We start from the raw sequence: 288,358 nt of genomic DNA on the forward strand, positions 1-288,358 counted from the left end.
CAGCCCAAACCTCCCCATCCTTAGATAATGCGTTCCATCCATTTTTTACCTCCTGTTTGGGTTCTTGAGGTCCCAAAGATACTTTGCTATATTAATTTTTATTGACATTATATTTTTACAATTTATATTTAGGTCTTTAAGCCATCTAAGCTCCCCTTTTTTAAATGATGTAAGGTAGGATTCTAGTTTTAATTTTCTCCACATAGTAGGTCAGCTTTCCCAATCCTTTTACTAAACACCTTATTCTTTTTATCTGTTGATTTTTGTGCTATCTTTGTAATTCATATATTCAGGGGGTCTGTGAGTTTCCATGACTTGGATACATATGAAAATATCTAGATTTTGGAGGTTAGTATAAGATAAAGCGTTTCATTAATATTTTTATATGGATTACATATTGAAACGATAATCTGGAGATGTCAGTTTAAATAAAATTAACATGGATTCCACCTATATTTTCTTTATATGAGGCCACTAGAAATTACATAGGTGGCTCACTTCCTTTGTCTATTGTACAGTGGTATTCTAGACTGCACTCTAGCAAAAAGAGAGCAGAGTATGAAGCAAGATAAACACGGATTTAGAGCCCACCTCCTTGACTTATTAGCTCTGTGGACTTGGTAAGCCACTTAAAATACCTACTTCATAGGAACTTGTGAGGACTACATTAATTAATCTATACAGAATACTTGAAACCTAGTAAGTAATCATCCAATGCTTGTTTTATTATCTTTCTCCGAGGATAAGGAAGTCGCTCATTTATTATAGTATAGAGCAAATATGACTACACATGTATTAAATGAAGTTCATATTGAAATTAGCTATGAGAATATTTTTAAAATTCATATACTGTCACATGACTGCCAAGGCCCAGCATTATCATTTTAAAATGTAACAATTTTTTAAGAGAAAAAGACAATCATAATTTTATTCATTCACTTTTTCTACACTTTAATAAATCTTTTGCATAGGTAAATACATTTAGTTAGAGTTGCAAGACAACATGGAAACAGACAAGAAATAAGCATTCTGGATCTTTTCAAAGTGACTATATTGAGGAAACTCTTGACTAAATGTTACTTTCAGAAATAACCGCACCCTGTCTATTCACACCTGAAACTATCTGTATAATCTTCAACCTTCAATAAAGTCATTGTACAGTATAGTTTATCTTGAACATCTTCTTCTACTTTTTAAAAGCATTATTTCAAGAACAGAAATTCTCCAAATAATTCTACAAATAAATAGCAAATGTTATTGCACCTGAGCTTAAGAATTTAAAATGGTTTCCATTGGTTCAGTTATTAATTTCTAAAGTAAAACTTGAAGTTAACAATTTCTGGGCTATAAGTACTGATGGTAATTAGAATATCTTAATACCTGATGTAAAGATAGTTTCTGATACTGGGGAATTGGGTTACAAAATTTCCTCCATACTCAGAGTAAAGTGAGTTTATTGTAACACAGTGAGCTCTAATTACCTGAGCTAATCAAGGAAACAAGAGGGCAGGTCACTTAAGTGAGAACCCAGCTTGTCTGGGAACCACACTCTTGCCCCTGACACCAGAGATCTTTGTCCTAAGAGGTCAGCTCCACAGGCAGCCCTTTCTCAAGGATATTACCTACTCTCTTTCAGCTCTTTCTGTGGCTCAGGCTATGCTGAAATGAAGGTACCAACTTCTGGACAGGCACCACAGTCTGCAAATGTTCAGCAGCAATAGTGTGAAGGATAGGGCATTCAGTCAGGGGAGGAAGAAAAGTGCTTCTAGAAGAGAGATCTGACTGAGAATCAAAATGATAAGAAGATGTAACAATGGGGAAAGAATATTAAAATCTAAGGCTGCACAAGGCATTGTAAACAGCAATGATCTTTCTTAGAAATGTTAGCGTTCAGTTGCACTAGAAGAACTAATATAATGTAGGACTGGAATAAAAATACCTGAGAAGTTATTTTTCTCTAGGCAATGAAGTAAGTGTTGTTTCTGCTTTTAGCAAAAATTCATCTATGCCTAAATTCATTTCTATCTTTATTAAAAAGAAAAAAGAGTAGATTTTTAACAAAATGGTCAACAAAATAATTATGGATTTTAATGTTGGGCATATCAATTTGTTACTAATTTTGGTCTTTCCATTAGTTCCCTATATAAAAATGGTGTGTTTCTCAGTAGTAGGTACAATAGCTTTTTAAGAGAACTTGGGCAAAATAATTAAGAGAGAAACCATAAATAATGAGAAAGTAAATGAAGCAAAATCGTCTAGTGTGATGTTTACCCCAAAGTATATTAATATTCTTCCATGAATTTTTATAGTTAAAGTAAAATTATCCTAGTCTAGAATATTACGAGTAATTAGAAAAGATTCCAATCTTTAAAAATTATGAGAGACTTTAAGATCTCATTAATGGAATTAGAAATGTCAGTAATTATGCTACTGGTCAAGTTTGGTCTGTATTTTCTGGGCCTCTTCAGGCCAAGAATAACAATCAGGTAGAATCTGGTCATAATCAGTGCTATACATCTGAGAGCGGACAAATGCTTCCTTGTTTTGGGGTTCAGGATAAACTGTGGCTGTCTTTTCTTGGTAAGCATCTTTCACAATCTAGGAATAAAAAAAGAATATTAATTATTTTAATGAATAGAGTTGATGGTGAGCACATGTCAGTTTTCATCTGTTTCAAAAAATTAATTTATGTCTTGGCTGTTTACAAAAAATTAAGTTACATTATAATAAAAGCACACATACACAAAGAAGATAGAAAAGGAAAATGCAATTATAAATCACATAGCAGGAGGAGAACAGGACATCGCCAACAACGGAAAGTGTGAAGAACAGAGATTTATCAAAAGTGTGATCATAACAGGATTTCACAGATAATCCAGTGGTGAAAGTTTTGACATGACCTGAACGGTAACTAACTTGAACTAAATACCTTAGTATTCCTGCTAAGTTTGAACTCAGATAGCATGCGGTATCCACAATCCCTGTCCTGACCACAGCCTCCTACAAAATTTCCTTATTTATCCCTGTTCACCTAATCCGCTGGACTCCACAGTCAGTTATAATGCCCCTCCCCAGTATCACAGAATCTCCTGTCTCCCTGTCTTGCTGTCACACTCCCCATTCTAGTTCCTGGTCTGGGCAACCCTCAGTGCTGGCTTTCCCCTTTCATGGCTGCCTCCAGCGATGTCATACTTTTCCTAACCTTACCTGGGTTGATGTGGTTGCATATTATGTTTTTATCCTTTTCTTTAACAAACAAACACCCTTTGTCTCCCAGTTCCCACAAGGCAATTTCAAACCTTCCTCTGTCGTAACTGCATTTGACTCATCACTGTACTGAGAACATTCCAGCTACTCAGCGAAAACAGTCTCAATTTCCCCTTCCATCAACTCAAGTGAACTCCTCTACATCTTCAAACATTCGCTCTCCCCTTATTTGAGAAGAATGGATTCTCCCACTTGTCAAAATTAATCACTCTATACGTACTCTTTAATTCACTCCAGTTGTAAAAAAAAGCAATTGCTAGGAGCTATCTGTATAATAGAGTTATTTGGATAAGTCTGATTTTGAAGAAGATTGGAATGATTAAGTATTTCTTCTCAATGAAAAATTACGCATTGTGAAAAATTATGGTTACAAAGACTGTGCCATATTATGGAGAAATATTCATGAAAAACACACAGAACAAATGTATATACCGTGATTATGACAATATTAGCAAAGACAGCAGGCAAATGAAAAAAAGACTGGAGGCAAACACACCAAAATAATAAAACTGCTTATGTTAGAAAAATAGAGTATTGGATAGTTTCTTCTGTATTTCCCAAAGTGCCTATAATGTATTATTACTAGTTAACAGCTTTTTTGAGGTATAACTGACTGATTGCAAAATCCCAACATTTTAAGTGCACAATGAAATTATTTTTGTCAATTCGCAGAGTTGTGCAACTGTTACCGAATCCACTTTTAGAACATTTCCATCACCCCAGAGACCCCTTGTGCCTGTTTGCAATAGTTGTACTACTTTTATAACAAAACACATTATTTCATTCCTGACACAGACTGTGTGAAAGTTCACTCCTCTTTCTGGTCCCAGGACACACTCGCTGTATCAGTGACCCCCCCCCCCCCAATGAAGCCTCCACCCTCAGTGCTAGAGTCTGCAAGAGCAGTTTGTTCTCTGTTGCTTTCCTAATTCTCCCCAGTAACTTCTGTGCTACTGAAATTGCTTTTGTAAAAGGTCCTGCTAACTCTGTACATACTAAAAGTTCACCTGTTTTTCTCACCAGGATATCGCTCTTCCACCCCCATGCTGACACTGTGTCTTGTCTAATTTCTGACATGTTGCTCAGTTCTGAGTCTCATCTTAAAGTCCTAACTTCCTTTCATTGGCTTCTTACCTCTGTGTTCTGGACAGAGTAACAAACCATGTTCCATCCTTAGTTCTCACCTGCTATACTTGCTGTCCTGGTAGCTCCAAAAACTCCTGGCATTTCCCCCATTACCACATGGAAAATAGTTCCCACATCTTTATATTTAGTGTCTCTTTAAGTTTCAACCATTTCTATCAACTTGCTGGAGTTGTATGAATTCTATGTGAATGTGCCCTGAAACTTCAAACTTGCAGGTCACTTACACTATCTTCCTCCCTCAACTGGATTCTTTGTTCTGATTTCCCAGTTTCTGTCTCAGCACTTGATTTTCCCATGATTCTAGGTAGAATATCCGAGTCTTTATGAACTTCCCTGAGGTCCTCTGCTTTTGTACTTTCTCCTCTAATCATAAGCTAACACCTTTTCATTTATGTTTATTTTTGAGAGAGAGAAAGACAGAGTGAGAGCAGGGGAGGGGCGGAGAGACAGCGAGATGCAGAATCCAAAGCAGGCTCCAGGCTCTGAGCTGTCAGCACAAAGCCCAATGTGGGACTTGAACTCACGAACCTTGAGATCATGACCTGAGCTGAAGTCGGATGCTTAACCGACACCAGGCGCCCAGGCGCCCCAACACCTTTTCGTTTAAATCTTCACAATGAATTTAACATAATAATGTGCTGTTTGGTGTATTAACAATTCAAATTAGTTAAAAACTAGGAGATATAAAATAGTAGAAGATAAAAAGATACTCTTTCATGAATAGGTAATCAAGCAGATTATCTAAAGTTTTTTTGAAGGATTACTTGGGTTTTGAAGCATATGCCCTCAATCAATAAGGCATATAATGATACATGAATCCTAAATATGGTACCGTTTTGATAAATTTGCTAATAGTCTTTATTTTCAACCAAAAAACAATATTTCCCCTCAGGGGATACTTCGCAATGTCTGGAGACATTTTCGGTTGTCATAACTGGGCAGAGGCTGCTGACATCTGGTGGGTAGAGGCCAGGTATGCTTAGCATTCTATAATGCCAAGATAACCCCCACAACCAAGAGTTATCCAGCCAATATGTGCACAGTGCTGCGGCTGAGAAACCCTAGTTTACACCTGTACCATATAAACATAACCATTATGGGCTGACCTATGTCACCCAAAATTCATATGCACTAACTAACCCCCAGTACCTCAGAGTGTGATAATGTTTGGAGACAGGGACTTTAAAGAAGTAATTAAGTTAAAAATGAGGCTGTTTGGGTGGGCCCTAATCCAAACTGACTAGTGTTCTTATGAGAAGGGCAAATTTGGACACCCCAGGAGAGCCAAGGATGTTTGTGCACAAAGAAAAGACCATGTGAGGACACAGTGAGAAAGCAGTCATCTACAAGCTAAGCAGGGAGCCCTCCAAGGAAATCAGGCCTTCTACCCCTTAATCTTAGATTTCCAGCCCCCAGAACTGTGAGAAATAGATTTCTGTTGTTTGAGCCACCCAGTCTGTGGTATTTTGTTACAGCAGCCCTAAGAGGCTAATATAATTATATTGTAAAAAAAAGTCAATTTCTCTCTCATCTTAATTACAGAAAAATTCTGTCTTTAGGTTCTTCTTGGCTAATTGTTTCATTAGCTCATCTGCCACCCCAACAGCTTTGAGTTCCTTGCCCTCATTGTTTAGCCCTCTGCCCAATATTATCAATTGTGATCTTTAAGATGCTATACATCATAGAAACATAGATAAGACAAGTGATTCAAATGATTCTAAATGTTACTATACCGTATCTGCAATATTTTGGTGACAACACAAGTGAAATATGGAACACAATAAGTTAAAAAAGGTGAAATAGGAGAAGCCTAACTGAAAGGGAATCCTACTAACTTATTTAGATTATGGGACAGATAAAGAATGATAGGGAAATCAATGATTCACCCCAATTCTTCCATTCCTAGGGATGAAGTGTAGTTCCTAAGCTCTGCTAAAGCACTGTGTCTCATTTCTCTGACTTCTGACAAAATAAGATGATACAGATATACATTTCAAGGAAGTGAAGTGATTTTTAGTGGCTAAAAATGCATATTTAGCAATAGAAGGAATTAAAAATAATAAGACTTGAAAAAGAGTGGTTTTACCTTTGCTGCAATTTTCAGAGAAACATCTCTAATGGTGTCCAAAGGAGGATAAAGCCGGCCCTCTTCCAAGTGTTTATCTGATACTTGCTGGGCTATAACCTTTCAAAATAAGAAAGACAAATATGTTTTTACTTCACACCATACAATGTGATGGTTATGAGGATACCTAGGTGAATGATCACATATGGTCATATATGGAAGCAGGGCACATTAATGTGATCACCTAATTTTGTCTTTCCCTTTGTCGATGGGAAAACTGAGTCCAGAAGACTTGGTGACTGGTGGGATCCCACCATCAGTAAAGATGGGAACAGAATCTGCACTGCCTCTTACTCCAGTTCCTTTTCTACTGTGCCATGAAATGCTGGAAGCTTTTCCATCCGATGTGCCTGAGGAACAGGGGAGAGAGGGGCGAGGAAGGCAGAGGAGGATGACAGAAGTGATGGACAAGGACCCTGAGAGTACAGGAGGGAAGGGATCCAAGGCTGATCACACTGCTTCTCCTAGCTCACATATTCTGGCATAAGAGGTACAGCACGGGACTGAGAGAGCCACTTTGGAGTCACATTGCAAGTAGGGTTTCAATTTATCCAGATTCTGGATTCTCTGAATCACCTAACTGGTCTCAGCATTTGCTGTTCCCAGACCATTCCCCATTTCTAAATTAAATGACATATACTTAAGAATTTGCTAAGAGGGTAGATCTTATGGTAAGTGTTCTTAACTCCCTCCCTCTCTCTCTCTCTCTCTCTCTCTCTCACACACACACACACACACACACACACACACACACACACACACACAAAGAGAGTAGGAAAGAGCATTTGGCAATGATAGACATATTTATGGCATGTATTTTGGTGATCAAGTTGTGTGATTAAATATGTACAGCTTTTTGTATGTCAATCATACCTCAGTAAAGTATTTTTTTTAATGAGACAGATTGACACTACATGCCTCCTGATGTGATGCACTGAGAAGGATGCAATCATTAGGCATTTAGTACTCCTAACAAAACCGCATAACTTGAATTCAATCATGAGGAAACAATCAGATAAACCCAAAGTGGGGAACATTGTAAAAACCAACTGGCCTGTATGCTCCAAAATGTCAGTGCCATAAAGGAAAGACTGAAATATTCTTGCAGATTAAAGGATTAGTCTAGAGGCTATAAAGGCCTTTTCTAATGGATAATTGGTGAAATTTGAATCCGGACTGTGCATTAGATAATAATATTCTATCAGTGTTAAAGTTCCTGAATTGAAAATGGTACAGAGATCACATAAAAAAATGTCCTGAAATATCTAGGGGTAAAGGGACATGATACTGTAAGTTGCTCTCAAGCGGTTCAACAATAAAGTTCTATATGCTAAGTTATTTGCTGAACCTTCTGGGGCACAGAGGTAGACTCAGCAATTGTGAAGTTCCCTCCAGCTCTAAGACTTTGATTAGGCATTTCAGTGTGGCAAGTCTAAAGCAGTATGTGGCTGGCTCTATTATTTAACAGACCTGAGGGTGCAGACAGGAAGTAGAAAATCTTCCTCATTTGAAACATTTTGCATAAGCAAACACGTATTTTTCACTATCTCTTAATATGTTAGATTTTTAAATCATGAAATTATTTCTGCAATTGTTTTATTGCCATCAGCAAATATGAAAGACACTGAGCAAGTATAACACCAAGAGAGGATAAAAAAGCAGTTCCTGCCCTTGAGAAAGTTAGAAGTTAGTGAGGAAGAAAAAGGGAATACTGAAAGAGAGGACAGCCTAGGTCAAAGGTGAAATGTGAGTGTTAAGAAATCCAGAAGTACAGTGGAGACAGCTTAGTATGGGACTGAAGGAGAGCTAGGAGTCAGACAAAAGGGAAGGGCTGGGCACTCCAGAAAGAAGACAGATTCAGACCAAAGGCAGAGATGTATGAGCTGGACTCAGTGATCCCCAGTGTCCTGATCTGGGGGAGCAGAGGGGAATCTAAATAGAGAATAAGGATTGGAGCACTGTCAATGCCAAATTAAGGAATTTTGGTTAAATTCTATGGGTGACTGAGGATATTGTGAACAAGGATATTTAGGCAGGAGTGTGGGGTGGGGGGAGAGCAGGATGAAGTTACTAGTACAACTGCTATTTGATTAATATTACATTACATATTATGCAAAATATATAATTATAATTACAGAAAGCTGATCACAAAGAATTTTATAATAAAGACATTGTTCAGCCCTTTATTTCTTGCCTTTATAACAGGATGTTGAGCAAAACTTTTCCTTGGCCCCAGAATTGGTGATCAGGGCCCCCAACACTAGAAGAAATGGAATTAAGTGTTCCACATTATTATGAAGCCACCAAATAGTGTGAGGACTGCCACATCCCTCAGAACCTAAGAGGGGGCGGAATCAGCCCTGCCAGCCCCACAAACACAGCCACCCCTTTTCAGAAGGCTGCAATGGGGAGAATCAGGGAGAGTCACTAGAACCATAGTCTGGCCTAGTGGGTAATGCAGTGGCTTCTCTCCCCTCTTCTTCTTGCACACTGCCCTCTCTTGAAAGCATGAGGTGCCCTCAAGAAGGAGAGTTTGGCATTCTATTTCTCACTTAGCCTGAGCAGTTACAGACATGTTTATGTAAGCAGAGGTGAAGAGGATGGGAAAGGAGAATCAGATAGAAAGGGGGGTGGGGGAGTTGCTTGGGGAGGAGCCTGTATCCCCAGAAGGCATGAGCTTCCAAGCCAAGTTACCACTGCAGAGGAGGATCTCAGAAGCTGAGCAAGGGAAAAAGGCTGAACTGGAGCCAGATCTCTCATGTCATGCCACAGAGGGCCCCAAAGAGTCCTCTAAACTCTTGTACACATACCCCATGAGAAAGCCAGATATGGGCTCCTGCCTCAGATGGTTCAATGGCCTAAAAAAGTGGAGAGTTAATAAAAGACATGTTTGGGGTGCCTGGATGGATGGCTGAGTGGGTCGAATGTCTGATTCTTGACTTTGACTGAGGTCATAATGCCAGGATCGTGGGATAGAGCCCTGTGTTGGGCTCTGCACTAGGCATGGAACCTGCGTAGGATTCTCTCTCCCTCTCCCTCTACCCCTGTCCCCTGTTCATATGCTCTCTAAAAAAAGGGAAGGGAAGGGAAGGGCAGGGCAGGGCAGGGCAGGGAAGGGAGAAGGGAAGGGAAGGGAAGGGAGAAGGGAAGGGAAGGGAAAGGAAGGGAAAAGGGAAGGAAAGGAAGGAAAGGGGAAAGGAAAGGAAAGGAAAGGAAAGGAAAGGAAAGGAAAGGAAAGGAAAGGAAAGGAAAGGAAAGGAAAGGAAAGGAAAGGAAAGGAAAGGAAAGGAAAGGAAAGGAAAGGAAAGGAAAGGAAAGGAAAGGAAAGGAAAGGAAAGGAAAGGAAAGGAAAGGAAAGGAAAGGAAAGGAAAGGAAAGGAAAGGAAAGGAAAGGAAAGGAAAGGAAAGGAAAGGAAAGGAAAGGAAAGGAAAGGAAAGGAAAGGAAAAGGGAAAGGGAAAGGGAAAGGAAAGGAAAGGACAGGGCATGTTTGTCCTTTTCCATACCCTTCCTTTCTGTTTCCAACACATTTGAAGAAATAGGCCTTGATAAGAAGGGGGAGGAGGTGTTCAGAGCCCAGACATGCTCTTTTCCCTGAGCCCCTCAAGATGCTGGGATGGGAGAATAATAAAAGAGAAGGGGCTCTCAGCCAGCTGCTGTGGCAGGCCTCTTGTACTGAAGGAACAAGAGATGATATCTGAATTGGATACTGATTCTGAACGGAACAGATGTTTAATTATTGTTCACTGATATATTCCCCAGCACCCAGAATAATGAGTAGCACATAGCAGGTATTAATCAATACTTGTTAAAAGAATGGGTGAATTGAAATGGAATTAAAAGTTACTGAGATGCCATTAAGAGAAAGAAAAGAAAGACTTGATGGAGAATTATTCAAAACAGTGATTGTCAGGAAAAATAAAACCATTTTATGTTGATGCCCCATTGAATTTAGGCTGCTTACAAAATCCTGTTACTTCTTGTTGTTCTGCAAAGGATCTGTAGCAGATTCAAATCATTGGCATTTCTTAGATGTTAAAGCAAAAACCTGTATAGGTATCTAGTACTGTTATTTAACTGGATAGAGAAAAAATGAGTAGCACAATGTTGAACGGATATAACAGCATGGTGGTTGAAAGCTCAGGCTGTGATGTGATGTACGTCTATATTCAAATTCTAACTGCAATAATTACTGTTTGTTTGAATTGGGCAAATTAATTAACCTTCCTAAGCCTAGTTTTCCCTTTGGCGATAGAAGACTACTAACAATTCCTAATTCATGAGATTAAACAAAATAAATGCCAGTAAGGAATTTACCACATTGTCTGAGAAAGTAAATGTTCGGTATGTTTTAGCTATTTCACTTTTTGCTTAATGTTTATTTATTTATTTCGAGACAGCATGCATGCTTGCACACGCATACTCATGCACACACACAAGCGGATGGGGGAGGGGCACAGGGAGAGAGAAAGAGAGAATCCCAAGCAGGCTCCACACTCAGCACAGAGCCTGACATAGGGCTCGGTCTCACCACCATGAGATCATGACCTGAGAGGATATCAAGAGTAAGATGCTCAACCGACTGAGCCCAGGTTGAGCCCTCTTAGCTATTTCACTTTTAAAAGAACAGAGGGGCAGTCACCATGGCAGAATGGAAGTAAAATAGCTTTGGGGGCCAGATCTAGCTCTACAATATGAAAGCTAGTAAGCTTTTTGAGGTGGAGGCAAGTTCTATAACCAATCAACTGCAAATGATTTCTATGAGATAAGAGGTATACTGTTCCTCTCACCATTGGGGTCCAGCATCATTGCTTCTTGTCTAGAATGTTGCACAATATCATTTTAAAGAGACCGGGGACAGTAAGAAGATGGCTGAGTAAATTAGAATCAGTCTGAATCTTTGCTCTCCACGTATGCCTGTCACACAGAGAGAGAACCGAGACACCATAGAACAGAGCCAAGTAGCAAACACGTGACCAGGGGAGCCTCATGTTAGGAATGAAATCACTAACATGGAAGGGATTGACTTGGGGGAAAAGGGGAGAGTATACAAGAGTCTTAACGCTACTCTCACCTATTACCTCATTCACTCAAAAACTATTTGCTGCTTTTGATATGTCACTGGTGTCTCTCTACACTGTGTCCGCTTTCAAATGATCTGTCTTTGTTTCATTTTGGCAATGTTACAGCAGCTGGATTTTCAGTTATCCAGTGACTTCAGTGAATCAAAGTTTCCTCCAGATGCTGTTGTCTGTGGTGACCATCTCTAGTGTCCTCCACACAGACCTCAGAAAGGGGTGGGGTGAGGCAGATGAGAGAACACAGAGCAGGTGGTTCAGGAGGAATGGGATAAGGACAGGCAGCCAGACACGCCTCTCAGATGTGGACAGGAGGCGAGGAGTATGTTCCCAGGAGGGCTGACTCAAGGGAGCACTAAGTGCTCTTAGCAGAGGTTCAGAAGGTTGTGAGGGTACCAGGAAAGCCAGAATCCTCTTTGTTGTAACAGCGTGGTGGTTGAAAGCTCGGGCTGTGATGTAAGGTAGGTCTATATTCAAATTCTAACTGCAATAATTACTATTTGGTTGAATTTAGGCAAATTAATTAACCTTCCTAAACCTAATTTTCTCAAGATGAGCCATGGTAGTCACCAAAGGATTCAAGCATGAGGTGGGGAGTGAAGTTAACAGAAGGAGAGGCTTAGATAGGTGAATAGTTCTCAGAGTTTTCCAGGCAGGATAATAGAGCAGTTATACAGGTGTGTGCCTGCATGTTGTGTTTGAAGCTTTGGGATGAGGGAGAATGAAAGAATGACAGGCTTCTAAGCTTTGGTGTCTACTTAGAAAGGAGTTATCACTAAATGCAGTGCAAATACTGAAGGTGAAGGAAGGTGAAAAGTATGGTTTTATGCATTTTGTGTTTAAGAAAAAGCAACTGGAGACACGTTACAAGATGAGACTAGAGACACAGATTTGGCCACTTTTAGACTTAAGATAATGGAACCCAGAGAATGGATGAAATCTCTGAAAGCATAAGAAAAAAGGGGAAAAAGTTACAACAACAACAAAATCAATGCTAGAAAAAAGCTCTTAGTTAAAAGGGACATGGAAAGAAGACAAAGTAAACAATGAGGTGGTGTGAAAAACAAGACTGTTGTGTTGAAGCCTAAGAGAAAACCAGTGGAAAGGCCAGAAGAGGTAGCCAGAGAGATCACTAGCTACAAGAAGGGCACTGCTGACATTACATTTTCTTTTTTCTTCAAAGTTTTTTGATAGTATTTATTACTTTGCCTGGATGGTAAATGGAAGGATTTTTTTTTTCATGGAGTTTGTCACTAGATGGTGCTGGAGTTATTTAGGAAAGCAAACATGGGCTACATTGAGTAGAAGATCTCCCCCCCCCCTTTGATGTGTCTGTTATGTAGAACAATAATTATATTTTTCTTAATGTGTGAACAGCTTTGATAAGCTCTCTTAGTGAGCAGATATCTACTTATGTATAACAAGATTTTAGGAGATAAAGAAACTCTGGGACACCAGCTGCGATGCTTCTACTGCAGGGAAGACAAAGAAAAGAGCAGGACATTACAGCTTCGCTATCTGTTCTCACAGAATGATGCCAGGCGCTAAACACTGGGATTATACTCCTTAGACCACAACAATAACAGAAGACTCCATCTATATTCTCCAAGTTCCTCTTCAAAACAGAAAGCACAGTATGTTCGCACGCTGAAAATATCTGAATTTTAATCAACTTTTATTTGGTTCAGTTCAGTTACCACGTTGTACAGTGGTCTCATTTTAGAAGAAATTCACTCAAATCTCTCATCCGTGAACTGCATCCTGCTCAAACAAGGTATCAACCAGATGAACATTCTGATTATCAAAAGCTCATGATTTTACAAATATGTGCCAAATCACTGTATCGTCCCCCTGAAGTGTGTGTGGGAAGGAAAGGGAACTGATGGGAACCTGAAGTTTATGGTACGTCTTGTGCCATAAGTAATAAAGTCTTTGTCTCTGACCTAAGAGTTTTGGGTCTTTTGCCAGCATCCATGAAACTGTGGCAGGCTAACTCATTAGCTTGCAACTAAGGTAAGGTTTCAGATCCTTCACTTCTTAAGAACAGCTCACCAGTCCCTATTGGGTCTGTTACGTGATGTTCGGAGAATCTTTCCTGAAGGCCCACACTCAAACCCACATGTGTCCTTTTAATGAGTTCAAAAACACTAATTCCCTGTTATAATTTTCTTTCTGCTTAAAATATTAGAGTAGTTTCTGTTTTCTGCCCTGTACCCTCAATGAATACACACTTCTTCACTATTCCAAATCAGACTTTCATTTTAAACCTTCAAAATGCTGTTATTTAGGAAAGTTTGGAGAAACATTGGTCACTGCATTATGATTTGGAAACAGTATTTTCAATTGTGTCACTACTGTCACAGAATTTGATTGGAAGTATGAAGACGAAAATGAGTTCCTTGTAAGAGATCACAACAGTTTTTTTACTGGCTACTGAAAAATAGTCTTTTACTCGTGACTCCAATGTGAACCTGCTACCGACCCCTTATTCTCCACTAGGAGAGATTTTTTTCTTCTTCGGACTTTGTACCTTATAGGGAGTGAGCTGAGATGCTATATAAATAAATAAATCATTAACCCACATGGAGCTCATCTGGTGTTTTACAGCCTTGGTGAACACAGAGTTTACAATACCTCAGCAGTTGTGAGAAAAATCTCATCTGTGATATGTCTCAGTCCACAAGCCACAACACCAAGAGCGATTCCAGGAAACACATAGGAATTGTTTCCTTGGCCAGGATATAGGGTCCGTCCATCTGGAAGAGTGACTGGATCAAAAGGACTGCCGCTGGCAAAAATTGCACGCCCCTACAACACAGACACACAACTAACTTTAAAAAGAAGCACGGTATTTTAAAAGAAATGTATCATAACAGAACTACCCCACAGTTAGAGTACTGAGCATTTAGGAAGAAGACTAATTTTCATTAACCCTCTAATAAGTCTGGGCAAGCTTTTATGATGTTGGCAGTAAGTTCTGGAGTGGGTGATTACTACTACTCTCTGTCTCCCTCTCTACTCCTCAGAGAAGTGTGTAAAGCACAGGAAACCCAAGACCACCACTCTATTCGCTGCAGTGGTCCAACCCAGAAGCCTATCAACCATTTCTATATGGGGTTCAGATTACAGACTTCTGAAGCTGAAAAAAATGATAGGTTAACATTAGAGTATTGGAAAGTATGACATTTTAGGTTAGAGTTTAGGGATCTACACAGTTTTCTTTAATTTTTTAAAAACGTTTATTTTTGAGAGAGAGAGAAAGAGAGAGCACAAGCCAGGGAGGAACAGAGAGAGAGACAGAATCTGAAGCAGGCTCCAGTATCTGAACTGTCAGCACAGAGCCTAACTTGGGGTTCAAACTCACAAACCTCGATATCATGACCTGAACCAAAGTCAGAGGCTTAACCAACTGAGCCACCCAGGCATCCCTACAAGCAACTTTCTAACGTAACTTAATTATTTTATAGATATACATATATGTATACACACATATATTTAAGAAAAAGACCTGCAACATGATATATAAGCTCATTTATCTCCCTCCCTGCTTTCACTTCCTACCTACTATTTTATAATCATCATATTTTAAGGAGAACAGCATTCAATAAATGACAGCTAAATATTTTCGTGTACACGGAGTGTTAATATGGAGAAGAAAATCTCTTCATACTATTTCTGGATTATAGTTTTTCATGCTTCAATAATCTTCCTGTATTTCTATTTTTAACCTTTCCTGACAACCTTTCCCTTGTGCCTAAAGCAGCAGAGACTCATCCAGCACAGACAGACCTTTGCCTGTTCTGTATCCTTTAGCTAAACCAGTGTTTAAGTTTTCAGCCTCAAAATGACTTTCAATTTTATGCCCTTTTTTTTTTTTTTTAAACAACATAGAACATCATGCAAGATGATTAAGAAAGAGTTTAGGTCATTTATATCAGACACATTCAAATTTAAAAACACAATTATGGGGCACCTGGGTGGCTCAGTTGGTTAAGTGTCCAACTTCAGCTCAGGTCATGATCTCATGGTTTGTGGGTTCGAGCCCCGCATTGGGCTCTGTATTGACAGCTCAGAGCCTGGAGCCTGCTTAGGATTCTGTGTCTCCCTCTCTCTATGCCCCTCCCCCACTCATGCTGTGTCTCTCTCAAAAATAAATAAACATTAAAAAAATTTTTTTTAATTTAATAACACAATTATACAAATTTGGCTAATTGTGTTTATTTCTATTACTGGTGAGTCTATAAACTCTTGACACCTGTTGAGATATATGACAAAATAACTACAAAACCACTTATTTGTTATTTGTCTACTGTGCTAAAATTTTATTATTTGTGCACCATGCTACAATTTTATTGCTCAAAGGGGTTTTTTTTTTCTTCCCCTTTTAAAAATTTAAGGACTACTGAGGGATGTCCGGCAAATTTCCCAATCTGCAGATGGGCTGAAAATTAAAATTATTGAGGAGATTGATGCCATCCCAAATTAAGAGACATAGACAATGGAGTGGCTCCTTGCCAACATTTCATTAATTCTAGTAATGAGCATTTAAGGTTATAATATTAAGGAAGTAGAGCCATCAATTTCTGATTTGTGCAGAGTGACCTAACTTTGTGTCATGTTTGCCTTTTCTAGTGCATTTTGGATTTCTTTCCAAAATAAAAGTGTTAGATATATATGATTCAACCTCTGCTTCGTTATAATGACATTTTCAAGTCTTTGAAGGAAAAAAAGGCTATTGTCAACCTATCAGTCAAATATATGTTAATACAAACACAGTATAAAATAAGCCACTTTTTAGGAAACAGTAAAGTGTTGAAGCTTTAAGGACTTCTATCCCAAACTGGCTAGATGTCAAAATAGCTGCCCAAATGTACCACCCATGGCATCAAAATCCAAACCCAGGATTTAGCAAAACAAAAATAAGACTGAGGTTTTATACGGTATGCTTCAACGTTCAGAAATAGCTAGTTAAAAGTTATTTTAATAAGCATCTAGCATCAAAATTTTTCCTTTTTAGCTTTTATATTTAAGTGTTAAATGCTTCCAAATCACTTGAAAAAATTATCAATAAACTTTACAAAGTTTGTTTTACTGAAGAGGAGGATTTACACAACAACATTCTAGAAGAAGAAACAGTTCTAAACCCCTCTGACCTATTCACTTTTCTTTCTTTTTTTTTTTTTTTAATTTTTTTTTTTTTTCAACGTTTATTTATTTTTGGGACAGAGAGAGACAGAGCATGAACGGGGGAGGGGCAGAGAGAGAGGGAGACACAGAATCGGAAACAGGCTCCAGGCTCTGAGCCATCAGCCCAGAGCCCGACGCGGGGCTCGAACTCACGGACCGTGAGATCGTGACCTGGCTGAAGTCGGACGCTTAACCGACTGCGCCACCCAGGCGCCCCGTCACTTTTCTTTCTTTTTTTCTTTTTTTTTTTTCTTTTTTTTAATGTTTATTCATTTTTGAGACAGAGAGCATGAATGGGGGAAGGTCAGAGAGAGAGGGAGACACAGAATCTGAAACAGGCTCCAGGCTCTGAGCTGTCAGCACAGAGCCCGACGCGGGGCTCGAACTCACGGACCGCGAGATCATGATCTGAGCCGAAGTCGGATGCCCAACCGACTGAGCCACCCAGGCACCCCATTCACTTTTTTTTCAATCTTGGTTTAACTTTTAAATTAAGTAGTAAGAATCTTACATATCCTTGGTTCCTCCATAATGATTAAGAATTAGAGTATTAAAATATCAGACCCTGTGTCAGCACTGGCAGAGCTGGGGACTGGAGAGGGTGGGGAGAGAAGTTACACTTTTGCTTTACCTTGGTTAGTTTATAGCACTGCTCTGCAGTACATTCTGCTTTGCTAGTTGGATTACTCAATGCAAAAATAATAGGTCGGTCATTGAAGGCAGCCATGTCCTTGAGAATTTGTTCTGAGAATGCACCACCAATCGCAGCAACTCCTGATGTAGAAATGAGAAACCAGTGAATAGACTATCAGCGGTTAGTGAAGTAAGACGTCCATGCCCTCAAGACAATGAGACAGGTCAGGTCACTTTCTGATAGACCCTAAACAAAATATAGAAGATCTGCATTAACAGTGACAGAAAGAGATACGTTTGTTAATGCCAACAACCTTTAGGGTTACAAATCTCCAAGTATCTATACAAAACAACACAGATCTAACATTTGGCTCATAATACACCGAGTCAGTGATCAAATCACTAGGTATTTTGATGACAGACACTGATATCAGGAAATTAAAATGTACCTAATATATATTATCTCTCTATAAATAATTCTAGGAGTATATTCTAGTCTCTCAGGTTATAAAGTAATTATTTTTTATAAACCAGTGCTAACACTTAAGACAACCATCCAATTCAATTGTAAAACAGTATCACTCACTGAAAGACTCCTGACAAAGGATAAAGCAATTAGCATGATGGAAATGGAGAAAAATCCTGATACAATGTATTTTGTCAAAAACAAGACTTATTACAGTTTCTGCGATGGAGTATTTGTTTTTGTTACGATTATCATCATTGTTCTCAATACTGTCATGTTTACAAGAACTTCCAGGAGTGGATTATGATACAAAGTAAGAACTGACATTCTATACACACAAAATAAGGTACGAAGTTTCATACCCTCCTCTGAGTTTTTTTTAACCACATTAAATTTGGCTATATTAAACATCATATGTGCACACGCACTGTGTAAGCACTGTGTTAAGTGCTATGAGGAGTATAGATGTGGTCTCCCTGTCTTCAGGGAGGGTCTAGTAGTTAGTGCAGTATTTCTCAACCTCTGGGATATTAACATTGTGGGTTGGATAATTCTTTGTGTGGGGGGGAAGGGGTGCTTTCCTGTGCACTGTAGGGTGTTGAATACCATCTCCAGTCTCTACCCACTAGATGTCAGTGGCCCTGACCACCCCTCCCCCAACCCTTTCCAAAGTTGTAATAACGAAAAACATCTCCAGACATTGCCAAATGTTTCTTTGGGGGCAAAGTCACTCCCATTTGAGAACCAGTGTGTATCTGGAGCAATCAAGCCTGGGAAAGTGCTGAATCTGCCAAGGATGGACAGGTTGACAGAGTTAGCACAGGGGGCTACACACTTCAGCTGATAGGACTGAGAACACAGTACGAAATTTACAAATCTAAGTGTCCATGGGGTACTGTTGATTCAGTGAATGTGTAATTTTGTTTGTGAATTCCAAAGGTCAAAATTTCAAAAAGCTAAATTATGCCTCAAAAATCAATTAAGAAAATGAATCAGGCCAAAATGGGGTTGGGTTGGGTTTATGGGAAAGAGGGAGAAGTTTACCTATGAGGGCAGTTGGTTTTATTTCTTGAACAATGGCTTCTAGGTTCTTCATTTCTTCATGTTCATGGGCAAATTCCTTCTTCTCTTGTGTTAAGGCAGCACGTCCCTAAGTAAGGCAAATAAAAAGAAATGTTAAATCTGCCAAACATTTGTGAGCCAATGAAATTTCAGAATATTACACATATTACAAGTATTTGTGCTTAACATTTTTGTGTATCCTGTATTATACTTGTTCTTAAATTCTCTTCTCTAATTATTGGAGTATTCTTTCATTCAATCTTTCAACAAATACTTATTTCTCAATATTCTAGGCAATGGGGATGAGCAGTGAACAAACAAGTCTTTCCCTTTCTTAAATATTATTTAATATTAAAATCCTAACTCTACAGACATTTATGAGATTACTAATAAATGATAGTGCAAAATGTCATTTAAATAAAGATATCATTTACTAAACATTATTTGTATTAAATGTGTCTTAGAATGCAGAGTTGGCTTTAGTCACAACACTCCCAATTCATGTACCACTGAGTAAAAATTGAACTCAAGGCCATATTTATACCATAGCTTGATTTTCTAAATAAGTACTAGCTTTCAATATTTTTATGTTAATGTTTTGACTATGAATGTGTCATGTGTTATCTAGGAAACATTTAATTATAATTCTCTAGCTGCAAATTTTTTTATGTTTATGTATTTTTTGAGAGAGAGGAAAGGAGCACGCATGCGCGAGCAAGGGAAGGGCAGAGACAGAGGGAAACAGAGGATCCCAAGTGGGCTCGGCACTGACAGCAGACAGCCTGATGTGGGGCTCAAACTCACGAACCACGAGATCATGACCTGAGCAGAGATCGACGCTCAACTGACCGAGCCACCCAGGTGCCCCTCTAGTTGCAAATTTTTTATCTTGACTTAAAGTAATAAATCACTGCCTAATATTATATGGTACTTTGACTTACAAGTTGTTTTCACATATTTCATATGATCCCCTCAACAATTTTAAGAAGTAAGGCAAGTAATTAGAGTTATTTCACATGAGAAAACAGAGGCTCAGAGATATTAAAGGACTTGCCCAAGGAAGGCCCTGGAACTCAGTCTTTCCAATAATACAGCACAGTACAGTCCTGGAGAAAAAGCTTTACAAATGGTATAGGTCAGGTTGTTTACAAATTGTTGCTCTAAAGATGGTACAATTTTCTTGCTTTAAAAGGTTATTACCATTTTATTTCCATTTTAAAAATACTGTACATGTGAATTACAGATCACTTGCAGCATATGAACCTATTTGCTGCACTCGCTTCCTCATCTGTAAAATAAAGATGGTAAGTTCTACCTTAAAGATGATGTGGTAATAAATATACAAAGGAGTAATTCTCAGCCATAAAAAAAATGAGGTTTTTCCCTTTATGACCTGGATGGACTTAGAGGGTATTATGCTGAGTGAAGTAAGTCAGACACAGAAAGACAAATACCATACGATTTCATTTATATGTGGAATTGAAAAAACAAAACAAATGAACAAACAAAAAAGCAGGAAGAGACCCACAAATACAGAGAACAAAGTAATGGTTGCCAGAGGGGAGGAGGGAGGGACAAAATGGGTGAAGGGGACCGGGGGTAGAGGATCGCAGCTATGAAATGAATAAATCAGGGATGAAAGGTACCACATAGGAATTATAGTCAATGGTATCGTAATAGTGTTGTATGGTGACAGATGTTAGCTACACCTGTGGTGAGCACACAGCACAGTCTAGTTGATGAATCACTATGTTGTACACCTAAAACTAATGTAACACTGTGTGCCAACTATACCTCAACAGAAAGAAAAAAAATCAGGGAGGGAGGGAAAAAAGAAAAAGGAAGAAAGAAAGAATTTCTACCTCATCAGGTTGTTTACAAATTAAATCAAACAATACATCTAAAGTACTTAGGATTGTGCAAATTTTCTTAATGTTTATTTATTTGCTTTTGAGAGAGAGAGAGAGAGAGAGAGAGCGAGCAGGGGGGAGAGAGAGAATCCCAAGCAAGCTCCACACTGTCAGTGCAGAGCCCGATGCAGGGCTCAAACTGTGATCATGACCTGAGCTGAAATCAAGAGTTGGAGACTCAACCAACCTAGCCACTCAGGCGCCCCAGGATTGTGCCAGTTTTTAACAATAGCTTAACATTAGCTGTTGTAATTAAAATTATTGTGAGGAAGAAAAAAAGTCATAATACCAACAGCTATAATTTTGGTATATTTTCTTACAGTCTTCTGTAAAGTGCTGTTTCTATATTATTGTTTTCTATTATGAGCAGGATATTAGAGTGAATAGCTTCCTAAGAATAGAATTTACTGTTAGTCACTTCTGCATTCTAAAAAGTTATTTATCCTACCTTTTCTTCTGAGACACTGTGAAAAATAATCTTAACACTAAATAGAAAAGATACCTGTATGCCATGTTCACTGCAGTGTTATTTACAAGAGCCAAGACATGGAAGCAACCTAAGTGTCCATGAATAGATGGATGAATGGATTAAAAACAAGACACACACACACACACACACACACACACACACACACACACACACACAGAATATTATTCAGCCACAAAAAAATGACGAAATATCGCCATTTGCAACAACGTGGATGGACCTTGACGGCACTATGCCAAGTGAGATAAGTCAGACAAAGAAAGATAAATACCATATGATTTCATTTATATGTAGAAACTAAAAAAGGAACCAAAAAAAAAAAAAAAAAAAAAAGCCTGAACTTACAGATTCAGAGAAAAGACTGGTGGTTGCCAGAGGTGAGGAGTTGGGGGACAGAGGGCAAAATGGGTGAAGGTGGTCAAAAGGTACAAACTTCCAGTTACAAAATAAGTAAGTCCTGGGGATAATGTACGGCTTGGCAACTATAGTTAATACTGTATTGTATACTTGAAAGTTTTTAAGAGAATAGATCTTAAAAGTTCTTATCACAAGAAAAAAAACATTTGTAACTATGTGTGATGATAAGTGTTAACTAGAGTTACTGTGGTGATCATTTTGCAATATACACAAGTTTTGCATCATTATGCTGTATACCTAAAACTGACACAAACTTATACATCAATTATATATCGATAAAAAATCTTATTTCATTCAAAATCAAATTTGAAGATTACTATTTCATATTCCTTACTAGTCTCCAGTAATATTAAATTGAGTATATTAGACCATATTCTTATTCATCTTCTTTATGAAGAAAAAGTCAAAAATCATATAAATTCAGTTGCCACTTTTATCAATAAAACCTATCTATTATCATAGGTTTTTTAAAATTAGTCATGGGTCTAACAAGTAGTTTATGCAAACCTAGACTGATTCCATGAGTAAACACTGTATTTATGAGACAAGATTTTTTTAAATTGCTTTTTAATAATATAAAGAAATCTATGACAACACTGAAATGTTTACAACTCTCACCAAATTGGGGGGAGGAGCTACCTGGTAGCATCCTCCTCCCCTCTCTTATCTTCTCAGCCAGGAAGTCTATTTCATTTACATATCTCAATTATGGAGATTAATTAAACCTTATCCTAGTATATAAACAAAGGCTAGGCTTAATGATAATTTATTAGTCACAAATGAAAGAAACAGAAGCCCTGGAGTACCACAGAATTTCCTCTAAATATTTTGATAATTAAGACTTCAATTTAGGCCCCAATTCCTCAGCACCCATTTCCTGTGTCAATGTTCTTTGCAATGTAACTTGACAGTTCCTTCCACAAAAAGAAGTTATACTTTCCCACCCCTTCTCTTTGGACTTGAACATGTGATTCTCTTTGGTCAATAAAATGTACGCTGAAATGAAAGTGTGCCAACCTTAGGCCTTAAGAGTAACTGCTGTTTCTGCTCATTCTCTTGTGCCTTTGCCATTTGTGCTTTAACGTGCATAACCTGGATAGCCTGATGGTCCACTGAAGATGAGAACCTTGTGGAAAAGACCTGGACCCAAACTACAGCTTAGAGCCACCCCGCCAACATCATCAGAGCTGCTCCACCTGACCCTCAGGTGTGTGAGAAATAAATCATTATTGCTGTATGTCACTGAGATATTGTAGCTTTTGATAACTCAGCAATAGCTGAGTGATACAGAGGATAATTTAAATTTTGATTATATATTCCATCATTTCTTTTTACTCATTATTACTATTTGCTGCTTTGGGAATAAGAGGTTCCTTTGCCTGAAATGATTTAATGAAAAGAATGCTTTTGCAATCCTCAATGCTCTTATTACTGCTTAGTTATTTGGCAAAAAAAAAAAAAAAAAAAAAAAAATTCTTGCATTATTGGAAAGGAATGAAAAATTCTGGTTGTGGGTAGGAATAAGAACTTGGAACCATTTGATGGTTACAGTATTTAACTATCTAAATTATTTCTAAACTATTTCTGGAAGTAATATAAGCTAAAATTCACGACTATTTTTGTTCTCACTACAGTGAAATTTCTAGAACAGGTATTCAATAAAGTTGCAGCTCGGTGAGACATATTTCCTGGGAATAATAACTTTTAGCTTCCAACACAAACACAACAGAGTTTTGGCTTGTTGCTCTTTCCCAGAAATGCATATACTCAATATCAAGTACAAAGGCAAGATGTTAGACTAACATCTACCTGAGGCTCTATATGGCAAATACCATAGAACTCTAAATTGCTTCTAGCGTGGCTTCCTGTACACTTGAGGTTAAAGGGCTAAACTATATCTTGAAGCTTGAGTTTCTACTTCTGACACAGCAGTCACCACGCTGATGTACCTTTGTAGGACCTTGAAGGAGAAAACGCACATCCTGAAGTAGAAGCCATGTGGCTCTTCTGGAAGCGTGTGGTAGTGCTTGTTTGTTTTTAGGCAAAAGCAGTGGTCTCTAGTATCTAGCCTACCACCCACAGGTGTGCTGAGTAATGGTGGTGGTGACAGCCACCATATTTGGCAGCTTCCTGTCTGTGGCTAAGACACTGATTCTTGAGTCCACAGCCTCAGCAGTTCCTTGCTAATGCAGATGTGTATTACAACTACTCCTGAACATTTGGCCCTGTGTCTACTTCTTCTAAGGTTTGGAGATTTGCATTTCAGAATGTTTTTATGGACAAGAGAACTTGTTTAACGTGTGCTAGGTTCCCTAACAGAGAAAGAGATCTCAGGATAATTATTCACCTGTTCCAAAATAGCTAGAGTCACCTCAATGCAATGCTATGTAATCTTGAGGGCTACTGAGAAGATGCGTAACTCTTAAACAACATGTCACAGGGTTTGCTTTCTGGTCTTTTCGATTTTCCACCAGACAAAGTATAAGTATTATGCGAATACAATTCAATAAATTTACTATAGTGTCTGAAAATGCCATATTACTTTTATATCCAAATTCTGAAACTCTTTTCATGCCATGGTAGAGAATTCTAATTGTCCATCAATATTCATGCTCTCCTTTTTAAATTTTAATTTATTTTTTTTTAAGTTTATTTATTTATTTTTGTAATCTCTACACCTAGTGTGGGGCTCGAACTCATGATCTGGAGATCAAGAGTCACATGCTCTTCTGACTGAGCCAGCCAGGCACTTCATGCTATCCTTTAAAAATAATTACATTACTGTGAAAACACAGTATGAAATTTAAAATTTTTAAGTGTACAATCTCTTTTTTGAAACTTTTTTCATTCGTTCCTTTTTAATGATAAGATTTTCCAGTTTTAGCCAACCACATTGTTCCCCAGGCGGAGACTGTATTTCTTAGCCTCCTTGCAACGTAGAGTGGCATGAGACTATCTCTGTTGGAAAGGGTGGAGTGGAAGTGAGGTGTGCACCTTCTGATGCAGCACACACACACCCCCCCCCACCCCAGTCCATTCCCCACCCTCTCTCCCCAGGTGGCTGTGATGGTGACACCTGGAAAGCTTCTTTGCTTTCCCAGAGATAGATGATGGACACGGAGATGACTCTGCTCTGCCCACCTCTATACTATCAGATGACAAATACATTTTAACTTGTTTGGGTTAACATATTTTGGGGTCTCCTTGGAGAGCAATTTAACCTAAAATCTAACTAATACATATCTTTAGGCTAGTAGTCTCTTCATTTTGTATCTGAAAATAGTACACACACCATCAGGAGGCAACTTTGCCTTGAGAAGCCCTTATCTTCTGGGAAGGCCAATGACCAAACATTAAAACCAAGGAAGTGTCTATATGGTTTTTAAAAAGTTTTACTTATTTTTGAGAGAGAGAGAGAGAGAGAGAGAGAGAAAGAGAAAACCCAAGTGGGGGAGGGGCAGTGAGAGAAAGGGAGATACAGAATCCGAAGCAGGCTCCAGACTCCAAGCTGTCAGCACAGAGTCCCATGCAGGGCTCGAACTCCCAAGCCACGAGATCTGAGCTGAAGTCGGATGTTTAACTGACTGAGCTATATGGGCGCCCCTGTACATTTTTAAGATTCATAGTAATGTAAATTTTACCACTGTTCTATCCTTAAACAATGGTGTTTTTTTAATTCCTGAATTCCTGCTTATTATATAATTTCCTTTTGTTCAATTCTGTGTCATTGCCCTTAAATGATCTTTTGTGTATTTGAAAAGAGATACTGAATCACAGTCTTCCTTTCCCAGGTGAGGAACCCAGATATTTTGAATCTGTTCTAATTGAACCCATCTCTCTTCCCTATCGGTGAGGTGGCTCAAGTGAACTCGCAGACACTCTTGCTTCCCCTTTATATACCACAGGACTGAGGGGCGCCTGGGTGGCTCAGACGGTTGAGCATCCAACTTCGGCTCAGGTCATGATCTCACAGTTCGTGGGTTCGAGCCCCGCATCAGGCTCTGTGCTGACAGCTTGCTTAGAGCCTGGAGCCTGCTTCAGATTCTGTGTCTCCTTCTCTTTCTGCCCCTCCCCAGGTCACGCTTTGTCTCACTCTGTTTCTCAAAAATAAATAAATGTAAAAAGAAAAAAAAATTTACATACCACAGGACTGAAAACTGTACTCCATCAAAGGAATAACCAATGATGAATATGGCCAAGAAAGACCATACTTCCTGGATCTGGCTTTTAAATGTTATATTACTGCATTCTAGTATCATGTTTTCTTCTTTAATAACAGTTAAATATAATCAGTCTTAACCTGTGGATTACTTTAAGCAGAAAGGAGAAACCTCGCAGAAAGGATTGTGAGAGAAAAGAACATTTGTAACATTTTCAGAATTATCAAAAGAATAGGAAATAAGAAATACTATGAAAGAGGAAAAGACGCCACTGATCTGTTTATTTTAAAAACTGCCTGGGGGAGCCTTGGTGGTTCAGTCGGTTGAGCATTGGACTCTTGGTTTCAGCTCAGGTCATGATCTCACAGTGGTGGGATCGAGCCCCGCACTGGGCTCCAGGCTCAACCTGGAGATTCTCCTTTAGATTCTTCTCTTCCTCTGCCCCTCTCCCCTGCTTGTGCACTTGGCACTTTCTCTCTCTCTCTCAAAAAAAACCAAACCAAACCAAACAAAACAAAACAAAAGAGAGAGACGAGAAAAGAAAAAAAAGTAATGATTTCTTAGCAGCTGAAATAACTGAATTCAACCTGGTACATTTTGAATTGTGCTGGGACTGCAAAATGCAAACAAAAGGGGATCTAGTCTGTTTATATTGAATGTGGACCTGCAAATCCAAGTTGTAAAATGAATTTAGAAGACGCTGAATAAACTGAAAGTGACAGAGACGTGATAACCCATTTTTTTAACTGAATGATTCAAAATATTTTCCTGAGTGCAGTGTCTCAGACTATCCAAAACAGTAAATTCAAAAAAAATTTAAATGTATTTTATAATATTGTCTACAAAACTGTAATTACTGTCAATATGCCATTAATTTCTGATTAATTTTGTTGGCTAGGGACATGAATAAATAACTAGTAGAAGAATGCATTCTAAGAGCCAACAGCAAATAAATACATGTTACTTCTGAAAGCTTGTAATGGTATTCAGAAGGGTAAAAAAAGAGCTCCCGGGTGAGACACAGAAAACGCCATCTACAAATGCTGGACACAGAACATGGGACTAAGGTTCAGGACAACAGTCCTCAGCCTCTTCCCTCACCTCACGACCTAGGGCACGCCCTATGATACTTCCATGGACGTTGATTTCTCCATCTATAAAAGCAGTCTGGATTAGTGATGATGACAATGTGATGAAAGTGAACAAGATCCAAAGCAAATGAGCGCCAGACTCACTTCAGGAAAGCCAGATTCTTGAACCTTGCTTTCAGATATTCTAAGTCAAGTCCAGGATGAAGCCCTGGAATCTGTACATATATGTTTTTTTTAATTTCCCATGTAATTAGGATGATCAGCCAATATTTAGAATCACTGCACCAAATGATTTGTCACATTTCTACCAGATGCATTTTAAAAAGATATGTGATACGTTTTTAAAAAATGTATAAATTGATTTTTCTGTTAATAAGAAGAAAAGCTACAGAATAACATAAATTAGCAATCACAGATTTCTATTACTGCTTTTCTGACTGACAACTTCAGATATAATGAAAAATATTTAATCTGCTTTAAAGCCCCTAAATTTCCTGGAATGAGAAGCAAATCACAAAGAAGATGGATAAACATTGTATGAAAGGCAAAGATGCATACTTTTAGCATGAACACTTTACTTTCTTTTCTTATTTATTTATTTTTTTCATTTGAGAGAGGGAGACAGAAGAGCAGGGACAGGGGCAGAGGGAAAGAGGAGAGAGAATCTTAAAAAGGCTCCACACTGAGCTCAGTGTGGACCCTGACACAGAGCTCGATCCCACGACCCTGGGATCATGACCTGAGCTGAAATCAAGAGTCGGACACTCAACCGACTGAGCCACCCAGGCACCTATCGTGAACACTTCATTTTCTTAGGCGTAGCAACAGCACTGGCAGCTCCTAGCCACTGAAGCCAGATCTTGACCAGAAGACATCCACCCAGTAAGAAACACAGATTACCCACAGTCTCTTCCCCAAAGGCTCGATTCTTGGCACTGACTTAGCAAGGCCAGGAATCATGAAACGATAATACTAGCACTGCTGAAGGACTCTACTTGCCAAAAACAGAAGAATCAAAAGACAAAAATAAAGGTCCTTCAAGTATTTTCTTTGTTTTTAATGTTCACTTATTTATTTGGGGGGAGAGTGGGAGAGAGAAAGGGGGAGGGGCAGAGAGAGGGGGAGAGAATCCCAATCACAGAGCCTGACACAGGCTTGATCCCACGAACCATGAGATCATGACCTGAGCCAAAATCAAGTGTCGGACACTAACTGCCTGAGCCACCCAGGCGCCCTTCAAGTATTTTCTCACTGTTTTCAAAGTTGATGTGACAATCTGGTTTAGATGAAAAGAACTATTGAAATGTGACCTCTAGATCTGGCAATATTAAAGCAACTGCCTATACCTTTAGACTTCTATTTTCTGCACCAATGGCTCATTTTCCTCCTTCTTTCAAAATCTAATTTGGAATCCAGATTCTTTACGCCACACACATCAGTTGGATATGGACACAGAAGACTTCTTTTCTGTTCATTCCCCTCTCCAAGATCCCTTGCTGAAATGCTTTTTGCCTTCTTTTGGCAAAGTGCACGTGGACACTTCTTAGAAATCTCAAACCCTATGGTGTTTTTCTTTTTTTCAAGAGTCTCTAATTACACTAAATGTATTATGGATAGCTGAGAATTTCTTTTGAATGTTACTATTTCTTCAATCTCCCCTCTCCCTTATTTTGTGCTGATTCTTAGGACAGGATAGAAGCTATGATTAACCATACTGAATTATTACCTTTTTCAAAGTCTCAGATGTTCTGGTGTGGCTGGAGAGGATAGGCGGCAAAGACCTCAAGATTTTGGCTTAGCATTTCATGAGCTAGGACAGGTCTAGAAAACTAACTATGGATTGTTACTGATAAGTATTTATTCCTTCCTACACACAGGCCCTAGAAGAACTCTTCCACAAGTGCTTTGTTTTGTAATCCATGCCCGCCTGGACAGTTTGCCCACTGCACTGGCCTGGTTCTGTGTCAGGTCATTAGTTTACCAGAGGTGAACTGGGCCCCTCTCTGCATCTGTAGACAGGGCCTTCCTAGCAGGCTGTGGTAGCATTTCACTGTCAGAGTAATTATCATCTGGTCTGATGATGACAGAACTCCATAAATGAGGCAACCTCACAGTTTCCTTTTTAGGTTTTGGTTTTATGTGTTTAAAGCATGAATTTGGTATTTTTTTTGTGTATTATAAACAATTACATTACCAGTTAGTACAATTAATAAAATTATTATTATTGGTTCTCAGGAGAGGCTGTAAAAGTACTAAAGATAAAGGACAACAAACAAAAAAATCACGTAAACTTGAAAGCAAGACACATTAATTTACTAGTTATCCTAAGATTTATTAGTTCTGCAACAAAAATCAACATAATAATTTTGACTTTTTAAAAACTTGGAAGAAAAAGTGGTTAATTGAAGCCTCATGTTTCTTTTATATTAAATAGTGCACAAGGTGTTAAATATATAACAACCTTTTAAAATGTAACTTTATCTTGGCAAGCAGAATATATGCAGTTCTTTATTTTGGCAAGTAAAAGACATGAGGTAAGAGTGACTGATTAGGCCTAGGCAACAAATTCACAATTATTCCAAGTATTATAATCCATGGAATTTGCAGTCTCAGTTTAGTAAGTCTACATTAAAATTATTTGAGATGCTAAAATCGGTACATTTCTATAAAGATTTCACATAAAAATGTCATTAGAAATCACAAAAGAAAACCACAGTCTAAGACTCACTTTTTTAGGTCCTTAAATCTATTACATCCCTAACCACAGCACAATGTGTATGGCTTTTTCCATGGCTCCAACTTTTTACATGCGGAAATCTGTCTCCAGGAGCCCAGATCCTTATCCTGAGCATCATTCTTGTAACCTCTGATTGCCAAGGGGGTAGCACCATGAGATCTGCGCAGGTACCTTAAACTTGCTGTGTCCAAAATGGATTGCATTACCTTTCTCTTAGTCTGTTCTCCATTCCTTTGCTATCACAACGGCCACATCACTTATCTAGACACCCAAGGAGTCCTGCTAGATTCCCGTCTGTATTCTACCCTTCTCCTCCTCCCATATTTAGTGGGCTATTAAGTATGACAATCCTATTTCCTAAAAGTCTGCCAAATCAAATGTCTTTTACTCACCCTCATGATCATTGCTTTGTTTCAGGCACCAATTAATTTTTATCTGTATTATTACAACAGCTTTGTAACTAGTTTCCTTTTTTCAGTTTCACCTCATTTCAGTCCATCTTCAACAATGCTGAGAAGTGACAAGACACAAGACTCCTCTCCATTAAGTTTCTTCAATTGCTTGAAGCAGTAAGTTGCTTCAAGAGCCTTCCTTACTGTTCATCTGTTTCCTTTGAAACATAGTCTCTAAATGCCTCTCCCAGTGAAATATCTTTTTTTGCAAACGTTGGTCTTCTGCCTGGAAGGCCATTCATTAATCAGTTCACTTTTTCACAAAACATTTATTGTCAATTATGCGCTAGACACTATGTAGGACTTTGAAGATACAGAGAGATGAAAGACATGATCCTCAAGTTCAGCCAAGATCTCCTAGTGAACTTTCCATTCTGCTTCCCTTGCCTCAGTTTCAGATAGAAGACGTTTAAGATGTCCATGGAGACTCAAGATAAACTCCCAACTCTCCCTTTCAAAATGAGCTGAAGAAACATCTTTCCTAAGAGCCCTTCGTGACATTCCCACTATTCTCTCTAGTGCAGGTGGAAGCATCATTTCCTCGACACCCCTAGCACCAAGGACATATTTCTATAACATTTTCACATACAGTTATAATGACTTGTTTGAGGTTTTCCCACTAGGCTTGTTTGAGTTTTTCCCACTAGGCTTGTAGAGTCATAGTGGCTTGTTTGAGTTTTTCCCACCAGGCTGTAAGCCTTCTAAGATCAAGGGCCTTACTGAGTCCCAGAGTCTAGTACAATACCTGACCCAGAGGCAATTTCATTCAGTAAATCTCATTTCCTGACCACAATATATGTTGCGTGGCCAGATTGCAAAACTTTTTCTATTTATGCTGATTCTTCAAAGCAAAAGCAGTTTCTAAGACAAGAAATTTTAAACTTCATGTTTTTCTTATATATGATAAAAAAATCACATTGCAAGTTAATAAAATGATTATTATTTGATTTTCAGATGTTATAAAGTATGTCCTGTCTTGTTTTACTTCTTTTTCATTTGTCACAAAAAGTTATTCATACACTCTTTCAGGAAAATATTATCTATATTAATTAAAATTTTTTTCTGGCTTTAACATAATTGCTATGGAGAATTTGTAATATACAGAAAGGCATTAAAAATAATAAGATTTAAACTAGTATGTATTTGATACATTTACTTCTATAGTTCTATATGCAACTCAGTTTTTTAAACAAAATAGTGACATATAACATGGTATTTTCCTTTTTTCATCTAACATTACATTACTAATCCTTTAATGTTACTTATAGTTCTTTCAAAAAAACTCTAAGCCTGTATATTCTATTCATGTGGCTATTCCATAATTATTTCACAGTTATCCTCTATTTAGGTTACAGCATATTACCATTATAATGAGATAAAACATATCATTATTACAATTAATGCTGTGATAACATTCTTAAACATAAAACATGTGTCTGGCACAAAAATGGACACATAGATCAATGGAACAGAACAGAAAACCCAGAAATGAACCCACAACTATAAAGTCAATAAATCTTTGACAAAGCAGGAAAGAATATCCAATGGAAAAAAAACACAGCCTCTTCAATAAATGGTGTTGGGAAAACTGGACAGCAACATGCACAAGAATGACCCTGGACCAGTTCATTACATCACACACAAAAATAAATTCAAAAAGGATGAAAGACCTAAATGTGAGACAGGAAACCATCAAAATCCTAGAGAAGAACATAGGTAGTAACCTCTTTGACATTGGCCCTAGCAACCTCTTACTAGATATGTCCCTAAGGCAAGGGAAACCAAAGCAAAAATAAACTATTGGGACTTCATCAAAATAAAAAAGCTTCTGAACAGCAAAGGAAACAATCAACAAAACTACAAGGCAATCTACAAAATGGGAGAAGATATTTACAAATGACATATCTGATTAAGCGTTATTATCCAAAATATACCAAGAACTTATAAAACTCAACACCCAAAAAACAATACTGTAATTAAAAAAATGGGCACAAGACATGACTAGACATTTTTTCAAAGAAGACATACAGATGGGCCAACAGACACGTGAAAAGATGTTCAATATCACACATCACCAAGGAAATACAAGTCAAAACTACTATGAGATATGTCACTCGTGTGGAATTAAGAAACAAAACAGATGGCCATCTGGGTGGCTCAGTCGGTTGGTAATCCAACTTCGGCTCAGGTCATGATCTTGCCATTCTTGGATTCGAGCCCTGTGTCTGGCTCTGCACTGACAGGTCAGAGCCTGGAGCCTGCTTCAGATTCTGTGTCTACCTCTCCCTCTCTGCCCCTCCCCTGCTTGTGTGCTCTCTCTATCTCAAAAATAAATGGATAAACATTTGAAAAAAAAAGTTCTAAAAGAAACTAAACAGATGAACATAGGGGAAGGTAAGCAAAAAATAAGATATAAACAGAAAGGGAGACAAATCATAAGAGACTCTTAAATACAGAGAACCCACTGAGGGTTGCTGGAGGGGTGATGGGTGTGGGGATGAGCTAAATGGGTGATGAGCATTAAGGAGGACACTTGTTGAGATGAGCACTGGGTGTTCTATATAAGTGATGAATCACTAAATTCTATTCCTGAAATCCTTACTACACTATATGTAACTAACTTGGATTTAAATTAAAAAAAAAAAAAAACTACCATTAGATATCATCTCACACCTGCTAGAATGGCTAAAATCAACACCACAAGAAACAACAGGTGTTGGCAAGGATGTGGCTAAAAGGGAACCCTCTTGCACTGTTGGTGGGAATGCAAACTCGTGTAGCCACTGTGGAAAACAATATGGAGGTTCCTCAAAAAGTCAAAAATAGAACTACCCTATAATCCAGCAATTGCACTACTAGGTATTTACCCAAAGAATACAAAAATACTAATTTTAAGAGATACATGCATCCCAATTTTTATGGCAGCATATCTACAATAGCCAAATTATGGAAACAGCCCAAGTGTCCACTGACTGATGAATGGATAAAGAAGATGTGTGGTTTTGAATTTTTAAAAAATTTAAGGAAAACAAAAAGATGTGGTGTGTACGTATATGTATGTAGAGATAGATAGATAGATAGACAGATAGATAGATAGATGTACATGTACACACAATGGAATATTACTCAGCCATAGAAAAGAAAGAAATCTTGCCATTTGCAATGATGTGGCTGGAGCCAGAGACTATTATACTAAGTGATATAAGTCAGTCAGAGAAAGACAAATACCATGATTTCACTCATATCTGGAATTTAAGAAACAAAACAAAAATCATAGGGAGAAAAAGAGAGAGAGAGAGAGAGAGGCAAACCAAGAAACTGTCTTCACTAGAGAGATCAAACAGAGGGGAGATGGCTGGAGGAATGGGTTAAATAGATGATGGGGGTTAAGGAGGGCACTTGTGATGAACATCAGGTGTTGTATGAAAGTGCTGAATCATTAAAGTGTACACTTGAAACTAAAAATATACTGTATGTTAGTTAAATGATTTTCAATAAAAAATTAAAAAGAAAAAAACCAAAAAACATTGTGTACATCTCTATTTCTATAGGACGTATTCTTACAATTCTATTGGATCAGAAGCATAAACTTGTAAAGGCTTTGGATACACATAAGATAGTTTTCCAGAAAGTTTGTTCACATTCACATTTGTTTCTATATTAAATTCCTGAAGCCTATGCTTATCACTGGTTATTTTAAAAATTCATTTCCATGTATAAAGGGGATTTACAAGTATTTTTTCTGGCAGTTTAAGGAAGAGTGATTAATGTGCACAGAAGGTAGAAGTAACATTAATGCCTTATAACTATGTAGCAACATGGTCACATTCTTAGTCTTATTTGGTTCTCACAATAACCTATGAAGTAGATCCTGTTATCTCTATTACAGCTGGGGAAATGACTTTGTCAGTTAACACTGTAACAGCCCATTTATTAAAGCCCCTTGAGGAATTCTCATTGAAGCCCTCAAGACTTTGGTTGAGAGAAAGCGGCAAAAGAGGGGCTATTTCATTGTTTGTTCTTTTTTTTTTTTCCAGCTAGTGTGTATTTTGACATATAGCCCTTAGTAAAAGGACCTATAGCTAGGTGCTTCAGTTGTGTCACTATCAAACTGCCTCATGTGCAAACTAATTCGAGGGGCCTGACAATCCACAGAGTTGTAAAGGGCCTACGTACACCACAGGCAGATTCTACAGCTGAGCCACAAGCTTCTTTTTCAGAAGAGTAATCAGTATTATTGTATGACACGGTCATTCATGTATAATGGCTACTCTTTTCACATGGTGTTGGGGTAGGGTGGGTGGAAGCACTTGTAGTCTTTGAGATGGGCAGCCAGAACGGCACATTAATTTTTATTCTAGTTAAAACTGACAGATTCTTACCTTAACTATTAATCCTTTTGAGTCAACCAACCAGATCTTTTTCATGGCTTTCTCTTTTGGTAAACCTTCTTTTTCCATGGCCATAACAATCAGGTGTGCAATCCCTAAGGCAGCCTGAGAAGGAGGTAATGAACACAAACTTTAAAAAGTTGTTCCACGTGATGTTTCACTCCATTATATCTTTATTAACAAGAAAGAACAAAACGGCTCCATTGACCTAAAGAGTTATATTCATTCATTTGTACTGGGAGCAAAGTATTTTTGTCACATTCGGGTTAAGCTAAAGGACAACGTTTACTCTTCTTATCACAACAGAACCACTATTATGTGGCTTGCTTTTTAGCCACAGATAAACCAGCGATATCCTTGTCATCATCTTTAATCCTGTTAATGCAATTAAGATTTGCTTCAACAAGCAAATATTGACCCTAAAATAATGAACTGGTCAGCCTTGCTCATTGGACTGTATTGTTTATTGTTGCGCTCCAGATCCTCTAATTGAATGTGAAGAATGAAGCCTGGTCATTTGGATGGGAACTTGACCAATTAGGCAATAGAATAAAACATATAAAATCTCTGTCCCCAAGCATTTATTTACTCCATTAATTTGGACAAAGAAAGTACTGTGAAATCTCTTGCAAGATTAAAGGAATCTACTTCTTTGGTATTTGATGAATTTTGTGATAATCGGTGAATGTCCGAAACCTTTTCAGGGACAAACAAGTGGCAGTTTTGAGTCATCCAACCATGAATACCTCTGCCCTGCTGAGTATCAAGAACTGGCCTGTGCCATTCATCAAAACGCTTGGGAAATTCAAACAATTTGAATTCAAAGAAGAAATTTACTAAAATTAAATACAGCATGTAACATCGACACAAATAAAAACTCAAATTTTAATAAGCTATAATTTAGCCTTGATTTTATTTTGATGTGAAAATGAATTTGTGATTTACATCAGAATACTTTGAAAGGTTTACATCTTGGCATTTAAGTTCTGGCTTTGCATATTTTAAGAACAAGTAAAATCAAAACAAACACAATATATACAATTTCGACCAGTGTATTACACTTATTCATAATCCTATTCAATTTGAAATTGTAAAGCTTCTTAAAATATATACAGCCACAAAGTATTTCTCCATTCATTACATTCTATAATTCCAAATAATTTGGGCAGTTTTCTCACAAGAAGTTCAAACTCAATTGACATTTTAATTCCTATTGTCGGGGGTGAATTATTATCACTGGAGTCTAGTTTTCTTTCTTCAAATGATTAACTCATAGCAAAGGAGGACAGAAAACAGTCCACTTTTGTCTTGCTGCCATCTCCTTCCAGCAATTGTAAATGTTTTGGTGCTTTTGCACGTAAACAGTTATAATGCATGACGAATCTCCAATTCAATTTTTTTTCTTAAAAACTTGTATATAGTGATCTATGTGTGCATTGACTTGTGAGTCAAGGAAACTCTCATATGTGAGACTGGAGGATACTAAATTCATCAGATACAATAGCTTAAATCCTTAAGGGCTTTTATACATAATCACACATTGGAAACTTCTCTGTTCCCACATGGCACCTTAAATATGTAAAACAGAAACCCATGGCACCATTTGATTATCTTACAAATTTAAGACTGAAAACTATCGCTATGCCTCCTTATGAAAAATTAAAATGCCTCAATACTTACTTTTGGAAATCTTTCAATAAAACCTACAGATGCAATCTACTAAAAACTTAAAAGAATACCCTGAACTTCAAATTAATGAATAATTAAGATAAATTCCACTCATTAGTTTCAGAGAACATAAGACTGTATAAGGCAGGTACCTCTCCAGCTCCTTGGAAGAGTATTGTTTGATCAGACAGTTTGTTCTTGGTTATTCGAAGAGCCGCAAGGATCCCTGCCACTGCAACAGATGCTGTTCCTGAAACAATAAGTACCCTTGAGTGATCCTCAAACAGACCCTGCCAAATTCTAAGCCTCAAATCTTTATTCACATCTTGAAATCATCATACAACGTGGTAACTGGTACAGAAAGGGAACGTGCAGTTGTCTGACCCCACGCTTATATACGAGGCAAAATTCTCAGGCTATTGTCATCAATATTTTAAGACAGCAACTCGCTACTATTCTTGAAAATATTGTGACTTAATGCAGTGATGTAATGACTAAGAGCATGGCATTTGGATTCTTATGTGGATTCCAGCTCAACCTGTTTACTAGCTGGATGAATTTAAAGGTTTATTTATTTTTGAGAGAGCATGCCAAGATGGGGAGGGGCAGAGAGAGAGGGGACAGAGGATCCAAAGCAGGCTCTGCACTGACAGCAGAGATCCCGATGCAGCTCAGACTCATGAACCATGTGATCATGACGTGAGCTGAAGTCAGACACTTAACCAACTGAACCACCCAGGCTGAATGAATTTAGAGAAATTATATCAGTTTCCTCATCTGTAAAATAGTTGTACTGTGTGAGATAAAAGAGTACTAAGTGCTATTCGATTCTTCCCCCTAATTACTCTAGGGGCTCTGAAACCTATTACTAATCCCCTCTACACAAAGTGGGTGCACAGTAAATGCTTCCTGATTATGGTACTGGTGGTAATGATGTGCTACATACATTTGGAATTTAATCTTTTAATCTTCAATTTGAAAAACTGATAGTTAATAGCAATGAAAATCTGATGTTATTGCATCCTTTAATTGGCTTCCTACCTATAATAATCCCAAAGGTGCTGAACAATATTAATGTAAAACTTATTTAGAATGAAGACTGAGTTTTCCTCATCATGCTTCACGGTCATAGAAACTTCACAGTTTTAATTTTACTACTTTGACATACAGGCTTTCACAGATCACAGAGCAGTTTTTGTGCTTTTAAACATAATTACATAGCTCAACTTCTTTATTGGCTCATGTCTAAAATAAAACTTTGTACCCTCATGCAGTACTTTCCAGCTGTATATACATACTCCTCTAAATAACACTATAATGGTTCCTAGATCACTCAGCTGGGTAGTAAAGCTTAGTTAATTTTTAAACACCCATATTTAGTTGAAAAATATTGATTGTAATAGGTTTGACGCATGACACAATGATGAAGTGTTATATATGCCATGTGCCAAAAATGGATTAAGTTTTTACCTTTAGTATGTTTGTTATTTTCAATCTTTTGGTTGGTTGTTTCTTTCTTACAGAATTTGGTAGTCATAAATAAGACCACAATAATTATTGAAGACCTGTGTGTCTCCTGCATGTTTTTTATTTAGAAACACAATGTGAATCATGAAAATAAAATGCTAGCCACTTTGAGCCACCATTATAATAAAGTATGAACTGTGGTAAGTCATACATTATGCAAAGGCTACCCTTCTATACATTATCTAAAATGAAAGTCTGTATTTTCTTTGGGGAAATACTGAGAAGTGGAATTAGTGGATTATATAGTATTTATATTTTTAGTTTGGGCGACCCTCCATACTGTTTTCCACAATGGGTTACACCAATTTGCATTTCCACCAACAGTGCACAAGGGTTCCTTTTTCTTCACATACTTGCCAACACCTGATATTTGTGTTTTTGATTTTAGCCATTCTGATAGGTATAAAGTGATACCTCGTTGTGGTTTTGATTTGCATTTCCCTGATGATGAGTGATGATGAACAACTTTACATGTGTCTGTTGGCCAATTTAATCTCCTCTTTGGAAAAAAAATGTCTGTTAAGGACCTCTGCCCACTTTTTAATCAGATTATTTGTTTTTTGGTGTTGAGTTTATAAGTTCTTTACATACTTTGGATATTAACTCTGTATCAGATATATCATTTGCAAATAAATGAAAATACTAATTCAAAAAGATATATGCACCCCTATATTTACTGCAGCATTATTGACAATAACCAAGATATGGAATCAACCCAAATGTCCACTGATAGATGAATGGGTAAAGAAGATGTGGTACATACAGGTACATACATACACAAACACACACAATGGAATATTACACAGTCAAATGAGATCTTGTCATTTGCGACAACATGGATAAACCTAGAGGATATAATGCTAAGGAAGTCATATAGAGAAAGACAAATACATGTGGAATCTAAAAAACAAATAAACAAACAAAAATCAGGATCATATCTATAAATACAGAGAATGAACAAACTAATGGATACCAGAAAAGGAGGATGAGCAAAATGGGTGAAGGGGAGTGGGAGATACAGGCTTCCAGTTATGGAATGAATCAGTCACAGGAATAAAAGGCACACCATAGGAATATAATCAGTGGTATTAGTGTAATAGTGTTATATGGTGACAGATGGTAGCTACACTTGTGGTGAGCACAACATGACATATAGTTATTGAAACACTATGTTATGTACCTGAAACTCACATAACATTGTGTGTCAACTATAATCAAATAAAAAATAATAGTAATAAATGAAAGCCTGTGTAAAACAATGGCTTATCTATGCAGAAAAGACACCATAACAATTATGTTTGTCTCTTTGTCTCTTACATCAAGACAGACTCACAAGAGCTGTTAAATAGATGAAAAAAGAATTTGAGAGAGATACTGGTATCCAGAAGATACGAAGTTATTCACAAATAGTAGTTCAAACTATCTCTATCTCAGGCTTTTTGAAGCTAGCCAGAAGTTTGGATTTCAGGGATTCTAAGCTCCCTTCCAACTCTGAGATTCTGCAATGTTAAGGGTCTCTATACATTCCACGAGAACCAACAAGATTTAACCAGTTGATGAATCAAAGTTGAAGTATCATCAGCAATCACTGTATCTGTTTTATTTTTTTATTTTTTTTAAGTTTATTTGCTTATTCTGAGAGAGAGAGAGAGAGAGAGAGAGAGAGACAGCATGTGCGGGGTAGGGGCAGAGAGAGAGAGGGAGAGAGAGAATCCCAAGCAGGCTCTACACTATCAGTGCAGAGCTCAAACTCATGAACCATGAGATCATGACTGGAGCTGAAACCAAGAGCCAGATGCTTAACTGACTGAGGCACCCAGGCGCCCCAGTTTTGATTTGATTTGATTTTTTTAAATTTTTCCCCCTGTTTTGATTTTAAACAGAACTGGGCATTTAAGAACAGAGAGAATAAAATATCTCAAAAGATCTAAACTATAATATGATGACATTTTTATATGGTTGTGCTGGATCATCCTGTATTAAAAGTCAAGACATTAGGAATGTGGGGAAGGGAGAAAAAAAAAGTCAAGACATTTTAAATTCGTATTAACTCAAATAAGATAAACTAAATCTCTGTCTACAGTGGATGTCAGAGGCTTCTATTTAAATGTGTATTCTATAACATTTCATGAGGACATAATAAAACATCCAAACTTCTCTTCATGGAATTAATAAGAATCAAAAAGATATTTTTACTATCAAAAATTAATTTAAGCATTATTCTTGCACATTTCCTGGTCCTACTTCCTGGTACTACTTTGATTTAAATTTCACTACAGTCAAGGGAATTAGTGTGGCAAGCTGATACTTCACAAAAAATGTAGGTTTTCATAATAAATTATTCCAAAATAACTTTTGTTTTGAGACTCAAAACTGAATTTTTAGTAAAGCACACAAAGACAGGCTGAAGTTTATGACTTTTAAAGACCAGTTAATATTTAACATTGACCAAAGAATGACCTCTACTAATGCAGTAATTCGTTAAATCTGATTAGGATTACTATATATAACCAGCAAAGGTGAATAATACGTAATCAAATAATTATAATCCTCACGTGCTACTAAATAAACAGATCAGACAGAACTAGAAGCAAGCAGGGTGGGAGTGAATGTGTTGAAGCAGGGGCCACAGTATTTAGAGGACATGCTACCTGAGCACAGTATCAAAAGATTAAGATGAGAGCTCCAGGACCTCCCATAGGACAAGCATGTGCAAAGACATGGAGGCAGAGAAGACTGGTCAAATCGAGGGACTGAACACATAATTTAGTTTTCCGTCTCCCCCAATGAACTCTACTAAAACAACAGAGAGAAGATTTAAAAAAAAAAAAAAAAAAAAAAAAAAGGTCAAGGAACCAGAAGAGGATAACATCAAAATCTTAGCAGCTAGAAGGCAGATGGGCAAATGGCGACAGACTTAGTAGATATGGGAAAGCTGAACTGCTGACCAGCCATAGGGAATGCTAACAAGTGATTAGACTGATAAAGCAGAACTCTTGAAAGGCCTGGTTATAAGAGGGACCAAGAACCTCTGAAAGTAGGGATGAAGAAGAGGCTGAAAACAGGAGGTTGTTCAAAAATCTGTTAAGAAGTAGTTACAATCTAGATCCATTTTCCTCACCTTTTATTAGATGGCTGACCCTCCACACTCTGGAGGTTTATGTTATAGAAAGGGTATCTAGATTATTAAGACACCAGGCATAACTGTAAAACATCAGGGGAAACTGGTGGCAAGGGATGCCATATTTGAAAACAAGAAGATTAAATGCAAATTTACATACTCAATATGCAGACCCTCCCCCCCCACCCCCCCACCTACTCCTACTTGGCTCAAAGAATACTGGCAGAAAGCTCATCCTAGCAGAAAGCTAATGTCAGGAGAGAGACTGAAAAACCTTTTCTGTAGAATCTGAGCAATGTAAGAGGAAAAGGCCAGAAACTGACAAGGGAGATTTCCTTAAGGAAATGGCTCAACCAAATATCTTATAGTAAAAACCCTGAATACAAGCTCCATTTGTATACCAAGCCTCCTAAAATATAAAAGGGAAGAGAACACATGTGAAACTGTAGGTTTTATAGTGTTGCTGAAGCAAACACAACTTATTAGAATGCAAAGTGATGTGAGGCTAGAGAAGTGTTTAGATCATGCAGGGCCTTCTATTACACACTAAAAGTAACTATATAAAGGAAGTATATAAAGCAAGGCAATTATAATTTATTATAGGTAACAGAAGGCTGCTAAAAGATTCTAAATTCAGAGAGTGGAGGGGGGAATACATTTGCGAGTTGGAGGCTGGTGGGATGTAGACGAGTTAAAAGGTCACTACAATTATTGAGGAGAGAGGATATTGCAACAATCCAAGAGAGAAGCAAGTTGAGAGGGAGGAAATGTTTAAGACAGAAAAATCAACAGGACTTAATGATTAAATACATAGGATGGGTGAGGAAAAAGTCAGGAATAATCATACATTTTCTTATTTGGAGGACCAGGGGAAAATGTGCAAGGTAAACAGGAGTTCAGTTTTGAGCTTATGAGGTTGTCCTCTCTGTGTGCTGCTCAGGGAACAATGTCAAGAAGGTAGTTAGATATACAGGTCTGGAACTCAGTCTAGAAATCTAGGTCAGAGATAAAAGATCTGGAATTCGAAAATGTGTGGTTGTATTTAGGTCATGTGGATTCATAACACTATTCAGTGAGTAAGTTCTCTTCAAAAGGAGAGAACCCGAATGAATATAAACATTTAAGGAGTAAGGGCAGGAGAATGTGATATAGGGAAGATGACTAAGTAAAAAGTGGTCAAAGAGGTAGGAGAAGCAAGAAAGTGGATGGCTGTCATGGAAACAAAGGGAGGAAGTAGTAACAAACATAAGAAAGGTCAATCAAGAAGGGAAATGACAAATAACCACACTAGGTCTGGTAATTACATCATGGTGACCTTTCAGAGAGCTACTTTATTTACACGGGCTAGAGCCAAAGTTGGAGGGCAATGTGCGGAGGAATAAATAAAAGAAAAAGAACAGAGACAGCAGGTGTTGAGCAGTCCTTGGAAAAGCTTAGATAAGAAAGAGTGAGATGAAGATGGGGGTGGGGGTGGGAGGGAAACAGAGCCAAGAAAAATCGTTTATTTTTATATTTTTAAGGAAAGAATGACAAGGTCTGTTGCTGGGGAAAATGAGGATGAAGGCAATTATTTTAAAAATTAAAGCAGGGGCGTCTGGGTGGCTTAGTCGGTTAAGCGTCCAACTCTTGATTTTGGCTCAGGTCATGATCTCGTGGTTGGTGGGATTGAGCCCCATGCTGACAGTGTGCAGCCTGCTTGGGATCCTGTCTCTCCCTCTCTCTAGGCCCCTTCCCCACTCATTCTCACTCTCACTCTCTCTCAAAATAAATAAACTTAAAAAAAAAAAAGAATTAAAGCAATTTAAACATGGGAAGGCTAATGGGAAGGCAGTAGAGAGAGAGTAGCTGAAGACACAGGAAAAGAAGCTAACCACTAATTCTAATGAGTTTTTCCAAACTGGAATGGTTTCACTGTTACTAAAGCAGAGTAATGTTTGAGAAAATCTGCTAAATTCTTTTGCAGTAAGAATATTTGACAAAAGAATCGTGCATTCTAATTCATGTGCTGCTTTTTCTGTTAAATGTTTCATAAAACAAATTCTTTTTTTTTTTTTAATTTTTTTTTTTCAACGTTTATTTATTTTTGGGACAGAGAGAGACAGAGCATGAACGGGGGAGGGGCAGAGAGAGAGGGAGACACAGAATCGGAAACAGGCTCCAGGCTCTGAGCCATCAGCCCAGAGCCCGACGCGGGGCTCGAACTCACGGACCGCGAGATCGTGACCTGGCTGAAGTCGGACGCTTAACCGACTGCGCCACCCAGGCGCCCCAAAACAAATTCTAATATAACAAAATAGTCTAAGTAGTTTTTTTGTCTTCTAGTATAAAGACATCTTAGCAGAAACATAGGGGAATGCAACTGTGGTGTCTCCATATAAAATAAAGTGCTCTGGAATATGAATGTTAAGTCAACTGAGTATTAAAATCTACAAATAAGAGGAAGGAATAAGTGTAGTCAGAATACTGTTTTCTTTTTTTCTCTGTATAACTTCTTATCCTTCACATAACTGATATCAATTAAGTGGTGACGTGAAGAATGCCTCTTATAAGGAAATGAGAGCACATACCAAATTACTACATAAACTAATAACAATACGACTTTGAAAAGAACACTAACAGACACAATAGGTTTTTGGTATTAAGTAATCTTGCTAATGAAAGATTATATGTTAGGTATTCTTGTGTTACAGCTCAACAGTTTAGCGTGGTATCTTTTGACACTTGAAAAATGTATTCATAAAAAGATGCCCATTGTAGCAAATCCATTAAACAGTTAAAATCCAGATATACAAAGACTAAAGAGGGGTGCCTGGGTGGCGCAGTCGGTTAAGCGCCCGACTTCAGCCAGGTCACGATCTCGCGGTCCGTGAGTTCGAGCCCCGCGTCAGGCTCTGGGCTGATGGCTCGGAGCCTGGAGCCTGTTTCTGATTCTGTGTCTCCCTCTCTCTCTGCCCCTCCCCCATTCATGCTCTGTCTCTCTCTGTCCCAAAAATAAATAAACGTTGAAAAAAAAAAAAAAGACTAAAGAAATCACCTATAATCCTACTGCCTAGGTAGAATCCTTTTCAACATTCTGATGAATATTCTTACAGCTGTTTTCTATATCTGATATGTGCAAAGTAAAGAAAATTTTAATTTGTAAAAAATACCTCATGCCATGCATACGATTTTAGCATACTTTCTGCCACTTAATATCCTGTGGCTACCTTAGTATGTCAATAACATATTTTAAAATATTCTGTATACTTATAATATTCCATAATATGGATATGTCAAATTTATTTAACCAAACCTCTACTTTTAGATATTTAGAGGACTTCTGATTTTTTGCGTTTAAAAATAACGTTACAATACAGACTGCATTCCAGAGAGGGCAATGGGTGGCTAGGGCCCTCCTCAAGCCCAACCCTGCCCCCGTCCCCCACCCTGGGGGGCAGCCCCACTACATGCCACCTGAAAGGGGAAACAGGAAGGCTTCTCCCTGTCTGGCTCTCAGTGCCAACGAGTCAGACCTAGGATGCACTGCAGCTGGGCCAGGTTCCAAAGTAGCTAGATAACTGATGCTGGATTTGTCAGGCCTGTTCCTGCCACACTCACACTGCTTGCTCCAGGACCACCTGCATGCAGCACCAGGTGCTGCATTTGGTATCAGCTGAAAATGTGTATCTAAATATGAGCTCAGCTCAACAGAAAGCTTTGGACAGCCTTGCCTTGTCCTGTAAAGTTGGATCGTGAAGGTATTAGAGCAAATTACTTCTGGATGTTGCTTCTAATAATACTTCCTCTGATAATGGATGCTGTGGAACGTGGAGAGGTGTTGGAACATGCCATCAAGTTACAGCTTGAGGCGGACGGGTGGCTATAACTCAGAGGAAGCAGTGGGTCCTCCATAGTTGCAGAAAGCTCTCTGGGTTTCTTCACTAAAAGACTGGGGTTCTTTACTGACTGAAAAGGACAATCAGAGAAGTGGGAAAAGATGCCGGTCTGTGGGATGAAGAGAAAATGTTTCAGGTGCATACATTTGAAATGTTCCAAAAAGAGGTGAATGAAGTGAAAATGCACAGTCTTCCAGGCTGTCCATGGACCTGAGGGAGCCCTGCAGGGAAATTACAAAGATGTTGTGACCATGAAGGAGAGCAGTAGGCAGCACCTAGAGCCCTTGGGAGAGGCTGCAGTAAAGGAAGAGATGGAACCTGTGGAACTTCTAGCAGCAGAAAAACATCAAGTTGAAGCCCTCAAAAATACACATCATCAAAACAAAAGTTTATCCATGCTTGATGACATTCTTGAAGATGTGAGAAAGAGGAAGGAAGAACGCACTTTTGATGACAACGCATCAGTCAAAGGGGTCAATTTTGAGGCAATTCTGAGGGTGGGAGAAGAGGCAACTCTAAGCAACACCTCACAAAAAATGAGAAGTGGAGCCTGATCTGGGTCTTAGCATGCTGACTGACTCCCAAAATGACCAGTATATTTTGACCAAGCCCAGAGACGAACAATCCCGGGTGCAGATCACCACCTGACGAAGAACGCTGTTAGCACAGGAGCGTTGTCTTTCCTTGGAGCCGGCTGTGCATAGCAACGGGACTGCCGACATACAATATTTCCTTTCACGACTGCTGGGATACTTTTGGGACCTCTAGGACGAAAGGGGATTAAGTTTATTGTACAAGTGGAGACATGAGAATTCGGGGTTCTTTACTCTTTTTCTTATTGGCTTAGAATTTTCCCCAGTGAAGCTGAGAAAGGTAGGAAAGATTGCCCTACAAGGACTACGTCATATGGCACTAGCAGTGACTGCATTCAGCTTACTATGGGGACATCTTTTACAGATCAGACGCACCCAGAGCATCTTTATTTCTACTTGCTTGTCCTTATCAAGCACACACGTAGTGTCCAGGCTCCTCATGGGTAGTACCTGTGGTGAAAAAGAAGCAGGTGATGTTGACTATACACGGTGCTGCTCGAGATGCTTGTAGTGCGGGACACGCAGCCAGGCTTTAGTCATGGCCCGCAGGGCGGCCCTTATCCAATTCACTACTGTGAATACTGGCTTGTTGGTCAGATTCTTTTCTCTGTGGCTGCTGCTTTTCTTCTATGCCTTATCATAAAGACTTATCTCATAGGCCTATCTTATCTAAAGCTTCACATTGAAAGCAAAGGGAATAAAAAATATCTTACAAGAATCTGTGCTTTCACCTCTTTTTCAAAAATGTTTTATATATTTTTGAGAGAGAGAGAATGAGAGCAGGAGGGGAGAGGCAGATAGGCAAGGGGACAGAGGATCAGAAGCAGGCTCCCTGGCTCTGCACTGACAGCAGAGAGCCCGATGCAGGGCTCAAATCAAACCCATGAACTGTGAGATCATGACCTGAGCCAAAGTTGGAAGCCTAACCGACCGAGCCACTGGGGTGCCCCACTGCTTTCATCTTTTTTTTTTTTTTTAATTTTTTTTTTACATTTATTTATTTATTTTTGAGAGACCAAGAGAGACAGAACACAAGTGGGGGAGGGGCAGAGAGAGAGAGAGAGAGAGAGAGAGAGAGAATCAGAAGCACACTCCAGGTTCTGAGCTGTCAGCACAGAGCCCAACACGGGACTCAAACTCATAAACCATGAGACCATGACCTGAGCCAAAGTTGGAAGCTTAACCAACGGAGCCACCCAGGCGCCCCTGCCTTCATCTTTTTAATGCTGTCACGGAGCTGTTGGATGTCTCCATGGAGCTGGGCTGCTTCCTGGCCAGACTGCTCATCTCTTCCCAAGGCTACAAGGTCACCGAGGAGATTGTGTCTTAAATTAAGCCTACTTGTGACTTCCTGGTTACCATTTTCTTTGCATCAGTTAGCAGGTCTTCACCTGTTTCCCACTTTTGTGGTGTAGGAGCTCACCGTCCTGATGGTCCCTACTTTGTTGGTGGTGACCATGAACTTTGCTCTAGTATCTCTGGTTCTTGTCTCTTCCTGCCGAAGACCAGCGAGTACATCCAGTGGCTCACGGCCACAGGGCCCAAGTGAGCAGCTTCTCTTCCATCCTGGGAGCAGAGTGCGCAGAGAGGGCATCACCTCTCAGAGGCGTACCTCCGAGTCCTGAGAGTGACTATGCTCAGCCTTTTAGTGGCCCCAGTGCTATGAAGAGCTGCAATTATTAAGTGTGTGCCACCTCAGGAGAGTTGGTCAAGTCCCTAAGGGCACCGAGATGACACATGACTTCACAAAGTGAAACCTGGGTATGGGAATCCAGAAGCTTGGGACACCAGTGAGGGCACATTTAGGGCACATTTCTGTGAGCCAGCTACATCAGGAACAAAACACTCCATTAAAGGTGGGGGGTGGGGTCTTCCTACTGGCCTGGCTTTATAACTTACTGCCATAGTTTAGGATTTACCAAAATAATTTACCACATTCAGTTGATTAAGAACAGTACAAATATAATGCTGCGTTTTACAAATCACCTTGACTATTTTGTCTGGATGTGCCTTTTCTTCTGAAATTAATGTTAACTTTCTATTGTTACTTCATCAGTACATGATTTTTTCAGAAAAAATAATAATTAGAAAGGTTTTTATTTATTGTCCAACTTTACCGTCTTAATCTGTTGGTCAATGTTTGTTAACAATCCCGTGATGTGAAATTTTAATTCTGGCAATAAGTTTGAAAAGTTACTTTTAATACTTAAGGCCTACATTTTCTAATATGAGACAAGTATATTCTAAATGTCTTTGTTCTTTATTATAATAATCTAAAAGCTCAATTCAATTTTTATTACATATATCATTCTTTTAAAATATTTGCTTTGATTCACAAGAATATACATGCTTTTAAAAAAGATCATTTATGATCAGAGAATAATTGAAAAAATAACACTGCAACAATGTTAATAATATATAACTAATGTTAACAATACTATTAATAATAATAAGTATCCTTATCTAAACAGACATTCTACCAAAGAAGATACACAAATGGCCAATAGGTACAGGAAAACGTGCTCAACATCACTAATCATCACAGAAATGCAAATCAAAACCATACGAGGTATCACTTTGCACCTGTTAGAAGGGTTATTACCAGACACAAGAAGTAACAAGTGTTGACAAGGATGTGGAGAAAAGCGAACTCTGGTGCACCACTGGTGGAAAGTAAACTGGTGCGGCCACTATGAAAAAAAGTATAGAGATTCTTCAAAAAATTAAAGATAAAACTACCATATGATCCAGCAATTTCTCTTCTGGGTATTTATCTAAAAGGAATGAAATCACTATCTTGAAAAGATTATCTGCAACCACATGTTCATTGCAATATTATTTACAATTGCCAAGACATGGAAAAAAATCTAGAATGTCCATCGATGAATGAATTAAAAAAATGTGATACACACACACACACACACACACACACACACACACACACACACACAATGGAATATTATTCAGCCATAAGAAAAGAAGGAAATCCTAATATCTGCGACAACAGAAATGGATCTTGAGGGTATGAGGCTAGGTGAAATAAGTCAGATGGAGAAAGACAAATACTCACTTATATATGGAATCTAAAACAAAACCAAAACCAAAAAGCCAAATTCATAGAGAACAGATTGGTGGCTCCCAGAGGCTGGGGTTGGGAAGTGGGCAAAAGGCATGAAGGTTTTCAAAAGGTACAAATTTCCAGTTTAAAATAACTAAGTCCTGGGGCATGTGGGTGTTTCAGTTGGTTAAGCATCCAACTTTGCCTCATGTCATGATCTCAAGGTTAGTGAATTCGAGCCCCACTTCTGGCTCTCTGCTGTCAGCATGGAGCCTGCTTCAGATATTCTGTTCCCCTCTCTCTCTGCCCCTCCCCTGCTTGTGTTCTTTCTCTCTCTCTCCTTCTCAAAATGAATAAACATTTAAAAGTAAATAAACAAACAAATAAATAAGTCCTGCAGATGTCATGTACAGCCTGGTGACATACTGTATTCTGTATCTGGAAGTTGCTAAGAGTAAATTTTAAAAGTTCTTGTCACAAGAAACTGTAACCATACATGGTGATAGATGTTAACTTACTGTGGCAGTCATTTTGCAATATATACATATACCAAATCGTTATATTGCACTTAAAACTAATAGTGTTACATGTCAATTATATCTCCATTAAAATAATAAACACATATTTAAAATAAATAAATATCCTTGTACATTTGCTTTACATACTTTTACTTGCTCAGGATAAATTTCTACAAATGGAATTGTTGGCTCAAAGAGCCGTAGACTTTTATGGTTTTTGACACATCCTGCCTTCCCAAGAGTTGCACCAGTTTATATTTCCACCATCGATATATGAGTGCTCATCTTCTTACAGCATCGTTAACAGCTGGGATTACTATAGAAAATCTTTGCCAGCTTGATACAGAAAATCAGTTTTTCATTTGCTTTTTAATATGCTTTTTAAAACTCAGTGGTGTTAAACTTTGAAGCATGTTTTCTGGCCAACAGTCTTCCTTCTTTTGTGAAAAGTCCGTTCTATCATGTCTGATTTTTGATCTTTTCAATTATCAAAGCATTTAGTATAAGATTAGGCTATATCTACCTTATTTTTTAAAAAAATCCTAACAAACTTGTTTATTATGGCTGAATATTCTATGTAAAATATTTACAATGTTATGTTAGAGAACAGCCATTCCAGAGAGGGTATTATGAGAAGAAAAACCTCTTTTTTGTCATTGATTTTAAATGACCAGAGGATGAGACCTTATTGTTTTGATCTGAATTTGCTGAATTCAGATTATAGAATTAAATGTCCAATTTCTTAACATATTTAACTGGCACATTTTTTCCAGTTAAAAATAATTATAATTAGAATGCATTAAGGTCCAAATCTCTATCTAAAACCAAAATCTCTATCATTTAAAATTATTTTAGATCATTTAGATAAATTATAAGATTTTTAAAATCAAATACTTTTCATAAAATATCTTTAAATAACACATCTGTTAAAAAAAAGAAAAGAAAAGAAAAGAAAAGAAAAAAGTTCTCCCAAGGGTCCAGTGTGAAACATTTATTTACATGGTAAGGCTGTAATAGCTACATAATTATTTTCCTTGGCACTGGAATGCAATTTCTATGCCCACAGTGGGGAAAGTATTACATTGTGGGCAAAATGGTAAAAACATAAGGTTAAAAAGGTAAAATAGAAACATATGGGGATAATGTGTCACTAAGGACACTATTTTGGTATGGAGAAATGCACAAAATGATTTCATTGTTTCTAATCAGAACCCCAATAACTTGCCAAAAGTTTTCTCTAGTCAGAGATTGGGCCCATTTTTCTCAAATCTGTCTTTTTGTTGGCTAAGGCAGTCATACTCTAAAATTCCTATGTGTAAAGAGGTAAACATGCAGATTTTATTTTAGGACAGATTTGCTGGGGTGAAAAATTAGTTATTTAATGCCTCCATTGTGGTGACCCGCTGGGTGGAGTGGGGAATATTCTGTTGTGGACACTCCAGAGCAATTCCACATGCAATACTCTTGGCCTTGACTTAAGTAAGCATCTGCCTCAGATTTCTTGTGCTCCTGACTTTAATTCTGATGCAGCCTAGGCCTTGACCTCTAAATTCTGACTAAGTCAATAGGAGCTCTGACCCTAATTCCAAACTGCTCATTTTGTTTGATAATTTGGATTTAGCACTGTTTGTCTTAAACTGAACTCTGATGCCTATTAATTTTGTGTATTGAATCAAAAGTATGTAATATCAGTCTGTAAAGATGGATATTTCTGTGGGACCCACAAAATCAAAAGATAAGAATATTAAAGAAAGGATAGTTTTTTCAGCAGTGAATGTGGCTATTTTTTTTTTTTAAGATTTTTTTTTTTTTAATTTTTTTTTTCTTTTTTTTCAATGTTTATTTTTGGGACAGAGAGAGACAGAGCATGAACGGGGGAGGGGCAGAGAGAGAGGAAGACACAGAATCGGAAACAGGCTCCAGGCTCTGAGCCATCAGCCCAGAGCCCGACGCGGGGCTCGAACTCACGAACCGCGAGATCGTGACCTGGCTGAAGTCGGACGCTTAACCGACTGCGCCACCCAGGCACCCCAAGATTTTTAAGTAATCTTTACGCCCAATGTGGGGCTTGAACTCACAACCTTAAGATCGAGAGTCAATGCCCTACCAACTGAGCCAGACAGATGCCCCTAATGCGACTATTTTAGAGACCACTACAAAATTAACTGGTAAGTGACCCAGTCACAAAATCTGTCTGCAGCACCAAAAGCACGCTATCACTATATATGTATCTTCAAGTTATAGCTATAATAGAACTAAAGTGCTGTAAAATTAGATTCTTTACTTCCCTTTTGAATTTCTCCAAATATTCACTTCTCATGAATAAATATTCAAAAAGAAATTTAAATTAAAAAGAAAGAAAATAAAGTTGAAGTAATGTATAGCAGCATCTTTATCATGAAAATGATACTACAGTAACCATGTGATTAACATCACAGAGGATTTGGGGGAAAGAAAGACTCAACCAATTGCTTTAGTGTGCCTCAAAAGGTACAGAGGCTTATTATTTTTAAACACATTATATTCATATAGTTATGTCACAATACAGAATTTAAGTATAGTGAATTTTAAAAGTTATATTTGTAAAGTACAACTCAGTTCAGAGGGTATTTTCACACATAATTACTTGTCCTCAATAAAAACTCTATGAATAGACAAACATTATTAGCATCCTCATCTTACATTTAAACTCTTCTTAGACCACCTCATTTCCAATAGCATTCAACATCTTATTTCACATTGGCTGTCTTCCTGCTAAGTTCCCCGTTGGCACTTATCACCACTCAGATCTAATGCTTCTTTCAAATACTACGTTAGAATACCTCACTCACGGTCTACAACCTCCTACCTTTCCAGGTTATTCAATTTTCCCCATTATGCCGATTCTTTCATTTTAAACATCCAATTTATTTTTTTTTTAAGTTTACTTATGTTTTAAAGAGAGGGAGACTGAGAATCCCAAGCAGGCTCTGCGCTGTCAGTGCAGAGCCCAACGAGGGGCTCAACATGGAGCTGGAACTCATGAACCCTAAGATCATGACTTAAGTCAAAACCCAGAATCGGGAGGCTTAACAGACTGAGGTGCCACCCAGGTGCCCCCTATTACACACATTCTTTAACCTCATGGGAATATCTGGGCCCTTTTGCCCTATGCATTCTGTATCTTCACTTCCTTCCCTATCCAGCTTACCTTGAATATCATCATTGAATGTGCAATACTGGTTTTGATATTTCTTCAGGAGACGAAATGCATTTATATTGGCAAAATCTTCAAATTGAATAAGGCAATTCATCCCATACCTATGGGACAAAACATTCATTTTAGAAGAGGTTCATGACATAACATACAAATAAACCTTTGAAATCAGTCTACAGAAAAGATAAAACCTTTTCTTTTAAAGGTTCTATTTTGCTACTTAGTATAAGTATGTAATACAATGTCTGTTCAGCAAATATTCACTTCACAGTACAGAAAAAGCATTGTGTTGGCACTGTGAAATAATACAAAAATGAGAAAAATAAGGTCCCTATCATCAAAGAATTTAAAATTTAGTAATTTTTAAAAAGTTTTTGAAAAAAATAGAAAGTAACATAAAAGCGATATAAACAAGCAATTATAGATGTTGAGAGGACAGATATTACTTCGGGCTGGAATCACAGACCTGGTAATAAATGAACTGAGTTGTTGTTTTTTTTTTTTTTTTTTAATGTTTATTTATTTTTGAGAGAGAGAGAGACAGAGATACAGTGTGAGCAGGGGAGGGGCAGAGAGAGAGGGAGACACAGAATCTGAAGCAGGCTCCATGCTCTGAGCTGTCAGCACAGAGCCCAACCCGGGGCTTGAACCCACAAACTATGAGTTCATGACCCGAGCCGAAGTCAGATACTTAACCAACTGAGCCACCTAGGTGCCCACAAATGAACTGAGTTTTAAGGAACAGAGATGTAGGTTTTTATAAGCCAGGTAAATACCAGAAGCAACATGAGATGCAAATTGAGAAAGAAAAAAATTTTCAAAAAATAGCAAGAAACTCTATTTGGCTATAATGTGGTGATACATGTAAGGGTGTACTAAAAATAAGGTCAGAATTTTATATTGGAAACCTTAAAATTCTAGCCTAGGATTCTGGTTTTTATTCTATATTAATGGCCAAACACTGAAAGGCTTTGAGCTTTGAAGTACATTGGACAGATTTTTACTTCTGATATTAAATAGCTTACTTGTCTGACCCCTTATATGATCATCCACCTGGGTAACCTATCCAAAGCAAGAGGAATTAACATTATTGATAACCCAGGATTCTAAGAGTTGCCAGAGAAAGCCATATAGCCATGCTTTGCCACTACAGTTATATGGTCTCCAACCTTGGCTAGACTCCCACTGCCACCCTACATGTGATTCCTCTTATTTGTTCTTGGTCAGCTTCCACTTCCATTATACCCAGTGGCTATTCCCAAGCTTTCCCAATCCTTTAAAATCTTGACCTCTTCACATGTCTCCCACATCTGGCATAGTGAGGGCATAATACATGATCTCCCTCAACTGTGCCCCCCCCCCACCTCTATCTTTAGCTGTATTCTTCAGGCATCAGTGGACAAGGTATTCCTCCTCCTCTTCAAGGTACCTCACCACAGGTGCCACATTCTCACTCCCTTCTTCTCAGTTAGCTCCCTCCCTTGTACTTATAACTTCTAGAGAAGTTCTATCCTCTCACCTGATTGAGTTTGAATCTCTCATTAAAGGGAAAAAGTTCTTGGGGCGCCTGGGTGGCGCAGTCGGTTAAGCGTCCGACTTCAGCCAGGTCACGATCTCGCGGTCTGTGAGTTCGAGCCCCGCGTCAGGCTCTGGGCTGATGGCTCAGAGCCTGGAGCCTGTTTCCGATTCTGTGTCTCCCTCTCTCTCCGCCCCTCCCCCGTTCATGCTCTGTCTCTCTCTGTCCCAAAAATAAATAAACGTTGAAAAAAAAAAATAAAAAAAAAATAAAAAAAAAAAAAGGCAAAAAGTTCTCTCTTGACCCCATGTTTTTCCTATTTAATGTGCTTGAAATAGTAGTTTACAGTTCATCTCTTATTTATTTCTCAATCCCCTGGAGTTTCCTATCTACCCTCATTATTCTAGTAAAATTGTTGTTCTCAAGTTAAAATATTTCCTGACTAAATCTAATGAACACTATTATCAATCTTTCATTTACCAGACCTCTTTGCTGCATTGCCACTAATCTGTTTGTCCTTTTTCTTGAAATTCTATTCCCCAGCCTTCTGAAATGTCGTACTTTTCTGTGCCTTCTCCTAAATTTGTGATTACTTCTTCTTTCTACTTTGTGGCATCCTTAGCACCTAAACATTGGTGTTTTCTACTACTCTGTCATTGGCTACTGTGTATGAGCGTGTGTATATCCTATAAAATCTCAATCCTGCTTATGGTTTTCATTATCAACCATATATACTGACTCCCAAATGTGCATCCCTAGTCTATTCCTATCAACTTCAGATATGCATATCCCACAACCAGCTGGATAATTTTACTTGAATTTACCTCAAACTAGAAAATCCACAATTAAATTCATTATTTTCCCACAGTACCTACAAGTGCACAACAAGTTTTTGTTGGAAGAAGGTAACTTATAGATATCTTCTAATTCCTGATTTTAATACCACATCCCTTAGTCATGACAAAATCAAAGCTATGGTTCCTTATCTTTCTTCCCCCATGATACCAATTTTTTCAGAAGAGAGGGTGATAAACTTCCCCTCATTTCTCACTTCTTGTCAATATTTTGCCAATAATTCAAAGGCCATCTCAAACTTTGCAGAAGAGGTCTTTCCTTATCCAACCAAATACTTTGTGAATCAGTTATTTTTCTTCCATTGTGGTAATTTATATATTATTATATTTGCCCTTGGTGGAGAATCTTTTTCAATCACCATTAAATTCATAGGGGAAACTGGTTTCCGAATTTTTATTGATTGATTGATTGACTGATTCCTAGTGAAGTCCAACATCTTTTTTTATGTCATTTGGTCACTTGTAATCCTTTCTGTCAGATTATGTTTTCTGGCTCTATTCTTACGTTCCTTTATTATTTCATAAGAACTCTTTACATAATGTTAAGAATATTAACTTGTTATATATGTTGCATATGGTTTCCCTACTCTAGTATATTGTGCCATTAATCATTTACAATGTTCCTGTTTGTTTTCACAAAAGAAATTTAAAATTTTTATGTTGTCAGATCTCTCTTTTTCTTTACAGTTTCTGCCCTTGACAGTCTTCTTACTACAGTCTTCTCTACATTTAAATATTAATCAAAAATTTCTTCTGGTGATATCATAGATTTAGGAAATAATCTCTATATCTGGTATTATTTTTTTACTGTTTGGATGTAGTTTAAAAAAATTTTTTTTAATGTTTATTTATTTTTGACAGAGACAGAGCATGAGCGGGGGAGGGGTAGAGAGAGAGGGAGACACAGAATCAGAAGCCGGCTCCAGGCTCTGAGCTGTCAGCACAGAGCCCGACGCAGGGCTCAAACTCACAGACCGCAAGATCATGACCTGAGCCGAAGTGGGACACTCAATCGACTGAGCCACCCAGGCACCCCTGAATGTATTTTTTTTAAAAAAGATATTCAAAATTTCTATTTTCTATATAACTCATCCAACTATGCCAGCACTATTTATTTAATAGCCATCATTTCCTCTCAACATCTGTAATCAAATACTATATTCTGATATATAGCAGGGTTGGTTTCTGTGCTTTTCCTTTTATTTATTTTTTATATATAATTTATTGTCAAAGTGGTTTCCATACAACACCCAGTGAGTGCTCATCCCAACAGGTGCCCTCCTCAATGCCCATCACCCACTTTCCCCTTTCCCCCACCCCCCATCAACCCTCAGTTTGTTCTCTGTATTTAAGAGTCTCTTATGACTTGCCTCCTTCCCTCTCTGTAACTTTTTTTTTCTCCCTTCCCCTCCCCCCTGGTCTTCTGTTAAGTTTCTCAGGATCCACCTAAGAGTGAAAACATACAGTATGTGTCTTTCTCTGTATGACTTATTTCACTTAGCATAATACTCTCCAGTTTCATCCACGTTGCTACAAATGGCCAGATTTCATTCTTTCTCATTGCCAAGTAGTATTCCATTGTATATATAAACCACATCTTCTTTAGCCATTCGTCAGTTGATGCATATTTAGGCTCTTTCCATAATTTGGCTATTGTTGGAAGTGCCCTATGCATCAGCACTCCTGTATACCTTGGGTAAATTCCTAGCAGTGCTATTGCTGGGCCATAGGGTAGATCTATTTTTAGCTTTTTGAGGAACCTCCACACTGTTTTCCAGAGCAGCTGCATCAGTTTGCATTCCCACCAACAGTGCAAGAGGGTTCCCGTTTCTCCACATCCTTGCCAGCATGTATAGTTTCCTGACTTGTTCATTTTAGCCACTCTGACCAGCGAGAGGTGGTATCTCCGTGTGGTTTTGATTTGTATTTCCCTGATGAGGAGTGACGTTGATGTGCTTTTCCTTTTATTCTACTGATGCTAATGACAACAAATATTTTTTCACTTTAAAGTAATATGCATATGTCTGTACATACTTGCTTATTCTTTACAACCATTCTATGAGGCAAGTAGTATTATTATTATCTTACACATGAGAAAAACAGGCACAGCTTGTTGATACTTCCTGGTAATAACAGTCCAATAGCAACGATTAGGGTACTAATCTCTTTATCCAGAAAAAAATGACTCTGTTTTAATTACTACAGTTTTTAAATGTCTTTATTTTTTTTTATTTTTAATGTTTATTTTTGAGAGAGAGAGAGAAAGAGCACAAGCAGGGGAGGGGCAGAGGGAAAGAAGCAGACACAGAATCTGAGGCAAGCTCCAGGCTCTGAACTGTCAGCACAGAGCCCAACGCGGGGCTCGAACTCACAAACTGCAAGATCATGACCTGAGCCAAAGTTGGCGCTTAACAGACTGAGGCACCCAGGCACGCCTAAATATCTTTAATATTTAATAATATTATTTATCTCTCATCTTTCTCTTTATGTATCCACTTGGCTGTGGCAATGGTTTAAAAACACAGGCTTTAGAGTCAGTGCTCTTGGGCTGTAATCTTGTTCTCCACACTCATTCTGTATTCTTAACTGTGCTGTGCCTCTGTAGCTCTACTAGAATAAATGAGAATAATGAGAATAAAATATTATCATAAGGTTGTTATCAGGATTAAGTGGTAAATGTAAGTTCTCGATGTGTGAAGACAGGTACATGAGTGCCCTATAATCTGAAATAATTTTCACTTAACAGGAACAATAGAAGCCACAGAGAGTGGGTATCTTCAAGTGCCTAAGAGAAAATAACTGTCATCCTAGAACAGAATATCTATCAAAGCCATTCTTCAAAAGGTTGAATTATGCATCAACTATACTTCAATAAAAAAAGAAATGTAAGTAAGAAAAATTCTTTTTAAGTAAGGTTGAAACAAAGACATCTTTAGATAAATAAAAACCAAAAGACTTCAACTAAAGGAACTTTTCATGGGTAGAAAGAAAATAATCCCACAAAAAAGTTTATGATATAATAAAACAGTAAAATGTAATAACAATAAACTTTTATCCATATAAAATAGTAAAGAGGAATAAAGCATGACACATTGAGGAGGCTGGGAAAATTTTTCCTTAAACGGCAACAATAAAGCAGAACAAATCCTTCAAAATCATCATTTCAGTGCTCTGGAAATCAACTAAAGGCAAAAGGAGCAAAAATTTAAAAGTAACATGTGGGAGTAGGGTCAAATCTTGAAAGGAACATACAATTTTTAGGCTCCTTATATATATGATGCCATTCTAGGAAACTCTTTAGCTAGCTTTCTTAAAAATTACTAAGATGTTTTTAAGAACGGACAAAAGCATTTCTATGGTTATAAACTACTGCTTTTCTTTTACAACCTTAGCAAAGAAGCAAACTTTGTGGTAGCAACGGATTATTCCAAACACAAATATCAGTTGATAATCATCTGGTGTTTATAAAGGCTCTTTCCCCACTTCTCTGGTTTCTACACAGGCCTTTAGATAGTAAAGGCTGCATGCTTTTAGACAGTGCCCTCCCTCATACAGTCTGCCCCTGATGTGTCATGTACAGATGGCTAGCAGCATTAGATGATCTGTCATTATGTTCAGAAGCAGCAGAACCTTGTGGTCTCCATATGTGAGGAGGAATCAGAGCCTTCTCGGTTCTATTCCCGGATCTACTACTTACTTGGGTTCTGCGGTTTTGGACTTGTTACAATTTCTCTGTGGTTAAAATGAAATCCCCACAATATGGTTTGCCTTCAGTGTTTAGGACACAACGTGGTCAGGCTTTATGTTTATAATATTTTCTAACTCTAATCTACCAGTTATAGGTAGTAAAATCCTACACAAGATACTTTATCATTTATAAAAGTTTATTTTAGAATTATCCCCTGGAGAATACAGTATATCTGTTTTATTTTCATGATTCTTCTGTACCTGGTAGTTAACTTTGATTTGACTCTTAAAGATTTAGAAAGAGGGAGATCCTGGATTCATCTTGTGATACAGCATCCTGCATCATATAATGAAAGAAAACCATGTAAGAGATATTTTGTTCCACATCGACCAACCTTGTCACTACGAAATTGTAAGTAGTGGAACACAAGGAAGCTAGCCAACTCGATTCTACATAACTATGAAAAGAACCTACTATTTTATGATCAAAGTATCACATAAAATAGTGGGTGTAAATGGTTTTAAAAGTTGACAGAAATACCACCCATAAAATTAACCTGTAAAAACTGGTGGCACTGTTTTCTCTGGTAGCACCGTTAAATCACAGAAAATTTCATTACAGTGACTAATCATTACATCTAACAGTGAGTGGCAGGCACTGTGCTCCACTCTTTATGTGGATTATGTCATTCAATTCTCTCAGCAATGAGGAAGGTAGATGTGACCCATTTTACAGATGAAGAAACTGAAGCTCAGAGAGATTAAGGGCCATAGCAGAGTGCATACTGCTAATAATTGGTAGGGTCTGGGCTGAACTGCAGGGCCCATAGTTTTAACTAGTATATGTACCGGCTCTCATAGAGCACCAATGTCATGATCGACTCAATGAAGTGAACAGTGTATTTATTAGTAAAAAGACTGCATTGATAAAATAAAGGAGTTATAATTTTATAAAACTAGCAATGATGTATAAAAACATCATTTGTACATATTCAATATACTAGGTATTTTTATTATAGAAATATATAAACAGATATTGGTGAAAACAATTAGATTTTCTTTGATTATAAACTATTAAGAATTCACTGTAATCATGTCAACCAAGCACATTTTGATTTTCCCTGAGAGTTATAGTAACATGTGGTTCTTTTAGGACTTACTACATACATGGCACTATGCAGTATTTAAGATCTAAAACACTTTAGTTCTGATTGGCACCTTAGATCTAATTTTTTACAAATCATTCACTTTTACTAGTGTCACTGAGGTCTGACAGTGCTCAAAGAATTAAACAGCAAATAGGACTCATGGATCTTGTGCTTAACATGCTCACAGTCATGGGGCGCCTGGGTAGCACCTGGTTAATCATCTGACTTCAGCTCAGGTCATGATCTCACAGTTTGTGACTCCCAGCCTCATGTCAGGCTCTGTGCAGGCAGCTTGGAGCCTGGAGCCTGTTTCAGATTCTGTGTTTCCCTCTCTCTCTGCCCCTCCCCCTCTCTCTCTCTCTCTCTCTCTCTCTCTCTCAAACATAAATAAACATTAAAAAAATAAATAAAATAAATAAAAAATAAAAAAAAATAAAATGCTCACAGTCTCATTGGGAAGACAAAGGAAAAAAGCAAAAATTTCAAGGTTCAGGTTAAAGGGAAAATCAGGGGCACACAAAGAGATCACTATAGGATTTAGGGAAGACAATATGAATTAGAGGAAGCTTAGGTTGGGCCCTTGGCTAAGATTTAAATGAGGTAAAGAGCTGGGTGGGGAATAAAATCATAGAGACCTCAAAGTTTGTGCTAGAGGACACTGAGCACACGGGTTTGAGGAACTTCAGAAGATCAGGACTGGTCACTGAGTTTCAGATTATGAATACTCTAGAATTCTAGGATAAGTAATTTTAAATTCATGAGGCTCTCCCTGGACATTTAATGCTTCCTTGTAGGAACTGAGAACAGAAAATTGTTCACTCTCTTGTTTGTTCATTTTGTTTAATGTTTATTTGTTTATTTTGCACACGCAAGAGAGAACTAGGGGAGAGCAGGGGAGGGACAGAGAAAGTCAGGGATACTGAACCACACAGGCGCTCCTCCCTTGTTAGTTCATTGTGATATGGCTCCATTTCCTACTACTTTACTCTTCATCATTGTGTAACACTTAGATATTCCTCTCATTTCTTTAATCACCCCTTCTATTATATTTTGCTGACACTTCTTAATTATCCTCTGTGAGAGTGGAGGTTATAAAGATTCAGCAATAATCATCCATTCTTTCTTTTGCCTCTATAATCTTCCCCTTATCAAGTTTACCTATTCTTAGGGACTCATTAATCAACTTTAGACAAATGACTTCTAAATCTCATCTCTGTTGCTGATCTTTCAAAGAAGTTCCAACTCTCTGTTGCCAAAATGATAGTAAGAAAGACTTGGAGAAATGCCATATTACGGATCTTTTTTTTTTTCTTTAAATGAGAAATAACTGTTCAAGATGTTTTTATATATTGTCATTCTTGCTCTGTAATGGATTTCTGTAAAAATGTCTATAGTATCCAAAAAACCCACAACTCTTTTATATCTAGGACAACCAAAAGTCACACGCAAAATTGAGTCATTTTGTTTAGATGTTGACTGCTTCTCAGGAAAATAGCAGCTTGTGAGATTGTGAGTTCCTTAAAATTCAACAAATTCAAAAGTTGCATTTATAACTAAAATCTCCACTTAGTATATTTTACTAAAAAGCATTTTAAAAGATACTTCTTGCCTCTAGAATCAGTGCACTCTTTTCCTTTAAGATTTAACTTAATATATAAATCTAAAACTTCTGAAAATTCTGTTTTGTTTTGTTTTGTTTTGTTTTGTTTTGTTTTTACAAAACTTATTATCCAAATTCCCTATTTCTATCATTGGTACCACCAAAGGCAAAGAACTATAGGCATTATCCGTTTTGCCTTCCACCTTCCATCCCAGTGGTCAAGTTCTGTTAAGCCTTCTTCTTTTATAAAATTGTTATGCTTCTATTGTAAGTGCCTCAACTCAGGTTTGGGCTCTTTGGATCACATCAATGCAACAGTATCACAATCTCCTGATTAATCTCCTTGCTTTTGTTTCCTTTCCCACTGAAGTAATTTACATGCTAAAAAATTTTTTGTCATGGTATTTTAAATAGGTACTGTGTGATGGGATCTCATCTAACCTAATCTCTGCTATTCTCAAAAAGAAATCTTATCCTTCCTTTCTTCCCTTATTTATTAATTTATCAAATAACATACTGAGTGCCTACTAGGGGCTGAAATTATTCTAAGTGCTGTTGACACATCCCTGTCGTCACAAAATTTATAATCTTGTGGAGGATACAGTAAATAGGAGATTACAATGCAGTGTGGTAAGCTCAATAATGGAGGAAATTTAGGGTGCCAAAATGCAGAGCAGGGGCACCTATCTAGTATTAAGGGGATTAGGAGAGGCTTTATCGAGGAAGCTAAAGCCTGAAGGATGAGTAGGAATTTACCAAGTTAACAAAAAGGGGAAGAATTTGTGAGGCAGAAAGAACATACTCTAAGGCCCAGGGCTAAAATAAGTCAATGTCATGTTCCAGGAACTGAAATAAATTAAATATGACTGAATCATAGTGTTTACAGGGAAAGAGACAAGAATTAAGGCTAGAGAGGTAAGCAGGGTCAGATTAAACAGGGCCTCTAACCGGTATATTTGACGTAAGATTGGGACGTTAAACAGGAGCGTGACATGATAATTTCTTTTTTTTTTTTTTTTTTTTTAAATTTTTTTTTTCAACGTTTTTATTTATTTTTGGGACAGAGAGAGACAGAGCACGAACGGGGGAGGGGCAGAGAGAGAGGGAGACACAGAATCGGAAACAGGCTCCAGGCTCTGAGCCATCAGCCCAGAGCCTGACGCGGGGCTCGAACCCACGGACCGTGAGATCGTGACCTGGCTGAAGCCGGACGCTTAACCGACTGCGCCACCCAGGCGCCCCGACATGATAATTTCCACTTTAGACCCACTTTGGTGGTCAGGTTGAAAAACGGTTATCAGAGGGGCAGGACTAGAGCAGGAGGCTTACTTAAGAGGCTGCTACAAAACCCCAGCCTTGCACCCAGAAACGAGAATGGGGACAGGGACAAGTAGATGGATCTGAGAAATATTTATGATAGAATTAACAGTATCAGGTGAAGAGAAGCAGCTGATGAAAAAGAAAAAAATCAAGAATGAATTCCAAATTTATAGCTTGGACAACTTGGTAAAGGATGGATTATATTAAAGAATAGGAAACCTCAGGAGAAGCAGCAGGTTCAATAAGGAAGATTCTGAGTTCAGCTTTGGATAACTGCTTTTGAGCAACCACAGAGATATGCAAGCAAAGGAAGTTGTCATAAAAAATTAAGATGTAGGACTTCAGTATTTTAGAGTTTGAACAGCTGCGGGGGAAGATAAGGCCCATGATACCGCCATGAATCTCAAGTGATGTGGTACTAAAGGCCATTAGAAATGAAGATCTTAAGAACAAGAAAGTCCAACGTACAAGAAAAATCATCAACATGAAAGTTAAAGGAGGCTGAGAACAAGACTTTAAAAACAGGCAATAATTTGGGGACAGTGGTTAAGAAACTGGGAGAAGATATGGGGCACCTGGGTGGCTCAGTCAGTTAAGTGTCCGACTTCAGCTCAGGTCATGATCTCACGGTTCCTGAGTTCAAGCCCTGCGTCAGGCTCTGTGCTGACAGCTCGGAGCCTGGAGCCTGCTTCTGATTCTGTGTCTCCCTCTCTCTCTCTGCCCCTCCCCAGCTTGCTCTCTCTCTTTCTCTCTCTCAAAAATGAATAAACATTAAAAATTTTTTAAAAAGAAAAAAAAAAACTGGGAGAAGATAGAGATATGATAAACCTGATTGACATAAACATCAAAGAAGCTTGTTGGGGGCGGGAAACTTACCTAAGGATGGAAGACTGGTAGTGTGAAGAAAGGGACAGAGGAGAGAAGACACTGATTTCATCTCCCAACCCTAAAACATTGTGTGAACCAGTGACCATTACTGTTTGAAAGCACTACATGAAAAGTGGATGTCTGTTTTTTTTTTTTTTTTTTTAAGGTTTTAGTTTTAGCCAATCTCTATACCCAATGTAGGGCTCAAACTCACAAACCCGAGATTAACAGTCACCTGCTCCACCAACTGAGCCAGCCAGGTGGCTGTCTTAATGAGTCTTAAATGGAAAATGGAAGTTAAATGAACTTAAAGTGGAACTTAAAAAGTGGAAGTCTTATGACAGACATGTTGACATAAAGCAAGAAGGTCAAGGGAACATTCAGGGAGAAAGTGAGGACATCAGAGAGCCTTTTATTAAGGAATAGATTTCCACAGACAGTGGAAAGGTTTGAGAGGGAGGGGAGTATTGGAAGTTTGGTTTAGTGGGGCTGAAACACAAAGCATGATGTATGAAAAGGCACATACGTTGTGAAAAAATATATAGAAATGAACAAATGACATGTTATTTTTACATTTTAACAATTTACATTTTAATAGGAGACCAATTATAGCAATGATGCGAAGGAAGATTTTCTAAGAATTATGTCCAGAGGCCACGGATGGACTGCAAAGGTGGAGTGTGGACAAATGGGTATATGGGAGGAGTTATAAGGTTGGTCCTCAATTGTCTCTCCAATTTGAGGGCAGCAGGGATACAGGCTGAAATGCTCAGGACAGTTTGGGCTCTAACGGACCAACCTGTGCTTCTACAGACCACTGTACTGTGATCTTCCACTTCTAGTCTGCATCATTTCTTTGGGTCAGAATGCCTTCATATAAAGGATGCAGAAACTTAGAAAATGTTTTTATAAACTCCATCCGCAAATTTACCACAGACAATTAAAGGTCTCCTCAAATGCAGGTTCCAGTAAATACCTTATCCCCAGCCTCAATCATGTCATTTATTTCTGCAGTTTGAATCACTAAATCGGTCTATGTCTCCTTCTCAATTTAGTCTAAATCAAACTGTTTATTTCTAACTTGCACAAAACACTAGGGATCAAGTTCTGAGCAAGAGAATTGTAGGTTACTTTGCTTAGAGTCCTAAGATTTTCAAACTAGAAAGATCCTTAGACACAATTTAGCAACAGATAATGCCCAGGAATGCTGAATGATACCCAAGATCACAGGAACAGACACATCAGTGCATACTGCCACCTAAGAGAAAAGACAGAAAAGCCAAGTACATGGTACTTACGATGCTAATAGACAGTAAAATCCACTAGAAATCTAGTAAATCTACTAAAATCAGTTCCATTGTTTTAAAGTTCTATCTTGTACTTATCTTCTTCCCTCTTTCTTAACCAGCAATAATAGATTTAAACAAATATTTTGTGAATAAGAGCTAGATCCAAATACTGACTTGGACTGATACCCTCATTCTTACTATTCTCAAGAATGAGTATCAGCCTCAAAGGGTTTTTCTTAAAATGTCATCGTGATATATAAAAAGCATTACTGTAGGTTTTAAACATAATCTTCAAAGTGGCATTCCAAAAGTACTGTGAACATTAATGGCAATTATTGTTCAGAGTTCCAGGGTATTACTTGGAAAGAGATAATACTCAGATCTAGCTTCATTTAAAAAAAGTCAATCACGAAAAAGACTGCCTGGGATCCAGGGATAAGATGGCGGCGTAGGAGGACGCTGGGCTCACCGCGCGTCCTGCTGATCACTTAGATTCCACCTACACCTGCCTAAATAACCCAGAAAACCGCCAGAGGATTAGCAGAACGGAGTCGCCGGAGCCAAGCGCAGACGAGAGGCCCACGGAAGAGGGTAGGAAGGGCGGCGAGGCGGTGCGCGCTCCACGGACTGGCGGGAGGGAGCCGGGGCGGAGGGGCGGCTCGCCGGCCAAGCAGAGCCCCCGAGTCTGGCTTGCAAAAAGCGGAGGGGCCTGACGGACTGTGTCCGACAGCAAGCGCGACTTAGCGTCTGGGAGGTCATAAGTTAACAGCTCTGCTCAGAAAGCGGGAAGGCTGGAGGACAAAGGGAAGGAGAGCTGCTGAGCCCCCGGACGACAGAGCTCAGTTTGGTGGGGAACAAAGGCGCTCGCCAGCGCCATCTCCCCCGCCCATCCCCCAGCCAAAATCCCAAAGAGAACCAGTTCCTGCCAGGGAACTTGCTCGCTCAGCGCGCAAACACCCAACTCTGCGCTTCTGCGGAGCCAAACCTCCGGCAGCGGATCTGACTCCCTCCTGCTGCCACAGGGCCCCTCCTGAAGAGGATCACCTAAGGAGAAGCAAGCTAAGCCTGCCCCTCCTGCCCCTGTGCACCTTGCCTACCCACCCCAGCTAAGACGCCAGATCCCCAGCATCACAAGCCTGGCAGTGTGCAAGTAGCCCAGACAGGCCACCCCACCCCACAGTGAATCCCGCCCCTAGGAGAGGGGAAGAGAAGGCACGCACCAGTCTGACTGTGGCCCCAGCGGTGGGCTGGGGGCAGACATCAGGTCTGACTGCGGCTCCGCCCACCAACTCCAGTTATTCACCACAGCACAGGGGAAGTGCCCTGCAGGTCCTCACCACGCCAGGGACTATCCAAAATGACTAAGCAGAAGAATTCCCCTCAGAAGAATCTCCAGGAAATAACAACAGCTAATGAGCTGATCAAAAAGGATTTAAATAATAGAACAGAAAGTGAATTTAGAATAATAGTCATAAAATTAATCGCTGGGCTTGAAAACAGTATAGCTGACAGCAGAGAATCTCTTGCTACAGAGATCAAGGGACTAAGGAACAGTCACGAGGAGCTGAAAAACGCTTTAAACGAAATGCATAACAAAATGGAAACCACCACGGCTCGGATTGAAGAGGCAGAGGAGAGAATAGGTGAACTAGAAGATAAAGTTATGGAAAAAGAGGAAGCTGAGAAAAAGAGAGATAAAAAAATCCAGGAGCATGAGGGGAAAATTAGAGAACTAAGTGATACAATAAAAAGAAATAATATACGCATAATTGGTATCCCAGAGGAGGAAGAGAGAGGGAAAGGTGCTGAAGGGGTACTTGAAGAAATAATAGCTGAGAACTTCCCTGAACTGGGGAAGGAAAAAGGCACTGAAATCCAAGAGGCACAGAGAACTCCCTTCAGACGTAACTTGAATCGATCTTCTGCACGACATATCATAGTGAAACTGGCAAAATACAAGGATAAAGAGAAAATTCTGAAAGCAGCAAGGGGTAAACGTGCCCTCACATATAAAGGGAGACCTATAAGACTCGTGACTGATCTCTCTTTTGAAACTTGGCAGGCCAGAAAGAATTGGCACAAGATTTTCAGGGTGCTAGACAGAAAAAATATGCAGCCGAGAATCCTTTATCCAGCAAGTCTGTCATTTAGAATAGAAGGAGAGATAAAGGTCTTCCCAAACAAACAAAAACTGAAGGAATTTGTCACCACTAAACCAGCCCTACAAGAGATCCTAAGGGGGACCCTGTGAGACAAAGTACCAGAGACATCACTACAAGCATAAAACATACAGACATCACAATGACTCTAAACCCACATCTTTCTATAATAACACTGAATGTAAATGGATTAAATGCGCCAACCAAAAGACATAGGGTATCAGAATGGATAAAAAAACAAGACCCATCTATTTGCTGTCTACAAGAGACTCATTTTAGACCTGAGGACACCTTTAGATTGAGAGTGAGGGGATGGAGAACTATTTATCATGCTACTGGAAGCCAAAAGAAAGCTGGAGTAGCCATACTTATATCAGACAAACTAGACTTTAAATTAAAGCCTGTAACAAGAGATGAAGAAGGACATTATATAATAGTGACAGGGTCTATCCATCAGGAAGAGCTAACAATTATAAATGTCTATGCGCCGAATACCGGAGCGCCCAAATATATAAAACAATTACTCATAAACATAAGCAACCTTATTGATAAGAATGTGGTAATTGCAGGGGACTTTAACACCCCACTTACAGAAATGGATAGATCATCTAGACGCACGGTCAATAAAGAAACAAGGGCCCTGAATGAGACATTGGATCAGATGGACTTGACAGATATATTTAGAACTCTGCATCCCAAAGCAACAGAATATACTTTCTTCTTGAGTGCACATGGAACATTCTCCAAGATAGATCATATACTGGGTTACAAAACAGCCCTTCATAAGTTTACAAGAATTGAAATCATACCATGCATACTTTCAGACCACAATGCTATGAAGCTTGAAATCAACCACAGAAAAAAGTCTGGAAAACCTCCCAAAGCATGGAGGTTAAAGAACACCCTACTAACGAATGAGTGGGTCAACCAGGCAATTCGAGAAGAAATTAAAAAATATATGGAAACAAACGAAAATGAAAATACAACAATCCAAACGCTTTGGGACGCAGCGAAGGCAGTCCTGAGAGGAAAATACATTGCAATCCAGGCCTATCTCAAGAAACAAGAAAAATCCCAAATACAAAATCTAACAGCACACCTAAAGGAACTAGAAGCAGAACAGCAAAGGCAGCCTAAACCCAGCAGAAGAAGAGAAATAATAAAGATCAGAGCAGAAATAAACAATATAGAATCTAAAAAAACTGTAGAGCAGATCAACGAAACCAAGAGTTGGTTTTTTGAAAAAATAAACAAAATTGACAAACCTCTAGCCAGGCTTCTCAAAAAGAAAAGGGAGATGACCCAAATAGATAAAATCATGAATGAAAATGGAATTATTACAACCAATCCCTCAGAGATACAAACAATTATCAGGGAATACTATGAAAAATTATATGCCAACAAACTGGACAACCTGGAAGAAATGGACAAATTCCTGAACACCCACACTCTTCCAAAACTCAATCAGGAGGAAATAGAAAGCTTGAACAGACCCATCACCAGCGAAGAAATTGAATCGGTTATCAAAAATCTCCCAACAAAGAAGAGTCCAGGACCAGATGGCTTCCCAGGGGAGTTCTACCAGACGTTTAAAGCAGAGATAATACCTATCCTTCTCAAGCTATTCCAAGAAATAGAAAGGGAAGGAAAACTTCCAGACTCATTCTATGAAGCCAGTATTACTTTGATTCCTAAACCAGACAGAGACCCAGTAAAAAAAGAGAACTCCAGGCCAATATCCCTGATGAATATGGATGCAAAAATTCTCAATAAGATACTAGCAAATCGAATTCAACAGCATATAAAAAGAATTATTCACCATGATCAAGTGGGATTCATTCCTGGGATGCAGGGCTGGTTCAACATTCGCAAATCAATCAACGTGATACATCACATTAACAAAAAAAAAGAGAAAAACCATATGATCCTGTCAATCGATGCAGAAAAGGCCTTTGACAAAATCCAGCACCCTTTCTTAATAAAAACCCTTGAGAAAGTCGGGATAGAAGGAACATACTTAAAGGTCATAAAAGCCATTTATGAAAAGCCCACAGCTAACATCATCCTCAACGGGGAAAAACTGAGAGCTTTTTCCCTGAGATCAGGAACACGACAGGGATGCCCACTCTCACCGCTGTTGTTTAACATAGTGCTGGAAGTTCTAGCATCAGCAATCAGACAACAAAAGGAAATCAAAGGCATCAAAATTGGCAAAGATGAAGTCAAGCTTTCGCTTTTTGCAGATGACATGATATTATACATGGAAAATCCGATAGACTCCACCAAAAGTCTGCTAGAACTGATACATGAATTCAGCAAAGTTGCAGGATACAAAATCAATGTACAGAAATCAGTTGCATTCTTATACACTAACAATGAAGCAACAGAAAGACAAATAAAGAAACTGATCCCATTCACAATTGCACCAAGAAGCATAAAATACCTAGGAATAAATCTAACCAAAGATGTAAAGGATCTGTATGCTGAAAACTATAGAAAGCTTATGAAGGTAATTGAAGAAGATTTAAAGAAATGGAAAGACATTCCCTGCTCATGGATTGGAAGAATAAATATTATCAAAATGTCAATACTACCCAAAGCTATCTACACATTCAATGCAATCCCAATCAAAATTGCACCAGCGTTCTTCTCAAAACTAGAACAAGCAATCCTAAAATTCATATGGAACCACAAAAGGCCCCGAATAGCCAAAGTAATTTTGAAGAAGAAGACCAAAGCAGGAGGCATCACAATCCCAGACTTTAGCCTCTACTACAAAGCTGTCATCATCAAGACAGCATGGTATTGGCACAAAAACAGACACATAGACCAATGGAATAGAATAGAAACCCCAGAACTAGACCCACAAACGTATGGCCAACTCATCTTTGACAGAGCAGGAAAGAACATCCAATGGAAAAAAGACAGTCTCTTTAACAAATGGTGCTGGGAGAACTGGACAGCAACATGCAGAAGGTTGAAATTAGACCACTTTCTCACACCATTCACAAAAATAAACTCAAAATGGATAAAGGACCTGAATGTGAGACAGGAAACCATCAAAACCTTAGAGGAGAAAGCAGGAAAAGACCTCTCTGACCTCAGCCGTAGCAATCTCTTACTTGACACATCCCCAAAGGCAAGGGAATTAAAAGCAAAAGTGAATTACTGGGACCTTATGAAGGTAAAAAGCTTCTGCACAGCAAAGGAAACAACCAACAAAACTAAAAGGCAACCAACGGAATGGGAAAAGATATTTGCAAATGACATATCGGACAAAGGGCTAGTATCCAAAATCTATAAAGAGCTCACCAAACTCCACACCCGAAAAGCAAATAACCCAGTGAAGAAATGGGCAGAAAACATGAATAGACACTTCTCTAAAGAAGACATCCGGATAGCCAACAGGCACATGAAAAGATGTTCAGCATCGCTCCTTATCAGGGAAATACAAATCAAAACCACACTCAGGTATCACCTCACGCCAGTCAGAGTGGCCAAAATGAACAAATCAGGAGACTATAGATGCTGGAGAGGATGTGGAGAAACGGGAACCCTCTTGCGCTGTTGGTGGGAATGCAAATTGGTGCAGCCGCTCTGGAAAGCAGTGTGGAGGTTCCTCAGAAAATTAAAAATAGACCTACCCTATGACCCAGCAATAGCACTGCTAGGAATTTATCCAAGGGACACAGGAGTACTGATGCATAGGGGCACTTGTACCCCAATGTTCATAGCAGCACTCTCAACAATAGCCAAATTATGGAAAGAGCCTAAATGTCCATCAACTGATGAATGGATAAAGAAATTGTGGTTTATATACACTATGGAATACTACGTGGCAATGAGAAAAAATGAAATATGGCCTTTTGTAGCAACGTGGATGGAACTGGAGAGTGTGATGCTAAGTGAAATAAGCCATACACAGAAAGACAGATACCATATGGTTTCACTCTTATGTGGATCCTGAGAAACTTAACAGGAACCCATGGGGGAGGGAAAAGAAAAAAAAAAAAAAAGAGGTTAGAGTGGGAGAGAGCCAAAGCATAAGAGACTGTTGAGAACTGAGAACAAACTAAGGGTTGATGGGGGGTGGGAGGGAGGAGAGGGTGGGTGATGGGTATTGAGGAGGGCACCTTTTGGGATGAGCACTGGGTGTTGTATGGAAACCAATTTGACAATAAATTTCATATATAAATAAAAAAAATAAAAAAAAATAAAAAAGTTAAAAAAAAAGTCAATCACATTATTCTATAATGAAACCTCAAAATCAAAGTAAAAACAAAAAAAAAAAGACTTTGCATATGTAAGTACTTAAAATAAAAACACTGAAAAATGGTACACATTCTTGTGCCACTGAATAACAAAAATCCATGCATATTATTCAAGAAAAATCTGAGAACTGTACACTTATAAATAGAGGAAGGCACAAATTCAAAAGAAATTACAAATGTGGAGTCTCTGGCACAATCATCTGAATGAATGTCGAAGTTTGAATACTTACCATCTTCCATAACTAGAGTCCACCTACCAGTAATGTGTCCTAAAGTTAAGTCTTTATAATTCCATATTAGTAGTATTTCCTATGGGAGTATTATTGCCTAACGACAATAAAAATACCAAACTATCGTGTTCCCTGCTATATTAATAGGCTCTTTTCTTCCCTGGGGGCCTCAAGAACTAAGCCATCATGTGTTCCAGTGGTACTGAAGGTCTTTTAAACACAAACTGGTTTAAAACTATTTCTACTGACATCTGTATGGGTACATTTGCCTGCATGTCAAAGCCTTTTTTCCTTTAAAACACCTCAATAATTGGTTGAATTGGTTTAACACAACATACTAAATTTAGAATCCCCACTTAATTATGAACAATTCTTAGTAACAAAATATGATGTACTCCTAGAATTGTTTTTACTTCCTTTTGCAATAAACCATTTTTAAATGATACCTTTTTTAGTTAACAAGTACATTGATATTTCAGTCTCAATTTTCAACAGTGCAACTCTGTTTCTGACCAACTGACTGACATATTTCCAAAATCTGATTAACAAAGCTATCTTTGTGTTACAAGGGTAATTTTAGGTAGTTTACTGAATGTACTACTATAGGGGTATGTGGAAATATAATTTAAGATCTGTAAACAAATCATTTTATTCTGGTATCACTGAGAAAGAAAAGCCAAGACAATTTCTGTGCCTAAAATAATACTTACTGAAAAGAACACTTAAAATGAAGTTAATAATCCAATGGGCTTAGACTCTAACTACCTGGATTTAAGTTCTGCCTTTTCACTTATAAACTGAATCTTTTAAGTCAAATTCTCAGTCTTTCCACTACCCTTCTGAGAACTTCTTTGGCAATTCTAAATCTATAAAAAGAATTGGAAAAATATACCCAACAGAGGTCAAATTAACAACTCAGGCCACCCACTAGTATGTAAAATACTCAGATTTTGAAAAAATCCGACTCTGTTACCAATATGATTCGTGAAAGTGAGAAGATAAAACTCTGACAATTTTACTCTCACTTCTTATATCTTGACTTTTTGATATTAGCCATCCTGTCAAGTGCGAGGTGATTATTTCATTGTGGTTTGGTGTGCATTTCCCCGATGATGAGTGATACTGACCACCTTTTTCATATGTCTGTTGGCCATCTGGATATCTTCTTTGGAAAAATGCTTGTTCAGGTCTCTGCCCATTTTTTAATAGAATTGTTTGTTTTGGTGTTGAGTTGTATAAGTTCTTTATATATTTTGGATATTAGCCTCTTCTCAAATATATCATTTGCAAATATCTTCTCCCATTCATGTGAATAACTTTTAGATATGCACCTATTGTTTCACTACTAAATACCTACATTTATATTTTGATAAAATATTTTAATCATAGAGAAGAGCATTAGAGAATAATATTAGCTAACATGTTAAGTGTTCCCTACACAATTTTGTGAAATGTTAACATTTATTTCAGACCAAAAAAGGGCCACATATCACTGAAACCTGTTCTGCCCCTACTTGATCCCACCTCCTTCAGGTGACCACTCTCTCAAATTCGGTGCTTATTTCCATGCATAGTATACTTTTTACTACAAATGTATGACATGAAAAGCAAACCTGGTATTGTTTTTGAGCTTTATATACATGAATAGCTGTATATTAATCTGATGGTGTTGAATGGTATCTGATTCTTAGGAAATGCCACCTTAGTACCATTATTAACAGCTCAGGGTGAGTAGACTGAACTGTCTCCTTTTGCAATTTTTTCCTCAATTCTGTAATTCTTAGATATATTAATGTGGACATGTGAAGAAGTAGTTCATTCCATTTTTATGTACTGTACAATGCTGTATGCTATATATATGGCACAATTTATCAATTCTCCTGTTGATGGACATTTAAATTGCTTTCAGTTTTTCACTACTGCAAACAACGCTGCTCTGAAAATTTCTGGGCATGTCTCCTTATGAATGAATTTCTCTGGGATGCAAATGCCATACAGTAGGCTATGGCAATCCTAATTACACACCAAAGTTTTTAATGAATTTACACTCTTGAAAGCAATGTACATATTCATCCACAGCCTCACAAACATTTAGCATTGTCAGATTTAAACATTTTTGCCAATCTGATGGATGTGACATGATACTTGACGTCTATGAAATGGCAATAAGGTGCTGAGCAGCCATGGAAACATGCTGCGTGGACTGACCTTCAAGAAAGAACTTGCCTAAGGATGCAGTTGGACAGCTGCCTCCAGCCACAATAGTTTAAGATCAGATGCAGCATTCCATCCACAGCCATGCTCTTCCCAGGGAGTCCCCAGTCAATTATGGAGCACAGCAGTAATACTAAGGCCAGGTCATTTATACTCAAGGTGAACTCATGTAACAAGCAATCTTGGCTCTGGAGTTCCCCATTAAGTTGGCTGAGACTTTGTCAGATACATATTACAGTCAGAGGTTCTCTCTGCCCGATTTGCTTCCCAGATATGCATTATGGTATGAAGGATTTTCCTGTCCAATCCTCCCTCCTTGTTAATGCTTCACAAGCATTACCCCTAATATAGTTCTCACACTTCAATGCCAAGTCAGGAACTACTTCATAGAAACTGATATGGTGTATAGATTAGAGCTCAAACCTGTACAGAATCAAACTGTTTCCAAGTTGGGCAGGTTATTTGATTACCCTATACCTCAGTTTCCTCATCTCTGAAGTGGGAATAATAATACTATCTGCCTTAAAGGTTTGAGGGAATTAAATTAACATAAGCCCTTGGAACAACCTCTGGCACATAATAAGCACTCAATAAATATCAGTTTGGGTGTATCTGGGTGGCTCGGTCAGTTAAGTGTCCGACTTCGGCTCAGGTCATGATCTCACGGTTCCTGAGTCTGAGCCTGACATTGAGCTCTGTGCTGACAGCTCAGAGCCTGGAGCCTGCTTAAGATTCTGCCTCCCTCTCTCTCTCTGTCCCTCCCCTGCTCATGCTCGGTCTCTCCTCTCTCTCAAAAGTAATTAAACATTGGGGCGCCTGGGTGGCTCAGTCGGTTGAGCGTCCGACTTCAGCCCAGGTCATGATCTCAACGTTCGTGGGTTCGAGCCCCGCATCGGGCTCTGTGCTGACAGTTCGGAGCCCGGAGCCTGTGTCAGATTCTGTGTCTCCCTCTCTCTCTGACCCTCCCCTGTTCATGCTCTGTCTCTCTCTGTCTCAAAAATAAATAAACATTAAAAAAAATTTTTTTAAGTAAATAAACTAAATATCAGTTTTTATTTGTCCGGTGTGATTTCCTTATTTATCACCAGAGTTGTGATTAAGCTGGAGGATATTTGAAACCATAACTGAGTACACAATGACCTGGGAATATTTATTGGTCCTTTCCTTAGATATGTGTGTGTGTGTTTAGGTAAGTGTTATTATAGCATGTGGGTAAAGGCAGGGTGATCTCAAAATACTCAGTGATAACAAATAGTTCTAGTCTTATTGTCTTTATCAATGATAAATCTGTATTCTAGAACTTGTTCCTCTAGCATTTGGGTTTTGATTTTTTTTTTCCTCATAATAAATTACATATACAGGTAATGCTAAGGAATGCTAACTCTTATGAGGCTTTGATTAAATGCCTTTTCTATCATAAAGTGCAGTATACATTTGGATTTTATAGTCTACAAATCTTGGGACTGTTCGATTAGTTTCCTTTAAGGGTGATATTAAGAATCAATCAAATGATACATTAAAATTTCATGAGATAACGCAGAAGTCAGAGCTAGTATTCTTTTTTAAATTGATTTTTTTCCCTGAAATTATTTTCCCAGAAATGTCCACCAGTTTCTCCTTAATAATTTTTCTAAAATCTAGAGTAATTATACCCCAAATTAATCTATCTGTGAAGAAAGATCAAGAAAGAAGCTCAGTAACTAATGCATCTTTCCTATACCCTTCCCCCCCCAAAGACCAGGTTAATGAGAATTTGGAAGAGCATTAGGTCTTTAAGAATGACCCAAACATTTGTTGTAATTAGATTCTGTTCCCTATCTTCTGTTTTAAAACTAGGAATTTGGCCAAATATAAACTTCTAGAATAAGTAGATGCTTATAAAAATAAAAGTCTTAACTTTGTGAAATATATTTTCTATCTCATTCCAAACTTCTGTATTCCTTCAGAGCAAGAAAAATAACCTCTATATTATCCCAAAACCCCATGTGAAATGTATACCCAGAGGTCTGGGCCTACAGATCTCTGTAATGAATTTGTGAAAATAGATCATATATCCCATTCTTTAATCCACCCAATGGAAAAAACACCAGGATTGTATATTAGAAAATAGTGCAGGAGCAAGTGATGGGAAGAGAAAAAAAATTTGTAAAATCTTGTTAGTAAAATAAGTGATATTATCATCCTTCAGTTGACTTGTATGATAAATTCCTACTGGGTTTTCTAAGACATATATACTATTAAAATATATTTCTTATCAGACTGTATCTGCTTTTACATATTATAGTATAACTTATCTTCTAAATCACCACTCTTCATTTCTCTTTTAATTGTTAGCTGATCTCCAGAACAGATCAGGTTCCAGGTTTCTGGGTAAATGAGCAATGATCAAAACCCCTCTTCTCTCTAAAATTCCTTCAAAATTAAAAAAAAAATAGCTTGATCTTTATGCAGGACAAATCTTATTAATCATTAAACTTTCTTCTGAGTAAAGCAATCACCACTCTGGTTAGTGACTAGAAACATCTAAGAAACTGGGTTTCTCAGAACCATGTGCTACAGCAAGATAACTGGGATTTTCCAAACATAGCAGTCCTTGACCAAGTGATTTTGAGAAACACTAGACAAAACAAGACAGGTCTTCAATCAGCATTTGAGAACTCAGAACTCTAACATACTATTGTGAACTGATAATCTCTAAGAGGCTGCATAATATGTGAACTTATCATTCTTATTTAACTAGAAAATACCAGTTCATCGCCCAAAAAGTGCTGAAAAGAATACTAAAAGACCAAGCATGAGCCACTCTTAAGATACGGTTAGGAAAATCCCCGAGCTGTTTAACAGTTTATGATAAAGATCAAAATCTGTAAGAGGTAATTATTATTCTATACTGGTAAATAGAAGAAGGATGTCATTTTTTGGAGGGGGAAATTATTTTTATTTATTTATACTTACTTACTTATTTATTTACTAAATGTTTATTTATTTATTTTGAGGGGGGCTGCAGAGAAACAGGGAGAGAGAAAATCCCAAGCAGGCTTCACGTTCAGCTCACAACTGCAAGATCATGACCTGAATCGGTATCAAGAGTCCAATGCTTAGAACACCGGGGGGTGGCTCAGTTGTTAAACGATCACTTCAGCTCAGGTCATGATTTCATGGCTTGTGGGTTCAAGCCCCCCTTCAGGCTCTGTGCTGACAGCTCAGGGCCTGGAACCTGCTTCAGATTCTGTGTCTCTGCTCTCTCTGCCCCACTCTCACTCATGCTCTGGGGCTCTCTCTCAAAAATGAATAAACATTAAAAAAAAATTTTAAGTAAGTCAAATATAGTTTATAGACATGGTGTCATGAATTCACCCCCTCTTCTGTTCTGAGGGCTGGTCCTATCAGTTCACAAGAGAAGAGGTGCACAGCAGCTGAGCAGGAAGAAGGGGAATGTGGCCACAACGGAGTCACATGGAGGCTGCCAAGGGGGTTCGTGAAAGCTGGCAAAGCTTAAATCATAAGCATATGTGGAGTAAAGAAGTCCCTGCTCCTCCTTCTCATATGCGCTGTATTAGTCACTTTGTTTTCCCATAAGTTGATAACAGTAACATTTTGTGGATTCTGTGGTATCTGGGAAAAAGGAGAAAGGTTTATATTTTCAAATCCCCAGTTAAGAAGGAATTTTTCAATAGAGGAGATTACAGATTTGGAGTGATGCTCCTTATAAGCAAAACATCAACCAAGGGACATTCCAAATTCTCTACATACCAAGCAATGTAAAGACAATATGGAGTGTATAGGAGGTTATGACTTCAAGGAAAAGGTTTCAATTTCATAATCAGAATGTAAGACAGTAGGGACAACATTTAAAAATGTAGCCATCATTAAACCAACTCATCGAGACAGACTAAAGGACCTTAAAGATATGAATATGAAGGTATCCTTGATACTCCACCACCAAATAAATAAACAAATCCACAAAAATCTCCTTTGAAACCATGGCATAGAAAAGTCTTAACACTGTATGAAATCCTAACAAAGAGAAGGGTTTTTTTTTCCTGAAACATATGCTACCTTACATGTCACATTACTGTATGTTAAATTTTAAAAGGTACCAATTTCAAATGTTATAGAAGATAATTTGTATCCAAGCACAATATTCTAGGCCTTAACACAGAAGTATGTGACAGATTTTTAAAAGCCATCTGAAATAGGAGAAAGTGAAACAAAGGCTATCAGCATTAAAGTTGGAAAGACTTCCATATTATGCTTTCAAATAATCCTATGGTTCTATATACCAGGGAAGCTGGGCTTGCTGTGGTTAGGGATAATTGGAAATGCAATCAGCTACTGGCTCTGACTGGCTCCCTAAATGTGAGGATTAGATTCACACAACTAAAGCCAAGATGAAGTTTTCCTTTAATACTGAGGCCATGCATATCATGTATTTATAAATCTCTATTGTTTTAGCATGCATATACTTAGCATATCTATTGTTATATGCAAACAATATTGATTTAGTATGCATGTACTTAGCATATCTTTAGCCATATGCAAATGTTTTATATATCTATATATGTTTTATATGCCTATAATTCTATACATCTAGAATTTACATTCACATTCATATATCCGTTTATAGAATTCAACTATTAGCTCCATGGAATCAAGGCAAACACTGCAATATTAGTTTCTAAAATGAGAGTTTCAAATGATCTCTTTTAAGAAAATACATAAAATAAGGTTTTGATATTCCTATGAGCAAATCTTTTGCAAAAATACAGTTAAATATATTGACTAGATATATTATAGAGAAATGCTATTTTTTCTAGCTCAGATTCACAAGAGCCTTGGTTTAAAGACTGCTTTCCAAGTTTTCCACTGTTATCAATTTTTAACAAAATATTTAAAAAGTTACAAAACAATCAAACGTCTCAATGCAAAACATATTTTCAACAAAAGACACTAAAAAGTCGTCTTATTCTGTGACCAGAAACAACATTCCATGACTGGAAAGAAGTTTTTCTTCTATGGTGAAGTATTTTTTATCTAAAAAAAGATAGAGGTTGGTTTTCCCTTAAACTCTTTAAATAAAATTATATTAATAGATGCAGATGATTGATTTTATGGTGCCAAATCAGGTAAAAGGACTACCAGTTTTGAAAGAAGATTCTGTCTGCCAACAACAAGAATGTGTTTCATGTTATAAGAAATGGAAGTTACATGACACCATCTCTGCGGCTTCAGTTAAGCCTTATTCCACGGAGGCTTTTTTCCCCCTTTTTTAAAAAAAGCTTTTATTTAAATTCCAGCTAGTTAGCATCCAGTGTAATATTACTTTCAGGTGTACAGGACAGTGATTCTGCCAGTGCTTAGAAACTGTGCCCACAAGTGTGCCTTACCGACCATACTTGGTTAAGCATCTGCTAACCTTTTATGTCAAGAACCCTATTTTGATAATGAAAAAAGGTAAGCTTTCAACTGCAATTTTTTAATCCTTGCCTTGCCTGATTCACTGCTGTGTTGGACACTGTTAATCCCTATTTCCTGAAACTCTTATCATTTAGCCTGCTACCCCTCCATCATCTGGCTCTTTCCCTCTGCTGGGCTGATACCCAATAATCTGCTAACACTGAAATATGGAAAAGGAGTATAGAAAATTATTACGCTTACTATCTGACTTTTACATTTCAAATTTTCCTATAGTATTGATAAGTGTATGCGTCCATGGTTATGTTAAAAAGGAGAATAGATGGAAAGTGTATTTTTATTAATTTCTTGATTATAGAAGTTCTATCACTAATAACAAACTGCAACAGGGAAAGAGACTAATAACATATGCTATATTTCTCTAGTTCTATGATAAACTGTTAAAGATTTTTAGACTAAATACCAGCACATTAAGTCTTAACACAGCCATCTGTTTTGAAATAAACTTAATCCCACCTCAAACAAATACTTAAGAGATGAATGATAGCATTCCTTTATAAGAAAATATAGCAATAAACATTCTCTCAAGGGTAGCTTTTAATATATTTTGGGAACTACATAATTAAAATAAGCAAGCCACTTAGATATCCATTAAATTGTCATTTATAAACAGAATATTTATATTCTCATATTTACTCACTGTAAAAGATGTGTAATGCTAACCACTTCACTATCATAACTGTTTTCTTTAATTTTTTGTTTAACTTACATTACAGTTGGTTAGTATATAGTGCAACAATGCTTTCGGGAGTAGATTCCTTAATGCCCCTTACCCATTTAGCCCAGCCCCCCTCTCACAACCCCTCCATAACTTTTTTACAGCCTGTGAAATTCAATGGCTTTGAATCTGAGCTCTCAGCTCTCACTTTACTCAGAATCAGCCAATAATCCTACATTTGTAGGAAATACACCTGAAAAGCAATGTTCACATGCCCACCACAAATATGTGGACTCTGCATCATAGATAATCACAGGTCGAGGAAGAACAGAGGTTCAGTTAGGCTTCTGGCAGAACAGTGCAAACACTATGGAGTATAAGGTAACACAACATGGGGAAAGGATTCATATAGGATGTGCTAAGGCAAGATCATAGCTTGCACTGTCAAACTAAAACTGAGAACAAAAATAAAATTTGTGGGGTGCACAATCGGTTGGCTCAATCAGTTGAGCATCCAACTTCGGCTCAGGTCATGATCTCACAGTTTGTGAGTTCGAGCCCCACATCGGGTGCTGCACCGAAGCACAGAGCCACTTTGGGTCCTCTGTCCCCCGCCCCCCTTCCCCATTCCACTAACTCTCTCTCCCTCTCAAAAATAAACAAACATTTAAAAAAATCAAATTTGTAATGTGACTCTGTGTAGCAAATCTCATCTTCTTGGATCTCCTGCCATCGGCATCCCAGACTTCAAAATCTAGGGTTAAGGTTTCAGTCTGAGAAGCAAATAGCTTGGAAGCTGACACTCCAGTCATCACAGCAAGAAAAACACTGAACCAACTCAAAATTAACAATTCATGGACCAATCACACTGCCCACAGAACTGAAGGGACAAATTGGCAAATACAGGTAATCACGGGAGCACATGGCCAGGAAGCAGCCCTGCCACTAGAGCCAACATCTGTGCCAATGTGTCAACTGTAATTGATGAATGGCTGGGGGCCCAGTGAAGGCTAACTTGAGAGTTAAAAGCTCCTAGGGGGCCCACTCTTAGAGGAGGACCCCTCACAGTTTTACCCTTCAGAAACCTCACCAGGTTCTCACGATGAAGATCAGAGAAAAATTCCCTTATGCTTACAGCAGAAGGAAGAGAAAAGTAACCATTTTGAAATACTTCCAGTTTCCAGTCTTCTTAAAAAGGCCCCACTAGCCTTCCAAATGGGGGAAGAAAAATACCCATCTTAGGTTCACTAAAGACTAAGACCTAAACATAGGACTGCAGCAGGCCTCCTCTTCCCCCCACAGTTTATTAACACACCAATGGGGCCTAGTATGATAGGAGATTACAGATTAAAAAAAAAAAAAAAAAACCCACAAGCCTCAGACTCTAAGAAGTATGTAGGAAAATCCAAAGATAACAAGGGAGACAAAAACAAGGACACTCAGAAAATTTTGCCTCTAACACCACAGCTATAGCAAACAGTATACCCAACCTAAGTCCTAGCCACAGAACAAAAACCCTCACACTAAATACCTGTCTTCTCTATTTAGTTCCTTTTACAGCATACATCATATCCAGCTTTCAACAAAAAAATGCTAAGCATGCTAAACGGCAAAAAATACAGTCTGAAAAGACAAAACAAGCATCAGATCTAGATTCAGATAAGATAAGATTTTGGAATAATCAAACCAGGAATTTAAAATGACTATGGTTAATATGCTAAAAGACCCAGCAGAAAAAGTGGACAACGTACAAGAACATATGGGTAATGTAGCAAAGAAATGGAAACTCTAAGAGAATCAGAGATGTTAAAAATCAAAATCATAGTAACAAATTAATATTGCATTTGATAGGCTCATTAGTAAACTAGATATAAGAGGAAAAGATTAGTAATCTCAAAGATATGTCAATAGAAACTTTTTTTTAATTTTTTTAATCTTCATTTATTTTTGAGAGAGAGAGACAGAGTGTGAATGGGGGGGTGGGGCGGGGAAGAGAGGAAAACACATTTCTGAAGCAGGCCCCAGGCTGTGAACTGTCAGCACAGAGCCCAATGCGGGGCTCTAACTCACAAACCGTAAGATCATGACCTGAGCTGAAGTCAGAGGCCCAATTGACTGAGCGATCCAGGCACCCCTAGAAACTTCTAAAACTCAAATGCTAACAGAAAAAAGAATAGAATGGTCGGTCAAGAACTGTGGGACAAAAGGTATAATATATGCATAATGGGTATACCAAGAGAAGAAAGAAAGGAACAGAAGAAAATTTGAAGTAATAATGCTAAGAATTTTGCAAAATTAATGACACATGCCAAACCACAGATCCAGGAAACTCAGAGAATATCAAGCAGGATAAATACCCTACCACCCCCAGCCCCACCCCCAAATCTATAACTAGATATAACATACTCAAACTGCAGGAAATCAAAGATAAACAGAAACTTTGAAATAAACCTGAAGGGGAAAAAAAAAACACCTTACCTACAGAAGAAGAAAGTTAAAGATACATCAGACTTCACTTCAGAAGCCATGTAAACAAGAAGAAAGTAGAGCGAAATATTTCAAATGTTGAAAGAAAAAAAACCACCATCTAGAATTCTGTATCCAGCAAAATTATCCTTCAAAAAGCAAAGGAGAAATAAAGACTCTCTCAGACAAATTAAAATTGAACAATTTTGGGCCAGCAGACCTGCCTTGCGAGCAATATTAAAAGAAGTTCCTTGGAGAGAAGGAAAATGATGTAGGTCAGAAACTCAGGGCTACACAAAGAAAGGAAGAACATTACCTTTTTTTATCTTAACTGATCTAACAGATAACAGTTTGTTCAAAATAATTATGGTAATAATGTATTTGGTGATTACGGTTTATACGGACAAGTGAGATGAATAACAGCAATGTCATAAGAGACAGCAGGAAGGAATTTGGAATAGTCTATTATGACATACTATTATGTATGTCTATTATGACTGTTGTGCGGCTATCTAGTGTTATTTGAAAGTGGACTTGTATTAGTTGTAAATGTGTATTACAAACTCTGAGGCAACCACTAACATTTTTTTTTAAAGTATAAGTGATACACTAATGCAGAAGAAAAATGAATCCAGGGTCAGAACTTGCTTCTTCTTATACTAATTAACTCCTTGGCCTTCCTTTCCTTAAGGATTCTGTTACATATGTCTTTGGAGCTCTGTGTATTTCAAGTTTTGATTCCTCCAACTGCTCTATCTTTTTGCTGTTAGGTTAAGAAAACAAACAAACAAAAAAGCTGTTCACAATAATAAAGAACTGATCCAACAACCACACTGAATAAAACATATGGAAGTATGACAGAATTCTATAAACCTTGCCTCACCATGAACATATAATTGGGTATTTGTTGATTATAACAGAACCCTGTACAGATGAGTCTCAAATAATGCTAGTAGTAAAAACAGATCTATAGTTCCAATGCCTAGAACACCACCTGGCATATAGCAAAAATACCCAATATTTATTGAATGAAGAAATGAAGAAAATTTGATACCTGCTGAGGGGCAACAAAAAAATTTTTTTTAATGTTATTTGTCAACTTGCTTTAACATCCATCTTACAAATAAAATGAAGTCTCCTATATTGGTTTTTTATTTCTTAAGTCTACTTACTCTTAAAAACACAAGTATTTCAGATCTGGGAAAGATCTTACATCTGGCACATTAAAAGGTGGTGAGACCAGGTGTCTAAGTGTTTAAACATAAAACACTCACTTGTGAAAAAATATTTTGAAAGCATTCCAGATATGTTTGCACATTTCAGCAGTCTTACCCATGATTAAAGCCAATTTCTTGGAAATTTAATATAACTTTTCAAAATATCTAGGGATGATGGTGAATCAAAATGTACAAAGTAAGCAAAATCTGCCTTAATTTTAATTTCATATGGTTTGGCACTTAGGGAAAAGAACAGTTAATACTAAATTATTCTTTCTATAAAAGCCAGAAGAGACAAGTGAAATAGGTCCTCTCTGACAACTCATCTCCCCCACATTATTTATTAGGTACATTATTTTCCATATTCTCTTATAGTACCCTAAACTCATTTCCACTAGAAGCTTATTAAAAATGTCTATTTATTTATATCTCTCCCCAATTACACTGAGTTCCTTAAGAGCATTTCGCAAAATGAATGCTTGGCACATAAAGATGCCCAATGTGTTTGTTCAATGAATATATAATTCAAGGTACCCTGAAAACTTTCTTCAACTAAGTTTATAGAAATTATTGGCATGATTGGGGAAGAACTCTAGAAGACTAGGCTAATTCCCCTGTTTACTGGTCAATAATGTTTTTGCCTTTACTCTATTTGTTTTCCACTAAAATGGAAATTTTGTTTTCCACTAAATCAATATAGCATACCCATAGGAAAAGTATAACTTAGACAGCTATAAAAATCAGTGGTATGACTGTGAACCCATGCTGAAATAAACATTCATATTAAGTCCTGTCTGGCTATAGCATGTACTTTTCCTACACACAGCACTGTATTGCTAAAATCACCCAAACTAGCAAATTAAAATGGCTATCTTTCTATTCAAAAAGATGTCTGGGGAATTTTTTTTTGTAATCTCTGTAGGCCAGCATTTAAATTTTCACCCAATGATTCTTCCTTATTGAAAAATAATACAGAGCTGTAAATCGACATTTAATGACAACTAATGCATATTAGAGGTATAAGGTGATTCTAAGAAAAAACACAACTTCCATTCTTTTTCAGTTTTTGCAAAAATAACATATGAGTTCTTATCAAAGTGACCTATAAACATCAACCTAAATTAAATTTAGGAACAAAGGCAAAAAAAAAAAAAAAATGTGATGACTTCCAGTGCTTTAGCTGAATGAAGTCTGCTTGTAAAGCAGAATACAATTTCAGAAGAAATCTATTCTGTGTTTATAATTTAATATGCATAATTATGGGATATATATTTTATCTTTTCTTGACATCAGAATGAAAAAAGGGGAATGCGTGTAGAATAGATTATAAAACTAACACAACTTTAACCATGATAGCATAATAGATATTTTATATTTAATTTTTTAAAATGTTTATTTATTTTTGAAGGAGAGAGAGACAGAGTGTGAGCAGCGGAGGGGCAGAGAGAGGAAGACACAGAATCCGAAACAGGCTCCAGGCTCCAAACTAACAGCACAGAGCCCAACACGGGGCTCGAACTCTCGAACCGTGAGATCATGACCTGAGCCGAAGTCAGACACTTAAAGTGAGCCAACCAGGTGCCCCACATAATAGATATTTTAACAGTTACTGAAAACTTACCATGTGATAGGGACTATTCAAAACCAAGTGGGACTGGTTTTCTCACTTTTGTTCTTTTACTTACAACAAAAAGCATGAATGTTTTAATTCTAGTTAACTACCAGAAAAATCTTAAGGTGAAATATTTTGAAACCAGAGATAAAATGAATATATTCAACAAATATTTCCTAAGTGCTTCCTAGGAGTCAGGCTCTGGGGAAAGAGCACTGAACAAAATAGATGGAAATCCTTGCCCTCATAGAATTTATATTGCATTTGTAGGAGACAGACAATAAATAATAAGTAAATTATACAACATGCTCTGAGATAATAATTAGGACAGAGAAAAATAAAACAGAGAAGGGAGACAAAGAAAGCCAGCCAGCATGAGAAGTGCAATTTAAGACAGACTGGTACAGGGAAGTCTTCACTGAAGTGACAAATGAGAAAAGCCCTGAAGGAGGGAAGGGAAAGAGACAAAGGCTTACAGGTTCAAGAGAACAGCAAGGTCAAAGACCCTGAGGTGGGAGTACACGTGAAGTGCACCAGAAACAGCAAGATTTGGAATGGCCATTGAATGAAGCTTCTATTGAATGCACATATATTTCCTATTTGTTTCTAACTCAAATAACACAAAATATCATCACACTGTTTTGTTTAGGGAATTATAACATTGAGGGAAAGAAAAAAACTCATAGTTGAACCAAATTACCTAGTTTTCCATAACTGTTTTACCACAGTCGTTAGGGTACTGCTTATCTTCACAGCTACGTATTCAAAATTCAGCCCCAAGCTTACAGTTATTGTCATTTCCATTTTCTCCATTATACCAAAAGCTGAATTTATAAGGTTTCTGAACTCAAAATCAAGGTCTAGGGAAGTTGGGTATGGCCATGGAAATGGAATCAAGGCATGGATCAAGGACACAATAGAGAAACGGTCTGGATGGCTTTAGTAATGAATCTGTTCTTGAGACAAATGCACAGGAAAACATTGGGAGGGTCATAGAAGATACTCAAGAGGAAGCAATTATTTCAATTTGCTTTGGGATACAATCAGAAGATACAGACATAGATATATATGAAAAAGACTGATAGAGAGAGAGAGAGAAAGGACTGGTCTAGTTGATTGGCATGAATGGCTTATCTATGCGTAAGTCTCATTTTAACCTTTGCAAAGTTAATTCAGTATTTTTAGTATCTTTGTATCACTTTTATTGTATTTACTTTTATTTTTTATTATGAACTTATTTTGCAGCTGACTATACAATTAATATGTAGCACAGGGAATATAAAGCAAGGCAAACAAAAACTTTTTGTGAAATATTTTCTAATGAATTAATCACCTCGCCATCTGTCTCTTGAGCTACTAATGAAATAAACTTTGGATAGCAAGGGAAAGCTAACGTTTATGTAAAACAAAATAGTTTAAAATGCTGAATGAGAAGCTTATTCCTCGGGGTCAAGTATAATTATATAATGAGATGATCAAACGTTTTCACCTGACTCATAATGGTAACAATTATCAGTGAACTGCTGAATTTTATGATATAGATCAACCCTGAATGATGAAACAAAACACAGCTTCTTTAATACTTTACAGCATCTTAAAGTTTGAATATTTCCGAAAATACTTAATTGGGTTTTTTTTTTTTTTTTTTTTTTTTTTGGTTTTGGTTTGTTTTTAGAAAAAGAGTACACACAGGCAAGCGGGGGAGGGGCAGAGGGAGAGGAAGAGAGAGAATCCCAAGCAGGCTCCACACCCAGCATGGGGCCTGACACAGGGCTGGATCTCATGACAGTGAGATTCACGACCTGAGCCAAAATCAAGAGTCAGACACTTAACTGACTGAGCCACCCAAGCGCCCTAGAAAATATTTAGTTCTAATCCATCCTCCTCTACTTAAGGCAGAAATCTTTATATATTAGGCGTATCCTCCCCACATAGAGTGACCGACACATCACAAAGAATACTAACAATAAAAATAACCAAGAAAAACAATTAGTGAGTGATTTTTATGTGCAAGCATTATAGTAAGTACTTTTACATACATTATTTTGGGATAATTCTAACTATTACATATTCCATCTACTACTAAACCAAATTTGCCAGCTTATAACTTTTAAATTATTGGCCCTAATCATGCTTCCTACAGAAAAAATTAGAATTACTATTTATGGCAGTTAAAAAAGTAATTTTCTTTTTTAAAATTTTATCTCAGTCATCACAACAATCCTGTAAAGTAGGTACTGTTATGATTTTTCACATTTTTCAAGAGAAAGAACTAAGCCTTAGGGAAGGCAAATACCTTTCCCTTTGATGGAGATGAGGATTAATTTGAAAGCCCAGGTTTTACTTCCCACTTGCCCCTGAGACATGGCCTTTGTAGGCTGGCAAAACCAGCTGTCTACACTTCCTGAGCTGAGTCAGATCTCAAACCACTGAAGCAAAAAAGTCATTCTCTGAGGCTAAAGAAATGGACTGTGAACCTATCTCAGGCAACACCACTCCAACATGTGCTCAGTATGACTCAACCTTTTTTCCATTCAAATTTCTACATATCCCAACCTAACCATATTGGTTAACAATAAATTTAACAGTTGCTTGTTTTGTTTTCTGTTTACCAATATGGTGATCTTTACCGTGAATACTACAGGTTATGGTATTATTTTGGCTGAAGATGTGAAAAAAAAAAATGAGTCACCATCTGGGGATGCCAAAAAGAAAAACAGTCTTATGAATTAAGCACTACATCATGGTTAAATCAAAATCATGGCATGCTGTGTTAATTCTGGCTTGTTTTACAGTTAGTGAAATAAAAACAACCGTCAATGATGGAAAACTGAGTTAGCCAAGATGTGATCATCTTGGCAATATGAATGATTATTTTGTTTAAACTCTTGATTATAGCAAATTTTATACAAATTTCATTACAGCTTTCAATGTTAGAACTTTGAAATATATCAGCTCAAAAAATATTCACCACCAACTTACATTAAAAGTATTTAACTTTATGTAACATACCAATCACAGTACTTATCTCCACCCATCAAGGGATAGATAACCCTTGATGTTTGTGAGGCCTGAGAAAATGAAGTATTCATCCCTCACCATGTCCTATGGTTCTCCTTTCCACATAAAAATGATGCTGGTAACTCATCAAAAGTAAAGCATGTTTAAAATGTAATTTTCTAGTAATGGTGAAAGATTTGTGCCAATCCACTCACATTCTCTTGTGTGGCCTCTCTTTGAGGGGTTCAATTCAATCAACAAATATTTATTACATACCTATTCTGTGCCAGGCATTGATGTAAGAACTTGTTCCTAAAAAGAAGAACTAGATCCCTGTACTTAGGGTACATACATTCTAGCAGGTGAGACACACAATAAGCAGTAAATGTAATAAGTGGATAAATTATATAAAATTATACAAGAAAAAGTAGAGCAAAGCAAGAGTATCAGGAGGGCCAGGGATGGGCGGAAGGTGGGGCAGAGTTCAGTACCATTGGGGTAATCAGGATAAGTCTAGAAGAGGGTAAGATTTCCACAAATACTGAAAAAGATGAGGTCGTTAACAAGTTGATTTCTGGGGGAAGAATATTTCAGTCAGAGCGCAGAGCAAGAATAAATATTCTGAGTGGGGAACATGACTTGAGAGTTCAATGACTCCAAAGGCAGTGCAGACAGTGTGGCTGCAGCACAGTGCGTCAGAGATGTCAGGAGGGGCCGCGAGAAGGACCAGCTTTTACTAACTGAAATGCACTAGTCATCAATAATAAGGTTAGGTCAAGATAGAATATTAACTGTAAGTTATTTTCACATTTCCTACTGAACAAAAAGTCCCCTTAACTTCCTATTTTACCCCAAACCAACTTTTTTTTTTTTTTAATTTTTTTTTTTCAATGTTTATTTATTTTTGGGACAGAGAGAGACAGAGCATGAACGGGGGAGGGGCAGAGAGAGAGGGAGACACAGAATCGGAAACAGGCTCCAGGCTCCGAGCCATCAGCCCAGAGCCTGACGCGGGGCTGGAACTCACGGACCGCGAGATCGTGACCTGGCTGAAGTCGGACGCTTAACCGACTGCGCCACCCAGGCGCCCCCCAAACCAACTTTTTAACTTTGCTTCCATAATGATTCTTTTCCTTTCAGCATCTTTAATCCCCATTAATGAAACTACATCTTGTTCAAATATTGTTGTACTATTTCCCCAAACTGACCACATACATAGTCTTAAAAATAAAAACTAAACTGCTTTCATAAGTACATACCTGTTTTATTTTTGGTTATAAATACATTTAAATTAAGGAGAGCAAGAAAAGAAGATTACAACAAAGAATCTTGTTTCGACACATAAGGGATTGCCACTGATGGGGTTTTTTGCTTTTGTTTCTATGAGCACAATTAAGGAAATCTATATTGAGTCTCCTTTTTAAATGTTACCAATGAGTAGATATATTCATTCTTATTTTCCAATTTATTACACATGATAATACAGATGGAAACCTAAGAAAAACAAGCTTTTAAGAAACCAGGCTGCTTTACCTTGCTAAATAAGCTAAGAGAATAAGTAAAGAAGAGAGATAGCGGAAGCATGATATAGATTTTTGTCAAACCTTAGTATCTTTAATAGATATAATAATTTACTTTTAATAAGCTCAGATAAAATATTTAGGGATTCCTCTATATAGACCTTGGTATCAATTCAAAGAGAACAAGTAAGGTGTCTGTTGGCCATCTGTATGTCTTCTTTGAAAAAATGTCTAGTCATGTTTTCTGCCCATATTTTAACTGGATTATTTGTTTTTTCAGTGTTCAGTTTTATACGTTCTTTACATATTTTGGATACTAACCCTTTATCAGATATGTTATTTGCAAATGTCATCTCCCATTCTGTAGGCTGCCTTTTAGTTTTGTTGATTGTTTCTTTCAATGAGCAGAAGCTGGAGGTTCCTCAGAAGTTCAAAACAAAATTACCCTATGATCCAGGAATTGCACTATTAGGTATTTACTCAAAGAATACAAAAGTACTGATTTAAAGGGACACATGCACCCAAAGTTTATAGCAGCACTATCAGCAATAGCCAAATTATGGGAAAAGCCCAAATGTCCACTGAATGATCAATGGATAAAGAAGATGTGGTGTGTGTGTATATATGCGTGTGTGTGTACATACATATATATACATACATGAATGTATATATACATATATACATATATATGTGTATACACACCGTAGAATATTACTCAGCCATCAAAAAGGATGAAATCTTGCCATCTGCAACAATGTGGATGGAGCTACAGAATGTAATGCTAAGCAAAATAAGTCAATCAGAGAAAGACAAATACCCTATGATTTCACTTATATGTGGAATAGACACTTAACTATATAGACACTTATAGATACTATATAGACACTATTACATACACTTAACTATAGAAAACAAACGGAGGGTTACTGGAGAGGAGGTGGACAGGAGGGGGTATGTGGATTAAACACGTGATGGGAATTAAGGAGTGAACCTGTCGTAATGAGCACTGGGTGTTGCAACGTAAGTGACGAATTACTAAATTCTACACCTGAAACTAATATTACACTGTATGTTACACTGTAATTTAAGTAAAAACTTAGAGAAAAAGTAATGATGGATACAACAGTAATTTATTAAAATATTTCTTTAGAGAAACTTCAAAATCTAAAACATAAATGTACCTATGTAATGAAAACTCAAATCTTTAGTTTACACAGGCAGAACCACTTTATTTGGAAAACTGTGTGTTTCTCTAGTTTATGTTAGTGGACCACCTTTCCTTTACATATATGTCACCATAGTTTTGTGAAGGTTGGATTTAATGTTTAAGTAATACTTTTTCAAAAGAAGTTATTTTATACCCACTATGTGGTAGGGTATATTGTGGGGTAGTGAGAATAGTCACCCCTTGATAATAAAGTTCTTTTTTGTGTGTTTATTTATTTATTTGGAGAGAGCAAGAAAGCACAAGGTGGGGGAGGGGCAAAGAGACGGAGAGATAAAATCCTAAGCAGACTCCATGCTCAGTGCAGAGCCTGACACAGGGCTTGATCTCAGCACTGTGAGATGACGTGAGCCAAAATCAAGAGTCAGACATTCAACCGATCAAGCCACCCAAACATCCCTAAAGTTCATTTTCTGGCACGATTCATATTCTAGTAAGGAAAATAGGGCATAATAGGGAATATTAAATTCACAAGACTCAAACAAATAGAATAAAACCAATGGAAAACATTTACACCCCTATTAAAGGAATGCTGGAATTAAGCAATTAGAATCAATGACTTGAATAAAATAGTATTAGGCAAGGAAAGCATCTGAAAGGAAAAAGTTGTAAACCATGTTCAGCAAGAGATGAAGGCTGGGTCAGGATATAGGCAAAGATGTAAAACTAACAAAATATTTGAGAATTCACCTTTAATCTTTGAAGAAATATATACATGTATTCTTAAATACATATACCTAAGGCATGCTTACAGATTTCTAATTGTTCTATGACCTCCCTTTTTCATTCACTTGAAAAAAAAGTAGAGAGAAAGATAGAATTTTTAAGAAAAACATGGCTATAGTTAAATTGTCAATCTGATCTTTCTTTGTATGGGCAAGTGGAAAAAAATTCTGAGTCATAAATTTGAGTCATGTTCCTTGGTAAGTGACATCGTTGCTGACTTTTCTCATATTGACAGACATTCTTTCCATCTGACTTTTTTTTCAAATAGTTTACATCACCTTTGGACCACAGAGAAGAATAGCAGATGGTGTCCCACAGAGTCATATGTTTTCATTAAATTTCTTATGAAAACCAAAGTAAATTATGCTGATTATAATGATGGGTGGAGTACAAAAGGTCTCACAGATTTATAGATAAAATCATCAAAGTTATAAATATATCCATTCAACTAAAGGAAAAAAAAAGGATGAGGTAGAAAAGGCAATGATTGGAACAGGTGGAATAAGGCAGCAGAGAAAGTCAGCCATGCAATTAACTGCAGCAGAAATGGTAGAAAGACAAACAACAGGAAAGTATGTTAAGGCCAAATATTTGGTAGAATGGTGAAGAAACCATTAAATTGCAACCTTGAGTAAGGGTGAAGACCACATAAACTTACATTTTTGGTGACATCTTTAAAAAGAGAATTATAAATAATAATTTATATATTATAACATTATAAATAATAATAAAAATAAATTTAGTAAATCTGGCCGTGATAATCAGGGGCTATATATCTTATTCCTTTGAAATCTGATATATGACCTTCAAGAACTTTGACCAAATTAATAGCTTCTCTGAAAAGTCTGGTCTGAGACACACATTCAATACTGAATGGGTGAAAAAAAAAGCATCACTTTATGAAAACACCATCATCACACCTTGCAGCATATGGCAGGTGGTATGGCTTCAGACTGAGATTATTTTTCTTAAATACTATGTGAGAGATCATAATAAAATTTGTGATGGCAGCCAAGATTGGAGAAAGTCTCTAAATATTATAATAATCATCTTTGTGGTCATTCCTGGTGATTCCAATTGACTTTTAATCTTAATCATTTAAAGAAAAAAAGGAAAAAAAATTACAAATACAGTCCTTGCTGGAGTTTTTATTTCTTTCATTAAAAAATGTAATACTAGCTTTTAAAAACTCACTTAAGGTATAGCTTTTTTTCCCATTTAGTTAATAATCATCAATGGAGTTCTGATATAGAGAATTTTTGGTAGCAAAACTGAAGCAGTCATTCCATTTCAGGGGCAACTGATTCAGGAAAAAGAATCAGTTGGGGATGTAAAATGGGGAGGTGTAAAAATGTAGTTTTGGTATGTGTTCAAATTTAATTTTTTTATCAACTTAAAACCAACCATTATACACATAGGATGTTGTATGCAAACCTCACAGTAATCACAAAGCAAAAACTTATTAAAAATACACAAGAGATAATGACAAAGAAATCTGAACATAAAAGAAAGCGATCAAAGAAGGAAAGAGAAAGAGAATTCATAGAGAGAACAACAAAAACATGCAGAAAACAATAAATTGGAAATAAGTAAATACCTATCAATAATTACTTGAAATGTATATGAACTAAATTATCCAATCAAAAGACAGAGTGCTCCAATGGATGATAAAACAAGATGTATCTATATGCTGACTATAAGGGACTAACTTCAGAAGTAAGGACACACAGAGACTAAAAGGGAAAGGACAGAGAAAGATATTCCATGCAAATGGAAATGAAAATAAAGCTCGTGTAGCTGTAGTCACATCATACAGAACAGACTTAACAATGTAATAAAAGACAAAGAAGAACATTACATAATGATAAAGGGGTCAATCCAGCAAGAAGATATAACATTTATAAATACATATGCATCCAACATATGAGCACCAAAATATATACAGCAAATACTAACAGACCTAAAGGAAGAAATTGACAGCAATATAATAGTAGTAGAGCACTTTAACATCACACTTACATCACTAGAGAGATCATCCAGACAGAAAGTCAATAAGGAAACACTGACCTTAAATGACATGCTAGACCAAATGAATTTCATAGATATACCCATTTAAAAAAGCAAAATACATATTCTTCTCAAGTGCTCATGGAACATTCTCCAGTGCTAATCGTATGTAAGATCACAAAACAAATCTCAATAAATTCAAGAAGACATATCAAGCAGCTTTTCTGACCACAATTGTATGAAACTAGAAATCATTACAAAGAGAAAACTGTTAAAACTACAAATACACAAAGATTAAACAACATGCTGCTGAAAAAACAATGGGCCATCAATAATCAAAGGAGAAATCAGAAAATAGCTAGAGACAAAAACAGAAACACAACATTCAAATCTATGGGATGCAGCAAAAGCGATCATAAGAGGGAAGTTCATAGTAATAGAGGTCTACCTCAAGAAACAAGAAAACTCTCAAATAAATAATTAACTTCACATCTAAAGGAACTAGGAAAAGAACAAATGAAGCCTAAATAAAGTTAGGAGAGGGAAGAAAATAATCAATGTCAGAACAGGAGTAAATGAAATAGAGATGAAAAAGACAATAAAAAAGATCAATGAAACTAAGGGCTGATTCTCTGAAAAGATAAGTCATAGTTACAAAGCGAGGCAAACCAAGAAAAAAAAGGGGGGCTCAACGATATAAAACCAGAAATGAAAAAGCAATTACAACTGTAACCACAAAAATACAAAGGATTATAACAGAATATTACAAAGAATTATACAACAAATTGGACAACCTAGAAGAAATGGTTAAATTTCTAGAAATACATAATTTTCCATGACTGAATCATGAAAAATATAAAATCTGGATAGATTAATTTCTTGTAAGAAGATTGAATCAGTAATCAGAAACCTCCCAACAAACAAAAGCCCAGGATCAGCCAATTTCACAGGCTAATTCTTCCAAATATTCAAAAAAGATTAACACCTATCCTTCTCAAACTGTTCCAAAAAAACTGAAGAAAAGTAAATACTTCAAAACTCATTTTACAAGGCCAGCATTACTTTGAAACCAAACTCAGGTAAGGACACCACAAAAAAAAAGGGGGGGGGGGGAAATTATAGGCCAAGATCCTTGATGAACATAGAGACAGAAATTGTCAACAAATATCATCAAACAAAATTCAACAATACATTAAAAGGATCATATACCATGATCAAGTGGGATTTATTCCAGGGAGGCACAAATGGTACAACATCTACAAATCAATCAATGTGACATACCACACTAACAAAATGAAGAATAAAAATCATTATGATCATCTCAACAGATGCAGAAAAATATTTGGCAAAATTCAGTATCATTTATGATAAAAACTCTCAACAAAATAGGTACTGAGAGAACTTATCTCAACATAACAAAAGCTATACATGACAAACCTACCATCAATATCATATTCAATAGTGAAAAACTGAAAGCTTTTCCTTTAAGTTCAGAAACAAGATGAGGATGCCTACCCCCGCCACTTACCTTCAGCACAGTATTAGAAGGTTTTAGCTACAGCAATCAGACAAGAAAAAAATAAAAGTCATCCAAACTGGAAAAGAAGAAGTAAAACCATTTCTATTTGTAGATGACATGATACCATATACAGAAAACCGTAAAGTCTCCACAAAAAAACAAAAAACAAAAAACAAAAAAAAACCTGTCAGAACTAATAAACAAATTCAGTAAAGCTACAGGATACAAAACTGATATACATAAATCTATGGGGTTTGTATACAATAATAACAAAACACCAGAAGGACAAATTAAGAAAAAAATCTCATTTAACAATGCATCCAAGGGGTGCCTGGGTGGCTCAGTCGGTTAAGCGTCAACTTTGGCTCAGGTCAAGATCTCACGGTTTGTGGGCTCAAGCCCCGCATCGGGCTCTGTGCTGACAGCTCAGAGCCTGAAGCCTGCTTCGAATTCTGTGTCTCCCTCTCTGCCCCTCTCCCACTCATACTCTGTCTTTCTCTCTCTCTCTTAAAAATAAACATTAAAAAAATGCATCCAAAAATATCTAGTAATAAATTTAACCACAGAAACGAAAGACCTGTACATTGGAGGCTGTAAGACATTGATGAAAGAAACTAAAAAAGACAGAAATAAATGGAAAGATACTCCATGCTCATGAATGGGAATAAATAATATTGTTAAAATGTCCGTAATACCCAAAGCAATTTACAGATTCAGTGCAATCCCTATGAAAATTCCAATGGCATCTGTCATAGAACTAAAACAAATAATTCTAAAATTTGTAGAGAACCAAAAGAAATTGCAAATAGCCAATCTTGAGAAATAATAACAATGCTGGAGGTATCACACTCCCTGAATTCAAACTATACTACAATGTAGTATTTGCATAAAAACTGACATACAGATCAACAGAACCGAATTGAGAGCCAAGAAATAAATGCACACATATACAGGCAATTAATTTATGGCAAAGGAACCAAGAGCATAAAATAAAGGATAGTCTCTTCAATAAATGGTGCTGGGAAGACTGGACAGCCACATGCAAAAAAAAAAAAAAGGAAAAAAACAAACAAAAAACAAAGAATGAAACCAGAACATTATATTACACTGTACATAAAAATTAAAATGGAATAGACTTGACTGTAAGACCTGAAATCAGAAAATTCCTAGAAGAAAACATAGGTGGTAAACTCCTTGACAATGGTCTTAGCAATCTATTTCTGGATCTGACTCCAAAGGCAAGGGAAACAAAAGCCAAAATAAACAATTAGGACTATATCAAACTAAAACGCTTCTGTACAGTGAAAAGAGCCATCATAAAAACAAAAAGTGAACCTATTGAATGAGAGAAGATATCTGCAAATCATAAATCTGATAAGAGATTAGTATCCGAAATATACAAAGAATTCAGTCAACAATAAAAAAAAAATCAAACAACCTAATTAAAAAATGGGCAGTAGATCTGAACATTTTTCCAAAGAAGACATAAAGATGGCAAAAAGACACATGAAAACATGTTCAAAAGCCACTGCTCATTTGGGAAATGCAAATCAAAACCTCAATGAGATATCACTCATACCCGTTAGAATGACTATCATCAAAAAGAGAAAAAATGACAAGTCTTGGAGAGGATGTGGAAAAAAGGGAATTTAAACTGCTGCAGAACTATGCAAAAGAGTATAGATTTCCCAAAAATTTAAGAATACATTCAGCATATGATCCAGCTATTCCACTTTTGCATATTGATCTAAAGAATATGAAAACACTTATATGAAAAGGTATATTCATCCCTATGTTCACGGAGGCATTATTTACAATAGCTAATGTATGGAATTGGCCTGAAGTGTCCATTGATAGATGAATAGATAGAGGATAAGATACACACACACACACACAATGGAATACTACTTAGTCATAAAAAATTAAAATCTTGCCATTTGTGACAAAATGGATGGACCTTGTGGGAATTTGCAAAGTAAAGTAAGTCAAAGTTAGAAAGACAAACACTGATTTCACTGATGTGTGGAATCTAAAAAAGAGAAACAGACAAAAAATACAAAAAAATAAAAACCCTCATAGAGCACAGATTGATGGTTAGCAAGAAGAAAGGGAGTTGGAGTGGGCAAAATGGTTTTAAAGAGGGTTATCTGTTGGTGACAGACGGTAACCAGACTTTTGGTTGTGATCACTTTGTAGTGTATACAAATTTCATATTAATGCTGTATACCTGAAACTTACATGTTATATACCAATTATACCATAATTTTAAAAAATACTACTATGAAAAGTATAAACAGAAAAACAAATATAAATATGTAAGGAATGCATACACTTGGTGATTTTAATATATACTTGACAATATGCAAGGATTATAAGAACCTTAATACAGTATTTCCTAAAATTAAATTACATGAGAAGAAGGAATTCTTTGAAATACGAGACTTCTTCCTGGTATACTTGTACACAAGAAGTGACAAGCGTTGGCAAGGATGTAGAGAAAAGGGAAGCCTCGTGCATTGCTGGTGGGAATGTAAATGGGTGTAATCACTGTGAAAAAGACTATGGAGGTTCCTCAAAAACTTAAAAACAAAAATGTCATATGATCCAGTAGTTCCACTATTGGCTATTTATCCAAGGAAAACAAAAAACACTAATTCTAAAAGATATATGCATCCTTATTTACAATAAATATGCAATTATTTATATATTTACATATTTGTACACAATATGTAAACATGAAGCGTTATACATATAATACTCAAGATATGGAAGCAACCCATGTGTCCATCAATAGATAAATGGATAAAGAATATGTGGTGTATGTACACAATGAAATATTACTCAACCATAAAAAAAATGATATCTTGCCATTTGTGAGAACATGGATGGACCTAAAGAGTATTAGGCTAAGTGAAATAAGTCAGAGAAAGACAAATACCATTTGATTTCACTTACATGTGAAACCTAAAAAACAAAACACACAAAAAAGACAGAAAGAAACCCATACATACAGCGAACAAATTGGTGGCTGCCAGAGGGAAGAGGCAAGACAGATGGGTAAAATGAGGCAAGGAGAATGAGAGGCACAGGCTTCCAGTTATGGAATGAATAAGTCACAGAGATAAAAGATAAAAGCAATACAGGTTGATGGTATTTTAATAGTGTATGGTGACAGATGGTAACTACACTGGCAGTAAGTGTAGCATAATTTATAGAGTTGTTGAATCACTATGTTGTACACTTGAAACTAATGTAACTTTGTGTGTCAACTATACTTCAATTTTTAAAAATTGAACAAACAACCAAAATAACAAAACAACAACAACAAAAAGAGCTCACAAATATAGAGAACAAACTGGTGGTTGCCCGACGAGAGAGGGGTAGGGGATAGGTGAAATAGGTAAAGGAGATTAAGAGTTACAAACTTCCGGTTGTACAATAAATAAATCACAGGGATGAAAAGTACAGCATTTGGGAATATAGTCAATATTATGATAACATATGGTGACAGATGGTAACTACCCTTACCGTGGTAAGAACTGTGTGATGTATAGAATTGTTGCATCACTCTATAGCACACCTGAAAGTGAAATAAGTTAAAAATAGAACTACCTTATAATCCAGTAATCATACTACTGCCTATTTACCCCCAAAATACAAAAACACTAGTTTGAAAGTACATATGCACCCCTATATGTATTGCAGCATTATTTGCAACAGACAAACTATGGAAGCAGCTCAAGTGTCCACCAAGTGACAAATGGATAAAGAAGATGTGGCATATGTATACAAAACAGAATGTTATTCAGTCATAAAAAAGAATTAATTCTTGCCATTTGCAACCATATGGATGGAGCTAGAGATTATTATGCTCAGTAAAATAAATCAGAGAAAGACAAATACCATACAATTTCATTCATGTGGAATTTAAGAAACAAAACAAATGAGCACAGGGAATAAAAAGAGAGAGAGAGAAACCAAGAAACAGACTCTCAACTATGGAGAACAAACAGGTGGTTACCAGATGGGGAGGTAGGGGGATGGGCGAAATAGGTGATGGGGATGCAGGGCACACTTATCACATGAGTACTGAGTAATGTATAGAATTGTTGAATCACGATATTGTGCCCCTGAAACTAATAGAACACTGTATGTTAACGATACTGGAATTAAAATTAAAAATTACTTTAAAAAATGAAGCCAATATAACATTGTATGTCACTATATTTCAATAACAATTTTTAATAAACATGAAAAAAACTCCCTCTTGCCAAAAAGATGAATGACTAGATGAGGTCACCAAGGAAGTGAGGATAATAGTAAAGAGAAGAGTTTTAAGCTCCAACCCTGAAGCACACTAAAGTATAGAGGTTAGGGGGATGAGAATAAACAAGACAAGCAAAGTGTGTAGGGGCCATCACCGAGGTAGAAGGAAGCCAAAGAGAGTGTGCTGGAAACAAAGGGAAGAAAATCATATAATGAAAATGCTCAGTGAATATATTTGGGCATCAAATTCATTCTTTATTTGGTATTATTTTCTTAACTATACTCTCAGATGTAGAATTACTAGGCCCAATTGAGGAAACTGTTGAAAAGGCAAGTACCAGGAAAACACACCTGGAGATGCTGATTAACATCCAGGCTAATTAATCCAGACTAATTTATCAGTACTTCTGAATTCAGTTTTTCTGTTGTTTATTAATTTACCTAACTGTAATCAAAGAGCTCACCTAATTTTCAACAAAAGTATAACTGAAAGAGTATCACGACTTTAGCAATAGACTTCGTAACAGAAATTACCTGTATCTATTAATAAAGTAAACATAATAAAAGTAAAATCTATGCTCAAAAAGAGATAACTACATCTATAACATTCATCTGATTTACATAAATTAAGTCACCTATTATTCTTAGACAGCAATTTGTTTCCTTTGTTACATTTATTACGATTTCATTGTTTCGTCTGATTATTTGCTGGTTTACTTGTTTATTATCTGTATCCTGTAGTAAAGAATAAGCTATATGAAAGACAGGGATTATTTTTGTTTTATTCATCCCTGTATCCCCAGCACCAAACACAGTGCCTGACTTTCAACAAATGAAAAATGAATCAAAACAATAAGGAAGAAAAACTAGGTAGTTTGACAAGACACTTTTACCACAGAGATCTAGCTCCTGTTAGGGCACAGGTAGTTGGGGGAATTCAATGGCCTGCTCCAAAAGCCAATTTTTCTTTTCTTTTCTTTTTTACTTATTACAAAAAAATTTAATATCTATTTATTTTTGAGAGAGACAGAGACAGAATGCAAGTGGGTTAGAAGCAGAGAGATGGGGAGACACAGAATCCGAAGCAGGATCCAGGCTCCAAGCTGTCAGCACAGAGCCTGATGTGAGGCGCGAACTCACAAACTGTGAGATCACGACCTGAGCCGAAGTCGTATGCTCAACTGACTGAACCATCCAGGCGCCCCTCTTTCTTTTTCTTTTTAATTTTTTTATGTTTATTTATTTTTGAGAGAGAAAGAGACAGGGGAGGGGTTGAGAAAGAAGGAGACACAGAATCTGAAGCAGGCTCCAGGCTCCAAGCTGCCAGAACAGAGCTTGATGTGGGGGCTCAAACTCACAAAAAGTGAGATCATGACCTGAGCCAAAATCAGACATTTAATCGACTGAGCCACCCAGGTGCCCCCAGTAGCCAATTTTTCTAAACCAAAAATATTTTGCAGGAGCCAGCATGTCTGTCATATGACTTGATAACAGAATATCAGAAATAGTCTATTGAACAGATTCTAAGATATGCCTTAATTACAGCTACCTTGAAACTTTTTTTCTGCTTAATTTTTATCTTTATCTAAATGTCATTATACTGAATGCTGTGACATGGTACTGAGTAATGTAATGTAAAAGCCAGAGGACCTCTCTAATAGATACAAAAATGCTCTCAGATCCTACAGCTCCTGAGCAGAGAAAGTTAATCACCAGGAATAAGGCATTAATCATCAGAGTGGTCAAACACTCCAAAACTTTAACAAGGTAGATCTGCTAAGTCAGGTTCCTGATTGGATCCTGACACATGAGATGAGATGTCTGGTTTGATGCCTCCCAAAATCTTGAATTTCCAGATTCCCTAAAACATTCTGAAGCCACAAAAATGGTCTGCCCTTTCCTTCTTGGAATCACGTACACAGAAGCTTCCCCCTCCTAAGACAACATGTGCCTTCCTAACCTCCATCCACCTTCACCTCCTCTCCAGACCCTTGGGCCTATAGCCAGGGTTATGTCACAATATAACCCACCTAAGACATACTAGGCCTAACAAAGGAAGAAAGGGAATATTCCACAAAGAAACTGCAAGATCTAGCTACTTTATATTAGTCAGAAGAGTACATATGAGATTAAATTCTGCTCAAAGGGGCTGGAATTTAAGTATTAGATAAGAGTTTATCGATTAGAAGGCACTATCCTGAGATGCAGGATTTACAACCAGTAAGAATCTCAGGAGATGGTATAAATTCACTACTAGGACGGTTCCTGGAAACAGAGAAGGTAAAGGCTCATATTAAATATTGTTGAAATGCCAGGAATGCTGTGGCAGATGGCAGAAGGGGGATCATGAGTGTCTGAGAGTAATTCTAGAATGCACGTGCTAAGTAAGACCAGAAAACCCATCAAATTACTAAGTTCCACTTGAAGGTCCAGAAAACACACCATATACAAAGCAATAAGGAATATGCCAATGAGAAGATATCCACATTAGTAAGTTTTGTGGTGGTTCTTTTCTAAAGGCCAGAACTGACAGAAGGAAAGGCTGTTAAAAGAATTAGGGTCAATGATAGCAATGGGGATGATAGGACCAGCTAAGGGTCAGAAGCCATGAGAAGCTAGGTGGACATAATTATCATTAGAGTGGCAAGGCTGGGGTTAGTGAGGGGCTGACCCACAGAGAGATAGTTTAAAAATACAGCATCTCTAGAGGCAAAACAGCTGACAAGGCTACTACTCAATATGTACAATCAAAATAAATCATAGATGAATGAACAAATCTGAGGGAAACTGCCCCAGTGAAGTCACAATCTCTCACTCAGTTTCCAAACCTGACCTAATTTTTTAACTCAGAACCATCTAGAAGCCTGGTGGCTGGGGGGTGGATGGATGGTGCCTGGGTGGCTCAGTTGGTTAAGCATCTGACTCGTGATTTGGGATCAGGTCATGTTCTCGTGTCTCGTGAGATGGAGGCCCATGGTGGGCTCCATGCTCACAGTGTGGAGCCTGCTTGGGATTCTCTCTCTCTCTCTCTCTCTCTCTCTCAAAATAAATAAATAAACTTAAAAAAAATCCAGAGGGAAAGGTCTTCCAACACCATGGCAAGAATACAGGGTAATAATTCCTTTAATCCTTCTCCAATGGAACCTATAGCCCTTTATTCAGTAACTGTGCTCTGGGGACAGGGGATACCCAAATATGTCAAGGGCACAGAGTTGACAGTGATATCAGAAGACCTAAAGCATCTATATAATGTCAACCTCCTCATTAGAGTAGAGGCGTTTGGAAGCCAGTAATAAATGAAGCCCTGACCAAAGTCTAGTTCACAATGGGTCCATCCATGAGGACTACAGACTGATTTCCTCAGTACCCAAATGCATAATCAGAACAGACTTAGTAAGTGCCATAACACCCATATAAAGTCCTTCGCCTAGGAGGTAAAGAGCTATAGTTGTGAAGAAAGTCAAGAGGAAGAATTTGAAATTGACCCACCCAACCCTGAGAATGTAATAAGTAAAAAATACAACATAGTATTGGGTGAGGTGGGGGGGGATTAGCAGAAATCAGTGTTCCCTTAAGTATCTAACTGGAATGCAAGGATGATTCCAATGAAGTTATCCAAAGCTGTTGGTGGTTCCACATTTCAGCTCAACTTCTCTTATCCACTCCTATTTCTGTCCCCTCCCTTGCAAAGGGGTTCATTCCAAAGGTACTCCTTAATGAACTCCATCTCGGAACCTGGTTCCTGAGTAAGTCAATTTGCAACAGTCATCTTCCACCTTGAATTTAAGTTACATGTTCTTTTTAAATAATCTTGGGCTTATCTTCAGAACCATTTCCCAATTTAATTGGTGTCTCTTCTAGAAAACTTTTACCAAAGCAGCAACATGCTAGAAATATTTTTGAAAAATCTTTGGGATTCTTCTCTGGGAAGAGCGCATATAGAATTCCTGATATACAGGTGCTCTCTGCATTTAAAAGTATTGACTTTTCATCAATCTCTATATCCTTATCAAAGATCTCAGGTAATCCTTCCATTCACTGTTTTTTAAAAAAAGCTTTTCTGACTCTATATTGACACAGAGCATTCAAAATTAGCTCATATCTCATTTTCTCCAGAAAGCTTCTCACTGATTCTAATAGAATTATTTCTATTTTATTTCATCAGCATTTAAGTATGTATATTAAGTATATAAGACATACAAACTATGTTCATAAACTTGTGTAACAGTTTCTTTGTAAGTATACTGAAGTCGTGTATATAAAGATAGAATCTACTTACTCAAATAGACAATAAAAACAATTATGCTAAGAACAGCATTTTCCTCTTCTTTTATAGTGGCACAATGTTCCCTACATACTGTTTTGGGGTTTTTTTTTTTTTAATGTTAGTGCATTTTTTGAGAGAGAGATGGAGACAGCATGAGTGTGGGAGGGGCAGAGAGACAGAGGGAGACACAGAATCCAAAGCAGGCTCCAGGCTCTGAGCTGTTAGGACAGAGCTGAACGCAAGGCTCAAACCCACAAACTGTAAGATCATGACCTGAGCCGAAGTCAGACACTTTACCAACTGAGTCACCCAGGTGCTCCTCTGGGGTTTTTTAAAAAGAATTTTATTTTTACGTAATCTCTACACCCAATGTGGGGCTCAAACTCACAATCCCTGAGATCAAGAGTTGCATGCTTCACCAACTGAGCTAGCTGGGCACCCCTAACATAATCTCCTGATTAGTGTTGCTACCTAAAAAGTTACAGGTAATTTCAAAACATTACATTATATATGAGAAACTACTAGAAATTAAACTACTAGAAAAAAATACAACATAGTATTGGGTGAGGTGGGGGGGATTGGCAGAAATCAGTGTTCCCTTAAGTATCTAACTGGAATTAACTGTACCATGCAATCTTGAGCTTAAACTGTACAGTTTTCCAACTATTTCTATGAATAAGTACAGCTTAACCAAGTAAGTTAATAACAACAATAAATAAATCAGGCATGTGTGTTTAAAAAGTAGCCCATGCTAACTGGCAAATATACTCTTCCTTGAAACCTTGGGCAATAGGAGACTCAATATATTCTAAATATTGTGCAAGCTGATGAAAGCACTTTCTGCTGTTGCATACAACTTCTTAAAATTAAACCTTACACTAAAAAAAAACCCAGAAGTATGTCTCTAGTTACAGCTCATTCTAATGATGAGTTTATTTCTATGAAAAACCAAGGCAATGTATATGTTTTAAAATAGTACTTGGTTTTTGTGGTAGTAGCAAATGGGATGACTGTCCATTAGTGTGACAAAATTATCGCAGAATACATTACTAAATTATGGTGGAAATTTCTCTGTTGAAAGAAAAAAAAATGGAAAACTTTATAGTAGTACTTGGCCCACAATCAAGTGCTATTGAAACTAGGTGAAATACAGTAGTGCACTTTAATCATATACTGTAGATTTAATCAGAGACTCATGAACTGTGATTGGATGTCCTGTTTCTTAAACACCATTCTGGACTTGTGGCTTATACTAACTCACACTTGCTCCCCACTTCCTCTGCTTCTCCTACCACAAAAGGGTCAGATACACCCACAAAGATGACTAAAGATCACATTTTATCAGCAGCCAGAAATGAAGTACAGACTGCCAATAATCACAGAAAGTCTTGCTCAGGTAATTTGGTCACTGACTACTGCCTCCTTCACCATAATCATGTATTTCAATAACCACAAGATCTAAAGATTTTTGTAAAAGTATCTTCAGGAATAGCAACAGAGACAACAGTTTTTTTTATTTTTTTTTTAATGTTTGTTTATTTTTGAGAAAGACAGAGTGTAAGCGGGGGATGGGCAGAGAGAAATGGAGGCACAGAATCCAAAGCAGGCTCCAGGCTCTGAGCTGTCAGCACGAAGCCCAATGCGGGGTTCAAACTCGCCAACCTCGAGATCATGACCTGAGTTGAAGTGGGACACTTAACTCACTGAGCCACTCAGGCTCCCCCAGAGACAATCTTTTTTGAGACAGATACATGACTTTATCATTTAGTCACTAATAACCATGACAGTGTATGTGTGTGTGTGCGTGCGCCCGCATTTCAAACAAATCCCTTCCAATTACTAAACACACTACACCAAACTTGGATACTTGTGTAGTTTATTATGTTAGGTTATCTTTAAATTTTTGAAATTCAATTCAAATAAAGATAAATAAAGATTATACGTACTTGGAAGAAACTGCCTCCATGAATTCATCCAAAAAGTCATCATATTCAGGACCTCTCACTCTTCTCTGCCGTAGCCCAATGTACAACGGATCTTTAAGTAAATCCTATTAAAAAAAAAAAGTTACCATAGATATAGAAATAATTATAGGTATATCATTCATACTTTCTGAGCTTAGAAATGGAAATAAAATCTTTCCATACTGAGGCAGAATTCACCTACAGAGTATTATATTTTATTAGTATTACATATCTACAGTATTCATATGTCAAATAAGAAAAGTAATTACTAGACATTAAAACATTCTGCCTTGGGGCGCCTGGGTGGCGCAGTCGGTTAAGCGTCCGACTTCAGCCAAGTCACGATCTCGCGGTCCGTGAGTTCGAGCCCTGCGTCGGGCTCTGGGCTGATGGCTCAGAGCCTGGAGCCTGCTTCCGATTCTGTGTCTCCTTCTCTCTCTGCCCTTCCCCTATTCATGCTCTGTCTCTCTCTGTCCCAAAAATAAATAAACGTTGAAAAAAAAAATTTTAAACATTCTGCCTTATTTTGGGGATAATAAAAGGAATTAAAATCTCTCAGTAGTGCTAATTAGAAGACTTCAATTCAGACTTTACAGGCAAAGTTTATCATATAGAAAAATAATACTGAATTTTGAAGTATTACATTAGTTTAGGAAATGGAAAGATACCAATTCTTTTCTTAGATTTATTTTGTTTTTGAAAGTAAAATCTTCAACAAACATTTTAATTACAGTTTTAATATATTAACTGGCTGATATTAAAAATAAATTTTTAGCCTTAACTAAAGTTTTCTTAAACTTTTTAAATTTTACAAAGCTCAAGTTTACTCTGTTCAAGTTTTGGTATAAGTAATAGTGTTTTTTATGAGATCAATTTTTTCAATGTATAAAATGCATACATAACAAAAGCTCTCAGTAAAGTAGGAACAGTAAGGTAGGAACTTCCTCAACCTTCCTCTATTAGGATGCTTCCTAATAGAGGGCATCTGTGGAAAAACCACAGCTAATAATATATTTAACAGTGAAAGATTGGACGCTATTCCCCTAAGACTGGAAATAAGCAAAGATATCTACTATCACTATTCAACACTATACTGGAGACCCAAGCCGTTACAATAAGGCAAGAAAAAGAAAACATAAGAATATAGGCTGGAAAGAAAAAAGTAAACTGTTTTTATTTGTACACACATGATCACGTACATGGAAAATACTTAGAAATCTATACACACAAAATAACCCACTAGAAAAAAAATATGTGAATTTAACACTGTAGATCTAAGATCAACATACACAAATCAACTATATCTCTATATACTAGCAATGACCAGTTGAAAATGAAATAAAATATATAACCTCATCTACAATAGCATTCCAAAACATAAAATTCACAGGGATATATTTCAGAGAATGTGTGTAAGCCCTATACACTAGAAACTACAAAATATTGCTGAAACAAATTTAAAAAGACAAACTGCTTTTGTGGACTAGAAAGAAAATTGCATTCTATGTCATGTTATAGTGAAACAATGGAAAAACTGTCATCTTCTGTAACCTGAAACACAGACGATATACCTAAAGAACTTGTGAATCTGGCTAAGGAGATACCCGGGCAGAATGCTGAATGTGTAAATTGGCTTCTCTTAGCTGTATGATAAAGTCAAAACAGAGATGAGGTAAATAAGGAAATGTTTAGCTTGTGAGCAAAATTTAAAGAGAATACAGAGGACACAAGACTTGCTTGTGAAAGATTTCTAAAGTAAAATAAGGCCTGCAGTCAAAGATTCAACTGTGTAGTTAGCACACCTTTTGTGGAAAACTCTGATTTAAATTGGAGCCTAACAGACCATCTTGACTAGATAAAAAGAACTGGTTCTGCAGAATTCTGATATGGCAGCCAATGTCAGGAGAAGGTCTGTTTTGAAAAGAATTATGAGTAAGTCCTTTCCTTAATGAAGTAGACAGTCTCATATAAAAAGTCTTCAAAAAATTTTTTAGGGTACTGTACTATTTGGACGATTTGGAACAGAGACACTCCAAAATGAAAATACTTCTCTGGGCCCCCAACTTTCCACAGGCAGAGAGCAGACAGAGAAAGCTATTCAGCTGCAACATGGCCATTTCTTATGGAAAAGGAGGGATAGCTCAAAGGACAACGCCAAGAGCTCAGACTCAGATCCAAAAGCCTAAAAGAACAATGAACTACAGAACCACTCTTAGGAAACACAACTAGGCCCCCTTCAAAAAATATGCCCTCCCCCTAGGTAGGCAGCCTGGCAACATGTGTCCAGTGGCAATTCAAAATTGCCATGAGCCACTGAGAGTAATATGATTCTTATTCCTCCCATTTTGAATCGAAGTGTTGATTATGGTTATTCTGTTCCTACCTCACCACTGAATAGCTAAGAGCAGCCACACCAAGGAATAAAACACAAGAAGCTTCATTTGCATCTAGACCTGATTTAGATGACAGGATCCTGAACTTTGGGCCTGCTGTTGTTGTGGGATGAAACTTCTGGGAACCTAGGATGGAGATGTGCATATTTTACATGTAGAATGTAAACAATTTGTGAAGGATGAGAATCTAGATGGAAAAAGGCTGTGATAAGCATCCTGGCCTTCCTACCAATCCCAGTGAATCAATAACATTAATAAAATAGTAATCGTTAGAAGTCACTAAATTTGGATGTGGTTTATTATGGATAAATGATATGTTTTTGCAGGTGTTGTGATGTTAAAAGGTTAACCATCTGAATCATCTGAGCTGGGATTTGCTAAAAGTCAACAGAAATTACAGCCCAGTTCATACCTATTATCCTAGTATAGTTATTAACAGCATCCTCTTTCAGTGGGTTTGGCCAATAGATTATGTGGTCATCCTACTTATAATGTACTACACAACCATGAGTTAAGGCTTTCCAACTAGCTGGAAGTTAACATATTTAATCATATAAATGTATTTCAGATGAAATGTAAAATCTAAAACAGTGCTGTTGTAAAGCCCAGCTGTTTTGTGAGGCCTGAAAACTTTAAACAATCTACTGGCAGGCTTCTTAAAAGCTGAGGTTGAAGTGCCAATGAGCTACTAATGGCTGCCAGAATTAAAATACCTTCTCCATGTGTGGAATATATTTGGACTTCGAAAATGTGAATTAGAAAAAGAACACAATTGAGAAAAGATGTTACACGTCCCCTCTTCTCTTTTCTCTCATTCTTTCCCATGCTAATAATTAAGGTATATATCATAAAGAAGTCTGACTACAATGAAGGGTCAATTATGAAGATTTATAAACAAGATAAAGCTTTTGAATTAAACCAGGAAGTTATAAAATTCTTCCAGTCATAATGTCCTTGTCAAAAGTTACTATTTTTAAAAAATGTCATGACAATTAAGGCTTGAGTGCATTCATGGAGAGCTTTCTGACCAAAAAAATTAGTATCTACACAAAACAATTTAACAAGATTACCCAATTTTGATAATGGCTCCATAGACCAACTAGCTTGGCATACAAGTGATATTAATTCATTGTATTAAAAACTTCTTATGGCCATAAGTAAACATTTAATACATCTTTGATGGAGAATAAATGAAAGACTTGATATTAAGCAAACACTTAAAAAAGGTTAGACTTTCTTTAGCAAGAGATGTCACATACAATACATGTGGTGTCACTAACGACTTATAAGCATGAAAGAAGGAAAAAGAGTAGGGGAAAAACAGTAAAAGACAAAACATATGGAAATATAAGAGAGTTCCAAAAAGGAGAGAAGGAGGGAATACACTGGTGAAGCTAATTACTCATTAACAATATCCCATTTCTGGAAACTTGGAAATTTTTATTCTAAGTATTCATTTATTTAATGCTAACAGAAATCATTATCAACTTTCACCTTGTTCTGATCTCTCACATTCCTGCCTTTCCAATATGGAGATGGAGAATTAAAAAATATTTTCTTAAGAATCAAAAAAATAATTTATTTTTCATTCCTAAATAGACGTTAGTGTGTGTTTAGGGTTGCCAGGCATCCTGTATCTGTGGACATATCCTAAATTTAATGATTTTTATCCTGTGAACACCCTAAATATTCTGTATTCAGATTTTTTCCAACAAGTTACAAAAATCTGGTAGTCAGAAAAAAAGTTTCTTAATATTTTAAGGATTCTTTTTTCATTACAAAGGCAATGTTTGCCTATCAGAAAATTTGAGAACACTGAAAAGTAAAATTAGAAACAAAGAATACCAACAATCTCTACTGACTACTAGTATCTTGATGCATATTCTTCTAGGTCCTTTTCTTTATGTCTATGCATGTAGAATATTATCTCTCCAAATGTATGACAATATCATAGACTGTTTTATAACCCCTTTTCACATAGAATATATCATGAGGAGTTTTCAGGTCACTAGATGAACACTTTAAAAACTTGTGATCTGTATTCAAATTCTGGCCTCCTAGAAAGGATGAACAAATTAACATCTCCACCCAATGACACATAAGTACAGATCTTTCTTATGATAGACTTACATCCCAATAAACCCATCATAAATTGAAAATATCTTGAAAATGCATTTAATACACCTAACCTATGAAAAGCATAGCTTAGTCTGGCCTCCCTTAAATGTTCTCAGAACACTTATATTAGTCTACACTTGGGCACAATCATCTACAAAAAGCCTATTTTATAACAATGTGCTGGATATCTCATTTAATTTCTTGAATACTCCACTGAAGAATAGAATGGCTGTCTGGGTACAGAATGTAAGCGTATTGGCTGTTTAACCTCGTGACCGTGTGGCTCACTGGGAGCTGCAGATGGCTGCCTCTGCCCAGCATCACAAGAGAGACAGAAGATCATACCACATACCACTGGCCTGGGAAAAGATCAAAATTCACAATGTGAAGTATGGTTTGTACTGCATGCATATAGCTTTGGCACCAATGTGAAATCCAAAAATCCTAAGCCAAACCATCATAAGTCAGGAACTGTCTGTATATCTATTTTGTTGCAGCTTCAAGTAAAAGTATTATCTTTCCATAAATATGTGTGTGTGTGTGTATATATATATATATATATATATAATATACATATAAATATATATATAATATACATATAAATATATATTAAATACACAAATATTAAATATATAAAAATACATATATTTGTATATATAAAATGTTGTCAACTAGCATTCATTTGTATTTTTCTTCTAATACTGTTAAATGTTTTTTTATAAGTTTATTGATCATTTTTATTTCTTCATTTGTAAATTATCTATGCCCATATGTCCCTAGGCAATTTTTACATTTCACATTTGACATTTTCTTATTGACTTCAAAGTGTTCTCTAAATATTCAGAATATTATCAATATTTATCTGTAATGGTATGAACACTCCCCACTTTAGCATTTGTTTTTAAGTTTTATTTATAATATACAGATAATCATTTTCTTTGTTGTTATTTACTCATTTTCAAATGAAAAAATCAGGTTCTGTAAATAGTATATAATTTTAGCTATTTTGCTGGCTCATATCATCAGTACAATTAAGCAAACCAACTGCCAACATTCAGTCAAGAGTCTGAGACATAAAATTTTAAATATTGCATAAAAGCAATACTTTAAATGTCAGCATGCATATGAGCTGGCACAAATTTTAAAACGTGGTAAAAGTAAAAGTGATTAAAATCTGACTGTGATTCAGTAAATCTGAAGCAGGGCCCAGGATTCTGCATTCTTTTTTTTTTTTTTAATGTTTTATTTATTTTTGAGAGAGAGAGACAGAGAGTGAACAGGGGAGGGCAGTGAGAGAGAGGGAAACACAGAATCCGAAGCAGGCTCCAGGTTCCAAGCTGTCAGCACAGAGCCCAACACAGGGCTCAAACCCATGGACCATGAGACCGTGACCTGAGCAGAAGTCAGATGCTCAACCAACTGAGCCACCCAGGCACCCCAGGATTTTGCATTCTTAACATGCACCCCTGGTAATTCTGAAGTAGTTGCTTCATGGAACATATATTGAGAACCACCAATTTCAAATTTATATTATTAAGTTAAAATAAAAGTATTCTACTTCCCCAAAGGTTTCTGTCTCAGGTAAATATTTTGTCCTATTTTAGTTTATATAATGGGTATTCCTAAATAGATCACAAACTTCAAGAACTTCCTGATAGTTTTAGTACGTATAAACCAAACTGAAGACACCTCATTTCATTTCCAAGGCATTGGTTTAGTATCTCAAAAAATAAAGAAATTCTTGATACCATCCATTATCATCTAATTTAGAGAGGATGAGATAAAAAGAGACCACAAAAAGTAAGCATGTGACACTACAAACCGAAAGCCTGGAAACTGAGCGATCTTCTTTCCTCTGGCTTTACTGTAATGATTAGTGTTCATTCCAGTGCAGGATCACTTGTCTGAAGTGACAAGCAATCCCATAATATGAAAGGAAGAAGACAGAAATGAAGGAGGGTGGAGGGACAAATGACATTCTATCTGGGACCCAATGGTAGGCAGAATAATGAGTTCCCCTATTCTTAGAACAGTAAACATGTTACCTTATGTAGCAAAAAGGACTGGAGATGTGATTAAGGGTGAGTCTTGAAAATTGAAAAATCTTTCCTGGCTATAGTCAGAGAAAGAGATGTGACAATGGAAGTAAAGCCAGAAAGACACTACATTGCTAGCTTGAAAATGGAAAAAGAGTACCATGAACCAAGGAATGGAGGCAGTCTTTAGAAGCTGGAAAAGACAGGATATGAAACACAGTCCTGTAGACACCTTTAATGATTTTTGAGATTTTGAGATTTGTGTCAGACTTTTGACCTATAGAACTATAATGTAATATATTTGTATTGTTTAAGGCATTAAGTTTGTAATAACTTTTTACGGTAGCAATAGAAAACTAACACATTAAAACCACATTTTAGCACCAACACTAGTTTCTGTGCAAGGGCTAAAAGATACATGGCAGCTATATATGACATAAGGTCTGTAAGGTTTTTCTTCAGTTTCTCTCCATTATAGCTGATTCATGCCAAATATGAAGAGCAGTTTCTGGAAGACAAGGGGGAATTTTCTGAATGCAAGAAGGCTTCGACTTTGTGAGTTCAAGTTCCAGTAAGGATTCTAGATCTAGATACACTGTAAACATGAACCGAAGGGCAAACGAAACATAAAACCTGAATCAGAAATCTGAGACCTAGAGCAATGATTTCATAAATAAAGAATAACTATGCAAAAAACAAGTGCCCATGCCCTCTTTAAGAGTGACCAAATGTTATGGGCCAAATTGTGTCCTCACCAAAACCGTATGTTGAAGTCCTAACTCCCAACACCTCAGAATATATTTGGAAATGGAGTCTTTTAAAGAGGTAATTAAGTTAAATGAGGTCATTAGGGTGGGTCATAATCCAATATAACTAGTGTTCTTATAAGAAAATATTAGACCACAGATGCACACAAAGGAAAGACCACGTGAAGACACTGGAGAAAAACCAGAGGAAGAAAAGCCAAGAAGAGAGACCTTAGAAGAAATTAACCCTGTCAACACCTTGATCTTGGATTTCTAGCCTTCAGTACCCTGAGAAAATAGATTTCTACTGGTTAACCACCCAGTTTGTAATACTGTTTTGGTAGCCCTAGAAAATACACCACGTAATACATGAAGCAGTCGTCAAGACCTAATAAAACCTAGATCAGCATGTAGGGGACACAAGGAACATCTACTCACATCTTTAGTCAAATAGCAAACTTTGATATTGGTCACTTATATAAGAAAAATAGACAAATAATAAACATGATTACTACAAAAAGATTTTGCAATAATGATTTAAAAAGAAACTGAATATGGGATGCTGTTAAAAGACAACTGAAGAAAATTTACTTGAAGTAAATTGTACACAGCAACTGTTTCACAAGGAACATAAAGAAAATGTGATCTATAAAGTAACAGATGAAAAATAAGACAGATATACATATATCTTGACTAAATGAATGCTTTGCTTTATTAACCTAAAGAAAAAGAGTATTTTTTAGCCAAGCACTTTTATGGCTCAGTTTCAGTGTCTTTGTTCTTTTTTTTTTTTTTTAAGATTCTATTTTTAAGTAATACTCTACATCCAACATGGGGCTTGAACTTATAACTTCGAGATCAAGAGTCACATGCTCTCCCAACTGAACCAGCCAGGCACTCCATTACTGTCTTTGATCTTTAAACCTTCTTTAGGTGAAAGCTGCAGAGATTTAAGAAGTCAGGTGAGTATGATTTATACCAAGTGAAGAATGTCTTATCAATGGACTCCTAATTTCTTTCCTGTTTTCATTACTACTCAATATAGGCATTTATAATAAAAGACGAAACATTTATAATTTATAAAAACGGATCTAGTTCTCAAACTTTCCTACATTATTCTGGATAAGGAAGTAAGTTATTTTATCAATTGTTTGTATATTTTTACCATGAGGTGCCAAACTGGACAGAGATTCACAAAAGACAGAAGATTAAAAGCTTTTACCACAGGGAAAAACAAAAAGTCTTTATCACAGGAATATTTTCACAGCAAACAATTTTCCACATGTGAAAGTGGAACATAAAGCAGCAACATAAAAACTCCATTATATTTTACACTGTCATATCGTAGTGAATTTTGTCTTCTCAGTAAAGCAGCAGTAAAAATAAAAAGAAAAAAGGGTCAGAATGAATTAAATAAGAACATTAAGAGTTAGCAACTCATCTCAATCTAAATATCTCACTATTCTCCAATATATATTAATTAAGAGCTATAAACATAAAAATTCAGGTTATATTGCTCATAAGTTAGAGTGTTACTAACAGATTTTGAACTCCAATAGCTAACAGAAAAATGAAATCATGTGTTGGAGCATTTCTATCTATTTTAAGCAACAGAAAAGTTAATCTAGAATCTAAATGGCTTCTATTCTTCCTGATATATAAGTGCTTTATTGTTAACAAAATACAGTTGATACGTGTCCCAAAAGTGAATAAAATTATGAAAAAGTTAACTAAAAAACAAAATATATTCTGCTTAATAAATAAAACATACCTCTATTAGTTTTTGGAAAAAAAGAAGACAGATGTATACTTAAAAAAAAATCATTCTTCTGATGAACCAAATCAAATATCACTATTTCTTTGCTTAAAATTTTGAATACCATATAACATTAGCAGAATAAACATTGTTGCTATTTCAAATGCAACAATTTTTGTTGATTAGTTATTACAAATACTTAGAAAAGCTGTTGAGTTTTAACATTTATTTTATAAGCATGGGGCGCCTGGGTGGCTCAGTCAGTCAAGCATCTGACTTTGGCTCAAGTCATGATCTCATGGTCCATGAGTTCAAGCCTCGCATTGGGCTCTGTGCTGCCAGCCTGGAGCCTGTAGCCTGCTTTGGATTCCATGTCTCCCTCTCCCTCTGCCCCTCCCACACTCATACTCTGTCTCTCTCTGTCTCAAAAATAAACAAACATTAAAAGAAAATATTTATTTTACAAGCAATCACTTTACTGAGGGCTCTAATTTGGTCATGATAATTTTTATTTGATTTTCTTGGTTTTCATCAATAAACATATTACCTATAAATAATGAAAACTGTGTCTTTTCCAGGAAACTATCACCTTTGTTTTTCTTGTCTTATTGCAAAGGCTAGTACTTTCTGAATAATCAAAGAGAACAGTGATAACAAGTGTCTTGATAACTTTAAAGGAATTCCTCTAATATAGCACCATGGATTATGATGTTGCTAATAGTTTGAATAATTTTTGACATTAAAAGTATTCTGCAGGATTCAGTTTGCCAGTATTTTATGAAAGATTTTTGTTCCTGCATCTATATTCATAAAACTAACATTTAATAAGTACTTACAAAATGTTAATCACAATCATAAACACTCTAAGAGTATTAAATTGTGGTAACTCTATAAGCAGGTACTCATTTTACAAAGGAAACTGAAGCACTGAAGAGTTCAGTAACTTTTTCAAGAGTACACACCTAGAAAGTGGTAAAGGTAGGAACATGGGTAAACATGAGCCAAATTATCAGTTTCTTGTTATGTGCTATTTTTCTTTTTTACCAGGTTTGGATATCAAGGTTATGTTCCTTTCAAAATGAAATGTGAAGCTATGAATTTTAATATACTCTGGAACATTTTATAGAGTACAGGAGCTACATTTCCTTAAAAGTTTGAATGATCAAATCCATAATCTTATATGAGTTTAAAACTGAATTCTACTTAATTTAACATTAAAATTTAGACCTATTTTTCCTTTTGTGTGTTTGTCTCTTATATTTTTGTCTATTGTTTACATAAATCTGTGACATGATTCACAAGCATTCAACCATTTTGGATAGAGCCTGACCATTTTACTTAACAGCTTAGGAGCACCAACTAACTGTCACAAGGTGGAGACTGACCACACCAGAAAAAATTACCATGTGACTTGGGGTGGGCGACTTTGGTCCAAATGTAATCGGTCGAACAGGTGCCCGAGTTCACAGGGGCAATCAATCAATCAATCATGTCTAGGTAATAGAGCCCAAATAAAAACTCTGAACAGTGGGGGTTACATATCAATGTCACACATTAATACCACAGGGTAACTTGTCCTGACTCCACAGAAAGGAAAATAGAATCTTCACATTTGGAACCCTGAGACTCTGTCTTATGCATCTCTTCCTTTCACTGATTTTAATCTATATCCTGTCTCTATAATACATTATATTGTGACTATAATAGCTTTCAGTGAGATCTGAGTCCTTTTAGTGAACTATCAAGCCTGAAAGTCAGCTTTGGGCAATCTCCCACACTGACAGCACAGAGCCTGCTTGGGATTCTCTCTCTCCCTCTCTCTTTCTGCCCTTCTCCTGCTTGTGCTCTCTTTCTCTCTCTCTCAAAATAAATAAATAAAACTTAAAACAAAAATATTTCCTTTATAAAAGGTTAAATGAACATTCACATATGTAGGAAGTTAAAAATTATAACTTTCTCTATTAATGAATATAAAAACTGTTCAAGCTAATATAATATATTACTAACGGGTTAATTGCTTTAGAAGGGAAGAAAACAACTATAAAAACTGTACATATTCTACCTTTAATTTCTAGTATGTATCACTATAAATGAATCTAACTATTAGCAACAAAGGATGAACAAAAATGTGTACTGATATACACTTTAAGATTCTAAAATACTGATCCAGGAATGAGAAACACTAAATTCCAAATCATCTACTACAGGTTTAAACAGACTTTTAAAACTACATTTCACACTGATTAAACTTAGTAAATCCTTTGGGATTAGTTCCTGCATAGTATGGAATCAATAATTTTAAAAAGTTAGGGGCGCCTGGGTGGCGCAGTCGGTTGAGCGTCCGACTTCAGCCAGGTCACGATCTCGCGGTCCGTGAGTTCGAGCCCCGCATCGGGCTCTGGGCTGATGGCTCGGAGCCTGGAGCCTGTTTCCGATTCTGTGTCTCCCTCTCTCTCTGCCCCTCCCCCATTCATGCTCTGTCTCTCTCTGTCCCAAAAATAAATAAACGTTGGAAAAAAAAAAAAAAAAAGTAATTATGATCTCCTAAAGTAAAACATATACTCTGTAGAATAGTGGTGTGAATGTTCATCAAAGGATACTAAACACTAAAGAGCTAGTAAAGGATTAATTTTGTTATAGAGAAGGGGAAGAAAAAGGGAAAAGAGAAAGAATAATTTTCTTATAAGACTTAGGGGAAGAGTTTGAGGAGGGAGGGAGAACTAGACAGAAAAGAATGAATTTCATGAACTTCTTGAAAAAAGCTCAAAACGCAAGAATTGGTGCTATATTTTAAGGTATTCATCTGTCTTATAGACTTAAATTGTTTACCTCATTTTCTGTTCCCACATCCAGAATAACAGGCAGACATTCTTGAGGATTCATCCCTCCACAGGCTGTATACAGTGCCAGCTTGCCCACAGGGATGCCCATTCCATTACAGCCAAGGTCTCCCAAGCCAAGAATACGCTCTCCATCAGTCACCACAATAGCCTAGAAAAGAAAAAAAAAAGTATCTATTAATAGATGTTTGAAAATCCAGGGGCACAGTTCCTGGCCGCTACTTCTGAAGTAGAAGTCTCTACTTATGTAATGAAATATTAAGCTATCAAAAACCATAAATTGAATATACATGTAAGAGATTTTATATGATCTTAAGTGTGGAAGAGTGGAGGGAAGAAATAAAGTTGATATGTATTTTAAAATTTTTTTTTTCAACGTTTATTTATTTTTGGGACAGAGAGAGACAGAGCATGAACGGGGGAGGGGCAGAGAGAGAGGGAGACACAGAATCGGAAACAGGCTCCAGGCTCTGAGCCATCAGCCCAGAGCCCGACGCGGGGCTCGAACTCACGGACCGCGAGATCGTGACCTGGCTGAAGTCGGACGCCTAACCGACTGCGCCACCCAGGCACCCCAAGTTGATATGTATTTTTAAACTATTTTTTAAAAAATACATATATACGATTAATTGGTTAGTGAAGAGAGAAGAGACGATATGCACATAAAGAGTCAAATAACTTTTGTGGTGAGTGGGAAGACACAGGGAATTAGGAGCTCAAAGTGAAACTGAGAGAAGCTTTGAAACCAGTACCATCCACTTTGAGCATGATTTTGGGAGTGCCCTAGTTAAATAATGCATGACTGCTAAGTATCCTCCAAATGCTTTGATGTTTACTTTATGCATCTTGGCACCATTTTCACAGCAATTTTCACACATCCTACTTTCAGAGCAATGTTGAACTATCCTCTTTAGCAACCTAACCACTGGATATTGTTCTACCATTTTTGAAATATGCCAAGTCCAGTCTGCTACTTCTTTTACCTGGTAATCTTCCACTAGACTCAATGAATTTTGTGTATTTCTTTCCAATCACCTTGAATATCTAGGAGTCATACATTTTAATCATGAGGAGATTTTATTTCTAATTTATTTGAGATCTGTGTGAAATTAACACATCTAACATCCTTGTTCTGTGACTCACGGCCATTATATGAATTTAAGCAAAACCAATCTCATGAGACACAATTTATTAGATTTTCTATAAACTGCTATACTCATTATTTCCATGGAGCCTTGGGAAAATGTCAGTCATTTGACCTTAAATAAATGGACAAATTAAATTTTCTGTTTCTTATTTGTAAAATGGGAAGAATAAAGATACTTTACAGAAGAGGTGCATAAAAATAGGATCCCACTGTTTTTTTCACTACTGTGCACCAGCACCAAGCACAGCATTTGGCACATAGTATACAATGAATAAACATTAGTTAATTGAATAAATCTATGATTCAATAAAATGATATGCAAAGTACTTAACCATAGTTCCTAGTATATTACAAATCCTCAACAAATTGTAGCTATCAATACTATTATCATCAAGAGTTTTACAGAGTCATAGTATTTTTGAAGGGGAATTTAGAATATACTTAGTCCATCCCTCTTATAGTATAGATTAGGAAATTAAGATCAGAGAATTGAAATCATCTGCCTGAGGTATTTACCTGGTTAATACCAAAGAGCCAGAAACCAGGTATGTTAACCTCTAGTACAATGTTTTTCCACTATGCTATAGTGAAGAACATATTTTAAAATATACTTTTGAGGGGCACCTGGGTGGCTCAATCAGTTGAACATCTGACTGATTTCTCTGCTCAGATCATGATCCCAGTTTTGCGAGTTCGAGCCCCGCACCGGACTCTATGCTGACAGCACAGTGTCTGCTTGAGACTCTCCCCCTTTCTCTGCCCTTCCCCTACTTGTGCTCTCAAAATAAATAAATAAACTGAAAAAAAATTTTTAAATATACTTTTGAGATCTTTTTACATTTCTGTTCACCTATATTATGCAGCTCTTAAAGAACTGCCCTAAAAATAAATACATTTGAGAAGTGGGTGAAAATTATTTTTCCATATCCCATAAAAACATGATCTTTGTCAAATTTTCCATGTCTAATCGCAAAGGGTCAATAGGTTATGCTGTTTTGAAGAAGGCAACTTGATATCACTGGGTTAGCTGGCTCTGATTTAAGATAAGAAAGATAAACAAATACTGCAGAAAATGGTAACTTTGCTTTTTAAATTAAAACCAAATTTCCAAAGTCCAAATACTTCAAACACATATTTGAGATTGTTCTATTTATCATACTATCATAAACAGAGGTACTTTTATCTATCGCTGATAATGTATATTTTTATAAATGTGTCCTTTAAACAGGTAAAGCCAGTTGGCCTGCATATATTTTAAAAATATTTTCAGAATATGGGGCGCCTGGATGGCTCAGTTCTTTAAGCATCCGACTTCGGCTCAGGTTATGATCTCACAGTTCATGAGTTTGAGCCCCACATCGGGCTCTGTGCTGACAGCTCAGAGCCTGGAGCCTGCTTCTGATTCTTGTCTCCCTCTCTCTCTGCTCCTCCCCTGCTCACACGCTCTCTCCCAAAATAAAGATTAAAAAAATTTTTTTAATTATATATTTTCAGAAGATATTTTAGGACAGCAACATAGTCATATAACTTAGATATGATCTGAATAATAATGTATATAATGCTTTCCAGGTTTCATTAAAGATATTTAGACCCAGGGAGTTGCTACTTATGATTTTCATCCAGAGATGCGTGGGTGGCTCAGTCAGTTAAGCATCTGACTTTGCCTTAGGTCATGAAATCACGGTTTGTGAGTTTGAGCCCTGCATTGGATGAGCTGAGTTCCGCTTCCAGTGAGCTGGAGGCCTGCTGTGGGTGAGCTCGAGCCTCACTTTGGGTGAGCATGAGTCCCACTTCTCTCCCTTTCTCTCTACCCCTTGCTCACTTGCACTCTCTCTCTCTCGAAAGAAAAGAAGAGGTTGAAAATAACATAGTATTTCCATTTATTTTTTATAGCACATCTAAATTAAACTAAATCTATGTCTTATATATAAAGTCAAAGAAAAATGTTCTTTTTCTTCATAAATTTTATTCCCTAAGCTCTTCTCTCATCCTGAGCTATTAATTTTATTATATAAATAAGCCATGGACATTTATAAAGGTGATAGCTATTTGAGTAATTTTTAAAATGTTTTGAGGCATTTGCTATTTTAGCTGCTTATGTGCCTTGTTACAAATGTACATTTGGAGCATTAGTTCGCAAACATTTCAACATTGAAGGGTAGATCTTAATAGTGAAGGAACCCTCTGAAACACAAAAAATTGCCATCTACACAGCTTATCATTATATTGACCTTCCCTTGGCTTTTGTTTTTACCTACTCTATCTCCCATGTAAGGAAAATCAAGCAGCTGGATGTCTTCTATACAACAGTGAAGTCACAACAGCAGGATTATCTCAGTAAGACAACTGCAATTCTCTCAGTGATGTCTGCATTTCACAAATTCAACCTTCATCCCGCTCTGTCAATTTTTATCTGGGCATTACCTGACTAGTAACTCTGTATGAAACATGCGGGGGGTTCTCCGGCACACACACAGACACCCTCACCATATGTCTTGTCTTCATTCCTTCTTTTCCTTACCCAGGGCCTTTCTACTATGGTCACCCTGGGTGCAACACTCTTGCCTCTTCTTCCTTCTCTGATGCACCTTCCTCAAGCACTACTTACATAAAACCAGTCCCCTTCTTTAAATATGACATTCTATTATTTCAAGTCTAAACACCTCTTTCTAAATTTCAAGAACTTTCATAATAATTTGAAATCTGAATTCCACTACATTTCAACATTAACACTTAGCTTTGTTCAGGGCATCCAATTCACTTACTGCACAAAAATACACCATTCTCTTCCTGAACCAGATACTTACATGCATCTCTTCCCTTCCTAAGATAGGATCTTCTTCCCTTTGTAATTATCCAAAGCTAAATCTAAGTTCCAATTTTGCTAAAACAATTTAACTGTTTCAGCCTTCTCTGAATGATATTATCCTCTGAATGAATATGGAATTTACAATTTATACCAGTTTACATACATATTGTCTAATAATTGATTGCCTTTGTTTTATGTGTGCCTTGAACTATACAGTAGAGACGACATCTTATTCCTCAATATTCTATTACATATAAACAGCTGCCATTTAAGTGCCTATTCTGTGTCAGATACTATGCTAGACTTTTAAAATAATAGTAGGTGTAGTTAAGATCAAGATTGTCAGTGAGGGCCTAATATTAAGAGTTGAAAGACTAAAGGTAGGCTACTAATGAAGATAAATATTCAGAGATGAGCTAGGAAAAACATAAAGGTGACTGTATTGCCTAGCTGTTATGATTATATGGATATTAATTATTAATATTAATAGCCATATTAATTAGCCCTCTCTACCCTAGAACTATTTTCTATATTGACTCATTCTTAAAATTCTCTCTAGATTCCAGTTAAATTGCAAGTGTCCTTCTTAGACATTTTATACTTCACAGAATTAACACATTTTGGGGGTAGTTCCTAAGGACAGGATCTGTGGACAGTGCAGTTTACCTTGTGGGAGAAAAGCTAAGGAAGCAACTTAGGTTAAAAAAAAAAAAAAGTGAAAAAATTGGGAAGACTGGAAATCATGAAAAACATTCTGCTTAACAAGTTTGGCTGGTATAAGCCTCAAAGAGCAAAGTGAATCAATTTTAGCCATGACTGCTCAAAAGAAAGATCAGTAAGGGGGTGATGCTTCAGAAGTCATAGCTGTATTATCGACAATAGCCAAAGTATGGAAAGAACCCAAATGTCCAGCGATGGATGAATGGATAAAGAAGATGTGGTACATATATATACAACAGAGTATTACTTGGCAATCAAAAAGAATGAAATCTTGCCATTTGCAACTACGTGGATGGAACTGGAAGGTATTATGCTAAGTGAAATTAGTCAGAGAAAGACAAAAATCATATGACTTCACTCATATGAAGACTTTAAGACACAGAACAGATGAACACAAGGGAAGGGAAGCAAAAATAATATAAAAACAGGGAGGTGGACAAAACATAAGAGACTCTTAAATATGGAGAACAAACAGAGGGTTACTGGAGGGGTTGTGGGAGGGGGGATGGGCTAAATGGGTAAGAGGCATCAAGGAATCTACCCCTGAAATTATTGTTGCACTATATGCTAACTAACTTGGATGTAAATTTTTTAAAAATAATAATAATAATAATTAATTAATTTTAAAAAAAGAAGTCACAGCTGAAGTGCCTCTGGCACCCCTAAAAAGTATCAGTTTGTTCATTCTTACTCCAAAAACATAGCACAAAGTGCTTGGCACGTGGAAGGAAGGAAGGAAGGAAGGAAGGAAGGAAGGAAGGAAGGAAGGAAGGACGGATAGACGAACAAGAGCCAAGGCAGGGACAAGTACTTCTCACATTCCTGAGACAAGGAAGGTGACAGGGTCCATGTCCAAGAGCAAGGGCTCTGAGGCCTGCATGCACCTTCCAACTGCCACCCTGCACTACTGTGGAGCACACTCCCCTTTCCTTTCCTCACTGAATTATTGTGATAATTGTAAGAGTTAAACCAGGTAGTGTCTCGCACTGAAAGCTACTAAATGCTGGATACTATTCTTACTTTATATTCATTAGCTCACTCACAGAGGAAAGTCAGATGAGCTACTTAAGGTCACAATGGTAAAGGAAATGGTAAAGGAAATGGATTTTTTGTCTACCTGTGTTCCTCTTAGTGGATGATTAAACCCAACAAATGTGAAAAAGGATTTTGCTTAAAGAAATTCAGAGGCAACTTCAACATTTATTCAACACTTACCATTTATAATAAACAAAGAAATACTAAGAACTTAGATAAAAATAATGGGGAAACTTAGTCTCTAAATGGTATCAGAATAAAATTAATCCAGTATGCAAAAATTAAAGGAATATAAATTAGGTGACATTCACTAGAAAAGCTAGTGAATGCTATCTGATATCATGAAAATTGTCAGCATGTTACAGGATAGAAAAAAGAACAAATTTGCCATAGTAGAAAAATTAGATAACTTACCTTGATGACATCTTCTGGCCACGCATTAAGAACTGAAGCAATATGTCCTTGGTCATGGATACTAATAAAGAGACCCCTGACAGAAAAAAAAAAAAAAAAAAAAAAAAGGTAGTTTTAATTTACTTCAGACTTGTGAAACTACCATGAATATTTAAATTTTTTTTCAGATTTGTTTGATACACCTCCATTTTTATCAAACTAGTGAAAATTATTTCCTTACACATTTAAAAGCTAGGAATCTTATAAATTAGGGAGAAATTACCTTAAATAATGTATTGACATTAAAGGTAGATTATAATAATAAAGGTTCATTCTTATTACATATTCTTTAAGATTTTGTAATTAAAGAAGCATTCACTCTTTTATATACAGAGAATAGCATTATCGATTCCACTCATAGATTTATTTAGGTTTTCATTAAATAATATACGTAAAAGCACTTAGAAAAAGATGAAGTATATGTAAACAGGCATTTTCAGTATACACTCCACTTGATTACATAGTCACAGTGTGAAGATGAAAGCCTGTATTGGAGTGACTGGAGTCACTGACTGGCTGGAGTGACTGACGAATGCTGGGCACTCCTTTTGTGTGAAACTTACTTTTTTTTTTTTTTTTTTAAGTTCAAATACCCAAGTTACAATTCTTTGATTTGCAGTCTTAGTTGCTGTTTTCAACTCTTTAAGACTCAATTGAAGTCTTTAACACTGCCTCTCCTGCCTCCCATTTCCTATGAAAACCTAACAACCAACTGAAAATTAAAATTAAAAATGAACTTCAGTATCTTAATCTCATTTAAAAGCTTTACTTTAGTATTGTTAAATGTAACTCAAATACAGAGAGCCAGATACAACCAATGTACAGCTTAGTGAATTTTTATAAGGCAACCACCCTTGTACATAATAGCATTTAAGCAGAGAGAGCCTTGCAGGCATCCCAGAAACCCTCCACATGTTTCTTCCTATCAAAACCCCCCTCCCCTCCTAAGAGTACCAACTGTCCCAACTTTTACGGTCTCTTTTCTTTAACTTATAGTTCTATCATCCAAATGAAAAGCCATCTCTAGACACAATTTGTCTTCTAAAGTTTCCCATAATCTGAATTTTGCTGATTAAATTCCTATGGTATAGATTAACAAATTACTCTTTCTTCTGTATTTCTTGAGAAATTGGTAATTGAATTTAAAGGCTTAATGAGATTCATGTCCATTTTTTATAAGACACTTCATAGTTGGGTGTTATCAGAAGATGCATAGTATTATCACCAGCTAGACCTCAAGACTTGATCCTTCCTGTCCACCTGCTTGTACTTACTGACATTTGTCCTCTATTTTTCCTTACCTCTTCTTTCCAGCTTATCTCTTAACTGAGGCAAATGGAAAGTAAAACTTTCTCTTGAGCAACAGAGCCTATCCTGACCAGCCGGCCCAGACTACCCAGACTAGTGTGGATTTAACCCGACTCACACCTAAGCGGATGGATCCTGGAATGACCTCCAGAGTGACCAACAACTACCTTTATCTTGTTCTAATACTAGAATCTCTGCCCAGGGAGGAGGCACAAGCTCCATTTACATAACACACAATGTATGTATAGACATGTTTCCTTAAGGCACATGCATGACCTTATGCTTGCCTCTACATACAATGATGACAAGGCAGCCCTGTCTAAATACTCATCCTAACTCTAAACAAAAGAAACCCAACCACCCTTGCTCAGGAGTCATGGCTTTGGAAGCCATTCCCCATGATCTCCTTATTTGCTGCAAATAAAGTACTTTGTGAGATAACCTAACCCAGTGCAGTTTCTGATGCACAAACGAGCAAACTCACATTGGTTCAGTTACAGTATCTTGCAGTGTTTTGTGTGATTGCCACAGCTGCTAATGCTTAATATCTAAATTCATTAATTCATTAGGGATTACAATGGAATATTCCAATTCTGTCAATCATTCCTCATTTGCTGAAACTCTTCTTTAAAGAGAAATTTCACCACACCTATTGTTTGGTTACCCAATGGTAAAGCTGATAAAAAAGCTGGATTCTTCCTCTTTACTTACCAGTCTTATTTTAATGTTTATTTATTTATTTTGAGAGAGAGAGAGAGAGAGAGAGTGTGTGTGTGTGCGCGTGCGCGCACGTGCGTGCGTGCACTAGTGGACAAGGGGCAGAGGGTGAGGGAAAGAGAATCCCAAGTAGACTCTGCACTGTCAGTGCCAAGCCCAATGCGGGGCTCAATCTCACAAACCATCAGATCATGACCTGAGCAAGATCAAGATCAAGAGTTGGATGCTTAGGGGCACCTGAGTGGCTCAGTTGGTCAAGCATCCACCTTTGGCTCAGGTCACGAGCTCTCTTTTGGAAGTTCAAGCCCCACACCGGGCTCTGTGCTGATAGCCTGGAGCCTAGAACCTGCTTCAGATTCTGTGTTTCTCTCTCCCTCTCTGCCCCTCCCCTGCTCGCGCTCTGTCTCTCTCAAAATAAATAAACATTAAAAAAATAATAAAAAAATAAATGAGTTGGATGCTTAACTGACTGAGCCACCCACGCACCCCTTTATTTACCAGTTTTTGAAATAAAGAGGCCATTTGCTAGAATCCTTCAAGAATTTCCACTAAAGTGTGTGTGTGTGTGTGTGTGTGTGTGTGTGTGTGTGTGTGTGTGACCAAAATAAACTCATTGATTTAAACATATTTGATGTGTTTTAATCCATCACAGTTACTTTCTTTATTGGTACTAAAATTGTCCCATACTTAGTCAGTGGAAGACTCTTCATGTTGGCCTGAGTCCTTTTGACATGACTATAGTTTTGGACAGCTTCCTTGATCTTGGTTATGACAAAATGTTCCTTTTTGTCTCTAAAAGGTCTGCCCAAGGCCCATGAGCCATTTCTTTAAGAATCCCTGTTTTCTTCTAGTAGAAAATGATACTTCAAGACCACAATCCAGGTAATAGACATCCCTCCTGCTATTGGTTGGTTAAAGAACTGTTATAGAAAATTAAAAACATTGTTAAGATTCACTTCCTACTTATGGCCAGAAATCTCAATTTGACACTTTTTTTAAGTTTATTTTATTTGAGTAATATCTACACGCAATACAGGGCTTGAACTCACAACCACATGATCAAGAGCCGTACATTCATCCATCTAAATCAGCCAGGTGCCCCAAATTGGCACTCTTCTTCTGTAAAATTTACCACTATGATTTCCTAGCAAATTCAACTTAGCAGTCTCTGAGAGGGCCATTTCACACTTTCTCTTTTCCCCTCACCTGCTACACCCATCTCCCTCTCTCAGCTGATGAGCAAATCTTCTTAGATCCAACAAGGTGAAAACTACCTCATCTCTCTAATATAAACTCCACTAACCCATCTGCATCTTTTAAAATAGATTTTTTTTTTTAGCAGTTTTAGGTTCACAGCAAAATGAGGCAGAAGTTATAGAGATTTCTCATAAACTTCCTGCCTCCCCTCCACATGACTACCGGCCTCCTCACCCCCCCCCCCCCCCCCACCGACAACATCCTTCACACCACAGTGGACACTAACACATCATTACCACCCAGAGTACATAGTTTCCATTAGGGTTCACTCTTAGTGTTGTACATTCTGTGGGTTTGGACATATTTATAGTGATATGTAGTCACAATCGTAGTATCATACAGAGTAGATTCACGGCTCTGAACGTCCTCTCTGTTCTACCTATTTATCCTTCCCTCTCAAGCCCCCAGCCACCACTGATCTTTTTACTGTTTCCAAAGTTTTCCCTTGTCTAAAATGTCATATAGCTGAAATCATACAGTTTATAATCTTTTCAGATTGGCTTCTTTCACTTAGTAAAAAGTTCCTCCATGTCTTTTCATGGCTTCATAGCTCATTTCTTTTTAACACTGAGTAATATTCCATTGTCTGAATATACCACAGTTTGTTTACCCATCCACCTACTGAAGGACATATTGGTTGCTCCCAAGTTCTGGCAATTATGATAAAGCTATTAAAAACTTTTGTGTGCAGGTTTTTGTGCAGACATAAGTTTTTAATTCCTTTGGGTAAATATCAGGAATGCAATTACTGGATTGTATGATAAGAGGAGGTTTTAAGAACTCACAAACTGTCCTCCAAAGTAGCTGTATTGTTTTGCCTTCCCACCGGAAATGAATGAGAGTTCCTATTGCTCTATATCCTGACCAGTACTTGGGTGTTGTCAGTGTTCCAGATTTTGTCATTCTAATAAACGTGTAGTGGTAGCTCACTATTGTTTTAGTTTGTATTTCCCTGATGACGTGAAATGTGGAGTATCTCTTAACATGCTTATTTGCCATTAATATATCTTCTTTGGTGAGGTGACTGTCAAGGTCTTTGGCCCATTTTTAAATTGGGTTGTTTCCTTATGGTTGATTTTTTAAGAGTTATTTGTATATTTGGGATAATGTCCTTTGTCAGATATATCTCTTGCAAATATTTTTTCCAAATATGTGGCTTGTCTTTTCATTCTCATCACAGTGTCTTTTTTTAAGTAAACTCACTGCCAATGTGGGGCTCAAAATCACACCCAAAGATCAAGAGTTGCATAGTCTACCAACTGAGCCATTCAGTCACCCCGACAGTATCTTTCAGCAAGCAGAAATTTTATGGGGCGCTTGGATGGCTCAGTCAGTTGAGCGTCCAACTTCAGCTCAGGTCATGATCTCGCAGTCCATGAGCTCAAGCCCCATGTCAAGCTCTGTGCTGACAGCTCAGAGCCTGGAGCCTGCTTCAGATTCTGTGTCTCCCTCTCTCTCTCTGCCCCTCCCCTGCTCGCACTCTGTCTCTCAAAATTGAATAAACATTTTAAAAAATTTTTTAAGCAAAAGAAAGCAGAAATTTTAAATTTTAATGAAGTACAGCTCATCCATTATTTCTTTCAGTGGATTGTGCCTGTGGTGTTGTATCTAAAAAGTCATTGCCATAACTGAGGTCATCTAGATTTTCTCCTATGTTATCTTCGAGGAGTTTTATAGTTTTATGTTTTACATTTAGGTTTGTGATCCATTTTAATTTTTGTGAGAGATATAAAGTCTGCCTAGATTCATCCCTTTGCACGTGGATGTCCTGTTGTTCCAGCACCATTTATTGAAAAGACTACATTTTATCCATTGTGTTGCTCTGAATTTCTGCCTTCCCTCCTGTTACAGTGGAAGAAATTTCCTATTGCCAAGGCCAACCTCTCACATGCACTCTAGATTCTATTCCATCACAGCTTTTCAAGGGCTTCATTCCTACAATTATCCCATCTCTATGCTATACCATCACTTTCTCTACTGGATCATTCTTACTGGCATAACAACCTGCCTTAATATTATCTATCTTCTGAAAAGACTGGGTTTTGTCCTCTACTCTCCTCTCTTCAGAGCAAAACCCTTCAAAGACTGATGTATTCTTTTTTATTTTTTTTAGAGCTAATTGTCTTTATTTTTTTATTTTTTTTAATTTTTTTAAAATATATGAAGTTTATTGTTAAATTGATTTCCATACAACACCCAGTGCTCATCCCAAAAGGTCCCCTCCTCAATACCCATTACCCACCCCCCACTCCCTCCCACCCCCCATCAACCCTCAGTTTGTTCTCAGTTTTTAAGAGTCTCTTATTCTTTGGAGCTCTCCCCCTCTAACCTCCTTTTTATTTCCCTTCCCCTCCCCCATGGGTTTCTGTGAAGTTTCTCAAGATCCACATAAGAATGAAAACATATGGTATCTGTCTTTCTCTGTATGGCTTATTTCACTTAGCATAACACTCTCCAGTTCCATCCACGTTGCTACAAATTCTTTCTCATTGCCACGTAGTACTCCATTGTGTATATAAACCACAATTTCTTTATCCATTCATCAGTTGATGGACATTTAGGCTCTTTCCATAATTTGGCTATTGTTGAGAGTGCTGCTATAAACATTGGGGTACAAGTGCCCCTATGCATCAGTACTCCTGTATCCCTTGGATAAATTCTTAGCAATGCTACTGCTGGGTCACAGGGTAGGTCTATTTTCAATTTTTTGAGGAAGCTCCACACTGTTTTCCAGAGCGGCTGCACCAATTTGCATTCCCACCAACAGTGCAAGAGGGTTCCCGTTTCTCCACATCCTCTCCAGCATCAATAGTTTCCTAATTTGTTCATTTTGGCCACTCTGACTGGCGTGAGGTGATACCTGAGTGTGGTTTTGATTTGTATATCCCTGATGAGGAGCGACGTTGAGCATCTTTTCATGTGCCTGTTGGCCATCTGGATGTCTTCTTTAGAGAAGTGTCTATTGATGTTTTCTGCCCATTTCTTCACTGGGTTATTTGCTTTTCGGGTGTGGAGTTTGGTGACCTCTTTGTAGATTTTGGATATTAGCCCTTTGTCGGAGATGTCATTTGCAAATATATTTTCCCATTCCGTTGGTTGCCTTTTAGTTTTGTTGATTGTTTCCTTTGCTGTGCAGAAGCTGTTTATCTTCATAAGGTCCCAGTAGTTCATTTTTGCTTTTAATTGCCTTGCCTTTGGGGATGTGTCAAGTAAGAAATTGCTACAGCTGAGGTCAGAGAGGTCTTTCCCTGCTTTCTCCTCTAGGGTTTTGATGGTTTCCTGTCTCACATTCAGGTCCTTTATCCATTTTGAGTTTATTTTTGTGAATGGTGTGAGAAAGTGGTCTAGTTTCAATCTGCTGCATGTTGCTGCCAGTTCTCCCAGCACCATTTGTTACAGAGACTGTCCTTTTTCCATTGGATGTTCTTTCCTGCTTTGTCAAAGATCAGTTGGCCATACATTTGTGTGTCTAGTTCTGGGGTTTCTATTCTATTCCATTGGTCTATGTCTCTGTTTTTGTACCAATACCACGCTGTCTTGATGATTACAGCTTTGTAGTAGAGGCTAAAGTCTGGGATTGTGATGCCTCCTGCTTTGGTCTTCTTCAAAATTACTTTGGCCATTCGGGGCCTTTTGTGGTCCCATATGAATTTTAGGATTGCTTGTTCTAGTTTCGAGAAGAATGCTGGTGCAATTTTGATTGGGATTGCATTGAATGTGTAGATAGCTTTGGGTAGTATTGACATTTTGACAATATTTATTCTTCCAATCCATGAGCATGGAATGTTTTTCCATTTCTTTGTATCTTCTTCACTTTCCTTCATAAGCTTTCTATAGTTTTCAGCATACAGATCTTTTACATCTTTGGTTAGATTTATTCCTAGGTATTTTATGCTTCTTGGTGCAATTGTGAATGGGATCAGTTTCTTTATTTGTCTTTCTGTTGCTTCATTATTAGTGTATAAGAATGCAACTGATTTCTGTACATTGACTTTGTATTCTGCAACTTTGCTAAATTCATGTATCAGTTCTAGCAGACTTTTGGTGGAGTCTATCGGATTTTCCATGTATAATATCATGTCATCTGCAAAAAGTGAAAGCTTAACTTCCTCTTTGCCAATTTTGATGCCTTTGATTTCCTTTTGTTGTCTGATTGCCGATGCTAGAACTTCCAACACTATGTTAAACAACAGCGGTGAGAGTGGACATCCCTGTCGTGTTCCTGATCTCAGGGAGAAAGCTCTCAGTTTTTCCCCACTGAGGATGATGTTAGCTGTGGGCTTTTCATAAGTGGCTTTAATGATCTTTAAGTATGTTCCTTCTATCCTGACTTTCTCGAGGGTTTTTATTAAGAAAGGGTGCTGAATTTTGTCAAATGCCTTTTCTGCATCGATTGACAGGATCATATGGTTCTTATCTTTTCTTTTATTAATGTGATGTATCACGTTGATTGATTTGCGAATGTTGAACCAGCCCTGCATCCCAGGAATGAATCCCACTTGATCATGGTGAATAATTCTTTTTATATGCTGTTGAATTCGATTTGCTAGTATCTTATTGAGAATTTTTGCATCCATATTCATCAGGGATATTGGCCTGGAGTTCTCTTTTTTTACTGGGTCTCTGTCTGGTTTAGGAATCAAAGTAATACTGGATTCATAGAATGAGTCTGGAAGTTTTCCTTCCCTTTCTATTTTTTGGAATAGCCTGAGAAGGATAGGTATTATCTCTGCTTTAAACGTCTGGTAGAACTCCCCTGGGAAGCCATCTGGTCCTGGACTCTTATTTGTTGGGAGATTTTTGATGACTGATTCAATTTCTTTGCTGGTTATGGGTCTATTCAAGCTTTCTATTTCCTCCTGATTGAGTTTTGGAAGCGTGTGGGTGTTTAGGAATTTGTCCATCTCTTCCAGGTTGTCCAGTTTGTTGGCATATAATTTTTCATAGTATTCCCTGATAATTGCTTGTATCTCTGAGGGATTGGTTGTAATAATTCCATTTTCATTCATGATTTTATCTATTTGGGTCATCTCCCTTTTCTTTTTGAGAAGCCTGGCTAGAGGTTTATCAATTTTGTTTATTTTTTCAAAAAACCAACCCTTGCTTTCGTTGATCTGCTCTACAGTTTTTTTAGATTCTATATTGTTTATTTCTGCTCTGATCTTTATTATTTCTCTTCTTCTGCTGGATTTAGGCTGTCTTTGCTGTTCTGCTTCTATTTCCTTTAGGTGTGCTGTTAGATTTTGTATTTGGGATTTTTCTTGTTTCTTGAGATAGGCCTGGATTGCAATGAATTTTCCTCTCAGGACTGCCTTCACTGCATCCCAAAGCGTATGGATTGTTGTATTTTCATTTTCATTTGTTTCCATATATTTTTTAATTTCTTCTCTAATTGCCTGGTTGACCCACTCATTCGTTAGTAGGGTGTTCTTTAACCTCCATGCTTTTGGCGGTTTTCCAGACTTTTTCTTGTGGTTGATTTCAAGCTTCATAGCATTGTGGTCTGAAAGTATGCATGGTATGATTTCAATTCTTGTATACTTATGAAGGGCTGTTTTGTGACCCAGTATGTGATCTATCTTGGAGAATGTTCCATGTACACTCGAGAAGAAAGTATATTCTGTTGCTTTGGGATGCAGAGTTCTAAATATATCTGTCAAGTCCATCTGATCCAATGTATCATTCAGGGCCCTTGTTTCTTTATTGACCGTGTGTCTAGATGATCTATCCATTTCAGTAAGGGGAGTGTTAAAGTCCCCTGCAATTACCACATTCTTATCAATAAGGTTGCTTATGTTTGTGAGTAATTGTTTTATACATTTGGGGGCTCCTGTATTCAGCGCATAGACATTTATAATTGTTAGCTCTTCCTGATGGATAGACCCTGTGATTATTATACAATGCCCTTCTTCATCTCTTGTTACAGCCTTTAATTTAAAGTCTAGTTTGTCTGATATAAGTATGGCTACTCCAGCTTTCTTTTGGCTTCCAGTGGCATGATAAATAGTTCTCCATCCCCTCACTCTCAATCTGAAGGTGTCCTTAGGTCTAAAATGAGTCTCTTGTAGACAGCAAATACATGAGTCTTGTTTTTTTATCCATTCTAATACCCTCTGTCTTTTGGTTGGCACATTTAGTCCATTTACATTCAGTGTTATTATAGAAAGATATGGGTTTAGAGTCATTTTTATGCCCGTAGGTTTCATGCTTGTAGCGATGTCTCTGGTATTTTGTCTCACAGGATCCCCCTTAGGATCTCTTGTAGGGCTGGTTTAGTGGTCACGAATTCCTTCAGTTTTTGTTTGTTTGGGAAGACCTTTATCTCTCCTTCTATTCTAAATGATAGACTTGCTGGATAAAGGATTCTCGGCTGCATATTCTTTCTGTTCATCACATGGAAGATCTCCTGCCATTCCTTTCTGGCCTGCCAAGTTTCAGTAGAGAGATCGGTCACAAGTCTTATAGGTCTCCCTTTATATGTTAGAGCACGTTTATCTCTATCTACTTTCAGAATTTTCTCTTTATCCTTGTATTTTGCCAGTTTCACTATGATATGTTGTGCAGAAGATCGATTCAAGTGACGTCTGAAGGGAGTTCTCTGTGCCTCTTGGATTTCAATGCCATTTTCCTTCCCCAGATCCGGGAAGTTCTCAGCTATTATTTCTTCAAGTACGCCTTCAGCACCTTTCCCTCTCTCTTCCTCCTCTGGAATACCAATTATATGTATATTATTTCTCTTTAGTGCATCACTTAGTTCTCTAATTTCCCCCTCATACTCCTGGATTTTTTTCTCTCTCTTTTTCTCAGCTTCTTCTTTTTCCATAATTTTATCTTCTAGTTCACCTATTCTCTCCTCTGCCTCTTCAATCCGAGCTGTGGTTGTCTCCATTTTATTTTGCAGCTCATTGATAGGATTTTTTAGCTCCTCCTGGTTGTTCCTTAGTCCCTTGATCTCTGTAGCAATAGATTCTCTGCTGTCCTTTATACTGTTTTCAAGCCCAGCGATTAATTTTATGACTATTATTCTAAATTCACTTTCTGTTATATTGTTTAAATCGTTTTTGACCAGTTCGTTAGCTGTTGTTATTTCCTGGACAGTTTTTTGAGGGGGATTCTTCCGTTTCGTCATTTTGGATAGTCCCTGGAGTGGTGCGGAACTGCAGGGCACTTTCCCTGTGCTGTCTTGAATAACTTGCGTTCGTGGGCGGGGCCACAGTCAGACCTGATGTCTGCCCCCAGCCCACCGCTGGGGCCACAGTCACACTGGTGTGTGCCTTCTCTTCCCCTCTCCTAGGGGCGGGATTCACTGTGGGGTGGCGTGACTCATCTGGGCTACTTGCACACTGCCAGGCTTGTGGTGCTGGGGATCTGACGTATTAGCTGGGGTGGATGGGCAAGGTGCACAGGGGTGGGAGGGGCAGGCTAAGCTGGCTTTTCCTTTGGAGATCGGCTTTGGGAGGGGCCCTGCGGCACCGGGAGGGAGTCAGACCCGCCTGAGGGATGGATCCGCAGAAGCACAGGGTTGGGTGTTTGCGTGGTGCAAGCAAGTTCCCTGGCAGGAACTGGTTCCCTTTGGGATTTTGGCTGGGGGATGGACGAGGGAGATGGCGCTGTCGAGCACCTTTATTCCCCACCAATCTGCGCTCTGTCGTCCGGGGCTCAACAACTCCCACTCCCGTTGTCCTCCAGCCCTCCCGTTCTCCGAGCAGAGCTGTTAGCTTATAACCTTCCAGATATTAAGTCCCGCTTGCTGTCAGAACACACTCCGTCCGGCCCCTCCGCTTTTGCCAGCCAGACTTGGGGGTCTGCTTGGCCGGCAGGCCACCCCTCCGCCCCCGCTCCCTCCCGCCAGTCTGTGTAGCGCGCCGCCTCGCCGCCCTTCCTACCCCTCTTCCGTGGGCCTCTCCTCTGTGCTTGGCTCCAGAGACTCCGTTCTGCTAGTCTTCTGGTGGTTTTCTGGGTTATTTAGGCAGGAGTAGGTGGAATCTAAGTGATCAGCAGGATGCGCGGTGAGCCCAGAGTCCTCCTACGCCGCCATCTTCCAAGACTGATGTATTCTTACTGTCTCTATTTTCTTACCTCCCATTCTGTCTTCAATCTACTAATAAGCCTTTTTTTCCCTCACTTCTCCACCAAAACAACTCTTACCAAAGTCACTAACAACTCACATCTCACTGCAGGCAAAAGTCAACGCTCAATTCTCATCTTACTTGACTTCTCAACTGTGTTTGACGTGACATTAAATAGTATGTTCATAATGATGACTCTCAGACTTCTGTCTTCAACCTAGACCACTTCCTTGAGCTCCAAACTATGTATTTAGCCAACTACTTAACTCCTCTAATCATTCAGGCCTCAACTCTCAGCTGAGTTCCTCAAACAGTCTTTTCTGATAACAGCAATTAAAGTACCTCCATGCTAACATTTTGATCATCTTCACAATACTTCCAAGTATCTGAAACGATCTTATTTTTTCACATTTACTATCTGTCTCCTTGCCACCACCACCCCCAGTATACATATACACACAATGCAATGAGTTCCTTAAGTACAAACTCTATTTTTGTCACATTAGTAACTCCAATGTCTTTAACTATGCTGGCACATAGTATGTGTCCAACAATACGTGCTGATGATAGTACTGAAAAAATAAGTCTTCTATAACCAAAATTCTTAAAGTACAGAAAACATGAAATAAGCCCAGATTTACACTGACTTATTAAATAACCAAAAGTTATAGTATGGTAGTAAGTGCTAAAGGCAGATTACTGATGATTATCTGACTCAACAAAAACATTAATTTGCCAAGTTGGCACTAAAGTATATCCGTTCCTGGGTTTTCTTTTTTTTTTCTTTTCTTTTTTTTGCTATTTCACATGAATTTATTTTGTTTCTCCAAAATAAGAATAAGCTCTGTATTAGTTACATATTTTTTTTGGATCCCTGTCATATCCAACTATGCAATCAACAAGATCTCAATGAATTATTCTAAAATTAAAATGAGATATTTTTGGACTTTTTAAAGAAGTCCAAATTGTTGAATTATCTAAAATGTTCTTGGCAATATATCATTAAGTAATATTTCTTGGGAACTTGTTAGTTATCCAAGGTTTTCCAAGCACCACTAGTCTCAGAAAATAGTATCTTAAAAAAAAAAAAAAAACAAAAACAAAAAACAAGAGGGACAACGAATGATATTAAAATTTACATAATTTAAATGCCAAGGTTTATTATACAAAGATATGAGCACGATTTCACTGGGAGATTCATTTAACCACCTGTAATCTCTTGTACTGAGCAGAGATTCATTAGTGGCTGAAGTGCTTACTCTTACAGAGAGCTCAATAAATGAAGCATCTGTAATGTCCCACCAAATCAAGCATTTTGGGAGAATAATTTGCAAAACTTCATATAATATCTCCTTGATCAGAAAACTAATGAGATACCCAAAAATCAGCAAGACATGACTCATACTTGCTGGTATAGAGTTGAATATAAAACATTAATCCTCAACATATACATATAGTTACATATATACAAATGAAAACTTTAGACCAGAAGGTTATTTATCAATGATATTTTTAAATAAATGGAATTTCAATAAACACTTCTCCACCCATGTTTTTGTTGATCAGTTTATTTAGAATATTTCATTTTTATCCAAAGTATATTAAATATGGTAACTAAAAATACTCATGCTTTTGTGTCTAGTTCATGTAAGAACTAAGATAATTTCAAAATGTGGGTCATTTTCTCATGTACATACTTCAAACTTTTTTCATAACCTCTAACATTGTATATACTGCACTCTCAAAAGAGATTTATGAGATAATATTCTTAATTCTTCATGTTGCCTCAGATAAATCCCTAATGAAGTTTATTTCATATCAAAATAGAATTCATATTCTAACATGCAACCCTCTATTATAACTAGGCTTCAATTTTCCTTTGGAAATTAGTTCATGACCCGGCTCCTGACCCAGTGGAGGAGGCAAACACTCTACTATTTTCTATAGGAATCCTCTCTTCCGTTACAGAAGCTCATTTTAATATCTTTTGAAATAAGAAAATTTGACCCCATATTTTTCACAAATTGTGAGTATGCACTAGTGAGTCCTGGAAGTCAGCCCAAAGTGGAGTCATATCAGCAGATCTGAGCTAATGGGAAAACAAAGTGCTTAAGAAACCTAAGTTCAGGTAAAATGTAGGTCTAATCAAGAAATACCTAGGATACAAGTGCCCCTATGCATCAGAACTCCTATGTCCCTTGGATAAATTCCTAGCAGTGCTATACAGAGAAAGACAGATACCATATGGTTTCACTCTTATGTGGATCCTGAGAAACTTAACAGGAACCCATGGGGGAGGGGAAGGAAAAAAAAAAAAAAAGAGGTTAGAGTGGGAGAGAGCCAAAGCATAAGAGACTGTTGAGAACTGAGAACAAACTAAGGGTTGATGGGGGGTGGGAGGGAGGAGAGGGTGGGTGATGGGTATTGAGGAGGGCACCTTTTGGGATGAGCACTGGGTGTTGTATGGAAACCAATTTGACAATAAACTTCATATATATATAAAAAAAAAAAAAAAAAAAAAGAAATACCTAGGATAAAGGTACAGAGTTAGGAGTCATGCCTACAGTTGAAAAGAGTAGAATATGGGATGAGCACTGGATGTTATATGTAGGGGATGAATCACTGGAATCTACTCCTGAAATCATTATTGCACTATATGCTGACTAATTTGGATGTAAATTAAAAAATAAATAAATAAAATTATAATAAAAAAAGAAAATAAACTAGATCAATTTGAAAAAGAAAAAGAGAATAGCTTGCTAAAGAAGAAAGAAGTGAAGGCCAAGGGGAAAGCATTCCAAGTTAGTATCCACAATGAAAGAATAGGATGACTAAGAGTCCTGGAAGGAAGGAGGGAAGGAAGGGAAGAGGAAAGGGAAGGGAGAGAAGGAGGAAGGGAGGGAGAGACAGAAGAAAAGAAAAAAGGAAAGGAAAGGAAGAAAAGGAAATGAAAGAAAAGGAAGAAAAGGAAATGAAAGAAAATAAAGAGAGAAAGAGAAAGAAAGAAAGAAAGAAAGAAAGAAAGAAAGAAAGAAAGAAAGAAAGAAAAAGTAAAGAAAAGAAAAGAAAACAATTTAAAAGACCACCAGTGTTTCTAAAGCCAAAGGAATTCAAGGGAGGGCAGTGTTAAGAAGGCATGGATTAATATTAATTTCCTGCAGTAAATGCTTAGAGGAATTCTAAGTATATTAAGAATTTAACTATTTGAGAGTCAAGTAGCCAACATGATGTCTCATCACTATCAATAATTTAGTGTATTTCCTACAAACAAAATATTCTCCTACATAAGTATAATAAAAAAAACTAATACTAACACATTACTACCATCTGAGTCTCAGACACCCTTCATATTATACCATTTGTCCCAATGATGTCCTGTATAACAAAAGTCCAGTTCAAAGTCCTATGTTGTACTTAGTTGTCATGATTCTTTGGTCCTCCTCGATGTGGAACATTTCCTCAGTCTTTCCATGACTGGCATGACCTTAATACTTTTAAAGTTACAAGTCAGTATTTTTGTGGAATGTCCCTCAATTTGGGTTTGTGTGGCATTTCCTCATGACTAGATTCAGATTATACATATACTGCAAGAATATCACAGAAGTGACATTGGCTTCTTCTCACTGCATCCTATCAGGTGGCACTGTTCCTGGTCTGTCCCATTATCGGTGATGTTCACTCTGATCACTTGATTAAGGTGATATCTTCCAGGCTTCTTCACTGCAAAGTTACTCTTTCTTTCCTTTGTAATTAACAAGCATTTTATGGGATGATTCTTCAAAACTCCCCATTTCTCTGTCCAATTTTCAATTTATTCATTTATTTATTGATATCAATGTGGGCTCCTGTTCATTACTTTACTCAATAGGTTTTAATCGGTAGCAAATATTTATTTGATGCTCAAAATGTCCCAGATTCAGCCAGAGGGAACCCCTTCAAGCTAGCTGCTTTGTCCTTTTGCCACAAGGACATTCTTTGAGCACTTCCTTACTTTCTGGTACAGATGTCCTCAGCTCATCTTTTAATTATACTGGTACAGCCCTGGAATCAGTAATTTCTCTAAGGAACTCTGGTTCCTTTTGATGGAAACAGTACTCAGATCTTAGTGCTAGATGTGCTCATTGTTACTGGGGTATTGCTGCTCCTTGGACAACTCAATGGACAGAAAAAGAATACATGTATGTACATATATACTTCATACGTGTATGTGTATACACATGTGTATGCGTATTATACACATATATATTTCTATACCTATGTGTATATATAATACATACATAATATATACATTTCTATACCTATCCATCTCATCTATCTATACACTGAAAACCATATGGTCACACTAATACCCTCAATTCCAATTCAACACCTAAGGGCTCATTCTAGTGTTCTCCCTTCAGTTTTCACACTTATAACAACTTTCTCCTATAGTGAAAAACCTAGCTCCCATTATGCTTAATATATTTACTTATTTGACCAGTCCTCTTGTATGAAACCAATCCTGTCTCCCTTCCCATGCAGACACCCTGCTCACTTCACTAAAGCTCCAATATCTCAAGTAGGCAGCCCTCCTACACAGGTGCCCTCTCCATCCACTGGGGCTCTGACACCCAGCACTGGACCACCCTCCTACAAGGACTCTCCCTTCACCTTGCTTGGCTCTCACACCCTGACTCAGGCTGCCCTTCTATGTGGGTGTTCTTAACCCTGCCCAGGCTCCAACACTCCATGCTGGGTCCCCACCCTTTTATTTATTTTTTTAATGTTTATTTTTGAGAGAGAGAGAGAGAGCGAGCGAGCAGGGGAGGGGCAGAGACAGAGAGGGAGGCATAGAATCTGAAGCAGGCTCCAGGCTCTGAGCTGTCAGCACACAGCCTGACATGGGGCTCGAACTCACAGACCATGAGATCATGACCGGAGCTGAAGTCGGATGCTTAACCTACTGAGCCACCAGGTGCCTCCCCTTTTTTTAAATGTAGTCCCCACCCTTTTAATTGGAGACTGAAGCACCATGAAGTAGAGACAGGACGCAGCCAGACTGCTGCTGTCACCTCTGAGGAACATGACAAAACTGACACTGGATATGTAGAAAGAAGCTATAATTATTCTCGGCTGCTGGAGGAATACCAACCTCGAGTACATCTTTAAGGAATTTTACCTTGGAAGTATTTTCATTTTCATGTCCTCTGTTCATAGTACTTGTGGAAATTATTTTCCTAATTGTTTATTTTAGACTTTTGTTTGTTGTAGTTTCCCATTTGTATGTGGTGAAACAAGTGGATTTTTCTCCTTTCAGATTTCTTAACATTTGCTTTAAGCATACAAAATCCTATCTTATCAATTACTTTTCTCTGTTACCCTTTTTTCTTAAAAAAAATCTATCTAAAATTTCAGTATACTCTGTGATATGAGGATTTAATATCTCACTTCATACTTTTCCAAATATCACACTTTTGCTATTACTACACTTTGATCTTGTTAAGGTCTCCTGTCTTTTGACACCTGTTTTTTTTTTTCCCTTCAAATTATCAGTCGATCCTGACTGAATTTCCTTCTTTTTTTTTAATGTTTGTTTATTTTTGAGGGGGGGGGTGCAGAGAGAGAGGGAGACACAGAATCCAAAGCAGGTTCCAGGCTCCAAGCTGTCAGCACAAAGCCCGATGCAGATCTCAAACTCATGAACTACAAGATCATTACCTGAACCCAAGCCAGACGCTTAACCGCTTAACCGGCTGAGCCACCCAGGTGCTCCGTGACTGAATTTCCTTCTTAATGCAGCTAGGTTTTATCCATTCCACCAACTAGTCTTAACTCTCATGCTTTCTTCTCTTTCCATCACACCATTTCTGAAAACCTTCAAATCTAAATCAATCCATTTGCCTTTCTTTTCCTCAGGCCCTACTGCCTGTCAATAGGCATGTTTGAATAATGTTTGAAAAGGGCATTCAATCAGGTGTGTTAGATCCATTAAAACCTCAGGTTTCCCATCAATCGATAAATTGATAAAAAAGACGTGGCACATATACATGATGAAATATTATTCAGACATAAAAAAGAATGAAATCTTGTCATTTGCAATGAGATGGATGGAACTAGAGAGTATAATGCTAAGTGAAGTTAGTCAGAGAAAGACAAATACCATATGACTTTACTCACATGTGGAATTTAAGAAACAAACTAAAAAAAAAATGAGCAAAGGGAAAAAACAAGAGAGACAAACCAAGAAACACACTTGACTATAGAGAACAAACTGATAGTTACCAGAGGGAAGGGGGGCGGGTGTGAAATAGTTGACAGGGATTAAGAGAATACATCACAATAAGCACAATAAGAGTAATACACAGAATTGTTAAATCACTATATTGTACACCTGATACTAATACAACACTCTATGTCAACTATTGTGGAATTTTAAGATAAAACGAATAATAAAAAAAGAACTCACAGTCTCTCCAGTGTCAGCTAGGTCCTCACAACTCAACATGGCTTCCTTAAGTGTCTTCTATTGGCTATTCTTAGATTACTCATTAAAGCTACTTCATATTTCTCCTGTCTCCCATTCCCACCCCTCTACACTATTATCAGATGAGCACACTTTTTTTCTTCACTCTGAAGAAACTTTCAGCTCCTAGTTATCCACCTATAAACTGCCTTCCGTTATTCATTAGTGAGTCAAGTGTCAGTATCACTGTCCTGTGGTCTAGTTTACCCCCATGCTGTCACCTTCAGGCCATTCAGTCCTCTTCATTACATGCTGGCATTCTCCAGGGTTCAAAAAAAAAGTTTTTTTCACTCTAAGACACAGTGAAGGCTGAGGGATTCTGCTTTGTTCCCCACCTTGGAGTAATTGTTGAGGTTCCCTTTGCCTTAGCTTCAGCTGAATGTCTGATCTATCTCCCTTTTTAGTCCCATCTTTGCTTCTGGCATTTGATCAACTAATTCAGCCTGAGAACTATCCAGTTTTCAACTCTGGATGGTCTTTTAGGGATTCATTTAGGCATCCCTCCAATCCCTCCAGCTCCTCTTCATGGCCAGGCTAGCTTCTAATTGCTTATCAGAGGCAGTTCAAGTGTTACCTTCTCTTGAAACTATTTCCTGACCCACATTCAAGCTGAGTTGGAACCTCTCTGCAATCCCATAGAACCTGGCTGTTTTTCTCTATCGTAACACTTATCATATTTGTCATATAGTTTTTCACTTTCTTATGTCTGTCCTACCAGATTATGAATTCTTAAAATCAGGAATCCTGCTTTTCTTACAGAAAGAAAAGAAGGAAATAGGGAGTTTTTAGAGAGAATGTAGGTAAGGAGAAAAGAAGGTAGTTCGGATAGGACTATGGCACCAGCTGACCCAACGGTGGCTAACACGCTAGTGCCAAAAACTGGACTGGAGAACACTCAGGAGCTATGTGGCCCATGTACACACTTTGGTGGAGGGGGTTGGGGGTTCTTCTGAAAATGACAAGACCAAGGAACAAATAGAAGAAATCAAAATTTAGGGGAAAAGTCCCTGGGAAAGTACTGCAAGAATCAGAGCCAATGCCCCGTTCAAGGACGTGGAATACTGGGGGCCCAAGACATAAGCAGTGTGAGATCTCAGTGTTAATATAGGAGCCACAGATCTTAATGACAGCAAAGGATTTGAGAAATAACGGGGGAACCAGAGCCACTAGGTCTGAGGAAGAACCATGACTGTTAAGAATACACTAGCTTTGGGGCACCTAGGTGGCTCAGTTGGTTGAGTGTCCAACTTCAGCTCAGGTCTGATCTCACCGTTGGGGAGTTCAAGCCCCACATAGGGCTCTGTGCTGATAGTTTAGAGCCTGGAGCCTGCTTCAGATTCTGTGTCTCCCTTTCTCTCTGACCTTCTCCTGCTCACACTCTGTGTCTCTCTCTCTCTCAAAAATAAATAAACATTAAAAATTAAAAAAAAAAAAAAAAAAAGAATACACTAGCTTTAAGAGAAAAGAAAATAAAGTGGTTTAAGGGCTTCAGTCTGTCTTACTCAGAAATAAAACTACAATGAGACAGAGCCTGTAGATGAGAAGGACTCGGTGGAAGGTGCAAGGGCCAAAGGAAAAGTGACATCCTTGTGACTGATTACCAATTCTAATATAAAAGTAAAAAAACTTTTTAATTGAGGCCAGAAGAACAAGGTAGACTTCCTAATTTCCTCTAGTCAGCTACTTCCAAAAGTAAGGTTTTTCTTTTTTATTATCACATAATATCCTAATATTACTAACATGAGTAATATTTTTCTTGGTGTAACTAGTTCATTTTGTTCTGCGATGATACTCTTGCGAATTTGCTTTGTTTATTGTAGATAATACTTAAAGTTCTATTTCTAGTCAATTCTCCTGAGGAGGGAAAATGTGTGGCGGGCAGATTTCTAAGATGGTCCCCAAGATCTCCCAGCTGCTGGTGTTCACACTCCCACTACCATGCACATGATGGATTTTTTTCTAATTAGGTTATGTCAGAGGACGGAATATGCTTTTGCTCAGGTCAAAATCTGGCAGTTATTAAAGTCCCATATATTTTCAATCAAATTAACTTTGGTATAATAACATTTAAACTGATTATACAGAGGTTTTTAAAGGGTCATAAAAGAACAGGGGCACCTCAGTAGCTCAGCCAGTTAGGCATCTGACTCTTAATTTCAGCTCAGGTCACGACCTCACAGGTTCATGGGATTGATGAACCTTCAGGCACTCTCTCTCTCTCCCTCTGTCTGTGGCCCTCCCCGGCTTGCCCACAGGCTCTCTCTCAAAATAAATAAACATAAAAAAAAAAAAAAGAGTCTTAAAAGAACATCAAAGAGGATTTAATGTTTTAAAGGGAAACCATTAAAGGATAAGTTTTAAAAGAATGCAGTAGAAGAAGCACAAAGAAAAATATAACCATTTTTAAATATTTATAGGATTATTACAAAAAGTATAAAAATCATTATTTGTAAAACTTCTATCAAGAATAAAATTTTAGATAGGGGCGCCTACGTGGCTCAGTCAGTTGAGTGTCTGACTCTTGATTTTGTCTCAGGTCATGATCTCACAGTTCATGGGTTCAGGCCCCACATTAGTCTCCGTGCTAACAGTGTGGAGCCTGCTTGGGATTCTCTCCCTCTCTCTCTGCTCCTCCCCCTCTTGTGCTTGCTCTAAATGCATACATACATACATACATAGTTTTTTTTTTTCAACGTTTATTTATTTTTGGGACAGAGAGAGACAGAGCATGAACGGGGGAGGGGCAGAGAGAGAGGGAGACACAGAATCGGAAACAGGCTCCAGGCTCTGAGCCATCAGCCCAGAGCCTGACACGGGGCTCGAACTCACGGACCGCGAGATCATGACCTGGCTGAAGTCGGACGCTTAACCGACTGCGCCACCCAGGTGCCCCCATACATACATAGTTTAAAAAAAGAATCAAGTCTTAGATAAAACACAAGTGACCCATGCTTGCATTTGTAAAGCTCTTCAATATTCAAGTGAATAATTTTAGGAAGATTGTAGAAGATATGAAAGGTTTTCTCTGATAATGGAAGTTAAGAAAATAAAGTAGTTAGTATAGCCAGGTCTTTTCTTAGTCTGTACTACTATTATTCCAATATACTATATGGTGAACAGAAAAGACACAACAAATTTTACAATTTAACTCTGCAAGGGAAAAAACCAGTCACCCTTATCTACCTTGGGTTCAGTCCCTTAGAAAATATTTGCTTCCTCTAAACTCCCTTGCAGTAAAGACAGCAGTACCAAAGACACCAGAAATATCTACTGGATGCACTAAAATTCTTTGAATAGGATATTATCGGGAGGAAAATTAAAAATTCCCAGAGCTAAGAAGCAGAAGTTAAAATGAGGAGAAATGGAGAAATGGCCATAGAAGAGTAAACTGCTATTCATAAAAACAAACTAGCACCAATTACTTGCCAAGCATCCATCTTATTTACCCTGTTTGAATTAGCAAAGTCTATCAGAATAGAATAACTACCTAGTCTCACATTGAGGCTGGTATCTCAAGTTTCCTTCCAAAATTATAAATAGCAAAACAGTAAAGGGGAAAAAGCACTTTTCTTCTCACTTTTTAAGGGAAAATACATATTATCCTATCAGACATTTATTGGCAAGGCAAGGGAAAAAAATCCTTCAGTTACTTGATGTCTATGGAATGAGAGGCCTATCCAGAGCCAGTATAAACTGACAATTGCAGTAGGATCCAAGAACGGAAATAATAGAGACACTCAGTGATGGAAGTGCACTTAGATTCATGCCACTGCTTTTGATGCAAGAAGTCAAAGCACTAAGAACAAGCAGCAGCAATGAAAAACTGATACAGAAGAATTCAACTGCTTCTACACATGTAACACTTTGTTCAGGCCTTTAAGATTTGCTCCAATGTTACATGTTACACTTGAGCTCACCATCCCATATCCAAAGTCTTTGGGGAATCTCTACATTAATGTAACAACCTCTATTAATCCATTGTTGTTGCTATAAATGGACTAACATATAATTCCTCATTCTTGTTTCTCTGATAAACAGCATTCTTGGATAGCAAGCAGTTCTTAGTTGAAGCTTTGTTTTCGGGTTCCTTTCAAATCGCTAATAAAGTAAATCCCACAGTCTTAACTCTGGGCCTTTATCCAGAAGTCTTTCCTTTTGCTAATCTTTACTTTCTTTGGAAGTATTCTTGCAGACTATTTTATCTAAGCCCAAAATTAGTGATCAAAGCATTTAACCAATTAATCCCATTTCCTTTTCTAATATTAAAGAAAACTGAGAGACCCCATATGCATATGCTAAGAATTACAGGAATAGTTTTTATTAACCTAAAAGAAAAATACTGCTGTGTACAGACAGGCATTGTCCCTAGGTAGTCTTTTTTTTTTTTTTTTCCCTTCCTTTTCAGAGAAAGAAAATTCATCAACAGAAAAATATAAGCCACATGGGCAGACTTGGGATACTGCCAAATACAGTTCAAGCAAATTCCTTTAATATGAGGCCACTTTTCCAAAGGGTTTTCCAGGGGAGGTTGCCACTGCTGGGTCCTAGAAACTGGTTCTCCTCAGTCTTATTCCAAGAACCAAATAATGTCCATTTTCCCTCAGATTTAGACCATCCTCCCACAAATTCAAATTTACAATCACTGGAAATCTTTCGCTGGTTTGCTTTAAGTCAAGCATAAGTGAGAAATATGCTTTCAAAAATCAAAGCTGTATTATCACCATGTAAGAAGACTTCTAGAAAATTAAAGGACAAAGTTAAACAGCATTAACTCAACATAATAGAGTTCTCAGGCTACTTTCTTTGGGAGTTGTGCTTTACTCCAGTTCTGTCTAGGTTAGAGACCCCTCCTATCATTCCCTTGTACTCTATCACAGTGCTTATCACACAGTGTTATTACTTGTTTAAGGTTCACCTCCTCCATTAGACCATATGCTTCATTAGGCAAACTGTTATGTCTATTTTGTGCATGATTTTACTACAACGACCTAACAGAATGTTTGGCACATAGCAGGCGAGTCAGATTAAAGTTAGCCACAGATTCTTTGATACTCCTCCCATAGAAATGTGGGGTCTATGTCCCCTCCTTGATTCTGCTCTTCATTCAACACAGTATGGCAGTTAACACTAACTACTAATTAGTAACTGCTAATTTCTAACTAATTCTCGAGAGACTAGCAACTCCATTTCCGGTCTCTTAGAACACTTGCTCTTAGAGCCCTATGACTGACAGATACAGTTGAGACATATTTGTACAAGGAATACAAATGCATTTATAGTTTTAAGGGAATCAATTTCCCTATATTTACCTTCCATTTCTCTGTTTCCTAAAATTGATCTACTATGACCTGGTGTGGTTCTCCAAAGACTAATCCACTCATGCAGATTGATTCTCTATCTCCTTTTTCACAAGACCTATTTTATAAAAGCAAGACATCATATCACCTATCCTGAATTTTACTATAATGCATTGTCCCAAAGTACAAAACCTTTGGGATTTTATTGGATTTGGTAAGGCTTACCTTGCCCTATCTTTCACATAATCTTCTTACAAGTAAAGTGTACAGGCACCAGAATGAGGGTATTTGGGCTCTGAATTCAGACACAGGAGAGAGTGAATCAGTGGGAGCTGGCCTGTCTTGAGGGAGACACCACAAAAAGGCAAAAGAACCACGCACTGAAAATGGATTTTATCCCTCACATATTTAATGAGAAATCTATCTTTTCAGTTACTCTCAATAGTCAGAATGTCTACTAGAAAGAAAGCAATCTTCAAACAGCTGGAAGCAGAAAACAGTTAATGATACTGATTGTTTTAAATATAACTGAGTACTTCCCCAAATGACTAAATATTTCTGGATATACTGGATAAAGCACACATGTAAAAATTTAACATGATTTTCAATCAAATAAAAGGTCTATCTTTTAATTTTTTTTTAATGTTCATTTATTTTTGAGAGAAAGAACTCAAGCAGAGGAGGGGCAGAGAGAGAGGGAGACACAGAATTTAAAGCAGGCTCCAGGCTCTGACCTGTCAGCACAGAGCCCAACGTAGGGCTTGAACCCACGAATTGTGAGATCATAACCCTAGCCAAAGTGGGACACTTAACCAACTGAACCACCCAGGCGCCCCTAAAAGATCTATCTTTTAATAAGTGATTATATAATTTTATAAAATTTATAATACATTTATTCCTATTATAGTTAATCCTACAATTATATTTTATAAAATGGACATTTTCTATATCTTAGTCTCAAGGGGTTTAATTTTTTTTTAATGTTCATTTATTTTTGAGGGAGAGAGAGACAGAGCATGAGCAGGGGAGGGGCAGAGAGAGAGGGAGACACAGAATCTAAAGCAGGCTCCAGGCTCTGACCTATCAGCACAGAGCCCAACGCAGGGCTCAAACCCATGAACTGAGACATCATAATCTGAGCCAAAGTTGGACGCTTAACCGACTGACCCACCTAGGCGCCCCTAAAAGGTCTATCTTTTAATAAGGTAATATATAATTTTATCAAATTTATAATACATTTATTCCTTTTATACTTAATCCTATTATTATATTTTATAAAATGGATATTTTCTATATCTTAGTATCAAGGGAAAAATTATTAGCCACCAAACCAATTTATTTTTAGCAATATGTATTTTTATCTTTTACTATGTCAAGAGTTTGATCATCATGTCTGACAAAACTAATGTATTTATTATTTACATATATTTATCTAATTATTTCTAAAAGCCCAACATCAGAACTTAATACATGCATACATACATTCTTACCAAAGTAATATGCCTTCTTTCATACTCCTTACTTTATAAAAACTGATAATCTCAGCTATATATTACACTGCTATATAATAAATGAATGAAATACACTTGTTTTATAGTTATTTTTTACTATACCATCTTAATCTTGATGTAATGACTTTCAATAATCAACCATACAAGATGTGTGCTATAAATTATTTCTCATTGGTGTTCATAATATTCAAAAAAGAAATATTAATGCATTTAAACTGGCAGAAAGTCTTTTGGCTGAAAGACTTGATAAAAAGGACTATTAGGCCAATAAAGGTATATGGCAAGTACTTTAAGTGAATGAGCTAAATCTACAACTTCTAAGTTTTGACAAAAGCTTAAGATAAACATATTTGATATTTTAAAAGTCTGTACTGTAAGAGATGTACTGAAATTAATATTTCAATTTTCCCAATCCTTTCTGAGTATATCAGGTTAAACAAAATTGCTAACAAGTGAAGAATAACAGACATTAGCAGCTATTTGCAAAGTCTTGGTAAAGATTCTGGGATACCTCTCAGAAATTAAAAAAGTTCTGACTCTGGGGCACCGGGGTGGCTGAGTCGGTTGAGCATCTGACTTCGGCTCAGGTCATGATCTCACGGTTTGTGAGTTCAAGCCCCGTGTCGGGCTCTGTGCTGACAGCTCAGGGCCTGGAGCCTGCTTTGGATTCCGTGTATCCTTCTCTCTCTGCTCCTTCCCTGTTCACACTCTGTCTCTCTCTCAAAAATAAATAAAGATTTTTTAAAAATTAAAAATAAATAAATAAATAAGTTCTGACTCTTAACAACTGGGTAACAAAACATTTTGCAATTCAGATGGTTTCCAATTCTTTCAACATTTTTGAAGGAAGATATAATTGATAGTCATTTGGCAAGTCATTAAAAATAAATGTTTATGATATATCTCTATATAACTTTGGGGACATAACTTGGAAAGAGTTCAAAGAATTAACTGATATTGCTATAACAAAATTCTCTCCAGTCCTATCTATGTATTTGCATGAATAGATTTTGTAGCACGTAAAGGTGCAACAGGAATAAGTAACAGGAATAAAACTAATCCTAATAATTATTGTCTACCCACAACTACCATACATCTAGATACACATGAATCAGGAGGGGGGAAAAATAATTCCCATTCCACTAAATGATTTATTTCCAATAAAATTGTTTTTATTTTAATAATCAAAATTTAACACACATATCTGTTGTTAGATCAATTATATGCTAGTAATAATCCTAATAAATTTTTAACATTTGGAACCTTAATGTCACTTCATACATAGTTTCATTGCACAGAAGTATAATGCTTGATCAATAAAAGACTTTCAAGCATTAAAATGTATTAATTTAGGATAAAATCATGAATAGGAGTGGAATGAAAATATAAATCCCAAGATATTTATAATATTTCTGTTAAGAAACATTTGTTTTTATATATTTTAAATACACAATGACTATATAAAACTGTATCCCATTGGATACATCTAAATGAAATATAATAGTTTTATTTTGATATGTCAATAATTAAATATATTGGAAACTGCATTCCTTGCAATTACTCACAGTTATGATACAAGTTTTTTTAATGTGTATTTATTTATTTTGAAAGAAAGAGAGAGAGAGAAAGCACATGCATGCACATGCGGGAGTCAGGAAGGGTGGGGGGCGGGGGGAGAGAGAATCCCAAGCAGACTCTGTGCTGTCAGCCCAGAGCCCAACTTGGCTCCATCTCACAAACCATGAGATCCTGACCTGAGCTAAAATCGAGAGTTGCACGCTTAACCTACTGAGCCACCCAGATGCCCCTTAGATGTCAAGAAGGACAGTTTTTCAAAATTCTCTTAAGGGGTGTGCAAGCAAAATAGTATGATGATCACTGATACACAGTAATTCAATGATGTTGAATTTTCACTGATGTTGACAGATATTAGTTCCCTATATGATGCACAAGTTCAGTGTTAAATAAAATTTATTTGTAAATGTGACTGGTCAAAGAACTGAGCAAATTCTTTCTCTTTAAGTTTATTTATTTTGAGGCAGGGGAGGGGCAGAGAGAAAGGGAGATAGAGAATCCTAAGTAGGCTCCACGCTGTCAGCACAGAGCCCGATGTAGGGCTCTATCTCACCAACCATGATGAGATCGTGACCTGAGCCGAAATCAAGAGTGCAATGCTTAAACAAATGAGCCACCCAGGTGCCCCTGAGCAAAATTCTTAAATCGGTTGAGAGGCATACCAAGAGAACATGCACTTCGACAGGGATTAGCAATGATTTAGAATCCAAAAAATAGTTTTCACTGTATTTAAGATGAAACATATGAATTTTGAAAGTTATTTTTTACTATTTGTAGACTCTTCTTTCTAAGGGTTTGTGTTTCCCATACATTGTGAATAGCTGCAGAATCCTCCCAATGGTGTAGTTATACTCTAGCCCATTTATATGACCAGAATTATTAGGGGAAACAATTAAGTTTCTATCAAGCATGCCTCTTCAGAAAGGGAAAGAAAATCATTTGGCATTGGTGAAATTACCACAGTTACTCTCAAGTATGCTTGAGAGTATCATTATTGGAAATTTTAAATTTATACCAATTTGGCAGTATATTGGTAATCAAAAGAATTTAATCTTTCAAGCTCCCAAATATATAACAAATTAGTTTAAAAGAGAGAAGAAATAAGTTGATGAAGAATTATTTGAAAGAAAAATGTATGAAACATTTGGGATCTCAGCCATCAAGCTCAAGACCTTGCTAATTAACTATGTCACATATTCATACCTGGGAAAACAAAGAGACTGCTGCTTAGAAGGCATTAAAACAAAGACTAAAATGATGGTTTTAGTTTCTGGTCTTTTGTTTTCCTTTTAAACTAAAAGAAAACAGAATCAACAAATAGATAAATGCTTTCACTTATAAAGATTTGAGGCAGTAACCAATATGAGTTACAGATTCGGGGAAATCATGAAATCATTCAAATCATAGAAACGTGACAGAAATCCAGAAGACTGGCAAGCTTTAGTCTGTTTTCTCTGAGCTGCAGGAAGCCACCCAACCCTGGAGAAGAAAGCAGATATGAAATCCTAGTAAGATGCCTTTTTAAGGAGGACATGCACTTTTCACTTAGCTTGGGAGGAAATTTTAGGGGCTAATGACTGCCAAAAACCTGGGTTTGCAAGACATACTCATTAAAGAGAATGTAATGGGGGGTGGGGAGAGACAGGAAAAAGAAAATGGTTTTTAAAAAAACTACTGTGATTGAGTACAAAATACAGCCAAAGTCCAAGGGTGAAAGGAAGTTAGTTCTCAAGTCTAATTAAAGGAAGTAAATACCATGGCATCTGGGAAGAGGGAAAAAAAAGCTTTTCTTCAATTTTGAGAGGAATTTATCAAATATTCTTTATATAAAGGACATTGAACAATATATTAGATATTGTTTCCATTAGAAGTTTTAGTAAAAGATATAGAAGAATCTATTCTATTTGGCATTTCTTTCTCATATGTACGCTAATCAAAACAGAATATAACGTTGTTATGAATGCCTGCATATCTGGTTGAATAAATCAAAAATACACTTCACTGAGAATAGTTTGTTGTACAGCTAAAATGTCAAACCAGGAGAGGGGCACTTGGGTGGCTCAGTAGGTTGAGTGTCCGACTCCAGCTAAGATCATGATCTCACAGTTTGTGAGTTTGAGCTCTGCGAAGGGCTCTCTGCTGTTGGTGCAGAGCCCCTTCAAATCCTCTGTCCCCTTTTTCTCTGCCCCTTCCTTGCTCTCGCACTCTCTCTCAAAAAAGTAAACAAACATTAAAAAAAAAATCAAACCAGGAGGTATATTCTCTGCTCAATACTTACCTACTGATTGGGATGACTAGAGGGTAGGTTTTATACAAATTCAAGGTCACAGTTAGCAGATACTTTGGACAATAGAAATCCTTCATATAAAAAGTTTCTTGTAAGTAGCTTAATACATAAATGCGACTTCCAGCAACTTATTCGTCTGTTTTCCAACCACAAGGAATTCTTCCCACCCTAGTCATTGGTGGTTTTCTTTGGGTAAAGAGTGAAGAATATCATCCCTTGAGATTGTTTTGTATTTTTTATTTTTAGAGGAATGTATCTCATTCCAAATAAGAGAAGAAAGCTGTCATATATATATGTGTGTGTGTGTGTGTGTGTGTGTGTGTGTGTGTGTGTGTGTGTGTGTGTATACATATATATATTTGGCATTCCTCATGTTAGTGAGTTACATACTTTAGTATACACACACAGTTCAAATTACTTCCTTATTTATGTTACTAATAAAATGAATTTTATTAGTACAACATTCCACATTATTTAGTGAACTTTGTGCTCTATTTGTTACATGAGAAATAATGGAGAGTAATAAAGGAAAAAGAAACCACATTGCCACGTCCAAGACTTTAACAGTCACATGTTGGGAATGTCTTATAACTGCAAAATAATAAATTAGAAGCTAAATTTGGTGTAGAAATCTTTGCAAAAAAAGTATGTGACATCAGGATCTCATGTATATTACTGGAAAAATTAGTGAGTTCACCTTATGTTTAAAAAAAAGAGAATTTCCTAATATTAAATAGATTTTTTCTGGATGAGGGTTTCCTTGAGAAGCTTTATATAGTTTCAATTATTGCTTAGACTTAACACTTCCCATCTGTTTTCAGAAATATTTGTACTTCCTTGGAACTATCCAATATAATAAACTGGTCATGAGGCTAAATAACATACAAACTTCCTTTGTGCTCTATGAATACTTAAAAAAAAAACATGCTCCTGGTAATTTTTTATATAAGTCTTTACTGGCTAGTGTCTTAGAAATATTTCCATTAATCATATTTATAATATATAACTTATATTTGAATATCATTTTTTTGAAATCTTCTAATCCTAAAAATAATTTGGGTTGATGATTCACGTGATACCCAGACTTTTCTTACATTTTTCTAAATACATTTTATAACATAACAAGTTATGTTGCAATTATAACTATGTAGTCAGTGTTAAATCTAAGTTTCAATACTTACAAAAAGAAATTTTGCTTCCTAAGATTTTGATACTTGAGAACTATAGAATTTCTGCCATATACGTCCTGTCAACAGTTTTAAAAAAGATCATCTTATTTAAATATAATCACAATAGTAATTTTACAGATGAGGAAACTACAGATCAGGGAATTTACATTATAGACCAAAGATCACACTGTTAATAAGAAGCAATAAAGAGATTTACACCAAGCCTCTTCAGGTCCAAAGCACACTCTGGGCTGGGAATGTTTATTCACTCTCTCACCCATTTATACACTCAACAAAAACTGTGCAAAGTTCTGCCTGGTTCTAAGGTAGAGGTGAAGTGTACAGAATTGCTACCTTCAAGAAAAAAATGGTCAAGAGACAGTCAGATAGACAGAAAAGAGTCAGTTGCTCTATGTTAGTGTGAAAGCAACCACCCAGGGGTATGGGTGCTACTTGACTTGGGGTGGGGAGCTGGGTATGAAGAGCAGAAAAAGGTTAACAATGAAGACGGAGAAGTAAGCAAAGGAGCCAGATTACAAAAATCCTTGAAAGCCATGCTAAGGAGCTTGGACTTTCAATGGTGGAAATAGAGAGTCAGTCAAAGGTTTTGGTCAAGAAAGTGATATAATTAGGCATCCCGTTTTGAAACTCCCTCTCTTTTGAAATGAGAAGGGTCTAATCTAAAAGACTGGCAACAGGATTGAATGGATGAGAGATTCAATGGATAATTAAGAGGTAAAATTGGCAAGGCTCAAAAGGAAAAGGAAGGGGGAAAACCCTGACTATGTCTGAGGTATCTGGTTTAGGTGACTGAGTGGGTCGTGTTGCAACTTACAGTGTTAAGAAACCTGGGGACTGGGATGTTAAGCTGAGGAGTAACAGAACCAAGAAGAAAACGTTAGAGAGCACTGACATTTTAGTGGGTGGAATGGATCACTGCACTTAGTTGTACAGATTAAGAAGGAAATATATCGAAGAGGGGAAATGTATTAGGTTTAGTTCATGGAAATGTGAAGCCAATGAATTCATAGGGGACGTGGGAAAGAATATATGTGATAAGGAGGATAAAGCTGCAGAGTGTTTACATTCTTACAACCACAAGAGAGAGAGGAGCCAAGAACACAGCTGGAGTTAAACTCTGTGCAATAGAAGGTCCAGCTGAGACTGAACTATGCAGAGTGATAGAAATCCACCCCCACATTAATAATATTTTAATTTAAAAAATAGGTGCATAGAAATGAAATGAATAGTATCTTATGGCAGTATAAACATTGTCTAATTAGCTCTTCCTTGAAGGAAAAGAAAGAGTTGGTTCAGGATGGATTTGTGCAGTGGACAAAGGACAAGATCATAAGAGTACTGACTTGGGTTGTAAATAAAATGGACTGCCATAAGCCTGCATGCTTGAGAAATTCTTATGGACAGCAGATCTTCTTATCTCCTGCTAATGTTTTCAGGGTCAGTTAAATACACCATGTGTTGTATATCCACCAAGTTACAGCCATCACTGCAGGATTAAGGGACTTGCCTGACCTCCTTGCTCCACATCCTAAGAGGATCAAGTCTGCTCAGTGATTCAGATTGATGGAAGGAGGGCCAATATCACAACAGTTTTCTTATTGGTCTTACTATTTCCATTCTAGCCTCTCGTTTCCAATCTTTTATCCACATAGCGGCTAGGATAATCTTTCAAAACTTTTAAGACAATGCAATCATTCCTCTGCTTCAAATACTTCAATGGCTTCCCAAATGGATTAAGAATAACAATGAAACTCTACCAGGATCCACAAGGCCCTGCATGTGACTCCTGTCTTATTCAAACCTCATCTCAAACCACCTTCTCCACTATCAGACCTTTTGAACATGCTACTTCCTCAGCCTCAAATGCTTTTTTCCCCTGGCTTTTACAAGCCAACTCCTCATCCTTCAGGTGTCAGTTTAAATACTGTCTCCTCAGAGATACATCTCTGACTACACTCTGAAAGGAAATTCCCTTGTTATTCTTTATCACTGCCTTATGTTCATACCCATCATAACACAAGCTGTGCTCATGTATTTCTTTGTTCACTTGAATATTACCTGTAAGTTCCACAAAGACAGGAAATATGTGTTTCATTTACTTGCACTCAGATTAGTAAAGTGCCTGGCATGCACTTTACTACATTTCCATTAAAGAAAAGAAGGAGAGAAGAAACCATGAGCATAGAGAATCAGCAAAAAGATTCTGATGAAGTGGCAAAGTTGAAGAAGAAAACAAAGCAAAAAACCTTTGGGAAGAACTGACTGATCAACCATATTATTTGATAATTTCTAAAACCAGGTTTAAACAGTTGAATTAATGTCATTAATTCAATTTGTGGTAGAAACTTTTTAAAGAAAAACTGTATTTCAGCAATATTCCTATGAAATATCTATTAGATATATCTAGAAAACAAGATATGAAATTCTTCGCATATACTGTAGTATTTGGGAAAATAATCTTAATTAACAAACCTTAATAATCTTAATAGTTTAGAGGAAAGGTTCAAGAAACTACGTAAGAGTGGAGCTTCTCTGACCACCTCAGTAGAAAACATAATCAATCTAAGATAAAAAAGACTCAACACTGGTATGCAAAGATGTGATGGTTAATTTTCTGTCTCCATTTGGGTAGGTATGGTATCTAGACATTTGGTCATACACTAGAAGTTTCTGTGAAGGTAATTTTGTGTGTGTGTGCGTGTGTGAAGGTAATTTTTAAGTGAGATTAACATTTAAGTCTATAGACTTTGAGTAAAGCAAATTACCCTCCATAATGTAGATAGGCCTCATCTACTCAGTTGAAGGCCTTTCTAGAAAAGAATGATCCCTCCCAAGGATGAAGGAATTCTTCTAGCAGACTACATTTGGGTTTGACTACATCAACTCTTCCCTGGGTCTCCAGGCTGTCAACCTACCTTGCAGATTTTGGATTTGCCAGTGCCTAAAACTGTGTAAGCCAATTCCTTAAAATAAACCTCTACACACACACACACACACACACACACACACACACACACACACACACACACACACACAAAACTGATTTAGTTTCTCTGGAGAGCTCTAACACAGAGGTCTAAAGGGTAGAAAACACAAATTCAAGTCCTAGCTCTGGTACTTACAACCTGGGTGACCACTGAGTTTCCTTGGAATGATTATTTTCAATTATAAAATGAGTGGACTGAAAAAATCAACAACTACCAAACGTTAATGATTCTGTCTCCAATATACCACAACTCAACTGTTTCCAAATAAATGTGAAATGAAAATGTACATAAAAATAATTTTAGGGAAGCTCTTATTCATCTACTCATTTTAAAATTAGTATGAGCAGGGGCGTGCCTGGGTGGCTCAGTCGGTTAAGCATCTGGCTTTGGCTCAGGTCATGATCTGTGGTTCCTGGGTTCGAGCCCCATGTTGGGCTCTGTGCTGATAGCTCAGAGCCTGAAGCCTGCCTTAGATTCTGTCTCCCTCTCTCTCTGCCCCTCCCTCTCTCGTGCTCTCTCTCTCTCTCTCAAAAATAAACATTAAAAAAATTTAATTAGTATGAGCATACCAATTAACTACAAAGTAACCGATGTTCTTATAGTTAAAATCCAAAGGACCTTCCATAGTAGAAAATACTGGAAAGAATCCTAATGTAACACTGAATTCAACAGACAGATGGCATTTATTTGGCATACTGTCAATAAAAATTAACTTCTTCCATTAGGGAAATAATATTCTTACAACATTTTCAGCTTTTAAAATAAATTACCTCATTTCATAGTGAAAATGTTTTATTTCACAAGGCAACACTATTTTTGTAAAATAGGTAAAATATGATAGCCTCCAAATTATTATGAATGCCATTCATTCAGCCACTAGACAATCATATTAAGACTAGGATGTATATTGCTAAATGAGAAATTTATTTGCTTAGAAAAAGTGAAATTCAGTAACTTTCATAGATAATTATATAATTTGGAATGCTATCAAATATTTTATAAATTTTACTACTGTGAACATATCACATATATGAAGCTAAAATTGACCATTTCGATTTTGCCTTTAAAATAGTTAAACTTTATACTATAAAATTACTTATGTATAAAATAACCAACATTTTTAAAGGTATATAAAAGCATTCTTAGATGATAATTATAGATTATTTTGTCAAGAAAACTGATGAAAACAGGGGCCCCAGGGTGGCTCAGCCATCTGCCTTTGGCTCAGGTCATGATCTCATGGTTCATGAGTTCCATCCCAGCATTGGGCTCTCTGCTGGCCACACAGAGCCTACTTTGGATCCTCTGTCCCCCTCTCCCTTTGCCACTCCTTCAGTTGTGTTCTCTCTCTCAAAAATAAAAATAAATAAAAACTTAAAACAACAACAAAAAAGAAAACTGATAGAAACAAATCTCCAAATTTCAGAAGCATACCTGAGAGGCATGTAGGAAATTTTGGAAAGGGCAAACTCTAACCTGGCGATTCTCCTCAATTACTGATTTGGGCAGAGGGGGCCAGTAGGGGAGGTAGAAACATCGCCTTAAAGAAAATTCTTCCTAATAATGCCTCTACTAGCTAAACTATAACTAAGTTTAAATATATATATCCAAGACTTTGAAAGCATATACAGAAAAACAAATAGTCTGAAAAAAAAAAAAACTACAGAAAAGATTAGATCAGAAGATATAATTACTTCAAGTAAGAAAATGTCAACATTAAACTTTTTATCCATTAAAACTGGAGAAATTTTGAAATCAAAACATTGTAGCCAGGATACAGCTGTGTAAACTGACATGTGTTTGTGTGTTTGGGTGAAGGAGTAGGAATTTTGATGAGATGTGTCATCAAATCACTGTAAATCTGTTTAAAATCCTTGCTTCAAAACATACTATTTTAAATAATTCCTAAAATTATGATTAAAGTGGTCACTAAAAAACTTTCTGAATTAGAAAGGGTTTTTTGAAATGAGGTGTGAGTTAGTTGTGAGATGTTCCAAGCACCTAGGAATTATTCATTTGTAGGCTGCTCTTTTAAAAGTTCATTGAATTTTCTAGTTAAAAGTGACCTTAGAATTCAACTACTTTATAATCACACTCAATGCAAAAATCTGATTTATAATATATCACCAACAGATTATCCAAACCATGTAAGTATTTCCAATGATGGAGAGTAAGGAAGTTTATTCTAATGACAGATAGTTCAATTATCAGAAAAATCTTTCTTTACATTGAAATTAAATCTATATCCCTGTAATATAATGTCCATCCTCTGATTTTAGCTCTACACTTGCGGGCTAGACCATGCAAGTTTATACTTCTTTTCCACATGAAAATCTTTCAAATAATTGAAGAGTTAGCTATATCCCTTTCAAGTTTCCTCTTTTAGGTTAAATATTTCTATTTTCACCAACCCTTTCTAATATGACAAGTTATAACTCTTATTGCTTTGGTCACTCGTGTCTGTTTGCCAACGACCCTGAAAAGAATGGCATCCAAACTAAATGCAATATTCTTGACATGATGTTATATAAAGAACTATTGCCTCCATTTGAAAAAAAAAAAAACTTTATTCTTAGTAATAACAACACTGATTTATAACCCTTCTTAAAAATACATAATGATGCCCTAATTAATATATTTTCATAAATACTGCTGGAGATAAAACTTGGCAATTTTCTTAATTCTCTGTATGCTGTGTATAAATTTAAATCAAAACACCTGGATGTACCACACGGATTGTAGCAGAGTTATTTTTGGATCCTAAACTTACATTTCCATTCAAGTTTTCCACATTTAAAATCTCTACATGAATATGGAGACTTGATGAACTGTTACTTTACACTTTTAAGGGTCTTTTACAGTAAAAGATAAGTTTCACTGCCTTGCTGAAGAGATTTATATGTCTTTGCATACACTTAGACAATCCTTAGATCTTGATAGGAAGAATTAATGTTGAATCATGCCTACATTTTTTCCATTCTCTAAATTTTTCCTAATTATGGAAATACTTAGGAAAAAAGAAAGTCTGGAATCTTAAACCACCTCTGGGCACACACTGAATTTCCAGCACTTAAGATATAGGATTCTCTACCTCAACTCCTGTTTAGCACAAGTCACATACACATTTTCTTAAATATCGCATTTAGTCTGCTCAGAAACAAAAGTTAATTTGAATTACTAGTTCAAGAAATCATTACCTACATCTCCATAATAAATGAAAATCAATTTTGCAAATAATTATCTCTAAAAAATCAGCTGAATTAACAGGTAAGAGATTTGAACTAGTCCAGACATTCCATCTAACTTGTTTCAAATCTTTGAAAAAAAAATTCTAATATACAGTGCTTTTTCTCATACTTTAAAGTGGAATAGATGCAAATATTAGGCCTATTTCAAGGGAAAGGAGATCAATTAACAAAAGAATATTCTGAAATAAGTATAAATCAAAATCGAAGGTTTATTATTGTAGGTAAATGGTGGAAAAGTTTATTAACATCAAACATTAAAATGATTTGTAGAAACATTAAAAAATGAGTTAGTCTCTTAAACATCAACTATTTGAGTCTCTAGAGATACAGAAAATCCTAATACAGTAAAAGATAAAAATTACAAACTAAACCAGAGTTTAAAGGCAAAAATATTCCGATTCTCAAAAGTTGCCTACATTTTTCTAAAGATTCTGAAGTCGCTTAACTGAAGAAAGCCAAATCCAATCAAGAATAGCCCTGGTCTTCCTGGGCGCCTCTTGTATCCAGGACCTCTTATAGGGGTATAACCTGCTTTCACCCCTTCCCAGACACCCTACAGTGCTGACACTGAGGGGATCTGGGACAGCAAGAGATATCTATTAACCTCTGGGCCCTAGATCACTTGGCTGTTTACATCACAATGGTTCAGTAACAACCAGATAGCATTAAATTATTGAAAAGTGCCACAGCCTTACTTCAAGGGTTGAACATTTCACCAATAGTTATTAAAACTGTCTGTGAAACCATATTTCTTTCCCATAAGCAAATTAAACGCTTGATTTATAAATTACTGAGGTACTTAAGTATTTATAGCTTAATAAAGTGAAATTCCCATCATACAGCTATATAGGACATCACAAAAATAGATTACATTTAAGAAAACCAGGTAGGGGTGCCTGGGTGGCTCACTTGGCTAAGCGCCTGCCTTCATTCGGCTCAGGTCACGATCTCACGTTTTATGAATTCAAGCCCCGTGTCAGGCTCTATGCTGACAGCGCGGAGCCTAGAGCCTGCCTCAGATTCTCGGTCTCCCTCTCTCTCTGCCTCTCCCCGGCTCACACTCTGTCTCGCACTCTCTCTCTCTCTCTCTCTCTCTCAAAAATAAACAAGAATTTAAAAAAAATTTTTTTTAAAGCAGGTAGATCTAACATGAGAAAATTTAAAAAGAATATGAAAGTGTCCATTCTAAATTGTTCAATGATAGTTATTATAGTTATAATCTGCACTACAGAATAAGAACATTATTGGGTTAAAGCAGTATTAGCTCTGGGAAGGTTTGTTTTTACATTGATTCCCATCAAAACCAAGACTCTCACCCTATAAGACTACAACACTTGCTGAACTTCCGGCACATCTGCAAAAACTATGTTTCCATATGAGTAAACAATCTCCATTTCTAATCACGGTCTAATTATGGTCATGGTTTTAACTGTTTCTATATTACTAGGTATTTGTCTTCATATAAAATTGCACTTGGGGTAATAAAAGCTTAGTCCTCGTAATTTAAATAACAAACACTCCAAGTCCTTTTTGGAATTGTGAAGGAAATATATATACAAACAAACTGTAAGTGTTGAAAAACTATTTTAGTATTTTGTTTTGGTTCATCTTAATATTTCCTTTCGTGCATTTCTCTAAGAATATTCTGGGGAGGGGCGCCTGGGTGGCGCAGTCGGTTAAGCGTCCGACTTCAGCCAGGTCACTATCTCGCGGTCCGTGAGTTCGAGCCCCGCGTCAGGCTCTGGGCTGATGGCTCAGAGCCTGGAGCCTGTTTCCGATTCTGTGTCTCCCTCTCTCTCTGCCCCTCCCCCGTTCATGCTCTGTCTCTCTCTGTCCCAAAAATAAATAAACGTTGAAAAAAAAATTTTTTTTTTAAATAAAAAAATAAAAAAAAAATTAAAAAAGCATATTCTGGGGAAAAAAATAAATTAAAAAAAATAGAACATCTTATTGACTGACTCTCTGACAATTAGTCTTGTTGATAACCTTTGCCATTGTCAAAATCAAAACAGGTACCATCTATGTAGCATACATAATGTGGGAGTTAAAATACAAGGAGCTTTAACTATATTATCTACTAAGTTCCAGGTCCATACATTTAATTGCCAACTAGACTTCCCTACTTGGAAGTCCCACAGACATTTAAATTCACCATGTCCTGAAAAGAACTATCTCCCTTACAAACATATTCCATTACTCTGAAACTTGGTGAATGATACCACCATCCACTGAGTTATCAAGACACCTGGGAGTTACGGGGCACCTGAGTGGCTCAGTTGATTAAGTATCCAACTTTGACTCAGGTCATGATCTCACAGTTCGTGAGTTTGAGCCTTGCATCGGGCTCTGTGCTGACAGCTCGGAGCCTGGAGCCTGCTTCAGATTCTGTGTCTCCTTCCTCTCTGCCCCTTCCCTGCTCATACTCTTTGTTTCTCAAAAATAAATAAACGTTAAAAAAAAATCATCATCATCAAAATCATCATCATCATCATCATCATCATCATCATCATCATCATCATCCTGGGAGTTATAATAATATCAGTTGTAACAACCACTACCTGGGGACACTACTTTGTGCCAAGAATTATGCAAGGTATATTAACTATGTTAAATCTAACACCACCCTCCAAAACTTGCAAAATAGGTATCACTCCAAAAAATCTTACAGTAAAGAATCCTGTTTAATTTCAGCCAATTCAGGTTTTCTTCAATTAATTTGAGCACTGAATGCTTTTTTCACCATAATTTCTGGCAAACCAAGCAACGGTACTAGTCAGATCAAACTTCGGAAATGCCTTTTTAAAAAACAAAACAAAACAAAAAACCATCATCAAACCTTTTTGTTAGCTCATCCTTTTTACCAAAATCGTATCAGTGATCTACTAGATAAAAATGAGTAGCTGAAAGGAAGATTATAGAAGTTTACAGTTGTATTGTCTGTATGTAAACAAAATTTTACTTCCTCATAGCCTGATTGCTCAGAGTAAGTCCAATTTCTTTCAAATCAATTCTTTATGAAAATTTACCTGTTAGAATAATATGTTTAAAGAGTAGGAGAAATAAAGAACATACCAGTATTTTATGCTTTGTTATGAGAATGAATGAATCGAGTAATATCAAGTTGCTATTTCTAGGAGGTACCAAATAACATATTCAGCACTACCCAGGCACTAAGCTTAAAAGCGTGGGAAATAGAGGAATAATTTATACAATATGATCCCTTCTCTCTAGATGCTTACAATCTAGTTGGGAATAAATAAATAGTAAAAAACCAACAAGAAAGACCAAGAAGAGAAAAAAAAACTGAGCTCACAGATCGAGCAGATTGTGATTGCCAAACATGGGGGACAGGAAGTAGGTGAAGTGGGTAAAAAGGTTGAAAAGGTACAAATTTCTAGTTATAAAATAAATAAGTCACGGGATGTAATGTACAGCATGGTGACTACAGTTAATAATACTGCATATAATAAAAATGCACATTTGAAAGCTACTAAGAGAATAGATCTTAAAAGTTCTCATCAGGGGCGCCTGGGTAGCTCAGTCAGTTAAGCGGCCCACTTCGGCTCAGGTCATGATCTCATGGTCCGTGAGTTCGAGCCCCGCGTCGGGCTCTGTGCTGACAGCTCAGAGCCTGGAGCCTGTTTCAGATTCTGTGTCTCCCTCTCTCTGACCCTCCCCCATTCATGCTCTGTCTCTCTCTGTCTCAAAAATGAATAAATGTTTAAAAAAAAAAAAAGTTCTCATCACAAGAAAAAAAAATTTTTTATAACCATGTATGGTGATGGATTTTACCTAAAACTATTGTGGTAATCATTTCACAATACACAAATATCAAATCATTATGTTGTGCACCTGAAATTAATATAATGTTATGGCAATTATATGTCAATAAAAAATAAATTAAAAAGTAAAATAAAAACAGACCAAGAGTACTTTGATAGAACATTAGAAATATCAAAAGAAGACACATGATTAATTGCCAAAGGCATGGTAAAATGATATGTAGCTAATAAGAGCTCAAAAGAGAAAGAGAGGATTCTTGGAAAATGCAGTGTAAAATAAAACAGGTAAAAATATTTATTTCCAAAGAAATTACATAAATCTGCTTTAGTGATTCTTTATGTATACCTGCATTATCAATTTGCATTAAATTTTTCTTTTAAAAAAAAGTTTTACAGAATACAAGTAATTCAAGTAACACAGTAGGCTCAGCATTCTCCAAAAATACAAAAAGAATCATGTCTAGCTCCAAAAATCACCTCTATCTACAAATTAGCCACAATTGCATATGCTGACATAAGCATATTGCAATACCAAATACTGAAAATTCTGCAAGAATTAAAATGTTATGGGTACACGGGAACAAGATAATCCAAACAAACTCGACATTTTTAAAAATCATTATCCACAACATTTTAAAAAACCCAAAGTATCTATGCCAAAGAAAAAAGAAATTCCACAGAAGACCAATAAATGGATAATCCAGCATCATACCTTAGGAAAAAATATGTTGGCAGAATTATTCATATAAGAACTTATTTTTGGATACCTAGCCAGATTTTAATGCCATATTTAAAATGAAAAATATCTAGTCATAGAAAAGTATCATATTGAGACAGGGAAACTCAAAGGGCCCATGAAAAACTGCTTTACTCACTCTTTACTTTTTTCTCTTTTTTTCTGCTTCTACTCTTGCTAGGACCTATGCCCCACCCCCCTACACACACCTCATAGAACACATAATGTATGTCTTCCTTGCAAAGGTCAAGGATTTAATGATTTCTTTGGAGACTTTGAGCACAATAGATAACACTGAAGGAGTGACCAGGCAGGGTCATCACGAATGTTTTCCATGACCACTGACTCAAGACCCCTGGCTGCAGGGCACAAGTGACTTATGGAGAATACCTAAATACTCTTCATTCTTGGATTACTGACAAGATCTGGGCACCAGACCACCATCCTCAATAAAAACTCCAGGCCCCAAGCAAAGACGAGGTTCACTCTTCCTTCCTTTCTCAGTCTCCCAGACACTCTGTCCATATCTACACACTCTCCATACCTTAAAAAACTCTGCTTTTACTTCCTCTTGGAAAGTTTGATTTTTATCCGGCAGGAAGCCAAGAACCCTCCTGGCTGGTCCTACGGGACCTCCCTCTGGGTCCTTGGACCCAGCCAGCCTGCATCAATATCGTTAAGATATATTAGAAAGTATGAGATCAAAGATATACCTGTTTGCAATTGTATTAAGCTCAGTACTTATACTATTATCTCTTAACGTTCACTTATTATGTTCCTAATTGCTACCCCCAATTATACAAAGTAAATATAACAAGAGGAATCCTCCTGTTCATTTTCTGAATGTCTTACAATACTTGCTGTTGCAGTAAGAAAGATTAAATAGACATTTGTCAATTTTGGCTTTAAAAAATAATCTATATGCTAAATGAGGCCTGAAAGATCCATTATTATTCAAACACAATAACAGTTTCCTGTCCAATTAAATACAATGTCTAAATATATCCCACATAACACATTTTCAAACAGGTTCCTTTCTTTACAGTCCTAAGAGAAGCCAGGAGAATGATTCCATTAAAGAACTTCAAAATCATCAAAAGTTTAGCAAGATCTACACATTAAAATTAACATGAAAGGAAACTGCCATAAAGCAACCATATATAAATATGATTATATATATATATTTATTTATATGTATATATAGATCATATATAAATATCATATATAAATAGTTTTAGGAACTTTACTTTCTCTGTTAGTAAAGCATTCCTTTACCTAAATTTCAAATGCTGTACGTAAGTTGGAAGAATAATAAGATGACTATCTCCACCAAGATTCAACATTTGTGAGCATTTTGTTACAAATGCTCTGCTACCTCCTGCCCCATCTCTTCCTCTTCCCCTTCCTTCAATCTATCAGTTTATTTATTTCTGGCAAGCACCCTATAATCAATATATTAATACTTCTAAAGAAAAACAGGTAACACTAAGTCAGATAAATACTATAAATACCCTTATATAAATTCAGTTCCACTTCCCACCAAATGGGTTCAGACACATCAGGTTTTATCCCAAATTTAAATTTTTTAAATGTAGATAAAGGATGGTGGGCTGCAGCTTAATCCCCATGTCACAGAGGCGGAAACTAAGACACACAAAGGATAAATAATGTATTCAAGACGAAAACAAGTAGCAAAACCAAGTACGAAAATATAGGCAATCTACTCCAGAGCCCACTTCTAACCACTGCTCTAGGAAGCCTCCAATCCAACAGGAAACCCTCATGACTTTCTTGATCTATGCAGAATAATTCCATCACCCCTAACTGTAATGCTGGCCTAATCTGGACACCATCCTCTCTCACTGGGTTTATAATAGCCTGCTACCCAGGCCATCTGGTTCTTCTATCCATTCGACTACTAGTAAAAGCTAATGTTCTTTAGCCTCCAAGAAACTACAGGTTCTGTGCTCTCTCATTTATGTTATACCAGTGACTTCACCTACCAGTCTCCTCTCTCTCACATCACCAGCGCACCGGCCTCTATGCTACTCCTTGTCCCCAGGCATGTTCCCACTTAGGGCCTGGCACACGTTTCCTTTTATATCTACATGACTGCCCCCCTCACTACTATGGTATCATTTTCCAATGAGGCCCAACACTGTCCACTTTATTTAAAGGTGCAACTACCCCCCCACTGAGCGATGGACGCTCCAAATGCCCTTTTCCTTCCCTAGTTTGTCTAATATTTATTACCTTCCAACATCCTAGACAGTTCACTTATTTTTTATCTCCCTATCTTTTCTGCTCTTAGATTTATAGGTGTACCAATGTATGCTCCGCCCTTAGAAAATCATCTAATGTAGACTAAATGCACAAAAAGTAATTGTTGCTATTGGGACTTCTATGTCAACTTCAACCCAAATCCTTTGAGTTATGCTCCTCTACATCTCTTATAGTTAGCATTTCTCAGTATATCCCAAACAGTTACAATTTCAAAAAATATGCTTAAATTACATTTTAAAACAGCCGAATGTTACACACTTATGCTTTTATGAAGACTATTTTTAGAAACACACTTTATAGACATGGAGAGATGTTCAGGTCATTGAGAGAAGACAGATAAGGAAGAGCTTATATAGTATGATCTTTGTGTAAGGAAAACAGTATATATTTGTGTGAATTTAAAGGTTTTCTGGTATAATGACATTAGATATTTCCAAAGCATTTCTCCCTTCTGCATATTTGTATTTTCTCATTTTTTCAATAATGAAGATATATTGTTTGTATGATTAAAAAATAAATATACTTCTATACCCCCCAAAATTATTCTTCACAATACAATTACCAGCTAAATTCTAACTCTTGCTCTATTAATAAAATATGTATCCACTGTTAATACAGCTGTTTTATAAATGCAATATAGATATATGCTATTAATGTAACTTAAGAGACCATCTACAGATATTTATCTAATTATTTTCTTTATACAAGGGATGATGGGGTCAATTCTTTTCTTTATACAAAGAATAACATGACACAAGTGTGTTAAATATTACCAATATTATCTATGGGAAATCCACATATTCAATCTAAGTTTCAGATATTACCTTTGGAATACTCCTTTCAATGGCAGTTCTTTTTTTTTTTTAATTTTTTTTCTAACGTTTTTTATTTATTTTTGAGACAGAGAGAGACAGAGCATGAACGGGGGAGGGGCAGAGAGAGAGGGAGACATAGAATCGGAAGCAGGCTCCAGGCTCTGAGCCATCAGCCCAGAGCCCGACGCGGGGCTCGAACTCACAGACCACGAGATCGTGACCTGAGCTGAAGTCGGACGCTTAACCGACTGAGCCACCCAGGTGCCCCATTGGCAGTTCTTTTAATAAGCTTTTTTACTTGTGGTATAAACTTACAAACATTTTTTATCTTTAAATTCAGAACTATAAGTTCTGAAGCATAAATATATTCAACTTGAGCTTTTGATTTTGCTGCTGTTAAAAGTACTATTTATTATTTATTTCAAATGCGTCCTGCTTCAAAGTATTTAAAGTAATATAACTAATAAAATAAAGTTCTGGATTTAGAAAAATTATATTCTATATTTTACACAACTTTAAAGGTGACTAATATTTCACTTAAGGAAAATCAACAAAAGAGCTAATTTATTTTTTTTAAAGAGCTACTTTAATGCCAACTCTTAATTTAGAAAATATATTAATTTTCAGAAAAATTTGGAATCCTTGTTTTAACTTCTAATATGTATAGAAAATAGTGTTAATTAACATTTCAAAGTCAAGCTTAATTATGGTCAATTACTTTCTTCCCAAATAAAAAACAAGTTCATTTATTGTCTATAAAAGGAAACCTAAATTGGCTTATAATGCTTTCCCATGATCTTAAATCTAGAAAAATAATACTATATTTTTTAATGTTTACACATATTTATATCTGAAGTTCTTTTAAATGAAATTTGATTTCAATTTTTCCAAAATTAACTTCCATTCAATAATTTCTTAATTATAAAAACTTTACAAAAAAATAAAGACTCAAGTGTTTTTAAAATGAAAGTTTACATACCTTGGCTTCCGAAATGCTAAACTATATTGCTGGCAAGCCAGACCCACAGTGGGGGTATAGACAATAGGCATGAATTTCTCAATGTCAGACATTAGCACTCTGTAAAAGAGTTTTTCATTTCTATCTTGAAGATCCATTAAGAGAAGATACCTGTGGAAATTGGACATAATGAGATCTATATTCCAACAAATCATGAAATAGCTGCTTAGATTTTTAACCATTTTTCAACAAAGTATTAAGTACTTTTTAGGTCATAAAGAAAACATCTGATCAAAAAGGACTTTAGAAATATTCTTAAACACCTCAAAGAATGAAGAACCATGAACCTGAGTGAGGTTTATTCAAACATTAAAATCATTGCTGAAACAGCAGGTTTATTTAATACCTGGAAAGATTTTATCCCTATTTTAAAATGAAAATGCCACTATAGGTAGAATTTAAATATTAAGTAAATAGACATCATCTTTTAACTTGTAGTACTGAATAACCAAGGGAAATGAAAAGTAGACAATAAGGAATAAGCAGTGACTCTAAAAATTACTAAGGTAGGCAAGTTCAAGAGACTTTTCTTATCATTTTATCAAATGTCCTTTTTCTTTCTAGAGGCATTTCTAACCCAGAGTTACCTTTCTAAACACCAACCTTATTATGTTACCTGTAACCTTCGAGAATTCATAGAATAACACCAAACCGCTGAGTACAACTTAAAATAGTCTTGCAAAATTGCACTTAACAGTCTTACCATACTTTTTAGGTTCATTTTCATTCACCAGAAGACTTGAAAATGCACAAAATTTGGAGCCAGAGATACAAGGATTCTAATGTTTGGCAAACAGATGGGTTACACCAACCCCTGTAACATTTGCAGATGATGACTTTCAGCCAAGCTAAAACTGATTTAGTTATGTGGAAATCATCACTGCTGAATCAGTGATCAATTCTCAGACCTCATTTTATTTTATCCATCAAAATATTTGACACAGGTGTCTTTCCTTAGAGCTCAATATACTCTTTTTACTTGACTTCTGGGCCATCATACTGTTCTTGGTTTTCTTCCTGTCTTACTGGTTATTCCTTTCCTGTTTCGTTGCTGCTTCCTCCTCTTCTCTGAAAGCTAACACTCATCTCTGATATATTAGGAAATTAAGTTGGCTTTACCCTTAATATATTCCTAAAATCTACACACCTTCATTGCTACCATCCTGGGTCTAATCTCTTGTATTAATAATTATTATTATTGTAATAGTCTCCTAAATATTCTTCCAGTCTACATTCTATTCACAACGTTGCAGACAATCTTCTTGAAAAATAGATCAGGTCTTGTTGATCTACTTAAAACCTTGAATGGCTCCCCATTTCACTCAGAATAACACCAAAGTCCTATAGTGGCCTTCAAAGCCATTCGGAAACTGTCCTCCATTACCTTGCTAACTTCCCCTCCCAATCTACCATATTCCCCAAGCTCATTCTGATCCAGACATAAGTCTCCCTGCTGATCCTGGAACATACCAGGTGAAGAACACTGTTTCCCAGATTTCCTCATGGCTAATCACCTCACTGCCTTTGATTATTCACTCATAAGTCATCTTCTCAATGAAGTCTATGCTGATCAATATGACAATATAATAATGCAAACTAACCATACCATCCCTCAATATTCTCAGCCCCTCTTATCCTATTTTTTTCCATTAGCACCTGTCAATTTCTAGCATACTAATTTATTATTTTACTATTTAGTATTTAATAATTTTTAAAAATAATTTACCTAAGTTCCATGAGGGCAGAGATCATTGTCTATAATCCTAATGTCTGAAAGAGCACCTGACACTGAGCCGATGTTCAATAAATACTTGAGGAACAGTCTATGGTAAAAACATGAACGTGACTAGCTCTTACACGGTAGAGGTAAATGGCCCAGGAAAAGAATGTAAAGTAAAAACATTTGAGTCTGAAGGAAAGACTAACAGAACAAATGAAAGAGATTGTAAAGGAGTTCAAGAAACAGCAAACATACACATTAGGCAAATGGATCAGCTTCCTTCCTCAGCTGCCCCTGGGAAGCTCATGGGCTCATGAAAAGTAGCCATGGCAGTGATAGAGGTTATCCATGGGCTCAGCAACATGAACTTCCACTCACCAGACCAATCTAACTACAGACACTGCTGAGTACCCCATGCGCCAGCAGAAGAGACCAATGCTGGGCACCTGATATGGCACCGTTCCAAGGGATGACCAACAAGCTACATGGCAGCAAGCTGATTACACTGGACTGCTTCCATCATGGAGGGGTGGTGCTTTTTTTTTCTTTTAACTGGAATAGGCACTTACTATGGATACAAATTTGCCTTCTCTGCACAGAATACCTCTGGCTAAACTACAATCCACAGATTTATAGAATGCTTTAAACACCACTATGGTATTCCACACAATATTTCTTTTAATCAAGGAACTTACTTCAAATGAGAGCAAATGAAATGTGGCAATGGGCCCATGTTCTTGGAATTCACTAGTCTTACCATGTTTCCCACCATCCTGAAGCAGCTGGCTTGACAGAATGATAGAATGGCCTTCTGGTGACTCAGTTACAGTACGAGGTAGGTGGCAACACCTTGCAAAGCTGGGGCAAGGTTCTCCAGAATGCTAGCTATACTCTGAATCAGTGTCCAATATATGGTGCTATTTCTCCTATAGCCAGGATTCACAGGTCAACGAACCAAAGGATGGAAATAAAAGTGGCACCACTATGACCCCTCCCACCCCCCCACCCCCCCATTCCGGTGACTAACAAAATTTCTGCTTCCTGTCCCTGTGAACTTACGCTCTGCCGGCCTAGAAGTCTTAGTTCCAAAGGGAGGAATGTTTCTACCAGGAGACAATGATTTCACTGAACTGGAAGTTAAAACCACTGCTAGCCACTCTGGGCACCATATGCCTCTGAATCAACAAGCAAAGGAAAGAATTACTTTTCTTTTGGGGTGGGTTGGGATGGGGTGATTGATCCTGACTACCAAAGGGAAATTGGACTGCTACTTCATTATTATTATTATTAATCTCTTCAACCCCACGGCAGAAAGGAATCCTGCCAAAGACTGCCTTTGGATTCGAACTGCAACTCTCCCCTTGGTTTCCAGCCTGCCAGTCAGCCTACGGATTTAGGACTTACCTCGGCTCCATAATCATGTGAGCCAATTCCTTAAAATCAATCAATCAATCAATCAATCAATCAATCTATATAGAACCAGCAGGTTATGTATGTTGTATATATGTTAGTACTTTTTCTCTGGAGAACCCTAATACGAATACTTACTAGGTACTGGTCTGCTACCTCTTCTAACCTCTGCAGCAATATTTTCAAAGAACTGTCACTTCTTTTAATCCACAAATGAAAAACCTGAGGTTTGGAGGGTTTCAGCACCTTATTAAGAAAGGGCCAGGTCAAAAGCACAGGGCCAGGCATGTACAGTGGTCATGGCAGTGGCTGCAGCAATTTGCTCAAGGCCCCACTGCTCATGAAATACAGCCAGAATTCCAACCAAGGGCTGTCTAATTCCAAAGGTAGGGAAAACATTACTTTTACCTTTGTGCAGACACAGAAACTGAATTCTAAAAGTAAGTGACCCAAATCTGCAGTAGTGTTAGAACCAAGCTTGGAAGTTGAAAAAGTATGCTTTTATCTACAATGAACTTAAAGTCTGACTAAAAGCCACTATGACCTGTTTTGCTCTGTCTAGAATGGCATTTCCTGGGGTGCCTGGGTGGCTCAGTCAATGAAACATCCGATTCAGCTCAGGTCATGATCTCACGGTTCATGAGTTTGAGCCCCCTGTTGGGCTCTGTGCTGACAGCTCACAGCCTGCTTCAGATATTCTGTCCCCTCTCTCTCTGCCCCTCCCCTGCTCACACTCTATCTCAAAATAAAAAATACATATATTTTAGAATAGCATTTCCTGATAATTCACCTTTATAGCAACCATTTGATCACAAGAGAAAAGTGGTCTCTCTGAGGATATAGTTTAGAAAAGAAAAATTTATATTATTCAAATGCTGCTACTGAAGGTAATTTTTTTTAAAAACATCATTGTATTTCTAGGCAAATTCTTCTCAAACTTGACTACTCTGTCCAAATCACTAAATATTTTAACTTCCTCATCCAATAAAAAAAATAGACAACTGCCTAAGAGAAACATAAAAATCATCTTCAGGAATATGTTACCTGTCAAAGTCAGAGGTCAGACGCTCAAAATTTTTAATTACTCTAAGAACCTGGATATCCTGACTGATGAAGCAAGGTGGCAACAATCCATGAATATTCAATTGTTGTCTCTCTTCCAGGGTAAAAGCCAAGTCCTATGGAGGAAAAAAACAAACAAACAGTAATTTAAAGGGAATAATAACCAAAAACTATAGATGTACACACACTTAAAATCCAACAAATATATGGAATTAAAAATCAGAACATCTGGTATTGCCTAAACAAGGCCATCCAACTGTGTAATCTCTCAATACCTCAGTTTCCTCACCTTTATATATTAGAGTACTATAATATTTTCAGGTCTGTGTCATTCATATTTGAGGTTTGAAATTAGGTAATGGAGAAAATGATGTGAAGATATGCAAATGAAAGACATAAATATTATTACTGTCATTAAATATATAAATGAATAGGAGTTACAAGAGATTTTTAAATTATGAACATTTTAAAATTATGAACCACCTATGACCTGCTGTTCCTCAACCTATAAAATAGATCAGGAAATGCCTTATATATAATTGACACACCCAACACTGCTCCCCCAAACTATCTCTTACTGTTCTTATTACATTTCTAGCTACACAAACTTTCTCACCATTGCCTAAACATACCACACCCTTTTATTCTTTCATGACACCATGGACAAAAATTTTTCTCTGCTTCTCTGTCCTTCAAACCTGACCTTAAATGCTCCCTCCTCTCTAATGCCTCTCTAAAGCCTCTCCAGACTCAGCCAGTATGTCCATTAGAACCCTATTATTTAATACTATGTTATCTGTTTACATGAACACTGACTGTAAAAAACATGAAGCTCAAAAGTAAGTAACAAAATATAACTGAAGGCTGATACAAAAACCCAGAATGGACTGAAGAGATTTTCTGGAATATAATAAGAGGGGAAGTAGTAGCAGAGAAACCCCAGTAGTCATTAATCTGGAAGAATGGGATGAGCCATTCCCCTGGAGATGACTCCTCCTGGGGCTACCGAAGCCCAAAACACTTCTTTGACTAGACTGACAACTGTTTCTCTGGGTCTGGCAAAAGTGCACCAAAATGATGATGGTTGGGTTCACTCATTATGACCATTACTGATGCTTCTTAAGACAGCTTGGATGGGTAGACATGTGTCCACTGACTTTGTAATGGGTGATTCTACAGCCATCCTCCTCTGCCCCTGAAAGTTTCTTGCAATGGTAGAACAGTGATTCCTAAGTCTTTAGAAGGTTTATTGCTCAGGGGAAAAGACAATTTGGTTCACCCCAGAGGTAGATGACAGACCCTGACTGTTGAGAAATGAACACACTGAACCTCAGAAAGTAGGTGAAGGAGGTCAACAGATGAGCAACTCTTTCTTTCTTCTTATTTTTTATATTAATAGGCCCATTTATTCATGTCACTGATGAAAAAGCCTTACGTTTAATTAAACTTCTGGGTCAGGGAACAGACTGAAGAAAGTCAAATAGATTAGTCCACTGAATGACACATAGTGGAGCACTCTAAGTTGCCTACAAGGGCTAGCTGGGAGTGATGGCTCCAGAACCTCCAGAATGAGAAGCTGTATACAATCTTGACTTCTCAGCAGAAGGTCTCCCAAGTGCTATCAGCACAGGTGGTGTCCAGTTTCCAGATATTTTTCTCCACTAGCAGCCACTCTTATGACTGCAAATGCCCCATTGTTACAAGTTCAGTTGGGGGTCCTCTGGAGCTGTTCTGTTCCCCAGGAGCTCGATGGGCCCTTTCCTAATGATAATCCATAGTGTTCAGCTGTGGCTGGCCCAACCACTCTCTCCTGGATGCCAGAGAACAGCAGAGAGTGCAGCCTGTCAGTCCTTTGCCTAGGAGTTCCAGTAGGCACCAGGAGACACTCGTGGTATTGCTAGAACCTTCTGCATGCCATTTGCTTTTTTATCAGTGGTTTGTGTCTCCAACCACAATGCAAAACCATGAGGTCAGGATTTTGTCTGGGTTTTTTTTTCTTTTCCACTGCTCCATTTTTAGTGCTTAGAAAAGTACCTAGAACTAACACATGAATTAGCAAGGTCCGAGGATATAAAATCAATGAGCAGAAATCTGTTGCACTTCTATATACCAATAACAAAGCAACAGAGAAAGAAATCAAAGAATTGATCCCATTTCCAACTGCACCAAAAACAGTAAGATATCTAGGAATAAACCTAACCAAAGAGTAAAAGATCTGTACTCTGAAAACCATACAAGACTTATGAAAGAAACTGAAGAAGACGCAAAGAAATGGAAAAGCATTCCATGCTCATGGATTGGCAGAACAAATATTGTTAAAATGTCCATACTACCAAAGGAATCTACACATTTAATGCAATCCCTATCAAAATACTACCAGCAGGGTGCCTCAGTGACTCAGTTGGTTGAGCGTCTGACTTCGGCTCGGGTCACGATCTCATGGTTCGTGGGTTTGAGCCCCACATAGGGCTCTGTGCTGACAGCTCATAGCCTGGAGCCTGCTTCAGATTCTGTGTCTCCCTCTGTCTCTGCCCCTTTCCTGCTTGTGCTCTGTTTCTCTCTCTCAAAATTAAACAAAAAAATAAAAATAAAAATAAATACCACTAGCATTTTTCACAGAGCTAGAACATGCAAGCCTAAAATTTGTATAGAACCACAAAAGACCCCAAATAGCCAAAGCAATCCTGAAAAAGGAAAGTGAAACTGGAGGCATCACAATTCCGGATTTCAAGATATATTACAAAGTTGTAGTCATCAAAACAGTATGGAACTGACACAAAAACAGACACATACATCAATGAAATGAAACAGAAAACTCAGAAATGGACCCACAAATATATGGTCAACTAATCTTTGACAAAGCAGGAAAGAATATCCAATGGAAAAAAGTCTCTTCAACAAATGATGTTGAGAAAACTGGACGGTGACATGCCAAAGAATGAAACTAGACCACTGCTTACACCATACACAAAAATACACTCAAAATGGATGAAAGACTTAAGTGTGAAATAGAAAACCATCAAAATCCTAGAGGAGAACACAGGTAGCAAACTCTTTGACCTCAACCAGAGAAAATCTTACTAGACAAGGGAAGTGAAACAAAAGCAAACATGAACTCAATTGGGACTTCATCAAGATAAAAAGCTTCTGCACAGCAAAGGAAACAATCAACAAAACTAAAAGGCAGCCTACAGAATGGGAGAAGATATTTGCAAATGATATATCTGATAAAGGGTTAGTGTAAAGAACATATCAAACTCAACACCCCAAAATCAAACAGCCCTGTTAAGAAATGGGCATAAAACATGGATACATTTCCAAAGAAGACATCCAGATGGCTAAAAGACACATGAAAAGATGCTCAACATCACTCATTATCAGGGAAATACAAATCAAAACCACAACGGGATAACCACCTCACATCTGTCCAAATGGCTAAAATTAACAACACAAGAAACAAGAGGTGTTGGCGAGGATGTGGAGAAAGGGGAACTCTCTTACACTGTTGGTGGGAATGCAAATTGGTGCCACCACTCAGTATGGAGGTTCCTCAAGAAATTAAAAATAGAAAAAAATACAGATACAAAGAGTTACATGCACCCCAATGTTTACAGCAGTATTATCAACAATAGTTGAACTATGGCAAATCCAACTGTCCACCCACTGATGAATGGATAAAGAAGATGTGGTATGTATATATGTACACACACACACGCACAGACAATGGAATATTACTCAGCCACCAAAAAGAATGAAATCTTGCCGTTTGCAACAACATGGATGGAGACAGAATGTATGCTAAGTGAAATAAATCAATTAGAGAAAGACAAATGTCATGATTTCACTCATATGTGGAATTTAAGAAACAAAACAGATGAACACATGGAAAGGCAGGGTGGGAGGCAGGGAGAGAAAAGAGGGAAAGAAACCAAAAGAGACTCTTAACGATAGGGAACAAAGTGAGGGCTGCTGGAGGGGAGTTGGGTGGGAGATGGGTTAGATGGGTGATAGGTATTAAGGGAGGGCACTTGTGGTGATGAGCAGTGGGTATTGTATATGAGTGAGAAATCAATGAATTCTACTCCTGAAACCAATATTGCACTGTATATGAACTCAAGTTAATTGAATTTAATTAAAATAAATTAAATTAATTAAAATTTAAACAAAATAAATAAATAAATGTTAAAAGTACCTGACATAACTGGGATTCAGTAACTTGCTACATAAACAAAATGGAAAGCTTTAAATATTTAACTTCTGAGAAATATTAAAATTTTAAAAAATAGTACAACTGCTGCTGAGGAAACTGATTAGCATACTAATTCTGGTAAAATTAAGTTTAAAATTAAAAGCCATCAGTAAGGGATATTGTTTTAAAAAAAAGTAATTGTAAAATGGAAAGCATACTTCACCTGTTAAAGAAATATCTGGGAAGACTGATCCTTTAAAACATAATGTCATGAGGGGTGCCTGGGTGGCTCAGTCGGTTAAGCATCCGACTTCGGCTCAGGTCATGATCTCACGGTCCATGAGTTCGAGCCCCGCGTCGGGCTCTGTGCTGACAGCTCAGAGCCTGGAGCCTGTTTCAGATTCTGTGTCTCCCTCTCTCTCTGACCCTCCCCCGTTCATGCTCTGTCTCTCCCTGTCTCAAAAATAAATAAACGTTAAAAAAAATTTAATAAAAAAAAAAAAAACATAATGTCATGAATAACTCTTCAGAATAAAACAGAATTATGTAGGGACGCCTCGGTGGCTCAGTCTGTTAAGTGTCAGACTTTGGCTCAGGTCATGATCTCACGGTTCGTGAGTTTGAGCCCCACATCAGGCTCTGTGCTGACAGCTCAGAGCCTGGAGCCTGCTTTGGATTCTGTGTCTCCCTCTCTCTCAGCCCCTTCCCTGCTCATACTTTCTCTCTCTCTCTTTCTCTCTCTCTCTCTCAAAAATGAATAAACATTAAAAAAAAATTTTCTAAACAGAATTATGTACAGTAATGTAATTGAAAAAGAAAGAAAAATTCAATAAATTTTTCTCTTGCTCAAAATGAAAAATTTGTAAGTTAAAAATGGGAAAAAAGCTAGAGTAAAACTGAGCCTCAAAAATACATGAACATATGTAAAGAATCAGTAAATTTCTGAATATTACACCTTGAAAATATGCCTCCAAACCAAGAATAAAAATTATCAATATTATGAGAATAAGACTTATTATCAGAAGCACTAACATATTCTCCTGTGTTCACTTAATAATGGCACTTAGTCATTTATTGGTATATTAGCCAGTCTTTTTACATAAATTTTCCAATGTCGGTCTGACCTAACAGGTCTCCCATATTGCATGCCATGTGAATGGCAATGCCATCTGGTTATCTTCTGATATTCTTTCATGTTTAGTAACTACAACCCCCCATATGCTGTTAACCAAATATTCTATGGCATAATAGTGTCAATTTGATTCTGAAAAAACAACAACCAAAAACAAAACAAAGCAAAAAAACTACGGCTTAAAAATTTGGGAACTGGTCCAGGTTAAAGTCCTATGATTAGGTTCATATTCTATTACTGATCTTTATGAATTAAAAAAAAAAAAAAGTTAACACATAAGCAAACTTAAATCTTAAAATCACTGAAAATTCAAAAATATATATGGCATGATTTTGTTTAAACCACAGTTTTTAAGAATGACACATCAAGGTGATTCCTACCAACCTGCGGCTTTCCAGAAAGTATGCAGCAAATGCTAAGTGGAATTCTGAACCATTTAATAATCCTGGCTCTAAGTTTCATTTTTTCGTACTAACAGAGACATATTCATATATATTTTGTAGAAATTACAAACAGTAGCTTAACACATTCTCCTTATTAAACGCTAGCTTAATACAGTGAAACACTATCTTAATGCATTCTCCTTATTAAAAGCTGATGTAACAAGTATCTGTTTCAAAGAATTTTTACCTTAGGGTTATGCTGTGGGGCCTATCCAACAAAGGACAGTGTATCCCACGTATACATGCAGCTTCTAACTTCCATTTGCTTTCTACTGAGTCTTTCATGTAGTTAAAAAGTTTAGACGTCTATACATATATTAGGTTTCCAGACCACCTATAATTCTAATTCCCTAATAGCATTCTCATACACCCAAGGTTCAACCCTGGTTTTCTCATTTTCTGTCCTTCTTTTACTTTCACCACTCCTTAAAAAACCTTTTGGACTAGATCCCTAGACAGCAGAATGGTATGCTGTTTCACTGCTGAGGATAGCACACAGGACAACTATTCTTCTGGACTCTACTAATTGATCTATGTATATCTTCTTGAGAAAACTGAGACCATCAAGCAGAAATGAAAACAAAATTCCTGGCATAACAAGAGACTTCTATTAAAAACTGTGCTTGCATGGTAACTGAGAAAGAAACTTTTTCCTAAGTAATTTATCAGAAACAATTACCATAAAAACAGAAAAGATACATTCTGAATTCTGCACTAACCATCTTTAATGTTTGAGCTTCAGTAATTTGCCTTGTTTTTTTCCCTGAATAAGGACTCAAAGTAATCAAGCAAAATGGCAAAAAGGAAAACACTGTCTAAATCACAAATATCTTTAAGTAATCTATTTATGTATAATTCATTATAAAATGTATTCATTGTAAGGTTTGTTTTTATTATTTATTATTCTGAAATAAAGAGATCAAAGTGAGCTGTACCTTTATATGTCAATATTTTCAACGATGTATTAACATAGTTTATATGCATATTTTATAACTACAGAAAGAGAAGTGATACTAATTTGTCCTGGACACATTCTACTGAATGGTTTCTTCCCCCAGATCTTCCATAGTGCCAAATACTGCTCTTTGATATTGATCTATTTAATTCTAATTGAAAACATAGATAATGACTTCTAGAATTTTTTTGGTGGTACACAACCTTATTTCTTCAAAACCCACCAGCCAGATAGAATACACATTTCCAAGGCAAGTTTTTAAATGATTATTTTGAATCTGTGCAACTAAATTCTCTCATGATCATCTGCTTTAAGAGGCATAAAATCAATTAGCTACAACCAATAATATATTAACAACAGCTTCTTTAAAAAAAAACATTTGGTTTCATTACCCTAAAATTTACAGCAAAATACCATAACCATAACACCTAAAATTCATTTCATCTATGTATTTTAGGATATAAGCAAGTATAACTATTTTGTAGTTTAAGTGACACATTTGCTTAATTAATAAAAAGAAAGAACACCTCTACCTAAGAGAGCCAGTGGATTTTCATTTACTTTTTTATGAATATAATTTATTGTCAAATTGGCTAACATACAGTGTGTGAAGTGTGCTCTTGTTTTTTGGGGTAGATTCCCGTGGTTCACTGCTTACATAACAACACCCAGCGCTCATCCCAACAATTGCCCTTTTCAATGCCCATCACCCATTTTTCCCCTCTCCCCCACCCCCCAATCCACCATCAGTTTGTTCTCTGTATTTAAGAGTCTTTTGTGGTTTGCCTCCCTCCCTCTCTGTTAGAAACTATTTTTTTCCCCTTTCCTTTTCCCATGGTCTTCTGTTAAATTTCTCAAGTTCCACACATGAGTGAAAACATTTGAGATCTGTCCTTCTCTGATGGACTTATTTCACTCAGCATAATACCTTCTAGTTCCATCCACATTGCTGCAAATGGCACGATTTCATTCTTTCTCATTGCCAAGTAGTATTCCATTGAATATATAAACCACATCTTCTTTATCCATTCCTCTTTCCATAAATTGGCTATTATTGGAAGTGCTGCTATAAACATTGGGGTACAAGTGCCCCTATGCATCAGCACTCCTGTATCCCTTGGGTAAATTTCTAATAGTGCTATTACTGGGTCATAGGGAAGTTCTATTTTTAACTTTTTGAGGAACCTCCACACTGTTTTCCAGAGCGGCCGCACCAGTTTGCATTCCCACCAACAGTGTAAGAGGGTTCCCGTTTCTCCACATCTTCGCCAGCATCTGTACTTTCCTGATTTGTTCCTTTTAGCAACTCTGACTGGTGTGAGGTAGTATCAGTGTGGCTTTGATTTGTGCCAATGGATTTTTAAAATATTGGATGAGAGGTTTAACTAAATAGTTTAAGTATTTCGCACTTAAAACCCAGTTCCTACAGATTCCTTGTAAGGCCGAGAAATTAATAACCATCAGTAGCAATACTATATTTTCCAAACATAGCTCTTACAATCATTAGTAAGATTTAAAAACTTGGGGCACCTGGGTGGCTCAGTCTGTTAAGTGTCAGACTCTTGATTTCGGCACAGGTCATGATCTCACAGTTGATGTCATCAAGCCCCACACAGGGCTCTGCACTGACAGCACACAGCCTGCTTGGGATTCTTTCTCTCTCCCTCTCTCTGCCCCTTCCCCACACATGCACACACACACACACACACACACACACATTCGCATTCTCTCTCTCTCTCTCTCTCTCAAAATAAATAAGTAAACATTAAAAAAAAAAAAAGATTTTAAAATTCTTTCAGCAAGATGGAATGCTGTTGTCCCCAAGGAAGGTTTAAGGTAAATTTCACAAAGTCACCAAACCAGTAAAAGTACCTGGTAAGTAACCAGACTGGTAATTCTTAGTAAATTACTGAAACTACAAATGAACACAAATGATTTCAGAAAAAAAAAGAAAAAAAAGCCAGATCTCAGATCTTTGAACTGTGTATGAATAATCCAAACCAAATGGGTAATACCTATTGCCAGTAGAGTCCCTAGTAATCACATGCACATTTACACTATTCTAAAAAGTGTAATATATGTGACCTAGACAAAATCCTCCAGGTATGCCTATGATAGTATGTGTAGTGATTATTCATATAGTGAACCGGAACATCAGGATTGCAAGGTAATCATCTATTGTGCCTTTGATTGGTTTATCTTTTTTTAAATGTTTATTAATTTATTTTGAAAGAGAGTGTATGTGTAAGGGAGGGGCGGAGAGAGAGAGAGAGAGAGAGAGAGAGAGAAAATCCCAAGCAGACTCCATGCTGTCAGCATAGAACTCGATATGGGGCTCAATCTCATGAACCATGAGATCATGACCTGAGCCACCCAGGCACCCCTTTGTTTGATTTCTTTTTTTTTTTTTTTTAATTTTTTTTTAACGTTTTTATTTATTTTTGAGACAGAGAGAGACAGAGCATGAATGGGGGGTGGGGGCAGAGAGAGAGGGAGACACAGAATCAGAAGCAGGCTCCAGGCTCTGAGCCATCAGCCCAGAGCCCGACACAGGGCTCGAACTCATGGACTGTGAGATCATGACCTGAGCCGAAGTCAGACGCTTAACTGACTGAGCCACCCAGGTGCCCCATGATTTCTTAATTCCTTGGGCTAATCAAAGGTTCTACAGAGTATAAAAATTAGATGGCAATTCAACACATTACCAATTAAATTACACATGAATTTGTAAATGTCCCTTGCCTATCCTGAATGATGACGATCTTCAAGAAGGCTTTTCCTCCTCCTCTCTGGATTATGAGATGTCCTCCAATGTACTCCCATAACATCATGTACTTCTATCATGGAACTTTGCACTCCATTATTTCTGCTGAAGCACTGTTTTACCCTGCCCAAGGTCTAGGTGCTTCTGGTGAACAGGAACTGTGATATTCATATTTGAATAGTACCTAAGAAAATGTCAAGATGGATCAGGGTCTCAATAAGCTTTACAACAGGGTTGTACCCTGACTAACCCATCATAAATTGAAAATACCATTAAGTCAAAAATGCGTTTAATACATCTAACCTACCAAACATTATAACTTAGCTTAACCTACCTTAAATGTGCTTATAGAACACTTACATTGGCCTACAGTTGAGCAACATTACCTAACACAAAGCCTATTATATATAAAAATTTCCAAAGGGGACTTTGGTACAAAATATTTTAAGAACTATTGCAGACAGCAAAGGAAACAAAAAAACAAAAGGCAACCTATGGAATGGGAGAAGATATTTCCAAATAACATAACTGATAAAGGGTTAGTATCCAAAATATATACAGGAGTTATAAAACTCAAACTCAACATTCAACTTAAAAAACTCAATCCAATTAAAAAATGGGCAGAAGATATGAATAGACATTTTTCCAAAGACATACAGATGGCCAACAGACACATGAAAAGATGCTCACCATCACTTATGATCAGGGAAATGCAAATCAAAGTACAACGAGATCTCACCTGACACCTGTCAGAATGGCTTAAATCGACAACACAAGAAATAACAGGTGTTGTGAAAATGCGGAGAAAAAGGGACCCTCGTGCACTATTGCTGGGAATGTAAACTGGTACAGACACTGGTACTGTGAAAAACAGGTAAGAAGCTTCTTCACAAAGTTAAAAATAGAACTACCCAACAATCCAGCAATTGCACTTCTAGATATTTACCCAAAGAATTCAAAAATATTAATTCAAAGGGATATATGTACCCCAATGTTTATAGCAGCATTATCTACAATAGCCAAATTATGGAAACAGCCCAAGTGTTCATCGACTGATAAATGGATAAAGAAGATGTGGGGTGTGTGTGTGTGTGTGTGTGTGTGTGTGTGTGTGTCTAAAATGGAATATTACTCAGCCATATAAAAGAATGAAATCTTGCCATTTGCAACAACATGGATAGAGCTAGAGAGTAAAATGCTAAGCCAAATATGTCAGCCAGAGAAAGAAAAATACTGTATGATTTCATTCATGTGTGTAATTTAAGGAACAAAACAAAAAAGCAAAGAGAGAGAGAGAGAGAGAGAAAGAGGCAAACCAAAAAACAGACTCTTAACTCTAGAGAACAAACACATGGTTACCAGAGGGGAGGTAGGTGGGGGATGCGTGAAGTAGGTGATGGGGATCAAGGAGGGCACTTGCTGTGATGAACACTGTTATATAAAAGTGTTGAATCACTATATTGTACACCTGAAAGTAATATTACACTGTATGTCTGCTAACTGGAATTTTTAAAAAACCTAAAAAAAAGATAGGAACTGTTGCAGAGAACTATGCTTCAGTGTCTAAGCGATGTATCTCACATATCAACATGATATTCCCAGAAACACCACAAGATGGCTTTCTTACTTCAGATCCACAGTTGAGATTTTCAAAAATGTTTGGTCTCCTCTTAGTTACTTTATGGAAGCTTGTGAAGTTCACAGAATTGCTCAAGGGTCTCCAGAGAAACAGAATGAAAGGGTGTGTGTATAAACATCACATATATGAAGAAATTTATTATAACGAATTGGTTCATGCAATTATGAAGGCTGACAAGTCCCCAGATCTGAAGTTGGCAAGTTGGAGACCCAGGAGAGCCAATGGTGTAGTTCTAGCCCAAGCCCAAAAGACTGAGAAATCAGGAGAGCTGACAGTATAGTTACAGTCCAAAGGCCAGCAGGCTTAAGATCCAGGAAGAGCCAGTGTTTTAGTTCAAATCCAAAGGTAGGGGAAAAAATCAATGTCCTAGCTTGAAGGTATTCAAGCAAGAGGGGTTCCCTCTTTGTCACAAGAGGGTCAGGTCAGCCTTTTTGTACTATTCCGACTCGCAGCTGACTGGATGAGGCCCAACCACATTAGGTAGGGAAGTCTGCTTTACTCAGTCTACCAATTCAAGTGTTAATCTCATCCAGAAACACCCTCACACACACACCCAGAATAATATTTGACCAAATGTCGGGACATCCAGGGGCCTAGCTAAAATGACACATAAAAGTAATCGTCACACTCACCAAAGATTTTTCACCAAATATTTGTTGAGTGAATGCTTATAATGCTTGCAGGCACAGAGCCAATGAAACAGTGTTATGTCAAATATGGTCCAGAGTCTCATGAAGCTAACAATCTAGAGAGCTTAACAGGATATTACATGAAGAGCTACACAAATAATTATAAAATAACACTGTGGTAAGTACAGGGAAAGAAAAGGGAAAATTTACTATCTAACTTAACTTAGGGGCTTGAAAGGAAAGAGCTCACTAAGCAGTGATACTAAAATGAGAACTGGAAGTACCTGGGTGGCTCAGTAGGTTAAGCATCTGACTCTTGGTTTCAGCTCAGGTCATGATCTCATAGCTCGTGAGATCTGACAGTGCAGATCCTGCTTGGGATTCTTCCTCTCTCTCTGCCTCTCCCCCATCTGTACTTTGTCTCTCAAAATAAATAAAAACATTAAAAATAAAATAAAATAAAGTAAAATAAAATGAGATCTGAAGGAGAAACGGAAGAGTAGAAGCTGACCAGGTGAAAGACTCAGGGTGACTGTGCAGGAAACAGCAGGGGCACAAACCCCAGCGCAGAACAGCTTGGCTTCTTGGAGAAAGTACAAGGAAGGAAACGTCAACTAAGGGAAGAATGATGCAAGGTGACCCGGGGGAAGACAGGCAGGAACCAGAGCAGGCAAATCCCGGATAGGCAGGTAAAGTAATGGGAAGACCTGGTTCTTTGCCTGACTAGTGATGCCATTTCATGAAAACACTGCAAGTGTGTCAGCAGCGCTCACCCATGATGTTTGTTATTCACCACATTGAGGGATCTCCATCCCGAGGCTAGCTCACTAAAGAAAGACAAAACAGGGCTTCAGAAGCAGTTGCTGAGCACCAGGCAAATGACAGAAGGTTCAACCTGGGCTCAAGATTCTCAATCTGTCTTCCTCGTCCCTGCATGATTCACAAAGATACTCTCAACTGCAACACTTGTCTTTGTAACACCACCTCCTAGCTGCCACACCAAGGGCAGATCTGAGCCATGCCCTACAGCAGTAACATTTAACAAGAAAATTAACCTTAAAAATATATAAACCAAGGGTTACTGAGTGACTCAGTCAGTTAAGCGTCAGACTTCAGCTCAGGTCATGATCTCACAGAGTTGGTGAGTTTAAGCCCCGCATTTGGCTCTGTGCTGTCAGTACAGCACCTTAGATACTCTGTCCACCGCTCCCCCCCTGCCCCTCCCTTGCTCACTGTCAAATAAGTAAATAAATAAATAGAAGTCTTACAATATTTCCAGTGTATAATGGAAACATATTGAGTGCTAGAAACCACAGTTACTGTTTAGAAAGGGGAACAAGCTAGCTGGGGCACAAAAGTGAAAGGGAGACAAACTTTTCACTTCTTCATATTTTTGCTGTTATACAGTGAATCTGTAAGGCTATTAAAAATACTAAGAACTATTAAGAACCGTTTATCTCAATCTCAAGAATATATACCTATATAACCATACTTCTTATTTACATTTCTTAAATCTCTATCCTTATGTTTCTGGCAGCTCTGGGTACAGGCAGACACTGCTGTTTACCGTAACATCTATTCTCCCCTTCTTCCGCAGTAAGAGGTCCCTGTATTGTTTGGGTGGTAATGTATCAGATAAACGACTAAAATTCCAGACTCCCCTATAAAAGAGGCCCTGTGAATGAGTTCTGAACAATGAATGTGAGTGGAAGGGATGTGTGGGATGTAGGGAAGGCTCCTTAAAGGGAGCTAGCGGACTCCACTGGAAGGTGGCCCTTCTTGTGTTTCTCCCATTTCTTCCAGCAACCAGCTTGGAACGTGCAAATGCTATCTAAGACCCATAGTCAGTCAGGACCATGAAGTGTTCTGGAAGATGGAAGTGCAGCAATGTTCCTGATGACTCTGTGACCCACCAAACAGGCCCAGACGGTCTACCTCTGATTTCCTTCATGTGTGAAAGAAAAATAAGCTACATCCTAACCAAATCACTGTTACTTGTTTTTACTGTTGTTGTTCTTGCTGTTATATGTACCAAAACCAAGTCATTAAATGATATAGTGGTCATTCCTGTACCCACTAAAGGAAAGAGATTCTCCAACATATACCCAACAGCATACTTAACCCACAATGTAGAATGTAACTTGTGGAGAAGTTATAAGCATATTTGAAAGGCAAAACAGAACTATACATTAGGTCAAGAATTAACCATCATTTACCCATTTGACAAACTTTTACAGAATACTAACTATATTCCAGGTCCTAGGAGCAAGTATGTGAAAAGATAAAGCTATGATATAAACCAGCATAACAACCCTACCCACCTCCTCAGAGGAATTGTGAACCTTGTAATTTCTGTAGTATTTTCTCCATCACAGCATGAAGAGAAACAGAAGGATACAAATACCAACAAGGCCAAGAATTTTTAAAAATCCCTAGACTGTAGAAATTTTACAAATTATGTCATGTTCTTATTTTTACATAAATCATTTTCAACAGAATGACCTTTATTACCAAAATTACTGTAGCAAATATGTACCCAGTGAAATGAGGAAGATATGTGAATATATATTGGAAAACATATTCTCTGATGTTTCCCCCTGAAACTTAAGACCAAGTTAGACTGAGTTTCACACATTCACCTCCTAAAAATAACAATCTGAGGGTTCTGGTTCTGTGCAAGATGGTGTAAGCATACTTTACCTTGTCTCTCCCAATGAATCTAACTATAAACCTTGTGCAGAATGCATCAGGAAGCTATATGAAGAGTCTGAAAAGTAAATGGCAGCAGAGGAGCAGGGGAAGAAGACCTGAATCCCAGGTACCACCAAACCAACAGTGAGTTTCCTGGAGTTTTGCCCTTCAGTACAGCCTGGCTTTTTTTCCCCTCTGTGATCAACTGGCCTTGACTAAAAAGTAACAGAAATGCTAGAAGTGCAACTGAGTGCAGACAAAAAGAATGCCAAGAAAAGCTTTCTTTTTCTGGTCCAAGAATCAGGAAAGGGGGCTGGCTCTTAAAGGTTACAGAAGAGGGAAATCCATTCTTATTTTCCATTCTCTCCAGCCCCAGCCCCCTGTGAATCCCACAGTGGGGGGCAGGAGCATGACCACTGCAGATGTCTAAAATTGTAAGATAGGAAAATCATTCTTTTTAGCCAGAGAAGCAATGGTCCCAAGATCATGGATTAAATGTCTGTTGCATTTTTCTTTGTCTTCCATTCACTTGGCCCTAAATGCAAATGCAGGTAGAAGAAGTATACTACAGAGCAAGGAAACTAAAGGTCCAGTTTTCCGGCTAGGGGGCTGGAAAGGGGGCCTCAAGGAGACAAAAAGTATCAGTGAGATCATAGAAAGGAGGGAACTCAAGAGAACAATCCCATAAAGTTGTATATGAACTCCTGGGCTCACCTCTGAGCTATGCATGTAGAGACCTGATCTTAAACAGTCTCACAAAAGATATGAGAACTAAACTATGGTATAAACCGCTGTATGGATCCTACACTGAACTTTGGGCAGTACACACGATGAACAGAACCAAATAGCACTACAAAGTGGCTATGAAAATGGAATATTGGAACCACGATCCATAAAACAAGGGTCCAACGTATGAACTCACCTAACCAGTTTGACTGACTGCAAAAACTAAAAAGAACTGTATTCCCTTTGGGATTTAACCAAAACCTACAATGCAAATGTCCAGGATACATGCAAAAATTACTCTGCATATGAAGAAACAGGCAAATGTTAACTTTCAAAGGAAAAAGAAAAATCAATGACAACACAGAGAATGGAGTTATCAAAGATTTAAAAACAGTTATTGTAACCAAACCCCAAAGCATAAGGGCAAAATCTTTTGAAATGAATGGAAAAAAACAGTCTTGGTGAACAAATTAAAGCTAAACAGAATGGAGATACAAGAGAAAAGGGTCAGTAAACTTGAAGATGGATCAACCAATCTGAAAAACAAAGAAAAAAAACTGGAAAAGAAAAAGTCAGAGCCTCAGGGACCTGTGGGACAATATCAAAAAACCTAACATTTTTATCAACAGAATGCCAAAAGGAGAGGAGAAAGAAAAAATATTTGTAGAAATAACGGCTAAACATTTATCAATTTTGGCACCAGATATAAAATTACAAATTCAAGAAGCTCAACAAACCCCAAGAAGATAATCGAAAAAAATCTAAATCCAGAAAAATTATTTCAAAATGCTGAAAACTAGAAAAAAGAAAACATCTTTAAAGATGTCAGAGAAAGGGGCGTCTGGGTGGCTCAGTTGGTTGAGCGTCCGACTTCGCTCAGGTCACGATCTCACGGTCCGTGAGTTCGAGCCCCGCATCAGGCTCTGTGCTGACAGCTCAGAGCCTGGAGCCTGCTTTAGATTCTGTGTCTCCCTCTCTCTCTGGCCCTCCCCCCATTCATGCTCTGTCTCTCTCTGTCTCAAAAATAAATAAATGTTAAAAAAAAAAAAAAAAGATGTCCGAGAAAAACCAACCTACTCATTGCATACATATGTAACAATTCGGATGACTACAAGTTTCTCATCACAAACAAGGGAGGCCAGAGGGAAGAGGAATGGCATTTTTAACATGCTGAAGGTAAAGAAGTGTCAACCCAAAATTCTATAACTGGTGAAAATACCCCTCAGGAAAGAAAGTGAAATAAAGACATTCTCAGATGAAGGAAAATGAAGACAAGCAGTCTCCAGCAAACCTGCTCTAAAAGAAATGCTAAAGGACATTTTTTACATAGAAAGGAAATGATACCTGAAGATAACCTAAATGACAACCATCTGGGTAACTGTAACAGATTATCCTTTCCCTCTTAGATTCTTTGAAATATGTATGACAGTTAAAATCAAAATAATAAACATTACATTATTACATCAAAAATATTTATCATAAGAATTCAGTAGCAAAACAAACAATCCAATTAAAATGGGCAAAGGATCTGAAAAGACATTTTTCCAAAGAAGATACACAGATGGCCAACAGACACATGAAAGGAAATTCAGTATCCGCAATCATCAGGAAAATGCAAATCAAAACCACAAGATATCACTTCACACCTGTTAGAATGGCTATTCTCAAAAAAACAAGAAATACAAGTATTGGTGAGGATATGGGAAAAAAGTTTCCCTTTTTTGTTTTGTTTTTTTTAAATTTTTTTTTCAACGTTTATTTATTTTTGGGACAGAGAGAGACAGAGCATGAACGGGGGAGGGGCAGAGAGAGAGGGAGACACAGAATCGGAAACAGGCTCCAGGCTCTGAGCCATCAGCCCAGAGCCCGACGCGGGGCTCGAACTCCTGGACCGCGAGATCGTGACCTGGCTGAAGTCGGACGCTTAACCGACTATGCCACCCAGGCGCCCCAAGTTTCCCTTTTTTGGAGGTTTTTGATGAACCTTTTCTCCCACACTCTTGGTGGGAATGTAAATAGGTATATCCACTGTGGAAAACAATATGGAGTTTCCTCAAACAATTAAAAATAGAACTACCATATGATCTAGCAATTCTACCTCTGGGTTTTTATCTGAGGAAAAGAAAAAAACAACATGGAAAGGATATATGTACCCCCATGTTCACTACAGCATTATTTGCAATTGCCAAGATATGGAAACAACCTAAAAGTCCATCAACGGATGAATGAATAAAGAAAACGTGGTGTGTGTATGTGTGTGTGTGTGTGTGTGTGTGTGTGTGTGTGTACATATATATGTATATATATATAAAATATAATTTGGCCATACAAAAAAAAAGAGGGAAATCTCACTATTTGCAACAACATGGATGGATCTTGACAGCATTATGCTAAGTGAAATAAAGTCAGAGAAAAACAAACACTGTATATGATCTTACTTATATGTGGAATCTAAAAAGAAAACAAAAACAAAAACAAAAAATAAGCTCATAGATACAGAAAAAGATTGGTGGTTGCCAGAGGTGGGAAGTAGATGGGTGGAGGAAATGGATGAAGGTGTTAAAAAAGTACAAACATACAGTCATAAAATAAATAAGTCATAGGGATGAATGTACATATAGCATGGTGAGTATAGTTAATAATACTGCATTGCATATTTACAAAGTTGCTAAGAGAATAAATCTTTAAAATTCTCATCACAAGAAGAAATTTTTTTATAACTGTATGGTGGCAGATGTTAGCTAGACTTATCATGGTGATCATTTCACAATATACACAAATATCAACTCATTATATTGTATACCTGAAGCTAATTTAATGTTATGTGTCAATTATATCTCAATTTAAAAAATTTTATGTAATGTATATATGGAGATGTAAGTGGATATAACAACTATAACATAATCAAAGGAAAGTAATTAGACAAATGATGATAAGGTATGAACATTCCAACTGAACTGATAAAATGGTCATTTCAAGTAGACTGAAAAATTATATATAGTATAATTCTTTTTTTTAAATTTTTTTTAATGTTTATTTATTCTTGAGAGAGAGACAGAGATAGAATGTGAGTGGGGGAGGGTCAGAGAGAGAGACACACACAGAATCTGAAGCAGGCTCCAGGCTCCGAGCTGTCAGCACAGAGCCTGAAGTGGGGTTCAAACTCACAAACTGTGAGATCATGACCTGAGCTGAAGTTGGACGCTTAACTGACTGAGCCACACAGATGCTCCTATATAGTATAATTCTTACAGAAAGTACCAAAACCAGCCTATAAAAAGATATTGTCAAAAAGTCAAAGATAAAATGGAATAAAATATTCAAACAGGAAAGGGAGAAATAAAGAGATGAAAAACAGAAGGAACAAACACCTAATAATAAAATAGTAGACAGAAATCCAAACATATAATTCCATTAAATGTAAATGGTCTAAACACAGAAATTAAGAGATCTATTACCAGAAAATGGCAAGAGCTACAAGCAAAATTAATTAGATCATTACAATCTCTCACCTACATGTTCCTATGAAGATTGGGAAATGTCAGTTTTAACCTCTTTGTATGTCACCATTTCCAGCTCTTCTTTTTGACTTCTATCATTGGATCTTTCAAACCAGTAATGTCTCTGTGTTATTTATTAAGCTTTAATTCTCAAAGGGAAGTTATAATAATACTCTTTTCCATTTTCCCAATTTCTCAAGTGAATTTTCTCATTATCTGGCAAAACAAATTTCTTTAGAAATTTGAGGAATTCATATATGGAAACAGTTTTTTACCTTTGGTGTGACCTGCACTGAGAGAAATATGTTAAAGTCTGCTAGTATTAGTGTTTATTCCTCTCTGCGTGTTCTGTAGGGTCTTTTTTATGAGGGTGACTGCTGTGTTATTTGATGCATAGATATTCCTTACTTTTTTAACTTTATTCAAAATTGTACTTTTCAGAATTATAAAGAGTCTTTTGTCTCACTTAATGCTTTTTGATATAGACTCTACACTGTCTGATGTCAGGTATAACCCTGATTTCCTGCTGGTTGCATTTTCCAACGTCTTTATTTTTAGTCTTTCCATAGCATTTTGTTTTCAATGTATCTCTTATCTATAGCATAGTTTGCTTCTGCTTTGTGGAACAATCCGAAAACAATTCTATTAATAGAGGAGTTATTCTCATTTATATTTACTGGCACTGATGAGGGATAGAAGCAGAAAATTTTCACCTTTAGCCCAGAAGGCTGATCTATGGCATCCATAATTCTGATAAGGATTAAATACATGCTGGTTACTACATTCTTAAAAGGTCTCATGACTGCCTGGCTATCTCACCAATAGTTAATATTGAACTGAATGATAGGCACCAGATAAATCTTGTGAAACTAGTTTTACATGCAGAAATTCAAAGAAGACCTTTATGATCTAGTACTTCCTGCACATCCCCTATCCCTTGAGTACTAAGCATATAACCACCGGCTTCATACAGCAATAGTGCAGCTCTTTCTGTCCATGGGTCCTGTCCCCATGCTACTCAAATAAACTTACTAAGCTGCACCATAAAACATCTCAAGAATTATTTCTTGACCATTGCATTCAACAGCCCTGCAATATAACCAATATATTTCCCTTCAATTCTGTCTTTATTATATTATAATCTCGACATGTAAAAATTAACTATAATTTTGAGTAAGTAAAAATTTTAAAGGCTTACAAAAATACTCATTAACCAAGTCACAGTTTCTTCCTGGCTCTGAGCACTCGAGTAAGGACTTATATTTTGGCCAACTAACCAAGACTTGCCACTGTTAGTAACCAAAACATTCTCATCATTTCAAGATTATTGTTTCAAAAGATACCTCAATTTGGACATGTAGACAGAAAAACAAAAGGGGGCTTGACCAGTACTGCCAAGTCAAACTAGAGCCCCATATGTGCAACACTAACACACAGAAAAGAAAGTTACTTTCTAGTAACTTCCCAGGTATGTGAATGCACTACTTAAAGAAGTCATAAAGCAAAATTTTTTTAAACTATGGGTTGTGACTCACATTTCTTAAAAACTGAAATATGATAAGTACTACTAGTGTGCACTAAACACAGCAAAATATTGTATTATGACATTTTGTTTCCATTACAATATGTATTAGTTTGCTAAGGCTGCCATAACAAAGTACCAGACTAAGAAACTAAAACAACAGAAATTTATTTTCTCACAGTTCTGAAGGCTGTTAAGTCCAAGATCAAGATGCTGGTAGGGTTGCTTACATTCTGAGACTTTTCTTATTGACTTCTCTCTTTGTATTCACATGGTCTTTCCTTTTCTTATAAGGCTATCAGCCATATTGAATTAAGGTCCACCCTAAAGACCTGATTTTAACTTAATTACCTCTTTAAAGGTATTAACTCCAAATGCAATTGCATTCTGAGACAGTGGATAAATCAATACATGACTCTTGGTAGGGCACAATTCAGCCCACAACATTATGCTTATACATGTATTATATATGTGTACTGTGTCACAATCAAAAAAGTTTTAAAATATCTTAGAAGACTCTGAATAGATAATTCGAATGTATTAAATATATTCTAAGCTTAAGGGGCCTAGCCCTAATACTGTCATGGAGTCAGGACTCCTTCAGTCTCCAGATTTCCAGGTCTTCATGAAGCAGTTTAGAATTTAACTGCTCCAGGGATCCTGATAATGCAATTATGAATATTCAGATGAACATGTAAATACTTTTGCTGATATTCTTACTCAACATTACCTGATAAAAAAAATAAACTTAGTGCTTTAGATCTAGGGTTTATTAGTATAAAGCTCTAACAGTTATATTTCCACGTGTTTGAGACTATTACTCATTTTTTCTAATGTTTATTTATTTTTGAGAGAGACACAGACAGAATGTGAGTGGGTTAGGGGCAGAGAGAGAGGGAGACACAGAATCCAAAGCAGGCTTCAGGCTCTGAGCTGTCAACACAGAGCCTGACGCGGGGCTTCAACTCACAAGCTATGACATCATGACCTGAGCCAAAATCAGAGGCTTAACTAACTGAGCCACCCAGGTGCCCCAAGACTATTATTCATTATTATATTGACTTCCCAAGCTACCCAGATCAAACTGTAGAAACTTAAAGCCATAATGTCTCTCCCCTCTGTTTAAACTCAAAGGCCTCAAGTATCTAACAGTTTAGTTGATGGCTAACTTAGATATATTTTTAAGGCCTGAGGGAAAATGCTGAGGCTTCAGATTCTCTAAATTCACTTAAGACAACAATAATCCTTTGTTTTAAAATGTACTACTTTATATACATAAAGCTAAAAACAGGTAAAAATTAACATATAAGCCATAAGATATTTTAAATATCGTTTTAAGAATACAAACATCCACATTTTACATTTAGGTCCCATGTCTAAGAAAATTTCCTAAACATTTAGGTTGGAAACATTTCCAAATTTGTTCTAACTGTAACGTATTTCATGATTTATTCCGGATCTATATACTGTTCAAGTTGGTTGAGTTGGTTCAATAACATAATGAAGTAACAAATCAATCAGTCTTAAGTCTATCACAGTATTTGGTCACGTCAGTTTTGAAAACCATTGGAAATAGTCAAATATTTGTTTTGTCAGAGTAACAGACTATTTCCAAAGCCAGACTCAAGTAAAGGCTGGTTTCACACCACTGGAACTTGTAAATTTCCTGTCTCTGCAATTCACTCCCTCTTCTCCCAATAACTTTAATGACCAAAGCATACCTCTACCTTTCTCTAACAAGCCATGTTCTTTCATACTTCCAAGCCTTCACATGCTTCGAACAGAGTCCTGAGAAGCAAAGAGCTTTCCTTTTTCTTTGTCTTCACAAATATATATTTTTAACCTATACCTGGCATTCTGTGAAAGTGTATGAAAGACTGCAAAGGTCACGTGATGTCAGTCAAGCTCAATTATATGAATTTGAGGGTAAAACATAAATGTCTCTCCCATAAAGAGAAGATAGGTTTTTGTTTTTACTATAAAATAAAGAAGGAACATAATCTTGTCATAGAAAATTCAAGGGAAGAGGATTAGTACACTAAAAGGAGAATTCTTTATAATTGCTCCAGCTATGAGCTCGGACTTTCTATACAAAAGTACTATATTAATATTAGGATGTACTAAAAAAACCTACTGTTTTTGAATGTATAATTTAGAAAAAATTAATATTCACTATCTCAAATCTTTTCAGTATGTGATTGAAGAGGCAAGACAGAAATCACATTACAACAGAAATCTAAGTGCACTCACAAGAATCTTATTCATTGCAATATTCTCTCAACCACAACATTACCTAGTATATACTGGGTTCTGAACAAATATTTTCTACATAAAAAAATAATAAATGAATGAAATTATCACTTTATTTTATAAGGATAGTAACTGAAATTAGTTAAGAAAAGCTCACTTAAAATCTCACAGCTGCTAAATGGAAGAATTGGGGCTTTCGCTTTCTAAATACAATGCCTTAGAACGTTCATTCCGTTCCATTACATTTCTCATACTTGCCCAAAAGCTAGAAGGAAATTATAACACAAAAACAAAACTTCTTAGACTTTCTTCAGTATTTTCTTATACTCCATATCACCAGTCTCAAAAGTCCTCAGGTCAAACTCCTCTTTCTCCTCTTTCTACTCATTTGAGTGTATTTGTTTTTGCGCTCCCCTACACTACCACCGTTGTTTCAAGTGCAGCAAGGTATCAGCTGTGGAGGCATATGGTTATCCACCCACAATACAATGGCATTTGTATCAGTGGGATTCCACATTAATTAATACATCAGTTCCCCATACTGTTGAGGCAACTTCAGAGAACTGTTATAGATAAAAATTTCTGAATGATTTGTCGTGGTATAATTTACATTGAAGAAAAAGAGGAGGTTTAATGTATCTTTCCTTCATAACATGAGACTTACTTGTCTCTTCTCTACAACACATCCAACTAGGTCTTGACATGCCAGGACACAAACATCTACAAATGCACTTGCCCAGAAGCTCACTTTTTAGATAGAAAAGTTAATGATGCTGACCGAAACTGACTTTGATACATCACTATCTTAAACTGGATTAAAATGCCTAAAATATTAAAAAGTGGTATCTTTTGGAGATTTACAGGTCATGTACATTATTTAATCTTAAAGACATAGAAACCATGTAAGCACAATTATGGCAGAACTAGCAATTAGTGTTTTCTACCATTGCTAGAGGAATGGTATAAAGTGAACTAATAAATTTAGAAATGAAAAATAAGTGATTTTGTGTGTAGAATTTTACTTTTGAAGAGTTATTTATGAAACACTAGTCTCATGAAAATTCCTGAGAAAAAATTTGAAATACAACTCATCAAAACCAGAAGGCATCCTTGAAAATCATAAACATTAAACATTAAATTAGAAAAGTGCACATAACACAAAGACAAGCACCTCAAAAATAGTTTGGGCTGTGTAGAGAAACATACTGAATCTCAGAAGCATGAGGCAGAAGTACTTTCCCAAATACTATGATGAAATACTACCTGGAGTGATGTAATTTGAGTAAAAGCAAATAGTGAGAATCATACATTATTACCAATGAAGAAAGATCTTAATTTCTCTTAAGTTTTCACAAGGTTTTATTTTTTTAACTTGGATCATATCTACTGTTAACCTTGAGTTTACCAAGACTAATCACCCCTTTAAGGTTATCTAGCAAGCAATTAAAACTTCAGGGATGGTCAGGCTTAAACCAAATTCCAACTATTCTCCTATATTCCATTATACATTGTATAATGTATAGGCAACTGAGCTTTAGACTTAAATGCAAATTTACTTTCAAAAAACTATAATAAAAAGGACATAAATGTCAAAATAATGTTCAAACGACCACTCTAAAAGCTTCTTGCTTTATAGGAAAGAATATCCAATGGAATAACGACAGTGTCTTCAGCAAATGGTGCTGGGAAAACTGGAGAGCAACATGCAGAAAAATGAACCTGGACCACTTTCTTATACCATACACAAAAATAAACTCAAAATGGATGAAAGACCTGAACGCAAGATAGGGAGCCATCAAAAGCCTAGAGGAAAAGCAGGCAAAAGCCTCTTTGACCTCGGCCGCAGCAACTTCTTACTGAACACATCTCTGCAGGCAAGGGAAACAAAAGCAAAAATGAACTATTGGGACCTCATCAAAATAAAAAGCTTCTGCACAGCGAAGGAAACTAAAAGGTAACCGAAAGAATGGGAGAAGATATTTGCAAAGGACCTATCAGATAAAGGGTTAGTATCTAAAATCTATAAAGAACTTATCAAATTCAACACCCAAAATACAAATAACCCAGTGAAGAAATGGGCAAAAGACATGAATAGACACTTCTCCAAAGAAGACATCCAGATGGCCAACCGACACATGAAAAAATGCTCAACATCACTCATCATCGGGGAAATACAAATCAAAACCACAATGAGATAGCTTTACACCTGTCAGAATGGCTAACATTAACAACTCAGGCAACAACAGATGTTGGCGAGGATGTGGAGAAAGAGGATCTCTTTTGCACTGCTGGTGGGAATGCAAACTGGTGCAGCCACTCTGGAAAACAGTATGAAGTTCCACAAAAAATAAAAAATATAACTATGCTACGACCCAGCAATTGCACTGCTAGGTATTTATCTAAGGAATACAGGTATGTTGTTTCGAAGGGGCACATGCACCCCAATGTTTATAGCAGCAGTATCAACAATAGCCAAAGTATGGAAAGAGCCCAAACGTCCATTGATGGATGAATGGATAAAGAAGGTGTGGTATATATATACAATGAGGTATTATTTGGCAATCAAAAAGAATGAAATCTTGCCATTTGCAACTACGTGAATGGAACTAGAGGTATTATGCTAAGCGAATTTGGTCAGAGAAAGACAAAAATCATATGACTTCACTCCTGTGAGGACTTTAAGACACAGAACAGATGAACATAAGGGAAGGGAAGCAAAAATAATATAAAAACAGGGAGGGGGACAAAACGTAAGAGACTCTTAAATATAGAGAACAAACAGAAGGTTGCTGGAGAGGTTGTGGGAGGGGGGGATGAGCTAAATGGGTAAGGGGCATTAAGGAATCTATTCCTGAAATCATTGTTGTATTATATGCTAACTAACTTGGATGTAAATAAATAAATAAATTATAAAAAAAATAAAAATAAAAATAAAAGCTTCTTGAATTAAAAGCTGAGTACTATTTAAAAGACAAAAGAAATAAAAACATGGTTCATTCATTCATGAAATAGACATTTATTTAAAGCCCACTGGGCAAAATTCTGTACTAAGTATGAATCCTGCCCTATGACAATCAAAATAAAAAAAAAAAAATACAATGCAGTGAATACAACATGACATGGTACATTTGAATACACAAATGTTAATGATAACAGGACTAAGAGAATTAGGAACATCTTCCCTAGAGAGATTATTAAATCAGTTAATGCCATTTTAATTGTAGGAAATTACACATAGACAAAAAGGAGAGTATTAAGAGATACAGCAAACATATTTCAAGTGGAAGACTAAATTGGGGGACTAATGAGATCAATTTGAAGAAGACGGTAAACCTGACAAGACTGATTTTATATTCAACATTATAGGAACTATTATAAATACCTGGATGACAGAAGAAGAACATGAAGAAAACACTAACTGATGTACGTATTGCTCTCATATCTACATGTAGGACAGACTATAATCTGAAAATAAAACCGGTAAAAATCGTTGCAGTTACCCAAAAGCTGCGGTGATAAAGGTCTGTGTGAATGTGGCTGAAGAAGTCTTCACGCAGCCAGATGACAGGCTGGAGTGTTAAAGGGCAAGATCTACTAGCCTAGGTTATCACAAAAATCAATAAGAATTCCCAGGCTACCAGAAAACTTTAAAGCCCAGAGGTCTTCAGTGCAGGGCAGATCAGAACATCCCACAGCCATGGTTTCAATGGTAAGGATACTCTGCTACTTCCATTAGGCAACACACAACTGTCTTAGAACTGAGTAAGAAAAAGTAAAGCTTATTCCATTAATCACCCCAGAGTTGGTGAACTAGATTTTTTTTTTAATGTTTATTTATTTTTGAAATAGAGTCAGAGCATGAGCCAGGGGAGTGGCAGAGAGAGAGGGAGACACAGAATCTGAAGCAGGCTCCAGCTGGGAGCTGTCAGCACAGAGCCTGATGTGGGGCTCAAACTCATGAACTTGTGAGATCCTGACCTGAGCCAAAGTCGGACTCAACCAAGTGAGCCACCTAGGCGCCCCGGTGAACTAGATTTTATATCCAATTTGATACTATGCAGACAATAAAGTTCAATTACAAATCCAAAAATGTGTTCTTAACACATTCTGCTGTACCTTTCAACCTGGTGGAAGATCTTTGTGATATTATTGTTAAGTAAGAGTTAATCTTTATTGGTAAATAGAAGCCAAAAAGATTTTAAGTAAAGGCATAATTATTACTCTTGCTCAGTGATTGCCTATGCCATCTACCCACTCCAAACACTCATTCTTGCCCATGACTTCAGGGAAATTCAAACAGGTTATACCACTTATGTGGTCCTTCTTAAGTAACAACACATTATTTGGTCATAAATTACAGCAAGCAGATACACATGAAAGTAACAAATTATTTTATAACATCAGATTTTACCTCTGTTCTACTGAAAATAGGCCCCAACATGCAGACTAATAAAAAGAAAAATCTAGCAAATAAATTCATTTTGAAGAAAAAAATAAGTAGGAACTATTTAAAATTTCATGATGCTTTATGACCCCAAATACTAAACAACCACGTATTTTTTAAAAGTTATCTGTCACCACAAAAATCAAAAAGAACTCACACTAGCTATAGTTTATTAAATAGAAGAAATCGCAAATCTTCACGCCATTAATAACGATCAACAAATCACCAGCAACATGACCAGAAGGTAAGAGTGGGGTCCAGTTCCTAATGAAAAAGAGTATCTACTAAAGAGACAACCAAAATGACTAAACAGATCTCTGTTGACTGATGGCATTTCCCATATCCTAAATAAGGAAATGTCAAAATCACAGCTACACACACACACACACACACACACACACACACACACTCACACAAAACAATCTAGAGAGAAATTTAGCTATAAAGTGTGACTGCTTAGTATCTAGATAAGCAAAATTATAAATCAGGTATTTTTCATTTGAGAGAAATATTAGGTGTTCACTCGACATTACCAGTGAAGAAAAATGAAATGTTAGCGAGATCTGGAAAAGGGTCTGTAATTTACAGTGGATTCTTGTTTTCATAAGACGTCTTTAAAAAAATGTTTCTAATTTCCATAGGGCCAGATTCAAAAAAATAGGAATGGCTTTACCCACAGCCCCATGTCTAGGACAGGGATTTTGTACCAGGCCATGCAAAGTGTCCAAGGCAGAAGCCACCCACCACGCATTCCCAGCCTCCTAATCGTGTCGCTCCAGAAACCAAGAGGCCTTGACTTCTAGCTTGTTAATGTGATCTGAGGCTCTGGGAACTCATTTCTGTCCAGGATGGACCAGTAGGGCCACTTCTCTCCGAGCAGCGTCCAAGAATTACCACACTGAGTGAAACCAGTAAGTAGGTGGCACATACAGGCTGAGCTGGCAGCCAACCTATCTTCACAGAAACAGTTCAAGCACTTAGCCTGATACTACTTTCTTCGCCTTGCCTCCTGGAGACGAGAAGCCGAAAAGTAAACAAGTTACATCTCCTCCGGTCCCAAAAAGGGATGCCGAGGTGCACTAGCACCGCGCGCCCATCACACTGCTGGGCACACAGACTACTGGGTGGCCCCCCCATTCCGCCCGCAACGAGAGCCGCGTCCGGTGAGAGCGGACGGAGGGGTGAGGCCGCGTTGGGGGAAACCCCCGGAGGGCCGGTCCCAGACCGAAGGCGACCACTGGGCCGCCAGGTGGGCCGGAGGACTCACCTTGTTGAGGTGGGGGTCCCGCGTCAAGGCGTAGCCGCGCTGGTGGGTGTGGCGGCGGCGGGGGGCTGCGGGCTCCATTGCTGGCGTGCGGGTGGGCGGCGGGGTCGGGCGGCGGCGCGCGGCGCGCGGCGCAGGCGGCGATGCTGCTGAGACGCCGGCGCTGAGTGCGGCGGCGGCGGCGGCCCCGCTGGGAAAGAGCCGGCAGCCGGGGGCGGGCGTGGGTGGCGAGAGGGGGTGGACGCGGCGGGAGGAGCCCGCGAGAAGCCGGTGTCCCCAGCCGGGCAGCCTGCGAGAATCGCTGAGTCATGGCAGGAGATCAGCCGAGCCGGCGAGTGAGGAGGAGGAGGAAGAGCGAGGCTCTCGCGGCTCCCAAGGGGCGGCGGCCGCAGGAGTCGCTCCCTTCCATGCACTGGGCCCCACTCACCACTGGGTTGATGATCACAAGTGTCCTAGCCCGTCTCTGCGTGGGGCGTGCCTCCGTTGTGCACGGAACGCTTTTACCCCCGAGACCCATGCTAGTAGCAAGGTCACGTTCCCCCCGCCCGCCCCGGGGGCTTTGCGGGTACCGTAGCCCCTGGGCCCTCAGCGGGAGCCGCAAGGATACCCGGGAGGTGAGAAATTGGGAGGTTCAGGCGGAAAACAGCGGCTGTAGGACCGAGGGATGGGAGCACTCAGGAAATGGACCAAGGGGTTTGCAGAAGACCTAGACTGAGACTCTCTCTCTTCCCATTAGGCGCTTCGAAGCTCTCTATCCAGGGTCCCGATGCCGGCCACGCCCAGGAGCCAGACAGAACTAACCTTGACCCAGAAAGCAGAGGCCTGAGTAGAACTGGGAGGAAGTGTGGGCCTGTGGAGCTCTAGATTATACATGGGAATTTCACCTTAATATAATTGCAAGCCAACGTGTGTTACACTGCAGATAGTTATGGCCCACTGAACAGTCACATTTATCTTGTATATAATTTTGTGAGAGTTCTAGAAGCCAGGATGTTTATGAACCTCTTTGAATTCATGTTCAAAGATTGGATAACTCAATCTTCAAGGGCTTCAGTTTCTACTTTGGTGAAAGGAGAGGGTCAGAATAAATGATCTTCCAGCACTGGAATTCTGTTGTTATTGTTATTTCTACTTGAAGTTTCCAGGAATGGAGGAGCAGTCAGATCAAAGCCAAAAGGGGTGTGTGATACACAAAAACCACGAAAGATGTCGGTGCCCCAGTTTCTTTTCCAGGTAAGCAGGATCAGTAGTTTCTACCTGATTCATTTCTAACTAATGGTAGTACAAAAGACAGCATTAGGGATTGATTATGGGTTGATTTTGTATATCCATAAACTAGACACACATCCAATAATTTCTTAAGTTACCTTATCGGAAAGATTGTTATAGTAATTGTTTTTTAGCTATGCTTATATCCAGAAGCTTCTTGGGCCTATTCTTTGAATTACCTAGAATCAGTTGTTTTAAGGGAGAACATTTTATTAATGGGGAACATTTTACTGGCATCATAGAGTTCTTAAAAAAAAAAAAAACTCCTTGCATTTAAATAACAGTTCTCACTGTGAATGCTACAATCCATAAATAATTAACCCTAACTACAATACCTGAGAAGAAGGTATACTTTACAAAACTCACTCCCAGGGAGTTAACTGAGACATGTCACAATTAGAGTACTTTATCAGAAACAGAAACAGTTTAATAACAGGCCTCGGAAGCAAACTTAGATGCTGAAGAAACAAAAATGTCAGTACAACTGAACCTTGTTATTATGCCCCTCTTATAGAAGTTTAGCCTGTCTATTCCTGTTTCTGTGATGTATTACATACTGATAGGAAAGCTGACATAAATATAGGGAGGAGCCCAAAGTATATGGGCTCTACCCCCAAGCCCTCATTAAAGGGAGTACAAGATCCTGGCAGTGCAGGTAAAAAGAAGTAAACATATGGGAGATGTGAATTTAAGAGAAATAGTTCAGTTATCTTGAATGATAACAGTAGGAGGCCTAAGTGGGGGAGCCACTTTGTATATTCATGTGCAGTTCCAAGAGTACTGGAAGGAACTCTTTTTCCATGTAAATGTTATCCAGAACATTAAATTTCAGTCCTGTTTGTTTGTAAAGTTAGGTTTTAATATAAAAACAAAATCTCAGGAAACAAAAAAAACCTCATTTTAATTTTCCTTGTAAGAAACTACAGTTGTGCAATCTGCACATAATTGGTAATGTTAAAAATGGTTATGATTCACAAACTAAGGGATTAGAACCTGTAAATTTCTGTTGCACAGGTGAGTATACTATCAAATAAAAATCAAATTTTTCTTGCCAAATTTAATGTACAATGAACTCTAGTCATTAAAATCATTAAAATATGTTTATAGTATTCTGATTTAATGTCATTGAGATGAAGTACAGAAAATTTAGGAAATATCTAATGGTACATAGAGCATTTCAAGTGTTTTACTTTCATAGTAAACTTAAAAGTACATAAATTTCCCAGAAGGAGGGATTAGTCTATATCATCGGTGTATATTTGCAAAACATTTCAACAGTACAACACTAGAACTTTCAAAATGGGACATTGGAAATGTTTTACTTTCATGAGAAAAAAATATCTAATTTTTTTTAATGTTTATTTATTTTTGAGAGACAGAGCACGAGCAGGAGAAGGGCAGAGAGAGGGAGACAGAATCCAAAGCAGGCTCCAGGCTCTGAGCTGTCAGCACAGAGCCTGGCATAGGGCTCAAACTCAGATCATGACCTGAGCCGAAGTCAGATGCTTAACTGACTGAGCCACCCAGGCGCCCTGAGAAAAAATACCATCTAAAACAAAGATGTAGCTATATGATATGAGTAAGTAATCCTTATTTCTTTATACAAAAAGCATGTTACTACTATGTAAAATAAGTTCTGATTTTTTAGTTGAAAATCTCAACATGCCTGATTCTTGGTGTGTTTCTGCATGAAGGAAAGACCTTTGATCTTTTGGGGTTTTTTAGAATTCAGTGTATTAGGGAGGAGAAAGTCCACCAGAGTAAGTGACCCTAAAAATTCAGAATTTAATGTAGGCAGCTGCATCCTTGGGACAGCCAGCTCTAGGACTGTGAAGCATACAACTGGAATGAGTGCTAGTGTGGAGGAGGCTAAGCTCTCCTACCTTAGGTTTTCAGCTGGGACTCTTTTTTTTTTTTTAATTTTTTTTTTTCAACGTTTATTTTATTTTTGGGACAGAGAGAGACAGAGCATGAACAGGGAAGGGGCAGAGAGAGAGGGAGACACAGAATCGGAAACAGGCTCCAGGCCCTGAGCCACAGCTGGGACTCTTTAACAAGAGGACATTAAGAAAAGAAAAAGTTTATTAATGCTTTCAGTGCACATCACACAGAAGAAACTTGAAACAAAGAGTAACTCAAAACACCTTCTTAAAACCACTGTCTATATAGTATCTTCAACAAAGACCAATACATTTGTAGAGAAATGATAGCACAAAGGAAAACAGTTTTAGGCTTCCAAGGGTGGCAAACTGGAAGGGTAAATATATGGGAAGAAACTTAACAGTAAGGTTTGTTGCCAATTCCTCTTCTCAAAGATTCAAATTTTGGGGTGACATATCCTGGTTTCCTTCATTAGGTTTTATACCTGGCTCTAAGGAATCCCTGATGAACAAAAAACTCAAAGTTATTGGTATTTAAGTAACCTGGTTATAGGTGAAATGAGTGCATGAGATATTTCATTAGAATGTTTTAGGGACGCCTGGGTGGCTCAGTCAGTTAAGCATCAGACTATGGCTCAGGTCAGGATCTCACAATTCATGCATAGGGCTCTGTGCTGATAGCCTGGAGCCTGGATCCTGCTTCGGATTCCGTCTCCCTCGCTCTCTGCCCCTCCCCCACTTGCATGCAAGTGTTCTCTCTCTCTCTCAAAAATAAACAAACATTAAGGAAAAAAAAAAGAACTGGGGCACCTGGGTGGCTCAGTCAGTTAAGCATCTTACTGAGGCTCAGGTCATGATCTCGCAGTCCGTCCGCGAGTTTGAGCCCTACGTCAGGCTCTGTGCTGACAGCTCAAGAACCTGGAGGCTGCTTCAGATTCTGTGTCTCCCTCTCTTTTTTAAAAAGAAAGAAAGAAAGAAAAATAATGTTTTAAAGAGATGTATCCTTATACTATTCTTTAAGCAAAAGTTTGTGCAAAAGCCCCATTCTCTAAAGGATTCTACAGAATGCCTGGAGCTCTATAGAGTTGTGTTGTTGTTGTTGTTTTTCCCCCTGAAGAAAGCAATGTTACTCTTTAACAGTCAAAAGCATTATTCCTATTAGGGATAATGTAATACCACCTCATTCTTACTATGTATTACAATCATTTATATGGATATAAATATAAAAGTACAGGCACTGCATGGTGACTAATTTTGGAATAAATCCATAGACTAAGTCACAGCATGTATAAATCATTTATATCTTAACTGCTTACATATACCTGAACAAATTTTCATTAAGCATATTATTAATTTTCTAGTTATATAATCTGGTTGCAGTATTTTATTTTGCTGAAGCACATTTGAAAAAGAAGTCAGCTCCGTCACCTATTTTAATACTAGTATATTCTGGATCTCGTTATGCAGTGCATGTATAGAAAAAAGAGCATGGGGCGCCTGGGTGGCTCAGTCGGTTGAGCGTCTGACTTCGGCTCAGGTCATGATCTCGCGGTCTGTGAGTTCGAGCCCCGCATTGGGCTCTGTGCTGACAGCTCAGAGCCTGGAGCCTGCTTCAGATTCTGTGTCTCCCTCTCTCTCTGCTCCTCCCCTGCTCATGCTTCGTCTCTCTCTGTCTCTCGATAATAAATAAACGTTAAGAAAAAAAAAAATTTTTTTTAAAAAAAAAAGAAACTTAAAAGAGCATATATTTCCCACAAGGAGACATTTAGTCTCTATCATTGGTGTGTGTTTACCAAACATTTTAACGCTACAAACATTAGCAGTTTCAAGATGGACACCTGAAAAGGTTTCTACTCTGCTACAATGATACAGGTGTGACTTTACACAAGACATCTTAGTAATGTTAAATCAACTGCAGGTAAGAGTTGTGAAAACCAGTAAAGAAGCTAAGTTAAAATGGAGTCTGGAGGCAATGAAGGGGGAGTTCTCAGGATCACTCCTGGCAACTTAGCATACCTCAGGGAGAAGAAGAATGATTCTCCTTGCCCAGCAACAACCTAGCCAATGAGAAGCCCTCACTCTCCCTCAAATTCTCCCTCTCCTCCAATGAACTCTTGTTCAAAGCAGCCCCTCCCCACTCCCTTCTTTCCTCTGTACAAGGAAACTCTTTTTCCTTCCTTCTTGGGACTTGCCTATGGTTTGCCATGATTGCAGTCCTAAATTGCAATTCCTCTGCTATTTCTAAATAAATTCATTTTTGCTGGATAAATAACTGGCTGGTTTTTTTTCTTTAATTTTTTTTTTCAACGTTTTTTTATTTATTTTTGGGACAGAGAGAGACAGAGCATGAACGGGGGAGGGGCAGAGAGAGAGGGAGACACAGAATCGGAAACAGGCTCCAGGCTCCGAGCCATCAGCCCAGAGCCTGACGCGGGGCTCGAACTCACGGACACGCGAGATCGTGACCTGGCTGAAGTCGGATGCTTAACCGACTGCGCCACCCAGGCGCCCCTCTTTAATTTTTTTAATGGATGTTTTGTTTTTAAGGTTGACAGGGTTTTATCAATGAATTGCTTCATATCCATCATTTCCTGGTGACATGAACTGCGCATCATGCCTTCCTAGGTTTTTAAAGTTACATTGGTTGGATTTACCGATGTTTTTAGCTTTTGACAAAAGAGAACCAACCATTATTAGAAACCAAAGGGTGGTAATCTCCATGGCACTAAGAATAGAAATATCTGTTAGCCTCTGCTAGGACTCCGTGGAATGGAAGCACACAGGGGAAGTGAGTACAGTGATGCCTGCCAGCTTCTGCTGTGTGGTAGAGCAGTATATAAAAGACAAAGCTCTGTCCTGAGAAAATCCTCCCCAAATAACAACATTAAAAGGAATACCTTTCTTCACCTCTGCTCTATCAAGGGCTTTACATTTATGCTATCCAATTCCAGGTTCATCCTGTAAATCTGGTAAGAGCCCAGTAACATTAAACAAGGCATAGCCATATTCACAATTAATGTGACAGGCATAACTAGCACACGTGGGTAAATATATTTGATACATGAACTTCTGATACCTGCAAAGTCTTCTGCCCACCCATGCTCAGTATCTCCATGGTGAGAAGGGGTGCAGACATCGACGGTACTGCCATGTGAGAAGCAGGAACGAAAGTGGCGCCTGTGAGCTGCATCCCCTCTAGAAGGCACGAGTATCATGGGTCTAGGCCAGTAGTTTTCAATCTTTATCCCATATTAGAATCATCTGGAGAGCTTTAAAAAACACTCTTGCCTAGGCCAAGAGTTCTTGATTTAATTGGTCTCAATTGTAACTTCAGCACCAGGACTTTTTGCCCCAAGCTCCCCAGATGATTCTAATTCGCAAAGTTGAGAACCACTGGTCTAAAATAATGGTTCTCAAATTTTTGCATGCATCACAGTCAGTTGGAGGGTTTGTTAAAATAAAGAACCTTTTGATTCAATAAATCTGGGGCGCCTGGGTGGCGCAGTCGGTTAGGCGTCCGACTTCAGCCAGGTCACGATCTCGCGGTCCGTGAGTTCGAGCCCCGCGTCAGGCTCTGGGCTGATGGCTCAGAGCCTGGAGCCTGTTTCCGATTCTGTGTCTCCCTCTCTCTCTGCCCCTCCCCCGTTCATGCTCTGTCTCTCTCTGTCCCAAAAATAAATAAACGTTGAAAAAAAAAATTAAAAAAAAAAAAAAATCTGAGATGAGGTTTATAATGTGTTTTTCTGACAAGTCCTAGGTGATGCTGATGCTGATGGTCAAGAGAACACATTTGAGAACCACTAGTCTAGAGCAATGCTATCTAACAAATATAATGTGAGCCACATACATAATTTAAAATTTTACAGGGAGTCACATTTTTTTAAACTAAAAAGAAACAGGTAAAATATATTTTAAAAATATATTTTATTTTACCTATTATATCCAAAATATTATGTCAATATGTTATCAAAATAAAAATTATTAATGAGATGTTTTACTTTCTTTTTTCTTTGTACTAAGTTTTTGAAATCTAGTGTATTTTACACTTATAGCACATCTCAATTTGGACACCAAATTTTTATCAGAAATGCTTGTTCTGTACTTAGATTTTATAAAATTTACAATTGACATAATAGATACATATACCCAAGTTGTTGCAAACATACTTAGAAGATTCCAATAACTAAATTCAGTATATATATTTTACATTTAAATTAACATAAAATAAAATTTATTTTTCCCTATTTGAAAAATGCATTTATTTTTCCCTATTTGAAAAATGCAATTATTTACTGAAGGTCAATCATTATCTACCTGTTTCTACCTGTTTGTACAGTTTCCTTATTATTAATAGATTGTGCTTCCTAAAGCTCATATGCAAGTCAATGATTTAGAAATCAGATTGCATTTCTTCATAGAAATAATACAACAAATGCTTCCAGGGTATCCGATTAAAGCCCACTTAACACATAATGGCTGAAATATACAAAGAATCAAAGAGTACTTCTCTGCAGTTTTTAAAAATAAAATGTTTCTGAATAAAATATCAAATTCCAATTCAGTATTCCATGAGTATATTTCTCTTTCAATAAGTGCCTTTGAAAATGGATGAACAATATAAAGATTTAGTTCCCAACAGATGTAAAGTATGTCACCTGCTTTAGAAGGCAGAATCAATTACAGTCACATTTGGTTTTAAAACAACTGTTTGCATTTCACTACATAAAGGACATTCATACAACCTATGCATAAAAAAGAAGCCACAGGAATATTTCCAAATGTAAAATATAGGTCTAAACTCAAGTCCTCTGCTCTGAATTCTCCAATTGTATCCCACTCACTCATAGAAACAAGGTTATTAATTAAACCTATAAGACCTACATGATCTCCTCCAGTTTTATCTCTGTGGCTTTGTTACCTTTATCTTTCCCTTAGTCTCTCACTCCATTCCAAAGGACCCTGATCTCCCAAACAGGACAAACACATTCCTGCCTCAGGGCCTTTGCTCTTGCTGTGCCCTCTAACTGAAAGACTCTTCACCCAGATCACACAGGGCTTCCTTATTCCCTTCAGGCCTTTTCCTAAATGTTTGGGTCTTCACCAATCATTCCACATAGCAATTACTAACCCTCCCCCCACCTTCCTTCCTCTATATCATTCTTCCTTAACTTTTCTCCATACAACTTTTCACATTTAAATATAATATGCAGTTCACTTATTTGTCATCTCACTGCTACCACCACTAACATGTCAACAACATGACAATTGTGATTTAATATTTTTTGGTCCTTTCTGTGGAACCTAACACTTTTATGTTCCTGAACTCTACATAAACAACTTTCTAAGTTATTTTATGATCTATTTATTTATACACACATGTCTTTCATATGTACAATTTTTACTTGACTATCTTCCTTTAAGTCTTCTGCATGAAGGGAATAGATCATCTTCCCTTTGGCAAAAGATTTAATTGGAGGTAGAAAATTCATTGTTGTAGTAACTGGTGAAACAGCCTTTCAAATAATTCTTGGTCTTCAAACATTTTGAAAAATTCGTGTTTTCAGGGCTAGCTCAGTCAGCGGAGTGTGTGACTCTTGATCTTCAGATTGTGAGTTCAAGCCCCTTGTGGGGTGTAGAGATTCCTTAAATCAATAAAACTTTTTAAAAAATTCATGTTTTCTGGGGTGCCTGGGTGGTTCAGTTGGTTAAGCATTGGCTCAGGTCATGATCTCATAGTTCATGAATTTGAGCCCCACGTTGGGTTCTATGCTCTCAGCGTGGAGCCAGCTTCAGATCCTCTGTTCCCCCCTCTCACTGCCCCTCCCCTGCTCTCTTTCTCTTTCTCAAAAATAAATAACATTAAAAAAAAATGCATGTTTTCTATATCCCTATAGAATGACAAATTTCATTGAGGCTGTTCTGTAATCAATATTCATTTGGATTGTATAATTGCGTAATGTTCAAGTACCCTGTAGAATTATATCAGCTGTCTAAATAAAGTACCCATTTGTGAATAGCGTGTTCTATATTATTTAAAACCTAGAAGTACAACTTCTATGAAAAAGATCCAGTTCAATGATTTTTGTCATTTGATTTCACTGAATTAAAATTGTACTACTTTCTTAAATCTGTTTTTTAATCATTTAATCTAGATAAAAACCAAACTCCCATCATTGTAATGAATAAATCTATATCATTGCTTCCAATTACTCTTTAGCCTACCAACTCTGCCATTTGTTGGTGTGATTTCTTTTTTTTTTTAATTCAATTTACTTAAACTAAAAAAAGGAAAAACCATTCACCCATTTCTCCTACATACACAGCCCTAACCCCATCTCTGGCAACCACCAATCTATAAGCTTGATGTTTATTTATTTATTTATTTATTTATAGATTCTAGATATAAGAGAGCTCATGCAGTATTTGTCTTTGTCTGACTTATTTCACTTCTCATAATGTCCTCAAGGACCATCCATGTTGTCACAAATGGCAAGATTTCATTCTTTTTTTATGGCAGAATAATATTTGTGTGTATATGCATACATACATACACACACACATACCACATTCGCTTTTTCCACTCATCCATCCATGGACCCAAGTTGTTTGCATATCTTGAGTATTGTAAATAATGCTGAAAGTAACATACAGGTGCACGTATCTTTTTGAGTGTTTCATTTTCTTTACATAAATTCCCAGAAGTGGAATTGCTGGGTCGTGGTAGTTCTATTTTTAATATTTTGAGGAACCTCCATACTGTTTTGCACAGGGGCTGCACAGTCTGCATTCCCACCAATAGTTCCCTTTTCTTCACATGACTTGTAATTTCTAGTCTTTTTGATAATAGCTATTTTAACTGGTATAAGGTGATCTCTCATCATGGTTTTTTTTTTTTTAATGCTTATTTATTTATTTTGAGAGAGAGTGCATCTACAGGGGAGGGGCAGAGAGAGGGAGACAGAGAATTCCAAGCAGGCTCCACACAGCGTGGAGCCCAGTGTGGGGTTTAATCCCGCAATCGCGAGATCTCATCCTGAGCCAATATCAAAAGTCAGTCAGTCAACCAACTGAGCCACCCAGGCACCCCTCTCATTATGGTTTTCATTTGCATTTTCCTAATGATTAATGATATAATGCATCTTTTCACGTAACTGTTGGACATTGGTATTCATGTACCTTTAAACATTGAATTGAGGGCCTCACTTGTGCTGGCCAGATTTCAAGTACTTAATAGCTATTTGTGGCAAGTGGCTATCAAGTTAGAGAGTACAAATCTAATCCAATATATTTGGGTTCTTAAATAAATGCTTTAAGTGATTGAAGAAGGTCAAATATACATATCCCTATTTTTGTGATATTCACATAGGAATTGTTACTTTACTTTCAGAATAACTAGAGTTATACTGCCTTATTAGTCTTCCACTTATATATTTATAAGTGCTGTGCAGAATATTGATTTCCTTTATAATGCACTGATTCTTTTCCTTCTTCTCAGTCAACCTAGTTGGCTCATTCCTCAAACTGTTTTATTAAATGTTCACAAAGTGCCATGGGGCGCCTGGGTGGCTCAGTCGGTTAAGCATCCCACTTCGGCTCAGCTCATGATCTCACGGTTCATGGGTTCAAACCCTGCGTCGGGCTCTGTGCTGACAGCTCAGAGCCTGGAGCCTGCTTTGGATTCTGTGTGTGTGTGTGTGTCTCTCTCTGCCCCCCCCCCCACTCTGTCTGTCTCTCTCTCAAAAACAAATAAAAACAGGGGTGCCTGGGTGGATCAGTCGGTTAAGCATCCAACTTCAGCTCAGGTCATGATCTCACAGTTCGTGAGTTCAAGCCCCACGTCGGACTCTGTGCTTGACAGTTCAGAGCCTGGAGCCTGCTTCCAATTCTGTCTCCCTCTCTCTCTGCCTCTTCCCTGCTAACGCTCTCTCTCACAAAAATGAATAAACATTAAAACATTTTTTAATGAATAAAAACATTAAAAAGTTCACAAAGTCCCAATTGGTACCATGATATATAGAATAAAAGTACAAAATACAAAAGATTACATTTAAAACAAATTTCTGAAATTCAGGTGTTCAAGTAGGTGTTGCTCTTCAAAATAGTCACACTGCTTGGGAAGTTTTGTGCATACTCCTAACATTGCTGCCATCAACTGAAATGTTTTATTGCAGTTTCTCTTATGGAATTCTTTCTCATTCATTCTGGGTAAGCGGTACAGCACAGTCTTCTGAGAGTATTAGATTAGTTTGATATCCACAGGTGCCAGGGTTAGGACTTCAACATATCTTTGGGGAGTCACAATTCATAACAAGCATGCATTCTGAAATCAGACTGGGTTTGAGTCTTGTGCTACCACTAATATCATATTATGCAGTACATGTATAGTGCTTAGAAATATGCTTGTCACATAGTACTCAACAAATCTTTTTTTTTTTAATTTTTTTTTTCAGCGTTTATTTTTATTTTTGGGACAGAGAGAGACAGAGCATGAACGGGGGAGGGGCAGAGAGAGAGGGAGACACAGAGTCGGAAACAGGCTCCAGGCTCCGAGCCATCAGCCCAGAGCCTGACGCGGGGCTCGAACTCACGGACCGCGAGATGGTGACCTGGCTGAAGTCGGACGCTTAACCGACTGCGCCACCCAGGCGCCCCATTACTCAACAAATCTTATCCTTTTTCTTCAAGATCCAATTGAAACATCATCTTATGAAGCCATCCCCCACTATCCCCTAATTTATTCAAAACGTTTATTGAACATTTACTCAGGCTATGCACTAATATTCAGAAATAGGCTTATGAGGAGAAACAGCTAATACACAAGTAAATAAGTTGATAATTATAGGAAGTGTGAAAGAAATGAGTGTGCACTTCAGCAATCAGTAACATGAAGACTAGTTTTAATTTTTATGATTTTTGCTTCAAGTTTTAAGTTGTAAAGTTTAAATTCTAGTTTGTTAACATACAGTATAGTACTGGTTTCAGGAGTAGATCCCAGTGATTCAACTCTCACATATAACAGCCAGTACTCATCCCAACGAGTACCCTCCTTAATGCCCATCAGCAGTTACCCATCCACCACCCACCTCCCTCCAACAACCCTCAGTTTATTCTCTGCAGTTAAGAGTCTCTCTCTTATGGTTTGCCTCCCTCTTTTCGTTTTCTTTCCCCATGTTCATCTGTTTTGTTTCTTGAATTCCACATACGAGTGAAGTCTAGTTTTAATTTTTTTTTAATGTTTATTTATTTTTGAGAGAGACACAGAGACAGAGACAGAGCACAAGCAGGGGATGAGCAGAGAGAGAGGGAGACACAGAATCCAAAGCAGGCTTCAGGCTCGGAGCTGTCAGCACAGAGCCCAATGCGGGGCTGGAACTCACAAACCATGAGATCATGACATGAGCTGAAGTCGGACACTTAACTGACTGAGCCACCCAGGTGCCCCAAGTGATGTCTAGTTTTAAATACTTACAATGTTTTTTAACTGTATTTTTTCACAGTTCTTGGGATGCTTTATATATTAAGTACTTGGAAATATTTCTGAAGTATTTCTTCAGGTGTAACCACAGATAACCTCAATAAGGCTTCAGTTACATGTATATAGCAGATTTGTCCCCAGTGGAGATATTTACAGAAATATTCCATCAAGTATGAAAGGGAAAACACTCAATTATACAAGTAATAGCTAATATACTTGTCAAAGAGGTATTAAAAGTAGTAGTTTGGAATATAGACTCTGGAACCAGACTTCCTTGGCTCCTGTAGCAGCTTTGCCACTTTCTAGCTTGGGTACCCTTGTTGTTTTAAATTTGTTTTAATGTTTTGTTTTATGTTTGAGAGAGAGAAAGAGCAGGCAAGTGAGTGAGCAGGGGAGGGGCAGAGAGAGAGGGAGACAGAGAATCTGAAGCAGGCTCCAGCTCTGAGCTGTCAGCACAGAGCCCGATGCGGGGCTCAAACCCACAAACCTATGAGCTGTGAGATCATGACCTGAGCTAAGGTCGGATGCTTAACCGACTGCGTCACCCAGGTGCCCCAGCTTATGTACTCTTGTTAAGTAACTTACCTCCCTTTGTCTCCTCAGATGATTTATCCTCACTAGTAGTAATGCCATATAAATATGTGTCAAATGAAAACGAGATAAATAAATCAGGCACACTATATACTTAGCTTGAACTTTTAAAAAGAAAACACTATCCATCACCATCATTAGAAGAAATTAAGTGTCCTAAGAATATCATTTTTACTTAGAATTTCAGCAAACAGATGTTTTGGCAGAATTGAGTGAGACTTGACAGGTGTTAATATGAATCCTGGAGGACTGTGTATTTTTTATTCTCATGACAAAATAAGTATTATTTGGAATTGCTTGTTTTGTTTAAATTTCATGGTTTGTTTTTTTTTTTTAATTTGGAGCTAAAGGTTCCTGAAAATGCAGTTGAGTCCATGGAAGTTTTTTAAATTTGTTTTGCTTTTCCCAGATATCATCACAGTATAGCCACCATAATACATCATCTACATTAACTACCTATGGTATTGCATCTAAAACCCTCCACTCTAATTGTCCCTGGTACCCCTACCTGTCCAAACCTCTCCCTTAGACTGAGGAGTGCCAGAGCTATTCAGGTTCTATAAGAAGCAAAGAAATTATGTTACTAAAAAATTGGAAAAGCTTGTAGGGTATTCCAGTAAGGTGTTGGTATGTAACATATTACTCAAAAATTTAGTGGCGTAAAATGATAATAACCATTTTGTTATCTCTCATGGGTTCTGTGTGTTCAGAATGTGAGAAAGGCTTAGCTGGTCAGTGCTGGCTCAGGATCTCTCCCGTGGTTGCAGTTCAACAGTAGCTGGGACTGGGAAGAGGGATAGCTGGAGCAGCTGGGGGCTGGGCAGAAACTCTCTCTCTTTCCCTCCCTCCCTTTCCAGGTCATCTCAGGCTCTCCATGTGAGGTCTCTCACTCTGGGCTAGCTTGAGTTCCTCACACACAGCAAGGCTACCTCAGGACAGTCAGGCTGCTTACATGGAGCCTGAGGTATTCCAGAACAAGTATTTCAGGCAACAGGGTAGAAAGTGCTTTTTCTTTTGATTACTTAGCCTTGGAAGTCACATACTGTCACTTCTCCCATACTGTCTTGATCCAGTCGGGAAAGCCTGTCTCAATGAGAGGAGTGCCAAAGTCACATGTAAGAAGAGCTTTTGTGATAGGAGACGTGTGATAGGCATTTTGTGATAATAGGCATTTGGAAAATACCATCTGCCACATAGGAGTGAATAGATCTACTTACATTTGTGTATATCTGTATATATATCATTAGTTCATCTGGAATATGCAGTGGGTGGTGCACTGGACATAGACAAGTTATCGGCACCAATATAACATGTACATAAGTAAACAAGTTGAAAAAACCTATTCCAGAAAAGCAGTTTTTAGAGAGTGTTTTATAATTGAGTTTAGATTCAGGCCCTATCCTTTACCGTATCTTGGGTGTATCAGATTTCGGAGTCACTGGTGACTCTGAATACAAAGAGATATCCAAGTGCTCTTTCAATTGCTTTCAATGTGTTTTATGTGGTATGTTTTCTTCTAATACTTTGAAAAATGGCAATTCCTAGGAAAATATATGTTAGTGCACAGCCAAAATGTTAAATTAGCCATAATACACCATTATACAATATCTTAACTATCTTAAATAGTTAGGAGATTATTAAATTGGGCTCGTTTCATAGACTGTTAACAAGGAGCAGTAAAAGAATTGCATATTAGAAACCAAAGGCATTTGGGTTTATTAGAACCATGTACTGATTCAGCCGTAGTAGGAATACCATATTAAAACTGATCATGGACACAAAATATCGACTGGATAGAGAATTCTTTTTTATTTTGAAAAAATATGCTCCAAAATTATTGATGGTTTGTTTCATTTTATAGTTTTGTAATGTTTGGAGTTTAAAGAACTGTGTGCCTGGGTGGCTCAGTCAATTAAGCGTCCAACCATGATCTTTCAGTTCGTGAGTTCAAGCCCTGTGTTGGGCTCTGTGCTAACAGCTCAGGGTCTGGAGTCTGCTTCAGATTCTGTCTCCTTCTCTCTCTGTGCCTCCCTCTCTTGCACTCTGTCTCTCTCTGACTCTCGAAAATAAATAAACGCGTTAAAAAAAATTGTTTTAAAGGAATATATGTTACTTTCATATTCAGAAAAAAAAAAAACACAAAAACTTAGGATATGTCCAGGGGAGTGTATATACTGTATATTTATACTGGGAGCAATATACTGTAAAATTTTAGGAACCTCAATTTTTTTTTTCTTTTGTTCCAAAGGTAATTGGAGATGATGATTTTCTCTAATTACTCTTTCTGCAGTATGGATGCATTTAAATCTCTGCTTGCCAGAGGCACTGAGGCCAACCATATAATGCAACACTGAGACAGGAAGGTATTCATAATACCTTACTCTGCCAAACACCTGTTCAGATCCACCCCACTTTTCTTAGTTTGAAAAAGCTGGACTAAAAACAACACCCCCCCAAAAAAAATCTAACCATAAAAAATTAAAGTTAAAACATTTTGTAGAAATGTAACCCTTTTTCATAACAATATGTATTAAAATTTACCACTTAACGCTGACTCACCTACAGAACAGATTTGCATGTAATTTAGTTAATAAATCATTGATTTTCAAATATAACAGGATATTATTAGTAATTCTCTCTAAGTGGTGATATTATAAGGCTTTCTACTTCTCAGTATCTGCTACATGTTTTGAAATGTTTGATGTTTATAATTAGAGAAAATAAACGTTAAAAAAAAAACTTTATTACTTATTTTTGAGAAACAGAGACAGAATGTGAGCAGGGGAGGGACAAAGAGAGAGAGAGGGAGACACAGAATCCAAAGCAGGTTCCAGACTCTGAGCTGTCAGCACAGAGCCCAACATGGGGCTCGAACCCATGAGCTGTAAGATCATGACCTGAGCCGAAGTGGCATGCTTAACCAACTGAGCCACCCAGGCGCCCCGAGAAAATAAACATTAAATATGATTTATTTTCAGGAAACATTTTCAATCACAAAAATATCATGTTTCAAAAACTACTTACATTTCTCCTTGGAAGGAATATCTAGTTAGTGCTTTAAGATTGCCATTAGTTTCTGACACTATATCAAATTGTCTTCATACCTCAAACAAATATAAAAAATAATGAACCAAAAATCACACACATGAAGCGTTAACCTTATTAAGTTGTTTTATTTAAGTGGAATTTTAGGAGACAGAATATTCTTTGTTTTGGAGATCAACTCAAACTACATCGACCTTGTTAACCTGGCATCCGTGGGCTGCATCTAGTGGTTAGCATCCAGTGACCTGCCAGAAATAGGCACCAACTATCAATCTGTAATGTCACCAGAAACTTGGTATTTCAAATCTAGGTCTAAGCTGAAGCTCCAAATGCAGTGGCAGAGCTCCAGACACTCTGGTTTATGGGAGAGTGAGAATATGTGTCTGAAAGGATGTACTCAGGAGAGTTATACAAGAGATTCATTCACGATAAATGAAGAGACCCGATAGAAAGCACGTAGGCCAGAGGGGAAATTTGAGGACTAAAATAAATTTTGCCATAGTGGAAAGAGCAGGACCAAACCATTTTTTCTGAACATATGGCACAATTTCTAAGGGAAATTGGGAATCTTTGGGCAGAAGAAAAACATTGTATGGATTTGGTAGGAAAAACACTCTGGAGTTTTGAAAAGAACCATTCTTTAACTACTTGTTCTCCACACAAATCCATTTAGTCATTCGAGATTTCTCAATGAGAGTAGAATATATATTGACATAGGAATTTACACGTAATAGTTTTCAGACTGGTCACATTCAGATTTGGAGATACATATTCTTTGCTAGAACCACATGCAAAAAAAGTTGGAAGAAGTAGCCAGTCACTTGTCCTGCACCTCCCCTACCCTCATCTCGGCTCCCTGAGCGTGTGTATCTTCTATGGGCGGTGGAGCTTCAAAGGTGGATTATCAGAGCACTTTCCTCACCTTACACGGTGGAGGCTGTTCTGTTCAGCAGTTAAAATGGGCTTTGGAGAGACCTGAGACCTTTATACATGCCCCGCCCCCCTCGCCCTCCCTAACTGTGCTGGCTAAGAAAGATAAGGCAGGAATTAAGTTTTATCAGGTAAACCAGAATCACACAGAGACAGGAATAATCCCCCACACTCTTCAGCTCTTTCCTTTCCTTTCTTCATGCTTTACTAAACCACTCTAGAGGCAACGAAAAAAAAAAAAAACAAGGAGCAAGAAATGAAAGGACCATGCTGAGCAAAGAGGGAGGAAACATTCAAAAACACAGGCAAAGTTAGAGGAAAACTATAAAAATTCCTCTGTTGAAAGGAGTATATCAAAATGCCGTCAAGGTCTTGGAATGAATTTCAGACAGTGTAAGTCCATCAGAGAATAAACGTTTGAATGCTTTACAGGTCAAGTCCCAGAAACTCATACTTTGATTCATACTTTGACTTGTTTGCCTGTCTACACAGAAACCAGCATATAATTGTAGAAAAGATATTACTTAATACAAATATTAAATCACCTGCACTTTGTTTTCTAACATTTTTCTCACAATTCTTCTGATGGCATCTGTTGGAAAGACACTAAGTCTATCTCATGAGGCTAAAAGAGTTTTTAACTCATAATATCTTTCTCCAATCTGTACATTTTTGTAAGTAGATCTGCACATAGAAAAAGTAAAAGGACATAAGAACAAAGCCCTTTACAGTTGAAGCCTTATGGTAGTTTCTGAATGATTAAAAAGCAGCAGAGAGAGAACCACAGTATATTAATTATTAATTCTCTGGTATCTAAAGATCCCACTTTTTCATATGCCCCTCATACCTTCCAGTCCCCACACCTCCAAGGAGATAATGTATTACAAATTTTCTAGAATTAGCCGCTTTAAAATCTATGTCAAAACACAGAGGACAGAGTTGTATTTTCCTTCAGTGATAGAATTAACTTGCATATAGGTTCTTCTTGATTCCTAGTTCTACCTATGACATCTTTGTAATTTATCATATTCTTACAGGAGGAAGAGCACTTAATAAACCCAGCCTAAAATAGGAGTCTCCCTAGATAGATTCCTTTTAGAAATGTATAAATAAAAATTCTACCACACGCCAACTTTTCAAAACTCTCAATAATTGTAATGAATATAAATATAAATTTATTTTATAAACATAATAGGTTTTTCTTTTTATTTATTTTTTTAATGTTTATTTATTTTGAGAGAGAGAGAGAAAGTGAGAGCACATGCGTGCAAGTTGGGGAGGGGCAGAAAGAGATAGAGAGGGGGAGAGAGAGAATTCCAAGCAGGTTCTGGCTGTCAGCATAGAGTGCTGTGTGGGGCTTGATCTCACATGACCGTGAGATCATGACCTTAGTCAAAATCAAGAGTTGGACGCTCAACCAACTGAGTCACCCAGGAGCCCCAATTTTTCTTTTTAAATATCTCCTTATTTCTACATAGTCATTTAATGAAACTATCAACTCTTTTATTTTTTTTCAAATCTATTAATTTTAATAAGACATTGCTAATATTTCTTCCCATTCAATGTACTAAATGATACAGAAGAAGAATACCAGAAATAAAAAGTTAGGGGGGGAAGACTGTTGGAGAACCATGAAATTAGATAATTTTTTTAAAAAGTGGGTCGACTGAGGGGTGTCTGGGTGGCTCAGTCATCTAAGCATCCAACTTCAGCTCAAGTCATGATCTCATAGTGTGTGAGTTTGAGCCCTGAATCAGGCGCTGTGCTGACAGCTCAGAGTCTGGAGCCTGTTTCAGATTCCGTGTCTCTCTCTTTCTCTGCCCTTCCCCCACTCATGCTCTGTCTCTCTCAAAAATAAATAAACATTAAAAAAAATTTTTTTAATTAAAAAATGGGTTAACTGAAATCTTAGTGAGTACGGTTTTGCTGGAAATATGTTACTCTTATTATGAAATACTATTGATTTACTGACATCTACCCTACAGGCCATTTTAGTAACATTGAAATTATGACATCAGGGTGTTGCCGGCAGTAGATATGGTAGTCCTTGATATACTTGTTATCTACTAATATGTAAGAAGTTACCACAAAACAGTGGCTAAAATAACAAATGACAAATAACAGGCATTTTTATCTCACAGTTTCTGTGGATCAAGAATCCAAAAGTGGTTTTGCTGGGTGCCCTGGCTCAAGGCCTTTCACAAGGATGCAGTCAAGGTGATGGCCAGGGCTGCTTTCATCTCGAGGCTCGACCAGGAGAGCATCAGATTCTAAGCTCACTGATGTTGGCAGGGTTCAGTTCCTGGTTGGCCCTGCTTGCTCTGGGAGGCCTTGCATAGGGCAGAGCAACCACAGCAACTTGCTTCATCAGAACGAGCAAGCAGAAAATCCAGAAAGAGAGAATATTAGCAAAATGGAAGTCAGAAGTGACATCACATCACTACTGACATATTCTATTCTTTAGGAGCAGGTCACTAGGTTTAGTCCATGCTCCAATAGAGGAGATGGCACCAAATGTGTGAATACCAGGAGGCACAGATCTTTGGAAGACATTTGAGAGACTGCCTTCCACCCCTGCCATAGGAAATTCTTTATATCACCAGAGCTTTTTCACGCTGCAGTATTTTTGGATAACCATTTCCAAAGGTTTTATTTGAATAAATTGTCTATTTTGTATTCTGAAATGTTAAAGAAAAAAAAAAGGTATTTTGAAATAATTTTTTATATACATTTTAAAACAGTTGCTAGTTTTCACATATTAGTGATATATCTGAACACTTGATATATTAAAACACTTTCTTGGCTAACCAAAATTAAAGGGAGTCAGAAGGAGGAAAAATTAGATAAATAAATAAATAAATAAATAAATAAATAAATAAATAAATATTAAATAAGTATATATATGTGTATGTGTGTATATATATATATATATATATATATATATATATTTTAAATATGCTTCAGTCTTGACCTAGATAGTATCATAGAATGTAGCTTCTTTGACACATCTATCATTCAATCTCTCCCATTTTACAAATAAATTAAGGTAAAGAACAGTTATAGTTGGACAGTAAAATTGTTTCCAAAAAAAATAAGTAAATCCACAAAAAAGTCCAGTCAATTCTTTAAAATTTTTCTCTTCTCTACTGGGTCAAGCATTCTCAACCAGATATTTTTCTGTACTTATTGATGTCAAAACTTGACACCTATGTGCATTTTTCTATAGACAGAACTAATAGCATTCATGAGATTTTTATTTTTAATGTTTATTTATTTTTGAGAGAGACAGGAGTGAGTAGGGGAGGGGCAGAAGAGAAAGGGTCCAAAGCAGGCTCCACACTGACTGCAGAGAGCCCAATGCAGGACTTGAACTCAGGAAACATGCCATCATGACTTGAACTGAAGTCAGATGCTCAGCTAACTAAACTACCCAGCTATCACAAAAACATTCATGAGATTCTCAACAAAGAACCATTGCCCTAGGCAACAAAAATTTACACACTAAATTCTCATATAGAGCCTCATGAATTTATTGGATTTATTGGATTTTTTTTAACTGTTTCATCAATGTAACTAGTGTTGGTCTCCACATTTATTCAACAAATAGTTGTTGAATATCTACTAGATTTGAGCCACAATTCTAGGTAAAGGAAATATAAGTCCCATTGTTAAGGAGCTCACACTTCTGGGGCAGACAATAAACACACTAATATAGACAATATTGGATGTGATAGCTTTGTGGAAAAAATAAGCAGGATATACCTGAATCATTTGAAGCATTAATAGATATATGCAGTTCATCCTAAATCAATCTCTGATTTAAAACCTTTTACACAATAAAGTACACTCAATTCAGTACAGCAGTTATTTATTACACACTTACTAGGGGCTAGGCACTATGCTAGATGCTAGGGAGGCAGAGATGATTATTTCCTCTAGGAATCTCTCTGGGCTGGATTAGGGTTTCCCCCTTTGTGAGCATAAACTAATGTGAGCATACCTTTATTGGGTTCACCTCCAAGCCCCCATCTGTTTTAGTGTGTCTCTTTCCTTCTTGGCTTGTGAACTGTTTGAGAGCAAGACCAACCTTTCATTATTTTCTGAATCCCAAATGCTTGGGGCTTAGCAGGAGTTCAATAAATGCTTATTGACCCACACTTGAGGAGACAGGTTAACAGTGGAGGGATAGCACATACCCCAAAACTTTCTATAAATTCTGCCTTAAGCAGTAAAATATAGAGTGGCATTTTTCTTTTAGGTTCCAGGCAAAATCAGTGAGTGTCATTGATATGAGATCTGATACTGATGTGGTTTGAAGTGTTGGGTTCAGACTCTGTGTCTCCATCTATCTCTGCCTCTTCCCTCTCCCTCTCAAAATAAACATTAAAAAATTAAAAAAAAAACATTAAGACAATTGGGTGTTCTCAGAGGACTGTCACTCTGCTGTCTCAAGAACTTGTCAATGGGTTTTAAGTTGCAAGGAAACTTAATTTTCCATTTGCTTCTTTCCCACATCATTGCCCCTTGAAGAATTTTGACCCTTAAATCTTTAAGGTTGTTAAGGTTGGAAGGTCACATCTTCTGTAACTTCTTGCTGAATAGGAGCAAAGAAATGTCCCTACCTTTGGGTCAACATTGGTCAGTTGGGAGTTTATATATGTAGGAGTTACAAAAGGCAGAAGCAGCTGAATCCAAGGAATACACATGTATGGGGCTTCCTAAGTGGAAAGGATCATCTGTCAACTTGAAATTATGGCAGTGAAGGAGTCTCGGCACCAAGTGGAGAGAGCTGGGAGGAAACAACAAAGTATGATTAGAATAGCAAAAAGACAAAGAAGCCCAAATAAAAGTCCTTTGGTAGTTGACAAAAATCTTCCTCCAGTCCAGGAGTTTAACCAATCATTAGACAAAAGAGAGGAATAATTTAAAGTACTAATTTGAGTACTCGTGTCAGTTAGAAATCCAGAAATATTTTTGTGGTTACCTGAAATGTATGCAGAGCATACATTGATAGCACAAGTTCCACCTCGTGCAGCAGTTACAACATCTAATGCCATTGTATTTTGTAAAACTGCTTTACACATTTGTGTTACTTCAGTATTTAATAGGAAGTGCTATGTTGAATGTCACTGAGGGCTTTGACTGTGTCTTATTAAGAGCTTCCATGTGCCAAACAACATCCTCCACTCTCAAAGAGGGAACAAAGATGAATGCTAGGTGGTCATACCGATAAAACACAGAATGCATCCACCGTTGTTTTAAATTTCGGAGGTTGCTGGGTTGGTAATGGCTTTAATAATGCATCCATGAATCCAGGCAAAACCCAGAGTGTAGCAGCCTACCCAGCCTGGGGGAAGCTATGGCCACAAATTAGAGCCACATAGTCTTTGGGGCCCATTAGGAGGCAGCCATCTAATTTTGGGTCTCCTTGAACTGCAGTTAGGATATCAAAGTCCATTTGGTTTTGGAGAGCCATCTTTTGAATTTTGGGGTAACTGCATGTCAGCCTTAGTTAAAGGTGGTCACTGTATGCTTGGTTAAAGCCTCTATTTGCAATTTTCTATCAATAGAGGTAGTGCCTGGGACAAATATGGCTTAGGGATAAAACCATCAAGAAGCCCTCTTCATCAGACATCTAGCCTTAACAATATCTTTATTATGAGGAATCACTGGCAAATGGGAGAAGACTTATTTCAGGGAATAAGGGCATCCACAAGTGTATCCCCAAGTGCATAAGGAAAGCGGGATTGTCTCCATTATCCATTATCTTCACAACTCCATGGAGTCGTGTATGCTCTGGCTTTTAAGGAAAAATTTTGTCATTCCAGCCACACAGAATTGGCCAAGGTGCTAGTTGAGTTACACAATTGTTGGGGAATCCATCCCATTTTCCAGCTGTTCAAATAATCATCTGCTCATGGGGTCCTGTTATTATTACCACAGACTAACAAGCACAAAGGTTGTCTATACATTAGCTATTGTGGCAGTTTCTCTGAAGTTTACCACAAGTTGTCTAGCTTAGGCAAACAATGAACATTCAAAGACAATTAGAACTAGAATTTACAACCGCAAAGATGTGTTATTGAAATTTTTTGTTCTTTCTAAAATCACCCTTATTTCCAGAAGTAGCCAAATTAGGACTAATTTGTTTGAAAATCAGGTCCAATTTTTAACAAGCTTAGCCTAATTACTTACATAAGTTCAGGAAGAGTAGCGATTGGCCATATGGATCTTTTAAAATCTGCTTTGCTGGAACCTTTTATAAGGAATCCAGATTGAACTGTTACTAGCCTCTCTAGGCCAGAAGCTAAGCTAGGTACTTGCCATCAGACATGTCTGCAATACCTGTAGATTTGGGCGAATTCTTCTTCAGGAGTTCCCCAGTATATCCTGAGGTTCCTGTACCTGCCAGGAAGTCACCTTCTTTACTCACTTGGTAAGGCTGCTGGGAACTCTCTAAGCAGGGTATCATTAGACCAACATTTCCAAGGGGCTTTATGGCTCCATGTTTCATAAAGTCAACCTTAGTTCTTTAAAGTTGTTTGGTCATATCTGAGTCTATGCATGTCTTTCTCAAATATAACATTTCAGTCAAAGTCTTGGCAAAATAAACAATGTTTCCAATGATGTCCTAAGAGAGCAGATTCTTTTTGGACTTATGCAAATGACTATGATTGCCATGGGAGAAAGAATACTCACTGAGACTTTTTTAATTTCAGAGGGTTCAGGTAGAGAGAAAAGTTAAATGCTTTAGTTGGTTCACAAATGAATAATCTATCACATTTCTGTAAGTCATAGACATCTTAAAGTTTCCTCAATACAGAAGAACATTAGAGAACCAGCAATGTCTCAAATATACAAAAACTATAATCATTTTTTTTTCAGTTCATTTAGTCCTATGTTACTAATTTTTGTTTAGTTTGAATGTGGCTTTTTAGTTCTGGAAATTCTGACCCATTCCAGTTTAGATCTTAAAGATATCGAATACCTGTATTTGTCTTAAAAGTCCTTTTGATAAATCTCCTTGAATATAAAACACATTTTGTAAGAGAATAAGAACAATTATAAATGACAAAAACTCAGAAATGGACATTGTTAAAGATCTAATATGAGAGTTCATTATGATATAATTGACAAGGAAATTCAGTTATTTGTATGACACATAACACTTCAATAATCAGAATATCAAGTGATGACCTTATACCAGAACATATTAAAACTTATGAATTTTGTATATATATAAAAGTTTTAATATATATATGTATGTATGTATGTCTAATTGAACGGTTACAGCATTTACCCAATACAACCTAAGACTTATTATTTGACAGTGCTTTTCAAGTAACTTAACATACCAAATAAAAAGACCTAATTAGTCAAAAAAAAAAAACAAAAAACAACTTCATCTACAAATTCATACCTTGCGGACGCTTGTTAAAAAACCTCAGAAAGTTATAAAGCAGATGCCTAAATAGGATTACAGATCATTATAAAACTTAACTATTTATTTAACCAATGTGGCAATAAGAGATCCAAAAGGCAAATATGTAGGTTATGTAGTTGTTAGCAAAACTTAGCTCCTTTAATATTGAGAAGTTTCAACTAAGTAATCAAAGGCCTGATAAAGATAAAACACAGAAACTGGTTTTACAGGAAGATACAAAAGAAAAAAACTTTGTTTACATTTTCTTATCCAGAGCAGACCAACAAGCCAAGAAAACTTCTTTTTTTTTTTTTTTTTTTTTTTTTTTAAATAAAGAAAAGGAGAATTTCAATCTTATACCAGTGTACCTTTAAAATCCATTCATTTCAACCTTAGCCCAACCTGGCCATGCATAAAATTCCTTTCCAAAGATGTCCCTTCACAAGCCTTCTACAACTTTACTTTGCACTCAGATTTTGTCCTAAGCCATTTCCCTCCAAACAGCCAGACTCATATAGAACAAAATTACTTTCTTTTACCTTCAGCAAAAATGTATTTTCATTCCTTATATCTTCCTTACACATCTCCTACTATCTACATACAGAGTTGCTTCCCTTATTTCTGTCAGTCTTAACTCTTAGAAACCTTAGTCTGCAGTGAAAACTAAGTAGTAACCAATCGTGAACTGTCACACTAGAATACTTTAGATGGCAAATTTATGGATATGTATAAGTACAAAGCCTGTTTTTCAACAGACTCAAGTATCCTTAGTTTCTCTGCAATGAGAAGTCAAAAGCAGGTAAACCTTTTGCTTAGTAATCCATGCTTTAGCATTTTATTTGGAAATAAGCCTAAATGGGAAAGACTTAGATGTCCAATGAGTTCAATCTAATTTATCATCCAAGTAAAACTTTAAACTTTCAGGTTACCAAAGACTTTGAAAGCTATCTTAACAATTACCCATGAAAACCTTGAGACAGAATTAACCATCATTTTAAGTCATCTTTTGGTGTCAAATTGCAACAGAGATAACACAAGCTTAATTGACATTTAGTAAACTTAGGTAGAATGAAAATTTCATACTTAATGTCAATAACTCTTAAGACATGTGTATCTTAATTAAACAGACTTAAATTAGCTTAAACACTGAATGCGTTCCACCTGTGTCCACTTAAAACTCAATTACTTTGTTCCCCCTTGTCAGTTTTTACCTGGGACACTGGTGAGGAAATCTGAAGTGGGTGGTGTTAAGTCCAGGGGATGCCCTTGGTTCCATGAAAGCAAGGGTAGGAGAAGGAGTCAATGGCACTGGAGGCACCAAGGATGGTACAAGAGCCAGTTATGCAGACCGCACCTAATGTGATGCATAAACAAGGTGGGCAGAAGAGGTGAGGCACTGCCAAAAGACAGAGAAAGATAGTTCCTGGTTCTAAACCTCATCAGCTTAGACAGATGAGCAGACGCCATGTTTTTTTCCCACCAAAGTGGAAATATGCAGTCCATGTTGAGCCTGAGAAAACAAGGAATTTCCCAGAAACAAAGAGAGTTTTGGCAGCTGCTTAGGAATATTCCTTAAAGACCATGCTCTGAGGTAGACTAACCACAGTTGGCTCCAACCAAAGCCATTAGCCTGGGAAATGAATGAGGGAGAAGCCCCCATATCAATGAGGAGGAAGAACAGTGAGAGAATCAGTGTCTCCTTTATTAAAGATGGCCTGTTTTTCCTCCAGCAACCTGGATTCTATTAGGAGGCCTATTTAGATAATTATAATCCAATATATTAGGAGGGAATTTACTGGCCTGATTACTGACCAAACATGTTCTGCAAAAGGCACTTAGGTCTGGGTCCTGATTTAGAGCCCTCAAGGCCTGGATCTAGGGTACCTCCATCCATTTGCCCTGTTTCTTACAGAAGAGATCTAACTGATAGATCCTACTGAGGCCATGCAGTGTTACAGGAGATTACTCTTTTTTTAAATTTTGCAATCTGAATTATTTTCAGTGGGTTAAAAGGCATTCCAAGGGAGAGTCCTTGGAAATCGAAGAAGAGAGAAAGTCCATTACCAAACCCCCCTCCCCCCGCCCTTGACTCTCAAGTGGTGTCCCATACAGGATATGTCAGAGGTTCCATGGGTCAAACGTCACTGGAGATGTCCCTGAAATGAAAATCGCCACTGGTCACCATCCTGCAGTAAAGGCTCTGAATGTAGGAAGGATGCTAGTGTCCCTCCCCTTCCCCACTGCATCTGAGGCTACAGATGTGTATCTGGTGAATGGATTGAAATACCATGCCATACTGTGTCCAAGCATTCCCATGAATGCCATGCTGTGAAGGCCATGTTTTGCCTTGCTTTGCCTTGCTGTGAAGGCCAGGCCATGAAGACCATGAAGAACCTACTGATTTTAACCCAAGGAAAACACAGGAAAAGTTTTACAAGGGGAAATTACCCAATTTTGTAGTTTAAGTAGTTAGTAGGGGAGACTGATGGAAAACAGTAAAGACAGAAATCCATCACGGTCTAAGTGACATTCTAAATAAAATATGTAGTCTTTGGGGTGCCTGGGTGGCTCAGTCGGTTGAGTGCCCGACTTCGGCTCAGGTCATGATCTCACAGTTTGTGGGTTCGAGCCCCGCATCAGGCTCTGTGCTGACCGCTTGCTCAGAGCCTGGAGCCTGCTTCAGATTCTGTGTCTCCCTCTCTCTCTGCCCCTCCCCCGTTCATGCTTTGTCTCACTCTGTTTCTCAAAAATAAATAAATGTAAAAAAAAATTTCAAAAACATTTTTTTTTAAATATGTAGTCTTCACAGCCAACTTCTCGAGGAAACAGTCCGTGGTTGGAATTTAATTCAATCGGGACCAGGGACCAGTGTCTCGGGATGTGGAGGGGATCACATTAGACCAATAGGAGGAAGCCTCACATGAGAGTCTGAAGATTGGCAGACATGCTAGTCGCTTAGGTGGCTGTGGTGTGCCCAAGACAGACGACTTTGTATAAGGACAGAAATGAAGAAAGAGCATCGAGTTTCTGGGTCTTTCTACCATTCCGACCGGATACTAACCTCCAGCCTCCCCATAGAGTAGCCATGGGCTAGAGGATTGCAGCCTGGGCAATCAACCTGACAGCATTCCAATAAAGACCATACTCCTTGAAGTGAAAGTAAAGGAAGAGGAAAGAAGAGAAAGTACTCACCAAGTTTGCACCGAGGCCCAGAGTCCAGATGAGAAGACTGAGTCCCTTTGTAGTTGCCAAATAATGTGGTTTGAAGTGTTGGGGTCCAGAGTTGACAGCCAAGAAAGACTTCTTGAGATGTCTTTGGTGCGAAAGGTGGCTTTATTAAAGCACGGGGACGGGACCTGTGGGCAGAAAGAGCTGCACTTGGGTTGTGAAGAGTGATGTCAGCGTCCCAGGAAATTGAGTCTATAGGTTTCTGGAAGTTTGGCTATTGACAAGGTTGCTGTTTTCCTTGTAAATCATTAAGACAGTTGTAAACTGATAGAGACTATGGCCTGCATGACTGTGATCTCTATCAGTTAACCACTTGTTTTTCCTCTAGCAAAGCATGGACATTAAGACAATTGGGTGTTCCTGGAGCAATGTCAGTTTCCTGTCTCAAGGACTTGTCAATGGGCTGTAAGTTGTAAGGAAACTTCATTTTCCATTTGCCTTTGTGTCCTACATCAATATGATGTAAGAAATGTATTTATCATGACCATATGCATTCTTTCCAAGAATAACTGGTTAGAAACACATTGCTATGTTTTATTAACCCAAAATCCTTCTTTATCTTGGGCCTCTCCCTGTTTCCTGACCAGAGTCTGTGCAACAGTTCCACCTATCATGATACACCTCAGCTCTTGTACTGAGATGACCAAGCCATCTGGATGTTGGAGAAAAGAGGACCATGTTATTAAAGGGATGATCGTTGCTTCTGCCTGTTTTGGTGGCAAGTGTTACAAAAAACAAACAAACAACAACAAGAACAAAAAAACATGGGTTACGTTTTAAGATAATTTTACCAAAAAAAAGAATCAGATTCAAATGTCAAGTATTCAGGGAAATAGAGAGATAAAAATTCAAATAGAACTGAATTTCTCAAGGTCAATGTTTTCTATGCCTATATTGTATCAAAACAATTACATCATGTAGCCATTTTTCTCTGAATAAGGCCTAATATCTGCCCATGCCTAGCAAAGTGGTTCTTTTTTTTTTTTTAATTCTAAATTTTTCTCAAAGGCAAATGCTTTCCCACACTCAGAAATGTGTTCTTGGTCCTCTGAGTATTTGTTTTATGCCAAGTTTCAAAGTTTTAATTCTAAATTCTTTTGTTTAGTTTTTAAAGCACATAGTATAGCAAAAGGGAACATTGTTTTCTTTGTGCTTGAGTGACTCACAGAGTTAATAAATATTTCCATGAATTCTTGACAAAAGTACTTTTAAACCAGGAAATAGAAGGAGAAATTCCACCAGACAATCTCATATTTTGAAAATATAACAAATATGAGGACATAGAATCAAAAGTCTGCTTCTTCTGGATCATTATGTTGGTACCATACCATATTAATAAGCTATTAATATGTTACTATTACCCAGGAGCAGTTGGATTAAGTTAATAATAAATTAACAGCCCTGTATCAGCCTGGTGGGAAATCTCTAATTGAATGGCACAGGGCTCTATCACTGTCTATATTCTTTAACACTCATCAACTTTTTTTTTTTTTAATGTTTATTTATTTTTGAGACAGAGAGAGACAGAGCATGAACGGGGGAGAAGTAGAGAAAGAGAGGGAGACACAGAATCCGAAGCCAGCTCCAGGCTCTGAGTTGTCAGCATACAGCCTGATGGAGAGGCTCAAACCCATGAACCGCAGGATCATGACCTGAGCTGAAGTCACACACTTAACGGACTGAGCCACCCAGGCACCCCTCAACTTTTTTTTTTTTTTAACTATCATGTATTTATTTATTTTTAAGTAGGCTTCACGCCCAGCAGGAGGCTTTATCTCATGACCTTGAGATCAAGACCTGAGCTGAGATCAAGAGTCAGACGAGGGGTGCCTGGGTGCCTCAGTCGCTTCAGCATCTGACTCTTGGTTTGGGCTCAGGCCATGATCTCGTGATTTGTGAATTCAAGCTCTGCACCAGGCTCTGCACTGATGGAGCTGCTTGGGATTCTCTCTCTCTCCCTCTCTCTCTGCCCCTCCCCTGCTTGCACTCCTCTCTCTCTCTCAAAATAAATAAATGAACTTAAAAAAAAAAAATAAAAGCTTCTAAAAAAGAGTCAGATGATTAACCAACTGAGCCACCCAGGCATCCCAAGACCGAGAAACTTTTTAGATGGAAATTGTCATACCTTTTAAGAAAGTAATGTGATACGTGTTTTTTATAACTTTTCATTCTAATTGTAAAAATAGCTCATGATTAATACAGGTAATTTAGAAAACACAGAAGGAAATTATCCATAATGATGTGACTTTTCTTTCTCATGGGAAAATTATATTTCTTGAATAATGTAGCATGGGTCTGAAATAGTTTTATATCTGCTAGACATCTAATTGATAGGCCTAGCAACATATTAACTATATTTATGAGTGACATGGAAATTAAAAGAATAGTTAATATAGTAGAGGAGAGAACTAAGATTCAGAATCTCACCACAGGCTGGAAGAATTGGGTTGAAATGAACAAGATAAACTGTAGCAAAAGGAAGGATAAAGCTTTGGTACAGAAACAAGTGTGCAGACATAGGAAAGAGGCAATGCATCCAAATAGGAGTTCCTATGGAAAGGACCAGGCACTTGTAGTTGATGACAATTTAGTCAGTATTTTGCTATAGTCACTACAAAAAATGTGACTGCAAAAAAGTGAATGCAAGCTTATATACCACAGAATTCAGATGAAGGCAAGAGATACCTTCTATTTCACATGGTTTGGGCTACATCTGGAGAATTGTTTTCATTCTAAGTGCACGTTTAAAGACAGTGTTGGTAAACCTGGAGGGAGTCTTCCCAGTTGAAATTTTTTGTTGAAATCATGTTACATAAGAAATAGTCAGAGGGACTACTGATGTTTAGATTTAAAAAGAAAGAATCTTGGGGCGCCTGGGTGGCTCAGTTGGTTAAGCGGCCCACTTCGGCTCAGGTCATGATCTCGCAGTCTGTGAGTTTGAGCCCCACGTCGGGCTCTGTGCTGACAGCACAGAGCCTGGAGCCTGTTTCAGATTCTGTGTCTCCCTCTCTCTGACCCTCCCCCATTCATGCTCTGTCTCTCTCTGTCTCAAAAATAAATAAACGTTAAAAAAAATTAAAAAAAATAAAAAAAAAAGAAAGAATCTAAAGGTAGATATACTAACTGCCTTCAACAATTTGAAAGTTTTTTCCCTGCCTAGGCAGCTCCAGAGAGCGTAATGAGGATACGATCGGGGGTAGAATTGTCATTCAGGTTTCAACATAAGTGATATTTCCTCATCAATGTCTTGCCTGAAGTAGCCACTGGGTAATGAGTACATAACCCTATTTTAATTTTCTGTGTAATTGGTTATCACTATCTACTCACTTGATTTTTTTTCCCGTAAACTTAATTCATTTACTCATTGTTGGTCTGTTTTTTTTCTCAGTAGAATATAATATCCTTGAGAATGAGGTCCCTTCTACCTTGTTCATAGTTACATACAGTCCCTTGAACAGTGTTCCTATAACTGTTTATTGAATGAATTAACTTATAGAGGCAGATTTCATCTTTCTGTGAGGACAGAAAAGTATGGGGCAGGGGCCATCAATCACTGACCATATTTTACATTAACTAGTTTTATCATTATAGTTTATCATTAGCTATCTTTTGAGTATTTATATGCCAGAAATAGGCAAGGGCGTTAAGGTTCAGAGAAGGTAAACAACTTTGCCCTACCTCATGCAGCTAGAACTGGGATTATAATCCAGTCTGTTTCCCAAACCAGTGGGCTTTGTACCATACCATAAACAGAGCAAGATTTTTATGGAGATGAATTTCCTATCACTTAAGCCAAGGCTAGATGGTCATCTATCAAGGGTGTTAAATTATGTTAGACAATGGATTCTTGAACCAAGAGAGATGTTGAACTAGGTCCAACTTGTAAGACTGTGATTCTGTGACAGAATCAGCCCATTCATGATAGGAACTGATTCTACAACAGGATTTCTTTATTTTGCAAATAACAAAGAAGAAAAGAAAACTTTTCTGAAAGTGTTGCTTGGAACCCAAGAATGTGAATTTACACAATGGCTGTGACATTATCCCTTAATCCTAGTTGGATGGTGTGGCAAGTGAATACAGAAATATACTTGTGTTTCAAATGCACTAGCTCCTATAATCTACATGGAAAAATAAAAACTAAAACTTTGAAACTATGAAATGGAAAATTTTCAATAAAGAAAGCAAATTGTACAGTGATTGGGATAATAGTTGTTTCAGGTGAATGTCTAAGTAAAGTTCCCATCATGAACTGTGAAAAAGAGTCAACAATGAGAAAAGAATGTTGGCAATGTGCCAGGAATCATTCTTGGAAAGAATTAGTCTACCTATTACAGTATTGCCCATTATAGGATTTGCTGCTACAACTCACTTTGAAATGAAAATATGTTATATAGAAGCTACCTATTACCTTACACCTTGCATATACTCAGAATCTTTTTTTTTTTAATCAAATACTGAAGTTTTTTAAAGAGGTAAATGTAAACCAGATACTGATGAACAATTCATTTATCAGAAATCTTTACCTCAGGTGTTTGAAAGGAGTTACATTTAGATCTGTGGGCAAAGATATTCTGCAAAGAGATTATCTATGATATAGAGGTAAAACAATAAACCAAGGCTTCTAAATGATCCTTAGGGATTAACTTTGTGAGAGAATTTTTTTTCTGAAATTTTAAGTACTTCCCACCTTCCCAATTTTTGCTAATCTTTTTGGGCTAGCTCTTTAATGCTTATAAATAAAGATATTCTTATATAATTTACTTAAAACTCAATCTATGCTGAGTTCAGTAGCTATCCATGAAAAATTAGTATACTTTTAAATTCATATGAAAATTAAAAGTGAAAGCAAGTTATATACTTGTAGAATATAAAGTATTAGCATGTTTAATCAGTCAGCACAACATAAAGGTGACTTGTGGTATCCAAATGATGAGGGAGAAAAAGGCAAGCTGAGAGCAAAGTGCAAGCTAGCAACCTCCCACAGCCACTCCCCCTCCTCTGCCCAGGTGGGACCCCCACAGCCACCACCCCCCTCCCCCAGGTGGGATATGTGTGACATTCCTCAGGCACTCCTGGCTGACCAAGACAAAGGAGAGGGGAAAACAAATGGTTAACTGATAGAGATCACAGTCCTGTAGGACATGAGTCTCCATCAGTTTGCAACTGTCTTAATGATTTACAAGAAGAAAAGCAATCTCTAGAAACCTATAGACTCAATTTCCTGGAGCCCTAATATCACACTCCCCTCCATAGGATAGAAAAACTTACATAATCAGTCACTCTTCACAATTCCAGTGCAGCTCTTTCTGCCCATGGGTCCTGTCCCCATGCTATAATAAAAACACCTTTTTGCACCAAAGATGTCTCGAGAATTCTTTCTTGGCCATAGGCTCTGAACCCCAACACTTCAAAACACATCATTTTAGCACCCGACATGGGGCTTCAAGTCTTTTCATCTGGACTCTGAGCCTCGGTGCAAACTTGGCAATTCCTCTCCCTTCCCTTTACTTTTTTATTTCAGGAGCTTTTCAGGGAGTATGGCCTTATTGGAACACTTTCATGTCGATTGCTCAGGCTGCAATCCTCCAGCTCATGACTACTCTATGGGGAGGCTGAAAGTTAGCATCCTGGCTGGAATGGTATTAATACCCAGAAACTCGATGCTCTCTCTTCGTTTCTGTCCTTATACAAAGTTGTCTGTCTTAGGTACAGGACAGCCACCTAAGTCACCAGGATGGCTGCCAATCTTCAGACTCCCATGTGAGGCTTCCTCCTATTGGTCTAATGTGATCCCCTTCCAATTTCTGGTCTAGCTGCTTCTGGCTGTGAGACCTCCACTCAGAGCTGGCTGAAACGAGTACCTGATTGAACTGAAGTCCAACCAGGACCAATATTAGAATGTTGCTTAGACCATGATAGATTTTTATCTTTACTGTTTTCTGTTAGTGTCCTCTACTAACTACTTAAGTTAAAAAATTGGGTAATTCCGCTTGTAAAACTTTTCAAGTGTTTTCCATGAGTTAAAAATGGCAGGTTCTTCATGGCATGTCACAGCCTTCACAGCAAGGCAAGGAAAGTAAGGCCCGCCTTCACGGCATGGCCTTCAAGGCAAGGCAGACAAGGCTTGGTATCTTGGTCCATATGCTAACACCCATTTTGCAGTCTAGGATTTGATGGGGAAGCAGAGGGACACTAACATACCTCCTTCAGGGCCTTTAACGGCAGTGAGGTAATCATAACGATTTCGTTCCAGGGACATCTCAGGTTGCTTTGACACTAAGAACCTCTGACATATCCTGCATGGGATGCCACCTGGGAGTTGGTGGGGGGATGGGGAGGGGGTTCTTTGTAACAGACCTTCTCTCTTCTTCAGTTCCCAGGGACTTTCTCTTGGAATGTCTTATAACCCATGGAAAACAATTCGGATTGCAAAACTTAAGAAAGGAGTGATCTCCTGTAACACTGCATGGCTTCAATAGGATCTATCAGTTAGATCTCTTCTGCAGGCAACAGGGAAAATGGTTGGAGGTACTCTATGTCCAGGCCTTGAGGACTCTAAATCAGGACCTGGACCTAAGGGCCTCTTGCAGAACTAGGTAGAGAAACTCCCTCTTGATATATTGGATGATAATGATCTAAAAAGGCCTCCTCCTGAAAAGACCCAGGTTGCTGGCCATCCCTAAGGAAGGGGACACTATCTCTTTCACTGTTCTCTCTAATAGACTGAGGTTACTCTTCCTGTGTGTGGAAGGGCTTCTCCCTCATTATTTCCCAGGTTAATGGCTATGATAATTGGAAACAACTGTCTCTGGTTAGTCTAACTCAGGACAGAGACTTTAAGGAGTATTCCCAAGCAGCTGCCGAAACTCTCTTTGTTTCTGGGAAGTTCCCTGTTTTCTCTGGCCTGACATGAACCGCCCAATTCCACTTGGTGGAAAGAAAACCTGCTTTTTCATCGGTCCAAGATGACGAACTTTAGGACCGGGAGACCTTCTCTGGCCTCCAGGCTTTTACCCACCTCCGACTTTGCTAGTGACACCTCACCGCTTCTGCCTTCCCCTCCTGCTCCTCCTGTTTCTGCACCGTCTTGTGTGTGGCCTGTATAACTGGCTCCTATACCATCCGGGTGCCTTGGGCATCACTGGCTCCTCCTCCCACCCTAACTATCAAAGAGCAAAAAGCACCCCCTCGGACTTAACATCACCTGCTTCAGATTTCCCTACCAGTGTGCCAGGTAAAAATTAATAATGAGGAATAAATTGATTCACTTTTAAGTGGACCCAGGTGGAATATAATTCAGTATTTAAACTGTTAATTTGTTGGCTTAATTAAAATAGACATGTCTTTAGAGTTATCAGCATTAAATAGGAAACCTTTCATTCTACTTAAATTCACTGAAGGTCAAATAATCTCGTGTTATCCCTGCTGTAGTTTGTTAGGAAAAGGGTGATTTACAATGATGGTAAATTTTGTCTGTCTCAAAGTTTCCAAAGGTAATTTTTAAGATAGCTTTCAAAATCTTTGGTAACCTGAAACTTTAAAGTTTTGCTTAGATGATAAAATGGATTGAATTCACTGGACATCTAAGTCTTCTCCAAATGAGATAAAATACTACAGCTTTGGTTACTAAATATGAGATTTATCTACTTTTGACTTCTTATTGCAGACTAAGGATATTTGAGTCTGTTGGTACACATGCTTTCTGCTTCTTTGATTCATAAATTTGCCATCTAAAGAATTCTGCTGTAACAGTTCACAACTGGCTACTAGTTAATATTCACTGGAGACTAAGGTTCCTAAGAGTTCAAAATTCTGCTAAATGTAATTAAGACTGATGAAAATAAGGGAAGCATGTTTGTATGTGTCAGAAAGATATCAGGAATGAGAATACATTTTTGTTGAAGGTCAAAGAAAATAATTTAGTCCTAAAATGAGGCTAGTTGTTTGGAGAAAAATGGCTTGGGCAAAATCTGAACACAGAAGAAAGTTGTAGTTTTGTGAAGGGAAATCTTTGTAAAGGAATTTTATGTGTGGTCAGGACAGACTAAGGTATTTGAAATGAGTGGATTTTAAAAGTATACTGGTATAATATCAAAGTTCTGCTTTTCCGTCTGTTCAGAAGACAAGGTTTTCTTGGATTGTTGGTCTGCTCTTGATAAGAAAATGTAAACAAAGTTGTTTTCTCTTGTCTTTATCTGCCCAGAAAAGCCAGTTTCTAAGTTCTGTCTTTGTCAGGTCTTTGATTAGGTAAAGTTAAAACTTTTCAATGTTAAAGGAGTTAAGTTCTGCTAACAACTACATAACCCTACGTATTTGCCTTTGGAATTTTTTTTTTTTTTAACATTTATTTATTTTTGAGACAGAGAGAGACAGAGCATGAATGGGGGAGGGTCAGAGAGAGAGAGAGGGAGACACAGAATCTGAAACAGGCTCCAGGCTGTCAGCACAGAGCCCGACACGGGGCTCGAACTCACGGACCGCGAGATCATGACCTGAGCTGAAGTCGGCCCCTTAACCGACTGAGCCACCCAGGCTTTGGAATTTCTTATTGTCACATTGGTTAAAGAAATAATTAAGTTTTAAGTTGTATAATGACCAATAATCCTATTTAGTCATGTGCTTTATAACTTTCTGAGGTTTTTAACAAACCTTCCCAAGATTTAAAATTTTAAAGTTAATTTATTTATTTTAAGAAAGGGGGGTAAGGGCAGAGAGGGAAAGAGAGAATCTCAAGTAGGCCCAAAGCAGGGCTTAGTCTCACCAATTCACCAATCCTGAGATCATGACCTGAGCAGAAATCAAGAGTCAGATGCTTTATCTACTGAGCCACCCAAGGGCCCCTCCCATGATTTAAATTTTAAATGAAGTCTTTTTGACCAACTAGACTTGTTTATTTGGTATGTTAAGTTACTTGGAAAGAACTGTCAAGCAAATAATGATAAGTCTTAGGTTATGCTTGGGTAAATGCTATAATTGTTCAAATATATATATATAAAATTCCTGTAGTTTTAATATGTTTTGCTATAAGGTCATCACTTAACATTCTGATTATTGAAGTATTGTATGTCACAAAGTCACTGGATTTCCTCGTCAGCCACATTATAATGAACTCTCATCAGGTCTTTAAACATGTCCATTTTTGATTCTTTTGTCATTTACAGTTATTGTTTTATTGTCTTGTAAAACATGTTTCATCTTCAAGAAGATTCATATAAAGGGCTTTTGACAAATGCAAGTATTTGATATGTTTGAGATCATAAAACTGAAATGGGTAAGAATTTCCAGAACTAACTAAAATCTATATTCAAACTGAACAAGAATTAGTAACATGGGATTAAATGAATGGAAGAAGAGGATTATAATTTTTGTGACTCTTGTTTGAAACATTGCTGGTTCTCTAATGTTTGTTCTTCCAGATTAAGGAAATTTCCTTTTAAGAAATCTATGACCTATAGAAATGTAATAAAATATTCATTTATAAACAGGTTGAAGCATTGAACTTTTCCCTCTACCTAAACCCTCTGAAATTCAAAAAGTCTTAGTAAGTATACTTTCTTTCATGGCAATTACAATTATTCAATAAGAATCTGTTCTTCACATAATAGAACACCATTGGAAACATTTTACCAAGACTTTGACTGGAATGTCATATTTGAGAGAGACATACATAGACTCAAATATGACCATATACTTTAAGGAACTAAGATTGACGTTATGAAGCATGAAGCTTTGAAATGTTGGCCTGATACCTTGCTTACAGAGTTCCCAGCAGCCTTACCAGGTGAGCAAATAATGTCACTTCCTGGAGTGACTGGGTGGCTCATTTGGTTGAGTGTCGAACTCTTGATTTTAGCTCTGGTCATGATCCCAGGGTTGTGGAATCGAGCCCTGAACTGAGCATGGAGTCTGCTTGAGATTCTCTCTCTCCCTCTGCCCCTCTCCTCCACTCATGCTTGCTTGTACTCTCTTTCTCTCTCAAAAAAATTAAAAAAAAAAGAATGCCACTTCCTTAGGGTACCTGCATGGCTCAGTTGGTTAAGTGTCTGACTTAGGCTCAGGTCATGATCATGAAGTTTGTGGGTTCAAGCCCCACGTTGGGCTCTGTGCTGACAGCTCAGAGCCTGGAGCCTGCTTCAGATTCTGTGTGTCCCTCTCTCTCTGCCCCTCCCCCATCATGCGCTCTCTCTCTCTCTCTCTCTCTCTCTCACTCTCTCTCAAAACTAAATAAACACTTAAAAATTTTTTTTTAAAAAGAAAAAAAGAAAGAAAGGAGCTCACCCAAATCTACAGGTATTTCTGATGGCAAGCATTTGGTTTGGTTTCCAGCCTAGAGAGCTTATGAAAAATTCCTGCAAAGCAAGTTTTAAAAGATCTATATAATCAATCACTATTCTTGCTGAGCTTATGTAAATAATTAGGCCAACTTTGATAAAATTGGACTTGTTTTACAAACAAGTTAGTCTCAATTTGGCTATCTTTGATAAAAATGAGGGTGATCATAGAGAGAAAATCTTTGTAGATATTAAATTTTAATACTATTGATTATAAAGTAGAGTAGATCCTGAATTCTTCTGGTTCTCTCAAATATTTGGATATGGCTCTTCACCTAAGGTTTCCAATCTTCTTCCATTCACTTGACTTAAAGTCATTAAAAACTAAAACTGCCTTTTCCTAGAAGCTCTAAAAACTGATGCTGGACAACTTGAGGTAAAGTTCAGAGAAATTGCCACAATAGCTCATGTATAGACAGACTTCTTGCTTGTCATTCTGTGAGGTTAATAACAAGACCCATTATTTGAACAGCTGGAAAATGGGATGGATTCCCCAACAATTGTGTAACTCAGCTAGCACCTTGGCCAATTGTGTGTGGCTGGAATGACAAAATTGTTCCTTAAAAGCCACTTTACTCCATGGGGTTAACTATGGACTTGTAGAGATAGTGGATGGCACCACTTTCCTTATGATCGCATTGGATGATGCACTTTGGGATGTCTATAATCCCAGACAAATCTTCTCCTACTTGCCAGTAATTCCTCATAATTAGACGTCACACAAAGAGGGCTTCTTGACAGTTTTATCCCTTAGCTATATTTGCGTCAGAAGCCACCTCTATTGATAAAAAATTGCAAATAGAGGTTTCAGCCAAGCACACAGCAGCCACCTTTAACCAGACCCAACTTGTAGTTGTCCATAAATTCAAAAGATGGCTCTCCAAAACCTGATAGCTCCTGATATTCTGACTGCAGTTCAAGGAGGCCCAGAATTAGATGGCTGGCTCCTAAAGGGACCCAATGGCTGTGTGGCTCTAACTTGTGGCCATAACTTCCCCCAGGCTGGGTAGGCTGCTGCATTCTGGGTTTTTCCTGGATGCACAGATGCATTATTAAAGCCATTACCAACCCAGCCAACCTTCCAAATTAAAACAACAGTGGACACATTATCTGTTTCATCGGTATGACCATCTAGCATCCATCTTTGTTCCCTCTTTGGGACTGGAGGATGTTGTTTGGCACATGGAAGCTCTTCATAAGTACACAAAGCCCTAAATGACACCCAACATAGCACTTCCTATTAAATACTGAAGTAACACAAATGTGTAAAGCAGTTTTACAAAACATATGGCATTAGATGTTTTAACTGCTGTGCAAAGTGGAACTTGTGCTATCATAGAAACAGAATGCTGTGCATACATCCCAGATTACCACAAAAATATTTCTGGGTTTCTAACTGACATGAATAGTCCAACTGGTGCTTTAAATGATCCCTCTCTTTTCTTTAATGCTTGGTTAAACTCCTGGACTGGAGGAGGATTTTTGTCAGCTACCAAAGGACTTTTATTTCGACTCCTCTCTCCTGTTATTCTAATTATATTTCTCCCAGATCTCTCCACCTGGTGCCAAGACTCCATCACTGCAATAACTTCAAGCCAATAGATGATCCTTTTTACTCAAGGATGTTCATGTATGTTGTCCACATTGGATTCCGTTGCCTCTGCTTTACGTAACTCCCCTATATGTTCCCCAATGGACCAATATTGACCCATAGGTAGGGACATCTCCATGCCCCTACTCAGCAGGAAGAAACTACAGAAGATGAGACTTTCCACCTTCAACAACCTTAAAGATTTAAGGGTCAAAATTGTTCAGGAGGGAAATGAGGGAGAAAAAGGCAAGCAAAAGGACAAAAGGACAAGCTAGCAACCCTTCCCACCCCCCCACCCCCAGGTGAGGTGGGATATGTGTGACATTCCTCAGGCACTCCTGGCTGCTCAAGACAAAGGAAAGGGGAAAACAAATGGTTAACTGATAGAGATCACAGTTCTGTAGGACATGAGTCTCCATCAGTTTGCAACTATCTTAATGATTTACAAGAAGAAAAGCAGTCTCCAGAAACCTATAGACTCAATTTCCTGGAGCCCTAACATGACCCTCCCTTTATAGGATAGAAAATCTTATATAATCAGTCACTCCTCACAACCCCAGTGCAGCTCTTTCTGCCCATAGATCCTGTCCCCGTGCTGTAATAAAAACATCTTTTTATACCAAAGATGTCTCAAAAATTATTTCTTGACCATCAGTTCTGAACCCCAACACTTCAAACCACATCACAAAGGAATCATAAAATTGTTGTAAGTAAAAAAGACAAGTTAATTCAGGGCAAGGTGGATGGAAATTAAGAAGGTCTTTACAAAACAGGATTATCAGAGTCTTTTTCAGGGGCACCTGGGTGACTCAATTGGTCAAGCATCTGACTCTTGATTTCAGCTCAGGTCATGATCCAGGTTTATGGGATCAAGCCCTGTGTCTGGCTCCATACAGAGCATGGAGCCTGCTTAAGATTTTCTTTCTCTCTCCCTCTGACCTTCTCCCCCGCTTATGCTCTCTCTTTCTCTCTCAAATAAAAATAAACATATATTAAAAAAAAAAAAAAAACCTTTTTCATATGTGCATCTGGCACATAAAGCTACCAGGCAAATGTTAGTTTCCTTCCTTCCTGTTTATTGTATGTCCAACTCTGGCAAAGGAAACATCATTATGTACACACCATTCCCAATATATAATGGTTTGATTTTCAATCTTTTTTTTTTTAATTTTTTTTTTTAACATTTATTTATTTTTGAGACAGAGAGAGACAGAGCATCAGCAGAGGAGGGTCAGAGAGAGAGGGGGACACAGAATCTGAAACAGGCTCCAGGCTCTGAGCTGTCAGCCCAGAGCCCGATGCGGGGCTCGAACTCACAGACCGCGAGGTCATGACCTGAGCTGAAGTCAGACGCGCAACCGACTGAGCCACCCAGGCGCCCCTGATTTCCAATCTTTCAACTTTACCATATGCAAAGGCAATACACATTCAATAAAAACTACTTTGAATTTTGAAATTTGATCTTTCCTACATTAGCGATTGCGGTACATCCTCTGTCATGATGCTGCCGAGGGGCAGCGGCAGCTCCCAGTCAGCCCTGGGATCATAAGGGTAAATAACCGATATACTTACAACCACTCTGTACCCCCACAACCATTCTGTTTTCACCTTTAGTACAGTATTCAATAAATTACACGAGATATTCAACACTTTATTATAAAATAGGATTTACGTGAGATGATTTTGCCCAACTGTAAGCTAATGTTGGTGTTTTGAGCATCTTTAAGAGAAGATAGGCTAAGTGACCAGGTTTGGTAGGTTAGGTGTATTAAATGCGTTATCAAATTACAACCTTTTCAACTGCTGATGGGGTATATTAGCATTTGCTTTAGTGGAATGTAGCAAATGATAACATTATCGTTTCTACATTGTGTAAATTTTATTGTTTTCAGTAAATTTTGCCTAAAGAAAATAAACTTGTTAAGCTATTGAGTAATGGGTCATAACTGCTTGGCATAAAATTCAGAATAAAAAGATAGTATATGACATCTCCATATTTAGACCAATGAAATAAACTGCTGAAATTCACTTATTCTTAAGTGTCAGTGTGGTGGGAGATTTTGGTTGCATACAACATTCCAAACTCTTGAATCAGAAAGGGTAAATGTAGTTCGTTCAAAAGAATTATTCTTTCATATAAAACATGCTGATCAAGTTATAAAAATTTTACCATCTCTTGGGCCGACTTATCACTGTACAGTTCCCAAGAGAAAATTGGGATGGCACTATTGAACACAAGTGGAAATGATGTGGAGAAGAAAGGCAAAAGGAAATGTAGATAAAATTAAATTTCCTCATAACCTGCAGCCCATTGACAGATACTTGAAGCAGGCAGAGTATGACATTCCTCCAGGAACTCCCAACTGTCTAACTGTTAATGCCTTGCTAGAGGCAAAAACAATCTTACCTTGACAATAGTCATGCCAGGATACTGTAAATCTTCTTTAACATATGAAAATCCTCTTGGTGGGGCATCTGGATGGCTCTGTGGTTAAGTGTCCGCCTCTTGATTTCAGCTCAGGTCAGGATTTCTTGGTTGTGACAGGAACCCACCTGGAGCTCCACGCTGAGCTTGGAGCTTGTTTAAGATTTAAGATGAAGACTCTTAACTATAGAGAACAAACTGAGGGTTCCTGGAGGGGAGGTGGGTATGAATGGATGGGCTAAATGGGTGATGGGCATTAAAGAGGGCCCTTGTTGGGATGAGCCCTGGGTGTTATATGTAAGAATCAGTAAATTCTACTCCTGTAACCAATACTATACTATATGTTAATTAACATTAATTTAAATAAGAAAGAGAAAGGTTCTCCTCCCCCCTCTCTCCCCTCCCTCTCCTTCTGCCCCTCCCTTGCTTATGCACACACATCGATGCAAGTGCTCTTGCTTGGGCTGTCTCTCTCTCAAAATAAATAAGTAAATAAATAAATTTTAGAAAACAGATCAGAAGTTTTAGGGTCAGTCCAAACTAGGTTTGGAGGAAGAAAGAAAGAAAGAAAGAAAGAAAGAAAGAAAGAAAGAAAGAAAGAAAAGAAAGAAAGAAAGAAAGAAAGAAAGAAAGAAAGAAAGAAAGAAAGAAAAAAGGGAGAAAGAAAGAAAGAGGAAGAAAGAAAGAAAGAAAGAAAGAAAGAAAGAAAGGGAGAAAGAAAGGAAGGAAGGAAGGAAGGAAGGAAGGAAGAAAGAAGGGAGAAAGAAAGAAAGAAAGAAAGAAAGAAAGAAAGAAAGAAAGAAAAAAGGGAGAAGAAAGAATGAGGAAGAAAGAAAGAAAGAAAGAAAGAAAGGGAGAAAGAAAGGAAGGAAGGAAGGAAGGAAGGAAGGAAGGAAGAAAGAAGGGAGAAAGAAAGAAAGAAAGAAAGAAAGAAAGAAAGAAAGAAAAAAGGGAGAAAGAAAGAAAGAGGAAGAAAGAAAGAAAGAAAGAAAGAAAGAAAGGGAGAGAAAGGAAGAGGAAGAAAGAAAGAGGAAGAAAGAAAGAAAGAAAGAAAGAAAGAAAGAAAGAAAGAAAGAGAAAGGAAGAGGAAGAAAGAAAGAAAGGAAAAGAAAGAAAGAAAGAAAGAAAGAAAGAAAGAAAGAAAGAAGGAAGAAAGAAAGAAAAAGAAAGTTGTTTTCGAAACTTCCCCTTGTCTTTACCTCCCCCAACTCCTAAGTATCTCACATGTATAATGCAGCTCTTTCTGCCCACAGGTCCTGTCCCCGTGCTTTCATAAAATCACCTTTTTGCACCAAAGACATCTCAATTCTTTCCTGGCCATCAGCTCCAAACCCCATTTATACATCAGAAATACATGACAGTAATCAACAGAGGAGAAAAAGCCAGACAGAGGGGAGAACACACTATCTGGAAGAAAGAGCTGTGTATCTATAGTTTAATATTGTGGAATTCCTGATGGTTTAGGCTGTAGCAGCTTCACTTCAGATTAAGGCTAATTATAGTATGCCAAGATCCTCATATTCTGCTGAAACACATTTGCCAAAATTATTTCCTCCATTACATATGCTATTTTTCCTTTCCTCCTCTGTGTATCCCACATTTCTAAATATATAATTCACTGTCAGTAGGAAAAACACACTTATATAATTTATATAATACATAAAATCAGAGACACCTTCAGAGGTTGCACATTCCGATTTGATTTAGTCTTTATGTAGCTTCTGTTTATTTTAACTCTTCCACGGGAAAGAGTGCATCAATATCATGCAATAGATTATTATTAATATTAACTCAATATTGAGAGGAACCCAAATGCGTGCAATTTCTGATTTTAAAATTTGGCGTTTTTATTTGAGTCAATATAAAGACGGTGATTGTGTCCAACATTAACTAACTTCCGGTACATCATAAAAAAGCAAGAGCATCCGTGTCTTGTAACAAGGAAGAACATTAATGTATCTGTTCCTAAAGGTTCATATAACCTAGGTCCTATTGTTTGTTATGTTCTGGATTGTAAAGACCCTGTCACATTGTGTATGTGCCCTTGAAGGAGACTGAAAAGGAAACTATCATTGTTGGCTATATATTTTGTAGGAGGCATTTTGCTAGGTACTTTACATACAATATTTCAATTCTCACCACCATCCTGCAAAGTGAATTTAAGTATTCCTATGCCCTGCTGATAGCCCCTCCTTGAAGAATGACCCAGATTATGGATACTATATTTGGTAGTAGTAATTTTTCTGCAGATAAAACGATAATGAAATCGATTTGGAGGTTGCATTGTCCAATATGGCAGCCACTTGCCACATGTGATTATTTAAATTTAATCTATCAAAATTAAAAATTCAGTTCACAGTCACACTAGCTATATTCCAAGTGCTCAATAGGCACATGTGATTAGTGGCTACTGGATTGGACAGTGCAGATTATAGAACATTCCCTCATTGAAGAATCTTCTATTGGGCGGTGCTAATTGGAGGTTTACAATAATTAAAACAGATGGGATTTCCATTGCAGAAAAAAATGGACTTTGATGTACAACTGAGTAATTAGACTGAGCAAAAATTATTTCAATTTTATTTTTTTAAGTTTATTTTTACTTAGTTTGAGAGAGAGAGAGAGAGAGCGAGTGTGGGAAGGGCAGAGAGAAAGAGAATCCCAAGCAGGCTCTATGTCGTCAGCACAGAGCCATTTGTGGGGCTCAATCTCATGAACCATGAAATCATGACCTGAGCCAAAGTCAAAAGTCTGACACATAACCGACTAAGCCACCCAGGTGCCCCAAAACATTATTTCAATTTTAAATGATAATTTATTTTGTGACCAATGACAAAGATGCCCTTAATATTTCCCCTCAGCCTGACTAATCTTTAGACAGACTTAGACTTCTTCCTCACACTGGAGCCCCTGACCTCCTTTTCCTCAGGTCATTTTCTTTAGAAAATTTTTAATTGGAAATGATTTTTTTGAACTTTGCATTGTATGCAAGTCTTTTATGAGACTGATGCTGGAATGTATGCAAGTCTTGCTGGTTTTACATCTCAGGATGTAGCATCTTGCTGGTTTTACAACTCAGGAATATCTTTCTCAATGACTTGGGAGTCATCTTTGAAATAATCATCAAAGGAGATAGCACCCCCATCTCCCAGTTCCTGTGGGTGGACCTCAGCCTAACTTCAATGGGCACCTTGCTCCAGGTTAGAAAACTATCTCCTGTCATAAAGATATGAGATTATTTCTTCAGATAAAACCAATGAACAAACACTGATGGCCTATGACTTCCCCCTAACATTTTCTAGGGCTTGTCCACTACCTCACCCCAGCCCTTCAAATGCCCTACCCTTTTTTTGTCTCAGTGCAGTTAAGTTCAGAATTAGTTCTGACATCTCTCCCCTAATGCAATAGCCTTAATAAGGTCTTTCTTGCTACTTAACTTTGGTCAATTTTTGCTTTGACATCAGTTTTCAGAAAATGGAAATAGTCATTCAAAATAGTTGTCTCAGTATGCTGAAAATAGTTTTGATATTTTCTTAATATAAACCACCTATTAAATGGTATACGTAGTTGTAATCTTATAGTTGTGTGGGCGAGGTGAAATGGTTTGACTGCAAAGGTAGATCCAGTTCCAGGATTTAAGGATATAGAATTGCAATTATATGTAGCTATGCCTGACACCACTTCAACTCTACATATACCGATTACCCAGTTTAACTGTTCTCCCATGAAAGTATAATGGGAAAGGAAACCAAGTTTTTTGATCTAGGAACACTTTCTTCTAGAACATGCTCCTCCTCTGGCTGACCACCAAAGTATACCCCATCAAGGCTTAAAATGGTAGAGCTGGGTTCACTGGGGGAACCTTCCAGCAATCTACAGTAATGCCCCCATTATCCATGGGGGTTACATTCCAAGGCCCCCAGTGGATGCCTGAAATTGTGGATAGTACCAAGCCCCATATACACAATTTTTTTTCTATATGATAAAGTCTAATTCATAAATTAGGCACAGTAAGAGATTAACAATGATGACTAATAAAAATTATAACAATAAACTGTAATAAGTTATATGAATATGGTATGTTTCTGCCTTTTAAAATATCTCATTGCAGGGGTGCCTGGGTGGCTCAGTTGGTTAAGTGTCTGACTTTAGCTCTGGTCATGATCTCACTGTTTGTGAGTTCGAGCCCAGCTTCAAGCTTAATGCTGACAGTTTGAAGCCTGGAGCCTGTTTCGGATTCTGTGTCTCCCTCTCTCTCTGCCCCTCCCCCCGGCATTCTGTCTCTCTCAAAAATAAATAAACATTAAAACGTTTTTTTAAAATATCTGATTGTATTGTACTTACTTTTCTCATGATAATGTGAGATTATAAAATGCCTATGTGTGGTGATGAAGTGAGGTGAATGATGTAGGCTGTATAATAAAGTGTGAGGCTACTACTGACCTTCTGATGATTCACTAAAAGGAGGATCACGTGCTTCTAGAGAATGGTGGACTGCCAGTAATTGAAACAGTGAAAAGCAAAACCACAGCTGGTCAGGAAGGAGAGGGAGGGGAGATACTACTGTATTTCCATTAGGATTTTCAAGCCCAGCCATGGCCATGCTTAGCCTAAATCTACCTTTTCAGGTCTTCCTAGAATTTATATTTTCTGAAATTTCAGAAAATTAATTATTATGTCTTTTGGCTGCTTTTCAGCATTTTGCCAAAGTTGAATCACTATTAATGAAAAATACTTTCTTCTCAGAGAATAAATTCAATGATTTGTTGACAGATTGCTCTTTGGGGTGATTTTCTTTCCTTTCTTACTGGCATCCCAGGACATTTACTTCCATAACTGGCTGAGGATCAGAGAGGATCAAGAAATATTGGCTCCCCCCCAGCTCTTATTCCTGGTTCACTACTTAAAAACATTTTTTTTTTACTAGATTTGAAAAATGATATCTCATGGGGGTGCTGGGGATGACACGAGAAGAATCACATACTTTCAGTAGAACTAAAAATATGTGACAATATATGGATATATTTATACATTTCATGTGCTTTATAATTTTTGGAAAGTTTTCATGTTAATTCTTTTAATCCTCTTAATAGTCTCATGGGGTGGGTTTTAATATTTGCCTATTTTACCAAAATAATGCCAAACAAAAATTCAGAAGCTCAGAGACACTGAGGGGCAAATCAGCTTCCCCAAGAGCTGTGTACCTCTACCTCTCACTGCCATTCTCTGTAACTCATGGCAATATGTGCTTGGGCTCCTACCACTTGACTAAAACTACTCCACTTTGTGAAAACTTTCCAGTCCTCATCTACCCAGAGTACCATTAGCCCTTGACTTTCTGAGCCATTACCTGCTTGGTCCTTAGACATCATTCTCCTTTGTTTTCTCTGTTGCTAAACCAGTTGTCTTTTTTTCTTTTCTTTTCTTGTCTTGTCTTGTCTTGTCTTGTCTTGTCTTGTCTTGTCTTTCCTTAAGAGAGAGAGGACACACAAGTGGGGGAGAGGGGCAGAAGGAGAAAGAGAATCTTAAGTAGGTTTCATGCTCAGCACAGAGCCTGATGTGGGGCTTGAACCCACAACCGTGGGATCATGACCTGAGCAAAAATCAAGAGTCAGATGCTCAACTGACTGAGCCAGCCAGGCACCCCTCTAATTGCCTTTTTAAGGACTCAACATCTTCTACATTAGAGCTTTCCAACAGACATGAAGCAAAGAGATTGCTTTACCCAGGCAGGCCCTGGAAGTCCAGAACCCCCAGTTGATGGCCATCATTGGAAACATTTGTGTTCTGTGCCCCTATGAGAGCCACCTAAGAAAAATGGATCAGAAAGTGTGCCTCTCTCCTTCCCACAACATACAGAACTCACTGCTGTATTGAGTAGCTCTGGTAGAGGCCAAGTTACACATTGACTTTAATAGCCCCAGAAAGAATTTCAGCCTAAAATAGAACTAGAGGATACATAATGGAAAAATCTCACAAATGTGCCCTCAAGAAAATAAAACTTAAGGACTGAGATTTTGATTTCTTGTAAATGCCTGATTCACAGAAAACTGATAATATTGGACTTTTCCTGACAGGGAATTGGTCAGGGCTTGCCTCATATCAACTTTGGGAAGTTTTAGTTATGGCTTCCAGAGGCATGAACAAGAAATGACACAGGTCGGGCTGGTCTCAAAAAATACGCTGACTTGAGCTTTGTTTGTGTGACTGGACTGGTTCTGTTTGCTTGGGGATTTTCAAAGCTGGTCTCCACCTCTTTTTGATTTTCACAGATTCTGACTGAGCTCTCTTCTCTAACTGAGCTCTCTTCTCTTTACATTCCCTGCCTATAAATACAGCCCATCCCAAACCCTCAAGAGACTTGTAGGCAACTGGCTACCATTTACATGTCCTAAATTGTAATTCCTCTCCTACTCCCTAAAAACCTTATCTTTTTGACAATTTTGAGCTTGCCTCAATTTACCACTTTAGTTTGACAAGACCAAAAAGGGTAGTACACACTTCAAGATACAGCTGGCAGTGGGGGGGGGGGGGGAGGTGGGGAAGCAAAAAGGGGTTCACCCTTACTGGAGCAGAGATCAAAGGACCAAGTTCTATATTCAAATGTATAGCACCAACTATACTTGTAGTACTCTCCAAGAGTCATCAAGAGAAAATTTGATTGGATTCAAAATCCATTCTTATCTTTGCAAGAAATTTACTATTACGTTTGTCAATTTAAAAAAAAAGAGCTGATAGCATCTTTAAGTATAATTTCAACTCTCATAAATTTTTGAGTGATTATAAAAATGTTCTTACTTTTTTTTTATTACTTATTTGTGTGAACATTTCTCACCAATGGTAACGACCAAGAATTTGAGAATCAAATTTCCCAGAACAGAAGAAAGAAACCGTATCTGTTTTAAGATGACAGGGCATGTGGATATCCAGAACACTGACTCTGCTATACCAGATGAGAAGCCCTAAATCCTGTAACACCTCCTGTGTACCACTATTTTGATTCTCAAGCCAGTGTGCCACAAGTCATGGCACCCACAGTGTTTAGTTCCAACAGAACTGTGTTAGTCACGAGGACCATGGATTCCAAGAGCAACAGGGTCTTGGCCTGGAGCAGTCATACTAATTTGGTTGCAAAAGCACTTTTAACCAGACCTTCTACTCTGGATCAGAAATTCCCTGTGATGTTAAGTGGGTAGAGAAAAGCTTTAAAGCAGATATGAGTCTCCAGGGTACATGAGTGGTGCAGTGGGTTAAGTGACTGACTCTTGATCTTGACTTAGGTCATGATCTCATGGTTTGTGGGCTGGAGCCCCAAATCGGGCTCTGCACTGCTAGTGCAGAGCCTGCTTTGGATTCTGTCTCTACTTCTCTCTGTCCCTCCCCTGCTTGTGTGCATGAGCTCTCTCTCCTTCAAAAATAAATAAATACGCTTGAAAAATATCTAAAACAGATATGAATCTAAATTCCAAAACCTGTCAGCAACAGGGCTCTGCATCTTCCTCCTGAAAGTGGCTGTGTTTAACCTGCCCGTGATGCCCAGCTATGGCCCAGCTGAGGTCACCAAGACTATGAGAGCCCTGCGTTCCCTCACTCCTTGCTGCCTCACTCCTTTCCGTCTTCAAACAGAGAGGAGCACTCTCTGCCCCAGGGAGGAGAAGGCTCCCTCTGCCTCTCTGGCCCCAGTGGCAGTGCCACCAACTGGATCCTACCGAATATTTGTAATGAAGATGCTAAAAGAGCTGCAAAATGTTGTTGCAGTTCCCTGCGTCCCCTCACTGCTTGTCACTGCCTGACATTCCTGGCAGAGACCAGGACTACTGCAGCATCTGCTGGCTGTGGAGAGACTCCCTACCCCTCCCTAGACGCTGCCTCTGGTGTCCCATTGGATGACGATCCCCAGCACTTTCTCTTGGGTTCTTGCTCCTGGAGAGTGTTGTGAGGCGTTGCATCTTTAAAATAGTGTTTAGGGGCGCCTGGGTGGCGCAGTCGGTTAAACGTCCGACTTCAGCCAGGTCACGATCTTGCGGTCCGTGAGTTCGAGCCCCGCGTCAGGCTCTGGGCTGATGGCTCGGAGCCTGGAGCCTGTTTCCGATTCTGTGTCTCCCTCTCTCTCTGCCCCTCCCCCGTTCATGTTCTGTCTCTCTCTGTCCCAAAAATAAATAAACGTTGAAAAAAAAAATTTTTTTTAAATAGTGTTTATAAGTGGGAGAGAGCCCAAGCATAAGAGACTCTTAAAAACTGAGAACAAACTGAGGGTTGATGGGGGGTGGGAGGGAGGGGAGGGTGGGTGATGGGTATTGAAGAGGGCATCTTTTGGGATGAGTACTGGGTGTTGTATGGAAACCAATTTGACAATAAATTTCATATATTAAAAATAAAATAAAATAAAATAAAATAAAATAAAATAAAATAAAATAAAATAAAATAAAATAAAATAAAATAAAATAAGTGTTTATAAAGAAATACAGATCACCTCTTTCCCCAAGGTGTCTGGAAAATTATTTTCTTATCTAGGCCCTTCCACGCTGTGTTCTGAGTCATGTTGCATATTCTGCTGTCCGTGGCTTCGTTAAAAGCAATTTGCAAGAGAAAAGTAATCTGAAAAGATTATACATAACTAGAAAGTTTATCCATTTCATTACAAACATAAAATCTGGCATTAAAAAGTCAGCTTAAATATTATATAAGTTCAATATTAACACCCATACGTTTTATTTCATTTTCTTGTAATAGTTGTGGAATAATAAGGAATTATTATGGATTGAATTGTGTTCCCCCCCAAACAAAGATATGTTGAAGTCCTAACCACCAGTGCCTCAAATTGTGATCTTATTGGGAAATTGGGTCATTGCAGATATAATTAATTAAGATGAGGTCATACTGAAGTAGGGTGTACCCCCTGATCCAATATGACTGATGTCCTTGCAAGAAGATGGTCACGTGAAGATAGAGAGACTCACAGGAAGAATGCCATATAATAACAAAGGCAGACATTTCAAGCCAAGGAAATCTAAAGATTGTTGACAAACCACAAGAAGCAAGGAAGAGGAAGGACTTCCCTTACAGATTTCAAAAAGAACACAGCTCTGCTAGTATCTTGATTTTGGACTTAAACCCTCCAGAACTGAGATAATACATTTCTGTTGTTTCAAGCCACCCAGTCTGTGGTACTTTTTTAGGGCAGTTCTAGGAATTGAATATAGAAAGTAATAAAAAATTTCACCAAGCCCATATAGGCACCCTTAAATCTCTTACAATTTGCCTGCAATGTGCCATATAAATGCTATTTTCTGTATGTGGCATGATATGTAAAAAGTTGGGTAATAAGTCTTCCACCTTTCCTGAACACATTGGTGTTTCCTAGGAGGTTTTTTCCTTCACTCTCTTCTCAGTTAACCCATTCTTGGTGGGTAATCTTATCTACTCAACATACACCTGAAAGTTGATTACTTCAACTCTATGTTTCCCAAGCTCAGATCCCTCCTCTGAGCTCCAGGCCCAATATCCAATTGTCTGCTGGACTTGTAGTCCCCACAGTCATTCAAGACTGTGAGATCCAAATGAGATAATAAAAGGAATTCAGGGTGGCTTGAATTCAGATAATAAAGAAAGGCTTGGAGATGTAGGTGTCTGGGTATTACTTCAGGGCATAGCTCTACCATTTTCTTTTCTTTTTCGATAGAGATCTGTCCCTAGGACTTTCCCTGAACCCATTTCCCGTCACAGTGAAGACAGGGTTAAGAAGCATTTCTGAGCCTAGAAGAGAACACAGGCGGTAAGTTCTTTGACATCAACCATAGTAACTTCATTTTAGATAGGTCTCTTGAGGTAAAGGAAACAAAAGAAAAAATGAACTCTTGGTACTATTTCAAAACAAAAACCTTCTGCACAATGAAGGAAACAATCAAAAAAACTAAAAGACAGTCTATGGAATGAGAGAAGATATTTGCAAATGACATATCTAGTAAAGGGTCAGTAGGCAAAATACATAAAGAACTTAAAAAATGCAACATCCCAAAACCAAATAACCCAATTAAAAATGGGCAGAAGACATGAATAGACATTTCTCCAAAGAAGACATACAGATGGCCAACAGATAAGTAAAAAAGATGCTCAACATCACTCATCCTCGTGGAAATACAAATCAAAACTACAATGAGATATCACCTCACACCTGTCAGAATGGCTAAAATCAAGCATACAAGAAACAACAGGTGTTGGTGAGGGTGTGGAGAACTGTTGCTGGGAATGCAAACTAGAGCAGCCACTCTGGAAAACAGTATGGAGTTTCCTCAAAAAGTTAAAAATAGAACTACCTTAAGATCCCACAGTTGCACTACTGGGTATTTACCCGAAAATATAAGAACACTAATTCAAAGGGATACATGAACCCCTATGTTTACAGCAGCATTATTCACAATAGTCAAGGTATGGAAGCAGCCCCAGTGTCCATTGATTGATGAATGGATAAAGAAATAGGAAATGGCATATATATACAATGGAATATTATTCATCCATAAAAGAGAATGAAATCTTGCCATTTGCAACAACATGGATGGAGCTAGAAAGTATAATGCTAAGCTAAATAAGTTAGTCAGAGAAAGACAAATACTGTATGAGTTCACTCATATTGGAATTTAAGAAACAAAATAGACAAGTGAAAGGGATAGATAGATAGATCTCTATATATAGATAGATCTCTCTATCTCTATCTACATATATAGATATAGATAGATAGTTATAGATCTATCTATCTATGTATATAGAGAGAGCATGAAACAGACTCTTAACTATAGAGAACAAGCTGATGGTTACCAGAGGGAAGGTGAGTTAAAAAGGTGATGGGGATTAAGGAGTGCACCTGTTGTGATAAGCACTGGGTGATGTATGGAAGTGTTGAATCACTATATTGTATGCCTGAAACTAATGTTACACTGTATTTTAACTAACTGAAATTAAAACAAAAACTTAGGAAAAAAAAAAGAATTATTTCTAAAGAATATCATCATCTTAAATTGAAAATGCTGGCTGAATGTAGTACACTATCTATAACAATTTATCCATATGAAAATAGAGCCAAATATGCCACACATAATAACTGGCTAGCTCATGATGTTAAAAAGAAACTGTTCACTGGACTCTTGTTAAAAGTGGCAAGACAGATTTTACTCAAGCTACGGCAGTATGGGAGAGAGAGCAGTATAGGCTTTTTAAGCTCTGGGTGTGTTAAAAGAAAAGTACTGAAGGACACTGTGTGTGTGTGTGTGTGTGTGTGTGTGTGTGTGTGTGTGTGTGTCAAGATGGTGTGGGGGGTTGGCCAATGTGTTGATACCATCTTTATCTGCTAACAGGGGTCAAAGTTAGGCTCCTATTCTCCCACAGAGACTAGGAGACAGGGCCCTATCCTTCTCGATGATTACATTTCAAAAGGATGGTCCCACCTCCTCAAGAAAGGCATTCTTGGATTATAGAATATACAGTCTCAAAAAAGAGAAAGGATTTACAATTGTATGCTTTCTAAAGTAAATGCTCCAAGAAAAGGGAGGTCAGGGGCCTATAGTCAGATTTCATCTGGAACAAACAATACATTCTTTAGGCAATGTTGAGTTTTCTCAGGCATGGTATTTTGAGGGAGTTGGGGTCCTCATCCTAGGAACACAGATTTGAGCTGATAAAACTATGTGTTTGTCCAAGTCTTAGTGTGGGAGATAGATGAAGTCATTTGTACTGAAAGTTACAAATTCTCTAGAGGGAAAAATTGAGGCCTAGTTAGGAACAGGACGTAGAGGAGTCTGACTAAAGTTTAGTCAAGGAGTCTTTGTCAGTGACTGTAAGGATATAAAGTTCCTCCCATGACACCAGTGTTCTCAAAGAATAAAATGAAAGGTGTTAATTTTTCACTATTTTAAAAATACCTAATAGTCCACAGTCATGCCTTTTGTGAAAAGCAGAGGTTACATTCAATGAACTTGCGATGTCTATTATCACTAATGTCTAAGAGGCAGAAATTTAATTCACATTAATAAGGTTGAGAAAGGAGTTTATTAGAAAAGCAAACTAGGAGACCTCTGAATCTTTGGGTTGCATCTCTTATCATAAGTAAACAAATAGACTCTGTACCCACCTAGGTATCTTACTTTGAAATAAGCTTTGTGCCCTAAGGAAAAGCCAAATCATTCAACAAATATTCATTGGGTGCCTACCATGTACGAGGCTCTGTTCCAGGCACTGAGGATACAGTGGTGAATAAGACAAACCTTTAAGGATTTCATATTTTTTAGATTTATTTTTGTTTTTAATATTTATTTTTGAGAGAGAGAGAGACAGAGTGAGTGGGAGAAGGACTGAGAGAGAGGGAGACACAGAATCCAAAGCAGGTTCCAGGCTCTGAGCTGTCAGCACAGAGCCCTACGAGGGCTTGAACTCACGGACTGTGAGATCATGACCTGAGCTGAAGTCTGACACTTAACCGACGGAACCACCCAGGCACCCCAGAGATTCCATATTTTAATAGTGGGAGACAGATAATAAATAAGAAAAAAAAAGATACTTTTAGTTGAAACATTTTATAGAAAATTGGTATAAGATATTCCAAATAGGGTAATGTGATAGAGCGTGATGGGCTGAGGGAGACATGCTTTAGATATGGAGGTCAGGGAACTTCTCTGAACAGGCACTTAAATTGAGACCTGAGTGGTCCTGAGGTCATACAAAGATGTGGAGAAAGAGCATTCTGGACAGAGGCCACATGTACAAATGCCTTGTTGTGAAAATAGTTTGGGCGAGTTTACAGAACAGAAAGGAGTAGGTGGAGCATGATGAATGAGTGGGGAGTGGTCTGAAATGTGGCTGGAGAAGGAAAGCCAGGTTACACAGGACCTCAAACGCAGTGGTAAGGAGTTTGGATTTTATTCTAAGTATAAATGGAAACTCATGAAGGATTTTAAGTGGGAGAGTGGGCCAGTGTGAGAGGGTAGTGAGAACATTATATCTATCTATCTATCTATCTATCTATCATCTTTGTACTTTTGGTTGTGAAAATAAGAATGGTAAGGGGCAAGAGTGGAAGGAGGAGAACAATTTTGAAGATGTTAGAAAAATCTGGAGACTATGTGATGGTAGCTTGTACTAGGCTGGTGTAGTGGTAGCAGCAGAGAGCAAAAAGACACAAACAGATTAAGGATATATTTGAAAGGGGAAAATATTTATGAACAGATTAGATGTAGGGAAAGGAGAAATCAAGGAGGACACTTAGATTTATCACTTGGTGGAAATATTGGGGAAAATAGATTTGGGGAAGTGGATAAGAGTTAACTATTTATTTAAAAAAATTTTTTAATGTTGATTTATTTTTGAAAGAGACAGAGCATGAACAGGGAAAGGCAGAGAGAGAGGGAGACACAGAATCCAAAGCAGGCTCCAGACACCGAGCTGTGGGCACAGAGCCTGACATGGGGCCGGGACTCTCAGACCTGACCGTGAGGTCATGACCTGAGCCAAAGTTGGATGCTTAACTGACTGAGCCACTCAGGCGCCCAAGAGTAACTTTTTTTTTTTATTAAAAAATGTTTTTTTTGATGTTTTTATTTATTTTTGAGAGAGAGAGAAAGCACAAGCAGGGGAGGAGCAGAGAGAGCAGGAGACAGGAATCCAAGCAGGTTCCACAATGTCAGCAGAGAGCCTGATGTGGGGCTCAAACTCACAGAGTGATGAGATCATGACCTGAGCTGAAGTCTGGGGCTTAGCTGACTGAGCCACCCAGGCGCCCCTCCCAAGAGTTAACTTTAGAAGGAAATGTAACGAGGTCTGGGTGGCTCAGTCAGTTGAGTGGCCAACTCTCAGTTTTGGCTCAGGTCATGATCTCATGGTTTTGTGAGTTCAAGCCCTATGTCAGGTTCTGTGCTGATGGTGTAGAGCCTGCTTAGGATTCTCTTTCTCTCCCTCTCTCTATGCCCCTCCCCTGCTCATGCTGTCTCTGTCTCTCTCAAAATAAATAAATAAAACTTAAGAAAAATTGAAAAAAAAAAGGAAGTGTCAATTAGCCACTGCATATATGAATCTAGAATTCAGCAAAGGGTTCAAGCTCAAGATGTACCTTTAGGAGTCATCTATTTAACACATCACTTTAGGATCTGAAGAGCACAAAGCAGAAATCAAAGTGGCAACATTTTAGCCAAATGGGCAGATGAAGCAAATATAGTTGTCTATGTTATTTGTTACATTGAATGGTAGTTGTTACGTCTTGCAAATGTGCTATATGTCAAATGTACCCACAGGCACATTTAGAAATACCATAAGGGAAGGGAGAGAGACTTTGCCATTATGTTTTATGGTGTTGTAATGCTCAAAGCATATACCAAGCTTTCAAGTCAACAGTGCTCTATGTGCTAATAATAAAAACAGTGCACTGACTGGTATAAAGGCAGAGAGCAGACGTGTCCGTAATGATCTCCTGGTGCATTCCTGTGTTATTATGCATCAATGGTAGTAAATGCAGTGACTCTTAGCTGTTGCTCACTTCTGGAAATAGGAGGGTGGAGCAGAAGAGTTCCACACAGAATTGCTCCCATGGACCATCTAAGCCATGGCTCATGGCGCCATCCATAAGGACTGTGTGATTGCAGCAAGCCTTTCATGGCACATCCCCAAAGAGTGTCAGGCTGGACCTGTCAAAACCAGTAGGCAGTTGGCCATGGTTTGCTTATGCCTAATCCCCATTGCTCATATGTTCCAATAAATTCTTCTTTTTAATGAATTGTACATTGTCCTGCAGCAGATCAAACACTTCTAGAATTCAGTCAGTACTGTTCAGATATTGGAGATGTGCATTGGGAAAGGTGTCTTTCTCATTGGCTTTGAGCCCAGCCTCCGTATGACCACACCAAATTTCTGCTGTAATCTCAGCATGACTGCAGCTCCATAAATGTTACTGGCACCCAAAGTTTAATAAGCATTTTGTGGAATTAGAAGGTTAAACTATGCTTTTTAATTCATGGGGGTGGTTGGATTAAATGATTATTTTCTTCAAGCCTTAACATTGTATTTATTTGAAATGACTGCTACAGATAGAAATAGAAACTATCTTGGCAACATGGTCTTCTAGTCTAGCCTAAAGGCCTCTGGTGAGCAAGAATTTTCAATTCTCTAATGCAGTGTGTTCTAAGGCAGTACTGTAGTGGTTTAAAGCTGATGTATTTCCTGGTATATACAACAGTGGCTGGCACATAGTTGAACAAAAAATATTAACTCAACTCACTTTGGATCAATTATAGTTTCAGATCTCAGTTTTTATTCTTTAAAACAGTGCTATTGGAGATGTAAATCTTGCAAGCCTAACTTTCATCATCTATAACATGCAGTTAAAATGTTTAACCACTTATCTACCATAAGGGTTAAATGTGAAGTGCCCAACGTTTGGCAATACTGAGCATTTGTAAATAGTAGTAACGTAAAACGCTGTGGCCACGTGTGAAGAATTCTCCTCTCATCCCTCTCACCCCATGACTCTTACCCATTTTGGCCACTTACAATGCCGTCTAGAGCTTCCATTGCCTCAAATAAAAGAAGGGACTTCAAATAAAACAACACTCCCAAATGTCATATTCTTGAAGAAGGATCTGGATGAATAAGCGACCCAATTCCTCCCTACCCTGCCTCCTCCCATCCTCTGAATACATAACGATCCCCTGAACTGAGAGAAGCAAGAGGGGGACTTAGAGAAGAAGACTGTGTGGCTAAGTGTCCCCAGACTCTGCCCACCTGGCTTCCCTGCTCCACCAGCAGCTATCATATATGGTTTGCAGTTTTGCATGGCCAGTGTGTGATTCCCTATCTAAGCCCTGTGCCGGGCTGCATGGCTTGGTGTGCCTGTGAGGGAAAAGTGCCCCCCTTCTGGGGAATCTTGAACTGACCTGGTTTACCCTAAAATGACTTTTTCCCTTGCAATTGGAGACTTGAGATAAAATCCGATAGACTTGGGGTGCCAAGGTAGCTCCGTTAGTTGAGCATTGGACTTCAGCTCAGGTCATGATCATGGTTCATGGGTCTGAGCCCCACACTGGGCTCTGCTAACAGCCTGTCAGCCTGTCAAGGCAGAGCCTGCTTTGGATTCTCACTCCCCACCTCTCTCTCTGCCCCTCCTCTGCTCATGCTCTCTCTCTCTCAAAAATGAATAAAACATTTAAAAAAATATGATAGATTTTGAAAACATAAAATCACATTTTGTAGATGTTAGTATGCGACTTAAAAATCCTACTGGCCATAGGAACTTTTAGCTTTATATCAACTAAGGTATTAATATATGTAATACACCATTCTTTTTATCCAGTGGTCATATATATATATGGAAATAATATATATGGAAATATAGCTTATCTTTCATCCAGCAACTCTTAAAATATTTTAAAATGGATATCTTGTCTCTCAGATTTTTTCTGTGTTAGTGTTCTTAGGTTCATTAATCATTTATCACAGAAAATTATTCTAGACACTTCCATTATAGTTACTGTTATTTGTACATCCTCAATCCTATTTATTTGTGTCTCTTAAAAACCAGTGATCATAAATAAATAAATAAATAAATAAATAAATAAATAAATAAAAAGACTGGTGATAAAACTGGGTTCTGCATTTTATTTATTTTTAATCTTAAAAAAAAATTTTTTTTGAGAGAGGGAGAGAGAGAGAGAATGTGGGTGAGGGAGAGGGGCAGAGAGGGAGAGAGAATCTCTCACAGAGCCCAACACAGCACTCAATCCCACAACCCTGGGATCATAACCTGAGCTGAAATCAATAGTCAGACACTCAACCAACTGAGTCACCCAAGTGCCTCTGCATTTTATATGAACATTTTATTCTGTTAAATGAGATTAATCTTTCTTGACACTAAATGGCTAAAGAATATTTAAAATAATGGGAATAACTGCTTTAAAACACTGGGGCTCCTGGGTGGCTCAGTCGGTTAAGTGTCCAACTTTGGCTCAGGTCATGATCTCGTTGTTCGTGGGTTTTGAGCCCCATATCAGGCTCTGTGCTGACAGCTCAGAGCATGGAACCTGTTTCAGATTCCATGACTCCCTCTCTCTCTGCTTCTCCCCTGTTCATGTTCTCTCTCTGTCTCTCAAAAATAAATAAATGTTGGGGCGCCTGGGTGGCTCAGTCGGTTGGGTGGCCGACTTCGGCTCAGGTCATTATCTCGCGGTCCGTGAGTTCAAGCCCCGCGTCGGGCACTGTGCTGACAGCTCAGAGCCTGGAGCCTGCTTCGGATTCTGTGTCTCCCTCTCTCTGACCCTCCCCCGTTCATGCTCTGTCTCTTCTCTGTCTCAAAAATAAATAAACATTAAAAAAAAATTAAAAATAAATAAATAAATAAATGTTAAAAAACAAACAAACAAAAAAACATAGATCAACTATAAGAGTGTAGTAGGAACCCAAGTTTTTGTCATTTAAATAAATTTCTCTTCCTTCATTCTGAGCTTGGTCATCTCTTTTAGACTCTTCATAAATGCTAATGTTTATTGTGATCATTATAAAATAACTTTATCATTAAGAAAAACCCTTGCTGATCATATTTATAAAATTCAATTAATTAAATTAATATAAAAGTATATGCGATTAAAGTGAATTCCATACTCTCTTAATGTCTTGGAGAAGATTATAGTGTGTTCATAACATGGTATGGGCAAATGGCAGATGGTATGAATATCAGCCAAATCCAAATGAAAAATCAGTCTATTTTGAATGCAAAACAATTTTGCAATGGTTTTGTATTTCCTACTTCCTCATGGCCTTATGCAAGCATGACTTTGGTTTCTGGTGAATGTCAAAGATGATCGCTTGTTAGGCAACATAATTCTAGCATTAGAGGTATGACTTAGTGCATTAACAGCTACCACCAGTGTAACTATCTCCAGATTGAATAGCTTTCGAGTTGACATCTGTATGCTGTTCTCATTACTGATTGAAGTACAGTGGGACAAAGCTCTTTAGAATCCTGTGCCAATAGTTCCCAAAGAGAATCCTGTAAATGGGCAGCAATAGCTAAAGAAGCCCTGAGCCCCTACAGATCCTTCTATGTCACTGCTCATCAAGTTCAGTGTCTAATTCTAGGCATTATGCTGCATGGCCTACTGAGCAAAACCTGGGGAAGAGGTCAAGATTTAGAGTCCATTCCTGCCTTGCAGCAGATTTCTGGGTAACCACAAAGGAAATACCTATGTTTGTATCAGCAAATTTAGTAGTTTAAAACATCTCCATTTAGTAATGAAACGGTTTTGTAAGGATTTATCATTTTCCACTTGCTCATTCTCATTCATCCATTCATTTAGCTACTCACCCCCTTTCTTCTTCTAAAGATCTTTTTTTTTTTAATTTTTGAGTAATCTCTACACTCGATGTAGGACTCGCACTTACAACCCCGAGATCAGGAGTTGCATAACTACCGACTGAGCCAGCCGTGTGCCCACTCACCCATTTTCTGATGGCTTTCCTTCTCTATCACTTCCATGGCTATTTTTTGTTTTATTTTTAATTGTAGTAAAGTATACATAAGATTTACCATCTTAACCAGTGTACAGTTCAATAGTGTTAAGTGCATTCACATTCACATTGTTGTGCGACCAATCTCCAGAACTCTTTCAACGTGGAGAACTGAAACTCTATACTCATTAAACACCACTCCTCAGTCTCTGCCCCCTCAACCTGCCCCCTCAACCTGCCCCCGTAATTACACTTTACTTTCTGTCTCTGTGAATTCGACTGCCTCACTTAAGTGGAATCATACAGTATCTGTCTTTTTGTGACCAGCATAATGTCCTCAAGGTTCATCCGTGTTGTAACATGTGTCAGAATTTCTTTCTGAACAATATTTTTCAAGACTGAATAATATTCCATTGTATGTATATATCACATTTTCTTTATTCGTTCATCCCTCGATGACACCTGGGTTGCTTTTACCTTTTGGCTACTGTGAATAATGCTGCTATGAACATGTGTGGACAAATGTCTCTTTATGATCCTGCTTTCAATTCTTTTGGGTATATACCCAGAAGTGGAGTTGTTAGATCATAAAGTAATTGTTTTTCTTTTTTTAATTTTCAAAAAATCTTTACTTTTGAGAGAGAAAGAGAGTGCAAGCAGGGGAGGGGCAGAGAGAGAGGGAGATACAAAATCCAAAGCAGGCTCCAGGGTCTGAGTTGTCAGCACAGAGCCCTACTCGGGGCTTGAATTCATGAAACATGAGATCACGACCTGAACCGAAGTTGGACGCCCAACCAACTGAGCCACCCAGGTGCCCTGATCATAAAGTAATTCTATTCTAAAATTTTTGCAGATTGCCACACTGCCTTCCATAGAAGCTGTGTCATTTTATATTTTCATCAACTGTATATAAGTGTTCCAGTTTTTCCACATCCTCACTAACACTTGTTATCTTCTGTTTTTCCAATAGCACCTATTGTGGACTGAATCATGTCCTCCCCAAATTCATATGTTAAGGTTCCAACATGACCATATTTATAGATGGGGCATTTAAGGGGTAATTATATTAAAGTGAGGCTATTAGGGTTAGCCCTAATCCAATCTGACTTGTGTCCTTATAAGAAGAGATTAGGGGGACACCTGGGTGGCTCAGTTGGTTGAGTGTCTGACTTCAGCTCAGGTCATGATCTTATGGTTCGTGGGTTCGAGTCCCATGTTGAGCTCTGTGCTGACAGCCCAGAGCCTGGAGCCTGCTTTGGATTCTGTCTCTCTCTCTCTCTCTGCATCTGCCCTGCGCATGCTGCCTCTCTCTCTGTGTCAAAAATTGATAAACATTAAAAAATTTAAAAAAGAGAAGAGATTAGGCTATTCAGAGAGAAACCAGGGATGTGTACACACAGAGGAAAGGCTATGTGAGGACACGGTGAAAAGGCTGCTCCCTGCATGCCAAGGAGAGAGGCCTTAGAAGAAAGCTCCCGATACCTTGGGAATTCTAGCCTCCAGAACCTGAGAAAAGAAGTTTCTGCTGTTTAAGCCACCCAGGTCGTGGCATTTTGTTATGGCAGCCCTAGCAAACTAATACCAGTCATTTTGACAGGTGTGAGGTGGTGTTTCATTGAAGTTTTGATTTGCATGTTTTTTTTTTTTTAATTTTTTTTTCAACGTTTTTTATTTATTTTTGGGACAGAGAGAGACAGAGCATGAACGGGGGAGGGGCAGAGAGAGAGGGAGACACAGAATCGGAAACAGGCTCCAGGCTCTGAGCCATCAGCCCAGAGCCCGACGCGGGGCTCGAACTCACGGACTGCGAGATCGTGACCTGGCTGAAGTCGGACGCTTAACCGACTGTGCCACCCAGGCGCCCCTGATTTGCATGTTTTTAAGGATTTGCAATCAGCATCTTTGCATATGCTTATGGTCCATTTGTATATCTTTTGAGAATCATCTATGAAAGCCCTATGCCCATTTTTAAATTGAGTTGTTGGTGTTTTTGTTGTTGAGTTGCAGGAGATTCTGGATATCAAGCCCTTATCAGATATACGATTTACAAATATTTTCTTCTATCTTTACTTTTGCCGCCTGTGTGGCGTCATACCAAGATATCATTGCCAAATTGAATGTCATGAAGCTTTTCTCCTATGTTTTCTTCTGATTTTTTGCGTGCGCATATCCAGTCTGAAAAAGCCATTTTTATGGCGAGTCTTCCTGTACCCAAAGTTGAGTATGAGAAACACTTGGGAGGTAGTCTACACTGACTCTGTAATTCTCTAAGAGCAAAATTGTAAGACTCCTCATTTGGGCCCTTCCTGTGACAAATCAGGTTTGCAGCATGCAGGTTGGAAGTATGACTTTGAGAAAGTACAGCCTTCATAAGATAAAAGCTTGTGTTAGGAAAGCCGAAGACATTTCAACTGGGATGTCTCCAATTCCTGGGACTCCCACGGCTGTCCTAAATGTCTTCCATCATCTCAAGGATTATTGCCTCTTAGAAATCAATGAAAATTTCACTCAACCCCACCTCTTGTCCCAGCACCTCCTCACACATTTTGTCTGGTTCTGATTTAGTGAGGTCCTTCAGGAACTCCCTGGGCACTCATACCTGCACAACCTGGAAATTCAGAGGCGTCAACACCAGTGGGCCAACCTTGACAAATGGGGTGTGGAAGGTGATGGATAAATGTTTCTTCCCTTCATCCTCTAGATGAGAGTTCTTATAGGCCTTCTCAGATGGCCCAGGCAGCATCCAGCACAGGTAGCAGTGGCCAACTTGACAAAGTATCCTTGTTTTGCTTCCCCTCACATTGTCTGACTCTTCCTGCTGCCCTGCTGGCTCCATGGAATCTCCATTCTCAAACAAACCCACACAAACCTTAATCTGCTTTCAGGGGAACCCAGGCTCACACAGACATTCTGGAGTTACAGAGTTCCTTGCTCCTGATAAAGTGCCTACTCACACACATGGATGGCCTTCTAGTTTTTTTCTTTGGCTGAAAAGGCATGGAGGGAACCAGAAAAGGGAGTGAAAAATATGGAACTGATTTTCTATACATAACAATTAAGTTCCTTTATATCTTATTGCTTTATCACTGCAGGAAATGTATCCAACTATTTCCAAGTGGCAGGAATGGGGAAAAAATGACAACAGTGCCTGCAGGAACTTATTTTTCAGTATGCCATATGTTACATGATGCAAGAGTGTTTCTCCACATTGAGCTTCAACCAGGAAGCTGACCCATAAGAAACCTTCTTACTGAAGCAGAGTGGGTGGCATTTTCTTGGTAAGTTAAACAGGTGTACTGAGTGACACATAGTTTTGCTTAATGGTAGGAATACAAGGGAAACAAGATCATAGGCCACTGGGGAGGATCTCTGAGCGGGGAGTTAGGAAATACTGGCCCTGGCTGGCTCTGTCACCAAGATAAGTAATAGCTCAGGCTCTCCCAGGCCCCGTCCACCTCTGCCAGCTCACATAGCAAGCAGGGACCTTGCTTTTGGTCTCATTTGGGCTTCCTGGAGCAACAGCTGAGACTCAAAGAGAGGCTCTCACATAAAGTTGGGTTCTGGAAACAAAAAGATAGTCTGAAGGGTGCTGTGCAGAGTGGCAAAGACCATCTACCATGAGGTCACCCAGGAGAAGGAACAAATTAAAGCAGAGTCCTCAAGGCAAAGCCAGAGCAGATCGAAAAGCCAATACCAAGAGCAGGTACACTTTTGTGGCATTCCTTAGCCACAAATCCGGGTGTGAAATGAACTAGTAAGGACACCAAGACAGTTTAGGCATCCTCTTAATTAGATCCCTGGTTCCTTGTTACTAAAAGTGGGCTATGTGAACAAACAGTCTTTTTTTTTTTTTAATTTTTAAAATGGTTTATTTATTTTTGAGAGAGAGAGAGAGAGAGAGAGAGAAGGAGAAAGCATGGGAGGGACAGGGAGACACAGAATCCGAAGACAGGCTCCAGGCTATGAGCTAGCTGTCAGCACAGAGCCCAATGTGGGGCTCGAACCCATGAACCACAAGATCATGACCTGAGCCAAAGTTGGACGCTTAAGCGGCTGAGCCACCCAGGTGCCCCTGAACTGATAGTCTTGGCATCACCTATGACATGGTTAAAAATACAGAGTCTATTGAATCAGGGTCTGCCTTTTTAACAAGATTTCTCGTTGATTCTCCTACACATTAAATCTTAAGAAGTGTTATCAGTGAATCATTTGCATTAGCACACGTTTCCTGGTTGTTTATGAGCAATTTGGCTCAGAGGTTTTTCATCAGGGAGAGGCACAACCCCCTCAGGCACATTGGGAAGTCTGTGGTGGGAGGCACTTGATTGTCATAATGACTGTAGAGACTACTGACATTTAGTGGGCAGGTGCCAGGGATGCTAAACATCCTGCAATGTGTGGGATGGTCCCTCAGAGCAAAGAACTGTCCCACCCAAATGACAATGGTGTTCCTCATGAGAAACATGTTGGCTATTTCTTAATCTGTAAAATAAGCACTTGGACTAAGTGGATGCCAGTGTTTCTCCCAGCTCCAAGAATCTTTTGTTCTACCGCTGTCATAAACACTGGTTTAGAAAGTTCTCAGTGCTGTCTTCCCCTCCCTCTAATTATGCCTGCTGCAAGTCCATGTCATTTTTACTTAGACCATCCAATGGAGCCAGTCACAGAGATTAATCTTAATGAACATAAATTCATATCATTCCCTATTACATACAACTTGCCCATTCTGGTGAGAATTCAAAGAGCCCTTTTAGTCAACTTAATGTATTTGTCATTGTGATGCTGATAACACAAAAAAGTCTGGAAACACGGTCAGCTAAATATTTTACCAGCCAGCAGTTCAAGGCAATCATTGCCCTGTCAGATTTGAGCTGAAGTGGCTCTCCCCACTCTCACAACCTCTGTCCTGTTTGGATTAACAGGGAGTCCTGCTGGGATGGCATGGAAGTAGGGGATGGTGGCTGAAATGCAATTCTCCAACAGCTGTTTAACATCGTCTCTGAAGAGAGAGGACAGGCAGCAAACACGTGGAGGGTCATAAGCAGGGCTTGGTGAACCTGACCACGCTGAGAATTTTCTGACTCTGTGGGGCTGGTGGAGGAAGTTAAGACTGGAACTGATAGACTCATAAGAGAATCTAAGTAAACAATTGAGTTCTATTGAGGGTGAGGTCTCTTTTGAAGATGAAATCATTAATTAGCTTCTATTTTCTCCATGGCAGGGCTGTGAGGACAAAGGAAAGTATCTGTAGGAAAAAAAAAGGAACTTGTTGGATGAAAAGTAGGATGTACCTCTAAAGGGCTGTTGGTTTTTACAATTGTGCTGTCCTTGACGCACTACCGGTGCAAAGATTAAGAAATTAAGGTCCTTTCAATCACTACAGCTAAAGGAAAAGGCAGTATCCTGGAGGAGATTATTTTTCCCTAGGATTATTTGTCCCGGGGTTCTGTGGAGTGGTATCTGCCAGGGCATTCACCTCATTGCCTTCTGGCTTTAGAAATCAATGGCATGGGTGAAAAGAATAGCATTCTGATAGTGCTTATACATGCCTCCTCTATTTATACATGTTGGTGGCTGGCTACTGAGATAAGCAAACAAGACAGACAGTGCTGAAGGCTGGGCTTTTGTCTGTGGCTTAGATTCTAAGTCAGTCAACAGTGTACTAATTGTGCCCCAATATAGCCCTGCTCAGCAGTATAAGAGAAGTTTTATTGGAGTGATTAGGAAAAGTGGTTGGTGGCTAAAGACAGTTCAAAATAAAAAAATATGCCTTACCATTGTATTTTATCATAAAATGTGTAAATGCACACGATCTGTTAGCCCTTACTGAAATCTATGCTTTGCATCTGCTGATGTGAGGGATTCCATGACCACATGTTTACATAAACGTGTGTAATGCATTTGTCACAATATCCAATTTCAGCTTCTTGAAAGTGGAAGGAGAACTAAAGCCACTTCTGAGACAATTTTTGGTGCAAATCCTGGATTTTTATTGTTTTCTAATCCTTTATCATTGTCTTGTCAAGTACTTTCACGACAATTTTTAAAACTACTGAATCTTTCCTGGAATTCATAATTTTGTTTTCACAGAAATGATAACTTTTTCTTTACACATGCATATTTATTCACTTGCAAATCAAATTCTATAATTACAATAACAAGTTCAACAGGTATGAATGAGTTTGGGAATCAACAGAACTACTCTTAAGAAGCTGACCATTGATTTCCGGTAGCGGCAGTTTGAGCGGCCAAAGAAAGATGGGTCAAAGTCAGAGTAGTAGTCATGGCCCTGGAGGTGTCAAGAAGGATGACAAGGACAAGAGAAAGAAGTACAAACCTCCTGTACCAAACAGAGTACCAACCAAAGGGACTGATGCTGCCAGCAAGCTGCCACTGGTGACACCTCGCACTCGGTGCCGCTTAAAATTACTCAAGTTAGAATTAAAGACTATCTTCTCATGGAGGAAGAATTCATTGGAAATCAGGAACAAATGAAGCCTTTAGAAGAAAAGCAAGAGGAGGAAAGATCAAAGGTGGATGATCTGAGGGGGACCCCAATGTTGGTAGGAACGTTGGAAGAGATCATTGATGACAATCATACCATCGTGTCCACATCTGTGGGCTCAGAACACTACATCAGCATTCTTTCCTTTGTAGACAAGGACCTGCTGGAGCCAGGCTGTTCAGTCCTGCTCAACCACAAGGTACATGCCATAATAGGGGTGCTCATGGATGACACGGATCCCTTGGTCATGGTGATGAAAGTAGAAAAGGCCCCCAGGAAACCCAAGCTGATATTGGGGGGTTGGACAACCAAATCCAGGAAATTAAGGAATCTGTGGAGCTTCCTCTCACTCATCCTGAATATTATGAAGAGATGAGTATAAAGCCCCCAAAAGGGTCATTCTCTATGGACCAACTGGCACAGGTAAAACCTTATTGGCCAAAGCGGTAGCAAACCAAACCTCAGCCACTTTCCCAAGAGTGGTTGGCTCTGAACTTATTCAGAAGTACCTAGGTGATAGGCCCAAACTCGTTTGGGAGTTGTTTCGAGTTGCAGAAGAACATGGGCCATTCATCGTGTTTATTGATGAAATTGATGCCATTGGAACAAAAAGATATGATTCAAATTCCAGTGGTGAAAGAGAAATTCAACGAACAATGTTGCAACTGTTGAACCAGTTGGATGGATTTGATTCAAGGGGTGACCAGAAAGTTATCATAGCCATAAACCAAATAGAAACTTTGGATCTAGCACTTATCAGACCAGGCCACATTGACAGGAAAAATGAGTCCCCCCCCCCAGCCTGATGAAAAGACTAAGAAGGGCATCTTTCAGATCCACACAAGCAGGATGATGCTGGCTGATGATGTGACCCTGGACGACTTGATCATGGCTAAAGATGACCTCTCTGGGGCCGATATCAAGGCGACCTGTACAGAAGCTGGTCTGATGGCCTTGAGAGAACACAGAATGAAAGTAACAAATGAAGACTTTAAAAAATCCAAAGAAAATGTTCTTTATAAAAAACAAGAAGGCACCCTTGAGGGCCTCTACTTGTAGTGACCACATCTGCCTTCAAAGAAACGGTCGGGAGCATCCTGACTCCTCGGAGGGATGAGGCTGGGAAGCCGCCCAGAGGAACCCATGTTCCAGTTGATCTTTCTTAGCAAAACTTCCCGTGTCCCTTTTTGAGCACGGTGTGTAGGGTGCCCGCCAGGCTGCCTTCATGTGTTGGCCACGTGCAGTGCTCTCCCCCCAATAAAGTGAGCTCCTCCTCCTCAAAAAAAAAAAAAAAAAAAAGAAGCTGACCATTCAACATGTGGAAATAGCAGTGTGGGGCATACTAGTAGGCCACGAGTTGTCAGGCCATAAGAATGTACACCTTTTACAAAGAGGATGGAGAGGACCAGTTAACCTGAAAAATAAGTTAAGTGGGGGTATTGAAATAGTTATCTGTTATACTGAATGTTTGTATCCCTCTAAAATTTGTTCAAGGCCTAAACTCCACGTGACTGAATTTTGAGTAAGGAAATAATTAAGAGTCAAATGAGGTCTTAACGTTGGGGCCCTGATCTGAAAGGATTAGTATCCTTATGGGCAGAGATACCAGAGAGCTTGCTTACTGTCCACACTGTGAGGACACAGAAAGAAGGTGGCCGTCCACAAGCTGGGAAGAGGGCCCTCACCAGAAACTGACCCCGTGGACCTCGATCTGGGACTTCAGCCTCTAGAACTGTGGGAAAATAAATGTCTATTTTTTCAGCCACCAAGTCTGTGGCAATTTGCTTAAACCACCCAGTCTGTGGTATTTTGTTATGGAAGCAGACTAATGCACTATCCTTTTATACTTAATATTTAACACCATGTCTTTGGTTCTGAGGAACACTTAACAGTAAAGTTCGTTGGATCAATACAAAATTATTACCATTTCTGGAGAACTGACTTACAGTGCAGATCCCAAGCTAATAGATCCTGCTTGACAAACAGTATATTCAATTTTATTTTGGGAAAATACTGGTATGTATTTACAGGCCTAATTCTAGTAGTGAACTATTGAATATAGCTATTTAAATCAGCTCCTGAGCTTATCATGAAAAAATAATCACAGAGAGATCTTTATAAGTTTAGACATCTTTTCTTCCTGTTGTATCTGTTAGCGAGAGTCTTGGGGTATTACTGTAGCTATATTATATAATTATGTTATATAATTAGTATATCTAATTATATAATTGGTATATGATTATATAATATAGCTACAGTAATACAGTAAAAGCTATAGGTATACTATACCATATAGTATTTGCAGTGACCTTTGAACAATATGGAGCTTAGGGGTGCTGACCCCCATGTAGTCAAAAATCTGTGTATAACTTTTGACTCCCTGGATATTTAAGCACTAATAATCTACTGTTGACTAGAAGCATTACTGGTAACCTAAACAGTCAATAAACATGTATTTTGTATGCTATACATATTATATACTGTATTCCTACAATAAAGCTAGAGGAAAAAAAATATTAAGAAAACCATAAGAAAGAAAATATGTTTACAGTATTGTAGTGTATTTATCAGAAAAAATCTGCACATATGTGGATCTGTGCAGTTCAAATCCATGTTGCTCAAAGGTCAAATGTACATATACATTGATATCCCATATACTATACTATACCATACACTACATGATATGTAGTAATATTATACAGTTAAGAGGGATATAAGGATTGGAAAAAACTCACAAAACTGTCATTATTTTCAACTTATATGCTTTCCCACTAAAGATATCCACAGGAACCAACAGGTAAATTGTTACACAAACCAACTATATTCCCCCACACACAAAAAAGCAACAAATAGTTCAAAAATGTAATTTTAAAGATGTCATTTATAATAGCAAGAAAACATGTATGGCATATAGGAATAAATCTTTTGCAAGGATGTAAGGCGTTTTTTTCCTTTTTTTTAAGAGAGAGAGAGAGTGGGGAAAGAGAGAGTCTTAAGCAGGCCCCATGCTCAGCATGGACCCCAATGCTGAGCTTGATCTCATGACCGTGAGATCATGACCTGAGTCAAAATCAAGAGTCGGTGGCTTAACCAACTGAACCGCCCAGGAGCCCCTGTGTAAGGCTTTCATAAGAGAAAAATAGAAAACTTTAATTAAAAAAACAAATGCTCACAGATGGGAAGTCTCAATAACAGAAAGACATCTGTTCTCCCCAAATCCAAAGTCCTTTTTTGATTAAAAAAAAAAAAAAAAAAAAAACTTTTTTGCTAAAAGTTAACCAGTATTATCCTAAAGTCCATTTGAATGAACAAAGGGCCAGGAATTGCCAAAATGTTTGAAGAAGAACAGGGGGATTCACTCTTCAAAATATCATGCACCTTGTATCCTGAAGCTATAGTAATTAGGACATCGTGGTGTCAGACAGAATAACACACTAGGGCAGGGATAGAACAAATAGATTGATGGAAGGCCTATAAATAGTTCCACTTCCATATGGAAGCTTATTATATAACAGAGCAGGCATTGCAAATGAGTGGGGACAGTGTGGGAATAGCTAGTTTTCCATACTGAGAAAAAAAGTGCCTCCATCTCTAGTTCATATCATTTCCCAAAACAACTTTCAGGTGAATAAAAATGTTAATATGGACAGAAAACCTTTAAAAATTCTAGAAGAAAAACATTTAAAAAACATAGCCAAATAGAATATTGTACACCTGAAACTAATATACCACTGTATGCTAATTATACTTCAATAAAATATATATTAAAAATAAAAGTCAAAAATTAAACAACACCCATTTATTAACTCACAGTCCTGTGGGTCAGAAGTCTAGACACAGCATGGCTGGGTTGTCTGCTCAGGATCTCAACGGCTAAGTCAAAGTATTGGCTAGACTGAGTTCACGTTTGGAGGCTCTCGGGAAGAATTCCCTTCTGAACTCATTCAAGTTTTTGGCAAAATTCAGTTTCTTGCCATTGTAGGACAGAGGTCCCCTTTTGCCTTGCAGGCTCCCAGCCAGGGGCTACTCTCAGCTCCTAGAGGCCACCTGTATTCCATGCCACATGACCCCCTGTATTTTCAAAGCCAGCAACAGAAATTTTCTCCCTTGTTAAATTCTTCTCATGTTTAAACTCTCTCTGACTTCCTGTTTTACCTCTAGAGTCAGATTGAAAGGATGATATGATTAGGTCAGACCCACTCAGACAATCTTTCCATCTCAGGGTCAGCTGATTTAGGACCTTAAGTTACATCTGCAGAATTCTTTTTATAGCAACACCTAGATTAGTGTTTGATTGAATAACTGGAAGAAAGTGTACATATACCAGGGGTCAGGAATTTAGAGAACCAAATTCCACCTACCACAGACTGGAACTAGGGAGAGTATAGAATAGAAAGTCAAAACCAGGGGAGTTATTAAGTAGTGGCCATAGATGTGCTCAATGTTTAATGTTAAAGATGGGCTACTATAGCTGGCTCATGAAGTTCTGAATGCTTAAAACTTAGGAGAAGAAAACAAAGGCCAGAAATCTCTGTGATCTTGGCAGACTGAAGCTCAGTAAGAGGTACCATAGGCGGGGGTTACTGACCATAGGCAGGTCAATGGAAAACTACTTTGCTATTTGAACCCGCTTTTGAATTAGCGCCATTGTAAATGGTAGGTAAATATAATATAATACAAAATTAAATATAAATATAACTGAATATAAATATAAACGAAGCATTTTTTTTTCTTTTAGAGAGAGAGAGAGAACGCACGCACTATGCAAGCAGGGGAGAGGGGCATAGGGAGAGACAGAGAGATAGTCCAAAGCAGTTTCCATGCTCAGTGTGGAGCACAATGCCGGGCTCGATCCCATGACCCTGGGATCATGCCCTGAGCCAAAATCAAGAGTCTGATGCTCAACAGACTGAGCCACCCAGGTGCCGCTACAAAGCATTTTAAAAAACCAGAATATTTATAAAGTTGAAAAGAATGGGACAATTTAAATTTGGGGGAATTGTGTTTTATTTCCTATACACATATAGACCATGTTTCATTCTTCTATATGTCTACATAGCAGCTATTCCTATTTTTAACACATGGTAAGGGAAATTATAAAAAGTTGGTTGTTCAATTAGTAATAATGATAGGTTGGCATTTAATACTCCCTTGGTTATGGTCCATCTTATCTTTTTCTCAGTTATCTTTTCCTACTTTCTTACTTGTACTTTATATACCAACAAAACAGAATTGTTCCTTTTTCCCTAAATCCATCACTACACCTTTGGCCATGTGTCTTTTTTTTTTTTTTTTTTTTAATTTTTTTTTTCAACGTTTATTTATTTTGGGGACAGAGAGAGACAGAGCATGAACGGGGGAGGGGCAGAGAGAGAGGGAGACACAGAATTGGAAACAGCCTCCAGGCTCCGAGCCATCAGCCCAGAGCCTGACGCGGGGCTCGAACTCACGGACCGCGAGATCGTGACCTGGCTGAAGTCGGACGCTTAACTGACTGCGCCACCCAGGCGCCCCCATCAGATTCTTTTCTATTTTTAAAATGTTTATTTATTTTTGAGAGAGAGAGAGAGACACACACACAGAGTGCAAGTGAGGGAGGGGCAGAGAGAGAGACACACACACACAGAATCTGAAGCAGGCTCCAGGCTCTGAGCTGTCAGCCCAGAGCTCAACAAGGTGCTTCAACCCACAAACTGTGAGATCATGACCTGAGCTGAATTCGGATGTTTAACCAACTGAGTCACCCAGATACCCCTATCAGATTCTATCAAATTTAATGGTACCTATAAAATTTTACTGATCCTTTAGGGCCCATTTCAAATATCCCCTCCTTCATGAAGACTTCTTTGATCTATCCTAGCCTCTGTTGAAAATAATCTTTTCTGCCTGAACTCCCTCAGCACTTTGTTCAAACTTAAGGTTCATGTCACTTCCTACCTTACCCTGTGGTTATTTGTGTTCATACTGTAGCTCCCCCTACTTGACTGTGTCTTTGTGCAGTAGTAATTTGGACTGTTTCATTTCAGATTACCCATTGGACCTGGAAGAATACTTAGCATTATAAGTATTTAAAAATTGTGGATTAATCTAGCTAATGAATATATCTTTTTGTCCATATCACAGCGTCAAATCAAAGTAAAAGAAATTAATATAATTTCTGCTGCTAGAGAAGACCTTAGTCTCATCAAATAGACCTTTGTTACAATTATATTGCACAAATTATTTCTCAAAACTCCCCCAAATTTCATTTCACCATTTCAGTGAACAAACACTTGGTTAAACATAATCCCCACACATGCACAGACTTGCATCATACCTGTGTGCAGCAAGTGTTGATCAGATCAACCGCCAAGGGAAGTAAGTTCCTCTAGACTGCCCCAAACCTTTCCCAAAATCTCTCTTCCCCTGAAGCTTTCCAAAACAAAGTCTCACCACATTACCAGAGAGGGAGAGAGGAAGGAATTTCCGTAAGAAATTAGTGGGAAAAAAGAGTCAACATGAAGACAAAATAATAAATGTTTCTCCTATGTCAGAAGGGGCTGACGTCATCCTCTAAGGCGTTCATGAATTTTATTGTCCTAAGTTTTTATGGAAAGGTATACTGAATTATATAGGACATCATTCATATCTGCCCCTTGAGATTGTTTATGAACATACAACTTTTTTCTTCTAACGCTTGAATTAAATTCTGGCTAACAAGTTAAAACGGTTTGACAGAACCCTTTATCCTGATAGACCGTTATGTTGTCATTTACCGATTACTTCACTCTAGTGAAATAATGAAGAGATTAATGAAGAGAGATCATTGAATTAGGAAATATGTTTTTTAAACTCATCACTTATTTACTTAAGAATTAAAGGCAACATTCACATGGCACACTATAAACTCAGGCACAGGTACACACATACGTGTTTGAACACACATATGCACAACACATACCCATTCACATGCACATACAAACACACATATCTATACCTATGTACCACCCACACATACTTTGTAATAGGAAACCAAACAGTGTCACATGGCGAAAATGATAACTACAATGCAAAAGTTTAAAGGTAAGTCCTGTGACTGTGAATTTTGGCACGAGCTTTTTGAATTACTAATTTATTCCCTGAATCATCAAAACATCACAAGGTAATATAATAGAATAGACAAAATAGGAGGGAAATTTTTGACAGTCCAAAAGAAGCCAGCAAAGGAGGAGCAAAGACAAAAGAACATATGAAACAAGTAAAAACAAACACTGAGAAGGTAGGTAGGCTTAAAATCAGATCAGTAATTACATTAAATATGAAAAGACTAACCATTCCAACTATAAGGCAGATATGATTAGATTGAGTAAAAAACCAGATTCGACAATATTTTTGTAAGACACAAACTTTAAATGTTAAGACACAGAACAGTTGAAAGTAAAATGATGAAAACATAAATACTGTAGACCATGTAAACACTAAACATAAGAAAGCTTAAAAATTAAGGTTACATTTATAAAAATTATAGGTGTGATAGGGGCTCTTGTACCCCAATGTTTATAGCAGCACTTTCAACAATAGCCAAATTAAGGAAAGTGCCTAAATGTCCATCAACTGATGAATGGATAAAGAAGATGTGGTTTATATATACAATGGAATACTACTTGGCAATGAGAAAGAATGAAATCTGGCCATTTGCAGCAACGTGGATGTAACTGGAGGGTATTATGCTAAGTGAAATAAGTCAGGCAGAGAAAGGCAGATACCATATGTTTTCACTCTTATGTGGATCCTGAGAAACTTAACAGAAGACCAGGGGGAGGGGAAGGGGAAAAAAAATTTACAGAGAGGGAAGGAGGAAAACCATAAGAGACTCTTAAAATACTGAGAACAAACTGAGGGTTGATGGGAGGTGGGGGAGAGGGGAAAGTGGGTGATGGGCATTGAGGAGGGTACCTGTTGGGATGAGCACTGGGTGTTGTATGGAAACCAATTTGACAATAAATTATATTAAATATAAAAAAATAAACTGATGGAGAAGGCATGGCCTCTCTTTTGAGAAAGAAACCATGAATCAAAAAAAAAAAATTATAGCTGTGGATATAGTATCAAAGTAGACTCTAAGGCAAAATGTATTATCAGATATAAAGAGGGGCATTTAATAATGATAAAAGGGTCAATTTAATAGGAAGATATAATAATCCCTAATGTGTATGTGCCTGATAGTATACCTTCAAATAGAAAGCAGAAATTGACAGAAATAAGTAGATAAATCCACAATTAGAATTGGAGATTTAAAAATATTTCTTTCTGTAAGGGGTAGAAAAGACAAACAAAACTTAGTAACAATATATAAGATATGAACAATCTGACCTAAATAGACATTTGTAAATTACTTATAGTTTATTATAGCCAACAACTATGAAAAAGAAGAAAGAATACATACTATTTAAATGTACATATGCGACTCTTGATCTCAGGGTTGTGAGTTTGAGCCCCATGTTGGGTGTGGAGCCTACTTAATTAAAAAATAAAAATTAAAACAAATAAAAGCACAAAGATCATTCACTGAAGTAGACCATATTCTGGGTCTTGATAAATTTATCAAGTCTTGATAAATTTCAAAGGACCAAAGTCACCCAGAATATATTTTGTGACCACAATAGTATTAAACTAGATGTCAGTAACAAAAATATAGAAATCTCCCTAATGTTTGGAAATTGAACAACACATTTCTAAATTGTTTACTGGCCAAAGGAGAAGTCATTAGGGAAATTAATTAGAAAATTAACAAAATATGCAAGATCTGTATAGTGAAAACTATCAAACATTGCTCAGAAAAACTAAAGAAGACCCAAATAAATGGAGAGATACACCATTGATGTGATATTAAGATATGAATTCTCCCTAAATTGATCCATAGATTTAACACAAATCCAATCAAAATCCCAGCAGGCTTAACTTTTTTGTGTGATAGAAATCAGTAATCTGAACCAATAATTTATTTGGAATTGCAAAGGACCTCGACTAGCTAAAAGCAATCTAAACAAACAAACAAACAAAAAACGAAACCCATTGGAAGACCTATACGAACAGATTTTTTTTTTAAGTAGGCTTCATGCCCAGCGCAGAGCCCTACATGGGGCCTGAACTCATGACCATGAGATTAAGACCTGAGCTGAGATCAAGAGTCAGACACTTAACCAGCTGAGCCACCCAGATGCCTCCTGGCACTAACAGATTTTAAACTTACCCTAAAGCTTTGGTAATTAAGACAGCATGATATTGGCATAAATATAGTCAAACAGATCTACAGAACTTAACAGCCTGGAAATAAGTCCAGGTATATATGTTCATTTTATTTACTAAAAAGATATTCATGCTCTTCAAAGAGAAAGGATGGTATTATTAATAAGTGATACTAGAGCAATTAGACATTGATGTGATAAAGAAAACTTGACCCTTATCTTACACCATACACAAAAAATCAATTCTAGGGAGATCAAATGTCAACTTGAAAGCTGAAACTATCTTGAGATAAGAGTTTTTAAATAGGACACAAACAGCACAAACCATAAAAATGTTTAATTAATAAATTGGTCTTCATCAGTATTTAAAAATTTTCTCATCAGAAAGTACTATTCAGGTAGTGAAAAAGGTGCTCCAGAAGCTGGAAGAATGTGTTCACAATATGTATACCTGAAAAAGGACTTGAATACAGAATATATGAAAGACTCTTACAATTTAATAATAAAGCAGCAAACAATGCAATTTTTGAAAATTTAAATTTTAGTTAACATAAAGTGCAATATTGGTTTCAGGAGTGGAATTCAGTGATTCATGACTTACATACAACACTCAGTGTGCATCACAAGTGCCCTCCTTAGTACCCATCCCCCATCTAGCCCATCCCCCACCCACCTCCTCCATCTTCCCTCAATTTGTTGCTCTATTATTAAGAGTCTTTTGTGGCTAGTTTCTCTCTCTTATCTTCCCCCCTTCCTATATGTTTGTGTTTTGTTTTATAAATTCCACATATGAGTGAAATCATATAGTATTTGTCTTTCTCTGATTTACTTACTTTGCTTAGCAAAATACATTCTAGCTCCATTCACATTGTTGCAAATGACAAAATTTCATTCTTTTTTGATGGCCGAGTAATATTCCATTGTGTGTGTGTGTGTAATTTATAATTGTGTGTGTGTATATATATATATTTGTATATATGTGTGTATATATATGGCTATTATTGATATTGCTGCCATAAACATTGGAGTGCATGTACCACTTTGAATCTGTATTTTTGTATCCTTTGGGTAAATACCTAGTAGTGAAATTGCTGGATCATAGAGTAGTTCTATTTCTAACTTTTTGAGGAACCTACATACTGTTTTCCAGAGCAGCTGCACTAGTTTATATTCCCAATAAGAGTGGAAGAGGGTTCCCTTTCTATGCATCCTACCAACATCTCTTTTAACTTTAGCCATTCCAACAGGTGTGAGGTGGTACCTCACTGTGGTTTTGATTTGTATTTCCCTGATGATGAGTGATGAACATCTTTCATGTGACTGTTAGCCATATGGATGTCTTCTTTGGAAAAGTGTCTTTTGCCCATTTCTTAACAGGGTTGTTTGTTTTTTGGGTGTTGAGTTTGATAAGTTCTTTACAGATTTGGATACTAACCCTTCATCAGATATGTCATTTGCAAGTATATTCTCCCATTCTATAGGTTGCCTTTTAGTTTGTTGATTGTTTCCTTCACTGTGCAGAAGCTTCTTATCTTGATGAAGTCCCAATAGTTCATGCTTGCTTTTGTTTCCCTTGCCTTTGGTGATATGTCTAATAAGAAGTTGCTATGGCTGAGGTCAAAGAGGTTGCTACCTATGTTCTCCTCTAGGATTTTGATGCTTTCCTGTCTCACATTTAGGTTTTTCATCCATTTTGAGTTTATTTTTGTGTATGTTGTAAGAAAGTGGTCCAGTTTCATTTACTGTCCAGTTTTACCAACACCATGGTTTAATAGTTTATTTTTATTGCAAAATAATGTTCCATTATTTGGATGTACAACAGTTTGCTTATGCATTCACCTACTGAAGGACATTTTGGATGCATCCAATTTTTGGCAATCATGAATAAAGCTGCTACATTCACATGCAGGTTTTGGTATGGATATATATATTCAAGTCATTTAGTAAATACTTAGGGGCACTATTACTAGATTTTATTGAGACTATGTTTATCTTTGTAAGAAACTGCCAAACTCTCTTGAAGTAGTGGTACTATTTTGCATTCCTACCAGCAATGGCAGAGTTCCTGTTGCTCCACACCCAATTCAGCATTTGGTATTGCCAGTGCTTTGGATGTTAGCCATTTTAGTAGGTATGTAGTGGCTAGTTTAATTTGTAATTCTCTAATGACTTCTGATGTTAAGCATCTTTTCATATGTTTATTTCCCATCTGTATGTATTCTTTGGTGAGGTGTCTGTCCAAGTTGTTTGCCCATGTTTTAATTCCTTATTGAACTTGAAGTGTTCTTTCTAGAACACCTGGGTGAGTCAGTGGTTTAAGTGTCTGACTCTTGGTTTCAGCTCAGGTTATGATCTCGTGGTTTGTGAATTTGAACCCTGCATCCGGGCTCTGTGCTGACAGCACAGAGCCTGCTTGGGATTCTCTCTCTCTTCCTCTCTCTCTAGCCCTCCCCTGCTCACACACACATATACTGTCTCTCAAAATAAATAAATAAACTTAAATAAAAAGAGTTCTTTCTATATTTTAGATACCAACCCTTTGTCAGATATGTACTTTGCAAATATTTTCTCCCAGTCTGTTGATTCTGTTTTCATTCTATTAACAGTGTCCTTTGCAGAGCAGACATTTTAAATTTTAATGGAATACAAGTTGACAATTTTTCCTTTCATTGATCATAGTTTTGGTATTATATCTAAAAGTCATCATCAAATCCAAGGTCACATAGATTTCTCCTATTTATCTTACAGAAGTTTTGTGGCTTAGCATTTTACATCGGTAATCCACTTGGAGTTCATTTTTGTGAAGGGTATCCTTCATGTGGATATCCAGTAGTTTCAGCACCACTTATTGAAAAGACGATCCTTTTCGCCACTCAATTGCCTTTGTTCTTTTGTCAAAGATCAGCTGACTATATTTGTGTGGGTCTATTTCTAAACTACTCTGTTCATTCTATTGGTCTATTTGTCTATTATTTTACTAATACCTAACAGTGTTTATTACCATAGCTTTATATTAAGTTTTGAAGTTAGGTAGTATCATTCCTCTTTGTTCCTTGCCAGTGATGTGTTGGCCATTATGGGTGTTTCACCTTTCCATATAAATTTTGAATTAGTCTGCTCATAACCACCAAAATAATTTTCTGGGATTTTGAGAATGTGTAGAGTCTATAAATTAAGTTGGGAAGAATGAATATTTTGACAATACTGAGTCTTTTTACCCATGAATATAGAATATCTCTCCATTTACTTGGATATTCTTTGATTTCTTTCACCTGAATTTCATAGTTTTTCTCATATAGATCTTACACATACTTTGTTAGATTATACTTGAGTATTTATTAAAATTTTTTTTAGTGTTAATGTAAATGGTATTTCTTTTTAACTTGAAATTCCAATTCTTCATTGCTGGCATATAGGAAAATTGACTTTGGACTATTGATCTTGTATCCTGCAACCTGGCTGAAATTGCATACTGGTTCCAGCAGGTTTTTTTTTAATTGATTCTTTGGTATTTTCTACATAGACATTAATGCTACCTGTGAAAAAAGACAGCTTTATTTCTTCCTATATAATCTGGATTTTGTTTCTTTTCTTATCTTTTTGCATTAGCTGGAACTTCCAGTATGATTTTGAATAGGAGAGAGAGGTGAGAGGGGACATCCTTGTTTTGTTTCTGATTTTATGGGACAAAGCATCTAGTTTCTCACCACTAAATATGATCTTACCTATGCATTTTTTGTAGGTGCTGTTTATCAAGTTAAGGAAGTTCCTCTGTATCCCTTGTTTGTTGGGAGTTTTTATTATGAACTGGTATTTGAGTTTGTCAAATGCTTTTTTCATCATTTATTAATATGATCATATGACTTTTGTTTTTTATCCTGTTGATGTGATGGATTACACTAGCTGGTTTTTAAATGTCAAACCAGCCACACATACCTATAATAATTCCATTTGTTCTTGGTGAAGTATACTGAAGTCTGCAACTTACTTTGAAATGCATTTAAAAAAAAAAGATGGATAGAGATATATAACAAAATGTTAGAAAAAATTATAAATCTATATAGACAAGGAATACAGAGCCAGAGTCAAACATAAAAATGAAAGTGATGCGACTTGTGGTGTTTTTGTTATTGTGGGCAATTTTTTTTTCTTTTCAATTTAGGGCATTCTAAACATTGCTAAAAACTTTTTAAAAGCATCAGTGGCAAGTCTCCACTGAGTGTTTAAAAGCTTCTTATAATTCCCTAAACATGTTACTGTTTTAAAACTCATTTTCTGAGAAATAAAAGGCATACAAACTGGCATGGAAGAAGTCAAACTTTCACTATTTGCAGATGACACAATACTCCGTAGAAAACCCAAAAGTCTCCATGAAAAAATTGCTAGAACTAATACATGAATTCAGCAAAATCCCAGGATATAAAATCAGTGTACAGAAATCTGCTGCATATACCAATAATGAAGAAACAGAGAAAGAAATCAAGGAATCAACCCCATTTACAATTGCACCAAAACCAATAAGATACCTAGGAATAAACATAACCAAACAGGTAAAAGATCTGTACTCTGAAAACTCTAGAAGACTTATGAGAGATATTAAAGAGGACACAAAGAAATGGAAAAGCACTGCACGCTCATGGATTGGAAGAACAAATATTGTTAAAGGATATAGACTACTCAAAGCAATCTGCACATTTAATGCAATCCGTATCAAGTTACCACCAGCATTTTTCACAGAACTAGAACAATCCTAAAATTTGGATAAAACCACAAGACTCTGAATAACCAAAGCAATTCTGAAAAAGAAAAGCAAAGTTGGAAGCATACCCATTCTGGACTTCAAGCTATATTGCCAAGCTGTAGTCATCAAGACAGTATGATAGTGGCACAAAAACAGACACATAGATCAGTGGAACAGAACAGAAAATCCAGAAATAGGTGCACCTGGGTGTCGCATTTGGTTGAGCATCTAAGTCTTGATTTTGGCTCAGGTCATGATCCCAGGGTCATGGGGTCGAGCTCAGTGTTGGGCTCTGCACTGACCATGGAGACTGATTAATAAATATTCTCTCTCTTTCTTTCTCTCTTTTACTCTCTCTGTCACTCAGTCTCTCTCTCTCTCTCTCTCTCTCTTTCTCTCTCTCTCACCTTCTGCCCCTCCCCTCTGTTCATGCTCTCCCTCTCTCTAAAATAAATTTAAAAAAACAACCCATAAATAGACCCACACTATATGGTCAACTATTCTTTGACAAAGCAGGAGAGAACATTCAGTGGAAAAAAGTCTCTTCAACAAATGGTGTTGGGAAAACTGGACAGTGAATGAAACTGGACCACTTTCTTACACCATACACAAAAATAAATTCAAAATGGATGAGACCTAAATGTGAGACAGGAAACCATCAAAATCCTAAAGGAGAACACAGGCAACAACTTCTTTGACCTTGGCCATAGCAACTTCTTACTAGACATGTCTTACTAGATGCATCACTAAAGGCAAGGGAAACAAAAACAAGCATGAACTATTGGGATTTCATCAAGATAAAAATCTTCTGCACAGTGAAGGAAACAATCACCAAAACTAAAAGGCAGCCTACAGAATGGGAGAAGATATTTGCAAATGACCTATAAATGGTTGGTATCCAAAAATCTATAAATAACTTATCAAACTCAACACCCAAAAAACAAATAATCCTGTGAAGAAATGTGCAGAGGACATGAATAGACACTTTTCCAAAGAAGACATCCAGATGGCTAACAGACACATGAAAAGATGCTCAACATCATTCATCATCAGGGAAATACAAATCAGGTGTGAGATACCACCTTACACCTGTCAGAATGGCTAAAATTAACAGCACAGAAAACAACAGATGCTGGTGAGGATGTAGAGAGAGCAACCCTCTTACATTCTTGTTGGGAATGAAAACTAGTGCAGCTACTCTGGAAAACAGTATGTAGGTTCCTCAAAAAGTTAAAAATAGAATTATCCTACAATCCAGCAATTGCATTGGTAGGTATTTACCCGAAGGATACAAAAATACAGATTTGAAGGGGTACATGCACCCAAGATTTATAGCAGCATTATCAACAATAGCCAAATTATGGAAACAGCCCAAATGTCCATTAACTGATGAATGGATAAAGAGGATGTGGTGTGTGTGTGTGTGTGTGTGTGTGTGTGTGTGTGTGTGTGTGTAGTGGAATATTAGTGATCCAAAAGCTGAAATCTTGCCATTTGCAATCACATGGATGGAGCTAGAGTGTCTTATGCTAAGCAAAGTAAGTCAGTCAGAGAAAGACAAACATCATATGATTGCACTCATGTGTGGAATTTAGGAAGCAAAACAGATGACCATATGGGAAGGGAAAAGAGAGAGAAAGGATAGAAAACCATAAAAGACTCTTTTTAAAATGCTTTTTCTTTTTTAAATTTTAGAGAGGGATAGCATGAGCAGAGGAGAGAGGCAGAGGGAGAGAGAGAGAGGGAGAATCTTAAGCTGGCCCTATGCTCAACAGGTATCCCAATGAGGGGCTCAATCCCACGGCCCTGGGATCATGACCTGAGACAAAATCAAGAGTCAGATGCTCAACCAACTGAGTGACCTAGGAACCCAAGGAGACTCTTAATGATAAATTACAAACTGAGGGTTGATGGAGGGAAGTGGGTGGGGGGTGGGCTAAATGGATGATGGGCATTAAGGAGGGTACTTGTCGGGATGAGCACTGGGTGTTATATGTGAGTGATGAATCACGAAATTCTATTCCTGAAATCAATATTACACTTTATGTTAACTAAAATTTAAATAAAAATTTGGGGGAAAAAAGTGCTTTGAGTTCTTGACTGGTGGGAGAACTGACCTGCTTGCTTCCTTAGGCACTTTGCTGAACTGCCTTTGGGGAGCAAATAAAGGCAAAAACCTCACAGCCACACAGATGGAGGCTGACATTACTCACCATCTACTTGCTGTGGGCAAATCCAATAAGCTCTCATGACTCCTATTTGTTCCTGTATAAGTGGAAATGGTGCTCATGTGTTGTAGCAATAAAATCAAAAATGTCACTAAGGAATGGAGTTCTTTGGCCCTAGCAGGTGTGCAATAGATGTGAAAGGGTATATACTTTTTCTTAAAAGATTTATTCTATTTTTAGAGAAGCAGTGTGGGAGTTGGGTAGAGGTGAAGAGGGAGAGACAGACAGAGACAGAGAGACAGAGAATCTCAAGCATACTCCACACTTAGCATGGAGCTGGACTCAGGGCTCAATCCCAACACTCTGGGATCATAACCTGAACCTAAAGCAAGAATCATATGCTCAAGATTTAGCTTCCCAGGCACCTGGGGAATATACATTTTGAACCTCTTCTCCAACATTGTGTGTTTAAGCCCATCAGTTGGTTGGAAGGGATGGAGTTAGGAGTCATAAATGGACTCACAGGAGGCACTGTTTGTGGCTTAGCCTCCTATACCCTTCAGGTTTGCTGAAGCCTCTAAAGGATGTGCTCGATTTTTACCGTTGTAGAAAAAAGATGCCACTTTATTAAAATAGGTTATGTCTAGAGGTGACTGAGTGGCTCAGTAGGCTAAGGGTCCAACTTTGGCTCAGGTCATGGTGTCAGGGTTTGTGAGTTTGAGCCCCACATTGGGCTCTCTGCTGTCAGCACAAAGTCCACTTTAGATCCTCTGCCCCCCTCTCTCTCTGTCCCTGGCCCGCTCGTGAGCATGCACTCTCTCTCTCTTTCTCTAAATAAACAAATAAACAAACAAACATAAAAAAAAGTTATGTCTACAAGAAACAACTTGTCACTTTCTGCTTTTTAGTCTAATGGTCAAAATTCTGTCCAATATAACTTTTTCACTAACAGCAGAAACATTCTTTCTCTTGAACCTGGTGCACTTTTTTTCTGTATTAACTTAAAAAAAAATCTAACTAAACACATAATTGATTCTTTTTTTTTTCTAATGTCCTAAATTTTATAAGGACACTCTAGGCAGTATGGGTAGGAGTGAAGGAGTTAAACTTATAGTAAAGAAGTGTCTGCCAGCCACTCAGCACATGTCTATTCATCACCACTTGGATTTGAAGGATGATTTCCCTGATCTTGAAGTTCCATAAAGAAAACTACATGTTTCTGCATTTGGGTTGCTCTTTTATTGCAACTCTGAAAAACTGTTTTTAAGAGAAAAGGGGACTAAATTACCACAAAAGGATGTCTTTAATAGACAGAGTTCATATCAAACATCTAAGCCTAACAATATCAAAAGGAAATGTTTATTGTTGCATTTTTTCAGATGTTTTCAGGCCTAGAGAAAAACTTTGACATTTCAAATGAATAAAGCTTAATTATCCACAATATTCAAGTTATTGTGCTAGACATATTTTGGAAATGTAACAATGAAATAGAGAAGGTCTCTATTTCACAGGACAGAAATCTCAACATTTCAAACATCTTATGGTAAGAGCAATACCAGCACGAGTGGGAGAAAGGATAGCAGCGCTGACCTCGTGGAGAAGGGGGCGTTTGGGTTTAGATACAAAGCAGCTTCAGTGAAAGGGTCTTTTTAGGAAGGGACATGTATCAGAGTCCTCCAGAGAAACAGGATACATGCATAGAGAGGAATATTTACTTTAAGGAAGGGGCTTATGGGATTGTGGAGGCTTGGCAAATCCCAAATCTTTAGGGGAGGCTGGCCAGCTGGACCCAGACAAGAGTTGCATTTCTAGCCCTAACGTGGTCTGCTGACAGAATCCCCTCTTCTTCCAGAGGCCCACCCACATCATGGAGGGCAATCTGCTTTACTTAAAGTCTACTGATTTAAGGGTTAATCTTATCTAAAAAATACCTTCACAGAAATACCTAGAATGTTTGACCAAATATCTGGGTAGCATGGCCTAGTCAAGTTGACATGTAAAATTAATCATCACACAAGAGTTTTGAGGTGAAGAGGGAAAAGCAGAAAACAAAACAAAACAAAACCCTATGTCAGACACCTTTGATCTCTCAGAAAATGAAGGATTTGCTGGAAGGAAGGAGGGGGGGTTGGTGGCAACTAAAACCACCCCTTGGGGACAAGGATGAGATTTGGGGATGTGGAAAGAATTAGGAAAAACACTCAGAATAACCTTTACCTTTTAAGAAATGTTGAACCTAAGTCAGGTTTCTTCCTCTTTTTTTTTCTTCAGCATGCTTTCTAAAATAGGAGGAGCTGTGGAATTATACCAAGTGAAACACGAGTCCCAGAAACCCACTCACTAACCCACTGTATGACCTTGGGAAAATTATATGAATTCTCCCAGTCTCTGCTGTAAAGAGTAAATAAAATGACTTGTGTAAAAATGTCTGGAGCAGGGAGTGGTTACTTAACCCAGGGGTGATCTTGCCCCTCAAAGGACATTTGGCAATAACTAGAGACATTTTTGGTTGTCACAACTGGTGGTGGGGTGGGGGTGGGAGGTTGGTGGTGTATTTATTATTAGTCTCTAGTGAGTAGAGGTCAGGGCTGATGCTACTAAACATTATTTAATGTACAAGACAGCGCCCCCACCCCATCCCCTGACAAAGAACTATCCAGTACAAAATGTCAGAGTGCCAAGATTTAGAAACCCTGCTCTAGAACAATGTCCAAGGCATTATAAAAACAGGAAGTATTGGTTTCTGTCTTTATATTAATCATGGTAAACCAAATGGAATAGAATTTTTACCCATAAGTGGCCACAACTAAAGGCTTGGTTTTCTAACATATTTAAAATATTCTGCTGTAAAGAAGACTAAAGTGGAATTTAGAGACAAAAAGAAGGAAACTCCATTCAGAAATAAAATTCTCTCACAAAAAAAAAAAAAAAAAAAAAAAAAAGAATAGGAAAGAAATCAACTTCAAGAAATACCAGAAGTCTAACTCCTGGTTATAAAAGGGTCCTGCTGTTCCTTTTGAAAAGCTCTGGGCCAGGACAGACTCATTCTAATATATCGTGTGCTGTAGAACCAAACTTTGAGGGAAACATTCAGTTGAGTTAGACTTACATTTATAAACTTATTTATACATTTTTCCTATATCAATGATATATTTTAGAAACAAAACAGGGAACCCAGCAAATTGAATGGTTAGGTGTTATCCAGGCTTATGTGTAACTTCTTAGCTAAAAACAAAACTGAAATTCTTGAGGCATCTGGATGGGTCAGGTGGTTAAGTGTCTGAGTCTTGATTTCTGCTCAGATCATGATCTCAAGCTTTGTGAGATACAGCATAGTGTCGGGCTCTGTGCTGACAGTGTGGAGCCTGCTTGGGATTCTCTCTTTCCCTCTCTCTCTGCCCCTCCCCCCCCAAATAAACAAATTAAAACTTAAAAAAAAAAAAAACGCTGAAATTCTTAAGCAGCTTCAGTGCCAACTTTGTACAGCTTTATCTGAAATATCTCAGTATCTTTGGTTTCTCTAAGAGTGTAGACACTGAACAAATATGCAAAAAATAAGGTAGTTTTAATTCTTCCAAAGTAATATGACCATATTTGCATCAAAAGTTCAAATTATTTCTCTTCTATTTTGGTAGGGCTGGGAGGGAGGAAAGCTCTGTAAACCCATTAGCTAACTATCTAGCGCTTTGTAATGCTGTCACACACAAATCCCACTTTTGTTTAGCCTTTTTCTTTACATTGTGGCACAACTTGCAAAAACAGGCTATTACTTGTTAAATGTGGACAGGAGTTTTGAAAATTACTTTGAATTTAAGGGTGAGTTCTAAAAAAAAGAAGTCAGATCAGTTAAAAATAGGATGAGGAAGAAACTACATGTGAGCCCTGATGTCTGCTCACTGGCCAGAGGCCCAGAATTCCTTCGTTGGCCTCAAGTAACAGATTAAAGTCTAGAGAAAAGGGGAGGGACCACTACCCCCGGAACTGGACTGAAAAGTATCAGTGGAGGTTAGTTAGGGAGGAATTCAAGGCCATGGATGAAATCAATCATGTCACCCTTGTGAGTTGGGTAGGGAGTGTTTTCTAAGAGCACTGAAAATAGTAGCTGCCATCTGAGGAGAGCCTACTGTGGGCCAGGCACTTATCAATATTCTTTTAGTTGATCCTATAAACAAACAGCCTTTCAGGGTTGAGAGAATTGTTCCCCTTTTTCATGTAAGACAAATTAGGCTGAGAGAGAGAGAGATTATGTAAACTGCCTGAGTTCATCCAGCTGGTAAATAGCCATGGTGGGATTCACACCTAATACAGGGGGAATGTTGAATGACTGAGAATCATACCTTCATTTGTGCATGTCTATGATGAAAACGGATCTATTGTGGGTTTTTAAAAAATTAATAAACTTTCAGTTTTAAGCAGTTTTAGGTTCATATATTGTGGGCTTTTTAATGCCAATTTTATAAATAATCTATAACAATACAAGAAAATCAACAACAGTTGGAGTCCCTCAAACTCCAAATATCCATTTCATGCATCTTTTGTATGGTTACACATATCCATGCAATTTGATAACAATGGAATCATATATGTTCTTCAACAATTCAAAGATGTTTTGTAATACAGATTTCCTTCCTTCTTCTTCTTTTTTTTTTTTTTTTTTTTTTTTTGCTTGTCTCCTACTTCCTGCCTCCTCCACTTGTTCACATAATCCTACACACACATACATGACTATGGATATATACATATCTGCATATGTATACATATTTAGGTCTTTTGGTTGTTGCTTTTATATGAGTGGAATCATTATTAATATGTTCTTCAGGGTATTTCACTTAA

General features: G+C 37.7%; 2 protein-coding genes and 4 pseudogenes across 4 annotated transcripts; 4 read left to right on the top strand and 2 right to left on the bottom strand.

Annotated features, from left to right (window-relative positions):
• Window positions 1-934: 934 nt before the first annotated feature.
• On the bottom strand, window positions 935-200,401 carry ME1 (malic enzyme 1). Its single transcript, XM_086707319.1, has 14 exons — window positions 200,220-200,401; window positions 172,051-172,184; window positions 167,838-167,987; window positions 123,256-123,331; window positions 117,120-117,281; window positions 105,224-105,327; window positions 52,159-52,268; window positions 36,429-36,526; window positions 34,600-34,713; window positions 18,946-19,051; window positions 17,434-17,576; window positions 14,250-14,423; window positions 6,500-6,598; window positions 935-2,598 (listed from the first exon to the last, which is right to left on the bottom strand). The coding sequence occupies exons 1-14, from the start codon at window positions 200,295-200,297 to the stop codon at window positions 2,428-2,430; spliced, it is 1,719 nt and encodes a 572-aa protein (XP_086563445.1). The 5' UTR covers window positions 200,298-200,401; the 3' UTR covers window positions 935-2,427.
• Window positions 41,740-46,169, top strand: LOC112862169 (solute carrier family 9 member D1 pseudogene; annotated as a pseudogene).
• On the top strand, window positions 46,612-47,112 carry LOC147581058 (solute carrier family 9 member D1 pseudogene; annotated as a pseudogene).
• LOC147581059 (uncharacterized) lies at window positions 199,825-205,624 on the top strand. Of its 3 annotated transcripts, none has more exons than XR_015251367.1 (3): window positions 199,825-200,228; window positions 200,953-201,449; window positions 205,284-205,624. XR_015251367.1 is itself a non-coding variant. In XM_086707328.1 (2 exons), exons 1-2 carry the CDS (start codon window positions 200,525-200,527, stop codon window positions 201,040-201,042), a joined length of 396 nt encoding a protein of 131 aa, XP_086563454.1. In that variant the 5' UTR covers window positions 200,412-200,524; the 3' UTR covers window positions 201,043-201,318. The 3 variants fall into 3 exon arrangements, 1 of the variants encoding a protein (XP_086563454.1); XR_015251368.1 differs by having other exon boundaries at window positions 199,826-200,115; XM_086707328.1 differs by lacking the exons at window positions 199,825-200,228; window positions 205,284-205,624 and adding an exon at window positions 200,412-200,830 and having other exon boundaries at window positions 200,953-201,318.
• Window positions 205,625-205,911: 287 nt separating this feature from the next.
• On the bottom strand, window positions 205,912-206,394 carry LOC112862724 (acyl-protein thioesterase 1 pseudogene; annotated as a pseudogene).
• A 60,718-nt stretch (window positions 206,395-267,112) lies between these two features.
• Window positions 267,113-268,688, top strand: LOC112870993 (26S proteasome regulatory subunit 4 pseudogene; annotated as a pseudogene).
• The last annotated feature ends 19,670 nt before the right edge of the window (window positions 268,689-288,358 follow it).

The sequence above is a fragment of the Puma concolor genome, chromosome B2 (genome assembly GCF_028749965.1).
Source record: "Puma concolor isolate L17-30 chromosome B2, mPumCon1.1.hap2, whole genome shotgun sequence".
In the NCBI taxonomy this organism is placed as follows: Eukaryota; Metazoa; Chordata; class Mammalia; order Carnivora; family Felidae; genus Puma; species Puma concolor.

What these genes read in the sequence shown, in the direction of transcription:
- LOC147581059 (XM_086707328.1), top strand. Translation starts at nt 200,525, where the DNA reads ATGGCAGGAGATCAGCCGAGCCGGCGAGTGAGGAGGAGGAGGAAGAGC. An exon ending in GCCGCAAGGATACCCGGGAG is followed by an intron (nt 200,831 to 200,952) that starts GTGAGAAATTGG and finishes TCTTCCCATTAG; the next exon opens with GCGCTTCGAAGCTCTCTATC.
- ME1 (XM_086707319.1), bottom strand. Translation starts at nt 200,297, where the DNA reads ATGGAGCCCGCAGCCCCCCGCCGCCGCCACACCCACCAGCGCGGCTAC. An exon ending in TTAGCATTTCGGAAGCCAAG is followed by an intron (nt 123,332 to 167,837) that starts GTATGTAAACTT and finishes TTTTTCTGTCAG; the next exon opens with GGGTCTCTTTATTAGTATCC. An exon ending in CTCTGAAAATTGCAGCAAAG is followed by an intron (nt 2,599 to 6,499) that starts GTAAAACCACTC and finishes TTTTATTCCTAG; the next exon opens with ATTGTGAAAGATGCTTACCA.